Genomic DNA, 213,905 nt, shown 5'->3' with positions numbered 1-213,905 from the left:
AAACGCTGAATGAACTCTTGTAGGCAGTGGCTCACATGGGTTGTGACAGCTGCATTCTGAAGGCTTCTGCCTGCTGCAGCAATTCTGTCTATTATAGTCCAGCCTGAATGGCACCCTGGATCAGCCCACTCCTTCAAGCCTGCCGACAGCCTAATCTCTCTTGCTTTTCATACCATGTCTCAGGTCTGGCAGGCTAATGTTTCATCCTCTTTCTGCATTGATGCTGCTTGTCACTGGTTCCCTAACTGATAGACACCATAGTTCTCCAAGTAACGGCTGCTTCTCCAGCCCTTAGGGCTAGCTCCATTTCTTTGCTGAATAAAAAAAACTGCTCCAGGCTTACAAAAAGTACCATAACTCCAGCAGCATTTCCCCAGCCCCATCCAGCATAAACCAGTCTTACATACGCATCTGACCTACTGAAAAATAAGAGCATTTGATCACATTTCCAGCAATCTTGCATAACGCTTCTTAAATTCTACCTTTCTTCAGTACTTCTATGGCCCTCACTACTGTGCTGGATTTATCCTGTCCTGAGAGGTGTGGAAATGCTGTTAACTCCATTTACACTTGAGACTGGGGCTGTGAGACTTGCCCAGGGTCACAGAGGATGTCTATGGTAGAGCAGGAAATCAAAGCTAGGTTTCCAGAGTCACAAAGGCAGCCACCCTGCTCACTACGCTGTCCTTTCTTTGCTTGTACATATTCATATGGGAAACAACAACCCAAAGAAATTATGTACATTAAAACTTTGCAAAATTTTATTAGCAAATAAAGATGAGAAATGTATTTCTTGGTTTCTGATAGAGTTTATGCTGCTTCCAGGCACTCAATAAAAACCTGAGTATTTCTCTTAAAAGAGGTACAGAGGTTAAAAATACAAATTAAAACAGTACTGGTGTGCCTACAATACAATATCCATCCTCTCTCAACTTCTTTATAATACAAATATTTATTTAGGCTTTATACAGATTATTGGCTCCTATCTGCCAGACCCTATGCATCAGGCATATGGAAAAATATAAGTCTTCTCCCCCAAAGAGCAAGTTCTATAATAGGCAACTCTTACACTGAGTTACATTAGGACTTGTTTTCAGTCTGAAGATGGCCCTCAAAACTGTTGTACATGACAAGCGTCTTTAAGATTCTGAAATCACTGACAGTGAAATTCATTCCATGTACAAACTCAAGGACATTGCAACACAAGTCATCTGGATAGGACTTAATTCAGTTCAGCCTATGCCTTGTAATGGCCTTTTTGCAGTGGTGAATCTCACCCTAATGACATAAATTGGTGTAGACTGAAAAATTTCTACACATACAGGTAGAAATAAAACCCACTAACGAATTGCTGATTAAAGTCTGCATTAAAACCAAGGTAATATACAAGGGCATTATTTGGAAAAGTTCAGGCAACAGTTTTGTTTGACGTGATTGTTGCCTGCAATATTCATGGTTCCTTGGCACTTACTGCCATACATGATATCAGCTACATTTGCAGAGAAAGCAACAAGAAAAGGAGAGTAGAGGCATTTTATTCCTGAGTAAGCCTCTAGCTATACATATGAGCAAGTGCTCAAGTCCTTAACTGACTGGTTGGTTACAGTCAAATCCTGCAAAAGTCACACTGACTGCAATTGAAATTAAGGGCATTCAGCTCCGCATAGGTGCGTATGAATGTTTGATACTACAGTACAGAATATTACATAATTTTCAGGAGATTTCTGCACCTGCAGTTTCCAGACTTTAAACTGAAGCAGAAACTCCTGTATTGTCTAAAAAAATTCAAGACCCAGACACAGCTCAATTTCTCATGACACAGCTGATGTATTCAGGCAAATACAAGTGCCAGTGCATGGGAAAAGGAAAATAGAAATCTGAGTCAGAACTTGGCAGACAAATTGAGGAGCCAGAGATTTCTCAAATATACATATTTATCTTGTTTTCTTTCTGAACATATCTTATAAGAAAAGGAAAATAGTTTTATGTTGACTTTTCTTCCTTACTTGTTTACTTACTTACTTACTTCCTAACTCACTTGTTTATTCCAATTTTAAGTATACACAATTAATACAATTAAAAATACATAAAAACAGGTAGGTAAAAATTGTTCTCTCCTAGCTTATGAAATATATGGACACTGGATAAGCAAATGGAAAATTTATAATTTAAGATATGAAGAAAGAAGATCACAATAATATTAACACAATTATACATTGCAATATCAATATAAACAATTGATAAAATGAATTGAATGGAGTCCATTACAAAAAACACACTAAACATCTTGGGGACAGTGTCAGAAATCCTCAATCGAATTCTTCAAAATCAAGTCAATATTTAAATTGTACCATTTGTTTTGAAGTGAAATTATAGCCCCCTTGTTACACCCCAGGGAATTATGCAATGATGTGCCTGTGTAATTTTGAGCGTAAAACATATGACCGTGCATAATTGCATAATTTAACAAGGGCAGGCTCTGTGCCTCCACCTCCACAGGGCTCCCAGCACTTCAGCTGGGAGTCCCATGAGGAGGCACCGAGCATGGTGATGGGTGACTGGACAGCTGGCGAATAGGGAGGGGAGCTCCTGCCTGCAGGAGCTGGGGTGGGTATGGAGCTTGTGGGTGGACATGGGTGTGTGTGTGGGTAGGTGTAAGCCTCCCTATCACATGTTCTCACCCCACCATGGTGCATAGTGGCAGCAGCAACAGCAGGCCATGGGGGCACTCATGGCTGTGGCAGGTAGAGCCCCCCGGTGGCACAGTTCTAGCCAAGTTCTGGAGGCTGCACGTGGCAGCATGGAGCTGGCTCAGCTGGCCCACTGGCACATACCTTCAACCCAGACCAGGCTGGCTCCATGCCAGCACATGGAGCTTGCAGCACTGCAGGCAGGAGACACACGCCACCGAGGTTGGCTCTGGGCCTCTACACGGGGCTTCCAGCACTTCCTGCCCAGCTCAATGGCTTGTGATTCTATGCCTCCATATGCAGTTTCCCGCTGGAAGCCCCATGTTGAGTCATGGAGCCTGCCTGGCCTGACTGCACACAGTTCCCACCTGCAGTACTGTGAACCCCACACTGGCATGGAGCCAGCCCAGTCTGGTCTGAAGGCGCACACCAGTATGCCAAGCGAGGCCAGGGCTCCACGCTGCCATGTGCAACCCCTGGGACTCAGTGGATAATTTTGAATTTTTCTACACATAATTCCCTGGGGTGTTCCTTGTGTCCTGAATAGTCAGTTGACTTACATAAAATACAATTGACAATATCCATGTGACACGAGCACATTGAAGAAAGGGACAGTGTTTAGCAGTCACTCTGGATATCTTGATAGAAAAATGGTATAACTGAGGATTTTATAATATGGGAACAATTAAATATAATGCATATCCACTGTACAAACAGGAAAGGATCATTTTAAATACATATGGTTGAGTGGCTCATGTCCAGGAAATGCCCCTTTTCAAAAAGTAAACACAAAACACCAGAGCGCCCCAAGGGATGACGAGGTCGAACGGTCACAAACTCCTGCAAGACTGTTTCAGGCTGGACATAAGGAAGAATTTCTTTACTGTCCGAGCCCCCAAGGTCTGGAACAGTCTGCCAGCGGAGGTGGTTCAAGCACCTACATTGAACACCTTCAAGAGGAAATTGGATGCTTATCTTGCTGGGATCCTATGACCCCAGCTGACTTCCTGCCCTTTGGGCAGGGGGCTGGACTCGATGATCTCCCGAGGTCCCTTCCAGCCCTAATGTCTATGAAATCTATGAAAAATAAAAGATTTCCTACCCACTGAAGCAAATACAAATTCATAGAGGCAAGAATTTCTGTGGGTGATATCTTTTATTGGATCTAATATCTAGTTGAGAGGTAGACAAGGTGCTTTGGGTAAATCTGATATCTTTTATTAGACCAGCTCAAACAGTTAGAAAAATTCTTCTTAGCAAGATTTTGGGTATAAATACTCTTTGTCAGGCTGAGAAAGCATCTGCAGGATGTACAGTTGGTTCAATATAAGATATCATCCACAAAAATCCTTGCCTCACATTTTTCCTGGACCATCACAACTAAATTCATAGCAATTGAAATAAACTAATCATTTTCTAATTTACATTCATTTGGACGATATAGATTGGCAAAAACTGTAAAAAGGAAAAAAAGTATAAAACAGGTAACAACTTTGCTTTGCTGGGTACTTGGGTGACTCATCAATCCCTGATAAAATGTGTATACAGAAGTGTTCTCTCCACAAAATAAACCTGATGAGTAAGCCAAACCCAATTCTCAGTGAAAGGCCAGACTTGTGTTCAGACAATGCTGCAGCACTTTTTCTAGCTATGAAAGGGAGCTGATCTCATTTTTCAGTAAGATTATGCACTAATTTGTTTGGGTTACGTATGTATGTATATATTTATTTAATTTATATTCTGCTCTCCCAACAAAGGCTTATAGCCTTAAAACAAGGCAGAATGAAGATAATTTTGAAAACAATCAAGGTCGTCAACCTTGCATTTTACACTAAATATTCTAAACAAGAGTTGTGCCCACATTTCCAGCTCCTGCCTCAGGTTTTTCCAGTGTTCTATCAGCAGAACATGAGAGCAGATCCCGCTACCCAAGTGCTGGTTTAGCTTTATCATGTATAATAGCCTCCAAGCAATAACATTTACTTCATTATTATTCTACCATCACCTTTGGGAGGCAAGCACTTCAACTGCTAAAAATTAGTTTTTGGATAAGATGTCAAAGACAACTAAAGATATAACACTGTGAGAGGGGAAAGAAGAAAAGGAACTATGAAGATATTACCAAGTCTAAGAATGGAGGGAAAACCACAGTATATTATCAAGAAGAATTTCAGGCCATTAGCCTGAGAGGCCTTCCTAGGGATTGGCATATACCTGTGTAGCTTAGTAAAGACAAAGCCTTACAGGCTTTACCATAGTTCACAGCAGCACTGACATGGGAAAGTGCCTCGCTTAAAGGAGCAGCTTTAGAATGCAGCCTTACATTTGAGGAAAATAGCTCTTCTCTTTGTATCCTTTTTCTCCACAATCAGCAGGCCTCTGTATTCCTGTCTCTTCTCCAGTCTTTTCCTACCTCCCCAGTTCATCTGTTTATGCTTCCTTCCTGTTACTTTTAGCCATTGCTCTTCATTGATTACTTTGTTTCCTTGCTTTTGTCTCGCTTCCCACATACCCTCTTCTCCATTTCCTTACCATTTGTGAGCTAACTCCTCTACCTTTGATATAAGGTACCTCCTCCTGCTGAATGTGCTGTGCATGTTTTTATCTCCATGTTGGAGAGGATACAAAACTATAAATAACTGGGGGCGTTTTTTCCTTCCAAGATGTTCGTGATGAAATCTGAAGCCAGACAAAATTTACCTGCCGCTGTGTTTCAGTACAAATTCACAATGCTTGGAAAAATACCAGCCTCAGAATTACTGATACAAAGCTGTACATAAGAGGCAAAATCCAGCATCTCCTTGTAAAGTCTACTGTTGCTTCTGAGTCTGATTTACAATTTTAAGCTACCATCAACCCCAACACAAAGGGCTGGATTATACCCATTTTTTTGCAGTAATTCAACTGTGTTGTCTTCAAAACTGTCCTACTTAAATTAATGCAGCTGGCCAATTTGGATGAAGATGGATCAGTATAAAAGTACTAATTTCTAAAAAATTGCAGATGATCCCTAAAGTTTACAACAGTTTAACCTGGGAGCTGACCAACTAAGCCAAGGATAACTGGCAGAGCAGGACCATTGACAAGTTGAACATAAAAACAAAGGGCTCCTTTCTGCCTTTTCCATACCATCAAGGCAAGCACATTTGGTAACAAAATTAAAAAAAAGATTTTCCCCTCACATGAGAATGGTGTTGGAGGTATAACCGTATACAGCTACCAATGCCCGTTAGAAATTTGCCACCAAATATGTCATTCACAAATACAAGCTTATTTTTTAAAGTTGGCTTGAGATTCAAAACAGTTTCACTGCCAGAAAGGTGGATTTTTTTGCTGTAATGAACACATTCTTATCCCTGATTCAGAATGTGACTCAAGCTGCACATAAAGGAGTGTTAGTAAAAATACAGTGTCCTCAGTACAGATGATATCACAGTTCACAAGCAAATTCTAATCAGAAACATTTTATAAATAATAGTATCCAATATTGCTTCTTTTCTGCAATTCTCCAGGACTCTGGAATCCCCAGTGGTGTAAAGTCTCAGTGGACACTTAATAGTATCCAGATGCTCATGCAGTTTGAAAAGTGAGCAACTCAACATCCACGAATGAGATCATGAGGCAGGTTCTGTCATGTTGGAGTACATTTTTAAGCCAAAGTGATTTTCCCCCAGTGTCTCTCTATTGTGAAATTCTAGATCCACTAAGAGATGCTGCTTCTCCTCAGATGAGTGCCTCTTCTTTGTGAAAGATCCTCCTCATGGTCACTTTCACAATTTCTCTGAAGTAAAGAGGCCATAGTGTTTCAGATCACTGAATAAGACACAGAGCTCCAATATATGATCATAAATACCCATTCTTTTAAAATGTATCATCTGTGGGAAAAATAATCAGAAGAACTACGAGAACCATTACTAAGCTTCTTTACACATCAGGTACATTTTGCTATCTTCTATCCTTCAGATACTAGAGACCTAGAAAAGCTGTTGAACACAAGGAGTTTTCTACTTTAGGTAAGAACCTTTTAAGTTTACAATGGCTTCATATTCCATACACATAAGAACTGATTTAGCTTCCCATGAAATAATACTTTTTATGTTGAAGTAAAATTTTAGTCTCCTTTTGCCCTTGCTACTCAACTGATTTTAATAAAATAACAAACAAAAATGGAAATGATTTTCTACTTGGTGCATGTGATATTATTCCCTCTTTTACCTGCCTGCACATGGTCTCCAAAATATTTGTTCTTTCATTATGGGAGATTAATACTCAGTGAATAGTATGCCCATCACTATGGTAACCATCACCTACTGCAACTTCTGTACAGCAGCCCCATATAAAAATTCTGGCCAGTGGATTTGGAGTTTGTAGAACCACTGGCAACCCCTTGCACCACAGTTCTGTTCCACATAGCACCATTGAAGCAGTGGCTCTGGTACATAAGGAGAGGATAATTTAATGGCCTGACTTCCACTCAGAGCCATAGCAATTTGGGTGCTCATTGGACCTTATGTTTTCCTTTCCTCGTCCCTTTGACTCCTTTTCTTTTAATGTACTTACCAGACTTTCTTCCTGTAATAGCTGGACCCTTCTTGTCAGGGAGCGAGATAAATGGTTGCACAGTGACACAATACTGTAAGAAAGCTATGGAGGGGGACAAAAAGATTTAAGTGACATTTGCAATACAGAAATATGAATATATTGAATATAGTTTTTCAAGCACCCTGCCCCAAAATCCCTTAGGTGAGCAAGCATTGCACCATCAGTATTAAAGTTCTATGGCTGTACCTTCCATCGCCTTCTGGCATATTGTCTCTTGAAGTTCTCTAAGTTAACAACAGACTCGCGCCGCACCATGGCCTGACACTTGTCCACAGGCTGGAAGACAAAAGATAGCATATTTATTGTGAAGCTTACCCACCAGATATACGTATGCCTGCCTTTGTTTTTGTCACTTATACACTGAGTTAAGTTAAAGCTGAGGATGGGAATACTGACCATGCAAGTAGGAGCAAAGAAGTTAGACAACTATCACTAACTCAAAGCTTCATATCAGGGCCAGATATAGTCCATTAAAAATACTATGCTTGATTCTACCTAAAATGCCAAAAACATGGAGAGTTGAACAGAATGAGGAAAAACCAGAGTGAGACTGGCAGAACTGTTTCAATAAAAGGTACAGGCTCAAGGGGTGACCTGGTGGCAGCCTATAAGTACATAAGGAGTGTGCATCAGGATCTGGGGGAAGGCCTGTTCACCAGAGCACCCCAGGGGATGACAAGGTCCAAAGGTCACAAACTCCTGTAAGACCGTTTTAGGCTAGACATAAGGAAAAACTTCTTTACTGTCTGAGCCCTCAAGGCCTGGAACAGTTGCCTCCCAGAGGTGGTGCAAGCACCTACTCTGGACAATTTTAAGAAACATTTGGATGCTTATCTTGCTGGGATCCTTTGACCCTAGCTGACTTCCTGCCCCTTGGGCAGGGGGATGGACCCAATGATCTTACGAGGTCCCTTCCAGCCCTAATGTCTATGAAACAGCTTGTGACTTTGCCAGGTCTTCAGAGTATTTCCATCAGCTGACCTATATAACCTTATTCTTATTAGGTCTGAGTATTAGCCGGGTGGCTTTCATCCTTTCCCTTTCCCTGAGACCCATTGGGACCTGCTGAAAAGGAGACTGAGGGCTGTTGACAGCACATTGATGACATTGTAGCCCATAATTCCCTAGTCTGACTCAGATATTTTGTAAGCATAGCCTAGGTATGGTGACAAAATTTATCCGAGGCCTATACTTATCCCTGCTCCCTTGGAAAAAAATGTGCAGTTGTTTTAAAGTCATTCATCCTAACCTTACAGCAAATGCCATAAACTGAGTTCATAAGGCACACTACACAATCTACAGTGAATTAACTTGTTGCGGGGAACTAGGAATTGTTCTCCCAGATCAAACCAATGGACCAATGGACCATCTAGTCCAGTGAATGGTCTCTGGGTTGTAGTTTGTATCTACTTAGGATTTTTAAAGCAAGCTGCTGTTTCAGCCCCCAAGAGGTCCCATCAGGCCTCAACTATAGCACTATTATATCCCAAATAAAGGAGAAACAGGCAAGTCTACTTTCATTATGTATGCAGTGTGTTCAGAGTAAATTGCACAGTAGGTGAAAAGTAAGTGGAAACTGGAACTTCTGGTTAAGAAACAACACTACTATGGAAAAATGGTTTCTTTTTACAAGAATGATATTAATTTAAATAGATAATATTCCCTTTAAAAGCAACACAACTTAAAAAGTTTTCATCAAGCTTCATAAGTAACTTAGCTGCCAGTCAGCCATATTAGATCCCACTCTACTCAGTATCCAGAGGGTGGGAAATGCTACTACAGGTATCATTACTAGTACATTAGAAAGCAGTGAACTATAGCAGTTAGAGCTTGTTGGTGAAATACAGGTGACATAGAAAAATGGGCCCTTGGAAAGTTTATATACTTATTTTTAAACCACATAGAAACTTTTGCATTAACATAGTTCAGAGGCTCTTAACCCACAGGGGTTCAACCAGTGGTCTTCGGAATAGAGTGAGTCAGTAAAGTACTGACTACCTACAGAAATAATGGGAAGGATCTGAGTAAGCTACAACCTTAAAATAGGCCTATGATCAAAGTCATATGACAGAAACATCTCTGAATGGAAATTAACTGACAAGATGTGAATATTTATACAGTATGGACTATATAGAGGGCTATTCCTGTAAGTTGCCAAACCACCATTTAGAATAGTGGCACAAGACATGTAACCAAAAGTTTTTATTTGCATTGTGCCTGTGATGCCATCCACCTTTTTCAGTATATCTGTGCCTTGAAAAAGCCTCAAACTATAAATAGGAGTGCTTCCTGAGCTCTTTAAATGAGAGAGAATGAAGTGACATTGTGTTTCAGTTACAAATATGCATACTACATCCTAAGTGAATCAGAGATGCAAAGTTTCACGAGCAAAAACTCGCTTCAGATGCTAAGATGTAACAAAGGATCCATGCAGGCTTTATCCTTTAGCTGTTGACATAACACAAAGTGCAAGAGCATAGGAATTTATAGTTTCATAGTTTCTAGGGTTGGAAGGGACCTGAGCAGATCACCTAGTCCGACCCCCTGCCATGGCAGGAAAGAGTACTGGGGTCAAATGACCCCAGCAAGATGTTCATCTAACCTCCTCTTAAACACCCCCAGGGTAGGGGCCAGCACCACTTCTCTTGGAAGCTGGTTCCAGATCCTAGCCACCCTGACTGTGAAGTAGCGCCTCCTGATATCTAACCTAAACCTACCCTCTGCCAGCTTGTGACCGTTATTCCTGGTCACTCCTGGCGGTGCTCGGGGAAACAGTGACTTCCCCAATGCCTGCTGATCCCCCCTGACTAGTTTATAACAGGCCACAAGATCCCCCCTCAGCCTTCTCTTTTGGAGGCTGAACAGGTTCAGGTCCTGCAGCCTGTCCTCATAGGGCCTGCCCTGCTGTCCCCTAATCATGCGAGTGGCCCTCCTCTGGACCCTCTCCATGCTGTCCACATCCCTCTTGAAGTGTGGCGCCCAGAACTGGACGCAGTACTCCAGTTGCGGCCTGACCAGTGCTGCATAGAGGGGGAGGATCACCTCCTTGGACCTGCTCGAGATGCATCTGTGGATGCATGCCAAGGTGTGGTTGGCTTTCCTTACTGCCTCTCCACACTCCCGGTCCATGTTCATCTTGGAGTCAATGATGACCCCCTGATCCCTTTCCGCCTCCGTGCTGACAAGAGGGGAGTTCCCTAACCTGTAGGTATAGTGCCAGTTGTTCCTCCCGAGGTGCATCACCTTGCACTTGTCTGTGTTGAAACCCATCCTATTCTCGTCCGCCCACCCTTGTAACCTGTCTAGGTCTGCTTGTAGCCTGTTGCATCCTTCCAATGTGCCCACGTCTCCACACATCTTAGTGTCATCAGCAAATTTGAACAGGGTGCCTTTTACCCCCTTGTCCAAATCACTGACGAAGATGTTGAACAGTGCGGGCCTGAGGACCGAGCCCTGGGGGACCCCGCTGCCCACGTCCTTCCAGGTTGAGAAGGACCCATCCACTACCACCCTCTGGGTGCGGCCCTCCAGCCAGCTGGTGACCCATTTGACTGTGTGGGTGTCTACACCACAGCCCCCCAGTTTCTTAATGAGAACAGGGTGAGAGACAGTGTCGAAAGCCTTCCGGAAGTCCAGGAAGATTATATCCACTGCTACCCCTGCGTCTAACGATCTGGTGATCTGATCGTAAAAGGCCACCAGGTTGGTCTGACAGGACCTGCCACTGATGAACCCATGTTGGTTGCCCCTAAGCATGCAGTCTCCTGCTGGCCCCTCCTGGATGTGTGCCAGCATAATTTTGCTCAGTGCAGGTGCATAATACATGCCATGGAAACCAGAACACAATCAGCACCGAAAAACGTTAAAGTAAGTATGTAAAGGCAAACAAAATTAAGACAATGCTAAAGGTTCCTGCTAATTTTGGATACCCACACTAAAGAAGGCAGATATTCAGGAAATGCTAACGACTCACACTCAAAAATCCAGCAGAATCTGCCCCTAAAAATAAGGTAACCCAAATCACACAGCACATTCAAAGTCAAACAGAGAGTGAGGAGTGAGGAAGAAAAAGAAACCCTGAACAAACAAACAAATCAACCAGAAGGCTGAAATGAGACCTGATGACACATCTGCTAATTTTCGAAGTATCATGTCAAAATGGGCCAAGTTGCACCCATTCTATCAGGTTGGATTTGGCCCAGGGAACCTATATAGCTGCCAGCTGATACAGTGGTGTATGGCCTAGAAACACTTACATTTAATTGGGCCAGAATTAAAGAGCAAACAAATGAGGGTTACAGAACAGCATGGAAATTGCACTGGTAAAGTATAGTAGTGGTTTTGCTGAAAAATAATATATTTGAGTGAACAAATTTAGATTTTACACAAAATTCTATACTGAGAGGCAACCAATACTCTTCTAAATAATATACCTAATCACAGGGTACAAAATTACTTTTTAGTAGTTCTACAATTTCACCACAGCATAATTGTTGATTTATTTTACAATCTCTTTTTAAGAAAGAGACGGGGAGCATAGGAAGGCACCAGAGTCAATGAGGGCCCTTACAAGCTGTACATCATCAGATATAGTTTGAAGTGGTTTTATATCCAGGGACAGCCCCAGAACCAGAAACACCTGAATGTAACCTAAGGATTTATCAGATGTTTCCTGTGCAATAGCCAAAGAAAAGCTTTGCCCTGAATATATGAGCTTAGCTAGTCATGGTCTGAATAGTAGAAGGGGGCAAGTTCCACATCTCTCCTTTAAATGGAGGTTCTTGATGCTCAGAACATCTGAATAATAGTCATCAGTGAAAAACCCTGGAAAATTTGCTGTACTTTATTAGACTGTTCTCTCCTGAGCAGATGATTCAATCTCTCCTGAGCAGATGATTCAATCCCATCCAGAGCACCTAACCACTGGAAGACAGTTTAAACAGGTTGGCAGGGTAGAGAAGTCTAATATATACCACTTCTCTGTGGAAGAGTGGAATGACAAAGCAGTGACCTTGTGATCTGCTGCTTGACATTAATTATCAAAGGCATCATGCTTTCTCAGAGACAGTACATCAGTGACCTCCTTCAGCTCAGGGAAGGCACTGGCCTCAAGGAGCAGGTCACAGATACATTAGCTTCACTCACATATACTAAGGAATGGAGTGGCTTGATTCAACTTCCCATCTGCTCTATTCTGGTACAACTGTATGTAGAGATAATCCAAATGGACAGTGATGAGGAGACAGTTTCTCTTCACTCAGCATCTTTTCTTCAGATTTAGAATCTTACTAGATTTTAAAGTTACTTTTTCAGTATCTGAGGTCTCTCCATCTTTTTGTAAAAAACAAGTTACAGTTCCTCCATAGCATGCAAGACCGATTCTCAGATGGGAGTAGAGCACCAGTTACCACAAAATCATAGGTGAAATATTTTTAGAAAATTACATTTTTAGTAAGTCATAAGCAAAATTTCCTAAGAGACTGTAAACCAATGAGGCCACATATGGATGATAAACATGCCATACTGCTGAGGAGGACTCAAGGATTGCCTTGCTCCAGGCAGAATGCTTCCTAAACTGGAAGCAGTGTAATCACATTTTGCAGCACGGTGGGTGGACTAATTAGAGGTAGCACTGTCGCTCAGCACAGTCAGTAGCCCACCTAATGCACCACTATGCTACTTCCAGATCACCCAGGGCAGGGCAGCATGCTTGGGGATACCACTCCAGAGCATGTAACTACCATGCAGACATAACCTAGGCCTCATTAAAAGCAACATCTCTTAACATCACTAGGTCACTTAAAAGCTTTTAAAAGTGTTACCTCCTGTGTAATATAGAATGTAAACCTCTTGGAGGCAAGCATGCCTCCTGTCAGATCCCACACACCATGATGGTATTATAGATAGTTACTGCATTATTTTTTATAGTTGAATTTTTACCACTTTCCTGAAGTCATTCTGAAAACACGGTGCTTTTTAAATTATTGTTACCCACAAATGAAGCGCCAGTATATTATCTTTACAAGGTTGAAAACAGGGCTGTCATTATAATATTATGAACTATCATCACTGAATCTATTCGATAATTAGTGTCCCCAGAACAGAAGAGTGGGTATTTTCTTGAGAAGAGCAGAGAAAGCTCTACTATGTCTCAAGGATCACATCTCTTTTGACCTTCACTTTGTGTACAGCTTTCTTTAGAGTACTAAATGGTTATGGAAATAAAAGGGATGTGGACTTTTGCCCTGTAAGTGAAAGCAATGGCTGCCATTTCCAAACTGGCTACTTAAAAGCAGCAGCACTGGTGTGTCATCAACATTTAATTCTTTTTTCAGAACCTGGCTGCCCATGAAAGGGGATGTTTTTGCTTGATTATGTTGTTGCTGTTGGTACCGGTGCAGTGCTCAAAGGCCTAACTAGTATCAAACTGCCTGTAATAGGCAATGTAAACATTTATGGTCCTGGCCCCAAGAGACTTCTACCAGGTACATCACAGACCTAGCCATCCAGAAGGTGTTCTCAGATGCTTTGCAGTTCTTATCAGTTCATGAAACTCCAGAGATCGATTTCTGCACTAAAACAGTGTTTCAGGGGTGTCAGGTTAACACTCAGATTCTTTGGGCCACCCAAGCTTCCAATCAACTCAAACTTGCACCACTTATAAAAAGATCCTATGCTAGTAGAGGATGCCAGGGTAAAAGAAAGTCCATTATGCTTCCTCTCTCCTCTATCAGAAGTGGAGGAAGAAGAGACATGCACAGAGAGCAGCTGCAGCAAAGATGCCCCTGCAGAAGTTCTTCACTGAACTTTTGCAGCTAAAGTACAGACCCTTTGCTGCATACCACAATGGAACAAAGGGGCCATAAACCAACTAGAGAACTGGGCCCTGTAGAGTTGCTTTACCTGGATGCAAGCTGCATTTCCACAGTGCTGAAAGATGTTAGGCTCCCAGACATTTCCCTTCATGCATTTGATTAAAAGTGATAAAATTTCACCGTCACAGAAGATAGCACCCTGAATAAAGGACAATTTATTGTGTCCAAAATGTGATTACATTTTACACATAAATACAGGCTATGCAATTCGCTTCTCCTTTGAACCACAGGAATACAGTCCAGGATTCCATTTCAGACTGCCTTTTTTCCTTTATTTTGTAATACATTTCAAAAACAACCCTTCCAACACCACCAGCAGTATCAAGTCCCACAAGGGAGCCAATGATTTGCCTACTTGCTGGATCTTCCTTTTTGTGGAATGAAAGAGGGTCTCTATAGACACTGCCTAATCACCTTCATTAGACTCTAATATTTGCATGACATAATACACACACACACACACACACACACACACACACACACACACAGTTACCCAATCATTTTATTACAAAGTCTCAATTCTCTCTTTTGAAAATAATTACTCTGGTACATGACACTTGGCACACCTGATTTTATGAAGAGAACTAGATCTTTAAAGAAGTAAAAAATAAGTATCTTAGGATGATAAAGGACTGGCTCTACCCTGAATAACTGGCCTCAAAATAATAACTTGTACCTTTCCTTCAGCAGCAGTGATTTTCATGGAGATTTTCACAGTACAAACTGATAAATCACTGCATCACTTGCTCCAGTTTATATGGCTGAATTAACTTTCATAAGTATTCTCAATTATCTGATCTGCATGACTATTTCCTTTATCCAAACAAGGATGTTACCATGATTTTTTTGTTAGGCTTTAAGACATGTGGTAACTGTAAATAAACATTTCATGTAAATTACCCATTAATCTTCAGGACTGGTATATTTAACATTTCATGGTAATGTTAAAACAAAAAAGCTTCAGGGGCAAATGAGCCTTGTAATAATGTGATATCAACTCCTCTAAGAGTTCAGAAACTAAACTTGTCACAAGAATGTCATCACTAAAAACACTGAAGAAGTTTGTGCAACACAACAATATTTTGTTTTGATGCCTACATAATGTTTTTCTGCTGAGGTAACAGATATTTTTACTGCTGTATAACAAGACAGACAGGAAAACAGAGACCTTCCTGCATTAGAAACCCAAGTCACCATTATTGACTTGAGTCTGAAACATCAAGATTCAATCCTGCAAGGAATTCTTCACAGCAGGATCTGTTTAACAGCTCCATTAGTGATTCATTAATATCTTTGTTAAAAACAGAGCCAAAGTTTCCATTCATAGATGCTTCATTTCCATTCTCCTGCTGAAAATTACTCATTAAATCCTGGATCCAACTGAGTTCTTCAGAAAGTTCCCGACTCAGAGACTCATATTGAGATCGTAGGTCAATGTATTTCCCAGTGACACTTGCAAGACTGGCACCTATAGTCTGGATATCATCCTGCAGATGTCTCTTCAGAGATTCGATTTTACGGTATTCATACTTAAGCTGAGAAAGCTTGTGCCTCACATTTTCATTTTCTTCTTTGTACCAAGCTTCTTTTTCATTATAAATGGAAACCAATGCATCTATGTCCTCCTGCAAAGAATCGTGAGACACAGCTAGAGTACTAAAACCACGTTCCATCAGAGAAATGTCTTCTACCACGTGGGCAAAGCGCTCAAAATTGATGTAGGTGTTGTTTGGTGGCATACTTGAATGGCACTTTATGGTGTATTCTTTCAAACGTTTTGTTTTTAGCTGTGTATTCTCAGCCTTCTTGTTTTCTTGGACTTTTGTCTCTCCCTTCAGCTGATGAGTCTTCAGACAGAAGAATCAGTATTACGATTTTTTTTAACAAGAATTTCAACTACTTGAAATTCTACACAGCAAAGGATGCAAGCTGCATTTCCACAGTGCTGAAAGATGTTAGGCTCCCAGACATTCCCTTTCATGCATTTGATTAAAAGTGAAAAAGGGGGTGTGACATTCATTCACACATGGTAAGGATAAATATATAAGAGGACTGTGGGCTACTTTATTGCTAATTTTGTGCAATTAAAACCATTAATATTTGTGACAAAATAAATAATCCTGAAAAACACACCATTCCATGTTTTGTACACCACAATAAAAATGGAAGTTTAAACACCATCATTTGTCATGCCAAGATTAGCCAAATTTACTTTCAATCAGAGAAATGCAAGCTGTGCTTAGGACAAAACACACACACAACCCAAGTAACATGCAAATCAAGGTAAGTATTAGCTTACTACAGCAGTGGTATTTTTTCACACTGATTTTGGTACATTCTCAACTGTAGAAAACACTACACAAAATGTATGTTGTGTGCTCATGCAAATAGCATATTGGAAAATAATAATAAGTTTGTTCTAATACAGAATGCTGTATGCTTATCAATTTGTATTTCAACAATTAATAACAAAACTTTAGCCTCCTTCAACATTTATGGTAATAAAAGATGTTGAAATTAAGGCTTGCAGAAATCCAAGTTTTGCAAAGGACCAAATAGATTTTTACTGTATGCCTTCCAGCCAAGGATCTTGAAACATTTGACACCTGGTTCTTCTGCATAACATGCCATGTAGACTCAAGGCATTATTATTCCTTTTATTGGTGCATGAAATTGAGACATGGAAAGGCTAAAAGATCACTGTGAGGTTCAAACTGATTTTTGAAAGCCCACACCCATGGCAATTTTTTTTTGCTATTTAGGCAATGGCCTTCAGTGTGGAAATATGAAATCCCATACAAATTCTATACTAGCTTATCCTGAATTATTGTACATCAATTATAAAAAGAAGACATAGGCACTTTCTGTATTTGATCTTACCGTTATCCAAGGATGGGAGAGTGCTTCCTGAATTGTGAGTCGCTTCCTACAACCAAACAAACTTAAATGAGAAAAACCTTAAATGTTAGCCCTTCTTAATACTGTTCCTCAGATCTATAAAGTGGTCATCAAGCAGTGCCAAGACTCACTCTCAACTGTCATGGCTACATTTTCCCTCAGGGCAGGTGGTTTGTATACGTCTTAGCATCTATTTTACCAAGCTTTCCAGTCAAAATTGCCAGCACTACTCACTTTCCCTTTATTAAATTAAAGTTTTCACCTCTCTTACCCTTCTGGAAGAAGAGGTAAAACGTTGCTTTCTTAATATTTAACATACCTTAAAAAAGTGGATTCTTCCTATACAAGCTCAGTCTGACTTTTTATGAATCAGTTTATATCATATTAATTGCATCTAAAAGTCTTTAGAGCTCTTGCTATCAAATCTCCCCTGGAGCTGGTGCTTCCTGAAGGCAGCAATATTAGGAAGGATACTTCAGTTCTAATCAAGAAATCTAACTGCCTTCTGTCCCATGGCAGCTCTGCTGACAGTACACTATCCATCTCCCCCAGGAATAACAGGCAAAAATGTGGCATTACCCTTGCAGTTGGCAATGGGACAAATATCAACAGGGTGGTCTGTCTTTCTTAGAAGATACTGGTCAGAACTATGCAAAACATTCCTATCAAACTTCTACCTGCTGCAGCATTTGATGAGGTATGATGTACAGAGATGTTGGCAGAGGTATCTGACCCATTCCCTCAGCTGGCCTCCTTGCTCTTCTCCCTATAAGCCACAATGGCTGCCTTCTCATTACTGGATTTTTAGGGGCCCCAGGACACAATGATTGCCTGCCATCCCACACCATTCTGCAGAAGAATGGTCCCTAGGCTATTTTTCACGAAAAATCAGATGACCCCCTTCCACTCCTACAAGGTGATTATTTAAAGGACTCGGCACAAGACATTTTCCTATAGTCATAAGCAGAGCACCTTCCCCCTACTACAGGGGTGGAACTATAGGAATAGAGCCCAGGGATATTCAGATTGCCAACACTGGAAGCTCAACTAGGGTTGAAAAGTCAGGGTGCTCAGCTGACACATTATCTATCACAAGTATTGAAAACTCTGGATGCTTCATTCTATCCTCTGTTTGGTCCATTTTTATACTGGTTTGACTGAGGAAGAATTAAGATTTGCATAATCCTGTTGATGACATAAGAGGCAGAATAGAATATAGCTTCTCATATAGTGTCTTTGCAGCTGCAGAAGGAAATGGAAAAATTCCTCTGCAGTTATGCTTTGAGGACTATTTTGCTTCCGGTTTCACCCTGCAGAGTTCAGCAGGGACTGTGGTGCATGAGATAGCAGCAGTTTAGTTGCAAGACTGATTAGGAGGTCAAAACATGCTTTTAGCTTTAAACTCTTGGTCTGTGCATATATTAGCCAGATACTCATGTTGCTGTTACTATGGGAACATCAGGGAAAAAGAAAGAAGAGCATCTCAGGCCACATAGACATCACTCTGAGATGGTGACATACTTTGGAGAGAAAGCTCTGTAAACAGCCTGGCATGCTCAGTTTTGCCTGCATACAAGGCAAACACTGTTTAGTACCTTCTCTTACCGTGTATCTTTCACCAGGAGTTTCTGGATAAAGTCTTTTGCCAGATCACTGGTGTGACTGAAAAATTCCTCGTCAAATTCATAATTCACAGCTGTGATGTTGGCAAGAGTTTCCTGCTTATTTTCTCCAAGGAAAGGTGATGCACCACTCAGCCTAAGTAGATGGCAGAGAAGAACCATGTTTTCAGTGGAAAAATAAACATCAGCAGTAATGTGACTAGAGACTGTGAAATCACACTACCAAGATGTATGAATGGGTCTCTGAGAAGACAAAACATTTGGGAAATAATGGGCCCCATTTTGGCTAACTGCATACCTAGCTACATAAACCCCAAGGTAGCACTTACATATGCCCATAGACATCAACAACCCAAATGGACAGACTTTCCCAACACTTCATTCCCATTCAGGTGGCTGCTGCCCAGCATTGACATGGTCAATGCAGATGCAGAGTATGTGCACGTGCACATCCACAAGAACACACACACGCACATGCACATGCACACGCACACGAGCATGCACCACCAGGGAAATAAGACCCTAGTGGACCTCAGCAAGAAGTCTGTGCAATGGTCTTTTTGGGGTGGAAAAACTCCTGACCTCTGCTGGTTTTTGGCTGCAGGTTCACTAAAAATTACCTATGCACACTGAGCATCCACAGCATGATTCAAGAGGACTATTTCAGTACAGTATATACCCTACTTGCAGAATATTCTACAGAAAGCTCAGCTGCTCAGATATTGTGGCTTTGCCAAGTTTCTGTAGGATGGGAAGGGGCCATGACATTTCCTAAATTCATTCCCAAATCACAATACAGTAAAATTCAATAGGTTTTCAATTCAGTTGGCACTCTGCTCCATGCCTAAAACTTCAACAATACAATGCAGACATCATCAGAATAAAACGGCATTCAGCAGTCTTTATTTAGATGGAAAGAGCTTTGAGTCTGCTTGGCATCTCTCTCAAATGCAACTGATACCCTTCACCATTAACCTCTGCCTCACAAAAAGCTCATATTACAGTGCTGTGTCCAGTCCCTCCCCATACCCACCACCAAAAAAAATGCTGAGTTGTGGAAGTCAGGAAGTATTTACAGGAAATGTTTATAACATGGAAATAGATCTCATCCCATTTTAAAACCTCCTGGAATATTATTATTCTTGCCTACCATGTTTGGACTTTGTTACTGAAGACTCAGGATGCGGCATGCTCAAAACAGAGATGCAACAAACCTTTGAGTCTGATGAGTGCCCTTACATTGCTTCTCTAGCAATTTTGCTCCCAGTGAAGCTATTCTATATTGTCATTTTCATTGGGGAGCTTCTGGAGGAACACAAGACTGAAATGGATCTCCTGGGTCAGTGTGTGCAGTCCCCTGATATCTCAATGAGACCTCAATAACAGCAAATCTATCTGCTTAGCAAGGGCTTGCTGAGACAGATGATACAGGTGTATGGGGTTCTCAAGCACTCTCGGAGTATGGAACACCTCTGTATTGATAAATTGTTTCATCAGTGATCACGTAAAAACCCAGAACTGTGACGATTACTGACATGGTTCAGTAATATTAGGTAAGCCTTTTTAGCCGTGCTTGGTGCAGTATTGTTTGTTTGCTCTATTCGACTACAGTACAGTTTATCTCACTGCCTCCTCCTGCTTCTCATTTTATTTTCTTTGCTTCTTTGGAACAAGAAGAGAAGCAATCATGTGAAAAGCCAGTACTCTGTGAGCCACCAGAGATTCACAAAACGTAACTGGAGAATTTCTCCCCCAGAGTCTTTGGCCATATTTTTTTTCTTTTCCTTGCCTCATATTGTGATACAGCTGGATCTGTATCTTCCCACAGATTTTTCCCCAAGTGTGCACTTGTGTTACATAGATGTTTTACATCCTTGAGGAAATTACTTCACCTTAGTTTCTACATCTGTAGATTGGGAATGATTCTCAAACTTCAAATTACTAGGTATATAAATGCAATCTTGTTACCCTGACTCAGTGTATGTAATCACATTGCCATCTAGTGGCTAGCTCCCATGATGGCAACTGCCAACTAAATAAACAACTGCTTTGGCTCCTGCGGAAGTTGCTCATATTCCTAGTGCCAGAAGTCTTCATCTTGATCCCTGCAGACAGGTTTGGGGTTAATAGGTGGCGTTCTTATGCAAACATATATGCTATCTGATCAGCATTTTGGCATTCCTCAGAATGAAATATACTGTGCAATAACAAAGGTATGTTTGTGTCAATACAATTATAGAACTGCATTAGATGTATAAATAAAAAAGTATATTATATGCAGTGTCATACCTGGAAACCTTCCACACTAAGGATCATGTCATAACTTCTATTTCTTTTTAGAAAGGTGTTCCATTTCTGAGCTTGCAAATTGTGCTCGCATTGCATGTATACTAACCATCTGGGTCAAAAACATTTAACAGAAACTGCCATATTGGCAGGAGTACAGGTTCACCCACTTTATTATCTTTCTTCCACCAATGCCCTGCATATGATGTTGTTGAACAAGGGGAAAATCTGTTATAAAGCACCTGGTTATTTGGCCATTACTGTAACTGTAAGACACATATTCTGGGCTGTTTCTCTTTAGCTTCCTGTTTCCCTTTCTATTCATTTGCAAACAGATGTAAATAGTAATTTATGAAGACTTTGATGTCCTATCAGGTTCAGATGTGTAACTTGATGACATAAAATGCATAAATATAGATCTGGATAGTTAGGAGCTGCTCCTTTGCTGACGTGATATAACCCTGAGTGTGCCTCTATCTGAAGCATAGGGGACAAGGGACCTTGTAGCATTCAGGTTACTTTCTCAGCATAGAGCTGAGCTGGGAACAACATGAAAGCTTGAGAGGAACTTTAATTCTGATCTGTTTTTTTGCTTACTAGAAAGGGATTCCTCTTTCAAACCTCTATATCTGCGTTGGTTCCAATGCTGCAAAACTTGATAGTGCAAAATTTCCAAGAAAGCCAATTACAGCTCCATGTACAGCTACATAATCTTGCCCACTGAGTTCTGTGTACAGGAGAACACCCAGACTGCAAAATCCAAGACACAGGATGGGATTTTCAGCCTAGAATGCTCTTATTGAAGTAAATCAGTGATTTCAATGGAAGTAGAATTAGACCAATGTCTACAGAGCACTGTTGAAATTCTTGCCATCAAGACACAGAACACGGGGCGGTTGACACCTCCCATGTCCTGAAGTCCAGCCCTTGCTTTTTAATCCCTTTCACAAAATCACCAAATTCCATTTTAAAATTAAGATAGGCTGTGTGCTCCCCACTGTTGTTACTGGCAGGTTGTTCAGAACCTTCCTCTTCTAGTGGTTAGGAACCACTGTCTCATTTTCAGACTAAATTTATTCATGAACAATTTATAGTAATTTGCTCTTGTGCCTACTTAGTCTGTTAGTTTAAATACCTCATCTTCCACCATGGCTTTTATCCTCCTGATGTATTTACAGACAGTGACCAGAACCCCTTTTAGCCTCTGTTTTGCTAAGTTAAAGAAGCTCTGCCCTCTCATATGACAGGCTCTTTATGCCCCCAGTCATCCTAATAGTGTGTCTCTGCACCTTTGCCAGTTTCAACTCATCTTTCATTATCATGGGTGACTGTTATTGTACATTATATTCCAGTTAAGGCCTCAGCAGTGTATTGCCAAACAATATTAATGCTTCCTTAACACCACCAAAAAAATTGCCTAATGCATCCTGGGATTGTATTTACCTTTTCCATGGCTTCATCATGTTGTTGGCTCATTATCATCCTATAATTAATTTAATATACCCTGTTTTTCCTCCTTTCGATCATTCCCAACTGATGAGGTATCTTAAAAAAATAAATGCTTTCTGGTGCTCCTTGGAGGCTTTTACCGTTAATTCAACCCATATTTATCATGTCTTAGTTTCATTTGCAACCTGTCTCTTTTTCAAAGATCAAAAGGCCACAAGATATTATTTGTTCATCAGTCCATTTTCCCGTTCCTGCTGTGCAGCAATTTTCCTACGTGACTGATGAGAAGAACTGCTTTTCACTAGCTTACAACTTTTTAGACCTATTTCCACACGGTGGGTGTAATGCTGTACTTACAGTATGTAAGTGATGACTCCTATGCTCCTAGGAAAAAAAGAGAGAGACTTGAATGTAGGTTTTATAAACGTGAATTCTAGAATACGTATAGCAGTCAGGTGTAGCTGTTAGACTGGCAGGTAATCATGATATTAATGGTAATTCAGAATCTTACAATAAAATATTACTTCTTCATAAAAAAGGGAAGGTTGTTCTGGATACAGTATAACTTGGATACTTATATACATGTTTATGTATATAAGGTCATGTTGGCTTTATGGTAGTAAAAGTAAAAAGAAATGTCATTAAGGCAGACTGGATTAGTACCCCAAGCCCGCGCTTTTTACAGATTTTATAAATAAAGCTGACACAAGGCACTGCAGGGGCATGTCTTTCAACAGGTTCTCCAAAAGTAGCTAATCTGGGAATGATTTGTAATATAAATTAAATTAAAACTCATAATAGTTACTAACAGGACTTTAAATATTTTATTCAAATATAGCGTATAAAAAAAGAACAATAGACAGTTGTTTTCTTGGAGGGTAGGGGCTGTTTGATATATAAAGAACAGGGCAAATCTGAAGAAACCAACAGGACAGCAAATGAGGGAAAACTTTAATTCAGAACTTACCACATATCTGCAGCTAGCCCAAGTGGTTCATAATTTACTATTTCCGGAGCTATAAGGAACATTTAATCAAACATCAGCAACTGATTGAGAAATTATTTTTAGCAACACAAATCGTATGTCTGGGCAAAGAATTACCTCAGTTGAGAAAGAGACCGCTAGTTATATGAGGCACTTTGTGCTTATACTTGTAAAGCTATGCACATCACGGTAGGAATTTAAGCTCTTGAGCACAGCAGAACTAATTCAGTCACTGGGAACAAACAATGATCAAAGAAGGTAGGTCAAGGTCAAGTGCTTTCAATGGCACATGAACATCATTCTTTCACCAACACAGTATTTCTCAAAACAGGGATCCCAGTATCCCTTTGTTCAAGGGTCTGAGTTGTTCTTCCCATTCTTTTTCAGAATGCCAGTTCACTAATGTCATTACTACCTGGCCTTTACTTAATAAATGTGATCAGTTACTAAGCAACTGTATGACAGGGGATCAAGATTTTGTTCCAGACTGTTCACAATTCATTATTACTCATGGCAAATATTATTTTAGCATGTGCAGAAAAAAGGTCTTCTAACTGAAAAACATTCATATATAGGACTGGAATCAGGCAGACTGAAAAATAGTAAGTTATTGAGGTGTGAAGAGGTGTCTATTAATCCTGCAGGCATCAATGTTTATTTAACAGCCTCATTTATTATCAGGGAGAGAAAGTAAATTAAACTGTGGAGACTTCTGATTGGAAGGTGTGGAAAGGGACGTGGACCAGGATCAAATATGATCAAGTAGCAACATGAGAATTAGCGTGGAAAAATGGCAAGGAGATATTCAGGGAGAGGAAGTGTTACCTAGAGAGCAGTGATTCCAATGCAGGTATATTATTACAAAGGATCCTGGTTTTCTCTGTTTAAAAATAGCAAATTTAACACCCTCCCCCCAAACCTGTGTTTTTCCAGAATTAAAATGAAATGCCAACTCATATATATCTATCTAGATGGATAGATAGAGATCAATATATCAATTGAACACAATGTTTTATTGATATATTTACAATGTTAAAGCAATTTGGAAGCCTAACATTGCCTCAATCATTATAATAAAATAAATTCTAAATGCCTATATATTTTAGTGTTTGATTTTTCCCATACCAGCTTTGCTCACTGGGATGCAGATCCAGCTGCAGTGGAGCACTTTGTAGTGCTAAGCAGGCCTGATATGTGGATGGCCTGCCCCGCCACTGTCCATGCTTTTGCCCCTCACTCCCAACCCACAGTCCTCTGGCCCTGCTGGTGCCCCCCACTCCCAGCCCACAGCCCCCTGGCCCTGCTGGTGCCCCTTACTCCCAACCTGCAGCCCCCAGCCCTGTAAAATATGAGGAAGAGGGGGTGGGGAGGTACAGGTAACAGGATAAGGGGGCACAGGCCATGCATTGGGAGAGCAGGGTGAGCACGATGATGGGCCGGGGAGGAGCATGTGCCTCCCTAGATTTCTGCTGCCACAGCAGGGTGTGGGGCTGCAGCCAGGCTGAACTAGCTCTGGGCAGGAGCCACCTCTGCAGACCAGTGGGAGGGATCTAGCGCAGGAGGGACTGCTGCACTGCCTTGCCACCCAGTTGAGGCACAGCAACAGCATGGAGTTGTGCATCCTGATACTGCCGCTTGGCAAGGGGTGCCTCACCTGGGCGGCCATGACAAAACAGCACTCCCTCCTGTGCCAGGTCCTACCCTCTAGGCTGCAGAGGTGGCTCCTGCCTTGAGTTGGTACAGCCCAGTTGCAGCCCTATGCCCTGATATGGGTGCAAAAATATGTGGGGGCACATGCCCCGTCCCGCCCCGCATTGCTTCTGCCCTCCCCAGACCCAGAACACATGGCCTGTGCCTTCTCCCCATTCTCCTCCCATATACTTACCTGAAGGGAGCTGCAGGAGCTGCTCTCCACTGCTGCCTGGCATGCGCATATGCACATGCCCATGCCCCCCCACTTCCCCTGCAGCCCCAAGTACCTCCTTTCAGGCTGAAACTCTGTCAGCCTGCAAGAGGAAACCCATGGTTTCCTGGGCTTTTCTTCTTTAAAGGAAAAAAATCTACATTTTTCTCTTTTAAAGGATAAAATCCGTATTTTTCTGTGGCACACAGAAAGCCCGGATCCCTGCTTATCACATGTGTTTTACAAGTAAGTGAAGAAAGCCTTATAGATGCAGGACATCTCACATGTAATAGTATGCAGAGATCATAGGTTTAGGAGGGTATTGGTGCTGCTGGCTTCTGTCTAACTTCAGGAAGGGCTTTCTCACACTTTCCAATTGAACATACAACAAAGAAACCACCTGAACACTCACCTACAAACTCCGGTGTCCCAAAAATATTTTTAAATTCTACGCCATCTTCTATTTTGTGGGCCAGGCCAAAGTCAATGAGCTTTATGTGTGGAATAGGGATATTCTGGTCTAGAAGCATAATATTTTCAGGCTAGAAGTAATTAAACATAAAATTTTAGTTAGATTATTAGTTAGTAATTTTAGAGATTGAGATCCCAAGTAGAGTCCCTTAAATCATCTTTACATGCTTGGAACATATGCAAAATTGTAGGACAAGTTAGAGTGTGCATGTGCAAACACATGCACACACATACACTCTCTCTCTCTCTTTCCCCTACTCCAGTAATGTAGAGTTCATTGTTTTGCTAAACATATTTATGGAATTTGACATTCAGCATCAAACAAAACTTGAAAACAGCTATGTTAACATGTTCCAATGTCTGAAGTGTTCAGCACTTCCCCTGGGGCTCTGGGGACACACACAGTGCCTGCTCCAGCTGTTCTGGAACCAGTGCTGTTCATGGTTCCAGAACAGAGGCCAGGCATGCCTCATGAAGTACGTTACATGTAGTGCAATGTCTGCTTCAGGGTCCTAATCATATGGGGCACCTATCCCAGCCACTCTAGGACGCACACTGCATGCATCATTAATCTTGGAGTGGACATTGCTAGTACTGGATTTCACATGGAGGGTATGGGTGAGGGTCCAGGGTCCATGGGCATTTTGGCATGATACAATGCTAGGTCACTTCTATAGCCCATGAGGCCAGATGAGTTTGATACCTCTGGTTTATAGTAATTGTATCCGTCTCCACCAGTGGTTTAACACTGAACAGATACCTTAAAAGGCTGGTCTCAAATGGCCAGATACCATGTGAGAACGTTCTGGAGGGATTTGGGGCTCCATCTGAAACTAACCCAGAAGAGAACAAAATGAAAATAGTAACAACAAAGAAAGTTCAGATTTGGAATTAATATCTGAAGACCCCAAAATGGAAGGGGATAAGATTGGAGGTTCTAGCTCATGTCCAATAACTAGCTATTATAAAAATACCGGCAATATTTTGCACTGTAACGTGGCCAAAAGCACAGAGTTGAAGTTGGCAAAGCTGGGAAATAAAAGGCACAGTCATTTATTTCCTCAAGAGGAGGTTTTGACTCTATGCGCTCTACTGTACTTACCTGATATTTCAAAGTATTAATTTTCTACTAGCTTTCTTAGATTCAATCATTTCCCAGCCCTCCTCCAATTTACAGGTATTACAACAACCTGCCTGGCACAATTTGGCTCTGATGAAGAGCTCCAAAGCATTAATTTTTCATATTTTACTCATAGCCTGGGAGCAACAGTCAGAGAGTATGATTCCCTGCTGGCAGCTACCTGTTGGTTTCAGAGTAGTCTACTGTATGAGGAGCAACTACTAATAAACATTCTCATTCCACATTGAGGGAAAGAGGGTGTATGAATAATTTATTTTCACAGTTACTGAACCAATATGATTTTAGCTCCAGGCAAACCATGCTGGGTTTTTTTTCTAGAGATTCAGTGCAGTAGGGCTGACAGGACGGTATGTTGCAGATATGTCATGGAAGTGCATTTGGAACAGTATTAGAGTCAGCATAGTATATAGGACAGGAAGGTATTTGGCATGATCTCTGCATTTGGGGCTAAATCCTTAGCTAGTATACATCAGTACGGCTCCTTTGTAGTCAATACAGCTTTGCCAATCTATCCTGGGGAACTAGTCCTTAGTGTTAAACATAAGTATTAGTTATTAATTAAATAACTATCAAGTTAATAAGCAGGCCTCTGGATTTGAGCAAATGGCAAGGTACAGGGTATGCTAGCTACTAGCAAGAGGTCAAGAGAGCAGATTAGCAAGGAAGGAGAAGCACTAGGAAAAGTGGCTTTCTGTTTGATGTCAGAACAACACACTGTACATAGATTTCCTTTGTACTCCATTTATATATCTGGGTAAAAGTATATGGCCACCCTGTTCACAGGATAATTAATGTTTCCATTATGCAACATTTTCCATCCACAATTTAGTTTTCTTGATGGCTGTAAAACGTACCTTGCCATGTAGTACTATCCCAGTAATTTCAACAGAACTTCAGCACAAGCTGATAGTATTACTGATGCAGTGTCAAGCTATTTGGGACTGTTATTATGTTTTTATTGTTCATCTTTGTACAGTGCCAAGTACATGAGTAGTTAAAGGAATCAACAAGAAAACCCTTAGATACTTTTCAAACATCATGTAAAGGACAAAGCCCTGTCCTGAAGAGGTCACAATGTCAATAGGAAGCGAGTAAATGGAGGGAACTGAATGGACTAACAAAAAAGAGCAACTGAACAAAGTTCTTCAGCATTGGATCAGTTCCATGATTTCATATATACATATAATCCACCTAACTTTGCATTATTCCTATGAGCAGTGTTACGACTTACAGGACCCTTAGGAGAAGAGAGTTTTCAACTGTTATAGGGCACCTGTATACATACAGGGAGGCTGCTCCAATGTGCTGTAATCACAGTATGTCAGAGCAGACTTGATTAATCAAGTCTGCTGGAGTGTGGTAATTACCATGCTCCAACAGGCCCCAGCATCTCACATATTAGCATTCCCACACTGAAAAATGGTGGCAAGGCTTTCAAATTAGTGCCTCCCCTGCCATTTTTCAGCATGGGAACACTGATACACAAGATGCTCCCAGCCACTTTAATTAGAACAGCTCTCAGAGCCACTCTAACTAAAACTTCCCCCCACTCCCGAAGCACGTGTATAAATGCCCATAGTGTTTAAAAAATGCTTTAAATTAATTTCTCCCTTCTTCTGCCAGGGGTGTATTGTCCATCTCCATCTGTCCAATGAGCTGTTTGTTATAGCAGCATTTGCTTTTCAGACATTGCCTTAGTCAAATCTTCAGCAAAGCTATTTAAAAAATAAAAAACAAACAAGCAGGAAAACCCCCCCAAACTTGTTTTTCACATTAGTCCTCCTTTCAAGTTCTGCCAACTTTCTACCTTTATTTAAAAAATTCAAATCAGTAACAGTGACAGAATAATTATAGATCTCCATTTCCCTAGTTGCATTATTGCTCAAAAATACATGCCTAGCTTAACACTGCAGAAGTCCTAAAATAAAAATGAGATGAACTATTTCTTCAATTCTACTTTAAATCACTTTCATTATTAGTAAATGATAACCTATTCATTTCCATTTGTTCATTTCTGTTCTTCCTCTAATGTCCTTATTGACCACCAAACATTACTGACATTGAACATATACATTTCAGTAGTCAGAACTCAGCATGGGGAAAATTTTACTCTAGCTCACATTATTAGTTTATGTCACTCCATATTCTAGTATTTTTCTAGGATAAAGGGCAGACACAAGCATTGGGACACAAGCATTGTGGCTCTCAAGGTAACTAGCTGAAACATAAGAGTATGTGTCATGCACGCGCACCCCCCCCCATATGAACCCAAATCTGGATAATAGTTCAGTTGCAACATGTATTTTCTAACTGTAACAATCAAGAACTATATTATTACTGATATAGTGCCAGGCCCTTTAGCAGCTTCTTTGTATCTTCCTAAAGTGCGAAGCATACTGTCAGGACTTGAAGGATTTATATAGCTATATTCCCAGGTACTTATGGAACATGTATTCTGATAACCTGGGAACATACTGATTCATGACATGAGCATCATGGGAACAAGGCACCAACAAATTTAGGTTTCAAAATAAGGATAAACAACATGTGATCTAGTCTAAAACTAACACTTCAATTACTTCTTTTTTTTTCTTTTAAAAAGTCCTTCACTCCTCTGTCTTGCTTTGACCTTTCCTTACCCTGTATGGTAAGGGACTGTACATTTTATATGTAGCTCTAGAAGTGGCAACGTTTATGGCAGTTAGTTCCACATTCCTCATGTAATTGTAAACGCAGCTGCTATTGTTGTCTATGTTATGTGTGATAAAAAACAACTAGACAATTCTAGCTGGACTGGAAACAGTATGTAAATATGCACAGAGGAAAAATGGATTTAGGAGGAAACAGGCTTGTCAAAAATAAGTCTCAGGATAAGAATCCAGTATTTACAATGCAAATATTGCAATATATTATTACTAAATTCAGTTAGATTAAATTGCTTTGATGGGACTATTAAGACCAAAGAAAAATGAACTTGGGCAGTTTACTAGTTTGTGAGCTCTTCAGGGCAGGTACCATACATCTTTTCATATGTCTATAAAACCCAGATATATTTTGGGCGCCAGTACAACATAAACAGTAAGGAACAGTAATGTTTGTAAGGTTTCTTCACCATTAGAAAAAGGTTAGATCTTAGGAGAAGGAAGGCATTGCTGCTTACCAATGAGAGCTGCCAGTTCTATTCAGTGCAGAAAGCCAGTAAGTCTTAGTTCAAACAACTAGTCATTCTGCACTTCAGCTTTATTATTACCTGCTGTATTTTATGTATTCTCATTCATACAATGTATTATACAATATATGCTACAATATTAAATTAGCTAGTTGTATTAGATTAATATGTTTACCTTTAAATCAAAATGTGCAATTTTCTTGGAATGGAGGTAATTAACACCGTCCAAAATCTGCTTAATGAACCTGGTTGCTTCCTCCTCACTCAGAGACTCTTTCTGTGCTAGGAAGTCAAAAAGTTCTCCTCCAGACACTCTGTAAGACATGCACGGAAACCTCCCGTTACATACAGCATAGTAAGGCACAGACCAAATATAAACATAATGAAATGGCAGACTAGTAAACCCAAATCCTCTTAGAACAAGAAGTGTGAGCCAAGAGATGTAGGTTCTATTCCCAGCTCTGCCCGCACTTCCCCTGCAATGTTGAACAAGTCAATGTCTCTTTATACTTCAGTTTCCCCTTCTGTAAAAACAGAACTAATATTTCCTTACCTCAGCATGCAAGGCTTCATTCTTTGATACTCATAGAGCACACTGGGCCTGATCCTATTCCATGTATTGGGCATCTAAGAGGATTTTGGGGGCTAAGCATGATTCTGTTCCACTTGAACAAATCCCTGAACATCCATTAATGCATCTACCTTTTGTAACAAACAATCATTTTACCCTCAAAGATGAATTATAATAAGGCGGTAAGAAGTGGGGAAGACCCACGTGCATTTTGTATTAACAGTTTTTCAGAAACTTGACCAAAGTGGAACAGGATTGCACTTAGGCACCTAAGTCTACTTGTATGCCTAATAGTTGGAATAGAACACAGTCTCCTCTGAGTTTCAGCTAAAAGGCCTTTAAAAAAGGCATAGTAGTGGTAATACACTCAAGCACAATTATACTATTAATAATCTTCCTTTTACATATTGTAAAAGTACAGCATTGGTAAAGAATCACTTTCACTATCTTGTACCATTATTAACATGAGGCAGTGAGACCTGCCAGCAGACTACTTCATTTTCTATGAGGTGCATGAAGAATGCATTGGTACTTGCTTGACCTGTAACCAGTGGAGAACTGTTTCATGCTGGCTGAATTTTTTAAAAGAAATGAGCTTGGAAAGTTCCATTAACTGTTTCCCCAAAACAAGGATTTGTGAGAACAATGCTCCAGTTACTATTTGGATCATTTACATCAACAAGAAAAATGTTATTTACTGCATACAATACATCTGCTGCCATGTTTTTCTTCTTACACTAAAAATACAGCAACCATGGTTCTATATGGCAACACACCAAAATATCCCAAGATGACAAATTATCCAGTATTAGTAGTGCTATTATTTTGCAACTTTGACATTTATATATCACCTAACTCTTTCTGTTTAACCCTGGTCATGCGCAGCAACATAGTAACAGAGCATTCATAGGCTTTCAATACATATTCTTAACTAAGGATTATTCACTGCACAAGGATTCTAGGATACAACAGTATTTTGGAGAATAAACCATTGGCATTACTGCCTGACAACAGACTAAAAATGGCTGGAGGATTCAGATGTTGAGTTAAACACAGCTGTAACTCCAGGATAGAAGCAGCTTATTATTTTTCTTGCTGCTCATTCACATTGGTGAAGGTACTGGTAAATACTGGTCTGTCCTCTGGTTCCTGTGGTCTCCATCTACTGACAGAAGATATCAGAATTCCATGAAAAATTCAGCTGCAAACAACTCAATGAAAGGTTTGTCAATGACACAAAGGACTGAGCATGGGCTTACTTTTTAGCTTGTGCTGTTGCTGTGGGCGATAGTGTATTTTACTTTCCCAGAGCCAATAATTTACACAATGCTGTCTGCCTTAGTGTGCTATTCACTGTGCTATATTTCACAGCTGAAGCATTACTAAGCAGTAGGATGTAGAACATGGGACACTTTGACCTGGGCAGGAATTGCTCAATATTTTGACAACTAAACAAACCTCAGATGATCCAGGAGTTTGACTCGACTGTTGGCTAGGGCCTCATTTGTACTTCCTCTTCTCTGGAAGATTTAGTCTTACAGCCACTGTCTCTTCTCATTAAGTCTCCATTTTCCTTTTAGATGACATTTAATAAGCCAGCAGGAAAAGGTGCTGGCCAGATCATTCTTCTTCAGCACTGGCCATTGTACTGGCCAAAAGAGAAATATTGCCTTTTTCCCATGTAGCAGCAGTTTTTGGAACCCTGTGAATTATTTTAGATATGTCTAAAGTAGATCAGTGCTTCAACTCTTTACAAAGTCAGATATTTTCTTAGTGCAATCAGCTTGTTCACAAAGAGAACACAAGTCTGATTTCTTTGGCTGCTTCTGTTCAAACTGCTTTGGCGATGTCCTTTGACAGATACTGGTGTTAGAAATATTATTAAAAATGCATTATCAATAGCAGATTTAGGGGAAAAAAAAAAACACAGCTGCTACCCCTCCTTGTCTCCTTAATGGGAGAGGGAAGGGGGGGGTTGGAAATTGATGGGAAAAACCACCAAAAGCCCATTGTACTAAGGTATCACTCCCTCTCTGTCCTGCAAATTTACTATCTCTTTGTTACACTAAATCACACTTTCTTTCATGACCCCACATTCCTAAGGCTAAGATAAGAGCAAATGCCATTTTTGCCTTCAGGTTGAACCTTGAGTAACCTTGGGTTCCATCCACGCACGCGTGATAGCCTAATGCATATTAAGCCTACCCGCCCCGCATACTTAAGTAGTTAATTATAATGCACATGGGACGTATGAAGCAACATGTTTACATATATGTTTGTATGAACCGGAAATGAGTTGTAAAAATTCCTCCTTCTACACACGTGGTCAGGAGAGGGGGGATAAAAGCCTGCTAATGATCGTGCTCGGGGGCAGAGTGATTGATCTTTTGTCTCTCTCTCTGACCCTATTTGCAAATATATACCATTTGTGTTGCTAATAGAGTGTGTCTGTGAAGGTCTTTTTCCACCTCCCGAGAAACGAACCACGATTTTTATATCAAAATTGGCGCCCAACGTGGGGCTTCTCGAGGACTACCCCGGAATTCAGTGACGGAGCACCTCCGGTACCAGGGATTTGTGCACACCGAGCCGACTTTGGACTCACCCTGGTATTTGAGGTTTAAGTCCAAATATCCGGGAAGTTAAAGGAAGTATCCTATGTAAATTCTGAGTTTCTGGAGAGGCAGACACACTTTGGAATTTGGATCGAGATCTCTGGGGTATCTGAGTGAGTATACGAATTCCCTTTGCCCAATCTGGTGTACGGATCTAAAACAAAGGATGTGTAAGTTTGCTGAGAAATTCTAGGCTTAGCTCTCATTGTAAATCATCTGTTGTTGAGATCTTTTTGGTATTTGGTGTGCATTGGGCGCATTTTTGTGGGCAAATGGGTACGAATAGCTCTCGTGTAGAAAACAATATTGATACCCCTCTAAAAGTCTTATTACGTCATTTTAATAAATTTGCAAGGCCGGCCGATTATGGAATAAAAATGAAAAAAGGTGATTTAACTAAGTTTTGTCAACTCGAGTGGCCAACATTTGGGGTCCACTGGACCCCGAAAGGATCCTTTGTGCTAAAAGAAGTGATAGCTATCCATGAAATTGTTATGCAAAATGGGTATTGGAATCAGTTTCCTTATATTGATTGTTGGTTGTGGGTGGTTCAAAATCAGCCACCTTGGATTAAGAATTACTTAGCGAAGTCTCATGTGATGCTTGTTAAGAAAAAGGCTCGGGGGGGGCCGCCTGTACTTCCTGAGTCTAATGAGGGGGGGAATTCTGAATTGGCTGAGTACCGGACCCGTGCTCCGGTTGCCCTGTCGGGTAGCGAAGATGAGTCAGACGCCTCCTCGGCATCCAGTCCTTCTGCACCACCGCCCCCTCCCTTAGAGAGACCACCACCGACGTACCAATGCATACCTAATGAGTTAGAGCGTGAGCCTCAGCCAAGTGCCTCATCTGAATCAGGAAATAAGGGTTATTATTTGCGCAAGCCTGTAGAGTCACAGCCGGTGTTGAACTGTCCGATGCGAGAGGTTATTGGGGAAGGAGGCACTGCAACTTTTGTCTACACCCCATTTAGCACTTCAGATTTATTTAACTGGAAAAATCAGAGCCCCTCTTTTCGTGAAGACCCTGAAAAGATGAGGGATTTGTTTCGATCTATTGGGCAGACTCATCGACCCACTTGGGCTGATGTCCAGATGATGCTCCAGACCCTCCTAACCCCGGAGGAGAGGAGATTAGTGTTAGGTACAGTAGAGCGTATTGCGGCAGCCAGAGTTGAGTCAGAGGGTGCTGCTGGTCGTACTCTGCGTGATACCTACCCGGTAGAAGAGCCGGGATGGGACAATCATACTGCAGAGGGCAGAGAGCTGAGTGCACGGTATTTGGGAATTATAGTGGAAGCAATGGGAAAGGCAGTGCCTCGGATTACCAATCTGTCTAAATTGTATGAGGTGAGACAGGGAAGAGAGGAGGATCCCTCAGCTTTCCTTGGGAGGCTGTATGAGGCGTTTCGCAGGTTTTCGGATCTGGATCCAGAAGCCCCAGATAACCAGCGCATGGTAAATCTTATGTTTATTGGTCAATCTGCTGCTGATATCCGTAAGAAGTTACAGAAAACTGAGGGAGGTGCTGGGAAACCGATTTCAGAGCTGGTGGAAATTGCATATAAGGTGTATGGGAATCGTGAGCAAGTGCAGGAGCGCAAGGAGGATAAAAAGGCTCAGCGACAGATGGCAGCACTAGCAGCTGCTATAACTGGAGGGAACCCTGGAAAGGCTGGGATACAGAAGAGGAAGGGAGAAAGAGTGGGAGCAGATGTTTGTGCTTATTGCAAGGAGAAAGGACACTGGAAGAGAGAATGCCCGAAGTTGAAGGAGAAGAGAGAGGGGGAACCGAGAGGTCACCTCATGCGGGCAGAAGACAAGGGTGAGGATTCAGAATGAAGGGGACAGGGATCTAAGACCACTACCCTTCGGGTTGGAGCCCGAGAAGATCCCATGGTAACTATTAGGGTTGGTGGCAAAAACTTTGAAGCCTTGGTGGATACTGGGGCTACATTTTCAATGATTCCAGAAAACCCCCCCTGTGCAGGAACTAGTGAACAGCATGTACTTGTAGAAGGGATTGAGGGAATGCAAACTCGACTCCCTGTTTGTAAACCACTCCTCACCAAGGTGGGAGACCATTTGCTCGAGCACTCCTTTGTGTATTCTCCAAGTTGCCCGGTTGCACTCCTTGGGCGGGACTTACTCACAAAATTGCAAGCTGAAATCTTTTTCAGAGACGATCAGATGGTGGTCCAGCTACCTGTCAAGCAGAGCTCGAACTATCAGATGGCTCTCCTGGAGGACCGACGCCCTGCAGTAAGTCCAGAAGATCACATGACCGGAGTAGACCCCTCGGTATGGGCTGATGGAACCCCTGCGCGAGCTAAGTTCGTCTCCCCGGTAAGGATCGTACTCAAGGATGGGGAGGGGCCCGTTCGGGTAAAGTAGTACCCACTCAGCCGAGCGGCCAGAGCTGGACTCAAGCCGTTAATAGAGAAATACAAGAGGTACGGATGGCTAGTGGAAGGGTCTTCACCCTATAACACCCCCATTCTTGGAGTGCCAAAGGCAGATGGGGTCTCATACAGACTGGTCCAAGACTTACGGGCAGTAAATAAGAAGGTCCTTTCAGACCATCCTGTAGTCCCGAACCCTCACACGATTTTGACACAAGTACCGGGGGAAGCTGAAATATTTTCAGTGCTAGATTTGAAAGATGCTTTCTTCTCTATTCCTCTTCACCGAGAGAGTCAAAAATTGTTTGCTTTTGAATGGGAGGATCCAGATACTTTCCATAAAGCCCAACTCATGTGGACAGTTCTTCCACAAGGATTTATAGCAGCCCCCCATATTTTCGGACTTGCCCTTCAGAAGGACTTGGGGGAATGGAAGGGATCACACCCCGCAGTGACTCTCCTCCAGTATGTGGATGACCTGCTAGTTGCAAGCCCAAACTTGCAGCTCTGCGAGGAAGCCACCAGGTCACTCCTAAACACTCTGGGAAAAAAAGGATATAAAGTCTCTAGAGAAAAAGCCCAAATATGTCAGCCTGAAGTCACATTTTTGGGATATAAGCTCTCAAAAGGAGTCAGAGCCCTGAGTGCAGATCGCATACAGGCGATTCAAGGTCTAACCCCACCTAAGTCACCCAAGGAGCTGCGAGCATTCCTAGGGCTAACTGGGTTCTGTCGACTATGGATACCAGATTACGGTGGGAAGGCTAGACCACTGTATGAATCCCTGACTAAGGAGAGTCTCACTAAATGGAAATGGAATAAAGAAATGCAGCATGCTTTTGATCTGCTGAAGGCAGCATTAACCCAGCCCCCAGCCTTAGCCATCCCAAACAGTAAAAAGCCATATCGACTGTATGTTCATGAGAATCGAGGGGTTGCATCAGGGGTGCTGACACAGCCATCGGGCCCGACCTGGAGACCCGTGGGATATTATTCAAAGGTTCTAGATCCAGTTGCACTCGGGTGGCCAGCCTGTCTTCGGGCTGTGGCAGCCACAGCAGTGGTTGTTGAAGAAGCCCAGAAGATAGTCATGGGTGCGGATATGGAAATACTCACTCCTCATGGAGTTCCCCAGATCCTAGGGACTGAGGGAGGGAAATTTCTTAACCCCTCCAGACAATCACGGTATGAGATATTTTTGCTCTCTAATCCAGGACTTACTTTCAAACATACTACAGCCTTAAACCCTGCAACCTTGCTGCCAGAGCCAGGGCAACCGACGCATGACTGCCTTGAGGTCCTGAATCAGACCACGCAGGTGCGACCTGATCTTGCTGAGGACCCAATTGAAGACCCAGATGTTGAATACTTTGTGGACGGCTCCAGCTCTGTCATCGATGGAAAAAGACGAACAGGATGTGCAGTGGTAACCTTGGATAAGGTAGTATGGAGGGAGTCATTGCCGAGCTCATGGTCGGCACAGGCCGCAGAACTCACTGCGCTCACCCGAGCATTACAGCTGGGGACAGACCAGCGAGTTAATATATACACTGACTCTCGCTATGCTTTTTCTACAGTCCATGCGCACGGACTATTGTGGAAAGAAAGGGGTTTCATTACTGCCTCTGGGAATAAGATTGCTAATGGCCCCCAGATTATCAAACTACTAGAGGCACTCCACCAGCCTAAAGAGGTAGCAGTCATTCATGTGCGGGCCCATGGGAAGGCTGCTGAGAAAAAGCATAAGCTTGGAAATGCAAAGGCTGATGCAGCAGCAAAGGAAGCTGCATTTATTGGGGGAGAAGCGGAAGAGGTATCCAAGCAGGCTATGTCCCATGCCATATGGCCATACGTTCAGGATTTAGTCCCACAGTATTCCCCTGAAAAAGATAAATTTGCACAGAAAGCTTGTGCAGAAAAGAACTCCCAGGGGTGGTGGATAGTACCAGGAGGGAAAGTCATGATACCCAGGCCATTGCTTCGGGAGGTGCTGCAACAGCTCCATGCAAGAACCCATATGGGAGGTTTGGCCATGGGTGATCTAATGATCCGCCAAGCAGTAGCCCCAGGGCTATATGTAGAAGCTCAGCGCATTGCTACCAGGTGCATTACATGCCAGAAAGTAAACCCTCGAAGGAAACCCCCTGTGCCAATGGGAGGTAGACCCTGGGCAGCGTACCCTGGACAGGCATGGCAGATTGATTTTGCCGAGCTCCCACGATCCGGACATCATGGGTTTTTACTTGTCATGGTAGACCAGCTCTCTGGTTGGGTCGAGGCTTGGCCCACCAGGACTGCCACTGCAGCTGCAGTAGTGAAGTATTTGTTACAGGAGATCATTCCCCGGTATTCCCTGCCTGAGTCCATCGAGTCGGATCAAGGACAACACTTTGTGGGAAGAGTGGTTCAAGAAGTCGCACAAGCTCTCAAGGTTACTTGGAAACTACACACACCATGGAGACCACAGAGTTCAGGACAAGTGGAACGCATGAATAGAACTTTAAAGACTTTGCTCACCAAAATCTGTATTGAAACACGCCTTAAGTGGCCTCAAGCATTGCCGCTAGCTCTTACTTGTATTCGAAACACTCCCCGACGGGGCCTCAAATTGACCCCATATGAAATTATGTTTGGCAAGCCGCCTCGAGTCTTACCTCCTGGGATGCGAGAGAATGTAACTTTTGAATTAGGTAATAGTGAACTTCATACATATGTTATTGCCTTGCAGTCTGTCTTGTTTTCTCTTCACAGGTATGCAGCCTCCTTTCAGCGTCTGCCTTTAGATGTACCGGTACATGACTTCTCCCCGGGAGACTGGGTCTTGGTGCAGCGGTGGAAAAAGGAGCCTTTGACTGAGAGGTGGAGTGGCCCTTTCCAGGTACTTCTAACAACCCACACCGCTGTAAAGATTACTGGCCATGATCGTTGGATACACCATACCCGTGTGAAACGACATCCACAAGCGTCAGAGGACAACAACTCCCAAGACGAACTCACTCCGGAAGCTGAGTCGTCTTTGGAACAAGAAGCCAGCAAGTGGAGCTGTGAACCTACTGGTGATCTCCAAGTGCGCCTGAGACGGCTTAATCAAAGCTCAGAAAATTAGACAAGAAAGTAAAAGGGAAAATATGGTGGGAATCTTAATGTGCCTTGTTGTTATCTGCATAATGAAAGAAGCAGAATTGAGCAGCCTTAACCGCTGGCTCACACCCTCACTTTCCCAAATTGCTCCCCCAGGGACAAATTTGTATGTTGATATGATGGAAAGAATTGCAGGTACTTTTAATCTTACCAACTGCTGGGCCTGTGGGGGGCTTCGGGAGGCCAGAGGCCAGTGGCCTTGGAGGGCTTTTCCTTTGGCCCCGAAATGGCTAGTAAGTAGTAAGGCAGATGTTAAAAGTACAAGTCAAAAATGGGATGAGAACCACAGTTGGGAACTTTCCCAAGTGGCGTTAGGAGAGTATTGCATCAGTAATAATGGTACAGGAAAAAGGTTGGGACACAGCCGTTGCATATGGACTTTAAAAGTAAGGTGGATGAACCTTACAAGATTAGAACGGCTTTATTATCCTAATAGCCCAGGGTATAATCGGCTAGTGTGGCAGCATCCCAATGGAACAATTGTGTGGTTTAATAAATATTGGAGTGCCACAAATCAAAGTGATGATCGGACAGATTGTACAGACAAGAACCAGGATGGGCTATGGGAATGTTCCATGAAAGGAGGCCACGCAGTTGCTGGTCCTTTGGGTCCAGAAGGAGGCTTGGGGTTTCCCGAGATGCCCTATGGTTGGGCCCCTCCAAATGCCACCAATAGAGAAAATAGGGCCTTAAGAGGATACTATTGGATTTGCGGACGACGGGCCTATACAATACTACCACAGGGGTGGACGGGAACTTGCTATATGGGAGTAATTGTACCAGCTTTCTTTTTGTTACCGTCTGAGGTTGGAAATAAGCTAGGAGTCTCTTTGTATGATGATTGGAAAAGGGCCAAGAGAAGTACTGATGTAAGTTTGACACAGGGTAGCTCCCAAAAGTGGAAGAAGGATGAGTGGCCCCCTCAGAGGATTATTGAGTATTATGGACCAGCTACATGGGCTAATGATGGGAGTTGGGGATACCGGACACCAATATATATGCTGAATAGAATCATCCGGTTGCAGGCAGTCTTGGAAGTAATTACTAACCAGACCGCCACTGCTCTCGAGTTATTGGCCCGACAAAGTTCTCAGATGAGAGCAGCCATATACCAAAATCGGATGGCCTTAGACTATTTACTTGCAGAGGAAGGCGGAGTCTGCGGAAAGCTCAACCTTTCTAACTGTTGCCTCCAAATAGATGACAACGGGAAAGCAGTCTTAGAGATTGCCAAAGAGATTAGAAAAATAGCCCATGTACCAATACAAACGTGGGAAACCACATGGAATAAGGACTGGTGGTTTCAATTATTTGGAGGACCCTGGTGGAAAAAGGTAGGGTTTGTGCTTTTGTGTGCTCTAACTGGTTTGATTTTTATCCCTTGCCTTATTCCTTGTCTCACTAGATTGATAACCACCACAGTGGAAGGAATGCAGGTTGCAGCAGTCCCTCTAAAAGCACAGACTGCTGCAAAGGTCATGGTCCTCAGAAAAATTCCTCGTAATTATCTTGATATGCCCGAATGAAGTAAAGATCAGAAAGCATCTCGAGGGGGGATATTGTTAGAAATATTATTAAAAATGCATTATCAATAGCAGATTTAGGGGAAAAAAAAAAACACAGCTGCTACCCCTCCTTGTCTCCTTAATGGGAGAGGGAAGGGGGGGGTTGGAAATTGATGGGAAAAACCACCAAAAGCCCATTGTACTAAGGTATCACTCCCTCTCTGTCCTGCAAATTTACTATCTCTTTGTTACACTAAATCACACTTTCTTTCATGACCCCACATTCCTAAGGCTAAGATAAGAGCAAATGCCATTTTTGCCTTCAGGTTGAACCTTGAGTAACCTTGGGTTCCATCCACGCACGCGTGATAGCCTAATGCATATTAAGCCTACCCGCCCCGCATACTTAAGTAGTTAATTATAATGCACATGGGACGTATGAAGCAACATGTTTACATATATGTTTGTATGAACCGGAAATGAGTTGTAAAAATTCCTCCTTCTACACACGTGGTCAGGAGAGGGGGGATAAAAGCCTGCTAATGATCGTGCTCGGGGGCAGAGTGATTGATCTTTTGTCTCTCTCTCTGACCCTATTTGCAAATATATACCATTTGTGTTGCTAATAGAGGGTGTCTGTGAAGGTCTTTTTCCACCTCCCGAGAAACGAACCACGATTTTTATATCACTGGTGTGCATCTTTAGGAAGCAGCTCCTGGGCTTTTTTCTTTAAATCTTGCAATCTTAACAGTACAAACACACTTTTACCTTCCTTTTCATGTGAGAAATCTTCTAAGCTCGAGGCTCATCATCAAGGGCCATTTGGCCTAGAAAAGTTAGTTTGAACAATGGCCATCCTTTTGTGCAACTTCTTTACAATATTAAGGAATTTCTTTGAATGGTTGCTCAGACTGGAATTTTCTTGCCACACAATCCCACTAAGACCCCTTCATTGCTTTCAGACAGTGACCTAGAACATTTTCACATCACCACTTGAGACCAGGCTTTAGTACCTCTTGCCATAATATCTCCATGGGCCCATTTGATAGAGCCTTGGTTAACAAAGAAGAATCTTCCCCTCTTTCACAAGGTTGTCCCTGAGCAGTATGTTCACTTTCTCCCTCTTTTCTGGATTTTCTCTTCTTATTAGCATTCACACTCAGCTTGATTCAAGGCAATGCTCTGTGAAGTGGAACAGGGAGAGAAAATTTCCAAAATACAGAATGTGCCAGAAAAATAACCTGCATCTGTACTTTGGTGATAGTTCAGCATAAGGACCATCATCAACAACACAAGACAACACCACAATATGCTCTGGAGGTTGAAAGCCTTCTCCAGAGAGATCAGAGTGCTTTATAAATAGGAACAAGTTAATCCTCAACTTGCCTGTGAAACAGGGGAAACTTGGCCCCATGTTGCAGAAAGCTTAAGTGACTAGATCAAGGCAACATGTAAGTCAATGACAGACGTAAAAAGAACCCATTCTCCAGACTGCAGCACTGTGGGCAATTATACACATGCTTCAGGAGTGGCAGAGGGGAGGGGAGGGCACTTTAATTAGAAAGGCTCTCAGAGATGCTCTAATTAAAGCACCTGAATCTTCTCATACATCAGTGTCCCCATGCTGAAAAATGGAGGCAGGGGCACTTTAACTAAAGCTACTTGAACAAGCTTTAGTTAAAGTGTCCCTGCCACCATTTTTCAGCATGGGGATGCTAATACGCAAGATGCTGGAGTCTGCCGGAGCATGGTAATTACTACACACAGTAATTTGATTAATCAAGTCTACTCTGATGTGCTGTAATTATAGTGAGCAGAGCGCCTCACTACACATGTACAGGCACCCTCTGCTTTTACTGAAGGAAAGAACAGCAGTGTGTGCTCCAAGGACCCTTGAAAGAGTTTACTAAGAAAACATCACCCAAGCTGTGCTCCTAAGCTCAGGCACGACCAAGCAGAAGAATTCAATCCCTCCCAAATGCACCCAGTTTCCCAGATGTGTCTGAGAGAAGTGCATTTAGACAGCCACTGCTGAACCTCTAACCAAATGCAGCTTGCCACAGACTGCTCTGCAACAGGACACCCAGAACCTCACCAGGAATTACAACTTAGGTACATCTATCCAACTGTATTTTTTAAACTGGCAGCAGGAGTAAAAAAAATGTGTCTTCCCTTTCCCTAGACAAAACAAGCCTAGAACATCCCACTTTTCCCTCCCCAGGACTACTGCTCTTCCCCACTGGACAGCTGTCACACTCTTCTTGTGGTGAAGGACAATCGAGATACAGCCACACATAGTAAAAAAGAAGTGAAAATGCTGCTCTCTCCCCTTAGAAGCAGATGATTATTTTCTTTCACAAGCCTCAACATCTACCAAAAGTACGGATTGCTGTTTTAGGGTTAAACACAAGATGGCCTAGGGCAGGCCCCAAGAGCTCAAGAATAGAAGAGAGGGCATAAGGAGCTACCACAGATCTTTCCCGTATAGCCCCCAGGTGGAAAAGCAGATTGTGGACCTGAGAAGCTAAACATAAATAGTATCAGCTGACTTAGCAGTGCTCTTCCTGTCCCTGAATCTCAAGTGAAATGTGCTTCTGCAGAGTAGAAGCAGCAGCAGTCATATCTACTGTGTGAAAGGGACAGCCTGTATTTACCCAAATCCAAGACAACTTCAAATTTAAGACAATTCTCCTGATAACTAGATTCTCTACATGGAAAATCTAATTATTGGAGGGTCATCGTTTCATACCTGTTAGGGGCATCTTAAATTCATCCTCCCACCACTCCAGTGAAGAATGCAGAAGAAAGCAGTGATTGGGGGGGAGGGGAGCGAAGAGCAGGGCAGGCAGCCTGATTCCCACCCCTGGCCCCCAATAACTTGCCTCCTGCCTGTTCCCCCTAGCACTTGCCCCCTGTTGCTTGCACCCCCTAGTGCCAGCCCCCCTGTGGTGTCTGCATCCCCATCACCTCTGCTATGCATAACTGCCTGCAACCCCCAAGGGGCTACTGCCTTACCCTCAGTCACATCACTGGCTCTGATCTCATTCCAGACTGTAGCACAGAGCATATAGTGGTTCCAGAGTCAGGCAGCAACACCTGTGTAGACAACAGCTCTGCCCCCAGCCCCAGCTCCAGCTCCAGCTCTGGGACTGGGTCAGAGTTGGAGCTGGGGCTATTAATGCCACAACTATTATTGCTTTGCAAGGCAGGGCCAAGGTCACTGTTTGATCTATGCCCTGGGGTGGAGTGGAGCCAGAGCTATGATTGAGGGTAACAGGAAAAAAAGTCTTGTCTTGGGTTTGAGTTAATACAGTAGCTGCCCCATTTGAGCCAGCAGATTTTAGCTGGGAACAAATACATCTCTATAGCTGGATACTGGAGATCTTGCCACAATACTATAACAGCTTCTTATTAATCAAGGTTAATCAGTCTTTTTCTTGAAGACAAAGTCCAATGAAGGTAACAGTAAGTTCAACAGCACTCTTGCAATAGAGCCTAAAGAGATTAACCATAGGGAGTGTCAATCTCTGACATCAGAGTCAGGAATGAAGGCTTTATGTTTACTGTTAAGATGTACCGTAATTACCCTGATTTACAGTACTTGTATTGCAGCAACACCTGAAGGCTTCAGGTCAGAGCCCCATTGCACAGGCACTGTACAAACAGGAAATTACAGTTCCTTCACCAAACAGCTGACAATCCAAAACACAAGACACACCAGGTAAACACGACAGATAACTAGGAGGAGATAGGGGGACTAGAGGACAATGAAAACAAAAGGATGTTTTACCATTGACCATCTGTCAATCAACTGCAGTATTAACAATTCACAGCTAGCCTTGCCCTCAAAACAGTTTTCTCATAGATCACAGCACAGGCATAAATCTGTATCCCCAGTAGCAAAGACACCCTCCCTTGACTGCACATCCCATGGTCTACCTCACTCAAGAGATGCATAAATAAGGATGCAGGGATGCTCATCATAAGTCTCACTTCACCTGTCCAATCACAAGGCTAAATTAATCCTTTAGGAAGCTCTATAGGTTTTAATGGTGGTCCCCTTGGAGATCAGTTCATTATTTGTATCAGGGCAGAGCTCAGGGACTCCCAATCAGAGATCAGGGCTCAGTTCAGACAGTTAGTTCTGCCTTGAAACGCTTGTAATGTCTATAAATTGGGTGATTGTATCTCAGTGACTGGAAATACGTTCAAAGGGTTACATTTTTTTCTTACTACTACATTTTAAAAAGTTGCTAAAGGAGTCCTTAGCTTTGTACATAAATCTCTCCAGTGTCAATATTTACACTCAGAGGACTGATGGGAAGGTAGGGGGAATCTCTGCCTTCTCTAAAGACTTCTGTCAGATGTTGAAATCAGAAATGGGACAAACATTAAGAGGCAAAGAAATCCTTCCTCTCCTGCATAACTCCTTCAGATCCGAACGTATGGCCTTACACTCCCAGATTTGGGGTCAACAACCTTTGGCTTGTGGGGTGGATCTGGCCTGTGGAGCCACTGGGAGCCTTGTGACTGGGTGGCACAGAGCTTTGCCAGTGACCTAGCTGAGCAGCAAGGACAAGCAGCAGTGGTGGCAGCAGCACGTGGGTCTCAGTGCTGGCCCTTCTTGGATCCAGCTGGGTCATTCTGGCCTGCCGCCCCAAAGGGTTGCCAACTGCTGTTTAGGGGCTGCTGTTTGACATGCTCCCTTGGAGCTATGAAGCAGTGAAGAGTCTGAGTACTTTTACATACACTGCCACAAAGTAACTTGGTAGAAGCGGATGTAATTCAGTTAGATCTATGTAAGGGAATGCATAAGCAGTCTTACAAGCAAAAAAGAAAAGGCATTAATTCCGAAGTTATGCTGTTATTTTGGGGGCAGTTTGTGTGCAGAAAAGCCCAGATGCTTAGAGCTTCTTCTATTTCACTGCTTTAAAAAAAATCTTGTAGAGACTGGGGATTTCTTTTGACTAATAACCAATTGCAAAATTTTCTTGAAATGACACTGAAACAAACTGTTGGCAAATCTCTTAGTTATGCAGACAGCCAAATATACTGTGTTCATCTCCACCAAAAACCCAGAGTTCTAAGGAGCTGATCCTCCTATTGAATCTTCAAGGCATGGAGTATTTGCTTGAGTCAGTAAGGTATCTGTCTGCAGCACACAGCAGAATGGCTGACTGCAGAGCTGGAACAGAATACTGGCTATAATACAATCAACACCATGTGGCACCACGTGGCCACTTAACACTGCGAAGAATGTTGCACTCCCGTGTGGTGAGCTGTCTGCATAGTTACAGGGTGATTCTCATAGAGGTTGTGGTGACACATTTAGATTGGTGATGATCATCTACTGCAGCGGGGCCAACATTTTTGGCAAGCACAGGGAACTCAGTGAGTGCTGGGGGTAGAAGTGGGGGAGTGGAAACAACAGCAATGAGGTGTGGGGAGGGGGAGGGAGAAGGGGATGAGACCATTTTGGTTATCCCACTCGCCTCCCCAGTGGTGTGGCACTGCACTACTTGACTCCTGTAGCTGAGGGAGAAGGGGAAGGGAGTGTCATTCCACTTGCTCCCCATGCCCTTCAGCCCCCAGATACACTGCTTGGTGCAGCACTGTGCTGCCCAGATCCTGTGGCTGGCCTAAGCAGTCCAAAGCTTCCCTGATGTGGCAAAGACACCTGATAGGGGGATCCTGGCACCCACTCATAGTTGTTCCCCACACCCCACATTTGTTATGCTATTGGGCAGGCATGCCACAAATCAAATCAAGCTGAGCTCCCTGCCAGAGTGTCACTCCAATCCTCTTCCCCTGCCTAATCTGCTGCTCTGCTCTGTGCTTCCTACCTTGTGCTCTCTGCTGCTCATATGCTGCTCTGTTTACTGATCCCTGTTCTATTTACTGCTGTGCTACCTATGCTCTCCTGCATCTGCTGTGTGCCACATGTTGGCCACCCCGATCTACTGCATCAAATACTGTAGTACTTCACTACATGTGGGCCATAAACAAATGTAACAATTGTATTGCTATCAAAAGGTACTGATAAAAGCTGTTATGATGCAATGATTATGACTGCAGTATTCTGTAGCAACGCAAGTCTTGGAAAACCACTCCAGTGTTAACCCTGCTTCATCCAAGGGCAAAGTTAGGGCGATTTAGCTTACTTGCATCTCTAAGGGATCACACAGATGTAACGAATACAGACTAACAGCTGCTGCATGTTCCTGCGAAGCCTGTCTCCTCCTCTCCCTTAAAAGTGGCTACAAATGTACACTTGGCCCATACCCTTGGTCAGTCAAGGCATTTGAATAGATGCTCATTCTAATACCTTCCCCCACCAACTGTACAATGGGATAATCCTGTCAGACACTATTGCTGCTATACGATCTAGTGTGTGCCTCTCTGTCTGCTTCCTCAGCAGCTCTACAAGAACAGTTTTCTGCTCTGCTGGGATATATTAATTGGCCTCCCATCAAATTGCTGCCTACAATCCTTCCATAAGCTAAAGTGACATTTACCTTCATGCTGGACTGGCAAACATCTTGGCTACACAGAACTGAGCTCCCCTGATAAGTGACAATAGCATAAGTAAGGCGGAGGCACTAGCCCAAGTTGTTGATCTTGTGGGGAGGGATGCAAAAAAAACAAGCCACTGCAGGTTTCATAGTTTCATAGTTTCTAGGGTCGGAAGGGACCTGAGCAGATCATCTAGTCCGACCCCCTGCCATGGCAGGAAAGAGTACTGGGGTCAAACGACCCCAGCACGGTGTTCATCTAGCCTCCTCTTAAACACCCCCAGGGTAGGGGCCAGCACCACTTCTCTTGGAAGTTGGTTCCAGACCCTAGCCGCCCTGACCGTGAAGTAGCGCCTCCTGATATCTAACCTAAACCTACCCTCTGCCAGTTTGTGACCGTTATTCCTGGTCACTCCTGGTGGTGCTCGGGGGAACAACGACTCCCCCAATGCCTGCTGATCCCCCCTGACTAGTTTATAACAGGCCACAAGATCCCCCCCCCTCAGCCTTCTCTTTTGGAGGCTGACCAGGTTCAGGACCCGTAACCTCTCCTCATAGGGCCTGCCCTGTTGTCCCCTGATCATACGAGTGGCCTCCTCTGGACCTTCTCCATGCTGTCCACATCTCTCTTGAAGTGTGGCGCCCAGAACTGGACGCAGTACTCCAGTTGCGGCCTGACCAGTGCCGCATAGAGGGGGAGGATCACCTCTTTGGACCTGCTCAAGATGCATCTGTGGAAGCAGGCCAAGGTGCGGTTGGCCTTCCTGACTGCCTCTCCACACTGCCGGCCCATGTTCATCTTGGAGTCACCGATGACCCCAAGATCCTTTTCTGCCCCTGTGCTGACAAGAGGGGAGTTCCCTAACCTGTAGGTATGGTGCCGGTTGTTCCTCCTGAGGTGCATCACTTTGTGCTTGTCAGTGTTGAAACCCATCCTATTCTCGTCCGCCCACCCTTGTAACCTGTCTAGGTCTGATTGTAGCCTGTTGCATCCTTCCAGTGTGCCCACGTCCCCCCACATCTTAGTGTCATCAGCAAATTTGAACAGGGTGCTTTTTACCCCCTCGTCCAAGTCACTGATGAAGATGTTGAACAGTGCGGGCCCGAGGACCGAGCCCTGCGGAACCCCACTGCCCACGTCTTTCCAGGTTGAGAAGGACCCATCCACTACCACCCTCTGGGTGCGGCCCTCCAGCCAGTTGGCGACCCATTTGACTGTGTGGGTGTCTACACCACAGCCCCCCAGTTTCTTAATGAGAACGGGGTGAAAGACAGTGTCAAAAGCCTTCTGGAAGTCCAGGAAGACTATGTCCACTGCTACCCCTGCATCTAATGATCTGGTGATCTGATCGTAAAAGGCCACCAGGTCGGTCTGACAGGACCTGCCACTGATGAACCCATGTTGGTTGCCCCTAAGCATGCAGTCCCCTGCTGGCCCCTCCTGGATGTGTGCCAGCATAATTTTCTCGAACAGCTTGCCTAGGATCGAGGTAAGACTAACCAGCCTATAGTTTCCCAGGTCCTCCTTCCTGCCTTTTTTGAAGATGGGGACCACGTTGGCCCTCTTCCAGTCCTCCGGTACCTCACCAGAGCATCACGAGTGCTCATAAAGTTGTGCCAGGGGACTTGAAATGACCTCGGCCAGTTCCTTTAGAACTCTAGGGTGGAGATCATCCGGACCATCTGACTTGAATATGTCCAACCTCTCCAGAAACTCCCTAACTAAATCCTTGCTAACCCGTGGCCCAGGTGTGCCTCCCCCGGGGCCCGAGGGGGGCCCAGCAGGGAGGTGGGTGTTCTGGTCCCTACTTAGGAAGACGGAGGCAAAGAAATTGTTAAACATGTTAGCTTTGCCATCTGGTGTGACGACCAAGTTTCCCATCGTGTCCTGCAAGGGCCCCACATTACCCGGGACCTTCTTTTTACCCCCTACGTATTTAAAAAAGGACTTCTTATTGTCCTTAATCTGGGAAGCTAGTCCCAGTTCCATCTCTGCCTTGGCCTTCCTAACTACCCCCCTACATCCCCGAGCAACTACAGAATAGTCCTCCCTGGTGATTACCCCTTCTTTCCATTGGGTGTAAGCCTCCTTGATAAGCTCAAGAGGCTAATCAGTCAGGCCCTCAGGGACCATGACCCCAGGGAGTTGGGAGTTCAAGAAGAGTGGTTGCTTCTCAAGGAAGCGATCCTCAGTGCACAAGCTAAATCTATTCCAACACGGAGGAAAGGCAGCAAGAAGGCACAGCAGCCCCCCTGGCTCTCCAGAGACCTAGCGGACCTACTGTGGCTAAAAAGGAAAGCCTACAAAGGATGGAGGATGGGATTCACCTCCAAGGAGGATTACTCCGCGCTGGTCCGGTCCTGCAGCGACCAAACCAGGAAAGCCAAGGCTGCAACTGAACTCCAACTAGCTTCAGGCATCAAGGACAACAAAAAGTCCTTTTTCAGATATGTGGGGAGCCGGAGGAAAAGCAAGGGCAATGTTGGACCCCTGCTAAACCACATGGGGCAACTGACAACTGACGCCCAGGAAAAAGCCAACCTATTAAATAGGTACTTTGCGTCAGTCTTTCATCAGTCACACGGGATGCCCATGCCTGCTATGGGACAGGGAAATCTGGGTGAGGGGGATCCCCTACCCTCCATCAATGCTGACCTCGTGAAGGAACACCTTGAGAAGCTGGATACCTTCAAGTCAGCTGGCCCTGACAACCTGCACCCCAGGGTACTCAAGGAGCTGGCGAGCGTCATAGCCCAGCCCCTGGCACGGATCTTTGAAAACTCCTGGTGCTCTGGTGTAGTGCCCGAAGACTGGAAGAAGGCCAATGTGGTGCCGATCTTCAAGAAAGGGAGGAGAGTGGATCCGGCTAACTACAGGCCCATTAGCCTGACTTCTATCCTGGGGAAGATCTTAGAAAAGTTTATTAAGGAGGCCATCCTTGAGGGACTGGCCCAGGCTAACATCCTAAGGGACAGCCAGCACGGGTTTGTTGCGGGTAGGTTTGTTTGACCAATCTCATTTCCTTCTATGACCAGGTGACCTATCACCTGGACAAGGGAGAAGAGGTTGATGTCATATATCTTGACTTCAAAAAAGCTTTTGATCTGGTATCCCATGATCACCTCTTGGCCAAACTGCCCAGTTGTGGCCTTGGCTCCACCACGATCCGCTGGGTGGGAAATTGGCTCCATGGTCGGACCCAGAGGGTTGTGACTGATGGCAGTCACTCATCATGGTGCCCTGTGACCAGTGGGGTCCCTCAAGGCTCTGTCCTGGGACCCATACTGTTCAACATCTTCATTAACGATGTGGACATTGGAGTCAGGAGTGGACTGGCCAAGTTCGCCGATGACACCATTGGGGCAAAGCATCCATGCCAGAAGATAGACAGGTCATCCAGGCTGACCTGGACAAGCTCAGCAAATGGGCAGACAAGAACCTCATGGTGTATAACACCAATAAATGCAAGGTTCTCCACCTTGGGAGGAAAAACCTCCAGCATCCTTATAGGCTCGGCAGTGCTACGTTGGTTAGCGCTACAGAAGAAAAAGACTTGGGGGTCATCATTGACCACAAGATGAACATGAGCCTGCAATGCGATGCTGCAGCTAGTAAAGCGACCAAAATGCTGGTGTGCATCCATAGATGCTTCTCGAGCAAATCCCGGGACGTCATTCTCCCCTTGTACTCGGCCTTGGTGAGGCCGCAGCTGGAGTACTGCGTCCAGTTTTGGGCTCCACAATTCAAAAAGGATGTGGAGAAGCTTGAGAGTCCAGAGGAGAGCCACGCGCATGATCAGAGGTCAGGAAAACAGATCTTACGATGACAGGCTGAGAGCCATGGGACTCTTTAGCCTGGAAAAGTGCAGGCTCAGGGGTGATCTGATGGCCACCTATAAGTTTATTAGGGGTGACCACCAGGATCTGGGGGAACGTCTGTTCACCAGAGTGCCCCAAGGGATGACAAGGTCGAACGGTCACAAACTCCTGCAAGACCATTTCAGGCTGGACATAAGGAAGAATTTCTTTACTGTCCGAGCCCCCAAGGTCTGGAACAGTCTGCCAGCGGAGGTGGTTCAAGCACCTACATTGAACACCTTCAAGAGGAAATTGGATGCTTATCTTGCTGGGATCCTATGACCCCAGCTGACTTCCTGCCCTTTGGGCAGGGGGCTGGACTCGATGATCTCCCGAGGTCCCTTCCAGCCCTAATGTCTATGAAATCTATTAAATCCTTTTTAGCAAGGAGACATTCCCTGATGCTTTTGGTGAGCCACGGAGGCTTGTGTGCTCTCCTGCTCCCTTTGATCCTCGTTGGTATTACCTTCCTTTGGGCTTGGAGGATCATCTCCTTAAGGAGTGACCACTCTCCTTGGACACCTGGCTCCCCTCCCCTCCGGGACCTCAGCACTTCTCCAACTATCCTCCTTAGCTCGTAGCACAGCCAACGACAAATGTCCCATGTAGGGTGGCCATCAGAGAAGACAGTCCGGTTTTCCTCTATCCTCTATTGATATGAAACCAAATTCCTTTGATGTCCTCTATGTTTCTCTTGGAAAGAAACATAGAGGACATAAAGGAGATGGGTTTCATATCAATAGAGGACTGAGTAGCAGAAAACTACAATGTCCTCTATCATGGCCACCATAGTCCCATGTAGTGCTGCCACCCAGGGCACTCAAATGTTATGTTATACCTCTATAGAGGTGCATTCCTCCTTTCCAAGGAACTCCTCATGCTTCCCTATATATGCAAGGACCTCCTATAGCAATGCACCAAAGGAAAAAAACGTCCTTGCCTTTATATTTATCAGCATGTCTGTACTGTCCTCCTAAACACCACTATATAAGCTTCACCCACACATGTATTTTGGCTGTAACCCACATATCCAATTCATTTAAATAACCCAAACAATTCCATCATTCCTGTAGCACTATAAATCTATATGGCACCTCACCAGTGAAGAATACAGCACATACCCTGTCCAGCAACCTTTGCAGTCTTAGGCCAAGTGATTCAAGTACTTGAATTCAGACTGCCCTGCATGCACAGATAATATGGATATGAAGCAGAAACACATTGATATAATGGAATGGAATGGAATAGAAGCATTCTACTCGCCAGCCCTGCTGAAGAAGATGGCTGCATCGTTGGTTTACACAGGAAGGGCACTGCAGTATCGGAAATGGATGACTGGATCCTGCTGTCTCTTGAATCCAGAGGAGACAGGATTTCTAGGCCAATGGGAGAAAACTTTGCTGCAAGTAATTTGTGGTTATTATTTGATACTCCAAACTCCATTCAAATGATAACTGAATAAACAACCATATTCACACTCCCTTTATATGAGCTGTATTAAACTTACACATTTATAGGGAAAACAACTCCCTGAATGCAAACTCATAGATCCAGATCATGTCATATGAGCATTTCCTAGTCAAGGCTTTGTTATAAGGCTTTCTGAACACACCTTTAGCCTGCTAGTGCTGTACATTTATTCCTTAGGGTATCTAGAAACACAGGATCTGTAGAATGTCCTACTGTTCTCTTCACCAAGAAATGGGAACAGAAGTTAGTTGATTTAAAATCCTTTTAAACAGACTAAAGCAAAATACAAAGCCAAATGACTATTGTTCTGCAGTGTACACAAACTGTGAAAGCAGTTCTTTTGGAGAGAGGATCAACACTTGCAACAGGAAGCTGCAAAGCCCTAAGGATTCTCCTGCTATCCTGGATATTATGAGGACAGCCAAAGACAGGAAAAGCCACCACCATTTCAAACCACCAGCTTCATCCTACTCTGAACCGCTTTTGCCTGCCAGAAGGATTGCCATTCAATAGCCTATACCCCTTTCCTTGCATAATTTCTAGCTCCTACTGATCAAGCAATGGGAGATTATGTCACTTTCATGTTTTTCACCTGGCAGCACAGAGTAATACAAAAATGTTGCATTACGTAGACTAGGTTAAGACTTTTGGATTGAAGAATTTTTCAGTGGAAAACATTATTTCCAAAGAAAACATTTTTCAAGGGGAAAATCAAGAGAATTTCACCTTGTGTTAGTTCAAGTGCTCACCAGAGGCACTGTGGGATATCTTGGGAGTTGTAGTTTTGGTGCCACTTTCTCCCCTGTTGACTGAGTTTCCTGTGTGACTACATCTACCAGGACTGGCCAGGCCTTTTGCTGTCCTCATAAGCTTGTAATTCCTCATTATTTGTCTATAAACAATTCTGCTTCCAAAAACACTGAAGGGAGAGGGGAAGAAGAGAGGGACTGAATAAAAAGGGATAATCACACTTCAAAACATGTCAGGCCATCATTGAGCAGATGTTAGGTGATCTGTGCATCCATGAGCCAGCAGGACTCCCTGCTGAAGCAGTGACCCCAGCAGACTCTCAAAAACATCTGTTTCTACAGCATACGATGATTTAAGAAGGAGGTTATTTACTGGTGATCTCATTCTAATCCTTTGCCAGGACCTGCGAGTGGTTTCTGAAGTCTGAAGTTCCGTTTTAAGAATACCTCTGTACTCTGGAGGCCTTAACAGCCCTTTCCTGTTCCCATTTGTTACATCCTAGCATGGAGATAGGAAATCCTTCTACTTACAGCTCAAGGATGAGCACCACATCTGTCTTGTTCTCGTAGACGTCATGAAGCTTGATGATGTTGCCATGTAGGATCTGCTGCAGAATATTCACCTCCCGTTCAATTTCCTCCCGTCTCACTCCACGGCGGCTGGCCCTGCTCTGACGCTTCTTAATGAATTTAGCTGCATATTCTACTCCGGTACCTTTCTCTTGGCACTTCTTCACTATAGCAAATTGGCCACTGCAAAGACAAGGTTGTAATGATATTATAATAAAGCTTTCATAAATTCCACTGGCAATACAATCAATCTCCCTGAATTAGCCTTGCAGCTGTGGGTTCTGATCCTGTAATAGCAAAGAGCTCTACTAGTCTGCTACTACAGAACTTTCAGGATTTGATTCAACAACTGCATGCAATGCATTCATTAGAGTTGCTTGAGATATTTCAACTGCATGGTGCTTTAGACTATGAAAAGTAAATAATCTCTTTACGTAGGAGGGAGAAAGTCCACATGTGGTTCTCGGACTTAATTATTTATTTATTTTAAAGAACAAGGTCTGGCTAAGATAAAATGGCACCGATGTAAAGTGAAAGTCCAAATGGTTCCTTACTTGCCAGTGGTGCTTAGACATTCAGTTATATAACCTGCCATTTCATGTCTTGAAGAGGCAGGTCATACTTACTAAGTGCAAGTGCTGGTTGATCTATACACATATATTCACTGAGTTTGAAAATCTGGCTGTTCCATGTTTTTAAAAATATGCAATTTCTCAATGCCATTTTAAATGAAGGAGAAAAATGTGTACAACATGTTATGAAATAATTCACTGCCCAAACACTTAAACAGCAGGCAACTGTTCACAGTTGTAAGCAGGCTTTTGCTGACAACAGCTGCTAGTGGAAGAGGTCATCATTCTAGTTCTAATATGAACATTTCCCCTACCTCCTAAACAAGAATACCACTTGCAGAGCAGATAACTAATACAGAATGTAATAACCCTGTAAATTTTAGTCTAATTTCAGTGATAAAAGGTTCTTGAATCAGACACTCATTAGCAACGTTTAAACTGGAAAAGGCAGGGGAATTCTTCATTTTAACTTGAAGGAGGTTTACTCCCTTTCTTATTTAGGTCTCCCAAATACCATCAGATCACAAAGCAGGCACTCTTTGTAGAGAGCTGATATTTGATCCTTATGGCTCATTATAAGAGGTAATCATAATCATGGTAAAAGACCACATCTGAGCCATAAATATGGCACAAGATAGAGCAGTTACTCATGTGAACCTCTTCTTAGTTCTTTATGACTCTCGTAACTTACTCTGCACAGGGAAATCAGTGTCATAGTTAAAGAGTACATGCATAATACACATATATGTATTTATTTGATATATTTATAAATTGTTTTATATCATGCAAATAAATTGTGAGGTTTATGAAGCTGGTAAAGGAAAGCCAACGCATTGCCCTGAACTATCTGTCATTAGTTTATATGTATATGAACCACTGATACCTACCTACTTCAAGGTGCTGGATGGACATAGAGACTGGGAATCAACTCCCAGACTTGGTTCATTCTAGATTTCATTACAAACCAGCATCATTAAAAAGGCCTTGAAGTTCACAAGAGTAGTCAGATTTATTATTTGGCATAGGACTAATGAAAACTGACTTCAAGAACACACCATTTTCCCCTTTTAAATTGTTTTTCAAGCAGACTATAGGATTGGAACAAAAGAAAGACTAGGATGAAGACAGGAAAATGCTGATACAGATCCTAGCAAAACCCACTGGTATTCACACAGCTATCTTTTGGTACCACCACCTCCCATGTTTAAGTAAACAGACTGAATTCCCAATTCTGCCTGATCCAGAGCAACCTGGAAGGAAACACATCTAATCTGAGTCTCCTATACTGTAGGTCAGCGTCCTAACCACAAAGATAGACATGGACAGACCCTGATCACTTCTCATGTAGGAAGTGGGTGTTCTAACAATTTAGCTTTTGTGAAAATATTAAAAAAATCTAGTTTATTTCCTATGTGGAATGAGAACAAATTCTGAAACTTCCAAGGTTGTCAGGAAATGGGATTGCTGTCCTCTGGTCAGCTTAAATATAAAGGGAAAGACAACCTGACCTGTGTTAACGAGAATGGGCAGTCAAAGAGATTTCATAGAAGAGCAGAGATGTAAGACCTCAGCAGCAAGAAGAGCATCCCACCTAAACACTGTATCCCCTCAAACACACTCACAGCCTCCACACGTGTGAATGAGGGTAGAGCAAGGACTGGAGACTTACGAAAGACAGTGCAAAAGACAATACCCGGCACTTTTCTACCTATATCTGAGAAGCATCTGCTTCCACTGGCAATTGTGTTCAATAACCTTAGGTATCTTCCTGAGGCAGGATCTGGGCCCAAGTGCATTCATTTAATATCAGGTAATTTCTCATTAAGACTTTTATATCCCATACTCGCAAGAGATGGGCTCAGTAAATTGTCAGCAGTTCCCATCCTTAAATACTATGAGGTTAGCAGTCAAGATCTCTCTGCAACAAGCACAAACATACTAATTAATTGCAAACGTCCAATATTACAGCTTTTCTCTTACACTGGAGCTATTCTGAAATGCTACTGCTGTGAACATCATTGTCTCCTTACTTGGCCTAGTAACCATAGCATGCAAGTGCAGGTAGGAAAATAAGTTATATAGTATTCACTGCAATTATAGTCAGTACTTTATAATGAAACACTCTAAGTACATTATGTAATTAACATACAAACAAGCTGTTGAAACAAGGGTTGTAAAGGCAAAGGTGTCCACAGAACTGGAGCCTCCCCTCAACTCTAACTTGCTCTCAAATGCAGAGGAGATATAGCATAGAAAGTCACTAGTCACTTTCACATTATTATAAAGACTGCCATCTTAATATACTATCAGTTAATACATTCATAACATCTTGGTGTGGGCCCATGAATTTATTTGCTTAGCAGACTTTTAGTGCATTAGACCTGATGTGTGACTAAGGTACAACCATTTGCTTAAAGCAGGGGTGCTCAACCCCAGGTCCACAGGTCAGATCTGGCCCATGGAGCCATGTTACCTGATCCACCCTTCCCATGGGCCTGAAAATTCAGCCATGGGCAAGCAGTGAGAGCATTTACTGCCTCTCTGGTGCTGCCAAATTTCCAGACAGGAGGGATAGCATTGCCCTGCTAACTCAGGTGCACGAGGTCTAGGGGTGCACAGATAGGGATTTTGAGGCCAATAGCAATAGCCAATTTTTAAGGAGGTATATCGGCCAATATTGATCCAATTTCCAATGCAGCATGAAGAGCTGCCTGCAGCTGGTAAGTCTGTTGTGGTAGAAGGGTAGAGAAAGGACACTTGTGGTGAGGGAGGGAGTGGCTCTGGGGCAGGGGCAGGGGCTAGGGTACGTGCTGTCCAGCCAAGATGGGGCAGGGTGTGGGACAGAGCTGTAGCTCATTCAGGGGGCACAGGGAGGGGGGGAAGCTCCAACTGCTATGTGCACCCCAGGACGGCACGGGGGGGGCGGTATGTGCCCCCTGGATCTGCATGGCGTGGGGTCGGCTGCTGCTGCGGGTTGGGGCTGGGCTGGAGCTGGGACTGCCCTAGGATCTTCCTGGTGGGGACTGAGCCAGGCTGCGCTTGAGGCAGGCAGCAGCAGCTGCACTGGGAGGAGGCTAAGAGGAGCTGCAGCCACCCCAAACTTCTCTGTAGCTCCCCCATAACCCCGCTTCCCACTGCCAGCCCTGAGCACAGCCCAGCCCAGCACCCCTGCTGGGAAGAGCCTGGCACAGCCTCACCCCAGCCCATAGTGGCATTCCCCCCGCTCCACCCCACCTCGCCCCGCACAGATTTGAGGGCACATGCTGCCCCCCCCATGCCCTCCCAGGGTGCACGCAGTGGTGGGAGCTGCCCCGTCCCCATGCCCCCCAGACGAGCCATGCCTCTGTCCCTCATCCCACCCCAACTGGGCAGCACCTGCCCCAGCCCCACTTCCTCCTTCACTGTGGAGGCCTTGATTTGCACCCCTATGCCCCTTCCCTCCCCTCTCCTACTCCACCACAACAAACTTACCAGCTGCATGCAGATCTCCAAGCTGCTGAGCTGTACTCCTCACTACCTACATGCTGTGCCATTTATTGGTCACCTTATCAGCCACATCAAGCCAATTTCTGATACCACCAATTTTCTTTATATCGGTGCCAACCCAATATTGAACCGATGTATCAGTGAACCTATAATAAGGTTGCATGGGGCTGATGTGGGCCTGAAGGCTACGCAGGTCCCGTCCCAACTTGCAAGGCTAGACTAAGGTGGTAGGGGACCCAGTCAGGCCACAATGGGGGTGGTGGTAAGGGTAGTGCTGGATCAATGGGGATGCATGAAGGGCTGGCTGAGGACAGCATGTGCCCAATCCAGGCACACATAGTCAGGTGGGTTGGAGCGGGGGTCAATCCAGGTAGGGCTGTACAGAGGCAAGAGGGAGCTTGATCCTGGCAGGTAGGGATGATACAGCCTATGGATTTGCTCCCTTACCACTCATCCAGTACTCGTGGCCAAAAGGTTGAGCACTACTGGCTCAAAAAAGTTGTGTCAATAAGCTACTATGCTACTATATTTTTCTGTCCAGACTTTAACGTTATGAAACATACTTATAGAACTTAACAGAAAATTATTCACTTACAGAATTCCACAATTACTTTGAAAAGTCCCTTAAAAGCATTGGCCATGTTCCCCCCTCCACTCCCTTACATTCTATGCATTGTTTAGAATCATTTCTATAAAAATCTGTTGGTTTCATTCCTATCAAATCATCTAGGAATCATCTATTAAGGGTATTCTTTTCTAGGAAAGATGACCATGTTTGATCATATATATCTAAAGCAGCGGTTCCCAACCCCAGGTCGCAACCCAAATAAGGACTGCAGAGGCAATGCTGGCGGCACTGCACAAAAAAAAACAAGCCGCTCCGCATGCTGGGAGATCCCCCACACCCAGGCCGCTGCCACCGCTGCACTCCGCTCTCAGCAGTGGGGCACGGAAAAAAAAGTTTGGGAACCAAACTAAAGAGATGTGGAACTAGCACAATTTCTATTTCCTTTCTTGTCTTCATTTTGCTGACAACAATACTGTCACAGCACATTTCAGAAACAAGAAATTGTATAACCACTGATTGAGGACTGTAAGTAAAATACACTTTTTATTTATCCTAAAGAATCTGTTTAGTTAGGGAATTTACTTATGATTATAAATTCTTAATGGCATAGCAGAGGAATTCCCCTACCTAGGAATTTATAATCCGAGGGGGGGTACTGTCCGTTAATACAAAAACAAAAGATAATCGTTTCTTCAGATGTGAGCTTTTAGGGTGGCAAGGGACATTCCAAAGTTCTGTGATAACAAAAGAGTACTAAAACAAAGATAAAGGACCACAAATGTGTGAAATATACCACTTCTTCATCTGGATGTTCAGGAACAGTTCAGATACAATCAGCACCTATTCTATAAATAACCCACACATGCACAGGCTGACTGACAGCCTTTCCAAGCTTCTTCTCCTTTTTATGCTTATTGCTGTAGGGGTGTATGGTAACCACTTTATTTATACATGTTGCTGAGGTCCCAATTATCCTTATCACAGGGCAATGCTGAAGTATTTTTGGACCATCTCTAAGGACTAACGTCATAAAGCAGCAGCTGGCATTCAGTGAATTTCTGTACAACTAGCTCAATTTCTTTAAAGATATAATAGAATATGCTGAAAAATATATTTGCAATAGCTGAGGTTGGAGCTTGGAGTTGTGGAAAGATAAGAGAAAAGAAAATTTACTCAATGGTTAAAAAGGCAAGCCTGTAGTTCTAACACAGTAATAGTAACTTTGTTTTTTAAGCTGGGTTTGAAAGCAAATGTCATACAAAGGCCCATGCAATCAAGATAAAGTTGATTCCCACTCACCATAGGTTACATTTATATCCAGGAACATGCTCTAGATATCTTGATACTTTCTTCTAAAACCGCTGGATCAAGATTGTGGCTTTATTGCACTACGTAGCACAGACAGCGTTTTAAACTCTGTGGGTATATTTTTAAAAAGTTTACTATCTAGACTAGGTAAGGGACAGAAGAAAGGAAATACTGCTTTCATTTAGCAGACATAGAATGGAGGCACAGAGAAAATGAGACACTTTCTTAATTCCATGTAGGAAATCTGAGGCAGACAGTTGAAAGTTAACATTTCCTAGTGCAGGAAAGACTAATGGGCAGCAGGAGTGCCACAAATAGACAGACAGCCTGTGTGTGTGTGACACACGACAGATAGGGCAGGAAGAAGGCAGAGCAGGAGATCAGGCAATGAGCACAGGGCAGGAAGCAAAGTAGAACAGGAATTTGAGCAGGGGACACAGAGTAGGGAACAGAAAGCCAGGCAGCAGATTGGGAAAGGGAATGGAATTAGAACTGGGATGATATGGGGGATAATTTGTGGCATGCTTGCCAAGAAGGTTGGCCCCTCACTGTCCTAGTGTATCACTGAAATAAGAATGGTTCAAATCCTTGCATACCATTTTTCTGGTCTATTCAGGTCAATCTGGACCCTAGCCCTACCCTCCACAGTGCCTGCAGCTCCATCCAACTTCTTGTCATCTGCAAATTTGCTAAATGTGCACTCAGTCCTATCACTATCCAAATCATTAACTAAGATATTAAACAAGAACTGGACCCAAGACAGGCCCCTGAGGAATCCTGCTTGATACCTCCTCCCAAGCAGACACTGAGGCATTAATGACTATTCACTGTGACCAATGATCCAACCAGTTTATATATAATCTGCCTTACTGCACTTTCACCAAGTCTGTATTTCTTTAGGTTGATAATGAGAACATCATGGGAGACAATGTCAAAAGCCTTGCTAAATTCAAGGTATATCACATCCATGCATTTTGAAATCCCAGGAAGTGTGACAGATATGCACTAACCATATTAGTTTTATCATAAAAATATCAGAATGAAGAGAACCCTTTAAATAAGCTATTGTGTGCATTTGAGCTATTGCTTCCCTTTTTCTCTAATATATTAGAAATAGTGCATCTAAGATTAGCTGAAATGCTAAAAATGCATGAATAAAATTATCAAGAGGACACTATAAACTAGTGTATCCCAGCCAGACCCTCTGGCCTTGGTTCTGGGGTGGGACAAGCAGGCATTTGATTCTTTCTGTGATGCCAGAAGGGTATGCTTTTCCTCAAATAACAAAGTACAATTGGTTTGAGCTTTGTTTTTCTATTTTCAACATTACTTCCTTTAAACAATAAAGGAGGAAGTTATTGCATTCTTGCCCTTTGTTTCTTAAAAAAACCTACAAATTGAAATAGCCATAATATAAGCTGGTATACATTTGGAAGGTTCTCTAGGCATGGGCAGAGCAGCAAAAGCCCTTATATGAAGCCAAAACAAAATACCCGAATCAAATATTACACGGTTTGATTATACTCAGAAAAATGACAGTAAGAGGATGATATTGCAGGTAAGACAATGATCTGGGATTTAGGAGAGGAATAATGGGGCTGCAGCTGGGTGCTAAATTGGGACCCAGCACACTGGGGATGAAGACAAATGAACACATCCATTTTACATCCATTTTATATACCAGTGTAAATTACATTCAGACTAGGAATGAACAAAGGGTTAGCCTTCCTGGAGCAGCTGCACACAGTAGGCAGCTCTTACTGCACCCTACCATTAGATGGTGAGGGAGCAAGTAAAAGCCTGTTTGTAAATGGGCACTCCAGGATGGACATGGACAGATAACACCTAAACTAATAACGTATACCAGTGAAGTTTTACTCCCGATTCCTTCAGGAGAGATTCTGCCCTGGATAGGGCAAAGTTACCTAAATTTAAGACTTCATGTTGCTTATCTGCTTTTTTAGACTGGTATAAACATGTATTTGGTGACAGAAATAACTCACAATAGATGCAAGGGACACGGACAAACTGTAGTGCAAAGTACCATTATTCAGATTTGTGTGACCATGCCTGCACTCAAATAGCTCCCTAAAAGGGCTCTTCTGGGCTTTCAATTGATAACAGGTACAGAAAGCTGAACATCTCAGTTTCCCTTGGCATGCCTGAACAGGTACTTTTTTTCCTTTCCATTTGAGAGAGAGTGTGTTGATCTAGGGGACAAGGATAAGATAAACAGAAGCATATGAATATAAGTAACCTCAGTGTACATGTGTTCAGTATTGCTGCATCAGGCAGAGAAGGAACAAACAGTCCTTAAACTGTAGCAGAAACAAAAAAAAATACCTTTTAGGGAAATGGAGATGACCTCCCTACATACACACTTTGTTTTGTTTATTATATGTAGCAAGGTTACATTGAACTTTCTACTGTGGTCCAGTTCCTGCTCAGATGTGTGTGTCCCTAAAGATAGAAGCTGAGTTAAAGTAATTATGCTTGGCATGCCAACCAGCTGGCTTCAAACACAGCATACACACATTCTGGGCTAAGGTCTAAAATGAACTTCTGACACTGTTGGCTACAAATGTCCAACTCAGGATTCTTAAAATTCTGGTTTATTAGGCAGGTTGAAACACTGTAATGAAGTCAAATCATAAACCTTGGGGCTGGTCCCCCCCCACACACACACATGCACACACACAGTAGCCAGTTACAAATGTTTGTGGGGTGGGGCACCAGTCAGGTATACCTGTCCCACAAGTGCTGGAGTCTGTCGTTGATGGCCAGTCAAAGCTTCTTCCAGCGTGGTGTTATCCTCCAGAAGGGGGTCACCAGCTGGTCCTTCTGGCTGGACAGGTGCTGCTCAAGAGGGCACCACTGAGGGTCACTTTTCACTGCTCTTTATCTGTCCTTTGCAGACTTTGGTGACTCCCTAGTTTTCAGGTTTGCCCAATCCAGGGGTCATTGACCCTCGTGGGACTTCCCCCTTGGTGGCTACTGTATGGCATCTATCAGCTCCAGGGTTTGTCCGCATGAACGTGCAGGTTTGGGAGTCTGTTGATGAATCTGGATTAATTTACCGCTGTCATGAATAGGGCTCTGTAAATATTCAGCCCCAAAAGTTGGTCCCCAGCATTGATCAGCTCAGACCAGGGCTTCTAGCCCTTGAACAGTGAAGTTTACTTTAGAGAATTCCCGGTTGCTACATTGTCTCCTATTGTTTTCTTCCCTTGGTTGATCTGTGGTTTCGTAGGTGTTAATTGCCTCTTGTTACTGAAGCCTGCACTGTGTTATGCATTCGATCACTGATTCATTCACTCGCTCTTTCAGGGGCCCTCCTGATACAAGAAAGCCCCGGTTTGGTTCCTGCGCTTGTTAACATTGTTACAGTGAATAAGTTACTTCTAAAACTAAAACACATTTAGTTAAAAGGTGAACAGTATAAAATATAAACTACAAGAGTAATGCCATGGCACACAACTAGATAAAAATACCAAAATACAAGGGGAGATACAAAATGCACACATACAAACTTTAACACAATTCCTTATCTTATAGTGAAAGAAAGGAAGGAAGAAAAGGTAGAAGAGGAGAAACATATCCAAAGAGGGGAAAGCAAATGCAGGCAAGAGGAAAACGGGGCTTTCTGCTGCAACACCAGAAAAAATAAAAGGAAAACCAAAGATTTAATACCGTCTAAAACCTGGGAGAGAACACCACAGGTATGCATAAAAACATTCTTACTTAAAGCAAGCAGCAGAATCATGTCTCAGAACTCATGTCATTTGACCAAGTCGTCTAGAACTGACAGAAAGTGTCTAGCTCTCCATCACAGATCTGTAAAAGTTCCAGGTCAAATCCATTAACATAAAATAATCGGTGTAATTGTCTTTATATAGACTGGGTTGCACTATTAAACTCTTGCTATATTTTGTGCTGGTGTATTTGCACAGCAGTAGTGGACAAAGTGAAAGAGATACTTCACATTCAATTCTCTATTGAAATTTTAATTGAACACAGATGGGCAGACCTTTTATTAAAGAACTTTAATGTTATTTTGTAGGGAAAAAATACATGAGAAATTTTACTTTTATAAATTTAATCTGTGGAGGAATTTCAGCAATGGTCTATTAGACCAACATTTTAGGGGTTTCTTGTAGTTTAGGATAGGACTGGGGAATTATTTCAGCTGGAGGGCCACTTAATGAGTTTTCCTTCACTGTCTCCCTCGTTGCACTGTCCCCCTCCTCTCTGTCTGTCTGTGTCTCTTCTCTACGTCTCTCGCCCACTCTGTCCCTCCCCCCAGAAGCTGCTGAAGCTGTAGTTTGCCAGGAGCCCCATCGCTCAGCAGTGGACCAAGGCAGGAGCTGTTGCTGTGCTAAGCAAGTGGTGGTGACAACTTTGACTAGGTTCTGAAGGGAGGAGGAAGGACAGGAGAGGAGAGGAGAGAGAGACATACATTGCTGCCCACCTGGTGTGGCAGCAGCTTCTGCTTAGGTCCACAGCTGACAAAGTTAGCAGGTTCCAGGTCAAGGCTCCAGGTGGGGCTTCCACCACACTGGGAAGGCAGAGGGTCAGCTGTGGACACCATCAGCAGGTTCTGTCTGGGCTCCTGAACCTGCCCACAGTGTCCACAACTGACACTGCTCCCTGCCCGCTGCAGCAGAAGCTCCACCTGGGTCCACAGCGGATGCCTGATGCTGCTGGGACAAGGCAGCCCCCCACCATCCACCTGGCACCACATGGCAGCCAGAGTCGCCAGCTGCCCAAGGGCCAGATCCAGTGAGTAGGTAGCTGTCCACCTACAGGCTGGATTTAATCTGCTGGTGGGCTGGATTTGGGTTGTGAACCATATTTTGCCCATCCCTGGTTTAGCAATTAAACATCTGCTTTTGGAATAACATATTTTATTTGCAGCTATCAGTACAGGGCCATGAGGTCAAAGTACATGTTTGCTTAAGATCAAAAGTCATTATGGTCTCCTCAACGAGTTCTTCGCCTCAGTGTTCCTAAGCGAGAGGCATGACAAGTCTCTCACTGGGAGTGTAGGGAGGCAGCAGCAAGGCACCAGACTTCCATGCGTGGACCCTGAGGTGGTGCAGGGTCACTTGGAAGAACTGGATGCCTTTAAGTCGGCAGACCCGGATGACCTCCATCCGAGGGTACTGAAGGCACTGGCCGACATCATTGCAGAGCCACTGGCGGGAATATTTGAATGCTCGTGGCGCACGGGTCAAGTCCCGGAGGACTGGAAAAGGGCCAATGTGGTTCCCATTTTCAAGAAGGGGAGGAAGGAGGACCCGGGCAACTATAGGCCAGTTAGTCTCACCTCCATCCTTGGCAAAGTCTTTGAAAAAATTATCAAGGCTCACATTTGTGAGAGCCCGGCAGGGCAAGTTATGCTGAGGGGAAACCAGCATGGGTTCGTGGCAGGCAGATCGTGCCTGACCAATCTAGTCTCTTTTTATGACCAGGTTACAAAACGCCTCGACGCAGGAGGAGGGGTGGATGTCGTATACTTGGACTTCAGGAAGGCCTTTGATACGGTATCCCACCCCATACTGGTGAACAAGTTAAGGGGCTGTGACTTGGATGACTGCACAGTCCGGTGGGTGGAGAATTGGCTGGAGGGTCGCACCCAGAGAGTCGTGGTGGATGGGTCGGTTTCGACCTGGAGGGGTGTGGGCAGTGGGGTCCCGCAGGGCTCGGTCCTTGGACCGATACTCTTTAATGTCTTCATCAGCGACTTGGATGAGGGAGTGAAATGTACTCTGTCCAAGTTTGCAGATGACACTAAGCTATGGGGCGAAGTGGACACGCCGGAGGGCAGGGAGCAGCTGCAAGCAGACCTGAACAGGTTAGACAAGTGGGCAGAAAACAACAGAATGCAGTTCAACAAGGAGAAATGCAAAGTGCTGCATCTAGGGAGGAAAAATGTCCAGCACACCTACAGCCTAGGAAATGACCTGCTGGATGGCACGGAAGTGGAAAGGGATCTTGGAGTCCTAGTGGACTCCAAGATGAACATGAGTCGGCAGTGTGACGAAACCATCAGAAAAGCAAATGGCACTTTATCATGCATCAGCAGATGCATGAAAAATAGGTCCAAGGAGGTGATACTTCCCCTCTATCGGGCGCTGGTCAGACCGCAGCTGGAGTACTGCGTGCAATTCTGGGCGCCGCACTTCACGAAGGATGCGGATAATCTGGAGAGGGTCCAGAGAAGGGCCACTCGTATGGTTAAGGGCCTGCAGGCCAAGCCCTACGAGGAGAGACTAGAGAAACTGGACCTTTTCAGCCTCCGCAAGAGAAGGTTGAGAGGCGACCTGGTGGCTGCCTATAAGTTCATCGGGGGGGCACAGAAGGGAATTGGTGAGTATTTATTCACCAAGGCCCCCCCAGGGGTTACAAGAAATAATGGCCACAAGCTAGAAGAGAGCAGATTTAGATTGGATATTAGGAGGAACTTCTTCACAGTTCGAGTGGCCAAGGTCTGGAACGGGCTCCCAAGGGAGGTGGTGCTCTCCCCTACCCTGGGGGTCTTCAAGCGAAGGCTAGATGTGTATCTAGCTGGGGTAATGTAGGCCCAGCACTCTTTCCTGCTTATGCAGGGGGTCGGACTCGATGATCTATTGAGGTCCCTTCCGACCCTAGCATCTATGAATCTATGGCTCTTGGTAGGGCCAGACACATACTGGGGAAACAGAGTAAAGGAACATTGTGGCTAACATTCATAATGGTAGTAAATCTGCTTCCCTGCTACAGGTGGGAAAATAACACCCAGCATCTGACCCTGACTGACAGAAAGGTTGTGTAGTCTGGTGCAAGTCATTTTACTTCTCACCTCAATAGTAACATTCTGAAAATCTACCTGTTCAAAGGGACTGGATGGTCCTGAGGACTAATATTGAAATCTGACCATCTAACCCTTCATGTAAATGCTACATTTATGTGTGTTTTGCATTTTAATAGTGACATTTCACATGAAAACAATTATGCAGGAAACAGACAACTGGCTCTCCCAAATTTAGTCCTCAATAAAGTCATCTAACCAGGTTTCTTTTACTGGACTTCACCAAAACCAACTCTCTTCTTGGGTGATGAGAATGGAGTGGCAGTCACTAAACACATAAGAGTATATGAGATGATTACAGAATTACAGAAAATTGGGCTGGAAGGAACCTCAAGAAGTTATCAAGTCTAAGCCCCAGCTCAAGAAAGGATTACCTCCTCTAACCATTCCAGATGAGATATCCTGAGGAACATGCTAAAGATAAATCAGTGTGTGAAGCAGGCAATAGACTTTTATACTCAAGATGGTACTCGTGTTACATGATCGATTATATACTGCAGCATTAAACATGTAGCCAAGAGTGTTATAACTCACCTTTGACACTAAGCAGGTCAGGCTGGATGAGCGGAATAGGGTGAATGCCCGAGTCTCAGGGCCTCATAATCCTTTCTTTAGCTGGGGCTTGGACTTGATAACTTCTTGAGGTTCCTTCCTCCCCTGCCCAAAATAAATATAGGGGCAACAGTTGTGGCCCTAGTGTTCTTGGGGCCTGGGGCAAGAGTGTCATTTGGGGCCCTTTAGAGGCTTAATTTTGATGAGCTATAAGCAAGTCAGACATTTTCAATTTCAATTGCTCTATCTGTGAAATTGCAATGAAAGTATCTTAATACAATACTGATAATACAAATATTGAGTGTAATTAATAGGGGTGCACTGATGGAGATTTTGGAGATCAATACCGATAGCCAATTTTTAAGGAGGCTATTGGCCGATACCGGTCCAATTTCTGATAGCAGCCCGGCAGCATGGAGAGTTGCGTGCAGCTGATAAGTCTGGTGTGGTGGAAGGAGAAGAGGAAGGGGGACAGACGAGAGGGGGAGGAAAGGGGTGTGGCGAGGGCAGATCAAGGCTCCTGTGGTGAGGCGGGAGTGGAGCTGGGGCTAGGGCAAGAGCTGCCCAGCTGGAGCTGAGTGGGTGCAGGATGGAGTTGCAGCTTGTCTGGGGGACATGGGGACAGGGGAGGGTGGCTCTCACCACTGTGCACCACTGTTGTGGGAGCCACTGGTCCGGTGGCTCATCCAGCACTTGCCAGCTCATTCAGCAGCTCCCACCACTAATCTGGGAGGGCATGGGGATGAGGGTGTGCCCCCAGATCTGCACGGGGCCTAGGCTGTACCAAGCTCTTCCCAGTGGGGTGGGGCTGGGCTTGGGGGGGGGAGGTGGCAGTGCCGGGACTGGGGGAATGCGGGGGCTATGGAAAATTTTGGGGTGGCTGTAGCTCCCCCCATCCCAGCACTGCTACCACCTGCCCCAAGCACAGCCCTGCTCCACTGGGAAGAGTTTGGCATAGTCCCGGCCCCATGCAGATCCAGGGGCATATGCTCCCCCATGCCCTTCTGGACAAGAAATGGGAACAGCAGCAGGAGCCGCCAGACCAGCAACTCCCTCATGAGCAGCGCGCAGCAGCAGAAGCCACCTCCCCCCCACTGAGCTGTGGGTCCGTTCCATGCCCACCTCATCCCATAGTTTCATAGTAGCTAGAGTCGGAAGGGACCTAGGTAGATCATCTAGTCCGACCCCCTGCCTTGGCAGGAAAGAGCACCGGGGTCAGATGACCCCGGCAAGGTGCTCATCTAACTTCCTTTTAAAAATCCCCAGGCTAGGAGCCTGCACCACTTCCCCTGGAAGCCGGTTCCAGGCCCTAGCCGCTCTGACTGTGAAGAAGCGCCTCCTAATATCTAATCTAAACCTACCCTCCGCCAGCTTGTGACTGTTATTCCTGGTCACTCCTGGCAGCGCACGGGGGAACAGGGACTCCCCCAATACCTGCTGATCCCCCCTGACCAGTTTGTAGCAGGCCACAAGGTCCCCCCTTAACCTTCTCTAGTGGAGGCTAAACAGGTTCAGGTCCCGTAGCCTCTCCTCATAAGGCCTGCCCTGCTGACCCCTGATCATACGAGTGGCCCTCCTCTGAACTTTTTCCATATCGTCCACGTCCCTCTTGAAGTGTGGCGCCCAGAACTGGACGCAGTACTCCAGCTGCGGCCTGACCAGTGCCGCATAGAGGGGGAGGATCACCTCCCTGGACCTGCTCGAGATGCATCTGTGGATGCATGACAGGGTACGGTTGGCCTTCTTGACTGCCTCCCCACACTGCCGGCGCATGTTCATCGTGGAGTCAATGATGACTCCAAGATCCTTTTCCATCTCCGTGCTGGCAAGAGGGGAGTTCCCCAACCTGTAAGTGTGGTGCCGGTTCTTCCTCCCCATGTGCAACACCTTGCACTTATCAGTGTTAAACCCCATCCTATTCTCATCCGCCCACCGTTGCAACCTGTCAAGGTCAGCTTGTAGCCTAAGCTGAGCAGCGCTTGCCCCAGCCCCTACCCCAGCTCCACTCCTCCCTCAGTGTGGGGGCCTTGATCTGCCTCCCCCATACCCTTTCCCTTCCCCTCCCCTCTCCCCTTCCACCACACCAGACTTACCAGCTGCATGCAGCTCTTCAAGCTGCCCAGCTGTGCTCCTCCCTGCCTACATGCTGCCCTGAGGCTGTGCACATGCATGGGCCTTTTATTGACCAAATTATCAGCCATATCAGGATGATTTCCAATACTGACAATTTTCTTTATATCGGTGCCAAGCCAATATTGGACCAATGTATCGAAGCACCTCTAGTAATTCATCTTAATTTTTATAAAGTGTAGGGTCCTGGGCAGTCACCTGGTTTGCCCTCCCTGAAGGCTGCTACTGGCGGCAAGATTTCACCCTAATCATAGGGGGCGAAAAAAAGTACTATATCAAAAAAAAAAAATTGAACACTAGTCCCAGAATGGAGGTTTTACTGGGAAGCTACTAAGGGCTTACTTACTCTTAAGCAAGTTAGACAGCTGGGGGCATGGTGGGAGGGGAAGAGGTAGGCAGAGGTCAGGCAGCAGCTCTGGCCCTGGCTGAGCCACAGCAGCTGCCTGTCCGTCTCCCCCACCCCCACCACCTTGCACTCAAAACCCAGACAGGAGGCTTTCCTTCCCATCCCCCCCCATGACAGATGTGAAAGAAAAAACTCACTTGGGATTTGGGTAAATATGGCACTCTCTCACACAATAGAAGAACTATGGGTCATAAAATGAAACTAGTAGGTAGTAAGTTTAAAACTAACAAAAGGAAGTTCTTTTTTTACACAGTCTGTAATTAAAGTGTGGAACTTATTGCCACAAGACGTGGAAACTGACAGTTTAACCAGATTCAAAAAGGAATTGGACAAATTATTGGAGAAAAGGCATCGGTAGCTATTGAACATTGGGGTTAGAGGTACAGCCTCTGAATCCAAACTTCCTAGAACTTAAATGCTAGAGGCTGAAAGTGGGAGAGGCACAAAGGAAAAACACTGGTCATAACCTGTTCACTCTCACTTTTAGCATCCATTCTCTGCTGCCATGTGACAGGATACTGGGTGAGATGGACAGTACATAGCAGTTTTTGGCTAGGAACAGAAATTACACAGAAACTGGTATAAGTGATCAGAAACTGGTTTAAATCTGTAACACAACAAAAGTTCAGTGCATGTAAACGGCTTTAAAATGGCCAAAACTGGTTTAAAATAAACCTGGATAGATGTAGTATCAGACTTCACTGATTTAAGTTAAATCAGTTTATTGAACTTCTGTCCCAGATCTCCTCTAGATTCAAGCTAACTCACAGTTCCCCAGCATCTCAGGATGCTTTGCACCTCCCATGCAACCCACCCCCCATCCCTTGCAGGGTGGGCAGGCAAGCCTTGGCCCAAGCTATCTGCTCCAGCTGAAGTTGGAGGTTATTATAGTGCCCCCCCTCCCCACCCCTCATCTCTGGCTTCTGGCCTGGGCCACTGCAGGAATGTGGCTGTCTTTCCGGAGTCAAAAGTGAATGTCTGTTCCCTTGCTTATTGGTTCAATCTATGCAACTTAGACTTAGACCTGTGAAAATTGAACTGATTCAGCCTCTGACTTTGTGACTATCTGTATTTAGCCCTTATGTTCTTAGACAATTCTGCTGGTTGCACTGAATACATGTTTTCCCCAACAGAAAGATGTGTCTTTGCATAATTTCTCTCTAGGAAGTAGAAGTTATTGTAAAAGAAATGATGAAAGTTCACAAACCACATTCATGAAAGGATTTTCCTAGTTCACTGTATGAAGTCTGGGATTGCAGCCACAGTGAGCTCATGGGAGAACTGAGATGGAGTAGTGGCAGCAGCAGCCCAGGCAGGTAAGACTTCCCTTCTCCTCACCCTTGCCTCTGTGTTCCTCCTTCCCCATCCCCCTGTCTACCGTAGTTGCCATAGGCTGACTGCCCCACCCCAAGCACTCAATACACTCCTTACACCACTGATAACAGCTTACAAAAACAGAAACGCACAGCCATATGGCTGAGCCTCCCACCCAAGTATATCATAGTACCTCACAAACACTGAGCAACAGCAGCCCTCTGAGGTAGGATAACTAAAAAATACTTACAAGCACATAAGCCTCATCTCAGAAACATTATAAGCCTAAGGCAAATCAGAATACTTCCAGCCAGACAAGTTCAAGTGATGTTCGGCAACATCACCACACCCTGGAATGCCTTTTCTATAAAATGAGTCATATTTATTCTTTTCAGAATACATTATTTTATGCAGATTTGAAAATACATCACAATCTATCAATAAATTCCAAGTACACCATGGCATTTTCACTGACAACTCATATTTATACTTTGTTTCAGACTTAAGTTTAATATAAATTATTAGAAATTGCAGAACATCCTTGAATGTACATAGTGCCTGATAATACTAATGGTCATGTTCATGACACCTTTCATCAAAGCTTTTAGCATCCATGCAAAGCTATTGCACTGCACTGCCTGCAAAACAGGATTGTTTTGTCTATCATCAAAATGTAACCACTGGGTGGAAGTACACTGCTCTTCAAAGAGAAGCAGCAAATCTAGATAAATAAGAAGAAGGAATTTTCAATAGGTAGAATGCAAGTTACCTATATACAATTTAAATCCAGGCATAAGGATCTATCCCTCCAACTTTTCTGAGCAGTGCTACCAGTGAAGCAGTTGAAATACTGGTATAGTCAATGCCCCAAACAGCATACTGGGTCACTGCCTTAGTGCTGACTCAGAACTGTGCCAACTACTGAATCACCTACAGTCATCCAGTTACAGCTAGGTATTTCTTGGGAATCTCTCCGAAAGGTAATAACCAAACAGATATAGCCCTTATCAGCTTCTGAGAACAGAGCCTGTGGCAGTATGACTTCAGCCTAGCAATTCTGTCCACTCCCTGATAGTATGACAAGCATTTTACATCATTTGAAACACAAAAATAATAATATGTATATTAAAAAATATCCCTCACTTATTTGAGTGGGTGCTTAGGCTGTGTACAAAGCACTAACATGGCAGCCAGTAGAGACCAGAAGCACTATGGAACTTAAACTGACCCACTTTTAGAAGTAATGGCTGGACTGACAGGCTGACCCTCTGCATTATGCAACTGAGCAACACTAGCAGATACGTGATATTTGTGTAGTAGGCAAGTATAATCTCTTTATCCCTTCAGTTTAAAGGTGAAACATTGTTTTTCTTCAGGATCTACCAAACAAAGGTAATGAATCTAGTAGCAGAAAACCTATGGGGTGGGGAATCACTGCTATAACACAATGGATAAAATATTATTTCATTAATCCCTTGTTCTGACAGACCAGAGTTTTAGCTTTTAGAAAAATCTGCAAGGCCCAATGTGTGCATATTGTTAAGCTTCTGATTTCTTTATTTTTCAGTGCAACTTCCCAATTCCATCCAAACTCCTGCTACAAGCAGCTGATCAGAATCCATTTCAGCACCAGGACACAAAGCCACTCCAGTGCAGAGGGAGAGGCTGCTGAGTGATACACTTTGTGCAGCTGTTCTGGACTCATAGAATAAGACATCCAGACCAGCACTAAGAGGAAAGCAGGCAGGTTCATTACTAAGTAAGAGCTGACAAGCCCTGACTACATTAGCATCCAATCATGGGTCAATCTTGACTCCTTGGAAGTTGACTCCCTCTCAGTGGCAGGGTACCAGTGGGCATACAAAATACTATGAAGAGAAAAAGATAGCCCAGAATATCTCATTTAAGTTAAGGCATTGAAGAAGACCCCTTAAAAAGGCATATACATGGAAAAACACATAGTGTACATGATGCAAATACATTCATATATACTGTTTCATGCAACAATATGGTAAACAATTTCAGAAAATATTCCTATAAAGTTAATGGGTACAAAAGGTAGCTTACTTCCCACTCTTTTGCAAGAACAGATGATGTTTTGCACCAGAAACACAGACTTCTGATCACTTCCAAAAAAAGGGTCAGCAGCTACAGGCAACACCTACCTGCAGGTAGCAAAACCAGTCTACCTATTTAACTATTTTAAACTTCTCCAGTCTTCAAAGTGACAATTTGCAACAGCAAAGTTTGAAATCATCAAGCTCTTGCCTTTGCTTAAATGTCTAATATGAGATATCAACAATACATGTTTTCCAAACTAGAATTATCCTGGGTTATCAGCCAGGTATTCACAAACCCTAATTTGCTACAGACTTTAACAATTTCTTCAGTACTTTTAACACTGCCTATCCAACAGGCTACTGTGTTATTTTGCTATTTTCCAAAACTAGTATTTAATTATTTCAAACAGTGCTAAAGAACACCCCAGCTAACATATTATAGTTCCTTAACAGCTGTTTCTAACAGTTGCATTCTGAAATTAAGACTATTCTTAACAGGCAGGGAGGTGGAGAGGCTAAAATTAGACATACTTTTCAATGGCAACAAGAATGTTTTACAAGTACATTGAAATTTGGGCTCTGCTGAACACTGCTTATTCTATAGTGATCCTTAGATTCAAACCATATTTTTGTTTTCAAGAGACTAGTGTGGACTACATGGATCTTTTTAGTTTCTTCTCTAGTGTTAGGCTGAATGCCAGAGATATATGGATCTTATTTGGAGAAATGTATGACTTTTAATTAAGCAAGAGCCAATTCTTTCCTGTAGTGTTTTTACAACAAGGTAATCATTAAAACTCTTCACAGTTTTTCTGTTATTCTGTCGTGCAGCAAGGCAGAGATTTTGGAAGGTGCTGAAAGAACACTGAAAACTAACCAGGGAAATCTGTCAAAATGTTTTAAAGTCCACAGACAAATTCTGCATGCAAAGAAGCAAAACAGTGTATATACATTGTGAAGACAGTCTGCTATAGTTATAACCACATTTACAGTGGTAAAAACTAGATGTCAGAAATGTTCCATCTCTAGAGTCAATCTGTAGTTGCACATTCTCTTCATAAATGCCTAGCATAATTCGAGATTTTGTAGCAAAATATTAAAAAGGCCCTAGCTGGGACTCAATGGTTCAGGCTGTAATTTGCATTTTAAAGAGGGATTCAACAACCATGCACTGTATGAAAAATATAGAAAATCCTGTAAAATAAGGCGACTGGGATAGCTGTCCAGAAAGCACCAGTGTTCCAAGTAGTAAGTACTGCTCTGAATGGTTTCTGTGGCCAGAGAAAAAAATCCCTTACTTGAAGATATGACTTTGCATACTAAGAGCAATTTCCCTAGCTATAATTACATACCATTGTTTGCTAGAGAGTCTATGCATAATACGCGTTTCACTACAACACAAGACCCTTTTATCATGGATTTCTGAGTTCCTCCCCCTTGATAGAAAGTTCTGGTTATCTCTGCTTCTTGTTTTCACTGCTGTAGGTAAATATTTGCTAGCGATATTGTTAAAACACCAATTATATGCCAGACTTCAACATCTCATGCTTGCAGTAAGACAGGGAGGCTGACGTCCTTCTCAGTTTAGCCAATCAGTGGTAGACTCCATCAAAATAGCATTAAGTCAATGTATAAATTAATGGGATTTGAGAACCCAATAACCCAGCCTCTTTAAGTATAAATCCTGTTGAAATTGCTGGGAATGGAAGATGAATGGAACGTGGAATTGCTGGGAATGGAAAATGAATGGAATGTTTTTCAGGATGAAGTCAGTAGATTGAGAGATCCAGGCCTCTGAGTGAGCAACAGGTCATTCATCCCAATACAAATTATCCAACTTGTACTTGGCCCTAGTTACACAGAGTATGGATGGAAACAACTGTGGCTAAAAAGTAACCTATAATATTTTAATGTATTTTCACAATTCAGTTTTATCCTTCCTTAGAAAAAGGTCAGATGCACTCTGCAGCTTCATTGAACTGAATCTTGTTTGCTCGCCATATGGCTACATAACAAATCAAATTCTTAAAGTAAAAGAAAATAATTCTAATATTTCAGAAATGCAGTCATTTACTTTTTATATACTTAAAACCCCCCCCCCAAAATTCATGGTAACATTTAATTTTCTATGAAAAAACTCTAGCACAGAGACAAGTACAATTACTCAAAAGCAGCCTGAAAGAATGTTGCCAACGCTATAACAAAGTGACAAATCCCAGCTGGGCACCACATGATTTTACACACACACACACACACCCCTATCTCGGTAGCATATGCCAAAATCAGTCCTTGCAAAAAAAATAATTCCCAAACCTGCTGTAATGCTGCAGGTTTTTCAAGATACCGTCTCAAGGAATGACTGTACAGGTCAACAATAAGATGAAAACTTTGGTCTCAGAAATTTAACCCAAATGGAGCTTTAAAAATCAAGCTAAATATGTTGGTTTTTATAAAAGAGCAAGAAAAAAAATCACTGCTTACTCACCCTAAATGATCTTTGCTCAGCCTTCTGTTACTCTGATAAGCTAAAAGTACATTTCCTTTTTCCTTCGTAGGAAAGTAGTAAACACCAGTAACTCTAGAGGTATTTGGCTATTTGCAGTCATTTAAGTCTGTTTTTTTTCCTCCCTCTTAATAATCATTTTTATTGTGGGAGTTTTTGGACATCAGGATCCGACAGAGCTAAGTACTGTACATCCACAGTGAGAGACAGTCCTTGCCATGAAGGTCTTCATCTTCAGGTAGAAACAGTAGAGGTGAGTGACCAGGCCAGCAACCCTGGGCTCTCTCTTTAGGGAGGAGAGGGAGGAGAAGGAGACTGCACAGAAATACATCATCACTGCCCAGGGCACAGAGCTTCCCTGCTACACCTCTGGTTAGACAGGACTGAAAAAGGGATGGAGACATGAAGTGTCATTAGCCCCATTTTACAGGCACTAAGGTGGAATGCTAAGGACTTGTCTATACTATATCAGCAGTGTGGTCTGACAAGCATGTTGCTGAGCAAACTTTACCCACCTGAGTCTGCCAACTCACCTGGGAGTCAAAAGTGCACTAGTGAGGCTGCTCTAGGCTTGTTTCTTGGTTTCTGTTCCCAAGACCTCAGTTTCTGGCAAGCCCAAGAATGGGTGCTGCAAACAAGTGTGGAACAGGCTTAGGTAGGGCATGCTCAGCCCCAGGCTCCCCAGGTCACACAACAGGTGTGGTACAGACAAGAAGTCCTGCATTAGAAAATCTGAAGAGGATAAAATATAAGATGAAGAGCAATTTGCTGAAGACTGTGGATTTTTTTTTTGGAGGGAGAAGGGTTTTGGGGGAAGGAGAACAGTTCATTCAATCAGTCAATGATGGCCAAAACTGGAAAACTCTTTCATGCTAAACTCCTTTGCTGTTCAGATATGTGAGCATTAAGGATCATTAAATCTCATTTCCCTCCTTCTCCTAGGCTACCAAAAAGATAAACACACACGTCTCTCTGCAAAGAACAAGGAGAAAACAACTGCCTTTGCACTGCATCCCTAAGTAAAACTCACAAAAAGAACAGCTCTTAAAGATGCATAATTATAGAAAAGAATACAGACTATGTATTAGCCTTGCTATAAACAAACATGTCAAGACAAACGTGTACAGTTTGAGTAACAAGTTGATCACTTTCTCTATCCATTGTGAAGCTAGCAAATCAGTCAGCAACACAGATCTTCCTCAACTTTAGGAAAGCTAACTTTCATAAGCTCAGGAGGTTAGTCGTTGAGGCCCTGAGAGACCGTGATCTGACAGAGAGGGAGCCCATGATGAGTGGTCACTCCTTAAGGACATGATCCTAAAAGCCCAAGGGAAGTCCATTCTGGCATGTAGGAAAGGTAGCAAAAGGGCTAGGAGACCCCCTTGGCTCAATAGGGAACTCATGGACCTCCTGAAACTGAAAAGAGAAGCTTATAAGGCTTGGAAATTGGGAACTACCACTAAGAAGGATTATGCAGCACTGGCCCACACCTGTAGGGAGCAGACCAGAAAAGCCAAGGTCTGAAACCAAACTCAGACTGGCTATGGGAATCAGGGACAATAAAAAGTCATTTTTCAAATATATGGGAAGCCAGAAAAAAAAACCAAGAGCATATTGGACCCTTGCTGAACCAAATGGGGCAGCTGACATCCAGGAAAAAACCAATCTCTTCAACGATCACTTTGTGTCAGTTTTCCGCCAGCCCAAGGGGATCACCCTGGCTGACAGGATGCAGGACTGCCAGGGTAAGGGCGATCACTCTAATGTTATGAAAGCCCTAGTCTGTTTGTCTGTCTGTAATGCTTTATTCGCACTCTGACTGACTGTCTCAGCAGCCAATCAGAGTGCTCCAAGAGTGTTCGGATTGCAAGTGGTGGTGGTACCGCAGCAGAACACTGCCATGACAGCAGGGACAGGGGAAGGGGAGGGCCAAGGCCAGCTGTGTTGGCATCGCCCCTCCCCCCCGGCTCTGCTTCATGAAGGAGGTGGAGGTGGAGGTGGAGGCAGTGGCAGCGTGATGGGGGTGGGGGTGCTCCGGCCACACCCCACCATGTCATTCATAGGAAGGGGAGGCAGATGGACATAGGCGAGGTGGACATGGGGGGGGAAGCAGGCCTGGCCCCACAATGGCAGTGGGGAGGGTCGGGGGGCGTGCCGGGCCCTGCCCAGCCTCACAATGGTGGCAGGGAGGGTGAAGGGGTGCATTCAACCCCAAAACGGCAACGGGGAGGGTGGTGAAGGTGCTTCAGGCCTGGCCCAGCCCTGAAACTGCTGTGCGGGGCAGGACGGGCACTGGGCCCAGCTCAGCCCCACAGCAGCAGCTGAGAGTATGCAGGGGTACATGGGACCCACCCTGGCCCAGCCCCAAAACAGCAGCAAGGAGGGTGGTGGGGGCAGGGTGGGCCCAGCCCTGTGGCAGAGCGGGGGACAAGGGGGATCGGGTCTGGCCCCAAAGGTGGGGGGGAAGGGGGAGCCGGACGCAGGCCTCTGTCCTCGCCTGCACCCCCTCCCTTCATCATTCTTGATGGGCAATTGGCTAGTACACTTATAATTGGTGAAGATCTTGTGAGGGAACAGCTTGAGTGGCTGGACAGCCACAAGTCAGCTAGCCCGGATGAAATGCACCAAGAATGCTAAGAGTTGGCTGACATAGCACAACCAATGGCGAGGACATTTGAGAACCTGTGGCACTCAGGAGAGGTTTCTAAAGATTAGAAGAGTGCCAATGTGGTGCTTATCTTCAAGAAAGGAAAGAAGGAAGATCCAGGTAAATATAGGCCAATCAGTTTGACCTCAATCCCTGAAAGATCTTGGAAAAAATCATCAAAGAAACCATTAACAACAGGCAACATCTGAGAGAGAGCCAACCTGGCTTCATTGTGGGTAGGTCTTGCCTGACCAACCTCATTTCCTTCTATGACCAGATGACACATCACCTGGACAAAGGCAAGGGGGTTGATGTTATATATTTAGATTTCAAAAAAGTCTTTGACTTGGTCTCCCATGATGTCCTCTTGGTCAAATTGGGGAACTGCGGACTCGACAACATTACAGTTCGACGGCTGAGGAACTCACCCCATGGTCAGACCCAGAGAGTGATAGTCGATGGAACCAAGTCAGCATGGCAGATGGTGACCAGTGGTGTCCCCCAGGGCTCATTACTTGGACCACTACTCTTTAATATACAGGTTTCCCTCGATTTATGTGGGTTCCATATATGCAAATTCGCTCTTATGTGATCAACCTTTCCCACCCAAAATTACTTATATTCAAGGTAATTTCACTCTTGTGCGATAGGGGCTCCGCTTGTCTCCACTCACCCCAGCACTCCAGGTGGGATGGAGGCAGTGCTGGGAGGGGAGCTGCTACCACCCCAAAATTCACTGTAGCCCCCCAACCTGGCCACTGAGCACCAGGGAGAGCCCAGTGCTGCTACTGTCCCCGGTTGGTAGCGGCAGCCTGCTGTCATCCTGCGCACAGATCTGGGGGCCCGCGTCTCCCCGGGAAGAGCCCAGTGCTGCCCGCAAGCTCACAGCCCTCCTGGGGTGCATGTAGCAGCAAGAGCTGTGCCCTCCCCACCCTGCCCCATGCCCACTCAGTTCCCACTGCTTTGCTGCCTGCTGCAGCCCCAGGAGCTGCTGGCGGGCTGTGCTCCTCCTCCCAGCCCCTTCCTAGTCCCAGCCTCACTCCCTCCCTCACCACTATGGGAACATAGCCCTATTTGTTACACTATAAAGTGGGTTCACTTTATGCAAATTCGATTTATGCGCCATTCTCCGGGAATGCATGTACCACATAAATTAAGGGAAACCTATATTCATAAATGATCTAGATTTGGGTGTCAGAAGCAGACTGGCTAAGTTTGTGGACGACACCAAATTATAAGGAAGCATGGTCACTCTAGAGGATAGGCTGGTGATTCCGGCTGACCTAGACAGGCTCGCAAGGTGGGTGGATCAAAACCTGATGACATTCAACACGGAGAAATGCAAAGTGTTCCACCTTGTAAGAAAAAACCCACATCATACTTACAGGCTTGGCAGTACTACACTCACTAGCACCACAACTGAAAAAGACTTGGGCGTCATGATTGACCACAAAATGAACATAAGCTACCAATGCGACGCTGCAACTGGCAAAGCAAATAAAACTCTGGCTTGCATCTACCAATGCATCTCAAGCAAGTCCCAAGAAGTCATCCTCCCACTTTACTCAGCCTTGGTGAGGCTGCAGCTGGAGTATGGCATCCAACTCTGGGCTCCACACTTTAGAAAGGATGTGAAGAAACTTGAAAGAGTCCAGAGGAGAGCCACACACATGATTAGAGGACAAGAAAACAGGCCTTATGAGGAGAGGATGAAAGGCGTGAGACTCTTCAGCCTGGAGAAGCAAAGGCTCAGGGGTGACTTGGTGGCAGCCTATATGTATATAAGGAGTGTGCAATAGGAACTGGAAGAACGTCTGTTCAGCACAGTACCCCAAGAGAAGACAAGGTCTAATGGTCACAAACTGCTGGAAGACCATTTTAGACTGGACATAAAGAAAAACTTCTTTACTGTTCAAGTCTCCAGAGTCTGGAATAGACCCCCCCAGAAGTGGTGCAAGCACCTACTCTGGATACCTTTAAGAAATGCTAGGATGCTTATCTTGCTGAGGTGATCTGCCCCCAGCTGACTTCCTGCCCCTGGGGCAGGAGGCTAGACTCGATCTCACAAGGTCCCTTCCCGCCCTAATGTTTATGAAATCTATAAAATCTATGAACAAATGAATGAAAGGAAATATGCTGTTAGGGACATCTGAAATACTTTCCCTCTCTCCCCCTTCCTTCCCTCTTCCCCTCCCTCTCAACAAAGATTTTAAGAAGTGAGGATTTCAGGCCAATGTCTGTTTTTCAAAGTGCATTTAAAAAGCCTTTCTAGAAATATGGTGAAATGTGTTTTTTGTTTTCCCTAAAAACCTTAACTCAGTTGTAGTACTATTAGCTCAGGTGAACATTAACCCAGGGTGGAAATGACAGACAGTGAAGTGTTGGATACACTGTCAAGATGCTCAAGAAAGCTAGATTTTGTTTTACAAATCTGACTGAGATCTATATTTACTATAATGACTACAGGACTAATAAAACTATTTATTTGGACTATTTGTGCCCAGCTTGTGCTTCTAAACTTAATACATATGCTAGCAAATTAGTACACATTCCAATAAAGTTATTTGTTTTTTCTTTGATCTTAAATTGAATAATACAGCACTAGGCTCTTAACATATTAGTAAATCTTCTGGTTTCTTTTTAACTGGAGAAAATTGCATGTTGAATTATATGTGATACAACACCACGTGAACCCCACTTTTCAAAATCCTAGATCTGCTCATGAACTCCAGACATAAAATCAGTCTGATAACATCTTGCAAGCATCATATTAATATATTTACAACAGAGTAAGTTGTTCCTCTTATTTATCACCACTAGCATGGGGATGGCTGGGCAAGCAGGATGAGCCCTAGGTACTGCCTAAGGGCAAGGGCAGTACCAGAATGAAGTCGGGGGGTGCCTCACCCTCCTGATCCCTCTGCACTTTCTGGCTCCAACCCAGCTGTGGCACATATGTCAGTGACTGCAGCGTAGTCCTGTGGAGTGGCAGTGGCTGGGTGGAGATAGCACCCTATTTTCTACTGCCAAAAACAGGAGGTGAGAAAAACTTCAGAGGAACTTGATTGTATCTCTGTGACAGAAACTCAGCAGCAAGGTGAAACAGTGCCGTGCAAAGGGATGTTCAAGAGACTAAGGAAAAAGGGAGGGGAGGCTCTCCAAATAGGGACTGGAGTGACTACTGTTCTGCTATGTAACTGGGTTGCAAGAAGCTCTCACAGCTCCAGCACTTCAAGGGCTCCCCCTAACACTGTAGTCTCAGCACACAAAGAAGCAGGACCCCACTGCTTTTGCAAACAGTTCAGTGATGGCATTCAAAGCAATCTTGCTGTGGAGTCTGTAAGCATAGCTGGAAGAAATGGGTATGCAAGCTGATGGCATTGTGGATGCAAGTGTCTTTTGTTGCAGGTTATCACCAATTGCAATGTGCTGACTGATGACTTAAGGGTAATTACAGGAAGGGCTCATTTAAATCACTTTGCTACTGCACAGTTAAGGGTTGTTGGGGAGCACCTACGGTACCACAAGTTGCTTCCTTTTTCAAATGGATGCGAGTGTTTCCAAATAAACAGCTGCCGGCTTTGCTGATAAAGTCCTAGATATTTACTGACTAGTCTGGTTGCATCTGAACTGAAGCAAGTGTAACTACATTAGATTCCTCCTCTGAAGGAATAATGGAGTCCACGAGCCACAATTAGGGGTCTAAACCTGAAGATTATTAAGTATAAGTATATTGGTTTTCTAAATAAATCTTCCCTGTAAATAAATCTTTGAACCACATGTATCTGGCAGCAATGAAAGTTGCTGCAAATAGAGTGAGATAATGTGAAGCCCTTGCAAATTAAAAAATACTTAGAGATGGGGAAAAATCTTTCAAGTTGCTGGAACATGTTTAATACATTTCACTTTTAAAAAAGTAAACACTTGTTAGAGATCCTGTAATGTAATTACTGTGCAGAGAGAGGGAGACAGGATAGCCAGGTTAAACTGGACTTTTAAGGCAAAGCTGAAATAAAGAAGCTTCTTGAGTTCCTAACAATATCAGAAAGGGGAAATGAAGCTAGCATGGGAAGTCAGTATGACATTAAGTGTACTGCAGTTCATAAGGATATATAACCTGACCCCAAGAATTAAAAAGACACCTAAGCCTGGAGCTCTCCTGCTCCAATTGCTTACAGGCTAAAATTGTTTGCTTACAGAATCTGAATTGGTAGCAGAAATGCAGAGGTTCAGAATTTGCCTACCCTTAAAGTCTTCTGGAGGACATTATTTTTTTGCCTACAGCAATCTTCACTAAGCATCAGATGCAAATCTCACATCTGACAGAAAACATCTTCCTTTGCTGACTGATAGAGATCACTGACCACACTTGGAACTGAGACATAAAAGATGTACTCACATATTTTTGTAGCAGGCATTTCCTAAGTTCAGAACACGACATTTTTTTATTATACAGTAAAATAACCTGACCACATACCTCAGTTCTTTCTTCTAGCTGATCTGATGCAGCTTCCTTGAAAAAAGCCATATTTTGGTATCCAAACTCTAAGTTATTGTATGTAGTTAGCTGATAATCATAGTGCCACTTAAGCAAAGGACTGCCTTATACAAACAACAATACTGGATTTTAACCCACATAAATTTCAGTTTATAATTTTCCACTCTATGATTTTTCCTCTAAATATTTGCCTATCAAGGGCAGTGACCACCACAGTGGACCATTAAGCCAGGTAGCCTCCAAATTGTTCATAACTTTTTTCTGCTATTCCTAGTGCAGGGTTGTAGAAGTGCACGACCCTGCTCAGCACAGAACTAAGTTATGACTGAGCTATTTACAGAGGTACCACCTCAGTTTTTCCATTGTCAGCCCCTCAGACGAGTCTCTGTAACATTAGCTTTCTCTAACCCTGACTCCCCAGTTCTGAAAAGTATACAAGCAATCCCCATTCTGCTGCTCTCTCAACTTCCTTTAGGTAATTCCTGCAAATTCCCATCAGATCCTTGTTAGTTGCCTCCTCCAGGAAATTCCTTCAGAAACTGCAAATGCCGTTTCTAATTTCTCTTACTCTATTTATTAGGCTCTTGTAGCACTCCACCCTCTTGCTATAGTTTCAACTGAGATGCACCTGCTGTATCACAGTGTAGCAGGACTTACCTAAATTAATGGTATTAGCCACCTTGCAATAAAGGAATTCATATTTCATGCAATTTTGATCCTCTTGCCTTGGAAACAGAGAATGGCTGGTATGGCCGCTTGGTCTCTGTCGGACAGAAGTGTACAAGGCCCTAGGTTGGACTATAATCCCTGCACCCATGTTTTAGAAACTTGTGGTCTACCCAGACGGCTTGTTCCATTCAATATTTAAGATTTTAAGATGCTTAGAAACCAATTAGCTTAAAGATGAAAGATGGGACTGAGCCAAAACGTTCAGATCTAGGGGTACTTAAATGTGTACTTAATCATAAGTATGGTGATAGCCCATTAACTTCAATGATTGTTAAGATCTGTAAATCCTTTTAAAGATTAAAACTGGTATGAAGGTGTTAAAAGTGCAGCTGAAAATTGAACTTCTGCATCCCTTTTTTTTTTACTGTAAGAACGATACTGGGAGATTATTTTAAAACAACTGAAAAATGTGCTGAAGAAGGCATTTTTGCAGTGATACATTGCAAACAAGTCACTTACCAATCAGAAAACCAGTGAAATAATTAAACAGCTATACAACTGACTGGAAAATCTCTCTATCTGTATGACTCTGATGTGTGTTGGTGCCATCAGTATCCACTTACCTTCCCAGCTCTTCCCCGATTTCATATAGGTCTTCTACCTTCTGCTGTTTGAACGCAGCCATACCTGGTCTCCTCATTGATGCACATAGATAAGACAGCTGGAATATTAAATACATGGGAGTCAGGCTCATTCTGCTGTTTTAGAATAGCATATACCCAACCACGGCAGACAAAACATCATTCACACTTCACAGTGATCAGTCTGAATATTCCAACTCATCAATGGTCAGTATTATCATGGACTGATAGCTAGTCTGTTAACTATGTGAAATGAAGTCGGTGGCATCAATCCAGAAGCCAGGGCCAAATTCGGAGAGGGGGAGAGTGTCTTCAACTTTGACTGCATGGGGTTTCTGGTCTCAAGTCAAAGTCCTTTACCTCAAGTGTGGAAATAAAGCTATGACCTACATGAGATAAAGTTAAGCATATGCTTGTTTTGCAAATCAGAAACCCTAAGGCAGGAGTCAGCAACCCCCAACATGCATGCCAGAGCATGGCATGTGAGGCCATTTTCCCCAGCACGCCACAACTGACCCAGGCTCTGGGTAGCTGCCCCTGGCGGTGGAGCTCAGGCTGCTAGCAGCAGGTGGCTGGCAGGCTGCAAGCAGCCCAGGCTGCATGACAGGCAGCAGTTGCCCAGAGCCTGGGCCGGTTGTAGAAGGCAGCTGGAAGACTGCTAACAGCTGCGCTGGGGTCTGTTCAGGCTCTGTGTCAGCAGTGGCTACATGCACACCTCAGGATACACAGCTGGGAAGGGGGCAGCACAACTCTGAGGTGCACGTGCAGTCGCTGCCACCACAGAGCCAGTGCTGGGGCTCCAGACCCCACTGCAGCTGTTTGTAAACTGCTCGCTCCCTGCTGCACTTCCCAGAGCCTGGGCTGGCTATGGCAGCGCCTAGACGGCTGCAAACAGCTGCACCAGAGCCCTGGCTAGGCTTCATAGTAGTGGTGGCTGCACAACCACCTCAGGTCGCATGGCCAGGAAGGGGCCTGGGGCAACGGCAACCCCAGCCCCTCCCTTGCCATCTACCCAGAGGCACACATGCACCAACCACCAGCAACTGGTACTGGGCCCCTCATGGGTCCCCTGTAGTCTGCCTTTGGCATGCCAAGATGAGGCATGGGTGGAGGCGTGGGTATTTTTGGCACTCTGGCCAAAAATGTTGCTGATCCCTACCCTAAGGGATCAGTATCACAGAAAAATCCCTGTCAGAATCAGCGGCACTAATTGGCAGTCTTAGCAGAGGCCAAAAACTGAATGAGACAGAACTCTTTCTTCTTACCTAGAAGTGGCAAATGCTACAGTAAGGTGGTGGAGCTTATTTTATGGCTGTGCAGATAAAGAGAGGGATTCAGTCCATCACCTTACATCAAACATGGAACATTTCAAACAGAAAACATAATAGCACTGGGCAATTTCATGTTTGTGTATTTATAGCTCTGCACCGCCATGAGGCACACCCAGGTTTGTTTCTGACAGGTCTGATTTCTTTCAGGAATGCAGATCTGCACAGGCAGTGCCTGGTCTAGGGGGCTGTAGGATCAGGAAGTGCCCTACACTGCTCCATAGTAACTGGTCCCAAATATACAAAGAACAGTAATAGCCTTTGAAGGGTGTCTTACCCAAAGGAATGTTATCAAAGCATAGATCAGAGGATTTTGAAAAGTCTATAAACCAAAGAATCAAGTAGCTGAGTAGGCAAGGGGTATGGGTCCCTTATTTTTTCCTCCCTCATGCTGGGTTCAAAGCTCATAGGTGTCCTGATGGTGAGAAATAACATATGATTCCAAAGATTCTGGGAGGATGAAATAAAGAATGAACCATGTAGGACCATGATATTAGTTATGTTACAAAATAGCCTAGAAGATGCTAGGATGCTGTTCCAATGAGAGAGGTGTTAAAAACACACACGTTGGTTCATGGTCTATGTGCTCTGGGCTCCTAGACATGATGCTAAATCATTGCCCCACCTCCTTCAACTCTTTCCCTCCCCCCCACTCCAAACCCTGCAATGCAGAGCTCCCAAGCTTTAATTTTACTTGGTAATATTTTTGGAAGAGGCGGTTCTGTAAAAAAGAACTGAAAGCTTTTTAAAATGTTAGTTGTTAAAACTCTTCTACCCAAGCAGCTTTCATAATAAAATGGCAATTTGAGGGACTCACAGGGGAAGAGAGACCCAAAACTTGACCTTAGAAATGCTAGGAAGTGGCCTAGATGCCTTTATGAATTTTTTGTTTTGTTTTAAGTATCGCCCAAAAGTGTGCCCACTCCTGTTAGCTCTGTTTTACATATCTTATTCCTTTCCCTTTCTATCTAGCTGGTTTGATTGTTACCATCCCCAGACAGGAAACAAACACAGACACCGTTCACAGAACATATCCATATGACGTTTATTCTGGTGGTACACTGAATTCCATTGGTACCTGCTGACATTTTTATAACATATTTGGGCTTTCCAGCATAAGCCTATGGACCCCGGTTACAGCCACTATGTAGGCCAGAAAATTTATATATTTATTTATTTAAAAAATTGGGTGGGGGGGGGGAGGCAGTGTCTGCTTCTTAGCATGGCTGTTATGACCTTTTTAAATGCTTTTCTTCAGGTTACAAGGCTTTTCTGCACTAGGTGGGCTAGGAGCATATTTTACAAAGTAGATTTGTTATGTCTTTACATATTTTGTTAGTAGCTTTGAAATACTGAACAGCTATTGCAAGGGGCTCTGCCAAGTTGAAATTAATGACTTTTTATAAACAATTCCCTGTTGTCCCAACACAATCTTAAATCATTAGCATCAAGTAAGCCATACAAACCTAATTGCCTTGTCACAATCCATGTTGTTTATTTGCTTTTGCCATTCCATTCACCTTGGAAAACAGACCAGCTGAATTATTTTCTCTCTTTTTTGTTAACTGTCTCCCATATCTTAAAAAACAACACTGCTTATTACAAGTAATACATTTCCTTTATATGCATGTGTGTCCACACACATGAACACCCACCCATACACACACACCCATTTATTAAAAGAAAGAGATAAAAGCATGGGAACATTCTTCCTCATGGCTGGCTTTCTAAAAGTTTTTTTTTTTTTAAACAAACCTATGCATTGGACCTACAATGATTTGTCAAAGACCCCTTAAACTCAGTGGCAAGGTTCTAGTTTGACAGCTATATCAGTGGGTGACCTAAGACGTGAATGTGGCTAACGTTTAGGCATTCATAAAACATTATCAGTAAATGAATACAAATGAGATTTTATGTTCCTTTAAAAAAAAAAAGTCCACTTCTACAGATTATGCAGGAAAGACAAGTGTATCAGTACCTGGTTCCAGTCTCTGCAAATCCAACTTTACAAGAGCTATTTAAATATAGTTCAAGAGCTCTCAATGCATGTTACACTTCCCATTTCTGAGGTGCATTCTTTTATACTGTAAAATTATTTCCAAAGCATTTTGAGATCCACGGGGATGTTACAAACTTTAACCTTCTTTCACTTCTTTCAGTAACTTGTATAACTGAGAAGGACTGCTCTGTTACAGCCCATTCCAAATCTCTGCCATTAATTTGTGGATGAGTAAATGTACTACAGAGTTGTCGTCCACTTATTCCCAATCCTGGGACACTGAAATGTAAATACATTCCCCAAATCTTCCTTTGAACCTTTCCTAAATAAGGATGGCCTCTTTTAGGTTGTCAGATTTTCACCACAGTGAAATGACAGTAACCTCATCACACACTTAGAAGTAGAACAGATAAAGCACTAGGGAAACAGTACTGAAGAGAAGAATTCTGACTTGGAAGGAGAAGACTACATGAGCTACCAGGCTTTTTCCATTCTCCACTCTATAATCCTATATATCTTTAGGCATCTTTTAGGCAATCTGTACCTTTCTTAGAGTTTGCAAATTTTCTGGAGTGGAGTAATTTATCTGGGTTTGCTGCTTTGTTAACTGTTTAATATTTCATTTTCTCTTCTTCAAATCTATTCCCGTTACTAAGATAAAAGTCTTTCTTCTTCTCTTAGTGAAAATAAATGGCTAAATGGCTTCTTTGCAACAAAGCAGTCCATGTCTCAAGGCCTTTTTTCATACCCTCACAAAAGTTCTAAGAGTAGTTCTGCTTGGAACTTAAGGTAACAGGAACTTGGCACCTTGCAATAAGTACTTTAGAAATGCTTGTAAAACATACTTTGTGCCTGTTCTAATCTGTCCACCCAGAAAAAATAGTGGATGTGCTTCTATTCACGGACATATAGTGAGGAGTGCTCACCACTGATCTAACTTGGTTCTTACTGGGTGCATTTACACATGCAATTAATGTGAAGCAATAAACTCCAGGGCAGTTTGAGCTGGTGTAAACTACTCCTGGGCTCAGCATCTGCATGTGCCCCCGGAACAGCAGTAAGTTATAAGCATGTGAAAATGTAGGCTCAAGAAAGCAACTAGCGTAAATTGTTTCCCCTCAAAAAAGAGGCTCATCTATTACTAGACTCTGCTGAGAAACTTATTTTAAGAATATAAATCTCTTTGACCCAGGGTGCTCACCCTCTGGTGCATGGGCCACATGTGGCCCATGGAGCCATCAGATCTACCTCACTCAGATCAGGCTCCCCACAGATTGGGAAATTTGGCAGCAGAGGAGTGGTGGCCATTAATACAGTCATCCATCCCTCTGCCAAATTCCCAAACCCCAACCCCATGTGCCCAGTCAGAACCAGGCTGCACCCTTTCCCTCTTGCAAGGCTGTCCCATGTCCCCTTTTACCTCACAGGACTGGGTTGGGACTGGGCTGAGCCATGCCCCCTTCCTCCACCCACAGGGTGGCATTATGCCTAAGCCATGCTTCCTACACACCATGGGGCCAAGTTATGTGCCCCTCACCCCTGCCTCACCCAGCAGGGTCAAGTTCCTCCCCATCCTGGTCCCAGGGCCAAGTGAAACCCCCATTCTTTCTTGCAGTGCCAGGCTCGGGCTGAACTTCCCTCCACCTCCCTCTGTGAGGTTACATGGTGGCCACTATGCTGGTCCCAGGTGCTACATGTAAACCACCATCCATGTGAGATCAGGCACTGCCTACCAGGTCTGCTAGACAAAAAGGTTGAGCACCATTGCCTCTGACTGGCTGCTTCTTTTATCAGTCTGAGGTATGTATGCCTGTAAACAACATCAATGCAAACACCACTAATGGAAACCCATTGACCTGAAAGAGACACCAATTGCTCGGTGTGTGGTGGGTAGGGTGGAGAGGTGGAAATAAGCTAAAATTCTGGTGTAAGAAAGGAAAACCTGTCCAATATACCTTCTTGGAACTCAGCCAAGTTGCATTTGTTAGATGAGCTTACTCATCTCCTCCAGGATTGTGTAGGGTTTTGAAAATACCATAGTGCTAAGCACAGATAAAGCTGCACGTCCTGAAAAAACAAATTTGCTTCTAGAGTCCATACATTATTATTCAGAGTTTTTCTGAAATGACTAAAAAAACTAGCTTCCCCATGTGATTTTGAAAGCACATCCTTTTTCCAAAAGGTCAAACGCACAAACCTTCCCATAATTATATCACCATGTGTACAATCTATGTTGTAGTATTATCCCAGTGCTCCCATCAGGACCAGAGTTCTATTCTGCAAGACACAATACAAACCATCTCAAAGGGTCTTGTTACACATTCAAAATAAAGCTGGATAGAAACCAACTGTAGACTTGTTATACATTTTCCAGCACTAACTTTATAGCTGATTGAGTCTTTTTATAGCTGGATAGTCATTTTTATCATGCGTTAATTATTTAGTATGTGCGCCTGGTCTAAATTTATTGCATGATTAAACAGTTTATTGTATGATACTGTAATTACTTTGTGGCCAGTCCTACTTTGCATGTGTGGCCAGTCTAAATTTATTGCACAATTTACCAATTACTTGCATAATATATGCAACAGGTAGCAGGGACAGTTTACAGCCTCAGGGCCAATTGCTGATGTGTTGTCATTCCCTGTTCTGTCACTACAGATTATTCCATACAACCTTCTCCCCCAGTTATGTCTGCAGGTACTGGGATTTCTTTCAGACTCTCATCCAGCAGCAACTGGAGCATAAGAGCAAGACAAATCATCAACTCAATCAACTATGTCACCTCTCATTAAAAGATGCAGAGGTTGGGGGGAGGGAGACAGGAGGGAAGTGAACACAGCCTTCAAGCTATTAAATTCCTTTGGAATGAAAACTTCCATTCCCGAGTGGTAGCTGTGGCTTATAAACAATTATTTCCAGACACTACACAGTAATTCTAGGAAAATGTGAAAACTTCTTCCATAGACAAGGAACTTGATTATGCCATTTTTATGATACATTTACAGCTTTTGAACAAAATTAAATTAAAGAAACAGTAAGAGACTTAAATTTGGAGTTTAATTAGATGGTGATTTCCTTGGGTCAAATCAGAGAAAATGAGTCAGTTGAATCAGAGGTGGTCATTCAGATTTTGTTGATTTAAACACAAGTCACACACTCAGTACATAGGAAAAGCAACTATGATCAACTTAATTTTCTATCTGTGTGTTAGGCTCTGATCACCAGGGATCTGGATTTTCCATTTCCCACCGAAAAACAGAGTAAACCACGGATTTTACCTTTTACCAGAGGCAAACGTGGGTTTCTCATTTTACCAGAGAAGCCAGGGGATTTTGCAGTTCTGCAATGACTGCAGCAGCTGCCACCTCCTGCTAAGGGCAGGGGGCTGTGGATCTGGGTCCCTGGGCCCAATCGCCCTGGCAGCTGGGGGCCCCATCCGGCAGGGCTGGGGGAGCAGGACCCATGGGTGGGGGGCAAGGGGCACCAGCAGGTCCAGGAGAAGTCGGGAGTCAGTGAGGGGCAAGAGTAGAGCTGTAGGGTTACGGGGGAGAGTGAGGGGCATGAGCAGGGCCAAGGGGGTTGGGGGGAGCTTTCATTTTAGCCATGGATTTGGGAGGGTTTAATCAAGAATTTGCAAATTTGTTTTTATCAGGGGAAACCAGGATCCCCGTTGATCACTTTATTCGTGTTGGGTCTAATCGAAGTAATTAACTGTCCCAAATTTTCTGGGACAGCCATGAATTTAGGGCTGCCTCCCTCATCCCCAATAAGCCCCTTTAATTAAACTACTATCCCAAACTAGGAAAAACAGCAGCTGAGTCAGCTGCTGCCTTCCTGTCCCCCAGAACATTTCTACAGCAACCTCTTGAACTGGAAGCAGTACAACTGTTATCTGTGCAGCACTGCACTTTGGCTAACCAGCTCTTCCTCTCAGTAGAGCCATTTAGCCTGCTTGCAGCAGCACAAGACAGTTACACCAAGTAGAACTGGAAGTGGTGTAGGCTACTTCTGGTTCTGGACATCTATGAAACATTTGAGAAACTGCAATAGATTTTGTAACCCCAAAGTTGGTTGTTATAGGTCTAATGCAAAGCTTATTTAGAAGTTAATGGGACTCTATTGTCTTCTGTGGGCTTTGGATCAGGGCTGTTTTTTGGTCTGAAAGAATTTTAGTGAGAGATAAAATGAAATTACTCAGTTTCATCCACTGTATATAGCATGCAGCAGTGACCTTTGAAGAGGAAGTAAGTAAGTTAGTACATTTTTCTACATACTCTATTAGACTCAGCACATACAGGCCTTTTTTTTCTTCTCAGATTAATTTTCATAAGGGACCAGGACTGTGTCCTAGGAGTCAGTCAAAAGATATGATTTAAGATTAATACCAGGTATTCTTTTTTAAATTAGTATAAACTTGCCTTTAGTCAGTACCAATATCAATTAGCATTTCATAATAATCCTCTATAGGGTAATACTGCCCTGCACCCCAGTAATTCAAACCATTTTAGAAACAATACTGCTGAAGGCCCCTATGATGCGGGAAAGTACTATTATTTCCATGTTAGAGATAGGGAACTTGATGCAGAGAATTTTTTTTTTTTTTGCTTGTGGCCACACAGCAACTCCATGGCAAATAGAACACAGGAGTCCCGACTCCCGGACCTCTGGTATCATCACTAAAAAAGTCCTGCCTTTTTATTTTATGTTCACAAGTTCTGGTATGCCATAGGTTAGGTCATGCTTACATTTTGTAATTTTTTAAAAATGATTCCAAGTGAGATTGTAGAGGCAGCGTAGAACTTAGATTGTATCTATCTGAGCGCTTTGCAACCTGCAATGCATGTTCCGCTCTTTGCTGAAGCTTTTACACCAAAGGGGTGCAGCTTGGACCACTGCAGTAGTCCCCGTAGCTGTTTGCGGTGTCTCTGTGTATGCCTAGATACTTCACAAACCCTCAGCTTCACTGGAGGTTAGCAACCTAATTAATGTGTCAAGGTTCTGCTGTACTGTTATATCAGTTTGAGCCATTTTTCAGTTTAATTTATGCTGTTCAGTAAAGGGTTTAAAGTAAAACAAAAAGGCACTCTTGTAGTGAAATAAGAGGGTTCATCTGGGAGACTATACCCGTATAATGCTGCACGTACAATAGAGACAAGGTGTCTGCCAGTAATCACACAATTATTTGAAGATCTGACAAATCATGGCTAGCCCTCAGAGAATAAATTAATAATAAAAGCCCACATATCATTAAATTACATTAGGATTACAGAAATTACAGAGGGAAAATGCTTATTAATTAATTTGGCTTGTCCCCAGCTTTTGAAGATTTTTCCTGAAGGGATCTTTTCCAATTATTTGCCCAACCAGTTTTAAGTAACTTAGGTAATAGATCAACAAATTCACTCTCTCAAGTTCATGTGTCATGAGATCTCTCTCTGAACCTAGCAACTTGGACGAGAAGTTGTGATTTTATATTTCAAAATAATACTTATAGAAAAGTGAAAAGAAATCCATTACAGTTGGCTAATAATAGGCTCTTTGCCCCATACATTTTTCACAGAAAAAATGCCTAGCAAGTAATAATAATTTTAAATGCATTTATTTTGATTTGAAATTAATACAGACTTTAAAATTTTCAGGTGTTTTCCCTTTTTTGTCTCAGCCCCATTTATTTTTTTCTCTTTTTCTCCTGTTCCCTCCCCTAGAAAAAGGTGAAGAGGTACCAAAACTTACGAAAATGTTCTTCTTATCCTGCTATTTAATTACAGCTGGATAAGAATATGGAAAGGCATGTTTTAGCCACTTTAAATGTTTTCCAAGTTTGCAAGTCATAAACATCAAAATATTTAGCTAAGAAAAGTTTTGGTTTTCACCAAACCTCTGTTTTCCTCATGAAAACTGTCCCAACAGTTGCTATTGTCCTGACATCTTTGAGTGGCATGAAACACACCAAACAGACCAACAATTCCTTTTAGCCACAAATTTCACCAAGGTCTTGTTTTAGAACCAGCACCTTTGCCACCAGCTCTCCCGAGATCCCCTTAGGCCCTCCTCTTATTTACTCTGTGATAATTATCTCGGTGGATGACCAGTTTGCATTTCTAATTCTTTCCACTTCAAGGGTGAATAACTATCAACTAGGTTCTCTCTGCTGCTAATTATGGATCAACAGAAACAAGCTAATTGCCTGGCTTGCTCTTGTAACTGATCCTAGGGTGTTTGAATGCCACAGTGATGGACAAGGTTTAAATGCCTCAGACACACAGCATGGGAAAGCCCACAGATAAGCTGCTTTTATACCTTTTACTAGATCCCAAGCCCAAAAGGCTGAGAGACAACTACAGTTTCAAATGATTTTGTGTATTAGTTTACTATCTCAAAGTTGAGCATGATCTGACTAGCAGGAGCTGCACAGATGGAGTCAGCAACAGTTAAGCCTCTGAAAGAGCATCAGGCTGCCTTGGGACTTCTGCTGTTTATTTGATGTCACAGGTTGAACTCTGTGACAAGTCTACAAAGAATGAGTTTGCTACAGCCCGAGCTAGAGTGTTTTGGCTCTTTAGAAGCTAGTGCTTCGGGTACAGGTGCCCGGTTCAGCCCCAACTGTCAGTCACGACAATGGCCATCACACCCCTAGAAGGGCTAAGCTCCCTCCGCTGTTTTCAGTCCCTATCAACCACCCAGCTCAGCACGCTGAGCCCAGCGCCATGTTGTTTGAGATTCACCATCCCAGCTTGTCCAGACACCAAGAAACATACGTTAGCCTGCCCCTGTTGGCATGGGAAGAACGGATCCACCCACAATCCTTCTAGTTACGGACAAGCAAAGTTCAAGGCCCACAGAGCACACATGGGGGTGCGCTCCCAGGGGGCTGGCAGTAGTTTGGGAACATGGCACTGGATAAGTCTGCTAGTTGCTCATTTTAATATACCTGGGATCACTCTGCAACAAGGTGGGATGGGGACACCTAGGAGACACTCAGCACAGGCATGGTCTGCCTTCCCCACTTTTGACCGCCACACACTGCCCAGTTTGCCTGCCCTTAACTCCCACCCTCAGCAAACCGGGAACTGAATGAAAGGCCAGGCTCATCCCACCCAGCACGTAAAGGGCCACGGTGTCCGAACAGCGGCCACGCAAACCTGCCTCCAGATCACCAAGCGGGGGGCTCTCAGCCTTTTTGGGCTGCAGGCCCCACCACAGACCCGAGCCCCCTCTGGGAAGTGCCGGCTTTTTGTTTTCGCCCCTTTCTGACTGGGAAGAAATAAATCAGAGCGCGATTCCTCCGGGGCCAAGGATGCGGGGAGGCCCCCAGGCTTCCCGCTGCGGACTCCCGCCCGCTGCCCTCGGCGCCCGCCACAGCCCCGCCGCGGGGGAGCAGGTCGGGGCGACTCGCTACTCACCGGCGGGACGCGCGGCAGGGCCCGGCTGCTCCGCGGCTCCGACCGGCCGGCTGCCGGCGGGGCGGGGCGGGGCCGTGCGAGGCGGGGCCGTGCGGCCCCCCCCTCCCCGAGCCGCAGCCCCCGGCCCCGCCCCGGCGCGGGGGACGGAGGGGCCGCGGATGGCCCCCCCGGGCTGGGCGCCGGGAAGCGGCTGCAGGGGCGATACTTCCCTGCCCGGGCGGCCGGGCCCCCCGGCGAGCCGCCGCTTCAGTGGTGGTGAACAAGCGCTTTGGTTACAGGCGATCGGCTCCAGAGCCGTGAGATTTTACAGGCGATCAAGGTGGTTTCCCTTCCCCTCGCTTTGCTCCGTGTGGTGGAGGCCGCAGGTCCAGGGTGCCAAGCCGTCCCCTACGCCTGTCAGAAACTTAAAAAGGAAAGGACCTGGAGCTGGCGGTGGCTCGGGTGCGAGAAGGAAAACACCCGGAGACCGGAGGCAGGGACGGAAGCACGGAGCCCCTGGCACTTGAGGCAGGGCCGGCCTCCAGCTGCACCCTCCTGCTCTTCCCAGATGAACTTCTCTGGCAACAGAAAAGTTTTGTGCCTCAGGTGGGTCAAACGAGTGTTCAGAGATGTCCAAGAATTAAAGTCTACCGTTACATCTTCACCTAGTCTTACTTAGCTCACACCTACCTACCCGCGTGTGTCATTTCACTGCCGCCCGCTCCCGCGAGCCAGGGAAGTGCAGACTCTCGTAGACAGGCAGCTGTTTGTGGAATAAGCTCCCCCCAGGGGTGGTGCAGTCACAGATTTCCAAGAGGAAACTGGATGGTCACCTCCCTGGGGTCACTTGACCCGGTTGTCTTCCTACCTAGAGCGGGGGCTGGACCTGATGATCTGCAGGTCCCTTCCAGGGCTTGACAGTCTATGAATCTATGAACAGAGGCACAGAGCAGGTAGGTGGCCCAAGATTACAAAGAAAGTCTACGGAAAATCAGGAAATCTTTTTAAGAGCCCTAGTCTCTTGACCAAGCACTTTCATAGTTTCATAGTTTCTAGGGTCGGAAGGGACCTGAGTAGATCATGAAGTCCGACCCCCTGCCATGGCAGGAAAGAGTACTGGGGTCAAATGACCCCCAGCAAGGTGTACATTTAGCCTCCTCTTAAAACCCCCCAGGGTAGGGGCCAGCACCACTTCACTTAGAAGTTGGTTCCAGACCCTAGCCGCCCTCACAGTGAAGTAGCGCCTCCTGATATCCAGCCTAAATCTACCCTCTGCCAGCTTGTGACCGTTATTCCTGGTCACTCATGGCGGTGCATGGGGGAACAGGGACTCCCCCAATGCCTGCTGGTCCCCCCAACTAGTTTATAACAGGCCACAAGATCCCCCCTCAGCCTTCTCTTGTGAAGGCTGAACAGGTTCAGGTCCCGTAGCCTCTCCTCGTAGGGCCTGCCCTGTTGTCCTCTGATCATACGAGTGGCCCTCCCCTGGACCCTCTCCATGTTGTCCACATCCCTCTTGAAGTGCGGCGCCCAGAACTGGACACAGTCCTCCAGCTGTGGCCTGACCAGTGCCACATAGAGGGGGAGAATCACCTCTTTGGACCTGCTCGAGATGCATCTGTGGATGCATGACAAGGTATGGTTGGCCTTCCTAACTGCCAACCATGTTCATCTTGGAGTCAGTGATGATCCCAAGATCCTTTTCTGCCTCTGTGCTGACAAGAGGGGAGTTCCCCAACCTGTAGTTGTTCCTCCCCACTTTAAAAAACTCCTGTCCTTGTAACCCAAAGGTAGATTCTTGACACTTATGACAAGGTCCAGGCGAGTGAATGCAAATCTAGAGGTCCACTCAAACAGCTCAGATTGCTGGACTGAGACCCTAATCCAGGTGCAGGCAATTATTTTGGGCAGAGGGCCACTTACTGAGTTTTGTTATGCGGCCCTTGATGGCTTGCTAGGCAGCCAGGGGCAGATAAATATTAATTTTCTAAATTTTTAAGGGACCCGCAGGGCGGATAGAATTTTGCCCACCCCTGCCCTAAGCCATGCAGCATCAGAACTACAGCCACTTCTGGGTTGGAGGGCAGCAGCTATGTAGTCCACGGGTAACTTCTTGGTCACCTTAACAGCTGTTCCTTATTTGAAACTTACTGTTCCTTTTCAGATAGAGATAGGACACATTTTCTGCTCCATATTTCAAACATAATCAGGCTGGCAATCAACGTAATGCAATTTATTAGTTTGTGCCAAAAATACAATAGGGCTGCCTCAAAAAATAAGCTTCACCCTCTACTATTTATTTAGGTATGGAGCTTAGATGTGAACTCCAGCTGCGCTGCAAAAAGGAGTGTGAAACATCTGACCAAGGATGTGGGCAAATATTCACCCTTATGAGAGCACAATGGTTCAGTAAGGGCTGAAAAGGACCTCAGCCAACACCATGAGATTAAAAAGCCTTTTTTGGGTAGCGAGCCTTCAGGACAAATAATCACATCAGGATGTTCATATTGGTACCAGTACTACACTTTTATGGCTGTGCTACAAAAGCACAATCTGCTTTTACAAAGCATGAAAGAGATTGAGATGTTTGGGAAATATTTCACTTTGTAGAGAACAGACCTGTTTTAAAGGGTTCAGGGTACATTCCTCCTGAAGAGGGAGGGAAAGACTAGGGCCCTAACAGCATTGTTCATGAGGAAGCCATTTCATTTTTACTAGAATTTATTGGAACATTGATCCACACATTTTAAAACCTGATTTTGTACAAGCTCGGAGATTCTAAATTGTTTTAAGAAACTACATATTGATGTTGAATTCAATACAAATGCCCCTTTGGATATTCCTGGTTTGATATCGGCTCCTAGTTCAAAATGCTGATCTCACTGTCAAAATGCCATGAGAGAAACTATTGCAGGGAGATGTTTTTGCCATTGTTTTTAGAACTCTCCCTGGTGGATACTAGGGGTTAAGAATATTTTTTGCATACTTTCTATTGCATTAAATAGACCCTTTTAACCCTGGAAAACCAGGTTTTTCCTTTTCTTTTTGGCAGACAATTACAGCGCTAAGTACTAATACTGATTGTCTGCTGAAATCCTTCCCTTGTAGGTTAGCATCCAACCCTTTAAGACATTAACAGTACACAGTAATAACTTCTAATTAACAAGTTATGGGGAACTGAATATAAATGCCATTCTGTTTCCCTTTCCAAGTATGCAGGTACCTTCTCTGTTAAAGCCTGCTCCTCCTTCCCCCAGGAAAAAAACCCTACTGCAGCTAAAACTTGCATAATGGCTTCTCTCTCTCTAGGTACTTAATTCCCCTCCAAGGATTTCCAGCTATAATAAATTCAGAATCATTTTGCTGTGCCACATGTTATGGATTTGTGCCAGCGCTGCTATTCACAGCAGTGCAAAGTACTTGCTTTCAGCTTCTAGTCCAATTCTTTTTTTCTCTCCCAGTCAGAGGAAGTCAATTGTGACCCCTTCTAGTTGTCTAGGGGGTGGTGCACTTGGACTCTGAACAAGTTTCACCACGTTCTCTCAGTCCAAAGTATCTGTATTACATGATACTGAACAGGGAAAAATGAAGTGGAGGAAGCCTAAAGGCTCCAAGAGGTCAATGGAAGAACCCAGTTCTCTTTAAAAGCAAGTTTAGAGGCTCCCTTCTCACTCTCAATACAGATCTCATGAGCTGACATCTTGAAAAATGCTCATCATGGTACAAACCCTCAAGGAAAATTCACCCTTTTTTTGTTTGGTTCTGTCCAGAGGGAAGGTGAGAAAAAAAACGTTCCTTATTTTGACACTCAAAATTGCAAGTGCTTTTCAAATATGGTTGAGTGCTCTACCAACTGAATAACAAAGGCAGGATAAGGTGGCACCTTATCGACTAGTTCAGAGACATGAGCTTTCATAGACTATGGCCTACTATTCCTGTTCTCTGCAAGTCTGTGTATAGCATCTGACAAAGTAGGCTATAAAAAGACTTGCGGAGACCAGAGGTACTAGTCTGTAGCCTACAAAAGCTCATGCCTCTCTGAACAAGTTAGATTTCAAAGGTGCCATCTTGTCCTGACTTCTGCCTAATTAACACCTCTCAGATTCTATTACTTCACCTTCTGACACCTGGTCTAGATAGGGCCTATGTCCTTTATTGCAAGCAGAGTATACCAGCTGTAAACAGATCTTTTCCACTGTAACATCTATAATCATATCCAAAGCAAGAGAACAAACTTCTTCCTGCTTCCCCAAAAGTTAAAGTAAAGGGTGCAAGGGGGGAAGAGTCCTTTCTAGGGCTTTGGTATGTATAGCTCCACACCTTCACTTCTTCCTTGGCTCTTCTTTTCATATAAAAAGTCCTTTCTCTGATTTCAAACTACTTTGACCACTGCAAAAGGGTTATGGCTGGGTACTTCATTGAATCAATCTCCATCAAGAACACCACTATGAAACTAGAGCTTTGTATTCCCATTAATTCCAGATTTATCACACCCTACTACAAAAGTGGTCCTATACTCTGCTGTTCGCTGGACTTCTAAAATAAAACATGCATCTTACATAAAGAATAAACATTGCCCAGCTATTATATGTAACAATTCATCAAAGAATCTCAAAGTAATTACACTAACGTTAGTAACTTTATGATCATATACAAGTCTGCACAATGCAGAGATTACCACAAATGTCTCATCTTTCAGGACAGTTGCAGATCCTGTGAAAAAAGGTTTAGCTGTAGATGATTTTGCTTTGATTGCCTGAGAAGTCACATGAATCCAAGACAATTAAAACAGATAAGATAACTAATGTTAAGTGGATCTCAAAGCAAGTGGCCCATTACTGATACTGAGAACCACTGTAACTGTAGAGACTAGCACTGTAGCCTGTCTGCTGGGTGCACACTAGTGAGACAGGTTCCGTATCACGTCATCCAGGAAGTAACAGAAGCGTATGAGCTACACTCCTGAAGGAGGACTCAGGCTTGATAAAAGACTTACCAAGAAAAACATTACCTGAACTTAAATGCTGTGTCACTTGCACTGCTTAAGAACATTGCTTTGAATGTCACTTCCCCATTGTTATTTGAATTGTTATAAAAGCAGATTATAGTGGAGATGTTTACATTACATGCATACAAATCTTTTTAAACAGAAAATAATCAAAATCAAGGATTCAAAAGGTAGGAATTGCCAGAATAAAGGTTGCTAGTGCAATTTTCTTCATTCCTATTTAACTACATTAACACATGCTATCTTTTTCGCCACAAAACATTGGTCTCATTCATTTCAGAGCACAAGATGCTAATTTACAACATAGCTACTCAAAATTTTGTTTTACCTCACTGTTCACTACACTCAATTTACTACACACCATTCAAAACCTTCTCTGAAGGCAGAGGAAACCCTTGTGGGTTTCTTCCACAGAGCTCCTTTGCTAAAGCAGTAATTCTCAATAAGGGTGATGACGCACCCTGAAGTGTCTCCAGATTATTTGAAGGGTGCCATGAGTTGAGAGGAGGTAAGCAGGTAAATACAGGTGCAGGCTTGCCCCTGCCTGGCCAATCCCCCACCTCTACAGCTTGGCCTTTCTGCAAGGAGTTAAGTGTTGTAATATATAAATTAGGTTTTTGAAATTGGGTGAAACTGTCTACTCAGTCCAATGAGGGGTGCCTTGAGTCCAAAAAAGTTGAGAACCACTGCTTTAGAGAATGAATGCTTCACAAATATTAACTATTTGATTTTCACAGCACTCCTGTAAAAATGAGGGGGTATCATGGCCTGCATTTTACAGAGGTACAGAAATTATCGATCTAAAAAATATCCATAAAAGGTACAAATAAAAACTTATACACAAGTAGTAACAATTTGTTAGTGTGGGTTGCAGGATTTGCTCAGCAACACAAAGAACTGCATCAGGTCTCCAGAGTTGTTTTCAAATGTCTTAACCAGGAGACCCTGCTTTCCTTTCCTGTGGTTCACTGATACACTGAAAAGGCACCTTCCAACTTCTGCAAGAAATAATGACAGAATTCTACAGACAACAGCCTCTTTCACTACTTAACCCTGATTTATTCTTAGAACAGCAACTGAAACAGGGGACGAAGGAAAAAGAGTATGGATGCATGTAATTAAAGACTGTATTATATAGTGCACAAGAGGCCCATGTTAAGATTGCACAAAACAACTTTAATTCTGGTACCCTCCCATAGTTTTTTGGGGTTTTTTTGGTCAAAAAAGGAAAAATTCCTTCATGTAGCATCAGACAGAGAACTATACAAATCACCAACCAGGTTGGAACCATCCATCATAGAAACCTCTGCCACTTAAGATAATGGAATAACCAGCAGCAGTAGCAGAGTACCACCTTTATGGTATCCCCATTAGATGGGAGATAAGTCACTTTGTTAGAAAGTTTTGCAGATATTCCCTGATGGGAGAGGAACAATGAGAATGAGACTCAGTGTTGGACTCCATTCAAAGCTGTGGATGGGAGCATCTAATAAGAGCAAATCCTTCTTACAGTTTCTTTTAAGTCGGTGATTATTAACCAGGGTGCCCTGGGATCCTGTACAGGGTGCTGCACAATATTAGTGCTGTTTGGTATGCAAATAATTATACATAATTCACAAGATAAATCCAGAGATTTCACATAGGAATCCATAGTGTCAAAAGTATTCTGAGACCTTTTGGGGTCTGAGTATTGTGCATCAGAAGAATTGCTTTAGTATTTTTCTGTAGTAAAAAATTATTGAAAACTAAGAGCTGGCAAGGGATGCCTCGAGTCTAACAAGGTTGAGAACTACTGATCTAAGCTTCTATCATTCTCCCTAAACCTGTCCCTATCCTAGTCCTCTTTCTTCCTCATCCTAAACTTCTCAACCCAGTCCTGTTCTCCACACCAATCTACTCCTAGTCTTCATTCCTCAGATTCCTCATCTCAATACCCATCTTCTTACCCTGGGGCCTACTAACCCCCTGCATCTTCCATCCAAGTCCCAGTGTGTCCCTGGCACTCCTATTCTCCATCTCCTTGCCAGTCAGCCCCAATTTATTCTTACAAGCTCTTCATACAATCAGTCTCTTTTCCTCCTCCTTAACCTCCTGTTATCCCAATGCTTCTCTTCCCTTTTGTTTTCTTCACACTGCCTGCATATCAGCATAAGAATTGAAAGCACAAGAGAGAGACTTTGTCCTTTCAGTTCTGGTGTCCACTCACATCCGGCATAGTTCATCTAGAAGGAAACTGCAGTTGGAGGGAATATCCTGCTCAGCACCCATTAGCCCTAGGTTGGAGCATGCTTGGTGAGGACAAAATCTTCAGGTAACTAAGCTGGAAAGCTCTTGGAAGCCAACAGAACATGTGAAAATAGCCAATTTTCCCTTAAACATAGCCAAATTTGGACAGATTTTCACAGGAACAGCAAAAAGGTACATCACAGCAAAAGGCATTGACAAAACAGAGGGACAGTTGAGTTATTCCAAAAAATAAAAATAGTGTTGATGGTGACATCATTTTGATGGTTCTAAATACACGTGAGAGGCAAGGATTTTGCTAAATCCCATGCCAAAAGAGGCACCAGAATATTTTTACATAGACAAATCAATGTATATTTTTCCTAGCCTCATTTTCAGTAACTAAGCCATTTTAGCTGCAATTTTCCAAAAAATCTTTGAGGCAGACATGAAGCTAAGATAACTGATAATTTCCTCCCAAATTGTTAGCATTTGATAAACTGATGAGCAGCTGAAAGTATGGGTCTTTTAACATAAAGCAGCAAGCAACCTTACCCTTTGGTGGTACCAGACTGGCCTGTAAATCTTTGGGGATACATTTTACAGAATCATGGCTCCTTTTTATGATGAAATACTACTTTAGAAGCTTGCCTTTTAATTTTCTTGAACCTTTAGCCTTCCTGCTTCCAGGGAGAAAAATATTCAAAGTTCATTACACCCTTCCTTTGCATTATCTGAGTAAAATACAGACTTCTGGTGCTGGAGACCTCATTACAATTAATATTACAGATATGTTTTGGGTTTTTCTTTGTTTTCATCAATGACTAGTTTTATAACCGTCACAACCCTGTAAGTGGAAACTTTTTAAAGCATATGACATTGCTGTAACTCTGTTGCCAGCAAGGTCAAGTGGCCAAAGTTTCAGAACTATTCAGCATTTCTCTAAATCCCACGCCAGGTGTGAACTGCTGGTAAGCTGTGAAGGTGTAACAAGCACCCCAGGAGCCTTCACAAAAGCCTCTGGTTAACCCAGGCTGAGAACCACATCCTTTGCCTGTTTAGTGCTGTTCTGAAGATACAAAGCAGCCTTGCTACCTTTTAACTGGCGCTTACCTAAAACATTCATGCAAAAATATGTAAAATACTTTAAACAAGTCAGTTTGTACGTAACTCATATGAAAAGATATAGGTAGCTGTCATACACATTCAAATACTGACAAAAATCATACAACCTGTGCTAAGACATGTTTATGACATGAGGATCTTGTTTGTCTAAATTAATAAGGGCTTCAAAACAGCAGAGTGCCAATCCCCCAGAGTGCCAATCCCCCAAGTTTCCTCTGTAGAGATGACTTGGCCAAATAGAAATGAGGGTCCCTCCAGCCACTTTCCCAGCTGATCAAAGCCAGGGAGATGAGCCTACTTGGCAAGCATCTCTCTCAAAAGTCACTCTAAACTGCTTGTTAGGCTCAGTCCTAGCTGTTCTTAGATTCTTCTGTTTAAGATAATTTACTCTCCAACAGGATTAGTGATTAAAAAAAATACGTACTACAGATTTCTTTTTATTGGGTCTCTCCCCTTCCTACCCATACTCTGCTTTTGGCACTACTTTGCTGTTACAGGTGCCAAGCTATTCTTCTATACGCATCCTACCTGATGCAGCATTAACACTTCATCATTGGCAGACTGGCTCCTTAAACCAAAAGGTTCAATACCTCTTTCAGTCACACCCATGCTATTGGTGTAATTTCACTAGCAACAGGTGTCTTGGTCATTCCAAGAAGGAAGTGGGAGTATCCTTTGTTCTCTGATAAGGCTTTCAGGGTTAAGGCAACCTATGCTGCATGAGCCAACCAACACCCAAATGTTCAAGTCAGGACATCACCTTTGCATATTTTGATGCACTTGAATAACATTTTTGGTTATTCCTGATTCTTTGGAACAACTGCCTTCAGCATACAGGACAGGAGGTCCTCAGGTCTCACAGTTGTGTTCTGTCTTAGCTGCTTTTCTGTACCCTTTGGCCTGTATTGTTACCAAATTGCAGAATTTGAAATGAACTAGTTCTCATACTTCATTGTTTTGTCAGAACACAGCAGTTTAGAGGACAGTGGTGTGTGCTATTAGATATCACTGTGATAGAGAGACCATGCTAGACAAAACATCTGGCCCCAAAACACTGACAAAGGGAACAACATCAGTAATAATGATAATGCTTAGCACTTAGATCATTTAAGTGAATGTCTTCCAAAAAGCAGGTTAAGCACTTAGGTCTGTCTTTTTTTATGGAAAAAAATTTAAAATGCATGGATAGTTTTTCAAAGTGGAAATTAGGGCCAGGCTTTCAAGGGCATTTAAAGATATTTTCAAAAGCCCTTAACGTGGTTAAGCAGGCAAGCGCCCTGGAAGTTTATGGTTGGCAAGGGAGTTTGAAAGTCCTTAAGGAGTCTAAAAATATCTTTGAAAAATCTGACCTTTACATTTCACTGGAGACACAAATCAGTTAAGACCTTTATGATCACAATTAACCTAGCTGGTATATGTAGCTTTCATGCAACATACCTGTTTGCAGTCTTGATAGTCCAGGTTCAATACCAGGTTTACATCTTTGTTCCTTATAGGAACTTTTCCACATACCTCCACCCCACCCTGAGACATCAAACACTATAGCAATTTTCAGTGCCAAAATATAGCTTACCTTGCACTAAATATGAAGAACACAAAACAGCTTCATTTTTCTAGGTAAGACAGGTCACTGCAGACAGAAGAATATTTTACACCTGTTTTTCAAGGTTAGTCTTTTCTGAAAAAAGACTTTATTTGGAAGCTTGGACACTTAAGGGAGAGTAGAGAAAAAAAATCCCTGTTACAAAGAAATTCTAAATACACTCATTAACAGATTGCTCAATCAGAAAAGATAGCAGCCTTTTTTTTTTTTAAACTTAAATGTTGTGAGGGAAGTGAAATGGAAACAAACTCACTTTCACACACCACACATTTTGATATCTATTATGTTTAAGCGTATAAAATTAATGTAAAGCTTTAGATTGGGTTAAGATGCTTAGCAGCCTTAAAATATTAGAGAAGCATAACTAAACTTCCATTTCAAAATACAATTGAGAGGAAGCTAAAGTATTAAAGTTTGAATGGAGCCAGAAGATGCTTATGCTGTCTTAAAACTGAATCTATGGGAATTTTTACACATGCAAGCGTCACTTTGAAAAGTGCCTGGTGCTGTGACGCTTGCAATTGTATAAGCAGCAAAATGGGCGTCAGCATAAAGAAAATGATTGTGGTGCATTTTCCTGCTTACACAACTGCAAGCAGTGCAGTGTGGTGCGCGTCATCTCCTGCACAGAGCAGACTTGATTAACTGAGCCTGCTCTGAAGCAGTGGATCTCTGGCATGTCTGAGAACTAAAAGGTATGTATATAAACGCTCGATAGCTCTAAATATATGGTCAGATATGAGCATGAAAATTCATGAGCATTGAATGAGCGATGCTATGAAGACTACATATGAAAGTGAATTTTGCATAAACTCATTCCACTGTATATGTGATGTCTTCAGTACTGTGCTAGCATGTCATCATCATTGCTGACCTCTAGTTGCTAAGGTGAGAAACACACAGCAAAACTGTGGTACTGTTACTCAAAGTTAATAAATTGATTGGCAAAGACTCATATAGGAAGGTCCATTGTCAACTTATGCTTACAGATGATATTTTTAAAAGAGTGCATTAGGGGCATTATTGGCAGACATGGTCAGAGTCATAGAATCAGAAATGAATAACAAATCAACTGATTAGTTGTGGCACAATTTATAAAAAAGTGGCCTACAGTTAACAGCGCTGGATATTGACTAAGTACAAGTTGTGAGTGAGAAACAGAATGATGCAGTCAAAAGGTGCTTCCACAAAGGGTCCTCTTTCACCTTTTTCTTCTTTCCACTGAAAGAAGAGATCAGGAATAGACTTGCTTGACCTTTTTGCCTTAAATCCATCTCCTATTAGCTCAAATAACACCTTTTGCAAGTTTTAGTTTTAAGAAGCTTATCTACCAGATGACTATGTTTTCATAGAAGCACACCTCTGAAACCTGGGCTGCAAGCAAGGGTTTGTAACCTTCAAAAGGAAACTGGATGCACACCTTGCTGGGGTTATTTGACCCCAGAAGTCTTCCCTGCCCAGAGCAGGGGGGCTGGACCCGATGATCTCACCAGGTCCCTTCCAGCCCTAAACTTCTGTGAATCTGTAATTCAGAAAGGCATTATAAAATGTTGTTTATATATAGTAGATACTTAAGTGCTTTACTGAATAAGGGCCTAGGATAGCAAATATAAAGTTAGTTAAGTGTATGGGAACCATTTGCCTACCTTCATAGCACATGAATTGTCACTTAATTTGTTTCTTTCACACAGGAATAGCGTTAGCAAGAATTCCTTTAAACATGACTTTCACCACCTCTTTCCCTTTACTTCAGAGTAGACAGTACTTGGACTAGCTCCGCTTAATTGTTTTCTATTAGTATTTAAATTTGATCTTTAAAAGGAGCTAGCAGGTCAACATATTCCATTTCCAGACTTCTTCTGTTCGGATAGCTCCTGCAGTTATTTCAGTTAAACAAGAAGCCATGCCAAGGTATAATGCAAAGTAATAAATGGTTTATTTTTTCCTTCAATCTTACAAGAATCTTTAGCAAAACAGTAACAGTCAACTTTTGTGATTAAAATAGGCTTTGTGTACCATGCACCACTAATTTCATTTACAAAATGGCACTTAAGGGACAATTTATTAAACATTTCTGTACTTTGCTCCACAGTAGAAAAGTGACTAGTTTTAATTTCTCAGTAACAGATTTATTGAACAAATAAGCATGATTGTGATAGGATTTAATTTGTCAAATTCATGAACAGCTGTTGTCTTTTGCTAGCTGTTTTAAACCACAAAATCCTACTCTTGCTGCTAAAATACCCTCCCATGGGTACATACAGGGATCAGGGAATAATACAGTATACATCATGAACAAGAGCAGTGAAAATGCAAATACTACTTGACTACTATAACTGTTCAAGAACTTTGCAATAACACTTGATGATAATACTACAAATACTGTATATACAGGTGCAACAGGAACACCGTGCAGTACTAACAGGTAGATGTGTAGTGCACCATATTTAAGTCTAATATAAACAGAAAATAACAGAACCATGCATACAGGTATAAGGATGGAAGAACAATTTTCAGGATCTTATCTTAGTGGTTTGGTTTACATAAGGCATATATGAGGTGCTGTGCATAAGAAAGGTCTTGCGTGTATGTAACAATCAAGAAATTCTTTAACAAACAAAGTCCAGAGTGTTCATTGTAGTGAAGATGCATGAAAGTGTTAAATGGGATGTTAAACATACAAAATATAGACTTGGTGCTTACTATTTTCATTAATGGGTCAATTTCCAATAAGTGGAAGGTGTGCAGATTTAAATCTTTGTGCACTGCTTTGAGAGTTTGTCCCTAAATGTTATCATTCTGTGTCTATAAAAATCCAGGTTTGAAGGTCACCAAGTCATTCTGTATTTCTTTTTGGATTTGCCTGATCTAATACTGAGTGTGTGTAACTTGCATGTTTATTTAAATAAAGTGAGTTAGTGCTCTTCAAAGTTGCCAGGTAAAAAAGCACCAGAAACCCACTATTTGCCCACAGAATAGTTACAAGCAGACAAACAAAACTATATTTCTCTTAAGCTGGTTCCTGTTACTTCCATTCTGTAGGGACAGCCAGTGACAAAAGCTGCCATTGTTGCTCATTTAGGTTTTTGTCTTTCTGTCCAAGGCACTAGTAATGATGAGAAGTGAGATGCAGACACTAGCCTTCCAGGAAGTCACCAACTCCTTTTAACTACTGTAACTATCTTATATTAAACTTACTTCGAGTTATGATTATGTTGCGGACCTTATTTGTTGTTACTCACATGTAAAGACTGTGGAATAAACAAACTGTTTTATGACATGCAGGAACAAAAAATTAAGTTTAATTAGCAACATTATTTCCCAAGAAGGACTTAGGATATTGCAAGCAATACCCTCTTCAGTATATCTGTTAGCTCTGGAGAACCTCCTGAGCAGCTTTCCAAAGCATACTGTTTTCTTTTCATAACCCGAGGGCTTTAATGTGTTCAGTTTGGAAAAAAAAATAAAAAAATCACAGAACTGGTCTGTAATCAAGGCTCAAAACAGCAGTCTCTAGGAGTGGTGGACTAGTAAAAACTGACTATCTATATACTTCTGAACTATCCAATTCAACTGCAGCAATTCTAAAGAACAGCTTAAAACAAGTTTAGGAATGGATGGGTTTAACACTTGAAAAGAAAATAATAGCTTTACATTACAGATCTGTTTAGAGACCAGCTCCCCCTAACAGCCAGCATATAATTAGACATTTAAAAAAAAAAAGGTCCTGTTTGTATATTTATATAGTGGTTGTAATTGTAAGTATAAAAGGAACATGTATATGCAATAATATGAAAAGACTACCTACTAAATTCAAGTACAAGAGAAGGAGTAACTGGGGAATGTTATTATATACGCAAGAAAGTTTTGAACACAAGTGAAATATTTCTGAAGATGATCATTCCAGATTTCTCCACTCAGCATAAAGAACTTGGTCCTTATTTGAAATGACATATTATACAAGTTGTGTCTTCTCTTTAGGTATCTGGAAGAGGTCAGCTAATTATGAAGCTGATCTGTTAAACTAACTGTATTTTTAATTTTTTTTAAAGAAGCAGCAGATATTCCCACTATATTCTAACCTTATTGCTACAAGTAGCTCTGGAAAAAAGAAACTCTATCCATTTCTCAGTAAAATAAAATAGTGGAAAATGGAAGAATTCTGCAAGCTTACACTATTGACTGCTTTTAATCATCACTCCTCCATGTATATTGCCATAGAAATGAAAAACCTTTTTGTGAGAGAACTTTTGCTTGAATCCTATATTCAATCTTGTTAAGAAAGCAAGAAAGAAATCCATTATGTCCTGTTACTGTTCATTTAATTGTGCATCAAGAAGTGAAATAACAGTGGGCTCAGCAAGCTTTCCATGGTCCTAATGCCAGAGACAACATTAGGTGGATGACTGGCTGTTTCACCAAGCTGGCTCATGGGCTACATGCGCTGCTTTCACAGCAGCACATATTTTGGGGGTATGTTTTAGATTTTTGCACAAGTTGAGGAATCTTTAATCAATTCCTACCTGCATTTAGTCTTCCTTTAAGAGCCTTAAATTATACCATTACACAAAAAAGCTAAAGCTTCATGGAAACAAAATCACTTGGGGTATTTTAAAATTCAGATTTCATTTATTTCAGACCCTGGGCAGGGAGAAGAGGACTTCAAGCAAACAAAACAAAAAACCCTGATATGAACTATTATCTGCAATATATTTGTTGGATTCTGATTAACTTAATCCATCTTAACAGCTGCTGCTTCTTGAGAGAATGTGGACGGAGGAGTAGGGAGGCCGGGGGAGAAATATTAAATAACAAAACTTGTGGATATTTCTCTTTGTATTAAGGAGGATGTGATCATATAAAAACACAGCTGTCCAAAATAAATACAAGTGTTATGGTTTGCATTGTAATCACAGTATACACCAAAACTTTAAATAAAAAAAAAAAAAGAGTACTTATTTTCTATTTTAAGTATATACACAGAAAAATCTGTTTAGCTATCCACATCAATGCTGCAGTGCAAAAGCAAAATTGCTTTTACTGTGCTTCATGCCATACCTTCTCAGGTGATATAAAGAATGGTCAATTCATTCCCAACAGGACAGACTTTTTTTTTTAAATGTATCTTCCTGAAACTGAAAAATGGTATAATTCCAAGTAATACAGCGTGCTATAAAAATGTATAAGAATGTTCAGTAATTAAGGAGTAAGGACTTCTCTACTACTGCTTCACATGCAGGCACTGATGGGATTCATCAGCACAACAACTGCCAGCTCAGCTGTTTAACTGACAAACAGATATTAATTCTAAGTGCTCTACACACACTTGCATGAACACTACTGTAAACAGAACGATTTGGCCTCTGATACAAAAAAACGTTTTTGAAAGAAAGTGCTGAAGTTTGGAAATCTGTCCTGCATATTTCCAAGTGCCACTATTTTACATTCCATTTTATAGAATTAATTAAAAAAAACAACAACTGTATTTGAAATTAAATCTCAATAAGCTTTGGTCATGATTTCCCACCCCACCCCTACCAAAGAAAGTACAAAAGTCACGAGTTCTTTAATTGTCTTCTTCATCATCACTGATAAGGTCCCTTTTTTCTACATTGGTCTCTCGTTCACGAAGGAAGTCCTCACGAATGGCTTCAAGTTCGGTTAGCTCAAGACGCACTTTCTCCAAGTGGTAGGTTCTCCGGTTCCTGATCTGCCGCAGTGGGAAAGGGTTGAGATCCCCAAAAGCAATACTGATCAGTTTTCTGAAAGATCATACAGTTAGAAGACAATCATTGACATCCATGTTCTTTAAATAGCATCCAGTACAGTACTTTGTACAATAGGTGAAATGCAACTCTGATGTTGCCTCACATTCTTGGTGCGTCTTGGATGAAGTGTTGAAATTGCAAACGCAGTACTAAAGAGCTGCTAGTTTCAGTATGAGCAGGTGAGATGAAGAATGACCCCTTAAATGCTGGCCAATCTGCAAAACTCATTGCAAATTCTATACTGTGCTGTGGCGTTAAGCACCTCAGTCCAGTGACAGGGAGATGTAATCACGCTTTGGATAACCAGAGCTTTAGACCAGGGTATGTCATTCACTACACCTGAACATTCTGTCTAAATCAGTGGTTCCCAACCTCTGTTTGCCATGACCCACTGCTGGAAGTGGAGCACGGCAGCAGTGGAGGCACAGGGGTGGGGTAAGCTCCCAGTGTGTGGCATGCCTTGTTCTTTGCATGGGGCACCGCTGGCATTGCCCCATGACCCTCACTTGGGTTGCGACCTGAGGTTGGGAACCGCTGGTATAGATCATCTATCCCATAAGACAAGTGATATTCATTCAGGACTCTTGCTTTATCAAGCTCCCCTTTGCTTCCTCTAGAAGTGCAAATGCATCACACTTTCAAAAAAATAAAGCAAAAAAATGCAATGGGAGACCCCAGGAACCATAAATAATGAACTACATTGCAAGAGACCAAGAAGGTATCAAAACAGCTCCCTTGCCCAAGTTAACTTCTATTTTGCTGATCTGCAGCTGTGATGATAGATCTTTATTACATCCCATTTCCCCTCTTGTAGTGGTTTCCAGCTCTTGATTGAATGAACCCAGCCTTTATTGAAAGATACTATATTATAATTAGGTCCTGGTTTAAATCCTGGCCCTAGCTTGTGGTGTGGAGGCTCCTTGAATCTTGGAGTCTCCCTCCCTCCCTCATCCTCATTCCCATATGCCTCTCTTTCCATTAATTGGTGGACAGGTGGTGTTGGCCTTGTCATTCACTGCTTATTCCTGATGCCAGGAGGTAAAAACCACTCTGGTTTAAATATGCTATAGCTTTTGCCTCCTGCTGCTTGCTGCCACTGAGACAGGGAGCAAAATAAATAAATAAATAAATAAATAAATCACAGCATATTTAAAACCATGGTATTTGCCTCCTGGCTAGAGGAGCAAGCAGTGGAGCACCTCTACCAGTACGCAGAGGAGGAGGGGAGCATGGGGGGGAAGGGGGAGGGAGGGAGGGAGGCGGGCGGCAGGGAGAAACGGGACTCCAACATTAAAGAAGCTGCCATGCTGTAAGCTGGGCCTGCAATTTAAACCAGGCCCCAATCATAATACATACTATTATAATTGTACTAATCATTATATTATAATTAATTATATTATATTTTAGATGGTTCTGTCTTAAGCAGGCATGCATTTTGCCTATTGAAAGGCTGAGCATTTCCTACACTGGTAGTCTTACATGACTTGTGGGTGCACAAAAAATATTTCATTGTTTCTGTCTAAAAACACTCTGCAGTAGCTTCTTGTATCACCTGGGGCACACTTTTAGCAGTGTGAGACAACAATTAGGTAGACAACTTGTTATCCTGTCTGTTATTCCAAAGGCATACATAGGTACGTTAATAAAAATTCATCTAGTTAATAGCTTAAAAAACTCAGAAATATATTGTAGTGGAAAGAAATAAATATTAATTCTTCCAGCCTGCTCGAAGCGTTCAGGAATCCTATAAGGTTCTTGTCCTTTTTGTACTACGATTAGGAAGACATGCCTTTTTTTGTGCAAGACTAAATATATATACACAACCCCTGTAACAGTGATTACTCTGCATGTGCTTTCATTGTTAATTTATAAAATCATGAAATATGATGAAAAGTAATTTTATGCATAAAAAGGTGAATAAAGAGGCTAAAATAATTAAATCATGTCTGTTTTTAGTCAAGTGTCTTGTAAACTGCCACACACTGCCACTGTATTCTGATCAAAGTTCTACACACTAAATTACAAAAGGTGGCACTCTCCTACAAGTTTTAAAGGTTAGTTGCAGGGTGGGATTTAAAAGAGAAACAGAATACAGTGCACAGTAATCAGCTTTTGTACACTGATATTTGTCCTCACTGGAACTTTTCAGGAATGTCAGAATACCATACCCAAGTTTAAAAGGGAGAAAAACAATTAGAATTCCAGTCTTAGATTAATCTGTTTTAGCAAACATGCCCTAGCAATACTAAGAGCTTTTGTTTAAAAAGTTCATAGGAGCTTAAATAATCCTCCTTTAAAAGAAAAAAAAAAAAATCACCAAATAATTCAGTGTGTATTCAACATCTTTTTATGAAGCCCTCTCTACAACTCTGTGTAAACCTCAGAAGATGAGCACAACATGCCCCCGCCCCCAGTGAACATAAAAATCTTCCACTAAAAACTCCATTCAAATTAGGCAGGGAGAAAAAAAATTAAGTGCTATATCAGTTTCTGGAACCTGCGCTGACTTGTAATACATTTTGGAAATACTTACCTAGCATCAAGAATAGTTCTAGTGAAGTACCGAAGATACTTGAATATGGACATTGAATCTTGCAGTTTTAAAATGTCTTCCTCCTTATACTTAAAAAGTGCCAGGGCAAAACGGAAAATTACCTGATAGTAAAAAAAATATATAAACGTTACATTGAATGCAACATTCACGGTCACATGCACATATAAAACTAATTAGCATTCTTTTTCTCATCAATGTGTGCTGTTTGACCCACACAGCTGCAACACTGCTTTTCGTTGCCTGGCATGGCAGTATCTTGCTTCATGGATTACCTGAACTCTTGCAAGATGTGGCAGAAAGAAGAGACATGCAAATTCTTGAACTTTTGCTAGTATTTGCTCAAATCAGTTTTTGGTAGGAAACAGAAAAGGCATAAGGATTCTTCCTTCATGCTGGAATGGATCCAGAAATCTTATCCATTATCTTATTGTTTTAAAAATACTTATAAACTGTAAAATGAACACTGACTTGACAGAAGGCCAAGGGAGAAGCTGATTAGGTAATCCTGATGAGTATCTATAGGTGCAGTTTAAAAGTCTGTGCAAAAACAAATATTTGCTGTAGAGAAGAGAGGCAGTTCAATATCACTTACAGCAAAGATTTGCACTTTCTATTACCTCTGCTTCATGCCATCTTTATTTCAGAGTTCCAACACTAAAATAAAAGCCACTACACAAAAACAAGGAAAACATGAGCCCTGATAAATGTTTTTGGCCTTTACTAAGCAGAAAACACTCATCATATTTGTTCATTTCTCCTTCTCCTGCTTTTATGCAAGAGAAATAAATGCCTGAGTTTTCTTCTTCATAATTAAAATTATATAGCAGATTTCACTGACAAAATTTAGATGTAAAATAGAAAGAGTTTTTGACTGAAAGCAATTGCTGCCTATTTTAATAAGTTAACCCCTGCCCATCCAGTGTTCAAATCAGCTCTTTAACAAACTTGCAAGGTGTAACCACCTCCACATGAGTAATATCAACACCACAGTACCCAATAACAAGATCTGACAACTGAAAAAAATATTTAGCTCATGCAATTCACCTTTGGTCCCTCATACAGGAAGGAGTCCCATATTTTAAAGAGGATGTCGCTAACCACGCTGTCTACAAATATCACCAGAAACCAGTTAAAAGTTATGAGTGTGTAGTCAACTTTGTACTGTTCAAAGTGAGCATGCAACCGTGGCAGTTTCTCACTCATTAAATCCTTGAACACTCGCTGGTCCACCTAAAGAAAGAGGACAGACATGCTGTTATTACTGCTAAATACTTACAGAGCTCTGTACATGATTCAAAGCAGATCACTTATTGCAGATTATGACAGCATAGAGGCCCATCAGGCCTACCATACTAGGCACTTAAGAGTTACCCATCAGCCAAATACCATAACCTCTGCTTTGTGCAGAAAGAAGTCATCTCCCATTTTATTCTCAAAGCCACAGTTAGTACACAATCCTATCGTAGTTCCATTTTTCAAGGTATAACACATACCTGGGATCCTAGCAGAGTTTTGGTATAATAGTCACGAGGCATGAAAACTTCCACTATTGTTACCAGACACCAAAAAGCATCTTCCTGTTCCAAGTACAGAAGTGCGATTGCTACCAATCTAGAAGTAAATGCAAAAGTTTAAAAAACAAACAAACATATTATAGTAAATTATTTGAAGCAAAGTTACCTCAAAGAAGTCCTTCCAAATCAATGTGATTGCTATTTACACTATAAATACATTAATGTAGCTATATCACTCATCTATAATTGACTGAGTACAAAACACTGGGGTATTTTTAATGAAAATAGGGTATTGGGCCTTGGTTCAGGAACTAATCCCCCATTTATAACATTGTTTATTATGAGAAAATTGGTTCTGAGTTACAACGTTTCAACTTAAGACTCAGTTTTCAGGAACCAATTGTGTAAGTCCAGGACTGCCTGTATACAAAATAGCATCAGTTAGCCACATATCTGGTTTTCCTGTTTTGCACATGCAAGGGGAGCTATGAAAATCAAAGAATTTCTTTACATGCAAATAACAGCCGCTGACTCTTGTTTTTCCAAGTAAAATTTTTTAAATTTAATTTAAACTCCCTATATTACCTTACCTTACTCCATTTAGGAGAGAAGAGCTGCTTTGATATAAGCCTTTGAGAGCTTCTTGGACTTTACAAAATAAAAGGAACCACAGTAAAGAATAAATATTACATTTGGCTTAAGCGTTATGAATCTGTTGAATTCTGACATTCTTGGGTGTTTAAAAATCAAATTTGTTAGGTTGCATGCTCTCTTAAAATTCCAGTTCACCCATACTGTTTCTTGCACCTATTTCTGACCACTTTCTAGCCTGGGAGTGGGCAATTATTTCATACGTCTCACCTATGACTGGGGGGCCACTTAGTGAGTTTTGGTGAGCTACCAAGGGCTGCACACACAAAATCTTTTAGAAGATATCATTTTAACAAGTTATAGATAAAGAGTGCCATACACTAAAAATCAAACATCTAGTATAACACATTTTAACTGTATTTCAAAAAATAATTTTTTGTCCTGATTTTTTTTTTTTGAGTAGTGTATAGAAGCAATTGCATAAAAGCTAAAAATAAACTTTTACTCTTGTTATATTGTGTGTGGGGGATGTGTGCTTGTGTGTGCGGCAATGGGAGGCTGCCTGTGCACTAGGTCCCAGGAGCTGGCTGGGGTGGGGAGAGGGATGGAGGGGGGCAGGGGACACATGCAGAGATCCCCCAGGCATTGTGAGCAGGTGCAGTCTGCCATCCACCCTGCACATCTGGCCCATGGCTGCCCCTGTGGTGCTCTGCATGGGGCTGAACCCCATCCGCTCCTGCTCGGGGCAGCTCATGCCATGGTCTAGCCCGCAACTGGCCCACATCTATGGACGGCATGGCTCCAGCTGGCACCCACAGCTTCCCAGCAGGGTGTTGCTACTACTGCAGTGGCCCTCCAAGTACTGCTTGGCTCACCGCCTCCCTGGCCTGACTTTCAGCAGCTCTTCCTCCTCCTCCTGCCCTTACCGTGCTGCTCCAGGCAGCAGGTAGCATGGGGAAGCAGCAGGAGCCTTTGGGAATGCATGACAGGCACCACGTGCCCAGAGGTGACTGCTTATCATGCTAGGCAGGCAAAGTGGGTGGAAGGCAACCAGAAGCTGGAGCCCCACACAATGGGGCAGGGCCTACCTGGCTGCAGCCTCCCCCTGCCTGGCTGGGCATGTGGTACCTGGCACATGTCCCCACCAGTCCCCACTCTTTCCCTGTGCTACCTGCTTCCCATAGCAGCACAGCAGGGGCAGGAGGAGGAAGAGCTGCCGGAGACGGGGAGCAAAACAGTACCTGGGTGGCTGCAGCAGTAGCAGCCCTACTAGGAAGCTGTGCATGCTGGCCAGGGCCATGCTGTCAGCAGACACAGGGCAGGTGTGGGCAGGAGAGCAGCGCTGGCTGCCCCAGGCAAAAGTGGGCAGGGCTTGGCCCCATGCAGAGTGCTGTGGGCCAGATGCAATCAGTTGGCAGGGCATATTTTGCACACCCCTGTTCTAGCCCCAAACCCAGGCCTAGAGATTATTCCTATTCTGGATTAGTTTGCTCGCCTGCAAACAATATTTTGTTACCTGCCAGGAAGAGTTCACTGTTACAGTACTACAATTATTTTCAGGATCTAAACTTTTGTATAAGTTTAAGCACTGGTGAATGAGGAGAGAAAAGGAACATGTTCTTACTATTACCTGTGTCCTCTGCAAATGTGCATTACTTCAGAGAGCAATCAAGACCCTAATTCTTGACCAGATGAGTTATCCTCTGTCTATCATATCACTTCTGTCTAGCATAATAACCTAAATTTGCTAATACCATTTTCCCCCAACTCTGTTACCTGGATTTTCATTTGGCAATAATCACTGTACAATTTAGACTAGGGTTCAGCAACCCCTGGCACGTGTGCCGAGCATGGCACGCAAGGCCATTTTGCTCAGCACACCACTGCCAGCTCAAGCTCTAAGCAGCTGCTGCCAGCCATGGAGCCCAGGCTGCTCCCAGCAGGTGGCTGGGAGGCTGCAAGCCCTGATGCAAGCAGACCGAGCTCCGTGGGCTGGCTGCAGCTGGGAGGCTGCAAACAGCTGCTCCAGGCTCCGGCATGTCGGCACTCTGACACCTTCCAAGGTAGACACTGTGGTTTATTCAGCACTCCAGACAAAAAAAACAAAACAAAAAACCCCCCAACACTTTGCCTATCCCGATTTAGATATTTTCAACCGATATTTTTCCTGAGCTATGAAGATCCAGGAAGTGATCAGTCCTTCTTGAATTGGTTCGTTTTTTTCAAATCTAAAAAAACAAATTGTACATCTCTTCTCCCTTCAGTTTATGAAGATTTAATTTAAATTATGAAACAGCTAGAAAATCAGTTCTCCAAGAAGTTGTTTGATTCACCCACATGCAGCTAAATGGACATCATTCCCCCCATAACCTCTTTCTCCATTTTATCATCTGGTAGCTCTGTAGTATCCTAATCAAAAAGTGTCTTAAAATGGTCAGCATGGAGAAATGTCAACTTTAAAATTGGACTGAGGGGAGAAACCTTCTTTTGTAGGAGATCTCTTAAATACCTATTTGCACGAAGTGGTTCCTGAATCTTTTTCACTATCCAGTTAGGACTGCTAATACCAGGGACATAATTTCCTGACCGGATTTGTACATACAAGATACCCTAGAGCACATGATAGTGTCTGTGGCCTTTATCAGCCAGAGCCTAGTTTAAAAAAAAAGGCCAAAGTCAAAGCAACAGCGACTTCCAGTTGCTTAAGAGCATTATTAATTGTGTGGGTTCCTGCCAATACTGCTTCTTCTGCAAAGAACTTAATCTATAAATTTGTTTCATTTGATATTCTGTTAGCATGGATTTTTTCTTATTAAAATTAAACCAAAGAAATCAAGCTCTGTCAACTTGTGAGCTGATCTGAATATCCAAAAATGTTACCTACTGTACATACTTGAGAGAGGGTTAACTTCAGCATATTATGTTCCTTGTCCTGTCACTACAAGGACAAGTAGTTTGTTAAAATACACTCAAGACAGCCAATGAAGACCAGTAAACAGACTGAAATAGCTTCCAAATTAGCAAATTAAAGGTAAAGAGAAAGATCTCTAATGAAATTAGGATAAAATTCACTTTATTGAGGTAATAATAGTTCTAATCCTGCTGAATTAAATTTCACTACACAACCCTTCAATTTTGCATGTTAATTCACACCTGTTAAGACCTTGGCAATATCCTATATCAGGGTTTCTCCATGAAAAGGCTAGCAGCACATTTCGCAGTTTCTGGATCCCTTCAGAAGTAGGTGAAGAATAGTGCTTGTTGTTTGGCAAAGTTCGCAAGAGATCCAGCTCTATTTGTTTGGATGCAGGATTTTGTTTTTCGAGGGCATTCTGAAGCAGTGTTTGGAAATACCCAGGATCAGTACCATCCTTGAATTTTTTAACATGAAGGTTGATGCACCACTTCCACATCTTGGAACGATGGTCATGGGGAATTCCAGCACGGATGAGATTCTTCAGTTCTGGAATGCGTACCATCTCTCTGTTCATTGTGCTTGCAAAATAGTTTTCCCATTTTACACCCGTGGAAATCTCTTTGTTTTCAGTAAGAGAAATGGATTTCAGATCCAAGGCTCGCACTTTTGCTACTAGTTTCTCTTCCTCATCATCCTCTGGGACTGTCTGGAACCCATAAATATCATATTCACTGTAAAGACAGAGAGAATAGAGTTTCTACGAAATGTCTGCACTCTGGAAATTCTCAAAAACCTAGGGCCAGGTTGTCCTGTATTTGGTAGTTAAAAAATACTGGATAATTTTGCTGCTGCTTCCTTTTGTACCCACTCATGTGCATTCATAGGAAACTTCCACACACACGCTCACAAGGCCACTATGTGATTTCACTGATGTAATAATGCTCAAGTAGATATCTGCTTATATATAGATCTTTCACTGCTACTCATTTGCATGTTAGAAACTGACCCACCAATATACACAAGTTGAGCCAAAAGTCGGAAAAAGTATACTTTGATGGTTAAGTGGTAGAGGACGAGAAAGGACTGTATGTTCATACTGCTGATGTTTTTAATATACCTTTAATACAGATTAAGTTTCCTACTTAAGCTCTATTGCCTGCACTCTCCCCAAGAACAGAATGGACTCTCTACAATGAATTCATTAGATATGAAATAAGCCCTCGGCTATTTTTCCCCTTCTAAGTGGCCTCAAGATTTACCTGACCAGGTGAGGTTTAAAGAAAGCTTGTTCTGGTTGCTCACTGCTGTCCACTTTCAAGGCATCTTCCAGCAACTGGGCAATAACATCACGGGTAGGGCTTCGCTCTTCAGAGCAAATAGGAGTCTTCATTTCTTGAAGCAAGATCAAGTATTTACTTTCTATCTGACACAGCTTAGCCTCCAGGCTAGAATACTAAAAAGAAGAATATACACTTACTATACTCTTTTGAAACAAATATTTACAAAAAATAAATAATCACATTAAGCATTACTCAATACTTGCTCAATAACCACAAGTCTAAAAGACTGAAGAGACATAAAATTTGCAACCTGAAAACAGTTTTGTGCAACAAGATCTTCAAAGCCCTTCATATAGTCAGTTCTAGATTTTTCCCCATTATGGTACTATGAATACCGTATGCTCACTTCTACTAGGAAGGTACTTTTTAAACACTCAAGTTTCTGTGGAAAATAAGCACTCTTTTGATTTGAACATTTGAGCCAAATCCATTTACCCCTTTATGAGCTGCAGCTGTAACCATATTTAAAAAGAACAAACTAATACAAATGTCTTTTAAGGGTGGTTGAGGATTATGCATACATAATTTATCAACAAAGAGATACCAATTAAATAAATTTCAAGCCTGCAAAAGGCAGAGAACTTTCCCCCCACTTAACATCATAGTTAAGTTCTTGAAAACTGCAACTAAGTGAAATGATGTTAAGCAAATCCAATTACAATCACAGTAGCTACCTACTAGCAGGCGGAGGCCAAACAACGTTATAACCGAATATTGGATGACTTTAAATGAGTATGTTCTCTAATAGATCAGGGACGTAGTAACAAAACAACATTAACCAGGATGACGTCAAGTGAAAAGTACATTCTTCCAGAAACTGCTGCCCTTCAGAGTGCAGCAATTAACCCCATACTTTCACTGCTCCTAGACAACTTAGCCCCTAGACCTGGCTACAACAAATCACAGAAACTGCAGGTAAAACATACAAATTCTGCAAGGCTTCCCCATACCTAGAGACACCCTGCTTAAATAACCAACATTCATGTGCATTTACATGCCTACCTGGCCCCAAGCAACCCACTTTGACCACATGTATTCATTCACATTCTCTACTCACATATACACAAACATACTCCACATCAATATGCACCAACATAGCTTATGAAAACATTTATGTACCAAGATTAACACATACTTGACGTGGCACGTAGCATAAAACTCCAAATACAACTATATTTTATGATCTGTAACCTTAAGACAGCAAAAAAGAATGAAACACAGCTTTGTGCATGGAAATGTATATTATGGTGCTCAAAATTGAATGTTGAGCTAAAAAGTGCAATAGTTTACTTAGCTTCATGCATGACAACAGTGCAAAGAGATCAATTAGAATGAAACATGTAGGCAGAATTCCTCTGACAGTTGTCAGTATATATAAATTACTGCTCTACTCTCAAAGCAGAGTGAAATTTCTTGGGAAAAAAGTTCAACATTATGCAGTATATTGTGGGCATGTGCGTGCACACACACATGCATGTGCACACTAAAATTCTTGAAGAGAAAGTGGCTGTGCAGTTCCTAGTAGAAAAAAGATAATTTTCAGTGTTTCACCATCTCTCAGTGTCTGTTTAAAGGCACCTTCAAAACAGGTAAACAAGCTTTTAGTCTAACCTTTGCTATTAATGCTCTCTCTCTTGCTTCTGCATTTCTTCGTAGAGCAGAAAGTTCCAAAATCTCCTTGTTTAAAAATTTATTCTGGGTTTTGTAACCTTGAAGATTGTCCTATTGGTAAAAAGGAAAAATATCAGAAGTCTATATATTAATACTTCTATGTAGCAAAATTATCCTAGAAAGTGTACAAGAGAACAGTAGAAAAGTAATGATCATTGATTTAGTTATTTAAATAAATAAATAAATCACCAACCAGAAACTCTCCAGGCTTACAAAACAAACACAAAAAACCTATGTTCTCAGAAATAAGGCAAGGTGAGGCAAGATCATCAGGATGAGTCTGTAGGAATGGGTTCAAGAAATGCCACCATGAAAATACACATCTTTGACAACTTCTAATATCCCTAGTTACAAGTACTACTATCAAAGCTTAAAGTTGTGGGATGAGGTAGAGAAAGATACATTCTCCAAGCATTCTTCTACTGCTATACCCACTTTTTTCTCTTTTGTCATAACACCTGAAACTTTTTTTTTTAACCACTTCAATTTAGATAGCAGCCCTTACCCAATGACAAGCCAGTGTTTTTAAATGGTAGTTTAGGGAGCTGTCAAAAATTCTTGAAGACACTGACATAAAAACCAAGAACTCTTGGTTTCAAAATGATACCTTTTATCAGCTGGAAAATGGCAAGAAAATTGTCCTTTTCTGCAAGCTTTCAGGATCAAAGTCCCTCCGTCAGGCTCTGGGAAAAGTCTAGATGGTACAAGATGGTAAAAAGTCCCCATTGGTAGGAAATACACTTCATTTTTGCACAAAGGAAGCTGAAGATGGAAGTCTGTCCCTTTGGAACCATGACAGTGTCTTTGTGAGCTGTGTTGAGTAGCTCTTTAATGTGTTGATCAGGTAAAATTCCTTCCCTGGAGGTGTCAGATGGCAGGCAGGGAGGCAAAAAAACCCCTTCCTTGTTGTTCTGCAATGAAGTTTAAAATTCAAAATTGGCTGAAATTCAGCATTTTCCATGTTTCAGGGACTTTGATCTCAAAAGCTTGCATAAAGGACAATTTTCTTGCCATTTTCCAGGTGGTCTAATAAAAGGTATCATTTTGGAACCAAGAGTTCTAGTTTTTTTGTATGTCTTTTTGTCTCAGACCAACACAGCTACCCCTGAAGACACTCTAACATCATACACAATTAGAAGCAGTGGGTTACTAGCAACAGGACAAGTACTATTAATTCTGAATATAATTAGTCTTCTTCCTCTTACCTTAGAGAGCTTTCTTCCATTCTAGAGAAGATTTCTTCCCCTTCCTTCCACTGATTTTCTGCTCTCATTTATCCCATGGACCGGCTTTTTTCAATTTGTCTCTTCTGCCATTCCTTTATATTTTCTTTTGCACCTAGATCTTTCCCATTCCCTTGATTACCACAGCACTTCTTCCATACCAATAACTTTTTTCAGTACTACTGGAAACCAGGTAATGTTGTGCTAATACAGGTAGTAGCAGAGACCAACCAGAAGTCTAGTGGCTATGCAATTACACAGCTATAGAAGAGGCCTACAAGCAAATCCCAATCCTCACTGGAAAGAGAAAAAGCTTCCTACCACTCACTAGCTCAGAACAACACTGCTGGTTTTAGTATTCTCCCCAGGTAGAATATCCTAATGTGAAACATTTTATAGGGAGTAGGGATTTCCCTACCCTAACAGAGAAGCATTGCTCTTACTTTTAGTTTGTCCAACTCCTGTAGTTCCTTATTAGTAGAAGAGGACATGGAAGAATTAGTAATTCCGCTTTGGGAAGATGGATTGTCTTCACAATCACTGAGTTGACGAGACAGTTTCATGATCACTTCATCTTTGGCTTGAATGGTTTCCATTAACATACCCAGCTGCTCATTGAGTTCTCCAACTTTACACTTCAGATTCTTAACTTCTTGTTGGAGACTATCTTTTTCCAGATTTAACTTTTCAAGTTGGTTGTTGAGACCCAAGATCTGACCATCTTTTTGGCGTAGCAGCTCTAATTGGTCTTTCGGAACCCCATCACAAAGATGGCTTGCAAAATAGTTATCATATTGGGAAGACCGGACAGTCTGCTGCAAAAGCCGCACAAGTTCCTGAAAAGAATAAATAAATGAAAGAAGAGGGGAAAAAAGAAGACATTACTACATAATAAAATATAATTACTTAAAAGTCCTCAAATGCTTTACATGAATTGACAACTGGAATAAAATTAGTGGCTTTGCTAAAGCAAACAGCACTAATACTAAATGAGTTCAGATACTCATCTTGATTATGACAGTCTTAAAACCTATCCACTGAGCCAAGCGAAAGACCACAACCTGTAGTGTGTGACAGACTTAGAAACAGGATGTGACAGCTGTGGTCCATTAAGTAACAAGGGATGAAACTCAGCTTGTTAAGAGAAAAATCTTAACAGACTATGGACTTCAACAAGACGCAAGAGCTTCCTTCCAAAACTGAGAGGTGGAAAAAGGGCAAAACACACCAGTGCACTTTCCTTTTGTACTTCAGATGTGCGCTAGAGCTAAGAATTTTTTTTAGGGTTTGTTTAGAAACCCTTGAAGAGAAGGCAAATGCAAATGATTAAACTACCTTGCCAAAAGAAAGGAAGAGTTATTCTGGTCTTCACAGAAAGTCTTGAATAATCCCATTGGCAAAGACTTGTTACATAAGCTTATTTTGCAGAATTTTAACTTCATCGTTAAAACGACCTGCAACCCTCAGCCCTGGAAGTGTGAAAACTCTTTAACACCAGGTTGTCTTCCCCATCCAGCTGACCTGACAAAGTTAAAACAGTTATTGACTCTGGAAGCAAAAATCCCAACCTTGCCAGCAGGAAGTTTTACTATTTAATTCCAAGCTCAAAAAGCAATTACTGTGCAGAAAGCTTGGGATCAGCATTGAAACAGTAGTGCATGCTAAGTAAAGCCAGTTAGGATATACGAAGAGATTGAAAATTTACATTTCTTAGACACTTGGACTTGCATCTAAAGTCTGAAAACTCATTTTTGCCACTTGCTGAAAGCCAAGGGATGATATTCCTCTTGTTCCAGATCACTGATAAACCCTGAAGAAAAAGTGAGCTCTCTACTCACTAGAAATATCCCTGGTATAGATTACTACCTTTCTCATTACAAAAATCAACTATCAAAAGCCTGGAGCAGAGAAATGGGCTGGTTCATCCCCACAAGTATCTGCAAAGACAGGAAGGTAAGAGAGAAATTAAGGTGTTACTTCCCTGAAGACTATGATGACAGATGCAGGCACAGATGCGCTAATGAATCTTTTGGGACCTAATGACAATGCATCTGAAAGTCCACAGAGATTTGGAGACTTGTGGACATATGCTTGAACCAAGGGTCCTGAGACAACTGGCAAATTAAATTTTATTCCCTAGAATAAAAGTAGGTAAAGAGAGACTTTTGACTACATGCATCAATGTCAAAGCTGTGCTTCTTACAAGAAGTTTCCAGAAATCCTACAAATTTTGATAGAAGAGCTTCCCATGCAACAGGTAGTAAAGATTCAGTCATCTTTCTCTTTCCCTCACTTCTGGCACCCTTCTTTAATTATCTGTTCGTTCCCAAGAGCCTCAACTTATGTGACTGCTAAAGAGACCAGTTCAAGACCCACACACCAGGTTGTTCTGCCCAAGATGGAAGCCAGTACTACACTGATTAGTTAGAATTTGTCACTAATAGGCTGATGCTGATTGGCTCATAAAAATCACCTTTCACAAAAAAGATTCTTAAAATATTTTCTTTCAGAAAACAGTGACTCTAGCTTGATATTTTTGTTTTTAAAAAAGGACATTGTTGATGCATTTCTGGATTAGAGAATTAAAAAGAAACTTGCACATAATGTAAAATTTGCTTAATCCCTTGAGTTTCTATTAGTATATATTTTTCACCCTTGGCTCCCGGAAAATACAGAATCCAATTCTATATTTCTGGCTGGATACTCAAGTCCCTCCACTGGAGTAGCCCTAAGTACTTGAAAGATGAGATTTCCAGGTTATTGAGGGAAAAACAGTTATATCTATCTGGACCAATGTTACTTCCAGCTGTTTATGGAGACTTGTGCATGTAGAAGTAAAAATCATTACTGGAGCCGGATCTAGAAAATGGAACCAACTCCAGTATGAAGTAATGACCATTTTCAGATGCAAGTGAAAGCTTCGCTTAATTGGATTAGTCTTTTCCCTCCACAAACCTACAAACAGGAATATACAACTTGAATCCGCTCATGATCTTTTTTCTATAAGGTGTGAGCAAAAAGGCAACAGTGTATGGCTCCGTCCTTCATGGAGATTGCTGAAGCCTTTTATCATGATGTATTATATCCTAGTAGTAATATTAATTTAAAATAAAAAGGTAGGGATTATAGATACAAACTAAAGCAGCAGATGCATCCAAAAGCAAGTGTTCTTTCGGGAATGCAGATACAATTGATAAAGTCTTTAATTATACACAGGGATGCTGGCAAGCACGCTGGTTTCAGCAAGATATCAAGACGGGAGAGCAGCTGTTGAACTCTATGCAAATTAAGAGTTTGCTTAGGACCGTAATCTTTTCCAGACAGAAAAAACATCTTGACTTCTTATTCTAAGACTCTTATGCACATGTGCATTCAGCACTGCTGCTTAGTAACAACCAGTAACAAATTAAATGGTTAAAAGGATGAATTTACTCTTCTTGTTACCAGGTCTGTTATTGCACTGGTGACCCTTGGCCAAAAACTTGATTACCTTTTGGCTGGACAAGTCTTTCTTTAACCTTTCCAACTCTTCTTGCTGGCTCTGAAACTTCAGTTGGATTTCAGAAGCTAGTTTGTTGCCATTACCAGAAGACCACTCAGTTGGAGAGGAGTCGCTGCTATTCCGGTTTCTGCTTGATCCAATCATGTCTTTTAATGGGCGTCTTGCTTTTTGTGGAATGCGTCCAAAATCAAATAAAAAGGTTGAGCTACTCACTCCTGAGAGAGACAATTTATCTAGTTCACTTCATTTATTAGAGAAAATTTCAGTGCAATCAAAATTTCTTTAAAAATATGCCCATTAAAGTTAGATGGATTGAAATGAGACTCATTAAATAAGACATTGGTTGAACTGAACAGAATTTTACACATTTGTTATACAAAATAAAAGACATTCCAAGCCACAAAGTTTATTTTGCCATCAAAGCAAATTAACACTGGCTATCAATCGTGATTACTTCCAGTTTGAAGAGCTATGGCCCTAATATTCAAGTCAAACTGGAATAGAAATACACCAGTTCAGAATTCCAGCTAAGCTACTAGTGCTTTGCATAGTACAGTAAAAGCTTTGCTATCTGGCATGAGTGAGGTAAGGAGGGTGCTGGGTATTTAAAACTTCCGGTTATTGGAATTAATGTAGTGGTGACAGTGGCCACCACATGCAAACTCCTTCCTCCCCTCCAACCAACTGGGCAGTGCCTGTGCAGCCGGCAGAGGGGAGCCACTGTCATCACCCCCACTGTCTTCCCCCACTTCCCCACCCAAGAAATACTTCACGTGCATGCCGGATAATAGAGTATTCCGGTTAGTAAAATGCCAGTTAACACAGCTGTTACTGTATAAGGGTCCTATGTTTAGACAGAAGGATTCTTTCCATCTCATTATGTAATTCTTTGCACCAACTGAAGAGATCCTAAGGAACTGTTTATGTTTGTATGAACTTACTGCAAATACTATACGACTAAGCACTGACTCAAGTACTGGTGCAATCCTCTGAAGCAAATTCAACTATATGAGTGACTTGAAACAAGATCTGGATTTTTCTCTTTCCACTTGCAGCCCTACACCTTTATGCAAAATAGATAAAACCTGCGCACCAAGTCAATGACAATGAGTTGTATGCATACTTTTGTCACAAACACACCCTTGGAATACACTGCTATAGCCAAACTGCTAGAAACCTTAAAATACATCCTAAATGAGATTTTATACACAGGAAGGCATACATCTACAGACACCCAAACTTCCTTAGCAAAAAACCTGACTGAATTCCATATTTTTCCTGACAACACAGATATTTTACTATAATAGATTAACAGGGAAAGAATCAGTCTGTACCTCTATTTCCTTCGAGTAAGTGCCTCCGCTTTTCTTCCAGTGCCATTGATTCCTCCAAGTCCTTTGGAGTTGGATCTAACATCTCCCACTCTTCATTAGTATAAAATACACTTTTACGGTTTTCATTGCTTCCTTTTCCATATCTTAAGGAAGACATTGAATTCCTGTGAAATAAATAAATTGTAACTACACTGACAAAACCAGTTTGTGTGCATTTATTTTTAATACATTAGAAAAATCAGTCATCTGAATGTAGGACATGCTGACAACCAATACAGTCAAGTGGCAGTGGGAAGAGGAGTGACTAAAAGATAACTGTTTTAATAACTGAAATGTGAAATGAAATAATCAAATTGAGAACATGTTTATATATAAATGTACATGTTACCTTAGATTCAGATTTACAGTTAATGAAACCCATTACGAATACATTTTGGTCCCAATTAGTTTGGGAAATTGACTCTGCTCTACAAAGTATAGTTCACATTGTACATATAGACCTTAAACAAGTAAGCCTTCAATAATGGAACCAGAATTTGAAAGTGTTTTTCCTCTTAAACAATATTTATATATAGTTACAAAAAACCTAAGTACAAGATACAGCCTTCGATACAGCATACAGATCTTTTTTTTTTTTTTTTTTTTTTACAAGATGTAGCCTACAGATCTCTGTTAATCAGAATTTAGATAAAGAAAGCAAAATTTAAGTCCTATAACACAAATACGAACTTTTAGTATTAGGACATTGTATTGCCTTATTTCTGTCACTTGTATTCAACTGACAGCAGAGCAGCTTGCTGGAAGCCCAGAACATATGTGATGCAAGAACCGAGATGCAGGAGATCTTTTCATATGCTGCCCTGGGTTTATCCATGTGTTCTGGCAACATATTATGTAGCCTTTAAAAACATCTACTTACTATTCAGTTTCTTATATTAGAGCTTCAGGAAAACTGCTGAGAGTTCAACAGAATAGCAGGTACAGAAGTCAAATTGTTCATGTATCATAATATCATATATACTGAATTTATGTTGTTCAAGAAATCATGCTATTGTTGTTGCACAGATGTTGAGGATGGCCTGCTCAGTCACCTTCATACGAGTGCTGAATTCTGCAAAGTGATTTGCAATGGAATTTCAGAGGCAAGCTCTAGGGCCCAATTTTTTTTTTTTTTTTGCTTTGTAGGAAGAGCAACTTATTTTGTATACGAGTAGACAAAAGATTTTATGCTGTAGCAGCCTTGTTGCCAGAAAGGTCTAAACCAAAGCACTTCAAATAATACTTCAAGCACTTTGAATCCAGGATTCAGTGGTGCTGCGCAAGTCCAAAATAACATAATTGTATTTAAGAAACAACTAACTTCTCAGATGCATTTCGCTGATTAAATTTTCTGGGTTTTCCTCCCAATCTTTAAAAATGGAGAATCAATAGATGCTTCCATCCCCTTTCTATGCCAAGCACACCTACATTCTCTTCCCACCCCAACAGCCACTCCCCCTTCCTTTTAACTTAAAGCAATACAAAACTGAATGACTTGCAGTGTATATTTAACCACACACAACTCACTGTTAAGACTACTTGCCTGTTTGTAAATCCTTCCCTCAAGTTTTACAGGAAATCCTATCTGATCTCAGTGATGCAATGCATTGTCCATCTATCATAATACCTATAATTCCAGCTCAGCTCCAGCCTAGAATAAAGTAATTAAGCTGCTTAACTAACATTATTTTACAATTGTTTAAACCACAATTTAATAATTCATAAAGCAAGGAGCAGCTGATTTGCAAAACTGACCAAGATTTGATATCGATATGTATTTTGTCAGCAATCTTTTTCAAACACTTGTTTCTGTATATCTGGGTCTGTCTGATCCATCTATGGCAAAGAGTCCGTAAATTCAAGTGCAACTCAGGTTTTTAGGCTCTATGATGTCCATCTATGTGGAGGGAAGTTCATGGTGCCCAAATAGTTTGTAGGAAACAAGAATCTACATCACAAAACCCACCGACATCTGGAAAGGAATTGTGATTTTCTTTTTTCACAAAAGGAAAGAGCTCTACTTTCCCTCAGCAGCTATTCTGTAAGTGCTCTGTTGCTGAAGGATGCAAGTTTCAAATTCTCACATTTCAAGAGCATTACAGTCACTTTTCAGTTTAGAATGGAGGCAAGAAAAATATGCAAAATGAACTCTAAAAAAATTGGTCTTCATATACTTCTACAAGGGGTATCCATCATCATAGCAAGTATTCAACTTCTGAACACTTTCTCCAGAAGGTACTTATTTGATGATACAGACAGCTTGACTTTAGTATTTGTCATTAATGACAAAACTGTGCAGCTGGTTGAATTCTTCTCTCATATGCATGGAAGTCATTAATTTTTTTTCACCCTACTGAAACATATCTAAAACACATCACAGGACTTAAGGTTTGCAGCGTCTGAGCCAGTATTTTTCCTTTTAAATAATATTTATATATAGTTACATAAACTATGTGAAAGTTCAAAAAATGATCTTCCAGCTCATTCTATATTTAAAACTACTTTATTTTGTTTTGAAATCCCATCATGCAATTATGTAAGTTGTGGGTTATTACAGTTCGTGCTTCTAAACATGCTGAACTCTATACAAACAAAGCCTCAGGGAGTTGTGAGCGCTGAGGAAAGACTATTCAGGCCAGACCTTTATTTGTGCCACTTGGTTTTTAATCGTTTTAAAAGTTGAAAACAGTTTCAAAGTGAAAACGCATCTTCCAGCTTCACCAAGAGCAATTAGTATATCCATACAATACACTTCTCACACAATACACATGCTTCATCCCTTTAGAATCGGTTTCCTCCTGTTGCTCAAAGTAAATGCAGATATTATAACAGCCATTTCCATGCTGTCATACAGATCATAACTCTACATTAAATGTTCCACACAAAGATAAACATACAAATCTGTCATTAAATTCTGGTGCAGAGAAAGTTTAGTCTTGTAGCAAATGTAGCTATTCAGAACTGCCAGATTTCTTCCAAAATCCTGCACAAGTCCTCCGAGCTCTGAATCCCAGATCATTCTCTCTACAATGGGACTACTAATACCTTTCTAACAAGGCTCAGAGTTGAAGGCACACAGATAAAACTGATAAGAACTCAGGAAACCCTGTGCAAATGAAAGAGCCTTGGTAAGTATCCTCTGCATCCCTCAACTACCTAAAATGAAAACAACTGCAAACCAATGTATTTTATAAAATTGTGGATCATTTGGAACGTTGTCTTGTTCTCACCATCCCTTACAGTGAAAGTAGAAATACGTCCCGTTTTAATCATTCTAACTTGATTTTTATTTGGATTTTTAAAGTGTATTATGAAGACAACTAATTACTCCTTCAGGATCTGAATTTGTCAGCACCCTGTATGCAGAAATCCATTACAACTAATCTGAGTTCTACACTGCATCCAAAGAATTACGTTAAGAGCATTGTTCAGCTAGCAAAGTCAAGCACTCATACGGTAGGAAATGCCAATGAGGTTGCCAGTGTAACCTCAGTGCCCCTTTTGCACAGACGTTCTTGTGCCATTAGACAACACCAATACATACTTTTTTTAAAACAAGACCCTTGCCTTCTTCAGAGGCAAAGATGGAGTGGTCTGGAATCAATCAGGCTCATATTAAAAGAGGCTGTTGTCTCAAGAACCCCTGCCTCATTAATGAATTGTTTCTTTATTAACTGGGTACTTTACATCTGTTTCATTGAACGAGGCAGGGTCTAGCAGAGAGTAGAATGGGGTGGAAACAGTCTTGAAATTAAAGATATATCATGATACATGTGCATAAGGGGCCTGAATGGATGTGCCACCTGAAAAAGTCCAACTTGGTTTCCAGCCCGGGCTGTGGGAACATGCACAACAATTGTATAGAGGGAGCAAATGCACTAATATAATTAGCACTAGGGGTTATGATAGCTCATTGTGGATTGAGTTTTTACAGCTTCTAGCTGTTAAACTATCAGTCTCTAACAGGCACAAGCACAAGCACAAGATGTTCTCAGAGGTTTTATACAGGGGCAAGTTTGCACAGATTTTCATAGTGAAGGCAAAAACCACATACCTGACTCAATGACCACACTCTGTTGTCAATTTTGGCATCTCTACTCCAAAAAAAAAAAAAAAAAAGTAAATAAAAATGGATGCGCTAGAGCAGCAGTGGCCAACTTGTGGCACGTGTGCTACAAGTGGCACAGGCAGCCTGGGTGTGTGTGTGGCACACGACAGATCAGGGTGGGAATCAGACAAGCAGCATAAAGACAGACAGGGGAAGGTGCAGAAAAACCAGCAGACTGGGCAAGAAGCACAGGGCAGAAAGCAGAGCACCTTGTTTGGGCAGGGGAAGGGGATCAAAGTGGTACTTGCGGAGGGTGCAAGGAGAATTTGTGGCATATCTACCACAAAACAGTTGGTTCCCACTGTACTAGAGCATTTAAAAAGAATCAGGAGTTCCAACGTGGGCAAAATGTAATCTTCTCTAGGCTAAGTGTCGGAAGTAGCCAAACATTTTTAGCCCCTTCAGCCTGAAGCAGGCTTAAAAATTTCAGGTTGTCTGACAAAAACTAAACAACTGCAAACAGAGCTTACAGTGCAAGTTGCTGAAGTTGCATACAGCAGAGCTACTAAACCCACCTATATTAATGTAGTCCTATAAAGACTATTGTTAGGAGTCACACAAAGAAAACAACAGTTTTGAGGCATAGTATTTTACTTGAAATCACCACACCGTTCTCCATTAACCCAATCTGCAATTATTCCATGTTACATCTTCCTACTCCATTTCAATTTTATTCAATATGAAGATTTATTACTGTATTAATGCACACAAATGCAACTGCATTACTGTAGCTTTACTTTCACTTTGTTTCATGGATTTGAGTATCACAGCCAAAGTAACTCAAGTGAGAAATTACATGCCTTCCTTTTAGTTACAGTACTAACTGAACCGATGGCACCAATTCAATATTTGTGTGCTTGATGCTCAGGGTAGATTACTAGGTGGATCAGAGAAATGGACTCCTATTAGGAATCCAGGCCTCTGAGTGCCACTGCCACTCAAGGCTGCCCATGGTGCTACAGAAATGCAGCTATATGGGTTCTGGCACAGGAGGCAATCTGCCCAGAGCAGCGTAACGTATTCAAGGACACCACTCCGGAGCACGGTAAGTTTAGCATATTTATCATTACCTTGAAATACTTATAAGACTTTCATCTAAAAAATAATGTATAAGCATTAACTAACCAGTAAACATAACACACCACTCTGAATCAAATAATTATTACCCTGTTTTACAAAAAGGAGATATGAAACAATGTTCAACTGTTTGACAGTGTCAGGCATTATCAATCTGGGATTGGCACTCTATAGTTCCTGGATTCATGTAATGGCTTTGTAGCCTGAGCTCAGACTCATGGTGTTCGACAGGATTTGGTTCTTCTCCTCTTCCACAGCCAGAAAAATTACTGATGTATACCCAACTGCATTTTCTACATTAATAACATTAGTAGGTATAAATTGTTTCAAGAGGTACCTGAACAACAGGGGCAATGCACAGCTCAGCTGGTAAGGCAACTGGCTATGGACTGTAAGAACCTGGGTTTAATCCCAGGTGAGAGTAGTGGGTTTTTACTCATCATTTCCTCTGAGGCCCACCCAGACATCTACTGAGTAGTAGGCCTGTGCGAAGCGGCAAGTATTCACTTTGGATTTGAACGATTTGGAGGACAGTGATTCGATTCAGAGTTTCAAATCACTGTTCTGATTCTACTCAGCCAAATCAGATCTGAAAGATTTGGTGCCGCTTCAGAGGTTCAGCCATAGACTAAACAGGCAGCTGACACAGCTGCCTCCAGCTAGTAAATCTGTTGTGGGGATGGATTGGGGCTGGGACAAGATGTCCAGCCAGGGCAGGGGGGCAGGCAGGTGCAGGATGCGGGAGTGGGGCTCTGCCCTGCTGCCGCTTGCTCAGCCAGTGCAGGGATGCGATGCAAGTGCAGCTCGCTCTGGGTGGAAGGGGGCAAGTGGTAACAGGGAATAGCCCATACTCCCAGCACTGCTGCACCCACATCCTGCCCCCCCCGTGCTGGCTGGCAAGTGGTAACAAGACAGAGTCCCTGCTCCCAGCGCTGATGCGGGCACGGTAGTGCTGGCAGTGGGGACTCTGCGCTGCCACTGTTTGGCAGCCGGCACAGTGGGGCGCAGGATGCAGGCGTGGTAATGCTAGGAGTGGAGGCTATGCCCTGCCATGCCTGCACCCACCCATCCCCCTGCCCAAGTCCCCAAGTCTGCGGGCAGTCCATGATCACCCCGGTCACTGCTGATACTGCCAGCGGTGCTTTCGGGTAGTCGCTGACCCGTGGTCAGCACTCGCCACCCCTGCTGATGGTGCTGGCAACGTCTGTGGGAGCTCCCTGCTCACCGTCACCAGGCTCCTGCCGGCGCAGCCATGCTCCCCCAGCTGCTGGGGGCACGTGCCATTCATGAGCAGGATGCTGATCACATCACTTCCCTCTCATGCTAAAGCTAAAGAAATAGAGGAATCCTGCCGTCACTGCCTCAGCGGCCTGTAAATGGGACACCCTCCCCTCTACTTGGAAATAACTCTACAGAAATAACTTTTAACCAAGATTTCATTATTTTTTTCAATTATCTAGCTAATTTTTTAAAGTTTTTATTAGTTTCTTATATGACCGCAGTATGCCAGCATCTTGTTGCATCTCTGGGCGTTTGGTGGGGAACAAGTATAATTCTCACATGAAGGAAATGCAACAGCCATGAATTTCTTAAAGTGAAATTGGACCAGCTCAGTAGTTGAGATCTAGTCAAGTTTTCAAAAGCAAAACATTTTTCTTCAGGTCAGGTGAGAGCAAACTTACTAACATGCTCAATCTATCCCAAATACACAGGTGGGTTAATACAAGGTCTCATTCTCAGAAATCCTTGCCTCTCACAATTTGTAGACCAGCAAAGCTATATCACTCTTATACTACCATAAAATATGAAGGCAACACTCACTTGATCTCAGTACCCCATTGTTTTAGGGAGAAATTGATGGCACTTGGATGGACTGGTGCAGGTTGGCAAGCTGCTTGTTCTCCCACCAGTTCTGTGGGAGAAGTCTCCAGAGCTAGGACATTTCTAGCTCTCTCTGCTGAGGCATTTTGAGTCAGGATATTCAAATCTGAGGGATGAAAAACAAATACAAAACCAAACCAAAATTAAAGACTGTTTTAGGAAATAATTATCACGATTATGTTGAGTGCGACTTGAATTGAGTAATGACTTCAGGACAATATTTCACATTATATAGCAAATTCTCATCTTAAGGTGTCTATAGACATGTTCTGGGTGGGGGTGGGAGGCATTTTTAATTAGAGCAGCTCCTGGATGGCCACTCTAATTAAAATGCCACAACATCACATGTATTCAGCTTCCCGTGTTTCAAAATGGCCGCCAGGCACTTTAACTAAAAGGCATTCAATAATTAATCAAGTCTGCTCCGATATATTCTAATTAGAACACATTGGAGCACATGCGTAGACACCCTTAAGTTCTGCCACAACCCCACATATGTCATAGAGCTAAAAAAAGTACATTTAAACAACAAAAAAGATAACAGGACATTGCTCTTATCCTCGGTAATTTATGCTCTCCTTACATTCACACAGTACACAAGATGACAAGCAACACCATAACGAGGTCCAGGGAGCACTTCATGAAACAACACAATGAATCTCAAAACATGCTAGCTACAGAAAACACTATAAAGAGAACAAGTCTATTTTTGAGCCTTTAAACAGCTGTTCTACAGGCTCTTAGAATAAATAGGAGTAGAAAAATCCAAATAGGATTTCAAGTCTTCTTCCATAATGAGAGATCATTCATGAAACATGCCTGACTAGAAGACTTATCTGAAATATTCTCAGTCGACTCCAAAACCAATTCCACATTTAAGAACAGCAGTGGTGTACTCAGATACATGTGTGCTTATTAATACTCCTGATGGATTGATGACTCAGAAACTCTACAGAAATAACTTTTAATCAAGGTTATCAAACTGAATGTTGTCACAGACTAGAACACAGGTGGCCAACCTGTATATGCAGATATTAATGCTTGCAGGTAAGTATAACAGGATGTCACCTTCTGAAAAATTATTTGCAACTTATTGCACACATATACTGGGTCTCATATTAGGAAAGAAAGCTATACATTGGGGGGAAATATACATGCTTAGCTCATAAATTTAACACACTCAGTTTTGTTGAGGGAACACTTCTCTCCACCTCCTCCAAATTCATGCACTCTATTCTCCAGCCAAATTTCAAACATTATCCATGTTTGCTTGAACTCAAGAAAACAAAAACATTTGAGAGAGATAAAAGACATAATTTTGCTGCCACTTTCCTACCTCAAAAAGCTAGTATGAATTAAAAAATAATAATCTTTGATTAAAATACTTTGCTTGCTAGATTAAGTTTCATAGAGAAGTGAGAGCTTAATTAAAGAAACATTGCTGTAAAGTTGTATTCACGCCATCTCCTGACTACAATTTCTCCACATCACTACAACAAGACGTCCTTTTTTAAATACATAGGGAGTAAAAAGAAGGCACCGGGTAATGTGGGGCCCCAGCAGGACATGCTTGGCAACCTGATGGTTGCACCAGATGATAAAGCTGACCTCTTTAACAAATTCTTTGCCTTCATATTTTTGAGCAGGAACTAGGACATCCCCCCCACCAGGATCCCGGATGAGAGGCACAGCCAGGCCCAGGGCTAGAGAGGACCTAGTCAGGGAACTTCTGGTGGGACTGGACATCTTCAAATCAGCAGGTCCGTATGATCTCCACCCCAGAGTGCTGAGGGAATTGGCAGAGGCCACTGTAGGACCACTGGCACAGCTCTACAAGCACTTGTGGTTGCTCTGGTGAGGTGCCAGAGGATTGGATTGGAAAAAAGGGCCAATGTGGTCTCCATTTTCAAAAAAGGGAAGAAGGAGGACCCAGGAAAATATAGGCCCATTAGTCTTACCTTGGTCCTGGGGAAGCTCTTTGAGAAAATTATCCAAGAACAGATCTGTGAGGGACCAGCAGGGGAGATTATGCTTAGGGGCAACCAACACGGGTTCATTAAAGGCAGGTCCTGTCAGACCAACCTGGTTGCCTTTTACAATCAGCTCATAAAATCCTTGGACACAGGTGTCGCGGTGAACGTAGCCTTTCTGGACTTTAAGAAGGCCTTCAACACTGTCTCTCACCCCATTCTCATTAAAAAAATTAGGCAACTGTGGCATCGATGCCTACACAGTCAGATGGGTCGCAAATTGGGTGGAGGGCTGCACCCAGAGAGTGGTGACGGATGGGTCATTTTTGACCTGGAGGGACGTGGGCAGTGGGGTTCCGCAGGGCTCGGTCCTCGGGCCCGCACTGTTCAACATCTTCGTCAGCGACTTGGATGAGGGGGTGAAAAGCACCTTATTCAAATTCGCAGATGACACTAAAATGTGGGGAGAAGTGGGCATGTTAGAAGGGAGGGACAGGCTACAACTAGATCTGGACAGGTTACAAGGGTGGGCAGATAAGAACAGGATAGGTTTCAATACTGACAAGTGCAAGGTACTGCACCTGGGGAAGAAGAACCAGCAGCATACCTACAGGGTAGGGAACTCCCTTCTCATCAGCAAAGAGGCAGAAAAGGATCCTGAAGTCATTGATTCCAAGATGAACATGGGCCACCAGCGTGAGGACATGGACAGGAAGGCTAACTGCACCTTGTCATGCATCCACAGACGCATCATGAGCAGGTCCAAGGAGGTGATCCTCCCCCTCTATGCGACGCTAGAATACTGCGTCCAGTTCTGGGTGCCACACTTCAGGAGGGATATGGACAGCATTGAGAGGGTCCAAAGGAGGACCACTCGATTGATCAGGGGGCAGCAGGGCAGGCCTTACAAGAAGAGGCTATGGGACCTGAATCTGTTCAGCCTCCACAAGAGAAGGCTGAGTGGGGATCTGGTGGCTGTCTACAAACTTACCAAGGTGGGCCAGCAGGAAACAGGAGAGACCCTGTTCCCCTGAGCACTACTGGGAATAACTAGGAATAATGGCCATAAGTTGACAGAGTAGGTTCAGGCTGGACATCAGGAGGCGCTACTTCACAGTCGGGGCGGCCAGGATCTGGAACCAACTTCAAAAGGAGGCTAGATAAATCACCTAGTTGGAGTCATTTGACCCCAGCATTCTTTCCTGCCATGGCAGGGGGTCGGACTAGATGATCTGCTCAGGTCCCTTCCGACCCTACCTACTATGAAACTATGCCATACACTCTGCTCTTGTACACTGAAATAAAATGCGTTTCTGATCAAGAGAGCGGTATATTGTCCAACCTACCTAATCCATCTCTCTTGATGCCTGGAAGTGCCTATTTTTCTACGCCCCTAACTTTAATAAGCATATTAAACTGGCTTGAAAAAAATAAATGGCTATGATCTCCAAAAGGTATCAAGACTCTACATCAGTGGTTCCCAATCTTATTAGGCTCAAGGAACACCTTGGAAAATGCCAGCTCTTAGTTTCTACACATTTTCTGAGTACAGAAAGATAAAACAATTCTTCTCTTGCAATCAACTCAGAAAGCTCACAGCCTGTCAGAACGCTTTTTACACAAGGATTCCTCTTTGCAATCAAGGATTATCTTGTGAATCTTGTTTGCACACCTAAACAGTGCTAACATTATGTAGCACCCCATATCACCCTTACAAGGATCACAAGGTACCCTAGGGTCCTGCAGAATCACTGCCCTAACTGAAAGTAGAAATGAAGCACAGATGGTCACGCTGCTAAAAATCATTTGGTAGCTGTTTGTACAGGCTGCAACTAAATTCCATTTTTGCATTGGTGTGGAAAGAAGGTCATACCAAAGCAGGTACTTCATACAGAGTAGGGATGTGAAAGGTTAAATAGTTAACCTTGCACTGATAAGTGCAGCGATAACTAGGGGTGCACTGATAAAGATTTTTTTGGTTGATACTGATGGCCAAGTATTAACCAGCCATATTATAGTTTCATAGTTTGTAGGGTCGGAAGGGACCTGAGCAGATCATCTAGTCCGACCCCCTGCCATGGCAGGAAAGAATACCCAGCAAGATGTTCATCCTCTTAAACACCCCCAGGGTAGGAGCCTGCACCACTTCTCTTGGAAGCTGGTTCCAGACCCTAGCCACCCTGACTGTGAAGTAGCGCCTCCTGATATCTAACCTAAACCTACCCTCTGCCAGCTTGTGACCGTTATTCCTGGTCACTCCTGGTGGTGCTCGGGGAAACAGTGATTTCCCCAGTGCCTGCTGATCCCCCCTGACTAGTTTATAACAGGCCACAAGATCCCCCCTCAGCCTTCTCTTTTGGAGGCTGAACAGGTTCAGGTCCCGCAGCCTCTCCTCATAGGGCCTGCCCTGCTGTCCCCTGATCATACGAGTGGCCCTCCTCTGGACCCTCTCCATGCTGTCCACATCCCTCTTGAAGTGCGGTGCCCAGAATTGGACGCAGTACTCCAGCTGCGGCCTGACCAGTGCCGCATAGAGGGGGAAGATCACCTCCTTGGACCTGCTCGAGATGCATCTGTGGATGCATGCCAAGGTGTGGTTGGCCTTCCTGACTGCCTCTCCACACTGCCGGCCCATGTTCATCTTGGAGTCAATGATGACCCCCAGATCCCTTTCTGCCTCCGTGCTGATAAAAGGGGAGTTCCCCAACCTGTAGGTATGGTGCCGGTTGTTCCTCCTGAGGTGCATCACCTTGCACTTGTCTGTGTTGAAACCCATCCTATTCTTGTCCACCCACCCTTGTAACCTGTCGAGGTCTGCTTGTAGCCTGTTGCATCCTTCCAATGTACCCACGTCCCCCCACATCTTAGTGTCATCAGCAAATTTGAACAGGGTGCTTTTTACCCCCTCATCCAAATCACTGATGAAGATGTTGAACAGTGTGGGCCCGAGGACCGAGTCCTGCGGAACCCCACTGCCCACGTCTTTCCAGGTTGAGAAGGACCCATCCACTACCACCCTCTGGGTGCGGCCCTCCAGCCAGTTGGCGACCCATTTGACTGTGTGGGTGTCTACACCACAGCCCCCCAGTTTCTTAATGAGAACGGGGTGAGAGAGTGTCAAAAGCCTTCCGGAAGTCCAGGAAGATTATATCCACTGCTACCCCTGCGTCTAACGATCTGGTGATCTGATCGTAAAAGGCCACCAGGTTGGTCTGACAGGACCTTCAATGATCTGATTGCTGATATGCAGCCCAGCAGCTTGGAGAGCAGCACCCTACAGGTAAGTCTGTGGGGAAGGGAAGGGGCATGGGAGGGTAGTTCAAGGCCCTCACAGTGAGGGAGAGAGTGGGGCTGGGGTAAGAGCTGCCCAGCTGGGGCAAGGTGGGGCACAGCATGGAGCTGTGGATGGGTTGGAGGGCAGCTCCCTGCCCTGCATACACCCCTGGGGAGACATGAGGCCATGTGCCCCCCAAATTTGTGTGTGGGGCAAGGGCGGGCTGCCTACTGTGGGCTCAGGGCTAGGGGCTTCACTGGCTTCTTTCCAGTGGGGGGCTGGGCTAGGGCAGAGCTCAGAGTGGGTGGTAGAGGCACTAGGAGCATGGGCTACAGGGTAAGCTCCCCCATAACCCCTCCTCTAAGCTCCACCACCACCTGCCCTGCCTCGAGCACAGCCCTGCCTCAACCTCACCCTGTGGGAAAGAGGCCAGCGCAGCCTCTGGCCCTGAGCCCACAGTGCCTGTCCTCACCCCACACGAGTCGGGGGGGGGGGGAAAAACATGCCCCCCATGCCTCCCCTAGGGGTGTGCAGGGCAGGGGGCCACCCCCCTGCCCATCACCCCAGACAAGCCACCTACGACTCTGCCCCAGACCCCTCCCTGTCCCAGCTGGGAAGTGCCAGCTCCTGCCCTGCCCCTGCTCCACCCCCACCCCCTCCCTCACCATGGGGGCCGTTATCTGCCCCTCCACAGACTTACCAGCTGCTCTCCAAGCTGGCAGGCTGCATTCCTTGCCATGTACATGCCGCGGCTGTGTGCATGCATGTGGCATTTGTCAGTGACATTATCAGTCACATTGTCCAAAAAAAGCCGAATGCTGATAATGCCAATTTTCCTTTTATTGGTGCCGATACATTGGTGCACCTCTAGTGATAAGCTGTTAGCTTACTGGCTAGCCTTTAGCTTGGAGCAAGCACAATCTGGCAGAGAAGGGAGAAGGAAGTGGCGTGTGTGGGGGGGAAAACGTACTGTGTCTCAACAGGAATCAGGGGGCAGCATGGCAGGCAGGAAGGAGGAGAACAGGAGTAGGAGGGAGAGGGAAACTAGTACCCATAACCTGAGAGGAAAACAGTTAACACCCTAATGCCAACGGATCCTGGTTTTCTCAGTTTAAAAATTTCAAATTTTCTGATTAATAAAGTATACAAGTTCTCTGATAAAAAGCCCCTGAAAAAATGAAATGCCCCCCCACCCCACACGCAAACAAACGTATCAGTTGAACAGAATGTTTTATTGATATATTTACAATTTTAAAGAAGTTTGGAAGCTTATCAGTGCCTCGATCACTATAATTAAATAAATTCAAAATACCTATATATGTTTTGGTGTTTGCCTTTGGTTTTTTATCATGGAAAAAAAATCAGAGCTCCCCCTGACTCTTTTGATCACAAGAATGCGGGTCCAGCTGCAGCTTCCCCTCCACTGCTTTGTGATGCTGCCCAGCCCCATATGGTAGTACCCTTCATTCCCAAACCACAGCCCCCTCCTTCTCCCCTGCAGATAGCAAAGTGGGAATGGAGACGAGCAGAGCCTGTAGGGATGGGGAAAGATGTAGGTTTCCCACTGAGGACTGGGGCTGTCCACACCAGCTGCACCACCATGGCAAGGCTCCTCCTGGTTACCCAACAGCAGCTGGGGCAGTGGCAGTAGTGCGAAATTATGTTCCCCCCACTGCTGCTGGGTGACCAAGGGGCACCTTGCCATGGCAGCGCAACTGATGCAGGGGTCCCAGTGGCAGCAGCACTGGGCCTCCTCATTTCAGTCTGTCCTCCAGCATCAGAGGCCCTGGGGTGGAGGAGAGGGGGAGGGTGGAGGGGGAGGAGGGTAGCAAAGCAGGGAGCCCCAAGCCCACAGTGGGCAGCCCGTATCCTCCCCAACCCAATGGCCATAAGCAGGGAGCCCCAAGCCCACAGGGGGCAGCCCGTATCCTCCCCAACCCAATGGCCATAGCCTCCCCTGCTCCTGCCCCTGCCCCCTCTGTCACCCCCTGGACAAGCCATCCCTGGTTCCATCCCGTTTCCCCAGACAGGTCCCGCACCCATGCATTTATACCCTGGCTGGGCAGCACCCCTAGCCCCACTCCCTCCCTAACCATGGCCACCTTAATCTGGCCCCCCACACATTGCCTATGCCTCCCCTGCTCCCCACCCACCCCAGCATTGCCTATGCCCCTTTCACCCACAGGCTTACCAGCAGGCAGCTGGGAGAACTTCTTTCCACTGCTGCCTGGCTGTATTGCTGGCCACATGCAAGTGTGCACATGCACATAGTGCCCCCTGCATTCTGCTCCCCCCAGCCCCAAGCAGCCAGGACCTCTGCCAGCCTGCAAGGGGAAACCTGCAGATTCCCATGTTTTTTTCCTGTAAAGGAGAAAATCCTTGTTTTTCAACGGCAAAGGGAAACCCCAGATCCTTGCTAATAACTCATGAATTAAGTAAGTAGCTGCTCCTTCACAGATGCTCTCTCGCTCCCAACTCAGGGCTTCATGTAAGCTTTGTTGTCTGGCTAGGCTTGCCTCCTTTCCCCCTCTCCCTGGTCAAAGGGCTCTAGAAGCAGCCCCTAGCATCAGCTCAGTTAATCATTTAAGCAATATAATTAGAGGAGGTTCAAGAACATTTTTTAAATGATATTTACATCCATAATACAAAGAAGAATGAAGCTCTCTCGAATAATTACTCCAGTTAAAAGATTATATTAAAAAGATTTCTGGGTGGCATAAGATGAGCAGAAAATACCTGAAATCCCAATATTTGTTGTACATCTGCAGAATTATCAATTCTAGCTGTGCCAATGTTTTCCAGGTTGCAGAAAGGTAAAGGTAAACGAAAGACCAAGTTTGTTGAGTACATATGTTTATATAAAAGTTTGTTTGCATTGTTCTTTAGCAGCAAGACCATTTGAAGTGATTTTCTGAAGTGTCAATAATAAAAAATTAAACTCTGCAGACCAAGAGCAAATAAAGTGGGAAAAATACTTTCTTGGAAGAAAATTCTTATATTAGATGCTACCTTTTCCAGTAATTCATTATAATGAATACTTCAGCAAATACCTCACTTAATAAGCCAGCATTTTAAGTATTTACTGTGCTTCCCACAATTCTGCCTTCCTGCAGTTTCAGTTCCCAGTATAAGTACTGCTACAAAAATTCACTGGACCATTTGACCAGTAGTCGCGCATGCAGTTTTATATTGCAACAGCAGCATATGGCTGTATTTGAGTGCCTATGCATATTGTGATGAGGACTGTATAAGCATTGGAACGCAGTGTGGGGCCAGATGTAAAACCTACTGCCAAATACAAATCAAGATTCCAAGATAAACTGTATTATTCTCCTGTAGCAGTTGCCTGTCTTAAGAAAAACTTGGAACTAGTCATTTCTAGAGATTTCTTCCTGTTTCACTGAAGAAACATCTAGATTTAAATTACAGATTTCAATAAGTATAGTTTAGGTTGCAAGTCAGTTGCAATGAGAGAGAGACAAGGATATCACAACCACTTGCAGATTTTTCTTCCATTAGATTTTGCAGGAATCCACTGAAAGGTTCAGCGAACAAAGTCGCAAACTGTTATGCCACTAAAAGAATGGCATATTTTAATTCTCAGCATACAACAACTCTCCCTCTTCAACTTTGTACTTGGAAAATGGATTGTGGAATGTCTTCCAGTCTCATGAAGAACAATCTACTATAGGACAACGTACGACAAGAACATATGCGAGCAGAGTATCAGTTTTTACTTATTCATTTACCTTCATGAACAGAAATTCAACAGAAATTAGTAATTATAAATACACTTTGTTAAAAAAGAAAAAGAAACTATTTGACAACTAAATAGTAAAAAAAAAATACAGTATGAAACAAATAAAAACATGCTATTAATTTGAATGTTAAGATATTTTAACTTATTATTTAAGCTAAGATAGTTAATTTTTTATACTTTTGTTAAAAATCAGGAAAAGTATTATTCTTACTCATGAAGACAGTCTAATATTTTGCTTGCTGACTGAGCAATGGTTCCCAGAATTCGAAGTTTTCTGCAAGACTATTTAACCAAGTCTGCCTGAATTGGTTTTCAAAGACTAAAATGGTAGCAGAAAGGCTACACTGAAAGCCAGTGTCAGTTCAACCTATTTACTGTGATGCTCCACAAAAACTTATTTTACAGCAGAGAAGGCCACGGTCCTTCCATACATGGACAGTGTGCACTAAGTACCTTTTCTGAAGTACCAGAAATAGTTAAAAATCGTATTTAAAAAGAAACATACAATTTTCCTTTTTGATATCTTTTCAGCATCCACACTTTCTGGCAACTAAATACATACATGTGTATTGTAAGATTTTTTGTAATCTAGGACATGCAGAAGATGAGAATGCATGAAATGGAGATCTGTTCCCCTGAGGTATGTTCAGGATCACATGCTGTTTCTTAATTTGTGCAATGGAACATTAAAAACCACAAGCCAATCCCACAGATGTTCCTGAAAGCATCGAGACATGCTTACGTGCCTTTCTGTGCAATCCATCAATATCATTCTTGTCCTTCCTATCCCACATACCCACTCATAACATGCTCCAAAGTTGCTTACCACAAAGCAGAAGGGCAAGTCAGTTTGTGAGGGACTGCTGAAATGGAATGTAACTTGTATTAAAACTATCTACAGTATACTAGTTCTCTAGACTGACAAGATCAAACGTCTGTCCAGCACCTTTTAACAAGCATCTAACAGATTCTGAAACAACCAGTTACTTGTTCTGGCTGTTTAGTGGGAAGGCACTACAAGCACCCGAGTAGTGTATTCAGTATTTAGCAATTTATGGCATGAGTGCTCTTGCTATCTTAATATGCGTCCCTATATTAATGACCAGAAGTGCAAAAAGGGAATTTAAAACCACATTACGCTTCTATACATTACTTCTATTACATCATCAAAATTAAAAAAATGACTAGTGTAATAAGCATAGAATCATTAGAATAATGAAAATAAGTGGAGCCTAGATAAATTTTAAGACCATAACCTTCCCTCCTCCAAATGCAGTATTTTACAGAAAGATAAGCTCAAAATGTGCAATATATTTTTTAGGAGGAAACGTGTGGTTAGTTTAACCTTTTCTTAAAGGATGTTTCCACATACACACACACAGAGGAACTACAGTCTAAACTTATCTAATAAGAAACAAATATTACTTTAAAAATGTTGTTCTCTTCAGGAGGTCTGTTAGATAAAACACTAAAACTCAAAGCAAATAGGGAAGTCAGTCACTCCAAGATCTATTAATTTGCACCAGCTCTCCAAGAGTGGGGGAGGGGGGAAGAAAAATCAAGACAAGGTAGAAAGAACTGCATAACTCTAGTGTGCTTAGCTACCCTCAGAACAAGCTACCTAGAGACGTTGTGGAAACTCCATCATTGCAAGCCTTCAGATACACCCAAGATGTCATCCAAGTTTCTCACCCATACAACAGGGTAGGAATGACAACAGCCCAGTAGACAAGAAGCTTGATTTGCGTCCTGATATCATGATTATCAAAGACATCATTTTGGAGATGCCCAAAGACAGCACTGGCTGGTTTTATCCAGTGTTGAATATCATCATCTAGGATTACTTTTTAGTTTTAAAAGGGAAATGCATTTCTGGGTAGGGGAAATGCTCAACATTCTCCAAGGACTGCCCTCTAACTGTTATATGTGGGGGAACAGCTGGCTGGCTGGGGTGGATTAGTAAAGTATCTTGACTTTCATAAACTTGACAATGAGCCCAAACATCTCATGCTCTTTACAGAAGCAGTTGAAAGTGACCTGGAGTTTTGATTGAGTGGGCACACACAAGAATTGTCAGTCTACTAAAGTTCAGTAATGGAAGTGCTGGATTATATTGGATCTGGAATATAACTGGTTGATGTTAAAGAGGTTCCTGTCTCTGTGATACCAGATGCTGACTCCAGATGGAAATCTATCAGCAGTGAAGTGCAGAATAGCTGCAATTGTAGATGGAAAAGAGCACTGGTGCAATCACATATCTTTGCTCAACTCCAGTTCTAACAGTGAAGGGGTCTGTTTCTGAGCCACTGCATAGGATGGTTGCTGTCATGTGAAGAAGTCTGATGATGGTAACAAGTTTTGGTGGGCATTCAAATCTCATCAGGATCTTCCACTGGGCATCTCTGTTGAATGAATCAGAACGTTCAGGTCAATGAAGGCCAGGTAAAGATCTCCACGTTGCTCATGGCCTTCTTCTGCAACTGTCTAGCAACAATGACCATGTCTATTGCATCTTTGAATGATCCACACTGAAACTTGACCAGAATCTCTTTGGCAAGGGAAGCGAGTTTATTGAGAAAATCTGAAAGAGCATCTTCCCACTGTGGACAGGAATAAAACTGCCATAGTAACTGCTGCAATCTGATCCATCTCCCCTTTCGAATACAGTTCTGATTTTAGCAACTCTCAAGTCCCAGGAATGTTCATGTTTCTGGATTTTCAGAATAACAGCATGTAGCTGCTGAGAGTGTTTTATTCCACTGTGCCCATAAATTTCAGCTGATATTCCATCACTTGCTCAATGGCTTTCAAGGCATCTTGATAGGCTGGGCAAGTCTTCAAGGTAGTTTGTAATAGGGGGTTGTAGAGTGTCTTTGATGGGATTATCTGCAACATTAGAATCTTGGTTCAGAAACTCTTGAAAGAGTCCCTTCAACCATGCATTGATGTTGGAGCCATGCCTTCAAAAAATCTTCCATATCCATTGGAAGGACAGAAGAACGAACAGTGTTCCGACTCATGCAAACATGACCAGCACTGAAGCCATGTTTACATGGCATCAGCTTCTTTGGACAGGACTTGTCAAAAGGTTGCCTCACAACCAGCTCCCAAAACAAATCATAGAGCATTAGGGTTGGAAGGCACCTCAGGAGGTCATCTAGTCCAACACCCTGTTCAAGGCAGGATCATCCCCAGCTAGATCATCCCAGCTTTGTCTAGCCGGGTTTTAAAAACCTTCAAGGATGGAGATTACACCACCTCTCTGGGTAATCTGTTCCAGTGTTTTACTACCCTCTTAGTGAGAAAATATTTCCAAATATCTAACCTAAACTGCCCGTGCTGCAACTTGAGACCATTGCTCCCTGTTCTCTCATCTGCTACTGATGAGAACAGTTTAGCTCCATCCTCTTTTAAAACTCCTCTTCAGGTAGTTGAAGGTTGTTATGAAGTCCCCTCTCTCTTCTCACCTCTAAACTAAATAAGCCCAGTTCCCTCAGAAGTCATGTCCCCCAGCCCCTCACCATTTTTGTCATCCTCCACTGGGTCTTCTCCAGTTTGCCCACATCTTTTCTGTAGCAGAGGTCCCAAAACTCAACAGTACTCCAGATGTGGCCTCACCAGTGCTGAATACAGGCAAATAAATAACTTCCCTCAACCTGCTGGCAAAACTTATACTAATGCAGCCCAGTATTCCGTTAGCCTTTTGCGTTGGCTCACATTCAGCTTATTGTCCACTGTAACCCCCAGGTCCTTTTCTGTAGAGCTGCTGCCCAGCCACTCAACCCCCAGCCTATACTGGTGCATGGGATTGTTCCATCCTAAGTGCAGGACTCTGCACTTGTCTTTATTGAACCTCATGAGATTTCTTTTGGTCCAATCCTCCAATTTGTCTAGGTCACTCTGAATCCTAGCCCTATCCTCCAGCTTACCCTCCACCCCAGCTTGGTGGCATCTGCACTCTTGCTCAGGGTGCACTCTATGCTATCTTCCAAGTTGCCGATGAAGACATTGAACAAAATTGGCTCCCTGGGGCATTCCATTTGATAGTGGTTGCCAATTAGACATTGAGCCATTCATTACCATCTTCTAAGCCCAATGCTCCAGCCAGTTTTCTATCCACCTTATGGTCCATTCATTCAACCCCTACTTCCTTAGCTTGCCTGCAAGAATGTTATGGGAGACCGTATCAAAAGCCTCGCTAAAAATCAAGGTATAAAGATCTTATACTCCCAACTTGCCAATGGTTACTGCTCTAGTGGTGGCCAAAAGCAGAGATTCAAGAACACCTTGAAGACCAGTCTGAAGAAATGTGATATTAACCTCAATACCTGGGAGATTCAAACTCTGAATCATCCCCATATCAAGTTATAGCAAAACTTTGACCATTTTGAGCAAGGTCTCCTCACTATGGAGGCAAATAGGGAAGACACACAAAGGGTAAAAGCTGTAACCAGACATCACCAGGATCTGCTCCTCCCTTCTGAAACTGATTTGAGATCTGCATGTTTAACTGCAAACATGGCAGACAGTCTCTTCAGTAATCTCCAAACTCACTCAAATTGAAGACCTGCCAACAAGGTAAAACGTTCATCTAGAATAGTTTAGACAGGAATGATCCTGCAACGAGCACATCATTAGAAGTGACATCCTTTCCAGCACTAATTTTTCTATCGCATTGAAATGTGGTAGTTATTACATAATATCTTGAAGCAAGACAGGAATTCCTGCATATAACAAAATGCTTTTTAAAACCAAAGTATTACAATGTGTTACTTGTGGCATCATTACCACTTTTGCTAATAACGAAACACTTGGGTCAACATCAAAATAAGAAAGGATTCACTGTTACAAACTACACAAAGTAGCAGGCAATGTGAAGGTAAAAGACCTATTTTGGTTGAATGTTTGTTGCTTTCACCACCCAAAGAAAGCCTGGTGGCAAATAAAGCTAGAAACCAATTAAAGCCACAAAATGCAAGAAATAAATACTCGGCTGAATGGTCTGAGGCTCGAGTAAAATAATAAATGGTCATGTATAAACAACCATCTAACCAGGAAATGTGTAGTTGGGGAAAGTCCCTCTTTCACAAAGCAACTTCTTTATTGTTTTAGGCCATGCCCCAGCTCAGTACAAAGACTGGGCCTCAACCTGCCGGCTTGCTTTGAACAGTATGCAATTAGTCCCACTAGACAGAATTGGGGAATCAGGCCCTCTGTGAATACATCTCTTATGCATCAGCATCTGTGCTTTTTCCATTGTGTGCTCCAATAGTAAAATAAACAAACAAACAAATAAATAAAAACCTCCATTTTCTTTTGCTCATATACCAGTTTTTTTTAAATCAGTTTACCGAGATTCATCAGAAATATTAAACTAATGAAGTGTCTCAATATCTCTGAAGTTGGCATTCCTACTGGATTAACCACAAAGCCACAGATGCTGCCCCCCTCACAAAAAAATCTAAACTGCTTTCTGATAGCATAAGGCAAAAATTCCTACACGTGTTGGTGACCAAATGCTAAAAGGATGTCTATTCAAGTTTTGAAAAGGACTCACCCATGTTTTTAGGCAATTAAGCACAAGAAATTTGGGCCCCCTACTGTAGAAAGGATGTGGACAAACTGATGACAGGGCTGGGGGACATGACTTATGTGAAGAGGCTGAGGGAACTGGGTTTATTTAGTCTAGAGAAGAGGAGACTGAAAGGGGATTTAAATGCAGCCTTTGAGTACCTGAAGGGGGATTTGAAAGAGGACAGAGCTAGACTGTTCTCAGTGATGGCAGATGACAGAACAATGAGCAATGGCTTCAAGTTTCATAGTAGGTAGGGTTGGAAGGGACCTGAGCACATCATCAAGTCCGACCACTTGCCATGGCAGGAAAGAGTACTGGGGTCAAACGAACCTGGCTAAGCGATTATCCAGCCTCCTCTTAAAGACCCCCAGGGTAGGAGCAAGGACCACTTCCCTTGGAAGTTGGTTCCAGATCCTAGCCGCCCTGACTGTGAAGTAGTGCCTCCTGATATCCAGCCTGAATCTACTCTTGGTCAACTTATGGCCATTATTCCTCGTTACTCCCGGTAGTGCCTGGGGGAACAGGAGCTCTCCCATAGTCTGCTGGTCCCCCTTGGGCAGTTTGTAGATGGCCACCAGATTCCCTCTCAGCCTTCTCTTGTGGAGGCTGAACAGGTTCAGGTCCCATAGCCTCCACTTGTAGGGTCTGCCTTGCTGCCCCCTGATTATGCAAGTGGCCCTCCTCTGGACCCTCTCAATGCTGTCCACATCCCTCTTGAAGTGTGGCACCCAGAAATGGACACAGTACTCCAGCTGCAGCCTGACCAGTGTCACAGAGTCAGGGCGAATCAGGAACCAGAGCCAAATCAGTGTACATTAGAGCCAGAATTGGAGTCAGGATATGCCAAAGTCCAGAGTCAGTGTTGGGATATACCAGGTGTCTGAACCAGAATAAAAAGCCAAAACTGAGATTGGGTCAGAAGTTGCAGCAAAGGAGGTTTAGGTTAGATAGTAGGAAGAATTTTCTCACTAAAAATGGAAGATCACTTCAGACTACACATAAGGAAAAACTTCTTTACAGGTCAAACACGGAGAGTTTGGAACAGGCTTCCCCCAGAAGTGGTACAAAGCCTTGGCTGGGATGATTTAGTTGGGGATGGTCTTGCTTTGAGCAGAAGGCTGGACTAAATGACCTCCTGAGGTCCCTTCCAACCCTAATTTTCTACAATTCTATGAAATTTCACAGTATTTTTCCTAAACATGCACAATTTGAAAATGGATGTTTAGAACAAGATGCATCCTTAGCCATAATTACAACATTGCCATTAAGATCCATTTTTTAAAATTGTTTTGGTTGATACCGATAGCCGATTATTAACCAGCCATATCGGCCAATACTGATCTGATAGCCAATTTAGAAGAATGCAGCTCAGCAGCTTGGAGAGCAGCATCCAGCTGGTATGTCGGGGGGGGGGGATAGATTGAGGCCCCCCACCATGAGGGAGTGAGTGGGGCAGGGGCAGGTGCTGCCCAGTCAGGGCAATGAATGTGACCCCAGGGCTGGAAGCAAAACAGACCCACGGGTTGCTCGTCTGAGAGGGGCAATGGGGGTGGGCATGACTCCCCGCCATTGTGTGCCCTCCTAGGAAAGGCACATGCCTCCCCAGATGTGTGTGCACGGCAAGGGCAGGCTGCCTGCTGCAGGCTTGGACCCAGGGGCTGTGCCAGGTCTTCCTGGTGGGGGTGGGGCTAGGCTCGGCTCAGGGCAGGTTCAGTTGTGCAGGGCAGACAGTAGCGGTGCTATGAAGGGGGGGGCGGACTACAGGGAATTTTGGAGTGGCTATAGCCCCCTGAAACCTCCCTAGCACCATCCCTGCTTGGGGCACTCTGCTCTGCTGCCCTTCCCTTGTGTGGCCAATGTAGGGTCCCGATCTCCATGCGACTGGGAGGCAGTGTGCTGCCAAGCCAGTACATCTCTCTAATCTGTGGCCCCCTGCTCCCTAGGCTAACTGGGAGCAATTTGCTCCTAGTCAGTGTCTACATATGTACTTCGGCACATTAGTTTAATGCACCCATTTCTTGTACCTATATCTACAAGTACTAGAAAATGGCATGTTAGACTAATCTACTATGCAGTAATTGCTCGGCATGGATAGATGATGACACTTTACTATGCACTAGATTAAATCTCATACAGACACACCCACAGTGAACTACTTGATTCCACTCCACGCAACAGTCTGCTGGAAATTCCTCATCAGGTACAAAACCCCACATGAAATAGCTATCTTACAAATAAGTGGGGTGGTCCTATTTTGCCATAGCAGGCTATTTTTGGTAGGATTGGGGGAAGAAGGCTCCAGCATAAATTCTAATTCTGGTTTTCCTCAAAACAGGATAACCATCCAACTGTTTACTGTACAGGTGACTGACTATGCAAATAATGCTATTCAGCTTTTTTTCTTTATTGATTAATTCAGAATGAATGCATAACAGATAAACACTCATACTATTAGGTGTGAATTCCCCCCACCCCCAAACAGCGCTTTACTTTAAGCTTGGCACACCCTTATATCAAGCACAGCACATGCCCAGAACAGGCATCGTGTTAGTTTCACGAGGCTTGCCCAACATCTGTATAGATTGCACGCTTCAGCTATTAGATGAAAGCACCAAAAACCACCGCTGAAGGTGCAATCTACACAGACACTGGGGAAATGGGTCAAACTAATGCACTTCTTCTGGTAAAGTGCTATTTTGTTTTTTTCACATCCATCAACAACCACTATGATATTTTTTTAAAACCAATTCTGTTACACAAAACTGCACCAAAATAAAAACCAACTATTTAACCTTATGCCAAGATAAATGGTATTTGCTACAAATGCATGGGATTTGAATATTAACTAACACAAATTAAATATAGATGAATTGAGCCGTTAAATTAGGTCATCAAGATACTAAAAATGTAGAGGAACAAATTATATAAAAAGTTGAGAGAAAATTAAAGTTCAAAGCCCAGGAAAATAATAAATTATTTATTTGACACACACAACAGTACAATGGCTCCATTACAAACTATACAGAAGAGGTTTTACTATATTTGCTTTTCCACAGCCTACTTCTCCATAAATATGAATATTAAAATAAGAATGCTTCCTTGTCAAGTCTATAAACAGACATAGTAGGTCAACCTCTACTTTTAATCCAAGATCTTAAATTAGAAATCTGAGCAATATAAAAAACAGGAAAAACTACTACTTTTTAGTATACAGTTTAGCAAAAATAAATAAATAATTAAAAAAGGGGAGATAACAACAAACAGTTTGTTGCTTCATGTGAAGCAACGTCAGTTCACTACACAAGTGATTAGTGCCCAGATGTGCTTTCAGATGTTCACATCTAGATTCATCTTGTGTATTTTCTACACAGTATGTCATTAACAACACAGTAGTAGGATTCTCCAAGTTGTATAGATGATATAAAACCTGATATACAATATCAAAGTCTAAAAATCTCCTACTCTGGAAGCACTTGAAGACCTACAGATACCATAGCACTGGAAATGCTGACTATTATTTTTTTCTGTGTACATATACTTAAACCAATAGTAGATCTACTCATAAAGAAAAGTTAAGTTAGTGATGAGTTCAGACAGCAGAGGTACTAATTTCCTTTTTCTAATCTGTCTTTGATAAAAGAAAATTTAGAAGAGAAGCTTTTTTTCTCCTCTCAAACTTTCTTTGTAGGAGAGCACTCAGCCTACTGCTGCTTTCTCAAAAGTAGGTCATGAACTCTGCTAGAGGCCAATGCTGCAATAAGACTAAACTTCAAGCAGCTGGGGTGGGGGAAAAGAGATCCAGAACTTTAGGTTCCTTCGTTGTTGTGCAAAGATCAAATTTAAGTTAACTGTAACTTTAAAGTATTTTGATCTTTGGTAAATATTGGAAAAACTACGAGTCTCTAGTAGCTCAGGAGAGCTTTCTGACATTTCTAGACTGGCATACAACAGAATTACTTAAAGATATACAGTCCTATACGTGGCTAGTGACAGCAGGAATCAGTTTTTGGCAACAATCTAAGAGTAGACCAAAACAAAAAAAAAACCACTGTGCTGAAAAGCAACACAATTGTTTGTGAAGTTCATTACCACCTTTTTCAAAACTCTACATCTCTGAAATGACTACTGTAAATGTATGTTAAGACTGGCCACAAATTCTCTTCTGGAAACAGAGCGTGCACATAAATTTTTAAACAGAAAAAGATCATTCAGTCTTGAAATGACAAGCTCATTACACAGAGCAGACACTTGTGCAGGGACAAAGTGTAAGCAGTTCTAAATGCAAGACTATGAACAGATATTGTGTTTGCTCTAGAAGAAACAGTAATCTGCTTGTGAGAAATTCTGCACAGTAACACAGTAAGAAGTAAATACCACCACAAAATGAAAAAAAACTAACTAGTCTTGGAATTGTGTTCCTTACCAAGCTATATTATACATTATCCTCTGTCATTAGGGCACAGGATATTAAACATTAGGTGTTAGAAACTGAGGTCAGGTTTTTCTTAATGAAAAATATACTTTGGAAGAAACTTTAATACTTTCAATCCTTTTGTCTTCACTCTGAAATGAGACACTAGCCATCATAAGTGCTTTTAATAGTGTGCAAGCTTTAGTGCCCTAAAGCATCAGGACTTATGAATCGATAGTCTAGATAAGTTATTTTAGTTTGCTGAAATAACAGCATTAATAGAAAAACAAATAGAAGTACACCATGTTTATTCTCCTTGACCACTGCCGTTATGTGTATTCATATGAAGTTATGCACGTCAGAGGCATATTTAACACAAGTATTAAATGTAAGAGAACATGGTGTAGAAGATTTTACAATATTCTTAATCAATTTTAGGCTAGAGGAAGAAGAGAGAAAGTAGTAGAAGTTTTACCATGAAGTGAATAATACTGGTAAACTGATCTGAGCCTTCAAGAGGCCAAGAAGTGATATAAATGGAAATATACCACATGGCACCCCCATGTGTTACAAGTTTTCAGCTTACCAGGGTTGTCTTTGGCAACAAGACCTTTGGAAAAGTCACTGGGTGTAGGTGATGTTCTGCTGTCCCTCTTTGCTGCGTCAAGGTTATTACAGTATTCCCACCTCTTCTGCTGAAGCTCCTGAAGCCAGTATGTCATGTCCTGACGAGTAGCGGCCTAGAAAGCAAGAAAGACAGGAGTACTGAAAAGGTTGACATTCCTGGCAAGGATGCATATAACCTGACTTGTACAAAAGGGAGACAGAGGTGCCCCTGCCATTCTGCCAATTACAATCAAGCAGTTACCACTTCATTTAAAGAAGTGAGTCTTGTATCCTTGGTTTTGCAACTCTTGCACCTCCTAAATGCATCAAGATGTTTCCCCTGCTATGTTAAGCCTCATAGGGCTGCTTTCTTGACAGCCTCCTACACATTTAAATCTTGCCCAAACACCCAGAAGCGGGGGAGGAGGCGAGTGAGTGAGGAGAGGAAGCATTTAGATGCATAGAACAACAACAAATCCAAAAAGGCAGGTCTCCACACATACTTGTCTCTTGGTATATGCAGTGTATTTGGCGAAAAGTAGGCAAATATGTACACTGTTGTAGTACATCCTTTCAGTATGAATTAGAATTTGTGGATTACTTTTCTCTTGCTATATGAAGTAACTCCCAGAGCAACAGGACGTTAGAAAGCAATTCAATAAAGGCTTAAAACATTTAAATACATGGAGCCACTTTAATTTACATGAACTGATATCAAATAAGCAACCAAAATGAAAAGCCCTTTAAACAGTTTTATCAAAAAATCCCATAAAAAGGGTCATTTCAGACTCCATGTCAATTAAACACATGACCTCATCTGCAAATATTAGTAAGATGCTAATTAGCAGCACCTAAGATAATAGATACTTTTCAACAAGAAAATGTATTTCACTTAAAAATCAAAGACGTACCAAAGGGTTACTTTGCATCATTGCAGACTAGATGTGAAACTGAAAACAGAAACAAAACACACACCTGCTCTCCCACCTATCCTAACCTGTCACTGTCACTTTCTTGTATGTTTTCTCTGGCTACAGCCTCATTGAAGCTAACCATATCTAGAATTAGCACTGGATAATCATAATTTAATAAATTCAGTCATAGAACATTAACTTGTGGCATCAGCAAAAACAACAGACTTAAAACCTTTGATTTCTGAGTGTACACTATTTTATTTGACTTTATTTCACATCCCACACTGCTTTATCAGTCCCAAATATTAACACTGTGAAACTCAGCTCTATGTACTGTAGATGTGTAATAATTTCTGACTTCAATTAGTTTAAAAACCCATCTTATCTCAAACATTATTTCAATTATGCTTCCAAGCTGTTCAAGCAGAATAGCAAAACCTGATTTTACAGATTTCCAATTGCTATGAAAAGGAAGTGTGATGAAAGTTTCCAGTACTCCAACTCCTATATTATGTAAACAGGAAGATATGTTTGTAACTGAATTTATAACAGCCATGTTTCCAAACTCTGGAATCTTTATGCTTCTTTCTGGAACAAGAAGTTAATCTCCTTGTAGTATTTTCCTTGTAGCTCCTCTTAATTCTCCTCCTCCTCCCTATTTATCTGAAGCTAACCAACAAGAGGGAATTTCCCTGTGCTCATATAAATGGAAGATTTTCAGATGCTTAGATCTGCACGTGGCCCTTGTATGTACTGGATAAAACTGCAGAAGAACAAAAATACAAAAACAAAAAGGATGCAAATGCTCTTACCACTTAAATGTTATAATGCAATTGGAAATAGCTGTTATAGTACAGTACTTCAGTGATACAGATTGTTTTGCAATAAGAAATGAATGGAGAAAAAGATTAATATTACAGGATGGTAATCAGATTTCCCCAAGAATGATTATATATGTGAAATGCCAAAAGATATACATAAAGTGAAATGAGAAGAAGAAAAAGAACAAAATCCAGTATCAGAAGATAGGACAATGAAGGCTCAATTTTCTTGGCTGCCGTGAAAGAATATCCTACCTAACAGATATTTCCAGTTCCTCATACTAGCTGGAATCTGTTTCATGCATTCTGTTCTTATTCACTCACCAGTTACAGAAAAGAACTTGCCTTGTTAGAAGAAATGGAAGGAAATTGGCTTGGACAGTATCTATGGTGACTTGAAGAGTAAATGTCAAAAACAGAACACAAGACTAGACTTATCTGCCCATGTAGTCATCATTGATGGTTTTGGAGAAAAACAAAGCAGATGTCTCTTTTTAGATCCAGTTTTTCAGCATTTCAAGCTAAGTGGCAAGACTCCTGGGCTGTGGTGCCTAGCCATTCTTGCAGAGAATGTGTCCCCCTCTATTTCTAGTTTAGAAATTATTTCCTGCTCTCTTTTTATCCAGTGGCAATTTTGAGTTCCTAATGAATCAGAGATGCAAGGTTACCTAACAGACTAGTACTTCCCTTTAAGGTTTTCTGCAGACAGACCTTGTCAGCCAAAATGTTGAAGTCTTGAACTAACGTCAACTGAATAATCACAGGGCCGCACATTAGAAAGCTGCTCTTTGTTTAGTTATTTGTCATTCTGTAGCAGCTCATGTCTCACTGCCTCAAGCTTAAGTTATTTACAATGTATTTCTGCCCAGTTTGTTCTGTGATTTGACAAGCCGTTTTCATACCCTGCCATGCTATCCCACACTTGCTGCCTAAAAAGTGGCAAACTGTTTTTAATCCAGTGCCCCTGTTTTGTTTTCTTTTGTTTTTTTAAAGACATGGCTGTACCTGATCTCCTCCATGGATTCAACCCAATGGGGAATATATTGCTGCATCCACAGGCAGCAAGAGATTGGACCTTGCTTTTGTGGTCCTACAATATAAAATTCATTTTTCTCTGCTACCTATCAGTAGGGTTGTGTGAAGCATTGGTCCCTGACTTGATTAAGCGGCGATTCAGCCCGATTCGGTGTCCAAATCTCCGAATCTGAAATGAATCAGAGGACCCTTTAATTTCTCCAAATAGAACTGGAACCCCCCGAATCAATTCAGAGAGATTCGGACATAGACACAGCTTTAAATGTTTTTGCTATATACCTCTAGGTAGAAGGCGGCTCATGATTGCTGTGATGCTGGGGCGCAAAGGGCATCCCACAGGAGAGCAGGGGGCTCCCCAGCATGCTTGGCAGCAGTCCCAGAAGTGGACCAGAAGCACTTCCGGTCCGCATCACAGCATTCATGAGCTGCGCATATGTAGATGTCATACGTCATACACAGGACATCATTCTACATCTCGAGGTATGTAGAAAAAAAACATTTAAAGCTGTGTCCATCTCTGAATCAGCATCGAATCTTCAGATCTGGATTCAGCCAAACTGAATCAAGGACAGTGATCCAAATCAATGAATCGAATCACCGTACCTGGTTCGGGTCGAATCTGAATCAAATAGGACTTGCTTCGCACACTCTACCTGTCAGTACTACTGTTGACACCTAATACTTTTCTTTCCTTCACCCACACAATCTTTTCTTTTATGCTTGTTTTAAACTTCCTCCAATCTGTTTAATTGGTATGTGGCTCTTATAATTGTGTTTTACCATATTTTACACAGTAAGAAGACTTGCTCAACTTACTTTTTTTTAAATAAGTATTTCTTTTTTGTATTTAGTTACCTATCCTGAAAAAAGTGAAGCTGATACAAACTTCAAAACAAGATCTTCACAACTGAAGAGATTCACTAACAGCATGAAGAAGAGTGAGCATCCTAAAGGTGTTAGTAAAGCAGAGAACATGCAAGTTACAAATTGTAGCATTGTGAAAATGCAGTGTGCAAGACAGCATAGAATAAGTCTAAATAGAGTTATATTGTATATAAGCAACTAAGAAAGAATCATTTTCAATGTGCAGGGCCATTCCAGAGAGCAGTGCAGTATGCGCCAAGTGAGGGAAAATAGACTTTTCCATTTGATAAATGCACATTTAACCAGGATGGGAACTGATTTAATCATAGACAACGGATATCTCCATGTCACAAGGGATAGTGCCAAAATTTACTTTTATGTAGCTTCTACAAAGCGAGTAGAAGGCCAAGTACTGGGGCAATGACTAATCAGTATGTCCCCCACACCTAAGGACAGAGGTACACCGATACATCAGTCCATATCATATCAGCACTGATAAAAGGCAAACTGACATTATCAAGACTTGGCCTTTTTTGACTGATGCAGCCCATAATGTCACCAATAAACGCTATGTGCATGGGTGCAGCCGCAGCATGCATTCGGCTAGGAATGCAGCCTGGCAGCTTGCAGAGCAGCAGCTGGCTGGTAAGTCTGTTGGGGGGAAGGGGTGTGAGGGGTGCAGATCAAGGCCTCCACAATGAGGGAGTGGGGCTGGGGCAGGCACTGCACAAACAGGGTGGGATGCAGGACGGAGCCAAAGGCAGCTTGCCCAGGGGCATGGGGTTGCCTCGTGCCACTGCATGCACCCCTGGAGGAGGCATGGGGGGCACATGCCCCCAGACCTGCACGTGGGGTGAAGGCAGACTGGGGGCAGTTCTGGGCTCTTCCCAGCAGAGTTTTTGGGCCAGGGCGGCGCTCGGGGTGGACAGTGGTGGCACTGGGAGGGGAGCTACAGCCACCCCAAAATTTGCTGTAGCACCCTTACACCTTTGCTCCCACCACTGCCTCTGCCCACCCTGAGCACAGTCCTGGCCCAGCCTCCTGCAAGGAAAAACCCAATGCCGTACTTGGCTTTAACTCACAGCAGCAGCTTGGCCTTACCTCATGCACAGATCTGAGACTGAGCACATGCCCCACCCATGCCTTCCCTGGGGGTGCGCGCTGCAGCAGGAGATGCTATCCCTTCCCCATTCCCCCAGGCAAGCCGCTTGTGGCTCCGTCCCATGCTCTGCCCCAGCTGGGCAGCACCTACCCCTGTTCTACTCCCTTCCTTACTGCGGGGGCCTCAATCTGCCTGCCCCTCTCACCTTCCCCCCTTCCCCACCCCCCATAAGCTTACCAGCTGGATACTGGTCCCCAAGCTGCCTGCTGCAGATCAGCAGTCAGATTGGTATCCATCGATATGGCTGATTAATAAATCGGCCATTGGTATCAGCCCAAAAAATCTTTATCAATGCACCCCTACCCAAGGACATTAGGGCGTGTGTACAGCCACAGAGAGGGTGGATACACACAAGAAAGACTCAAAAATATTTATATGCGAAGCAGGAGTTTGGGCAGATTGTGAAACAACTTCTGCCACTACCCTCTCAAGAGTGTACTCAACCTCTGACTATAGATTTCATAGACATTAGGGCTGGAAGGGACCTCAGAAGATCATCGAGTCCAGCCCCCTGCCCAAGGGGCAGGAAGTCAGCTGGGGTCATAGGATCCCAGCAAGATAAGCATCCAATTTCCTCTTGAAGGTGTTCAATGTAGGTGCTTGAACCACCTCTGATGGCACACTGTTCCAGACCTTGGGGACCGGGACAGTAAAGAAATTCTTCCTCTTATGTCTAGCCTGAAATGGTCTCACAGTAGTTTATGACCGTTTGGCCTCGTCATCCCTTGGGGCGCTCTGGTGAACAAACGTTCCCCCAGATACTGGTGGTCACCCTTGTTAAACTTATAGGTGGCCATCAGGTCACCCAAGCCTGAGCTTTTTCAGGCTAAAGAGCCCCATGGCTCTCAGCCTGTCATCATAAGGGCTGTTTTCCTGACCTCCAATCATGCGTGTGGCTCTTATCTGGACTCCCTCAAGCTTCTCCACATTCTTTTTGAATTGTGGAGCCCAAAACTGGACGCAGTACTCCAGCTGCGGCCTCACCAAGGCTGAGTACAAAGGGAGAATGACATCCCGGGATTTGCTCGAGAAGCATCTATGGATGCAAGCCAGCATTTTGGTCGCTTTACTAGCCGCAGCATCACATTGCAGGCTCATGTTCATCTTGTGGTCACTGATGACCCCCAAATCTCTTTCTTCCGTAGTGCTAGCCAGTGTAGCACTGCCAAGCCTACAAGGATGCTGCAGGTTCCCCCCCCCCCCCAAGGTGAAGAACCTTGCATTTTTCGGTGTTAAACACCATCAGGTTCTCATCCGCCCATTTGCTGAGCCTGTCCAGGTCAACCTGGAACACCAGCCTGTCTTCTGGTGTGGATGCTTTGCCCCAAAGTTTGGTGTCATCGGCAAACTTGGCCAGTCCACTCCTGACTCCAATGTCCACATCATTAATGAAGATGTTGAACAATATGGGTCCAAGGACAGAGCCTTGAGGGTCCCCACTGGTCACAGGACACCATGATGTGTGACTGCCATCAATCACAACCCTCTGGGTCCGACCACGAAGCCAATTTCCCAGCCTGCGGATCGTGGTGGAGCCAAGGCCACAACTGGCTGGTTTTGCCAAGAGGTGATCATGGGATACCAGATTGAAGGCTTTTTTCAAGTCAAGATATATGACGTCAATCTCTTCTCCCTTGTCCTGGTGATAGGTCACCTGGTCATAGAAGGAAATGAGATTGGTCAAGCAAGACCTACCCACAACAAACCTGTGCTGGCTATCCCTTAGGATGTTGGCGTCAGCCAGTCCATTAAGGATGGCCTCTTTAATAAACTTTTCTAAGATCTTCCCCAGGATAGAAGTCAAGCTAATGGGCCTATAGTTAGCCGAATCCACTTTCCCCCCTTTCTTGAAGATAGGCACCACATTGGCCTTCTTCCAGTCTTCAGGCACTACACCAGAGCGCCAGGCATTTTTAAAGATCCATGCCAGGGGCTGGGCTATGACGCTCGCCAGCTCCTTGAGTACCCTGGGGTGCAGATTGTCAGGGCAGGCTGACTTGAAGGTATCCATCTTCTCAAGATGTTCCTTCACGAGGTCAGCATTGATGGAGGGCAGGGGGTCTCCCTCACCTGGACCTCCCTGTCCCATAGCGGGCATGGGCGTCCCATGGGACTGATGCAAGACCAATGCAAAGTACCCATTTAATAGGTTGGCTTTTTCCTGGGCATCAGTTGTCAGTTGCCCCATTTGGTTCATCAGGGGTCCAATGTTGCCCTTGCTTTTCCTCCGGCTCCCCACATATCTGAAAAAGGACTTTTTGTTGTCCTTGATGCTCGAAGCTAGTTGGAGTTCAGTTGCAGCCTTGGCTTTCCTGGTTTGCTTCCTGAAGGGCCGGACAAGTGCAGAATAATCCTCCTTGGAGGTGAATCCCGTCCTCCATCCTTTGTTGGCTTTTCTTTTTAGCCTTAGGAGGTCTGCTAGGTCCCTGGAGAGCCAGGGGGCTGCTGTGCCCTCTTGCTGCCTATAGTTGTACTAGACAAAAAAAGTCAGCCTTGTGATATTCAGAGGGGTCAGTAAGGTAATGTTTTGAGATTCACCCTCAAAAGTTTTTAATGAGAAAAGTAATGAGGGAGGTGAAAAAGAAAAGAAACTCCCCAAACTTCTTGCTACCAAAACTAGGCATAGCTGTACAACCATTGGAGTCTGACCAAACTGTCTGTTTGTTTAGCTTATCTTTGCAAAAGAAAGTTATTAGAAGCTTACTCGGTATTTTTTAAATGAATCCCCAAACTCTCCAGCTGGGATCCAAGGTTATATTAAGACAAAAATTCCTGCAACATCCCTCTCCAAGCCTCCCCCTGAAGCTTATCAGTGAAATCAAAGGGGAAATCAGAGGGGACAGAGCACTAGGAAACAGACTCACTTTGCACTGCTCAAACAGAAAAGTCAACAGATAAAAGCCAATATTGTATGGCCTTTTTGAAAGGTAGTTTGCTATGTTATCCATTAAGGCAGCTCAGTCATTAAACCATACACATTCAAAAAGTAGAAGACTATTAATATGAAGTATTTAACTATTTGGCTGTAAGTACAGGCCACCTCAAGCCTCACATGCTGAGATTTTAGGCCCTAATCCAACACCATTTAAAGTCAAAGTCAACAGGATCTTTTCCACTGAGGTCAATGGGTGCAAGATTAAGCCCTTTACTAATTAATCTTTAAAGCAGTTCTTATTTAGATTCCTAAGGAAATAACTCCTGTTGATTTCAATGGAAGTCAGCACTTAAACTATTTTAGGTGCTGGGCCTAAGAAACTGTACATTACTGCATGTGCAGCATCCTGGGAAATAGCTTTAAGTCTATGCAGATTCATTTTCTAAAGATAAAATTCACTATTATTCCAACAAAATTTAGTCACAGGTTATTACATATTCAGGACATCATTAATCAAACCACTAATATTTCAAAAGGTATTTAATGTTACTGCCTAAACTTGAAAATAAGAACCAGACTTAAAAAAATAATCTAGTAGTTGAAATTTCTACAAGTTCTCTCCCCGCTCCTCTTAAGGAATGACTTTTTTCCACCAAGCAGAAATAAATGTTCACTCAAGTGCATTCACTTGACGGCTTCATGTACAAGTAGACATGGTGTACAGGATTAGGCTCAATGTTGTAAAGCAAATGATCCCAAGTTTTTCTGGATATGGATCACTACTTGTCAGGTTATTTTATGAATTACCTTATCAACTCCCACTACCAATGTCTGTGGCAATAACTACAATTGATTGTACAAAAAAATAACATTCCAAGTCTTTGATACGTTATTTGCTTCCTTCACTGTGCTTTATGTAGGGCTTCTCCTGAAGGCCATCCAGAAACTGCAGCTAGTACTCAGGGGTCTGCACTAGCTCCCAATAGCTTTCCAGGTGCAATTCAATGGACTATTTTTGACCCATAGGCCCTACATACATAAGAGACTGCTGTCCCCCTTATGCCCTACTGCAATACCTGAAGTCAGCTGAGGGAAACCTCCTGCAACCTTCTACCATCTGTGCCCCAAGTTCACTTGGCAGAAACCACATGGAAGGGCATTCTTGGTATTTGCATCTCTGCTCTGGAATTCCCAAACCTTACCATCTTCCAGGAGTACTGCAAGACCTTTTTATAGGAGCAGCAGTTAGCAAGCAAGGTTGAATTGGGGTACTGTTGAGGCAATTTTGTTATACATATTTCTGTATTATTTAATATTTACCTGCTTTAAATACTTTTTTTAGGGTTTTTTTCTGTTTTTACACCCTGTTTGGTGTTTGGGAAGGACAGCATAAACCCAATACATAAATAAAATAAATTTAACAGCCCAAAATAAGGAGGAAAGCCAGTAGTGTGTGGTCTACAAGTTGTCCAATGAGCACAAAAGTTCACCCATTCCAAACTGGGAACCATTAATTAAATTTGGCTTTCACAGAACTATTTTTTCCTGCAATTTTTTCTTTTTTGGTCAAATGGGCAGACAAGCTTTTGGGCATCAATAGGCATACTTGCAACTCCCATTAAGTTACATGAGTTGAACGGCTCTGGGGATCAGATCCCTAAACATTATGAAAAAGAAGCGGAAACTTTAGGAAGACACACAGTTACTTCATACAGGGGAACCTGTCACTTATTTCTTATTCCTCATGTAAGCTTACAATACTGAATGAGTGGGAAACATTGTAGCATAAGATTTGGAAATTATGAATAAGAATCAATTTGAGGAAAAAGCAGCATGTGAGATAAAGAATGAAAGCTACATTTGACTTTTCTTCCTCGTGCTCCAGTGTGTAATTTTTTCTTCCTAAATTAATAAGCAAAGACGACGCATACATGCATGCTCACATACAACAAAGCTAGAACCAACCCCCTTGGACTTCAAAGTATCAGCTATTCATATTTTTCAGATCTTGTTGTTTTTGTATAGAGGACTCAACTCCCAGCTCCAAAACTCTTATTTTCCAAAGCAGCAAGACACACATTACCAGTGACCCAGTTTCCTTCTCAACTAGTTATTTTGATTTCCAGATCAAGATTCCTGGACTAGAACTTCATTTGTTTTTTACATAAGGATTAAGTCTAGGGAAATATAATCTTCACACAAGGACTAAGTCTAAGGCTCTTCAGACAACAGGGTCACTTATAAAAGTATCCTAACAGCATAAAAGGAATACAAAAATATCACTTGGATTTTCCCAATTGTGCCTCATCCCACTTTCTAAATGATGGCCAAGTATTTCAGGGATCATATATTCCTAAGCAACTTCTTTCACATAATCTCTCTTGTTCTTAGGAAGATCCAGGCACATATAGGTAGGGACAGACCAGGAGTGGAAAAGAATGGGATGACAGATGCAAGGACATAAAGAAAAGCAAAAGTAGGGAAAACCAAAGTTTCAGTACTTATGCTAGTATCACTAGTTTACACATGCAGGCACACACATTTGCAGCCCCACAAGTTTGTGGTAGAGAGTTGTGCCTTAGCACATGTGCCTGAACGTACACTTTGATGCAGAGCAAAATTGTGCCACTTGGAGCAAACTGACCCTACCCAGATCCTCCCAGATCTATAGCCAGGGGGAGCCAGAGGCTGCATCCAGCACCTGTACGGGCCTCACCAATATAAAAAGCTGCCCTGGTGAGCAGCTCAGGGCTACTTGTTCTTAAGAGCTTCTGTGGTGGCAGGTGGGCTCACTCCCACCTGTGCTCCCTGGGATCTCCCAGGCTCACTGCTCTCCTTGGGGGGTTAACTGTCCCCCACAGACCCCTCCCTGTCAGAGAACTAGCACCAGCTGGAGGCAAGGGTGGTAGACTCTGGGCATGGTCAGGGCTCCTGAGGTGTCCCCCCCTGCATGGAAGAGTGCTGATGCTGAACCTGCTGGTCCTGTCCATGCTCTGGCACTACTTACACACCCTGCCTGTGCCTCCTGAGGTCCTGGCAGGGCGCTGGAGACAGGTGCTGGAGTTTTTCTGGCCAGGAGGGCACTGGGTCACTGTGGAGGTCCTGAGCCTCCTCTTGTGGGAGGGCAGCCAGGGCCTGGTTTGCCTGTGCAGCCAGGTCCTGACATTTCACCTTCAGGACCTGCAGTCGGTAGCCATGTGGCATTAGGCTACTTGGGGCATGCCTTCCTCCACCACTTCCAAGGGGGAGCTCCTTGGCCTGAGGGGCTTCTACCTGAAGGACCTGTGAGGGCTGCCAGAGTTCTACCAGGACATTCTCTGGGCTTGGAGGCTGGTTTCTGCTCACTCACACAAGGTGCCAACACTCACACAAGGTGCCAACCTGCTCATCAAGCCCCTCCTCTAGAACCCTCAGCTGGAGGTGCCAACAGCAGCAGTGCCCCAGTTGTGACAGAAGTTGATCCTGGCTGGTGTCACCTGTGTTGGAGACCTCATGGACTACAACAGGCAGGAGTGGGGGACCCTGCTGTGCTGGCCCAGCATATGAGTCTACCCATGACACGTGTGACCTGCCATCTGGTCCAGAAGGTGAGATCTGCCCTAACTCTCAATGCCCTTGCCCTTGTTGACCAGATCTTGTGCATGGCAGTCCCCGCTCCCATGTCCTCCAGCCCACCAGAGTTTGTTGTGGGGCTGGCACCTCACCCAGCCTTGCGGTGCTCCCTGCTCCACCACCTAAGCCAGCTGGAGGACACCAGACCAGTCTGCTTTTCCATTGTCCATTGCTGCCACCTCTATACATTTGTGCATAGCACAATCCATCATGCCACCCTCGTGTCCTGCCCAGACACCAAGTGGTGGGACCTATTTGGTGAGGGTGTGGCTGGGCAGTCCAGTGGTCGAATCTGTACTTCACCCTCATCTTATGAACCAAGTGTGCCAGGATGCTGCCCCTCCACCTCCAGAAGCTCCTCCTGAGGTTCTGGTTGAATTTCACCCCCACCTTTTTGTTTTTGGTCACCCCATCCACAGCCTCACCAAGTCTTGGGACCTCCTGATCAATCTCCTCCTGGCCCTGGCCAAGTGGGTCCTGTACTTGACCAAGAAGGAGGCTCTAGCTGGGAAGATGCCCAGAGGCTATAGGGCCAATTTCCTCTCACTTGTCTGTGCATGTTTCTGGGCAAAGCACCAGTGGGTGGCATCTACCGGCTCCTTGGATGCCTTTGAGGACTGGTGAGTGAGGCCTGGGGAGCTCTGCTTGGTGTCCCACTCAGGCACACTTATTTTCATATTTTGACCCTTTGACCCACACAACATGTCTATCCTGTTTTTTTCATTATCCCAAGAATTTAGTTTTAACACTCACCCATTAGCCCTACATGGTATGAGTGTTACAAATAGACAGGAGCTTCTGAGGCCTAGATAGCTGATATATGGGGACACTAGCCCCCCATACCAGCTGCACTGCTGCAGCAGACCTGACCTAGTGCGGCCCCTACACCCTCTACCCACTGCAGCAGTCTGGCAGCAGGGGTTGCTGCCTGGCTGTGACCTGCTGCCACCTGCAACAGCATCCACCCCCTTGGACCTGCAGCCCCATGTCTCCACGCCTGCCAGATCTGGATGGGGACTGCAAGGCTGCCTGGGCCATTGTATGGGCACTGAAGCAGAATCATCTGCATCTCTGAGCCAGCTGCCAGTGTGCTGGGGCCGCACAGTTAGCCTTCAGGCAGCACTGCTGCCATGTATGCCCCTGCCCTGCCACCTGGGCAGCTATCACTTAGAAGATGTACTCATTGTGGTGCTCTGCTTTAAATTGTCAAACCATGTCCTTCTGACCCAAATGGCCAGGAGGTCAGCCACCTCGGGTCCCAGCTGGAGGGCAAACCAGCGCCAGCCCTGGGCAGGCTCCTCTGTCTGGAACCTGACACTTGCCTCACTAGCAGAGATCCTGGTGTTCCCCATTTAAAAATAAATAAATAAATCGCAAATTCTCTGATAAAAAAATCTCAAATTCACTCTTTCAAATACCTAAAAATCCACGATTTCAAAGCAATCTGGAAGCCTACCAGTACCTCTCTCATCATAATAAAATAAATTCTAAATAGCTATACATTTTGGTGTTTGCTTTTGGTTTTTTATCATAGAAAAATCAGAACTCCCCCTGACCTGTTCACTAATTAGGATGTGGGGACAGCTGCCCCTGCAGCAACAGCTCCCACCAGCAGGTACCATGCTGCCTGGCACCTGGGTACACAGGGTGTGAGATGTGGGTGGGGTTGGGGTTCTTGGGTGGGTGTAGGGGGTCCTGGGGGGTGTATGAGTTTTGTGGGGGATTTGTTGGGGGGGGGGGGGGGAAAGCGCCACTTGCCCACCCTCCCATCCCCTCCCAGACCCGGGGTCTGCACATGGTGAACAGAGCTGGCCTGCCCCGCTACTGCATACCTTTGGACAGGACGAAGACAGCTCCTGCCACTACCCACGGATCTTGGCCAAAGGCTCACACTAATGGAGTAGGCTGGGCCAGCTCTGTTTGCCATGTGCAGACCCTGGGTCAGGTGGCACTGCGCCACTGTGGGGCTATGCCTGCAACAGACCATGGCCCCAGTGGCCCAGCTGGCTGCTGCTGCCAGCATCAGGGAGCTGTGCGCTGCATGTGTGGGTGGGTGGGGGGGGCATGTGACAGCCCCCACTCAAACTGCCTGACAAACCCACACACTCCCAAGAAACCACACAATCTCCCTACCCCCACCATTCCTACTTACCTAGGACAGTGCCTGGGTCCAGGTCACCACTGCAGCCTTGCCCCGCTCCTGTTTGCCCCAGCATGCTGAGACAGGGCTGAAGAAGCAGCCAGAGAGATGCTCTGGCCAGATGCCAGACCATCTCTCTGGAGGACACAACCTCAGGTTGCTTCAGGGCATCCTCCTAGAGCAAAAAAAAAAAGTGGAAAAAAGCAGCACAGGGCATGCCTCTAGACCAAGCCTTGCACCACTTTTTTCCACATTTTTTTTTTCTTTTTATACCAGGATTTTCCAGTATCTAATTTAGAGTCTGTGCTACAAACACACAGCATGGGGAACAATTTTTGTTCTTAGCATGCCTCTTGCAGCATCTCAAACTGCTTTGAGATGCCATAACAGGCACATGCACACTTGTCTGGATGTGCCCACTGAGTCTAGTTTCTACCTTCCTGACTGCCATCAGCAGCACACTACAGCAGTAAGGAAAGCTGTATTTGAACATCCAGCCTTGACTCACATTAAAGTCTTCTTCTTTAAATATACTGTACACAACTTCTATAATAAATAACCAATGTTTAACTTTATAATCATAATTTTAAGTCAACTTGCCTACTGTTTCCTAATAAAGATCACCTATACAGAAACAACCTGCAGTACATATATGCTTTCCCCTAGAAATCTCAAGGTCAATAACTAATGACTAATTTAAGAATCAAAACAAAGACCAGTTACTTCAAGGCTATAATGTATTACATTGGACGCTAAGGCTGCTATACAATACTACAAAAAGTGGATAATAGCCAGTGAAAAAGGTTACCTTGTTTACACTGGTCTTTGCTGTTGTTATTTACATGCAAAAAGTAAGATAACTTCTAAAATTAGTTTTTCAATTGGATAATTTGTTTGCATTATTGCTTAGAAAAATGCAATCATTTTACTAAAAACGATACTAAACAGATTGCCTGTAAAATTATTAAAGCCAAAAACATACTAGGACAATTTATACTTTGTAACAAGGTTCAACTTGTCTTACAAAGCAGGTGGACCTAATGTAAAGCATGTCATGTAAAAGCTGATATCAAACAAACAGGAATAATCCTCAGGAAGAAGTGCCCCAATCATGATGAAGAAAACTTAAGAGAAAAGCTTGCTCTGTAAGGTGACAAGGCCCATAACACCCCCCCTACCCCCAACCCTAAGACAGAGCAAAAGAAAGATGCATAAGCCAGAAGGTCATAAGGTTTAGGTACTGATTCTGCAAAAGCCCAGGGGGGACTGTGAATGGAAGTTGAAGCTTGTACACGTCACAGGGGTTTAATTCAGTTTAGCTCTCCTTAAGTTGAAATGGTGGGTTTTTAAAAACACCGCTTCAATTTAGGGAGAATTAAACCAAACTAAACCCCTGTGGAATGTACACAAGAGTGGAGCCCTGATCCTTACCTGCCTGTTTGGCAGGGGTAGGGAGAGCTGATGGTGGGCTGAGTGGTCCCAAGCTGCACAAGGGCCCCCCAGACAGCACCCACCCACTGGGGCCTGCCCAGGCAGTGCGGGATGGGGGTGGGGGTGTGCTGCAGCTGCAGAGAGAAGCACCAGACCCACCCCGGAGCTCAGGCAGGCAGGCTGACTCTGGGAAATTTAAAAACACGAGGCTCACTACTTTTTTTTTCCCTTTAGTACAGCCTGCCTGCACAGGCTGCCACTGGGTCCCACAGTCCCTGAGCAACACAGGGCCTGGCAAGCCCTGAGCACATTGGCTTCCAGCGCCCCATGCACTGCTGCACTTTGTTAGGTAGCAAACTAAAGCACCATGGAGGTGTTTTATCTTGCTACGTACCAGTCATTTAAAGCAGAATACGCCATGGAGTGTACAAACAGCAATGCCATTAAACTGTGCAAAAGGGCATTTAAGCCACTTTAAAGACCAATTTTGTGGTGTGTACAAGGGCCCATTCACTACAGCTGGTTGGGGACAGTGCTTCTGCCCACAATAAGAAGTGCTGATAAAAACAACTCTGTCACAAGAAGAGCAGGTTTTTCATCAAAACAGGCTTTGCTGCAAAACAGACCGCTTCCCCTTAAGACAGTTCCCTCTGAACCCAAAAAACCAGTTCCTGTTGAAATGGCTTCTGACAGATTATCTGCAACCAGCTCCAGCGGTGATTCCCCACCAGGGTGATTCCCAGTCAGGCACCTCAGGCACCTTCAGATCTTTCCAAGGGTGTGGCAGGGCAGGGCAGGGCAGCACCCCACCCCCCACTAGTGCCCCCAGGTATGGGGACCTGCTCCACCACATACACCAGACTGCAAAAGGGCGTCAGCAGCCTCCGAGGCCTGTCCTTCTCCTGGGGTAGAGGAGCGAGTGGGAAGGCCAAGGCAGAAGGCAGCACCTTCCCGGGGCGAGTCGGGCCGGAGGAGGCTGACAGAGGCCAGGCCCGGGGATCTCCGGGAGCTCCAGCTCAGGGGGTGGGGCACGGCCCGAGCCTCCAGCCTCGGGCCACAGCTGCCCCCTGCGGGCCTGGAGGCGCCGAGCGCAGGGAACGCCCCGGGCCGTGTCGGGCCGGGCTGGGCCGCTCCTGCCGGCGCTTCGGGGGCTGGGCCGCGCGGCGGCCCCGGGACTTTCGCAACATCCCCGCGCAGAGGGAGGAGCCCGCGCGCCCGCCCCGGGGCCCCGCTCGCTCCGGCCCCCGAGCAGGGCCGGGGTGGGCCCGGGGCGCGTACCTTGAGCACGGCGACGGCGCCGCCAGGGCTGTGCACCTCGAAGGCGGCAGCTTCGTCCCCGGCAGCGGCGGCGGCGGCCTCGGGCTGGTGGTAGCTGAAGCAGGCGGCGGCGATGTCGAGGTGCCCGAGCGGAACCGCGTCCTGCGGGCCCTTGAAGTAGTAGAGGTAGCAGCGGCGCGGGTCGAAGACGAACCAGCGGCTGCGGAAGCCGCGCAGCGGGCCCTTGCCCGACAGCTTCTGCAGGTAGCCGCACAGCTTGGGCGCGCCCGGCCCGGCCTGCTCCGCCGCCGGGCCCTCCCCCGCCTCGCAGCCCCCTGCCGCCGCCGCCGGCATCCCGCTCCAGCGCCGCCGCCGCCGCCTCTCGGGACTCGTAGTCCGCAGCCTCTGCCCTCGCGCCGCGGGGCGGGGGCGGCGACAGGAGAGGGCGGTGACAGCCCGGGCCCGCCCCGGCCCCGGCCCCGGCCCCGTGTGTCGCGGGACCCCGCGCTCTTGTGAGAAAGCCCCTCGTCCACTGGAGCAGACAACTCCTGGGAGAGCCGGGAGCAACTCCGCGGAGCCGCCTGCCTCTTCGGTATTAAAAGCAGCACGTACGTTTAGTTTCCTTAAATGCCTCGTGCTCTGGGAGCAGCTGTAAGAAAGAGTCTGCCTAGGTAGCAAAAGTCACTTCCCCACACTTGTATAGAGCAAGCAGCCCAAACGGGCAAATTCATGTTAATTAAGTTCCGGGGGGTTTGCTCTTGTTTCAACCAGCACAAAGGGAGGGCCCTTAAATCGTTGGCGACGTGTAGGGAGGGCACGTAGGTGCATATCCGCAGTGCCTGCAGGTAGTAGCTGCTCACCATCCCTGCTCCCCTTTGCCACCAACAGTGTTTGCAGGGGGTTAGCGATTGCCAGCAGCATCTGCAGGTGGTCACCAACCCCTGGTTGGCGCTCCCCCTCCCCCCTGCTGCTGCTAGCACTGGCGGTGTCTGCAGAAGCTGCCGCGCTCCCACCACCGCCAGTACCGCCATGCCCCCCCAGCCGCCAGGGGCACGCATTATTTATTCCTCAAATTACGCCTAAAATTATTAGAGCCAAATTTTGCTGTGGGCTTAATGCTGCCGTGGAAGAAATCATGGTAAGGGTGTACTTGACTCAGATAAGTTCATCCCTGATTTACATCTCTTTACCTTCAGAATTTGGCCTGTGGGAATCTGACCTGCACCATAGCTTCTTGGCTTGTTTGCATCTCTAAATCCCATGTTCAGTCTCTTAATAAGAAGTAATGTGTCTGATTAGATAATCAGATAGCTTTGGCACTGAATAAGAACATAAGACACCTGCTTTGCAGGGTCAGATCACAGGTCCGTTTAGCCCAGTGTCCTGTATCTCATAATGGAGAGCAGATGCTATGGGGTAGAGTGTATATGTGCAGGGCCTGTCCAGATTGATCTGTCCCGCTGCTCCTCTTCACCTACAGCTTTCAGCATTTAGAGGCCTAGGAAGTCCTAATTACTAGGTTCCTCTAACTACAATGTTTTATACCCACTTATGGACTTAACCTGCATGAATTTCTCTAGTTCCCTTTTAAACCTGGTTAAATTATCAGCCTCTACAACACAGGTAGGCAACATTTTTTGGCCGGAGTGCCAAAACCCCCCACAATGCTTACCTTGGAAAGTGCTGGAGTGCCAGCATGCCAGAAAAACAAAATGAGGGCAGGGGGTACGTGGCATGATGCCCAGCCCTGCTGCCCCTGGCCCCCCAGCCCTGCTGCCCCTTGCCCCCCACCCAAAGCCCCTGCCCCCCAGGCTCTGTGGCTGTCAGCAGCTACCCAGAACCTGGGCCAGCTGCAAACATCTGCTGCCTCTCCGCCCCCTGCTCCCCAGCAGCCTCCCAGGCCCAGACCTGGCCCCAGCCTGCAGGGAGGTAGCACATACCGGCAATGCTTCCCGCTGTGCTGCCCTCACTGCTTCTGCAAAACAGCATTGGAACCTGGCACGGCAGGGCACAGCGGGGGGCACAGAAAGCTGCCTGCTCTGAGCTCCCCACTGCCCTGCCACACTTCCCCTGTGTGCACAGGAACAACATGGGCAGCAGTGCAGGGTTGTGCCCCTTGCTGCTGCCCCCACCTGTGCCCCTCTGCAGCATGGCACCCCATCTTACTTTCAGTTCCCTCTGGGTACCCCAGTTGCACTATGCTACCTGGGCATTCTGGGCTACTAGCTCCCCCAGCACTATAGGCAGCTACCACATTGCCCCACCCCCTGGGGCAGGCATGAAACAAGCTGAGGGTTGAGGCAGGAGCCCTGAGACCCCTAATGCTGCTGCAGTCAGAGCAATAGAGGCAGGTGTAGCCAAGTGGGAACCTGGGGAGGCTGTATACTAACCACTTCTATGGTGCAGGTCACCAGTTAGACAGCCCTGGTTCATACGGTGGCAGAATGACTTTTTTATATATTTCTTAATTTCTTGTACCCTATTTGTCACTGTGATAGCTGATGAACAAAGTCAATGCTGCCAGAGAACTTTCTACAGTAATTCGAAGATCTCTTTTTTGAGTACTAATAGCCAATATAGAGCCCAACATAGTGCATGTGCATCTCAGGTTATTCCTTCTTATGCACATCAACTTTATATTTATCAATGTTGAACTTCAGCTGCTACTTTGTGACCCATTCACTACATTTTCTGAGATGTCTCTGCAATTCCTCACAGTCTGCTTTGTTTTTTATCATGCTGAATAATTTGGTGCCATTTGCAAACTTGGCTACATCATCATTCAGCCCCCTTTTGAAGTCAATTATAAAAGTTAAATAGCACAAGCTGCAGAAAGGACCTTTGGGGGACCCTAATGCTTACCTTTCTCCATGGTGAGCAGTGACTATCTATACCTATTCTTTGCTTTCTGTTCTTCAGCTAGTTGCTGATCTGGTGTGCACATGCCCTTACAACCTCATTCCATAATAGCCTTTGATGCAGGACTTTTATCAAAAGCTTTTTGAAAGTCCAGATGCACTGGGTCAATCAGATACCCTGATCTGCTTGTGTGTTGTTGCTCCCAAAGAACACGACTATATTAGCTAGACATAACTACAGTTTACAAAAGCATGACTGGCTCCTTCCTAAGAAGTCCTTTTCATCCCTGTGATGGACAACTCTATTTTTTTTGTAGTTTCTATCAATAAATACCATCTTGTTCTGGTGATTTGATACTGTCTTAGCAGTCAGTGCTTCTGATTCTAGATCCCAGGTTAATACGCAGAGGGAGGGCTAGGACACTAATTCAGATATTCATATGGCATCATCTGATAAGAAAACAGTACTGAGTTAACAAATAACTAAAGCCCTGTTAATAGGGAAAGTTGGGTAAGTCAGCTATTGAAATCAAAACAGAGAGAAAGTCACTTCCTGACCAGTTCTAAAATGAAGTGAAAGTCACCAAAGACTGAAATTCTGGAATTCCCAAAACTGACATTAGACGTATATTTCTGCTTAACCACATGTATATCTAGACACCATTTAAAATAGACTGATTGGGGGGGAGCATATCTTACGATGGTTAGCAAGGCTTCACAATAGGCTGAAGCTTTGTTAATAGACATGAGAGGAAAGAAAGCTGATTTGCTTAACAAAAAGGTAAATGTAATTTCTTCAACACGTACTGTTTAATATTTTCTTCTCCAAAGAGTCCGATAAAAGTATAATGTATAAAGCACTCAGCATCTCACAGGATCTTGCCCTTCCTTGTAAGAAATCATCTATCAAACAACATATCACACTGCCTGCCTCCCAGTTTTTAGGGCTTCTGTAGAAGTCTCTGATTACCCTTTTCTTATCTCATTGATTCAGATATGCTTAATCTCACAGAGCTTGTCTTTTTATTTTTATTAACATGTCAGCAATGGCCCTAACCCTATACGCTAAGTGTTATTCGTCCTTTGCCAGTGAGGACGACCACATCCAACGGGGAGCTGGGGGGAGAGGCGGAGTGAAGAAGAGAGAAAAGAAAAGGGAAAGGAACAGGGAGGGAGAAAGAAGAAAAGAGAGAGAGGAAAGAGAAAGGAAGGGGACGGAGGCTAGGTCACATGGGTACATAGGTGACTTCTAAGCCTGATCTTTGGCTTAATAAGTAAAGTACAGTCAGTCAAAAAGCCCAAGGCTGAATTGATTCAATCTTCACAGGTTAGTCTAAGCTACGTAGACTGAACTGATAAGCAAGTGAACAGGCATTCATTCACTTTTGATTATGGAAATGCAGCCACATGCCTGCAGAGGCCTAGGCCAGAAACTGGGGGGCATTAGAGCATTCCCCGCTCTGCTTGTCTGCAGGAGACAGCTTGAGTCAAGGCTAGCCTGCCCATCCTACAAGGGGGAGTTTGCAGGAGGGGTGCAAACCATCCCAGGATGCTGCAGGACTGTGAGTTAACTTGAATCTGGGGGAGATCTGGGACAGAAGTTCAATGAATTGATTTAACCTAAATCAGTGAAGTCTGATATGACATCCATCCAGGTTTATCTTAAACCAGATTTGGCCATTTTGGAAGTGGTTTATGTCCACTGAACTTCTGTTGTGTTAGATCTGAACCAGCTTCTGATCATGTATACCAGGTGTTTATGTATAATTTCTGTCCCAAGCCATGAAGTGATGAGCACCCTTAGCTCCTCTTGGCATCAGCAGGCAACATATATGTATGCCTCTAAGCTAACTCACAGAATCAGATCCTAGGCCCTCAAGACTTTCTGTAATACTTCTCTTCTTTCTTTCTTGCTGTACAGCTTTCTCACTTACAACACATACCAGGAGAACTTCAACACACTGTGTTTACAGTTAATTCACAGAAACGGAAAGTTCCCCTTCTTAGGCAGATATGTTCCTTATTTCATCCATGTCCTTTTTCTACAAATGTAAGCCAGATGTAGACTAATAAGTGATGGCAACATACTTCAGTATCACAACAATATTTTATTATAAACTAAATATTTTCCATGGAGGTTATATTCAGTGCATATGCTTTGGCTTTTAAATTTTCAGCTCTAGAAAACAGATGCAAGAGAGGTACCCTGGATTGTCTTGAGTTCCCTAAAGGGTGCCACGGGTTGCCAGGCATTCACAAGATTAACCTAGAGTTTTCAAATAGAAATCGATAGTGTTAAAAACATTCTAACCAGTTTTGGTCTTTCTGAATTGTTCGCTCTGTATTTTTGTGTACTTAAGAAACAAGAAAAATTAAGCTGGCATTTTTCAAGGGGTGCTTTGAATCTAAAAAGCTTAGAACCACTGGATCCAGCCAGTGGTTTGATCTGGTGCCCAGAATGGGGGTGGCAGGCTCCATCCATTCCATAGAAGGGGGCAGTAGGCAGCCTTGCCCCAACCCACCCTACAGGGGAAGGGTAGTTGACCCAGCCCCATGATGGTGGAAGGGAGGATAGCCCATGGTGGGGTTGGGGTGTGGCCCGGTCCTGATCCAGTTGTAGGGTGGGAAAGGACATGGCCCAGCCCTGATCCAGTTGTGCAAGGAGGGAGGGGGAGCAGGGCATAGCCTGACCTCAATGACCAGCCCAGCATGGCTTGGAGCTTAGAAATTTGGCAGTGGGGAGGATGGCTATATTAATCACTACCATTCCACCACTGCCAAATTTCCTGACCTATGGGAAGCCAAATGGAATGGCTCCACAGACCAGAAATTGATGACCTCTGATCTAGAGCATGCTATTAAATACAAAAGTACAAGGATAATAGAGCATATCCTATGGCTCATGCTTTGGTGTTTACACAAGTACATGAAACTGGTAAATTATAAACAGTCTAACATTATTTTACACCTGGTAAAAGTGAGATCATACCTCCAAAGTTAGAATGATTCAAGTACCCACTGCTGCACGTATGTTGGAAAACTGAAACTGAGCCTTCAATTCTTGTCTTACATATTCTGAGTTACTGGAGTTTAGTATGAATTCCATTGAAACCTGGACATTTTCAGAAATTATTTTTAAAAACTTGCTGCTTCTGGTTTTCAGAGCAGGACAGCCACAACTCATAGTATCAAAGTTTGAGTCCAGATTGCAATACTGCAGCATGGGGCTAAACTAGCTCTATTGATTTCAGGGTGTCTAACACAGTAGTTCTCAACCTTTTTTAGACTTGAAGAACACCTTTGAAAATGCCAGCTTTTAGTTTTTACTCATTTCTCTCAGGATCTCCTGGAGTCAACAACACCTCCCTGCCCCCCCTGCAACGTAGCAGCGTGGGGAGTGCCTGCGTGTGCAGTTTGTGGCCCCGCAGCCACATACCGCACATCAATACTTGTCTGGCTGTGGCCAGAAAGACCACAACAGGTCAGAATGTTTATTAACACTGGATTCCTATTTGGCATCTCTGGGTTTATCTTATAAATCATGTTTGAACACCTATGTGTGTAAACAGGTTGTGGCACCCTGGCTGAGAATCCCTTGTCTAACCGAATAGTTTCATTTTACATGTTACTGGCAAAGATAATTTTTTGCCAAAGATAATTGCCAAGATAATTGTTACAGGAGCCTTTGCCATCTGTTAATGCACTTCTCCGTAGTGCTACAGTGCTTCAATTTGTGGGGGCGGACCCAGAGAGCACAAAGTTGTGGAGAGCAGGAAGCAAAAATTTCACTATGCCCTTTTTACAGCAGGAACCAAAGAAGTTGCAAGTTGTTTTAATTTACCCTTATTAGAATGCTCTTCTATGGACCATTACTGTGGCTGGGGATAAACAGAGCACATCATGCTCTAGTTCTTATACCAGTGGTGCAACTGGGGAATGGGGGAGGTGGGGGGCAGGGGGACCACAATAGGGGATAACCACCCCAAGTGCTGACTTGGTGAACTGGGATGTAAAAAAAAAGGTAGCTGCTGCTGGCAGCCCCATGTTCACAATTGCAAACGTGGTGGTAACCAGAAATCACCATTTCTACTTTGTCTCTGGAACCTGGATGCATCCCTGGACTGCTGTCCAACACTTTTCCTCCCCACCACACATACTTTTAGGCCTGCTCTAGGTCACATTAAGGTCCCTTATGAATATTACGTTTACCCAGTTTTCAAAACAAACCCCTTCATTAGTTATCAGTTCATCACCCAAAGAGTAAAATGGTATATACTGTGTTTTAGTTGGTTGGAAACGGTCAGAGCAACTGAACTTTTAACATACCTTAAATGTTCTGATATTTTATAAAACCACTAGGTGGTGCTACTTTACTGTTTCACATTCACCACTGTAAATCTTGCTCTTTTCTCAAAAATGAGAACTGTACCCTGAAAAGGCCAGCATATCAAAGCAAGAAAAGTCATGTATAGAAATGTAACTTTACATTTTCTGGGTTTTGTATTAAGAGTGACTGATATTTTTTGTGGGCAAGATCTAATTTTGCTTTCTGAGCTCAGTCTGAAAGATATATAGGTTGTCAAGAAAGATATTAATTGTATTTTTTTAAAATGTAACTTTTGTCAAGAACTGTTTTCATTTAGAAAAGGCAACTATTACATGACTCAGTGAAGGGGAGGGAAGCAAAGTTGAAAGGCAGCATGAGAATCTAGTTATGTGTTTGTGATCTGAATCAGCTGTTTCAAGATGGCTGACAGCAAGACTGAGCAGGATTTTAGGGAAAAATTAACAGAAATATAATTTTTATTTATTTGTATAAAAGAGGTGGAATAGTGCCAGAAAATAATCTGCAAATCAAAATTGATGAGGGTTCTATTTTTTTACAAAGCATTTTTTTTACTTAGTGTCATCTATCATTGATTCCGAGTGGAACATCTGAGAAAGAGGGTGTGAGGAAAACTCACCAGAATCAGGAGAGAGGCAGCAGGATGCTGCACCAACAGCCAATCACAGCGAAAGTGAAACCGGGGCGGCTGGAGCCGCTGCAGTCGAAGATCAAAGGAAAAACCTATGGCGGAGCCGGGAATGGCTCCCACATCCACCTGGGTGATTGGCTGGGCGGGCAGCTGAAGCTGGCAGAAAAGCCTCAACCGGAAGGAAGCCAGGGGGTCTGGAAAGAGCATCCCCGGCTGGCCCAGAGGGGTCAGAACAGCCAGAGGATCTGGAGGAGGAGGCTTGGTGGCCCAAGGAGTTGCTGGTGGACCTGGTATGGACCACAGCCAGTAGCCACAGCAACTGGGACGTCAGCAAATGCAATGAGGATGGGACCCTGACCCGAACGACTGGCGACAGGTACTGAACTCAGGGGGTCAATGATGTGTCAAGGGAGGCAGCAGCCCAGGTAGAACCCGGCTCTGCATAAGCCAAAGAGCAAAGAGGGGCCTTGGAGAGTGCTCGGCAACCGCAGCCCCAAGGAACTGAGCACTGGAGACAACCCGAACATGGGCCCTGACAGGCAACATCACAGTTGGCATTAGGCGGGGTGTAGGGGACGTGGAGCCCCACGAAGAGGCAGTTGTGAGGATGGCCAAGAGAAAGGACCGGGGGGCAGGACCAGACATCATCTTCCCAACTGGAAACTTCTTATCAAAGGCGTGGCAGATGACACCCCTGGGGATCTGACCCGAGGCCACTCCCAATAGCCTGGCCATAAAGCCTAAGGAGCAACAGCAAGGTAATTAAAGAACCCAAATGTGCGATGCTCAGGAGAAGGGCACGGGAAGTTACAGTGGGTCAGAACTGGGACTAGGATGAGGACCAAACTGCAGAACAAGAGTAGGCAAAAAATTTAGCATGGGCACAAACAATATTTCTACATATTCGTCTTCTTTTCCTGTGCAATTTCATATATTACATGGCAGTGGGGATTAGAAAAGGTCCCGATATACATGAATGGACCTCAAAAGTTTCACTCTATGATCCATGAAAACCTGGTTTATACACTAGAAAACAAAAAAAATTAAAAGAGGTATAAATGTAGTTAAACTGCAGAAGCTTTAAATCTGTTCCATTCATGTTTAAAGCTACAGTAATTTAATCCACTTATACCTCTATTATAGAAGCAGAAAGATTAAATGGTTACACCCTTTCGATTGACATGTATTCTCAACCAGTATCTTTCCCCTTCCTCCTTGAAACAGCATATCATTATGTCTGTCCATAGGTTCTGTAACTGGCAGGCTGTTTTGGTCCTATGTAAGTGCCTTTGTGTTGTGTGTCTTTGCCCATATCTTGTGATATAAAGTGAATGAAGAGTTTTAAGTAAAATCAGAGCATTACCTGCATAGTAACATAGAGGGGCTAAGGCCTATCTGGAGGGTCACCACACCATATGTCAGGGACTTTACATTTTGCAGATTTTCTGTTCTTTGGTTTTAGAATATTTTATGACATCACCTCTCTGTAATGCGTAGATATTTGCATTTTTCCTATTAGGATTTACGAAAGCACTTGTTCTTACGCAGTGGCTAATGTGATGATTTGCATAACATTCCTGCACTGGTACAAAGTGTCCTTTAGTTTAAGTAAGCTCAATATCCAGAAAATCTAGGATCAAAGGCCACCCAGAATAATGTACATTTACATAGCAGCTTTCATCCAGGTTTCTAAACAGCTTTATGAAGTGTGATTGTGAGGTTAGCATATAGTATTATCATCATCACCCTCACAGACAGAAACTGGCACATGGAGTGGCTTAGGCTAGACTGGTTAGTTTAAGTGACATGCTCTCAGTTACACATTAGAGTCATTAATAGAGGTCACAACAGAATCCAAGAGTCCTACCTCCCTGGCCTCTGTTCCAAAAGCTGCATCTGTGCAACACACAATCCTAGAAATAGTCCTGTCCATAATTTAAATGCGAAACTGTCCAATAGGGATTGTTTTTACAGTCAAAGGTCACTGTAGCATAAGAATGCCTCAACAACACAGACCATTGCTAGAAAAGGGATAATGTTAAAACCATTACTGTGTGTTTAGACTACCTGGTGATCCTATCCAATGAGGGAATCTTCTGATGGCTGGGTAAGTGGATATTTGATTAAGCAGTACAGAGTTGCCATAACACTAAGAAGCACAGAAGATGAAACAGGTAACACTGTGCTCCATACTTGTCCTCCAAAGCCATCTCCACATCCCTCATTTTCTGGAATAAACAGAGCAAGCACATCATGCTCTAGTCCCGGACAGAGAGGGGTGGTGGCAGTGGTAGTGGCAACAACAGTGGCAGCATCAGCTGGGGCGATGGGTTCCCCTTCCCTGTCTGCTTCCCCAGGACATTACTGGCAGCCACAAGTAAGATGGGGAACACAGGGGGTGAGTGGTAATCTGGGGAGCTGGGGGATGAGGGACAGTAGGCCCAATTCAGGGGGGCAGTGAGGCAGTCAGGGCTGGTGGGGAGGAGGGGGCCTAGGGGAGCTTACACCAATGCGTAGCCTAGTGTAGCCACATGTTAGTGTAACATCAGCTGTGTAACACAGATCACAGATAAACCTGCCCTGGACTGGTATAACTTTAAGCTGCCTAAAGGGTACTTAAAACTAGATTCACACATTAATGTTAATTAATTCACTCCACAATCAAGGAGTTAAGAGCTCCAGGAGCCACCTAAAATTAACATGTAATAAAGCCCTCTGTGTCCTTTCTCATCCCACTCATTTAGATTCCTACAGGAATTTAACCTTCAGAGAGAGAAGGTAGAAAGTCCTGTGGCTGAGGTACTGGCTTGGGACTTGGAAATTTTGTTTTAGATTCCTGGCTATATTACCTATTACTGTGTGATGCTGAGCACATTAATAAGACCCTAAACAATTCAGTTTCCATTAACTCCATTAGGAACTACAGAGGTTTCATACCCCTGACAAATGAAACTTGTAATCTCTAGGTCTCAAATAATTTTCTTGCACACCTTATTTGTCTGTATTATAACCTTTCTGGGACAGAGTCTGGCTCTTCCTCTTATAGTTTCATAGTTGGTAGATGTAACAGGAGTAACTCCCTAGGGCTTGCCATGCTCTCCCCAGTGCCCCTTACCGTGTCCAGCCAGTCTACGATGTACCCTCAGTCTCGCCCGTGACATCTTTGATGTCAATTATGTAATTAGGGAGGCTGCCTCTTCAGTTCTCCTGGACACGGTTATCCTCTTAGCCCGGCTCTGCTAATGGGTGTTCCTGGGCACCTCAGCCTTATGGGCTATGCGTGGCTCCAACCACTCCTTTACCACACCCCAAGCCTCGCAGATGTACCAGACGTTGTTTGGTCAGTCTTGCTCTCTGCACCCTCTCTGGCGCTCGGGCTCTCCATGGCCCTCATCTTGCCACCGCGCCCTCTGGCGCTCATCAACCACTGCCCCCTTTGCCTTGGGGCTTCCCATCACCCGTCTTTTCTCTGGGGCACTTATCACGCTGCCCCCTGCTCTGGGGTTGTGGCAGCCTTGGAGCTCAGGTGGCTGTAGCCATGCCTGGCCCCAACTCTCCTCCTTGGGGTCTTGACCTCCTGCTGGGCTCAGGCAGCCTCAGCCTTACCTGGCCTCCAATTCTCTGCTCCCCTTTGCCCTGGGGCTGGGGTCAGTGCACTCCCAGATGCTGTGCCCTCTCTGGCTCCTCCAACCCCTAATAGCCTCACCCAGTCCTCTGGTGTAAACCACAAACACAAAGCATAAGCCCCTGGGCTATAACGTAAATTCTAGCCGCTCAGCTGTAACATCCTTCGAGCCATCCAACGGGTACTCCGTCTCTTCCCCAGTATCAGCCTGCTTGTGCAGTCCAGCTTCTCCCCTGTACTCACATAGGCAGAGTTCTCTCTCCCTTGGCAGCCAGCAGCCCACACCCCCTGGCCTCAGACTTGTGATTTATATATAGGCACCAGGCCCTGCCCCTTCTGGTCAGCTGACCAGGCAGGTGTAAGTTCTTACCCTCATTAACCAGTTGGCCTGGCAACCTGCACCTGGGTCCTTATCTCTGCTCTCAAAATAGCAGGCACCTTTGTGCCCTGCTATAGTAGGGCCGGAAGGGACCTGAGCAGATCATCAAGTCCGACCCCCTGCCATGGCAGGAAAAAGTACTGGGGTCAAATGACCCCAGCAACGTGTTCATCCAGCCTCCCCTTAAAGACCCCCAGGGTAGGAGCCAGCACCACTTCTCTTGGAAGTTGGTTCCAGATCCTAGCCGCCCTGACAGTGAAGTAGTGCCTCCAGATGTCTAGGTTGAATCTACTCTCTGCCAGCTTGTGACCGTTATTTCTAGTCACTCCTGGTAGTGCTCGGGGGAACAGGAACTGCCCCAGTGCCTGCTGGTCCCCTCTGACTAGTTTGTAAATGGCCACTAGATCCCCCCTCAGCCTTCTCTTGTGGAGGCTGAACAGGTTCAGGTCCTGTAGCCTCTCCTCGTCTGGCCTGTCCTGCTGCCCCCGATCATGCATGTGGCCCTTCTCTGGACCCTTGCCATGTTGTCCACATCCCTCTTGAAGTGCGGCACCCAGAACTGGCCTGACCAGTGTCACATAGAGGGAGAGGATCACCTCCTTGGACCTGCTCGAGATGCATCTGTGGATGCATGATATGGTTGACCTTCCTGACTGCATCCCCACACTGCCGGCCCATGTTCATCTTGGCATCAATGATGACTCCAAGATCCTTTTCTGCCTCTGCACTGACGAGAAGGGAGTTCCCCACCCTGTATGCATGCTGCTGGTTCTTCCTCCCCAGGTGCAGCACCTTGCACTTGTCAGTGTTGAAACTCAGCCTGTTCTCATCTTCCCACCCCTGTAACCTGTCTAGGTCTGATTGCAGCCTATGCCTTCCGTCTAGCGTGCCCAGATCCCCCCACATCTTAGTGTCATCAGCAAATATGAACAGGGTGCTTTTTACCCCCTCGTCCAAGTCACTGATGAAGATGTTGAACAGTGCAGGCCTGAGGACCGAGCCCTGGGGAATCCTACTGCCCGCATCCCTCCAGCTCAAAAATGACCCATCCACCACCACTCTGTAGGTGCGGCCCTCCACCCAATTTGTGACCCATCTGACTGTGTAGGCATCGACGCCACAGTCACCTAATTTTTTAATCAGAATGGGGTGAGAGACAGTGTTGAAGGCCTTCCTAAAGTCCAGAAAGACTATGTTCACTGAGACACCTGCGTCCAAGGATTTTATGAACTGATCGTAAAAGGCAACCAGGTTGGTCTGACAGGACCTGCCTGTAATGAATCCCTGTTGGTTGGCCCTAAGCATAACCTCCCCTGCTGGCCCCTCATGGACATATTCCAGGATAATTCTCTCAAAAAGCTTACCCAGGATCAAGGTAAGACTAACTTGCCTATAGTTTCCTGGGTCTTCCTTCCTCCCTTTTTTGAAGATGGGAACCATGTTGGCCCTCTTCCAGTCCTCTGGCACCACACCAGAGCACCATGAGTGCTCGTAAAGCCGTGCCAGGGGTCCCGCAATGACCTCTGCCAATTCCCTCAGCACTCTGGGGGGGGGAGATCATCTGGACCAGCTGATTTAAATACGTCCAGTCCCTCCAAAAGTTCCCTGACTAGATCCTCACTGAACCTTGGCCTGGGTGTGCCTCCCCTGGGGCCTGAGGGGGTCCCGGTGGGGGGTTGATCCAGTCCCTGCTCAGGAAAATGGAGGTAAAGAAGTTGTTAAATAGGTTAGCTTTGTCATCTGGTGTGACGACCAGATTTCCTGGCATGTCTTGCAGGAGCCCCATGTTACCCGGTACCTTCTTTTTGCCCCCTATGTATTTTTTTTGTCCCCTATGTATTTGTTTGTACAGTGACTAGCACAATGGGATCTTGATTTCAATTAGCGTCATTAGCAGGGATCCTGGTTTTCTCCGATTAAAAATTACAAATTCTCTGATTAAAAACCCAAAATCCGTGATAAAAATTAAAGGCCCCCCCACAGACCCCTAGCCCTGCTGGTACCCTGCACTCCCTCCCCACAGTCTCAACAGCCCTCCTGATGCCCCTTGCAACAGCTCCCCAGACCCACAGACACTGACACCCACCCCAGCAGGTAAGTGTGTGTGGGGGGAAGGGGCGGGGCAGGTTGGGGGAAAGGGAAGGTGCTGGGGGTGTAGATCAAGAAAGGGGGGAGAGTGCCTCTGTGCCTACTCCTAGGAGCAGGGCCAGGGGTGAGGGCACGGGTGCCACCCTTTGGGCCACACGCATGCCAGCTGGCCTGACAGGGGGTTCGCACATGTAGGCCGCCACTGCAACTCTGCCTCTGCACCCTGCGCTACCATCCCACGGCCACCTGTACAGCTTTGAGGGCAAGTGGCACAAGGCCAGCATAGTTGCAACTACCGTGTGTGGGCCACATATGTGCCATCCAGGCGGGAGGTGAAATAGGGCTTGCATGCAGCAGAATGCCCCGCATCCGGCTGCACAGCTCCGCAGTGGTGCAGGGTGGTGGCAGTTGCATGCAGGCTGGGGGGCTTTGTGGGCAAGCACTGCCACCACAGAGCCGTGCCCTTCACCCCTGGATCCTAGAGGTAAGTGGGGCTTGGGGGCTGTGGGGCAGGGCGGGGAGAAGATGGTTGGGGGCTGAGAGAGTAAGGGGTACTGCCGGGCCCAGGCGGCACATTGCAGCTGGGAGCAGGGCCAAGGGGTGAGGGCAAGGGTGCCCCTCTGTAGGGGGGCTTTGTGGGCAAGCGGTGCAGGGTGCGTGTGATGGTGCTTGCCATTTGCAGGCTACACACATGCTGCCTGGCCACCTGTCCAAGGGTGGGGGAGAGGGAGGCTGGCATGTGGCCAAAACACAGCTCTGTGCCGGGCTCTGCAGCCACAGTGAAGGATGGGGGGGTGGAGGAGGGGCAAGGGCTCGCACGCAGCAGCTGCTGCCACTTACCTGGAAGGCTGTGACAGCGGTGATGGCTGCTGCCTACAAAACCTCCTGATGCTGCCACAGAGCCATGCCTGGAGCTATGCAGCTGGCTGCCAGGAGGGAGTGGCAGCATGGTGGTGGCTGGGTGGCACACAGCCATCCCCACCATCACCCCACTCCGCTGCCGCTGGCTGCACAGCTCCAGGCACAGCTCCATGGTGGTAGTGGGAGGTTTTGTATGCAGTGGCAGTCACCACTGGCACAGGTGGCCCCACAGGCAAGTGGCAGCGGCCGTCTGTGATGGCAGTGACAGCCACTGCCTACAAAACCTCCCGTTGCAGCTGCGGAGCCATGCTCAGAGCTGTGCAGCTTGCAGCAGCAGTGCGGCAAAGGGTGGTGGTGGGAATGGCTGCGTGCTGCCTGGCCACAACCACACTGCCACTGCCACTCAGCGGCTGGCTGCACAGCACCGGGCATGGCTGAGTGGCGGCAGCAGGAGGTTTTGTAGGCAGCAGCTTTCACCGCCGTCACGTCCGTCCAGGTAAGTGGCAGTGGCCACCGCATGCGAACCCAAGCCCCTGCCCCCCCCCATGCCCCCATCCCTCATCATGGCTGCAGAGACAGCCATGGAGCTGTGCTCCGGCTGCATGCCAGCATCCCTCTTCCCCTACTGGGCAGGTGGCCGGGCAGCATGTGTGCACCCCGCATCATTTGCCTGCAAAGCCCCCCCACAGAGGGGCACCCCTGCCCTCATCCCCTGGCCCTGCTCCCAGCTGCGATGTGCTGTCTGGGGCCGGCAGCACTCCCCACTCCCTCAGGCCCCAACCATCTTCCCCAGCCCTGCCCCACAGCCCCACTTACCTCTATGATCCAGGGGCAAAGGGCAAATCTGAGCCTGAGCCCAGCCTTGGCTGCATCAGAGGCTCAGTCCTCACCCTCCCCCTTCTTCCTCCCCCTCTGGCCAGGGCTGGGGGTTTCCCTGCCCTTTTTGCAATTGGCTTCTGCAGGCTGGAGCTGTGCCAGCCTGCAAGAACTCTTTGCAAAAGTGGAGAATCCGTGGATTTCTCTGTTAAAAAGAGAAATACGTGTTTTCTCCAATAAAAACAGGGACTCTGTGGTTTTCTCCATTTTTTCTGTGGGAAACAGAAAACCCAGATCCCTGGTCATTAGACACGGCAGTAATTAAACAAAAACAATCGTACTACATGCTAGTGTATATATTCAGGCATATACATGAATCTCTGTCTGTACATAATCTATACATACATATGCACACACCTCTTCTGAGTATCTCCATTATCTTATTGGGAAATTCCTCCATTCATGCACCATCTTCATTGTCTTCATGCTGTGTGCCTCTCACAGTTAGTGTCATATTTACAATTTAGACTAGAGAAGTTAAACTTACTTGGCCCCATGGGATGGATGAGGGGTATGGGGCAAGTCCACAGGCTGGATCAGGCCCATGGACTGCACCTTCCTGCAGCCAACATGATGGACTCAGCACATGCAGTGCCAGCCTGTAACAGCACCCCATCCAACTCACCTGCCCACGGTGGCACAGATGCTTGACACTCACATGGTCAAACTGGCACCGTACCAGCTTGAAGTGCACTCCTGATTGCCACCAGGGTGATAGGCCAAAAGTGTGTCAGAGATGGGGGCGAGGGAACAGCAGCCAAAGGACTTGAAACAGGCCCAGCTGTTCTGACTCCTTCCAGAGCCCTGAACACTCTCCCTGCTATGGGAGAAGCCAAGGAGGTGCAGGCTATGCATGCCACAAGGGATGGACATCTGGCTGTGCCCCAGGCAGCAGCTGGTGAACCAGCTGCATTTCAACCAGGAAAGACTTGGGGAGCAGAAATTAGTATGGTGCTTGCTGGAAGCATCAGAGAGATGCTGCTGACAGTCTCTGTGGCAGGCAGCACCAATCCAGGCTCACCCTCTGGCACAGCAAGGGCCAAGCACACACCTGGAGCCCCTGCCTGAAAACCCGAGCCCAGCAGAGCTGGCAACAGGTACCCAGGGGGCGCCCACAGGGGGTGTAGCAGGGCACTGAGGTACCTGCTCCTTGAGGAGCGATAAACTAAGGAATCCAGCTGTGGGTTGCGAGGGTAACCAGTGGGAGTCAGCTGACCAGAAGGGGCAGGGCCTTGCTCCCATATAACCCCAGGCTGAGGCCAGGCAGGCAGTGTCCTGTTGGCAGCCAAGGGAAAAGGAGCTCTGCCAGAGCAAACAGCGAGAAGAAGCCTGACTGCACGAGCTGCTCCTGATTGCTCTTATGCGGTGGGGAATTCCCTGGTAGGAATTGAATGTGGTTCTAGCCGGACGGCTTAGATTTTATGTTATAGCCCAGGGGCTTGTGGTTTTTTTGTGTTCACTATTTAGACTGGAGGACCGGGTGAGGCTACTAGGGGTTGGAAGAGGCCTCATGGGGGCTCCACGGTAGTGTGGGGACCCCGGCACCAGAGAGGGTGCAGCATTTGGGGGTGCACTGACCCCAGTCCTGAGAAGGGAAGCAAAGAATCGGAGGCCAGGCAAGGCTGAGGCCGCATAAGCCCAGCAGGGGGTTTGAGACCCTGAGGGGCGGATTTGGGGCCTGGTACGGCCACCTGAGCCCCAGAGAGGGGGCAGCATGAGGAGTCCCAGAGAGGGGGCAGCATGAGAAGCTCCAAAGCAAGGGGGCAGCAACTGATGAGTGCCAGAGGGCCACAGTTGTGAGAGACAAGCCAGAGTGCCTGTGTAGCACAAGTTGCAAGAGACAAGCCAGAGCACCGGTGAGGTGCAGGCTGTGAGACAACCAAGGGCACGGGTAGAGTGCAGATTGTGAGAGTGGAACAGACCTGAACAATGTCAGGTACATCCATGAGGCTTGGGCTGTGGTGTAAGGGGAGGAAAGGAGCTGCAGATAGTGCCCCAGGCATTGGGGCAGAAAACGGGCAGCCTCCTGCTTAATTAACATCCTCTAATTAAGCAAGTAACAACAAGGCATGGCAGGCGAGAAGGTGGGTGGTTGGCCCATAACTGGTGTTGCGGAGTCACTAGTGGACGGACCCTGAAGAGGCACACCTGTCACAGTGGGTAACTAGGGAAGGGCTCCCCAAAGCAGTGTCTCAGCCATATGGGATCACCAGTGATGCCCGTGGACTGGGGACTTGTCAGCAGGTGACTGGGAGGAAGCACATGCTTCATGGGGGTGTGAGAGTGGCCACCCCAAAGCAAAGTCAGAACTGGCCCAGTGCCAACCTGCAGAGGGTCCGCCCAGAGACAGTACATTCACAAGGAATAAGAAGAGGAGAGGGGGCAGAATGCCTGAAGTAGCTCACACTCCCCAGAAAGGGGGAAGAAGCTTGGGGCAGCGAGGCACTAGTGCCCTGCCTGGCCACAAAGCTGAGCTGTTTTGAGTTTATATTCTCTGTTTAGTTAACATTCTTTCATATTCCTACATTATAACAAGCAGGGAATGGACACAAGCCACAGCCTAACACTGTGGGGTAGCCCATGTGGCAAAGGCCTACAACATCCCAACAAATGGCAAATATGACCTGAGTGGAAAGGGGTGGGGTGTAGGGGGGGAGCAGTCCCACAGAAGATACACCACTACAGTCGTATCCGGCCCACAAAGAACCACTGGGTCACATCCAGGTGAGTAGAGGGTCATCTGGGAACATCTAGTCGTGGCGAGCGAGTAGGTCAGGTGTGATGTAGCCAAGGGCACATGGCGCACTGCCCCATGCAGTTTGCAATGTGTGCCAGATGCAGTGCACATCCTGGGCCAGCCAGGGTGGGTGCTATATGAAGTACAGATCCTGAACTGGCTGAAGCACGCACCATGCCTAGCACGTCCTGGACCCTGCATACTGAGCCAGTCCAGTGCGTGCTGCATGTGCTATGTGGGTCAGCTCAGACCCAGGAATGTACTGAGGGCAGGATTACAAGGTTTTATGGGCCAGTTCTGGCCTGTGGGCTGTATCTTCGACATCCCTGATTTAAACAGTAACCCCTTCAGGCAGGAATTGTTTCTTTTGATCTGTTTTGTGTATTAGATTACTAGATAGTATTTTTAAAAGCTATTATAATGAATAGGCTGGTTCTGGACAATCCAATATCCTTCAGATCCTTGTAATTACTACTTATCTTCTCAGGTCTTTTCATTTTCTTTTCAAAAAGAAAAGTAAATCCTCTGGGGTGTATGTTGCTTTCATAAAGGAGTAGAAAACATTGTCAAAGTAGAATAAGAGTAAAAGAAACTAATGAAAGTAAACTAAAATGGAAATTGCAGGTTCAGTTTGAGTAAGCATTTACAGTTCAGTTGGTTATCTGAAACACAGCCAAATTCATTTGGCCTAGGCCAGAGCTTGGGATGGAAATGTCATAAGAGAAGATCTTGCAAGAGATTTATGCTACTATGTTTTTCTAATCAAATGGAAGCATCACCAGAGCAGCCTTTCCTGTAGTACTGTGTCTTGGCATGTCTGTCTTTGGTCTTAGATGAAAACAGGAAGCACACTAAAAATCCAAGTGGGCCAGATTCAGGTTTGAGCCACAACGTTCAGATTTTGATCCAAATACCCAGAAATTCAGGATTGTTCATGAACGCTGTGTTGTTAAAAAGGATAAGGGATAATAGCTCTGTATTATGTTCAAGTATCCTATCCATCTTGTTAATGTTTAGTACCTATTCTGCAAGCAAGCTTCGCTAAATTCAGCTTTATGTAACAGCTTATTACATGCATTTAAGGCTAGGAACATAGATTTCATAGACATTAGGGCTGGAAGGGACCTTGGAAGATCATCGAGTCCAGCCCCCTGCCCAAAGGGCAAGAAGTCAGCTGCGGTCATTGGATCCCAGCAAGATAAGCAGCCAATTTTCTTTTGAAGGTGTTCAATGTAGGTGCTTGAACCACCTCCAATGGCCAGTAAAGAAATTTTTCCTCATGTCCAGCCTGAAACAGTCTTGCAGTAGTTTATAACCGTTCAACCTCGTCATCCTTTGGGGCGCTCTGGTGATCAAACGTTCCCCCAGATCCTGGTGGTCACCCCTGATAAACTTATAGATCACCCCTGAGCCTGCACTTTTCCAGGCTAAAGAGCCCCATGGCTCTCAGCCTGTCGTCGTAAGGTCTGTTTTCCTGACCTCTGATCATGCATGTGGCTCTTCTCTGGACTCTCTCAAGCTTCTCCACATCCTTTTTGAATTGTGGAGCCCAAAACTGGATGCAGTACTCCAGCTGCGGCCTCACCAAGGCCAAGTACAAGGGGAGAATGACGTCCTGGGATTTGCTTGAGAAGCATCTATGGATGCAAGCCAGCGTTTTGGTTGCTTTACTAGCCGCAGCATCACATCGCAGGCTCATGTTCATTGTGTGGTCAATGATGACCCCCAAGTTTCTTTCTTCCATAGTGCTAGCCAGCGTAGTACTGCTGAGCCTGTAAGGATGCTGCTGGTTTTTCTTCCCAAGGTGGAGAACCTTGCATTTTTCAGTGTTAAATACCATCAGGTTCTCATCCACCCATTTGCTGAGCCTGTCCAGGTCAGCCTGGATTGCCCTCCTGTCCTCAGGTATGGATGCTTTGCCCCAAAGTTTGGTGTCATCAGCGAACTTGGCCAGTCCGCTTCTGACTCCAATGTCCACATCATTAATGAAGATGCTGAATAATATGGGTCCAAGGACAGAGCCTTTGGGGGACCCTACTGGTCACAGGGCACCGTGACAATTGACATCTGTCAATTACCACCCTCTGGGTCCGACCATGGAGCCAATTTCACAGCCAGTGGATCGTGGTGGAGCCAAGGCCACAATATGCCAGTTTCACCAAGAGGTGATCATGGGATACCAGATCAAAAGCTTTTTTCAAGTCAAGATATATGACATCAATCTCTTCTCCCTTGTTCAGGTGATAGGTCACCTGGTCATAAAGGGAAATAAGATTGGTCAAGCAGGACCTACCTGCAACAAACCCATGCTGGCTATCCCTCAGGATGTTGGTGTCAGCCAGTCCATTAAGGATGGCCTCTTTAATAAACTTTTCTAAGACTTTCCCCGGTATAGAGGTCAGGCTGCTGGGCCTGTAATACCCAGGATCCACTTTCCTCCCTTTCTTGAAGACAGGCACCACATTGGCCTTCTTCCAGTCTTCAGGCACTACACCAGAGCACCAGGAGTTCTCGAAGATCCATGCCATGGGATAAGCTATGACGCTCGCCAGCTCCTTGAGTACCCTGGGGTGTAAACTGCCAGGGCCGGCTGACTTGAAAGTATCCAGCCTCTCAAGGTGTTCCTTCATGAGGTCAGCATTGATGGAGGGCAGGGGATCTCCCTCACCTGGACCTCCCTGTCCCGTAGCAGGCATGGGTGTCCCATGGGACTGATGAAAGGCCAATGCAAAGTACCCATTTAATAGGTTGGCTTTTTCCTGGGAGTCAATTGTCAGTTGCCCCATCTGGTTTAGCAGGGTCCAGTGTTGCCCTTGCTTTTCCTCCGGCTCCCCACATATCTGAAAAAGGACTTTTTATTCTCCTTGATACTCAAAGCTAGTTGGAGTTCAGTTGCAGCCTTGGCATTTGTAGACACTGCATTTGTTCCTGGATGAGTTGTGCCTGTTTTTGTCCTGGGGAAAATAGCTCAGGGTTGACATGTACACACTACAGATATACAAAAAGCATTTGCCTTACTAGTCTCTTTCTATTAATGTAGAAAATAGCAAATATGTATAATGTCAACACAAGCTGAAAAAGGGCAACTAAATTTTATTCATAATTGGAAATGCTCTAAATTGCAAAGGTGGTTACTTGGGGAGCTAAAACAAAATGTAATACCAATTAGCTCTGCCTTGCTAGTGCTCCATAGTACCTGCTGTGCTGCCTCGTTGCTATATGAATTTACCGTACAAACCGATGGGTTGTGAAGAGAGCAGGTGAAACAGGCATATTCTGGAATCTTCTGAGGGCATCAAGCAGTTAATTTAAATAGCCACCTGGTCTCAATACTGCTGCCTAATGACATCATTCAGTTATTTCCTTGATACAGGGTGTATGCATGTGGGTAACTATTCACCTGAAATGTTCTCTTTTTATTCAATGCTGTATTTATACTCCCAGCCCTCCTGGATATTTGTTGGAGCATAGTTTGCATTAGGGGCCCATTAATTTATTTTAGGACTACACAACATCATCTCATAAATCAGACTAATGCTGCATATTTTTCTTTTGAGTTCTGTCTGTTAAAAGTCTTACTGGAAAAGACATGTTTAGCTTAATATACCTTGAGAGAATTGTATGGTTTCCTGTAACCAGTAAAAAAATAGGACGATTAAATGGTGAGGATGGTAAGAGCAGAATTTTTCTGACATGAAGATGAGTCAGAGGTGCTGATAATGATTGAAGATATATACTTGTTGACGGAACAGTGAATGCCAAATCAAGCCCCTCAGTCCTAAGCATTTAAAATCACCCACTGAAATTGATAAGAATTCTGTCAGAGGAAGAACTGCAGGGTTTGGTTCATCAGTTGTAGAAGAAGGTGATGCCACAACCTCTGCTCCTGTTATGCCTCAAGAGATTCTCTGAATAGTAAACCATCCCTGTGGAACTGAATCAGATAAGAAATGCCAAAGGGAGAAACTCTCTTAAATATGAATAATTTACAAAAAGTCTGGGAAACAGGTTATTTCAGTATCTCCTTTGTAATAACATTTTGTTTGAATGGACAAGATTATCTCCAAAAAACAGGAGATAATTTTCTTTGTAATGGAAAGGATGTGGAGACAGACATTTATTAACAGTGGAGCCAGAACTGCATACCAATGAGCTAGCAGTCACCTCAGAGCTGTGAATTACAGAAAACCATTATTAATTTGCAGCCGGAGCTCTTTACCAGCACTCTAGAAATTAATGGAGCATCAATTTTTCTATATCCCAAATTAAGACAGTCACTCCTGCATTAGGATGCAAGCAATGCATTGTTGTTGTGACATAGTAAGAAAAAACAAGGAAATAGCAAGTGCAGATTGATGCTTTGTCTTTATAACATCCTGCTTTGCCCAATATAGCAACAGTTATGACGTGGTATCCTGCAATCTTTATTCAGATTAAACTCCTGTGGAAATGAAACAAATAGTACAGCTTATCTGCAAAAGCAAATTTGTTTTATGTCCTTGTTTGTTGGTGAATAAAAGTTTGAAAGATCTATTTGTTTTTGTTGCAGGGCACTAAGGTGCCTGCCTGCTCCTTTAAGGGCAGAAACTGCTGAGAGAGAGGGCCCTAGGAGCCAGGCAGAAACCCCACAGATGCAGGTTACTGTGGCAGCCGGCTAGCCAGGGAATTAGCCTGCACCTGCACCCAGTCAGCTGACGGGAAGAAGGCAGGGTCCTGGGCCCATATAAGCCCCAGGGCTGGGACTGAAGGCAGTTAGGGCCCTGGCAGCTGCCAGGGGGAGTGGAGTTCATGCAGAAAAGCTCCATGGAGCTACCTGGGTGCCTGCACTACTGCTGGTGAGACTAATGAAGTTTAGGAGCTCCTAAAGTATCCAGGGCTAAGAAGCACACATTGTTGAGGGAGAAATTGGCCCTCTTAAAGGGACAGAGTGTGACCTTCAGTGTTATGGCTGCTGTTATGTTGTAGCCCAGGGGCTCATATTTATGTTGTTGCTTTTAATCTGGTAGACCAGACTGAGGCTATTGGGGAGGAGGAAGACCAGGAAGACTATTGGGGACCAGTGCCGTGCAGAGCCTCAGTGCCAGAGGGCGCAGCGATGGGGGTCAGCAAACCCCGTTAAGCGTAGAGGGCATGGGAGACAACACCTATATACCATCTGTGAGGCATGGAACGTGAGAAAGGGAAAGTTTTAGAGTCATGCATCTAGCCAATAAGGCTTGGGGTGTCCTGCGAGGCATTTACTTAGAGGGACCCAGCAAGGGGTGTAAGAACCTAAACAGTTTAGTGGGGTCCACCAGGACCATGACTGCATAGTACCTTGAGGGCAGCCTCCCTATCTACCATCTATTATCTTAACCATCAAGATGTGGCAGGAGAGAATAGAAGGCACCTGTAGGGTGAAGCTGGCAAGGTCACAGGGCCCTATGGACATCATGGCCATCCCTAGGGACCCCACCCCATGACCATTTTACATACATGCACACACACGCGTGCCTATGGCCCATCAGAAATAATGGCAGACGGGGATGGAGCGCCGCCACACACCACCCTGTGCTGCTGCTGCTCCACCTCCAGCCCCATGCTCCCCCCTCACATCTGGCCCCATGTGCCAAAGTGGGCGGAGGGTGAGGCCAGTGCTGCACAGCCAGCATCCCATGCCGTCACTGCCTCCAAGGAGCAGGGCGGGGGGGGAGGGGCTCACCCCCAATCCGTTCCCTCAGTCCCAGCTGTCACAGCAGCACTGTGCCATGTGTTTCTGTCTGTGCAGAGCACTGTGATTGGTTGTTTCAGTCAGTCTTGTGATTGGCTGCTGAGACAACCACTCAAAGTGTGAATAAAGTATTACAGACAGACAGACTAAAGCTTTTATTATATTAGAACTACACACACACACTTACTTTTTATATTAGAAATACCATGTCTTGACTTTTTTTTTTAATCAGTTTTGCTGGAAGAGGTCTTTGAAGACAAAAGAACTTGAACAAAATCTTTTCAGCCTTCACCTGAGGTGTCAAGGGTGTTAAGCATCTAACAAAATAACTCCCCCCCCCCCCCGGGCATTTGAAAGGAATCTGGGTCAAACAAGTATAAAACAGAACTAGATCCTTAGCTGGTATAAACTGGTGTGACTCCTTTCAAGTTGGTGGTGATCAGCTGAATATCAGACCAATTAGTTTGAAAGCAGTCTAGTGAAAAAAATCATCCTTTCACTTCATTAGGTTTCAGTTGCTTAAGATGTCACAATCCAACTAGTTTTCTAGACCTGGTTCTTGGCAAAACAAGAAATCAAGACCCAATATTTCTAATGTAATAAGCAGAACAAACGCTAACGGAAAAATACCCTTCACATGTCCTTCTATTTTGTGTGAGAGTTACTTCATCTCCTCTAACAAAACATGGATTAATTCCCTAAAAGTTTTGCATGTGCACTGACCTAATTCTGCCTTTTCCAGGGGATATTGCTTGGTTTCAGTCCTGCAAGTATTTATTTGTTAAAACTATATTGTAAGCCAGTTGCCTAGCCTACTACCTTCTGCACTGGGTTTTGCTCCTTAAGATGTTCCTCAGCTAGTCCTCCAGATAAGAGACAGTCCTTAAGCAACATACATGCAAACATAAACAAAACCAAACCCTTCTGCCCTGTCTTGGGCACTAGGAGGGCAGCCCTTGGCTCTGGCCCCTCCTTGTAGCAAGCTCTTCTGCTCAATCATGTTTATTCTTCTGGGAGCTTTGCTCTTAATAGGACACTCCCTGCCTACCAAACACCCTGCAGTGCGGCTTACTATGTTCTCTTTTAAAAGGGACAGACTGCTCCACTGCTCTGTTATGCATCTCCTCTCCCCCACACCGAGTGGAGTTCCAGCTAGACTAAACACCTTTCGTTCCAGTCCTATTTCCCATGTTCCATTTTTCCATATGAAAGAAATAAACATGCTTGAGTTCTAAACCTGCTCCCACCAAAGCCAATGGCAAAACTCTCTGGTGAGATTTTTCACTCCCATTCAGTCCCTTTTATGCTAAGTTAAAAGGCTGAAACAAGTGTAAAGGGATACTAAAACCTGTGGATCCCACCATGGGAGCATTCTTCTGCTAAATACACTGCAGAAGACAGCCACAGGCTGTCTGCAGAGAGTCCCCTTGGAAATTCTAGTATAGGGGACAGGCTAAGAGGGAAGCAAAGTTAGTCTCAGTGCTACACCATAGCACTAATCTGCTTTAGGTCTTAAGGAAAAATGACAAGATGCATCAGAGGAGACATACACAGTCTTCAGACCAAAAAATCTTAAACATTGACTGGGATATCAGCTGTCTTGGTTTTTGGATGTAAAAAATGGAGACATCTTTTGGATACTCTCTAGCACCCCAGCTCCCACGCACATCACATCACATCACATGGGCTACATTACACATAAACCAGTTTAAGTGATCAGAAAGTGTTTTAAACCTGGAACAGAACAGATGTTCAGTGCACAAAAGCCAGTTTGAAAATGGCTGAAACCGGTTTATGCAATGTCTGTCCCAGACCCCTTGGCTGGACAGGGCGCTGTCTACAGTAGAGCTGGTCCCTCCCCTCTGCTCCTTGGCTGGAGCTCAGCAGAGACTGTAGGTGTATGCCTGGCTTCCTCTCTGCTCTTCATCTTCCCACTCCTTGCTAAGTTGGGATTGTCCCATCCCCTTTACCTTACACAGACACCTCTCAGCATTAGTTAGCATACCACATGCTGGTTATGGTCCATGCTGTGGCAGACAGGACAAAGGCAGAAGCAACAGGTAGCCAGTAATGTCTTGCTGTTTTCTTAATGGGCTGATAAACACTGAGTTAGGGGTGATAAACACTGTGTTATCACTTCCCTGCTGGGCTGGGCTGAAGAGCAGGGGGAGGGGGGGACCCCTTCCTAATCAGAGTGTCCTGCCAGGGCTTGGCCACGCCCCCTCAGCTCAGAACTGTAGAAGGGAAGGGAGGGCTGCTCTAGCACCCCCAGCTTCTAGCCTGAGCTACAGCAGGCATGTGCCTGCATTTCCGGGAAGTCTGCACAGTTACAAACTGATTCAGCCTCGCCAGGTTAGTCTAACCTGCAAAAATTGAATCAATTCAGGCTCAGGCTTTTTGAATGTCTAGCCCTGGTGTTGTTGGTGCTTCACAGATGACTCAAGCTGTGTATCCAAAAAAAACTCAGCAGTTGCTTCCAAAAAATGTGGGCATATAAAAAAAACAAAACAAAACCAGAAACCTGGAATAAAGGATCTGATGATTAAAGCGTTTGTGCCTTGGCTCCAAATCAAGAGTGCAGATAATCTGCACTTCTGTGAAATATGAATACTCACCATTTGCAATAGCTATTTTTAACTCCTTGCAAATGAAAGAACAAAAGCAGTTGTTCCCTAATGCAAAGTGTAATAGGCTTTAGTCAAATGAGAATATTATTTCTTCCCTTTACAAAAAGAAAAGAAGATAAAATCATGTTGTAAAAAGTTTTAAAATGCTACACGCACACAGATAAACATATTATTTGCCTGAAGGAATAAAGCAAGACCAGAATGTTCCTACAAGAACAATGATTTAGGTAGTAGCAGATGTAAGTAGATATTTAAAGCCCCTGGCATGTTTAATACTGAAGAGGAACAGCTCAGATCAATCTATTCTCCCTGAAGATGTGTAATTAGGGAGGTTTTCTAAATGCTATATTGCACAACACAGTTTAAAAAATTGTGATAGTTGGAAATTAAATCTTACTGTTACCTAAGGCTGAAGCTGAAATGGGTCTCTGAAGCAAACAGAACATGGACACCAGAATCCAAGCTGATTTCGTAGTTTGTTAGGAAGCTCTTTAATGTGACTTTTTTAGGGCAGTGGCTCTGGTTCTCTCTTATGCCTTGTACTGGGCAAATTCTTTTCTGTGTATATACAAGGCCCAAAATGAAATTGAACAACAGTGGTTCTACTGCATCGGAAACAGCAAGTGTTGTAGTGGTGTTTTGGGAGGAGGAAAGGAAAGAAAATAATAAAAAACAAACAAACCAGTTTTCCAAAAAGAACTGCATTTTAGTTTTGGAAGAATCTGCCCTCTATAAAAAAAACAAACATACCCTACTTTAATGCTCTTCACCTTTCCATGGCAAATATGTTAATATGGTGAACACATTTGCTCCTGTTTTTTGCATTTTTATGCATGCAGGAGAGAACATTCTCATTAGGTTAAGCTAACAGGACTGCTTCAAGTACGCAAGCCCAGATGTTCTGAAAGCAAAAGATCAGGGATATACCAATCTGTATATACCAAACTATGCTTGTCAACAGTAAGCTGTACCAGGCAGCAAGAGGATGGCCACTGCACCTACACCTCCTCCTATCTAGACTGGCTTTCTATATATTCTAAGTTCTATTCTCCATCCACCTAAATGGACCTTTGTCATTAACCTGAAACCCTCATAAATTCTTTTCTGACTAACTTCCTTCTTTTGGTAGAGTCAGATTGCAGATATCTTGGTTATTGGAAAAACTGTCTTTTTTTTTATCAAGTGCTGTTTCCTAAATTTAAGACCATCAGCATGACCAATATGTAACTATAAAAGGTTTTCATCTAGAAAATGTAATACCTATTTCAATCTGTATTGTGCCTTGCACTAAATATTGTTCACTGAACAAGTTATGACAACTATTAAAATGTTTGGAGTTGTTTAGATTTGTATGTCTTTACAGAGTGGCCAAAATTTAAGTAATAAAGTAGGTTCCTTCATGTGGCAGGGGCAAGGGAGATGCTGAGCCATGGGGACCTGGTGGCAACAGCAGGAGCCCTACGCCACAGAACTTGCTGGCAGTGCCATGGCACGCCGAGCCACAAGAGCTTGGCCACGGCGGTGGGTTTGCCACATCACAGGACTCACCAGCAGTGTTGTGGCATCCCAAGTCTCAGCCAACAAGGGCCAGGAAACTTGAAGAAAAAAAAAGCTGGTGCCAGTGTGGACGTACTTTGTAAGCATGTGCCAATACCAATTTGCCAGCTTGGGCAGCGAGGCAGAGATAAAAGCCCCATGCTCCGGTCTGACAGGGGGACCAGGAGGAAGTCCCTAGCAGCCAAAGGAAGGCTGCAGCCGAGGCAGAGATCCCAGGAGAGACGGTGGGTGGCAGCCTTGTAGACTTATGTGGTCGCTAAGATTACATAGCACATCAGTATGGTGATGTAGAGTGACATGCAGACGTGCCAACAGTGTGCATTTGCATTAACTTTGTTCCAGACTATAAGAAAGTGCTATCATATTTATTAGGGAAGTTTTTTCCCTAATGCCTTTGTAAAGGGAAATGACAGAATATATATATTTGAAACAATGACAGCATTGAGCATTTGTTTTTATATAACTGGTGAACCATATTGCAGGGCATAAAATAAGCAAATGAGATCTCATGTTGCCCATAATACAGATGATAGTAGAACTTTACACAGCTGAATTGCTGTCTCTCCCTTCAAATGCTTCAGGTTCATTTTCATGATAGGATGGAGAACAAACATCAGCAATTACTTTTAGCAAGGGAAGCAAACACAGAAATTGAAAACCAGTCTTCTGAGCTGCTAAAAGACCTAGCATCGAAGTGGTTTATGGACACACAGGCTCCTCTACTATTACAGAATGGTACTTTACCTGAATGGTTCCATGGATTCATTACAAGAAAGTAAGACATCCTATAGTCATGTAGCATAGCATAAAATAGATTAAATAAATATTTCAGTTAAATGCTTCTGTTTTCTGAAATATGAGAGGGTTCATGATTAGATTTAAGCTTACTTTGCAAAAAAACTAGCAATGTCTGGTTACTGTAAAGTTAATGCTCTTGCCAGTGACTTTTATATGTGGACGAAGCAGGTATTCAGTGAGGTAACTGTTTTATCACCTAAATGTTAAAGATTAATATGTGCTCCAAAGAAGCAGAAGCCCCTGAATATGTAATCATTTTTTCAGCAGCTTTTCTTGTATTTTACATTCTCTAGATGCCCAGTGTCAATTTTGGAAATGAATTATAACAACGTAGGGGAACTCAAATAATTTTCTGGCAAAAAACTAGACAAAAATTAAAGTTTTTGTTTTGTGATGGCAGAAGGAATACAGGAAAGGTATTTTTCATGCTACAAATGATTGTAATGGCTATTGACTTGCTCAAGTGTTTTCAGTGCAGTGAGACAGTACGTTTTATGTCCTGAGCAATTATTAGGAATATTGCTGCACTGGAAGAACTGGATACCAACTTAAAAATTCACTGTAAATTGCTCTATTCTTACAGGCAGACTGAAGACCTACTTAAAGACAAGGACCTTGGCTGTTTTCTTATCAGATTAAGTGACAAAGCAATTGGGTATATTCTGTCCTATAGGTAAGACTGAACTTCACAGAAGATAAAAAGGTGCTGCTTGCTGATTGGGAAATTGGTATTTTGCTCCTGTTTTTACATATCGTGATTAACATGCCCTTTCTACCTCTATGTTTGTTTCCTTACCCATGTTGGCATCAATTTTGCCTTAAAATGTGAGGACAGCTCTTACTAATAGTATCCCGTAGCTCAATGGGGGCAAAGCCTTTTGGCACGCATGCCACAAGTTAGCCCCACACCATCCTAGAGTGCTATTCCAATCCCCTTCCTCTATTTGATTTCTTCTTATACTTTCTGGTCTTTGCCCTGTGCTCCCTGACCAATCCACTACTCTGTTTTTCCCTCCCTGCCTGACTTGCTGTTCTGCTTTCTGTTCCCTGCTCTTTCTGCCTCTGTATTGTCTGTCCCCTCATTCTGGCCCTAGCCACAGCCACAGCCCACTCTGCCTTGCACAGATTCAGGGCACCCCCCCTCCCCCCGTGCCCTCCAGCAGTGGGTGCAGCAGTGGGAGCCACCAACCCCTCCCTGCACCAGGCGCCTCCTGGATAAGCCACTTGTAGCTCCATCCCACACCTGCCCTGGCTGTGCAGAGCTTGCCTCTGCCCCAGCCCCAAGCCCCAGCCACACTCTGCCCCTGCCCCTTCCCCCACAAACTTACCTGCTGGGGCAGGCATGCATGCGCGTATGCATGCACTCAGCACCCCCAAATCATTTTTGTCCATCTGCCTATGTCTATAGTAATGACTCTTATCTTTTGTAATTTTATATTCACTAAGGAGCCAATTGAGAACACTTACACTATATGTATGGACATAAGGAGAAAAACTACTGAGGCTTATTTAAAACTGATCATTCTATTTAAAAAAATAAAACACATCAGAAAACCTGATTATCAAGCAGGGGCTGCTGATCTGATAAGTCTAGCAAGAGGTGAGAGGAACATGCAAAATAAGTCTGCTGACCTTTAAAAGCTCTACGCTATAGATGTAGAGCAGAGTCATCATGACTTTCTATGGTCAAATGCAAAACTGTTTTATGCTTCCACTAGGATGTTAAGGGGAATTTTCATCTCCTTTTTTCATGCTCCAGCAGCACACCTCTTCTTTGTTAGACTTACCATGAATTCACACTGCTTCTCATTTAAAAGGTTGGTGTTAAACCTCATACTGCTACTTACCAGAAAGTTTCAGTAGTTTACTCAATAGCTGGCAATTGGGTGATTTTTTTGAACTTTCTTATGATGTGCTGACTTTTCTAGGTCATTGGGTCTAATTTAGAGGCAATAAGTTATATGGTAGAAAGGTAATGGTGCTTGATTGTGCATTCAGGCTGATGGGGCAGAAAAATTGAATGTAGCTTACAACTTTAAGTCAAAGGACTCTGAATTGGGCCTTTATATTTCACTTCTGGGACCATACCAAAACCAAAAACTTTCTTTGGCTAGAGTTAGAGGTATAAAGTGAGTTAGAGGTGTAAAGTAATGCATGCTTCTTTACAAGATTATTAAAAAGCAATAATTATCCTAAAAGCAAATGTGTGAGAATGAGAAAATTTAGAAAAAGAACTGGAATTTCTCATTTCTTCTGTGGGAGAATGTCCTTATACGGTTTGTCAAGGAAGTTTTCTTGGCGCCATAGCTAATGGCCATAGAGGATGTGGGACAAATTCGTTCCAGGTCTGTAGAATGAGAGCAGCATGTGTGAATCTTATCAGAAGATTGAATAAGTACAGCAGTGTTTCCAGCATGTATAGGGACGGTAGGCAGGGCAGATTGGGAAGATGCATTTCTGGGCTGCAGGAAGAGAACAAGATTCATAGACGTTAGGGCTGGAAGGGATCTCGGAGATCATCAAGTCCAGCCCCCTGCCCCAGGGGCAGCAAGTCAGCTAGGGTCAAAGGATCCCGGCAAGATAAGCATCCAAGCGTTTCTTGAAAAAAGTCCAGAGTAGGTGCCTGCCCCACCTCTGGAGGGAGTCTATTCCAGGTCTTGGGGGCTCGGACAGTAAAGACATTTTTTCTTGGGTCATTTTCGACCTGGAGGGATGTGGGCAGTGGGGTTCCACAGGGCTCGGTCCTCGGGCCCACACTGTTCAACTTCTTCATCAGTGACTTGGACGAAGGGGTAAAAAGCACCCTGTTCAAATTTGCTGATGACACTAAGATGTGAGAGGATGTGGGCATGCTAGAAGGAAGGAATAGGCTACAATTAGACCTAGATAGGTTACAGGGGTGGGCGGACGAGAATAGGATGGGATTAAACACTGACAAGTGCAAGGTGATGCACCTAGGGAGGAAGAACCAGCAGCATACCTACGGGCTGGGGAGCTCTCTTCTCATCAGTGCAGAGGCAGAAAAGGATCTTGGAGTCATCATTGATGCCAAGTTGAACATGGGCCAGCAGTGTGGGGATGGAGTCAGGAAGGCCAACCATATCATGGATCCACAGATGCATCTCGATCAGGTCCAAGGAGGTGATCCTTCCCCTCTATGCGGCACTGGTCAGGCTGCAGCTAGAGTACTGCATCCAGTTCTGGGCACCGCACTTCAAGAGGGATGTGGACAACGGACAAAATGGAGAGGGTCCAGAGGAGGGCCACTTGCATGATCAGGGGGAGCAAGGCAGGCCTTATGAGAGAGGCTACAGGACCTGAACCTGTTCAGCCTCCACAAGAGAAGGCTGAGCGGGGATCTAGTAGCCTGTTACAAACTAGTCAGGAAGGGACCAGCAGGCACTGGGGGAGTCCCTGTTCTCCAAACACTAACAGGAGTGACTAGAAATAACAGTCACAAGCTGGCAGAGGGTAAATTCAGATTAGACATCAGGAGGTGCTACTTCACTGTCAGGGCAGCTAGGATCTGGAACCAACTTCCAAGAGAAGTGGTGCAGGCTCCTACCCTGGGGATCTCTAAGACAAGGCTTGACAATCACCTTGCTGGGGTCGTTTGACCCCAGTACTCTTTCCTGCCATGGCAGGGGGTTGGACTTGATGATCTGCTCAGGTCCCTTCTGACCCTACCAACTATGAAACTATAAAACGGTCTTGTAGGAGTTTATGACCATTGGTCCCTGTTTTTCCTTGAGGTGCTTTGGTGAACAGACATGCTCCCAGATCTTGATGCACAACCCTTGTGTACTTATAGGTTGCCACCAGGTCCTCCCTCAGCCTGCACTTTTCCATACTGAAGAGTCCCATGGCTCTCAGCCTCTCTTCATGGGACATATTCTCTTGCCCTCTGATCATGCGCGTAGCTCTCCTCTGGACTCTCTCAAGTTTCTCAACATCTTTCTTGAATTGCGGAGCCCAGAACTGGATGCAGTACTCTAGCTGTGGCCTCACCAAGGCCGAGTACAGCGGAAGGATAACATCCTGAGATTTACTTGAGAAGCATCTATAGATGCAAGCCAGGGTTTTGTTTGCTTTACCAGCTGTGACATCACATTGGTGGCTCATGTTCATCTTATAGTCAATCATGACCCCCAAGTCTCTTTCAGCAGTGGTTCTAGCAAGTGTAGCTCTGCTGAGCCGATAAGTATGCCGCGGGTTTTCTTCCAAAGTGGAGTACCTTGCATTTATCAGTATTGAATGTCATCAGGTTTGTGACTGACTGCTTACTAAGATTATTCAAGTCAGCATAGATCACTAGCCAGTCCTCAGGTGTGGACGCTATGCCCCAAACTTTAGTGTCATTGGCAAACTTAGCCAGTGCACTTTTGACACCAATGTGCACATCATTTATAAAGATGTTAAAGAGAACCGGTTCAAGGACAGATCCTTGGGGAACACCACTGGTTACGGAGCACCATAATGACTTGCTGCTATCAACCACTACTCTCTGGGTCCGACCTCAGAGCCAATTTTCCAGCCATTGGACTATGTTGTAGCCGAGGCCACAGTTGGCCAATTTTTCCATGAGGAGGTCACGGGACACCAAATCAAAGGCTTTTTTAAAGTCCAGGTATATGACATCAATCTCTTCTCCCTTGTCCAGGTGGTATGTCACCTGGTCATAGAAGGAGATGAGATTGGTCAAGCAAGACCTACCCGCGACAAACCCATACTAGCTATTCCTCAGCATGTTGCCCTCAGCCAGCTTGTCCAGAAGGGTCTCCTTGATAATTTTCCTTGAGAATCTTACCAGGGGATTGAGGTCAAGCTGATTGGCCTGTAATTCCCGGGATCTACTTTCCACCCTTTCTTGAACATGGGTACCACATTGGCCTTCTTTCAGTCTTCAAGTACTTCACCTGAGCGCCGCGAATTTTTGAATATTTTTGCCGATGGTTGAGCTATGACACCTGCTAGCTCCTTGAGTACCCTAGGGTCTGTCAGAACCAGCTGACTTGAAGGTGTCCAGCCTCTCAAGGTGATCCTTTTAGTAAATGCTGGGTATAAATATGCCCTCACCCTGGGTGTCCCGCGTCTTGCTAGGCAGGGCGGTTCCATTGGACTGATGAAAGACTGACACAAAGTAGCCATTAAGCAGGTTGTCCTTTTCCTGGGTGTCAGTTATCAACTGTCCCATTTGGTTCAGCAGGGGTCCAATGTAACCCTTGCTTCTTTTCCGACTCCCTACATATCTGAAAAATGACTTTGCTATCGTTGATACGTGAAGCCAGATGGAGCTCGGTTGCAGCCTTGGCTTTCCTGATACACTCCCTGCAGGTACAGACTAGTGCTGAGTAATCTTCCTTGGTGGTAATTCCAACCTTCCATCCCTTATAAGTCTCTCTTTTGAGGCGTAGGAGGTCCTCAAGTTCCCTGCTGAGCCAAGGGGGTTGCTGCGCCCTTTTGCTACCCTTCCTCCAAGATGGGATGGCTATCCCTTGTGCTGTCAGGATTGCTCCCTTGAGGAGCAACCACTCCTCTTGGACTCCTCTGTCTGTTGAGTCGTGGTCCCTTAGGGCCTCGACAATGAACCTCCTGAGATTCTCAAAGTCAGCTTTCTTGAAGTCAAGGACTTCTGCTTTGCTGACTGACTTGCCAGCTTTGCAATGGATAGTAAAGGTGATCAGCTCATGGTCACTATCACCCAACTTTCCATCGATTCTTAGGTCACTGACCATGTCATCCCTTTTGGCCAATAACAGGTCCAACAATGCTTTGCCTCTCATCAGCCCATAGACTTACAGTCAGGTAGAGCTTGTCCACACATGTGAGGAAGCTTTGTGACCCATTGAATTTGGCCGAATGCTCTTCCCATGATATGTCTGGGTAGTTGAAGTCTCCCATGACAACCATGCACTGAAAGCATGCAGCCTCAGCCAGTTCCCTGGCGAATTTCTGGTCCACCTCTCGTTTCTGGTTAGGAGATCTGTAGTAGACTCCTACCATGATGTCCCCTGAACCATGTTTCCCACATATTTTGACCCAGAGAGACTCCAGTCATCTTTCCTGGGTGCCAATGTCAATTTGGAGGGATGTGTAGCTGTCCTTGACATAGAGGGCTACACCCCCACCCCTTTTATCTGCACAATCATGCCTGTACAGGGTATAGCCATCTATACCTGTGGCCCAGTCATAGGTGGAGTCCCACCAGGTCTCTGTTATTCCTATGAGGTCATAGTTATTCTTGTTTAGCAGGAGGACCAGTTCCTCTTGTTTATTCCCCAAGCTCCTGGCACTGGTGTACAGGCAAGCAAGTGTCCCATTGGGGGCCCTTGCCTTCCCCACTGATCATTCTGGGGCTAGGGTAGGGATGGGTTCCTTAAGTGCTTTGGCCTGCTGGATTTACAAGGGTTACCCAGCGAGCCAGCAGTAGTGGTAATCCCAACCCCCAGCGGGCTCAGTGTAAAGCCCGGTCGAACAGGTCAGCCAGGGTGGCAGTGAAGAACCTCCTCCCCAGCAGAGTATCAGGGGAAGGACAGTATCAGTAACAGTATTGGGAATGAGTCACAGTTTTGGTCGGAACACAGAGGCCAGAGGCAAGATTTTTGTTTTTATGGATAATATTATACAGATGACAGGGTGGATATCCATTGTCTTCGAAGTATGCTGGTTCACAGAGTGTAGAATTGGATAGGAGTGGCCAGTTGCCTATATTGGAAAGTTAGAGAAGGCATAATCAGCAGATATAAAAGTGGCTTGTGATTCATAGATTGACTGTAAGGCTGGATGGGACCTCAGAAGATCATCGGGTCCAGCCCCCTACATCAGGCAGGAAAGGCAACTGGAGTCTTTGTGGCAATTATTCCTGGTTTTCCTCAAGAGTGCCCTGGTGAACAGTTGTTCACCAAGCCCTTGATGTATTCCCTTGATGTAGCAGTAAGCTGCTATCAAGTCCCCTCTCAGCCTTCTTTTTTATAGGTGTTGACTGAGTGGGCCTATATGGACTCTAGTGTTTGTTTGCAATACCTTGTTAAAGTGAATGGGAGTTTTCCCTGGTAAGGAGTCCTGGATTTGCCACCTCTTTACATGACATAGGTAGTATAAAAACTGGGGGATGGTGAGTGTTAGATAAAGACTTCTAGGAAAGGGCTACAAGGGATAGGTTACAGTTTTAAAGAACATTAAATTATTTTAGTCAGAGCTGGGAGTGTCATAGGTTACCACACACTTCCTATTATAAGATCACATTCTACGGAGTTGGAGGACTATGTAGGAGGAGAGGGTTAGGAGCCAGGATGAGTTACATAGAAGAAAAATGGATCAGGGACAGCATTTGGGATGCAGTGGTTAGAAATTGGAGGGAGCAGGCACAGAAAGACTTGTAATCACTAGTCTACCCTCCCCTCCAGACCCTGGAAGTGGAATCTATTATTTTAGAGCTTTTACATTTTTCTGCTAACATCAAATATCAGTGAGACCCACTGGCAAAGTCTCTCACTTCCCCTAGTGGCTGGTCCATGTAAAAGATAACAGCTTACTACTGTCACCTGATGCAGCATAAATTGAATGGTAAAGATCAATATGAATGTAGGTACAGTAAGAGCTCTGTTATCCAGCATCCCCCAGGAATTGGGGATGCCGGTTAATCAAATGTGCACCATCTGGTGCACTCGCTGGTGTCAGTGTGCTGGGGTACAAGGAGGGGGGGTCCCAGGCAGGCTGCTTTGCCTTGGGCTGAAAAAGTGGCGAAGAAAAACTCAGCTCACGGCTGTGAAATGGGAAGTCCCCCGGAAGTGGTACTTCTGGTTTCACTTTTGCTGCGTCGCTCGGATGCCAGTTAATAGAGTTTTCTGGCTAATAAAGTAACGGTTAACACAGCTTTTACTGTATTAAAGGTTCCAGACCTGCTGGTGGCCTAAACTACAGGTCTTTGTGATTTCACCTGATAGATGAGATTTCTTTTTTTAAAGTTTGATTTTCAAAAGTAGGAGGTTGCATTAATAAATGTGCATTAAAGAAAAGAACATCAAAGCTTCAAAAATAGTACTCAAGATTTGGAATTCCAGGTTTGAAGCTGTCTGCAGAAAGATGGGCCAAATCAGCCCCTTTTATTCATAATCTCTTCCACTTCGGTACGGTAAAAGCTGTTATCTGGCATCCCCCAGGAGTGGGGGATTCCAGATACAAAATATGCCGGTTAATTGAGCAGTCCTGGCTGCTGCTTCTCCCACCATGTCTGGGGGCATCCCTCCGCCCTTCCCATCGCATTGCTGCCTACCCCACAGGCCCTGTAGGCCGCGTGGGACAGGGAGGCAGGCCCTGCACAGTCTGTTATGCCCCCAGGCTGTGGGGGCTCGGCAGCGCGGGCTGCTTTGCCAGGGCCGTGGGGGCTTGGAGAAACCAGAAGTGCCACAGTGGGCACTTCTTGTTTCACTTTATCTTACAAGCTGGCATGCTGGTTAGTGGAACATGCTAGCTTGTAAGATGCCAGTTAACAGAACTTTTACTGTATTTTAGATAAAATGTAATAAGGACTAAAATCTGGAAATGTGAACAATGAATGCAAAAAAACAAGCTGTCTTCTCAACCCATTTGTTGTGTTTCCAGTTGAGAGGTCTAAACCTTCGCTTTCAATTACAGAGGTAAAGATCGATGCCGGCATTTTGTAATTAATTATTTACGGAATGGACATTATGTAGTGTCTGGAGATACTTGCACCCATGAAAGTCTTGCAGACCTGATAGAATATTACCGGACTTCAGAAATTGAGCCTTTTGGAGAGAATCTCATAACAGCTTGCACTGAGGTACGTTAAGCTCTTCAGAACTCAATCAGTTCTTGATAGAATAATGGGATTAAATTTACTGACAAATTTGTTCTGTTGCCTTGGCCTGAGGATAAAAGTACTAGTTTCTATGTCTGTTTCTACCCAAGGAAGCAAGAGATGGGTTCCCAATGTCAGGAGCAACTGCTGGTCTGTAAGGATGGGAGTGTGATGTAGAAGTTAAAGGGATCACCTTCCAGACTGAAAGGTGGAAACTCAAACTATAGAAGACAGTTCATAGAGCTGCAGCTTTCAGCCAACACCAACTAACTTTAGAAGAAATCACAGAGATCTGCCAATCAGCAGAAAAAGTGAACTTGCAGAAGTGGGGATGAGGATTTTCACTGTGGCCAGTGCTACAGAACTCGAGCTACAAGCATAAGTCTATGCACCTTTCTCTAAGAGCCAGTCTGGGTACATGGAAGCTGTAAGACATCGGTTTTTAGCTTCTGGCCCACTGACCCCTGGGAGTCCACAGACTATGTCTAATGGGTCTGCGAAAGATAACTATAATTGATCAAAAGTATGTGAATACTCATGCATACAATTCATAGGGGTCTGCACCTCCATTCAACATTTTTTAGGGGTCTGCAAATGATAAAATGGTTGAAAACCACTGCTGTAGGAGATGCACATCCTCTGTGGATTGGGCACAGTGGAAGACATAATACACCCAATTTGGTGGGTTACACATACTGTATATAAGGAGGACAGCCTCATCAAAGCAAGAGATCTTGAAGTCTGGAGCTATCATTGCTAGATTTGAGATTTCTAAGCAGTAAGAGCTGACAACAGACATTAGTTTACAGTAAATACTAGTATTTTAAGGCTTTCCTAGATGATTGTGAAAAGACAAGGACTCACTGAAGACTTTTGAGGAATTATTTGATGTACAGATAACAGATATTTACATTTAGATGCTGTTATAAAGGGAAGGATTCATCGAGCAACTGTTATTATGTAAACATATGGGATTGTGTTAGAGGTCTGTAATAGTTCAGTAGAAGAATGCAATTGGTATATACAAGCTCTCTTGCTCTGATGCAATATCTATTATTAGCAGCCTATCAGGAAACATATGGGCAATTAGAAATATGAAAAAGAAACAGAGATACCTGCATTTCTTTTTACCCTCTCATTTTGCCAATGGATGTTGCTCCCCATTTACTGTTATCCTACCACTCCAGAGGGAGAGCTATACAACAAACAGTACTTTTGCAGAATGAATTATTAAACTAAATATCTTTCTAACAGAATTAGTTTATCTCATTAGTAAATCATGAAGTGGCCATGCTATTTGATAAAGAAAAGAAATGAACATGACAGTTATCATAGTAGTCAAGAAAGGTGTTTTAGTAAGAATGTTCATTCTTTCCACAGAGACTAGAGAAAAGTATATATGATGAAATCTCTTTGGACCAGCAAACTTCTTCAAAGCAAAGTAAATCAAACAGTGGAACAGTGAAACCATTGCTGATAAAGCAAATGTCTGGTAGTTCACCAACCACTGTGCCAAAGAAGGGTACCCCCAGCAGTTCTGCTCAGGATGAAAAACTCTCAAGCTTACCTCTACGATCAAAGAAAACACTTCAGGAACAGCAGAGAAACTTGTCAGGAGAGAAAAAACACTTCAGTCATGAGGTAGGTTTTTGCAAAATGTAACGAATAGCTCAGTGCTGGGCACTTTCTGGGATTTCTCTGCAGCAGGCAGCACCTGATTTGTGCTACTAGGACCTCAGTGATCTGGTGCAGTCCTGCTCCAGGAAGTACTGTACCAATCTGGGGATGTTACGCTGTTGCTGAATTTGTTTTACTGCCTCTCTTATTAGACCAACTAAGAAATCACAAAAAAAAAAAAAAATTCTGCAAGCTTTCAGGCACACTTGCCCTTCCTCAGGCTCAGGAAAATGAAAGGTAGTAAAAAGACTTTTTAAAAAGACTTTTTACTATCTTTACTTTTCCCTGAGCCTGAGAAAGGGCATGTGAAACTGAAAGCTTGCAGAAATAGATAATTTTTTGTGATTTCTTAGTTGGTCTAATAAAAGGTATCATCTCTGAACCAAGAGTTCTAGAGTTTTGCATTTCTTTTTGTCTCAAACCAACATGCCTACCAAATATACCCCTTTTACTGGCTCTAACATTTCATCTTTGGAATTATTTTCTGCTAAACATGACTTTACCAGATGCAGCAAAGAAGACAGTCGCATCTTGCCACCAAGCAAAGGGTGAAATTTAGAGATTCAGATAAATGGGATCTTGCACTCAAAATAATACTTAAGTACCTGGGTCTGGCATGAATTTGCTGTGTTGACTTGAGCAAACCACTTCCTTTCCCCTCCCTCAGCCTCCTCACCTGCAAAGTGGGAATAACAACACTTGCAGCTGTCTACCTGATCATGTTGTAGCTAACTAACAACTGTGAAGTGCTATGTCATGAGTAGATAGTAAGTGGAATTGAAGAGTTTCACTTGTACTGACTTTGTGTAAAAGAAGAATTTGGATTTCATTCTATTAGTAAATATCCCATAGTCTTTTAAGAAAGGTTACAGGAAACTATAAACACAGATGGACTTGAAAAAACTTATAGATTACTTTGTAATGTATGTGTACAGAGCATTGAGTTCTGTAGATTTTCACAGTGCATTATTCTATTACCTGTATCAAAGGCCAAACAAACTTCTTTTCCATGAAATATTGCCGAAAGCTTCTAAAGAGTTCTTGTTGAATTTCCAAGGCTTTTTGATGGAGGTTTTCACAACATTATAGAAGATTTAGCAAGACATACTCCTTTAACATTAATGCCCCTCCATTGCTCTGACAGTCTCCACTGCTGCTTTATTGTTAATCAGGCCAAATTCCACACTACCTTCACAAGAATTAATATCAAATTAAAGCAACAAGATTTGTAAAATGCTCTGATTCCATTGCCTGCCAAAGCCACAGTTTATCACACACTTTGTGAATGTATTGTATTTTACATATGCCATTGATGGATAATAATCCCATCACTCTCCTTCCTTTCCTTCGTGTCAGGATTTAGACATGGCCCCACCACTGCCGGATAGGAGCAGCTTGCTTATGCCTGAGATACTCAAACATGACTTAGATGATCAAGGAACTACGGTATATGCAGTGCTGAACAAACACCTCTTAAGTGACAGGAACCATGGTTTGGAGACACACTCTGCCACTGACAAAGTCCTCAGTGAGAATCCAGGCTGTTCAGCACAAGGGGAACCCCAGCACAAACCAGGAGAACTAGATCAACCAAGCTACACTTATGGCAAAAAAATAAGTACTGTGTATGCTCTCACTAAACAAACTGAACATTTTTACAGTAAACAAGTTGACCTGACAAAGCCATCCCCACAAGACACCGTGTATTCCGAGGTTAACCTAGAACAAGACAAATGCCATTCTTCACTTACCCAAGGTCAAGGTATCTTTTCCCTGCATTTTCCTCTATCACTTCCTTCAGAAACAAAGTTGACATTAAGTGCTCCTGCTTCAATGTTGTCTAAGTTACCCAATAAAGCTAGAACCTCCATGGAGTCCCAAGCTTCTGAACAACTATATGCAACCTCTCTACACTTCAACAAAGGGCAATCACAAGAGAAGATCTCTAATTCCCTGACACACATCACATGTGGACAGACTGATAAGGTGAAATCCTCTACCATTTTTGCTTCTGGCTTTGGTAATCTAAACAGTACTTATGAACAGATTCCTGTTGGCTGGTCAAGGTCATCCAGCGATGACCTACCTTCAGAGAAAATTTCCAAGTCTCGTTTAATACAAGCTGATGTTGCTTATGATCAGGTGTCTACTTTGAACATAAGATCCCTCAGAACAGAGAACCGTATTGATAATTCATATGAAAAGACCCCTGAGCATTGTCTCAAAGGTTCATCTGCAAAGCAAGTTCCTGGTACTAATCACACATATGAGCTAATTTCCATGGACAAAGTAAAGGGAGCAGAAGCAAAATCAAACCTGAAGGTACAGTTTGATTTTACTTTTAACATCTGTTATCCACCATTCATCATTATTCAAAAGGGTCAGATCCTAAGGTATTTTGGCAAATTCCTATTACAGTCTTAGTGCTCTAAGCAGGTACAATGTGAGCACACAAAAAACCAATGGCCTTGATGCCAAAAGAAAAAAAGGCAGGGGGTCTTATTAACCAAAATAATTGTTTGCAAATTTATCCTACTGCTATAAGTTCTCTCTGTTACATGCAAGATAAAAAAGAGTAATCACCACATGGCATGAAAAACAAGACTTTTTGGCAGGGAGATGCAGCAGTTTCTGGAATGTTCTTCCAAGAGTGCTGGTAAACTTTGGTGTGAACATATAAAACTTCTCTGGGGAGTGTACTAATAACTGTAATATATGGAACATGTGCAGGATTGAGGGGCCCAGATGGGGTTTAGTTTATTGTCATTCCTAACTGTGGTTTTGGTGGTTAAATACAGTAAAATCCACTGAAAAGGTTCAACACCTGGAGGCGATTTGTTGAAATCACTGACTTTTTAGTTTTCAAGTATTAGTGATATATAAAAAGCTTGTGCTGTCAGTAGCTTGGGAACGACTTCTTTTCATCTCTCTAATATCTCTTTCCCTTTTCTGTTGGCAGGTGGATAAGCGAAGAAGATTTTTTTTTCCAGACAAGAAGAATAAACCATGAAGCTTTAAATCTCTTCAATTTAATCTAAGGAAAGATCATAAAGTGACATGTGACTACAGAAGTATTCCTTCTGTAATTTCACCAATTGCAGTGTGGTTAGCTAGAGATGCATTCATCCATATTTTTTATAAAAGCAATAACAGGTAGCTGGCAGCTAACTGTTGCTCTAATTCACAGAAATCTGAGACAATCTCAATTTCCTCCAAATCCATGTGAATTTGGGACCAAAGTCAAGCACTCAACTGGAATTCCAAGTCCAGTGCCATGGAACATATAGGTTATTGACAGAAGTTAATTGAAATGCCTTTGAAATGTTTCAGAGGGCTGGCTGGACAACATGTAGGCCCTTTAAAATGTTCCAAAAAGACCTGAAGTGTTTTGAAACAGTATCTCTTGATATAAGGTGCTGTTTTGGAGCATTTCAGTTTCTGTTGCTTGTATATAGGGACAGGGGATCCTCCAGAATCCCATAGTGCTCTATCCCCCTCACCTCCCCACACACAAAGGGGAGGAAAGGAGAACAAGGTGAGCAATCTTCATGTGAGTAACAGCCTGCCAGACTGTGCAGCCACTGGATTCCTTTCCCTGCTGATCTGCACGCAAGGGCCCCGCTAGGTCTGGGCTCTTCAGCCCAGTTTCCTCTATCCCTCAGCCTTCCATCTCACCAAAATAGAGGGATAGAGGGGACTGGGACTGAAGATTCAGACTCCCCATAGCTTTTTAGAGCCTATGAGTTTATGAATGATCTTACCTAGCCTAACTAAATAAAAAAAAACAAATTTGACCCTAGCTAAATAAAAATCTCCAGCTACTAGGATATGAGTTCGTGCTTCTCTATTTGCCTGCACTTATGTTTTGCCTGATTCTTAGATTGTAAGTTTTCTGAAGATGTGACTGATTTTATTGTTTTTGTGCAGCGTACAGTACAATAGGGTGCCAATCCCTGACAGCAATACAGATAATTACTGTATAGTCACATGCACATACTGATGCTACAACACGCAACTCTCATAACACTGGCATCTGACTAATTTGGTTACATTTTCAATACTCCCTTTTTCTCTTTCAAAAAATCCATGGCCTAATTCAAACTTCACATCCATTTTATGCTGTTTAAAATGTAGTGACTCAAGTTACTCCCAATTTACCTTAGTGGGAGTGAAACAGAAATAAACCCCATGAATCTACATATATGAGATTCTTTATTTGCAAATCTTTATTCAGAATGCTAAAGATAGAGCTAAGCTGTCATATTTTTACTCTGAGCCTAAATCTAAATCTCTTTTAAAATTGAAAATAAACATATGAACCTATTTATAGCTTTTATTGCAGTGCGTATTCTTTTTGCTTTTTATCTTTTATTTTACATACATGCAACTTACCATTATTTAAATAGTTTTGTTGTTCATTTGTTGCTCTCAACATAACTCCAAGGGGCTTTTGGGTTCTAAAGAATGCTGCAATACTGCTGCCTTCTGTCCTCATTTTACTCAAGATGTCCAAGGATTTTAGAGCTGGGCAACTCATGAAAAAAATATTCCATGACTTTTCACTAGGGCCTTTTAATGAACTGGCTTCATGTCTGCTCTGTGTTCACTTTCAGGAAACCAGTTACAGGACTTACATAAGCATCTTCCTGTTTCCTTTAGCTGCAGTACAGGTTTCCGTCGATTTATGCTGTACATGCGTTCCCAGAGAACAGCACATAAATCAAATTTGCATAA

General features: G+C 43.9%; 4 protein-coding genes across 10 annotated transcripts; 2 read left to right on the top strand and 2 right to left on the bottom strand.

Moving 5' to 3' along the window:
• Nucleotides 1-745: 745 nt before the first annotated feature.
• Nucleotides 746-95,109, bottom strand: DAPK2 (death associated protein kinase 2). Of its 4 annotated transcripts, XM_090029266.1 has the most exons (12): nt 94,418-94,540; nt 83,667-83,764; nt 53,442-53,663; nt 30,267-30,405; nt 25,723-25,852; nt 23,390-23,438; nt 22,780-22,806; nt 18,671-18,823; nt 17,048-17,093; nt 7,479-7,568; nt 7,251-7,334; nt 746-6,471 (listed from the first exon to the last, which is right to left on the bottom strand). In XM_090029266.1, the coding sequence occupies exons 2-12, from the start codon at nt 83,741-83,743 to the stop codon at nt 6,394-6,396; spliced, it is 1,095 nt and encodes a 364-aa protein (XP_089885392.1). In that variant the 5' UTR covers nt 83,744-83,764; nt 94,418-94,540; the 3' UTR covers nt 746-6,393. The 4 variants fall into 4 exon arrangements, with proteins under 4 accessions (XP_089885392.1, XP_089885391.1, XP_089885388.1 ...); XM_090029265.1 differs by lacking the exons at nt 746-6,471; nt 7,251-7,334; nt 7,479-7,568; nt 94,418-94,540 and adding exons at nt 14,550-16,014; nt 95,091-95,109; XM_090029262.1 differs by lacking the exons at nt 746-6,471; nt 7,251-7,334; nt 7,479-7,568 and adding an exon at nt 14,550-16,014 and having other exon boundaries at nt 94,418-94,537.
• On the top strand, nt 33,152-35,848 carry LOC149852320 (uncharacterized). Its single transcript, XM_090029261.1, has 2 exons — nt 33,152-35,098; nt 35,454-35,848. Exons 1-2 carry the CDS (start codon nt 33,550-33,552, stop codon nt 35,537-35,539), a joined length of 1,635 nt encoding a protein of 544 aa, XP_089885387.1. The 5' UTR covers nt 33,152-33,549; the 3' UTR covers nt 35,540-35,848.
• Nucleotides 95,110-106,246: 11,137 nt separating the features above from the next.
• TBC1D2B (TBC1 domain family member 2B) lies at nt 106,247-169,951 on the bottom strand. 2 transcript variants are annotated; one of them, XM_090029256.1, is made up of 13 exons: nt 169,603-169,951; nt 153,451-153,604; nt 133,815-133,980; nt 126,770-126,933; nt 125,424-125,650; nt 122,377-122,769; nt 120,651-120,761; nt 118,959-119,152; nt 117,936-118,430; nt 114,171-114,288; nt 113,722-113,907; nt 112,657-112,778; nt 106,247-110,117 (listed from the first exon to the last, which is right to left on the bottom strand). In XM_090029256.1, the coding sequence occupies exons 1-13, from the start codon at nt 169,933-169,935 to the stop codon at nt 109,922-109,924; spliced, it is 2,859 nt and encodes a 952-aa protein (XP_089885382.1). In that variant the 5' UTR covers nt 169,936-169,951; the 3' UTR covers nt 106,247-109,921. The 2 variants fall into 2 exon arrangements, with proteins under 2 accessions (XP_089885382.1, XP_089885383.1); XM_090029257.1 differs by having other exon boundaries at nt 125,424-125,599.
• Nucleotides 169,952-170,038: 87 nt separating this feature from the next.
• On the top strand, nt 170,039-213,487 carry SH2D7 (SH2 domain containing 7). 3 transcript variants are annotated; one of them, XM_090029259.1, is made up of 8 exons: nt 170,039-170,173; nt 177,344-178,173; nt 198,457-198,650; nt 199,257-199,346; nt 207,311-207,476; nt 208,875-209,135; nt 210,528-211,493; nt 212,131-213,487. In XM_090029259.1, exons 3-8 carry the CDS (start codon nt 198,475-198,477, stop codon nt 212,179-212,181), a joined length of 1,710 nt encoding a protein of 569 aa, XP_089885385.1. In that variant the 5' UTR covers nt 170,039-170,173; nt 177,344-178,173; nt 198,457-198,474; the 3' UTR covers nt 212,182-213,487. The 3 variants fall into 3 exon arrangements, with proteins under 3 accessions (XP_089885385.1, XP_089885386.1, XP_089885384.1); XM_090029260.1 differs by having other exon boundaries at nt 170,053-170,189; nt 210,528-211,157; XM_090029258.1 differs by having other exon boundaries at nt 170,053-170,189.
• Nucleotides 213,488-213,905: the final 418 nt, after the last annotated feature.

Source organism: Crocodylus siamensis, chromosome 15 (genome assembly GCF_052110815.1).
Source record: "Crocodylus siamensis isolate JL-2025a chromosome 15, ASM5211081v1, whole genome shotgun sequence".
NCBI classification, from domain to species: Eukaryota; Metazoa; Chordata; order Crocodylia; family Crocodylidae; genus Crocodylus; species Crocodylus siamensis.
Note: the sequence above shows the minus strand (reverse complement) of the source record. Positions and strands in the feature narration are given on the sequence as shown.

Bases quoted from the DNA above. Each gene is read 5' to 3' on its own strand.
- TBC1D2B (XM_090029256.1), bottom strand. From the start codon at position 169,935: ATGCCGGCGGCGGCGGCAGGGGGCTGCGAGGCGGGGGAGGGCCCGGCG. The intron at 120,762-122,376 runs GTAAGAGCAATG...TTTTACCAATAG, and splicing joins AGGAGTTGGACAAACTAAAA to GACAATCTTCAAGGTTACAA. The intron at 113,908-114,170 runs GTATGTGTTATA...CTCTTTCTTTAG, and splicing joins AAACTCTGCTAGGATCCCAG to GTGGACCAGCGAGTGTTCAA.
- DAPK2 (XM_090029265.1), bottom strand. From the start codon at position 83,743: ATGAGGAGACCAGGTATGGCTGCGTTCAAACAGCAGAAGGTAGAAGAC. The intron at 30,406-53,441 runs GTAAGTAGAAGG...CATGTCTTACAG, and splicing joins GTGGTGCTCATCCTTGAGCT to AGTGTCTGGAGGAGAACTTT. The intron at 22,807-23,389 runs GTAAGTTCTGAA...TTTTTTTCCTAG, and splicing joins GGGCTAGCTGCAGATATGTG to GAGCATAGGAGTCATCACTT.
- SH2D7 (XM_090029259.1), top strand. From the start codon at position 198,475: ATGGAGAACAAACATCAGCAATTACTTTTAGCAAGGGAAGCAAACACA. The intron at 207,477-208,874 runs GTACGTTAAGCT...TTCTTTCCACAG, and splicing joins TCATAACAGCTTGCACTGAG to AGACTAGAGAAAAGTATATA. The intron at 211,494-212,130 runs GTACAGTTTGAT...TTCTGTTGGCAG, and splicing joins AAGCAAAATCAAACCTGAAG to GTGGATAAGCGAAGAAGATT.
- LOC149852320 (XM_090029261.1), top strand. From the start codon at position 33,550: ATGGGTACGAATAGCTCTCGTGTAGAAAACAATATTGATACCCCTCTA. The intron at 35,099-35,453 runs GTGAGGATTCAG...AATCTTTTTCAG, and splicing joins CATGCGGGCAGAAGACAAGG to AGACGATCAGATGGTGGTCC.